The sequence below is a fragment of the Acipenser ruthenus genome, chromosome 3 (genome assembly GCF_902713425.1).
Source record: "Acipenser ruthenus chromosome 3, fAciRut3.2 maternal haplotype, whole genome shotgun sequence".
In the NCBI taxonomy this organism is placed as follows: domain Eukaryota; kingdom Metazoa; phylum Chordata; class Actinopteri; order Acipenseriformes; family Acipenseridae; genus Acipenser; species Acipenser ruthenus.
Genome location: NC_081191.1, coordinates 101,468,316 through 101,756,673, shown reverse-complemented (window position 1 = coordinate 101,756,673; position 288,358 = coordinate 101,468,316). Strand labels below are relative to the sequence as shown.

Here is a 288,358-nt window from a genome sequence, read left to right as displayed (position 1 = left end):
AAACAGAAACCAAAGGGCACGAGGGCCAAACGAATAAACAGAAACAAGTAAGTGTCGTGCTGATTAATCCAGCACATTTTAGCAATTGTTATTTTATATTCTGTCTCCTCTCTATCTCCCCGTACCTCCTCTCTGTACACCCAACCCTCCAGCACGGACAGCGGCAGGTTCTTATACTCTGGGATTAACTAGCTGTTAATTATCTTATTACCCCTCGGCCACAGTCTGCACGCGTTTGGTAAGGATGCATGGCTGTCAACTAGTTAAATAATCAATAGCTGATCAGCCACGCATCCTCACAGGTTTTTAAATATACAAAAAGACGCAGCGCTTTTATCCGCGCCGCAAACAAATACAAATAATAATAAATAGGGGTGGGACACTCTGCCACAACAATACTTTCAATTCCAATTAAAACACCCAGGGTTTACCAGGGTGGTGTAAATATGAGACAGTTTTTATATATTTCTCTCTCTTACACTTAGTTTTCATCTAAATGAAACGGGAATAAAATTGAATGTTACCTTTGGGCATGACGTATCAGTTAAATGTACCGCTCATATCGGTTATTGGGTACCGTAATGTGAGACACTTTTATATATTAGGCTGGAACTTGTGTGTGTGTTAAAAATTGAGCAGCCTAATTTCTACGACAATCTCTGTATTTCAGTAACTTTAACACTGTGTATTGTCACAAAACAGTACCTTTTCAGCAGGTAACATCAAATCATTGACCTTTCTATTTTTGTTTTTATCAAGAAGCAGGAGTCTTGCCACATTTTTGCATATTTACAGATCACAATCACTCAGATGACTCTGAATCTGTAGTTATATCAATCTAATTCAATGGCTGAGAACTATTGTGATACTCAATGGCAATTGAAAAGCATGGTGTGTGCAAGGATCAGGGTATCCAGTGCAGTCTTTTCATCACAGCAAAGCTGAGTAACTACGTACTGCAATTCTGTGAAACTAGTTTTATTCCTAGAAATGAATACATTGGAGGGCACAGGTTTTCATAGCTTGGGCTATATTGCTCTTCCACAGCATGGTATCTTATTACAATTGTGTGCCGTTTATTTTAGGAGACTGTGACTTTGAGAATGGCCAGTATGGCTTTTCCAAAGATGCCAGTTCAGATTTGGACTGGACTTTGGGATCTGGTCTAGCAATCCCATCAGGTCACATCACTGATCTCAGTTATGGGACACAATATGGTCATTATATGTACTTTGCGGCATCAATAACTCCTCCACAGACTATTAATGCCAGATTAGACAGTCCAGTGTATCCGCCTTCAGCACACTGCTTACGGGTAACTTATATTTACACTTATTTCACTATCTTGCTCTGTATCTGTAACTACAGTTGGTTTCTTTTTTTGTTGTGTTAAAGAATGGCTCCTTGTACTCTTTAACTGTTGCCTTATCTTCTTGATCTTCACTTTGTTAAGAAACTCGAAAATCCACTCACCTGCCAGCTGGAAATCTGACAGGAGCGGGATATATACTTGTGGTTGAAGCTGATCTCTCAAAAGTAGAATCCTGCTCTGCTCACAGAAGGTTCCACTGGATTGGGTGTAATAATAGGATCATTAAAAAAGACAGATGTTTTTTTTTTTTTAACAGCTTTGTTTTGACAGCTTTAATCTTAAAGACAGACAGAAAGAACAATGCACCAATTCCCATGTACATATACAAATATTGATATCATATATCTTGACTTCACAAACTGCCAATCTGCATGGCAATTCAGATGAAACACCATGAACTGGCAGTGTGCTAATTATTCAGCTACTTCTCTATAAATTGTTTTGATTCCAGCTGGAATTGTTTTAATTAAATACTCATCTTACACAGCAGGATTCAGTGAGTTAAGTAATTATGCTGTTCTGACAGAGCAATTTAAATTACAGTCATGTATCTAATAGCCTGTCGCCATCTGTCCTATTTTAACCCCTCATTCTATGCAATTGGTGATATGACCTTGCTTTCAGATTCTTCATCCGAAAGTTTTTTCAGCTGCATTGCTCTCTGGGCAAGTAGACATATAGGCATATAGCCACTGTCCATTTTAAAAGGTCATCCACTCCAATCGGTACACTGTTAGAGCCCAGAGATCTGTGGATGCACAGTAAACACATTTCTTCTCATTATAATTAAAACAAGGAGATTCCAAACATGGTGCAGGCACATTCCTAAATGTTGTCCTTTCCTTCCTATTTGGATTTTATTTTACAGTTTTGGTACTATATGTCCGGCAGTGGCATACCATTTCTTGGGGTGTTTCTGAGAAGACAGAATGCATTTACTCACCCCGTCTGGAGCACAGAGGGACACCAAGACACGAAGTGGCATGCAGCCCAAGTGGATATTAACAGCCCTGTTGCATTTCAGGTACAAACTCATTAATATCCGCTAGAGAAATGCACCAGTGGGAAGTACAGCTCATTCCTCATTTTGATGCACTGGGATCATATAGACTGTGATCCACACTTACACTTTAAGTGAACACTTAAACTGGTTTAGCACTCATCTCAAGAGCCAGTGCACATTGTGTCAGTTGGAAATAATAGACTTTGCCTTAAGGTTTCATTTCATATCTTGGCAGATGGATGCACACTTTCATGCCCTCCTCTCATTTGGAAACTTTCTTATGTTCTTCTTATGGATCAGGGTCTTGAAAGTGACTTTGTTTCCATCTTTTAATGACAAAACTTCAATTGTAACCATGGCTGTACAAAGCCATCACATGTTGTACGTTCAGAGCATATCATAGTTCAGAGGAGCATGGATTTAAATATTCCTTCTTGGAACTGGTTACAGTCACATGATGCAACAGATGGGAGGCATCTGACGGTTTTGTAAAACCACGAGAGAGTAGAAATGGTCCATTGATTTTTAGGTTGTCAAAAAGTTGTTTTGCATTTCACATTTTTTGCTATTGACAACTTTTGTCTATGTCTGTTTTAATGTTTGTTTTTGCACTCAATGTTTAGCCCTGATTTTCTTTGCAGGTCACATTTGAGGGAATTGTTAATCCTGAGGTGCTAGGAGATATTGCTATTGATGACATCAGCCTCCTGGAGGGACCTTGCTTACTGTTAGGATATTGTGATTTTGAAGATGATACATGCAGTTGGAAAAATTATTTAGATTACGATCAGTTTGACTGGAAGAGACACAGTGGACAAACGCAGAATCCATGGGACCAAACGTTGATCATACCTTGGGCACATTATTTGGTACGGTTTTGTTTTTGTTTTAAATAAATTATTTGAACATAACATGCAAGCAAGAATGTGCCATATTAATTAATCACATGGAATTAGGCTTTAGCTTATAACAAAGCACTCTGAAATCTATTTATCAAAGTATTCTATTCAGTTGTATAGAATAATAGGGTCCACTACTTTATTTAGACCATTTTAATTTATGATTAAATAAAATAAAAATAAAAAAGGAAGTTTTGATGAAGAATAAGTATACAGTAGAACCTGTCATATCTGATTGAATTGGTTCCAAGGGTCCATCGGATATATGAAAAGATCGTATCTCAGAAGGTGTTGCTATACTACCGTTGCTTTATTAATGTCACAGCATTATAAATGAACAATGTCGGGTACATCAGTGTGTCTAAAATACCAAAGTATGGTAATGCATGTATACTGAAGAAAATCTGTGAAAATGATTGCAAAACAAAGCACTGTAATACAGTATTTGGCAATTTACAAAACAGCATTCCAGAAACAGTTCTAGAATGAGGAAGCAAACTAAAGTACTGTGAATCCAGAACAAATAAAGTTTACGTGGCAAACACAAAGAAATCAAATCCAAAAATACTTTATATCTTCTTAAATAAAATGTCATAATTGCTTTTAAAAGCATTAAAAGCAGTAAATGTAGTTTTAGAAAAAAAAACATTTGCATATAATTTATTGAAAGCACTGTGTTTCTTTTCATTATTTATACCAGGCACATATCTTTTAATGGCTGCATTAGCGCATTGTGTGCAGAGTGACAGGGCCTGGCTACTGTCTCCATTTATAGATTCTTGCATAATGTATTGTGTCACATTTTGGTATCATATGCTGGTAAATTATATACAGGAACTAACGTTGTTTCTCCATATCTCATAGAGTGTGTAAATTAAGAATTGATTTGTAGTGCATTAGCTGTTTGATGGATGTGTTAAATAAAAAAAGATAAATCTATTTTCATTTTAGGACAGTGATGTAGGAAATCTAACAGTGAAACAGCAATGGAATCTTATTTTTCATTCAACTGACGTTTCGATCTGAACATGTAATTTAGTACAGGCTCCATTCTTGATGGTGTGATGGATTCTCTAATACAATTTCTGGCAGATGTCACTCATTATATTGGAGCAGTGCTTCCCAGCCGTTTTCAATATAGGGACCACCTTGGTGTTGGGATTTTTTCCACTGACCACTTGCCACATATTTTTTCACAACAGCATTTCAAAACTGCTTTTTATGTGTATACGTATAAGTACATGTAGAAAGTATTTATATAAGATACTTAACTTAAAGAGATTCATTTGCTACACAGTCAGCAAGGAATGTTGTCATTTTGCGCATTGAAAGTTGCTGATGGCGAAGTCCCTGGTTCTTTTGTTTAAACATTTTTTCACATTCTGAACTTTGTAGATAAATGGCGTCTCAATTTTGCTGGATTAAGAGTTTTGTTTGACAAAACCTCCAGACAAATAATGCACTGGGGCTTGGGTCGTCCTCGGATCCAGTAAATGTAAATACATGCTGGTCCCGACAACCGTTACCGCGTGTAGCAAATTAATCTATCCATTTCTAATGCAAAGTATTGCACTTACTGAGTCGCAAACTTCGCTTGATGTACATATAAAAAACATACCGGAATACAAAGACGAGGTGGCTGGGAAGCAATTAAAAAAATTCAAAAATGATTGGAGAGTGTACAGAATGTTACTTACCACTTCTGGTGGGCTGTGATGTGTAATTTAAATAGGATTGGTGGCACAATCGATAGCATTTTGGTTAAATATAACAGAATCAAGAACAGACTGTACACATTATTTCCAGAAGCAGTGTTAATCGAATTTCCTTTTGGTATATAGTCTTGTGAGATATTAAACCTGGCTGAATAAACCCATATAATAACATGGAGCTGAAATCGATCATTCACACTATGGTACAGTTCACGTCAAGCTACACATGTAGCCTCTTTTTGTTTCACATTAACTTATGTTACTATATTCAGATAACCTCTCCAAAAACATAAGGAAATAATAGGTATATGCCTATACACCTGGCAGTACTGTAGCACATTTTTTGTAGTGTTGAAAATGAAAAGTACCAAAATTGTGGTTTTAATGTTTTTTTTTTTAATTTAGTCATTCCAACCTAGTTAGGAATACCAAATGCAGTGTGCTACTTTAATGCAGAGCAAAAAGGCGGGGACAGCCAGATCAGGTTGTTTTTTCCCCTGAGCAGTGACGAGCCAGCGAGCACAGATTAGAAAGATGTGCATTTACAAGAATGCCAGATGTAGATTTATTTTTTTAGTAATGCTGGCTAAAGACAAATGTACCTTCATAATGTGTAAGTTATTTAGTTAGTATTTGATTCACATTAAAAAGCTGTTTTAGTTAATGGCAACTTTGAAGGCGATCTAAATCCAATCGAAAATTTGTGGCATGACTTGAATACTGCTGTCCATCAACGCTCCCAAGGAACTTGACAGAGCTTGAACAGTTTTGTAAAGAAGAATGGTCAAATACTGCCAAATCTAGGTGTGAAAAGTTGGTAGAGACCTATCCCAACAGACTCACAGCTGTAATTGCTGCCAAAGGTGCTTCCACCAAGTATTAACTCAGGGGGGGTGGAGACTTATACAATTATGATCTTGCAGTTTTGTATTTTTAATATATAATTTTTTTCTCAATAAAAACTTTTTTCCCCTTAACTGTGTGGAGTATGGTGTGTAGATAAGTGGAAAAAAATCCTCATTTAAATGCATGAAACTCTGAGGTACTGACACAACAAAATGCGAAAAAAGTTCAAGGGGGTGTAGACTTTCTATAGGCACTGTATCTTAATTCAGCACCACCGCCTCTCCCCCCCAGCCGCCCCAAAATAAATCTCCCGATTTTGTATTTTTAAAAGTTGGCAGGTATGCAATTGAGGTTAGTGTGATTTGCCATTTATTTCACAAGCCATTATGTGATTTGCACGCTAGACGGTGCTACATGGCTACAAACTGGAATTTCAACACTGAAGATCATGTTATTGTGGAAGGTAATCTATAGTAGTCCATAGTGGTCAAAACTAGTTAGTACACATTTGAAATCTATTTTTGAACGCTTTCTAAATCAAATTACTGCATATTCTAATTTGATCAAACAGAAATAAAAAAATTAAAAAGTAGATCTCGACCAGTATTTCACAAATTATGTTATAATTTATCAGTCAAACATTAAACTTTCCAAAAACAATCAAATAGCCTGTTTTAAACTACAGTAGTCCCTCGCTAAACCGGACATTATAGGATACTGTATTTATGGAAAATAAGTCTATAGAATATGTCTAACTTTGAGAAATGTAGCCCAACTGCACTTTTTGTTTTCTGATATACATAGCAGAATACCTGCAATCAGCTATCAGGTGAAAATTAACATCTAGGCTATAAAACTATACAGTAAACACAAACAAATCAACAAAATACTACAGATTAACAAAAAGCAATTCTCAGAAGTGCTTCTCATGAATCCCTGATTTTTAAATTATGAAAGCAAGTTGTAGGCTTAACAATAAATACGCATGATTGCCTCATTAGCAGCACTTTGGATCCTAATGTTTAACGCAGGCCATCAGCAGCAGTTTCATGTCAAGAACCAGTCCACACTGTACCTCCCGAGGCTATTACATATTGACAGATTTATGAACGAAGCCCACTTTAATCAGTAGATGGCCTGAAGTCATTAAATCAAGCGGCAAGTTGTTAAATTATGGTCTGTCCTCTAAAGGAATGAGCCAGGCATTCTCTAAGCTGCTTTAAATTTGACACATGTCAGTGCTCAGTTGGTGGCCAGTCATTGGCCGGTACAGATGGTCTGTCTAAATTGGATGCCGAATGCAATGCAATACATAAAACACGCGGTGCCTATTTTAATACATATTCTGAATAAGGAAGTGATCAAGTGCTGTTTCAATTGATTTATTACCAGTGTATTTTCTTGTTCTGACAATTTCTATGTTATTGTGTTTGTGCTGTATTCCTATTTTAGTTGTACTGCAGTATATATTCCTTTACATCTCTAGATGCATAGCCTGGTCGCTGTGACTGGGTTCAGTTGAATGATGAGCTGAACTGGACTGTGGGCAGGGGTGGTATTGAACCTACAGTGGCGTTTGGACCTGATCGAGACCATACAACTGGAATGTCAACAGATAATTCTATGATGATTCATTATGAGATAGATTCCCATGCTTTGGAATCTCATAGAAAAAAAAATTAAAATAATACTTACGGAAAAGGAAGCCATTGTTACTGTGTCAAAAAAAGAACGAAAAAGAAAACAGTAAAATGTTTTACCCCTCAGTAAATTTGTTCAAATGTAAATCCACAAAAAAACATGTACTGTATATATTTATAAAGCATAAGCATTTGTAAAGACTTTCTAAACATTTTTATTGTACTTTATAAACTACTCTAAAATGCTGTAAACGTGTTTTGTACAATATATAATATGTAAAGTGTTTATAAATGTTTTGTGGGAAGAGTATGAGTAAGTCTTAGTAGTTTCACTGAATATGGGACTATTGCGCCTATTCACAAAACTTGAAGAACATTTTTTAAATGTTCTAGCAATGTTTGATTTGTTTATTCTCAGTCTGTAAAGAATGATTCCTTAAAACAGTTATTAAAGTTTTGTGAATATTATCACAGTACTTATCCTGGCAATGGCACTGAAGATAGGACAATGTGTTTTACTAATTTGTGTATACCCTCATCCATCATACACGTTCTTGTACAATTCCTAACTACACATATTGCCAGCTTCAAGTAAGACAAAGTAAGACAACAAGAAGTCGTACTGTAGAACATTCAGATTTGATTTTGGATTTGAGTCATTATGGTATAATTACCATACAATAGGTACCATAAATATGTGACTGCATGCTGTACGTGACTGTACTATAGCATGCATATCTACTGTTCCAAAACCAGACTGGTGGTTTCTGTTGCTGTTATACCTCCTGAATTTAAAAAGGATGCTTCATAGAACGATGTGTTCACCATTCACACAACAAACTTTTGTGTCCTATTCTTTATCCAGGGTACTTTTTGTTCATTGATACTCGCTACCCTCATCAAAATGGACAACATGCAAAATTAGGCAGCCCTCTTCTGACTAGTGGCCCAGAGTGTCAGCTGCGATTCTACTATTACATGTCAGGAGATAGTGTGGGTGCCATAAGGGTTTACCTGAGAACCTCTCTTGGTGGACCACTGGAACTGCTGTTGGAAAGGCAGGACAAGGTTTGGTGACAATTTTTTGGAACGATAATTACATTGCCATTGATTGCTGGTTGTAACATGTATTAAAATAGTACTCTCCGGCTAAGAGAACACCCCTCAGGAAGCAAGCGAAGTGTTCTCTTAGCCAAAGTGTTCTTTAAGACAGAGTTGACCACCAGACACAATATAAATCAATACATACATATTTATTACTTGTCATGACGCACGTACATCAACATGAAAGTAACAGAATCAGTAAGAGAAAAGCAATAGGCAAGTGTATGTTAGTAAACTATAATAATAAAGTAACAGACAAACTAACGTTAATGAACTAACTGTCAAACTAAATTAACACAGACCCCCTACACATGTTTAAAAATGTCAACATGTAATTCCATGAGATGATTAATTATGAGACAGATTCCCATGCTTTGGAATCTCATAGAAAAAAAAGCTCTAGATTAATTATGAATACCTGTACAGGAGCAATATTCAAGACACGCACAACATTATTTAACAGAATGGTGAAGCAACTCACCAGAATGGAAAACACCAAACTGATCTGCGACTTGTGACTGATTCTGTTTTTTTTCAGGAGCTCGAACAATTTACAACTTTTTGTAGCAAGAAAAACAGCGGCGCATTTAGCCTTTTGTTTACATTTCATTGTGTAGCGATGAGGTGCAATCGTGGAAATCAGAATACACAACGAGGCAATGAATAAACCAATCAGTGTGCCTGTGACAGAAATATAATGAGTTCTGGTTGTAAATCTCCTCCCCAACCTGTGAGGGCGCTAAGTAGCGAAAGGGAAAGGCTTTGGACGGGTTGGCCTGACAGTTCGGTCGGCCTGGAAGAAGGCGAGACTCCGTTGCAAGAACGTATTGACCCAGAAGGTAAACGAGGTAGCAGCTGCAGGCAATAGAGACAGCTGAAATCGTTTACCAAGGGGTCATGCATGATCCCATAAAGGGGCCAGAGAATTGTAAATCTTTTCCTTCGCTTTGGTTTTGAAATAGACCCGGAAGGACCCGTGCACTGTGTACTGAGAGTATCGTGAGTGTTTTGTTTGTTTTGTCTTGTCTATAATTGTTACTTTTGAGTTTATAGACGGCTAACATGTCGCTAAGGACCAGCACTGAACCCGGAATAGCACTGCACTATTTGTCACTCTTTAAACTGTATCACACACCACGAGCACTGAGTTGTTGCTGAGGATCAGTTGAGAAACATTTTTGCAGCAATACAATGGTAACAGACTGAAACTCTACCTCAGATACATTGATGACATCTTTGGAATTTCGACTACCTCTTATGAAGATTTGAAACAGTTCCTTCAGTCAGCATCAAATTCCCACCCAGCTTTAGAATACACATGGGACATCTCAGAGACCGGCACCAGTATATCATTTCTAGACATTTCCATCGCAGCTGAGAATTCCACTATCAACACCACTATTCACTACAAACCTACCGACTCTCATTCATATCTATATTATGACTCCTCACACCCAAAGGCTTGTCACGACTCAATTTCCTATTCCCAACAAGACTCGGACGTATTTGCAGTGATGATCAAGAATTTTTCATTAAAATTGAGGAAATCTGTGGATTTTTTGCAAATTGTGGTTTTCCAGACAAGATAATCAACAGTGCTAGATCCCGTGTTTCATGATTAGATAAAAAGCATGTTTTACATACCACTAAAAGACACAGTGAACAGAATTCCTCTAGTCCTCACTTACCATCCCACCAACAGAGAAGTACAGAAAATTGTGCAAAGAAATTTTAAAATACAGCAAGATCCATCTACAGCACCTATTTTTAAAATCCTCCACCAATGTCCTATAGAAGAGACGAGAATCTCAAAGAATACGTGGTCCACAGTGAAATTCGCTCTACTGCAGAACCTTTAAAAGGCACAGTCCCATGCAACAGACCACGATGTACGACATGCAAATTAACTCCCAAACTGAGATCAGAGACCCTAAATCATCACTCCACATCCACCAGCCCTTTACATGTACAAAGAAGGAGTAGTGTACTGCATCATTTGCACAAAATGCAACCAATTATACATTGGGGAAACTAAAAGACGTTTAGCAGATCGTTTTGTGGAACATTTACGAAGCATTCGAATCAACACCTTCACATTTCTAGTAGCCCGACACTTCAACAGCAATAACCACACTGCTGAAGACATCACCATCTGTGGAAACCAAATATCAGAACAAATAACTGTTTACTAATACTACAGGGATGAGTATAACAAAAAAGTGTACACAGTAATGTACACATAGCACTACAACAATGTACTATCAATATCCTTAAAAACAGTAAATAAAGGTGGTACACAGTACTTACATTTAATACAGAAGCATAATTTGAAAAGAAGTAGTTGTCCAATCCACACACAGGCGGAGGGCGGGCGCAAACCCGGGACTTCTCGCACTAAAGCATAGCGCTGATACCGCTGTACAAAACCTTTGTAAATAGCTCATGAATGTATGCAAGCTCATTATCTGTGTTTAACATGCTGCTTTGCATACGTACACATCATTAATTCAATGCAAATAAGGCTGCGTCACCATTCCGCCCCTTTCATTTTGCATCCGCTAAAATCCTTGCTTTCCGCACGGAAATGGGAATAGTATAAGACGTGGAAATGAGGCCCCTACTGTGGTAATTGTTTATATGGTATTTTTTTGTTTTTTTTCTCAATCATACTTCCTGAAACCTTGTTTAAAGGCTCTAAGTATGAAAGATGTGACTTTGAACATGACTACTGTAACATGACACACAGTGAAGACTCGCAGACTACATGGAACAGGAGAAATGGCTTAACTAATAATGTTGGTCCAACATAGGATCATTTGGTAAACCGCAGGTATGGCAATACACTTCAATAAACTTGGTTTTTCTATTTACCCATTTCCCCAGTTCAAGATAGATGGATGACCTTCAGTTAACTATTTATTTAAAGAGAATGTATTTTTTCAATGCCAATGAATAAACGATATGTCTTAAATAATACCGTTTGATAGACCGGTAGAAGCCAGTGTATATTATTATATTGTACTGTTCCTTCGATAATATCATGAACAAGTCTAATTTGTAACAATACGCATAATATTGTCTTTCTGTTATCGGATCCTTTTCCGAATACAATACCACACATTGGTATAATGAGATGGGGGATTTTATTGTGTGGGCAGTGCTTGATTGAATGCATCAAGAGCAGATGAATGTAACTATGTATGCTTCTGTATGGTGAGCTATTTTTAACCTGAATTCGTACATTGATGTGTTTTTTTTTGTTGTTTTTCGACAGCCCATTACCTATCTCTGTCAGACCAAGGTGGAGATCATCCCTCTGCAGGTTAAGAAGTGTTGTTTTCCTTCCAACAAACACTGGACAAACTTGCCAGGTGATGTATGATCACAATTATTATTTAATAACAGCTGTCAAAGAAACATATTATCTAAACATTTTTCTTTTTGTAGGTTAAATGTTACTAGCACTTTGGGAGATTAAGTGGAGCACTAAATATAGGAGTACAGACCCATTTTGATGGAGACGTCAGAGAGATTTGGAAGTAAAAAGTGGCCCAACAAGAGCAGTGGGAACGTGTCTTTGTAACTATCAACAGCACAGAGAAATTTGAGGCTTGTGTTTTGTAATGGTGTCGGACAGGTAATAATCAACACATAATCAAAGGAAGAAAGATATTTTTTCTGTATATTTTGCCCTTTCTCATCACAAAACAAATACACATTTTTAGTGTAGTGACGCGGAAGAAAAGCACGTGTTAAAGGCGTGATAAAGCAATCAATGAATGTTTACAAAATGTAATTCATGGAAGTGAAAAAAATATCACTCTTGCTTCTCTGCTTAATTCTCAAAATATTTAATTAAGCATCAGTTATTCTTGGAGGATGGCACTGTGTGTGTGTTACTGACAAACCTTGCTGTGTTATTGTCATCCCACCCCACCCCCTCCTACCTCCAAACACAAACCACATTGTGAACACCTTTTGATTTTTTCAGTCTTAACTAACGGCACATTCATACTGAGTAAACATCATTAAACCTCACAGTGTACACAATGCAATTGTACTTTGACCAGCTTGTACAAATCTAGTGATTATTAAAACAACTTATATACAAAAGGCTTAATCATTTTGCTTTTACACATGCACATTTCAGTCTGCCCATTCGAAAATCAGGTAGTTTCATGTTATTTTATGCCATTGTTTCCTTACACCAACAGTGTGTCATTTCCATAAATGTATTTCTGTTTCTTAACTTGAATACACCCTTGACAATTATATTGATTTTATTGGTGGTGTTACATAATTATTTTTTGGCATAATTAAGTACACCATTTGTTTTTGTATTATTATTATTATTTTTTTTTTACCTTATTACTACATTAAGTTATCTGCAACCTGCAAAGCGGGTTCATTAGAAAGAAAAAGTATAATGCATCTAAATTGAAAGTGTTACATGGATAGAGTGGATGCATTTCACTGTCTGTCTGGCACACTTTATATCGTGAAGATGATAACTTTCTTGATTTTGTACATGTTTTCACCAAATTTTATTATTCAAGCCTAGCCTCCTGTTACGCCATTATGAGGTGATTATAATGGCTGCAGATACATGATACATACATGATTCTAGTTTCATCCTAATATTTGGCAGGCAGTCATCTCTAATCCCAATTTCCTTAGTGGCTTCAGAGAGGAAAGACACTTATCTAAAACAGGTGTAAAAGAAACGAATACCAATGAAGCTCACATCCCAGAGGAAATTGGAGAGTGGGGCGGAGAGGGTGCATTCCAAAACAATAGCAGCAGGAGAAGCTGCTGGGAAAAATAGTCAAGTGGAAAGAAAAGAGAAGGGAAAACAGCCGGAGGAGCAGGTTGCTAAAAGCAGACTGAGTATCTATGGGGAAGAACAGATAATCAAATAACAATTACAAAAAAATTAAATCCGGAATGGCTCCCTTCAGAACCGTAGTCAAATACCCGCCCCCCCACGCCCCTCCAAAAAAAAAACCACATGAAAAATTGAAAATATGTGAATCATTTTGTTATGCAATGTCCTGGTGGTTTTCAAACTGGAGGGTGTTATTTTTCTCTGCAGATTGTTTTTGAAGGCCCCACTGGATTCTTAGCACTGGATAGTTTTAAATTCTCTATCTGTGGATTAATGGAAGTGCCACTCTGTCCTGTGGAAATGTTTGCCTGCAGGCCTGGCTCCTGCATCCCTAATAGTTCAGTGTGTGATTACCAGATACTGTAGACTGCTGTGATGGAGCTGATGAAGAGCCACAAACTTGCTGTAGGTTTCTGAGATGGGTCATTTTATATATAAATGTTAAAAGCAATATGTATTTTAAACACTGCTACTTTAGATAAACATAAAGTGTTTTCCAGACCTGGTGTCCCGCACATACAGGGTGTCCAAAAAGTCAGACATCATATGTTATGCCAGTTAGGACAATGAAAAAAAAATAGAGAACCAATAGTAATTACTATGGAATCCTGAAAATACTCAAATATTTTTTTTATACATTCATTGTCATGAAGTTTACTGTAGGACACCTTAAGACACCTTTGCATCATTATTTTGTACATTAACTGTATTTGGTTGTCTGTAATCAGGATAAGAGTGTATCTTTTTTAAATAAACAATGTTTGTTTAATAAAGCTACCTAATACCCCGAGTGTCACTATAAACTTAAGCACAGATATCTGCTTGTCAATAAGCCATACAGACCAGTTAATAAGGATGGTTCTGATAAACTGTGCCCTGGACCCCCTCCCCACTCACCTGTTTCAAGCTGCTGCTCCTGCTCTACTTCCCTTCATCTCCTCCCTTCTCAACACCTCTCTCCATCTGGTCTCTTTCCCTCTGCCTTCAAACAAGCCTCTATCCCCTCCTCAAAAAACCTCGACCCCACCTCCCTCCAGAGCTAACGTCCTGTCTCCCTCCTACCTTCCTCTCCAAAACCCTCGCGCGGGCTGTACATCGCCAGCTCTCTGCTTTCCTGCCCAACCACTCTCTGCTTGACCCTCTTCAATCTGGCTTCCGCTCTGCTCACTCCACTGAAACCACCCTCCTGTCTGTCACCAACTCACTAAACTCTGCCTGAGCTGCCTCTCTCTCCTCTGTCCTAATTCTCCTCGACCTCTCTGCTACCTTTGACACTGTCGATCACTCTATTCTACTATCCTCTCTCGCTGACCTGGGAATCTCTGGCACTACTCTGGCCTGCTTATCCTCCTACCTCTCCAACCGCACTTACCAGATAACCTGGCGTGGAGCAACCTCCACACCTCGCCCTCTCTCAACAGGAGTCCCCCAAGGATCAGTCTTGGGTCCTCTCCTGTTCTCTCTCTCTACACCCGCTCCCTGGGCACCCTCATCGCATCCTATGGTTTCTCATACCATTTCTATGCTGATGATGCTCAGATTTTCCTCTCCTCCCCCCCTTTGACTCCACTATCCCCTCCCGTATCTCTACTGTCTGTCTGCTATCTCCTCCTGGATGCACTTGCATCACCTCAAACTCAGCCTCTCTAAATCTGACCTCCTTTTCTTTCCCTCCTCCCCCTCCCCCTCCTCTGATCTCTCTATCTCCATTCCTCTGGAATCTACCACACTCTCTCCCTCCTCCTCAGCTAAGAACCTCGGAGTCACCCTGGACCCCTGCCTCTCTTATTCCAAGCACATCTACACTCTGGCACGCACTTGCTGATTCTTCTTGAGCAACATACAAAGAATCTGACCCTTCCTCACCAACTACGCCACCCAGCTCCTGGTCCAGGCCCTGGTACTCTCCCGCATAGACTACTGCAACTCCCTCCTGGCTGGCCTCCCTGCGTCCGCCACCCGTCCGCTCCAGCTCATCCAGAACGCTGCTTGCCTGGTGTTCTCTCTGCCTCGCTTCTCCCACGCAACTCCACTGCTCTGCTCACTCCACTGGCTCCCAATCACCGCTCGCATCCAGTTCAAGACTCTTGTACTAGCCTACAGATGCCTTGATCACTGTACCCAGCTACCTCCAGACCCTCATCTCTCCCTACACCTCCATTTGACCTCTCCGCTCCTCCTGCACTAGAAGACTGGCTCTACCTCCAGAGCCCGCTCCTTCTCCACCCTCGCCCCGCAGTGGTGGAATGACCTTCCTACAGATGTCAGGATTGCCCAGTCCCTGACCACCTTCCGGCACCTCCTTAACTCACCTCTTCAGACAACACCTATAGAACTCCTCTTTTTTTTCCCCCTGGACACTTATCACTCTTCCTTAAATGCACTTTACTTGCTCTTATCTGCCCCCTATTTGACTGCATTAAATCCTGTACTTTAGAGTACTGTAATCTGTCAAGTGTTAATCTGTAGTATTTTGTATTTAATTATATCCTGATGTAACTATCACTGACACTGTTATCTGCTCCGTTATTGAATCGTATTTTGTCATACTTGTACTTGCCAGAACCAAAGTCATTGTATTTATCTTGCTCTTAATTGTATTATTACTTGTACTGTGATTCTTGAAATGTATTTGTTTGCGACTGTAAGTCGCTCTGGATAAGGGCGTCTGCTAAGAAATAAATAATAATAATAATAATAATAATAATAATAATAATAATAATAATAATAATAGACTCACATTTGCATCAAGGGCTTCATGAAGTTGGAAGAAGTATCTGAACACAGTAAGTTATTCACTAGCCTAAGGTATTTTACGATTTGCTGGCTAGTGTAAGTGGATAAATTCATGCTGCTATTGAATCTGTAATGTATGCGCCTGGATCCTGCTGCTTCTGTCTATATTGTCTACCTGGATACTCTTGAAAATTAGTTTCTCCTGGTATACCATTCAATGACATACAAAACATAGAAAAAGAAGGCATGATCTATACAGAAGACTGCAGCAGGCTATACAGCGAAGATTGCAGTTCAGGAAATAGTTTTGGGGAAAAAAGAGATTTTCATTGAAATAGCATCAAACGAGGAAAGTCAAAAAGGTTAAACAAAGGGTGTGTGTTGCTTCTGAAAAGATTATTGTTGCTTTATTAAATATTTAAGGATTTTATGTTTTTATTTTTTTAAGCCAACTACACCATGTGCAATTTTGAATCCGATTAATGCAGCTGGGAACAGTTAAGATCAGATAATGCAGACTGGATAAGACAAGAAGGGCAGCCATCTACCCAACCTGGGATTCCCCACACAGACCACACTACCGGTGCACACAACGTTTAGTAAACTCTACAGAGATGAGTTATTTATTTCAAGGGGTACCAAAGGTAAAATGATCTAATTGTGTTTACTTTTATTTTTGGAAAGAAGCAAACTCAATTTTAATGTTAGAAAACAATGTAAGTAAATGTACCAAATGACAGGAGGGGACCTAAGAGACCAGCACTGTGTGGTGATTTAAGGATGGCAGATGACATCATAAACCATACATCCAACATATGGGAAAAGGCTGAAATAACCATGGAACCGACTGCCATGGAAACACTGATTCCCTTTCAGGTAACTTAGAAGAAGTTGGAATTAGGTATTGACTATATGAGCAAGCAGTGCAGTGAACAAACGCAAGTTGTTTCCATGTTAATGCTTTTCAGATTTAAAAAATACTTGTGTAACCCAAATGTGTTCAATGTGTCACTGTGAAAGAACTGATTGCTGAGGCTTAAGGTCAAGAAAACAGCCAGCACCACTGATTACCCCTACCGAAAGCCTACTTAAGCAAGTCTTTGTAAATGTCAGTAGTGGGGCCCTCAATCAGTCTCTCAAGGCACAACTTGATCTCCCCGTATCTTTCTGTCAAATAACGTCCTCCAGTCCCTTTCAGGAAGCTGGTGATCACAGGGAAGTGTTTATTAGTAAACTGGCCTTCCAGTCAAGGCCAATGGCTTCATCCAAACTAACCTCTTCCCTGCCAAACCTGTCTGTCACCAAAGAGCTTGTGATAAGACAATCAGTGTGCTGTCCAATGCATTTTTCACTGTGTAAGACAAAGTAATTGGTTATCAAATTTCACGTCTTGTGAAAGTGCTATTTATCTTCATCTTATGCATCTTGCATGTGACCTGTTTGGTTAGAAGTTTTATTTAATTTAATTGACTTACTGTACTGCTTTCTTAAAATATGAACGCTTTCATCAACATTTGAAAATGTCTTTGATTTTTAAAGTACTAAATTTGTTTCCTTCTTTAAAACAGATTATTCTTCAAGCCTCTGTTTCAAGCCTCTGTTTCAGTGCAAATGCTAGTTACACATAAGATCCAAAATGGAAAATTACCTATATGGTAACAATATCCTGGCAGACAGTCATCATGGTTTTAGGAAAGGGAGATTGTGTCTAACTAACCTACTTGACTTTTTTGAGGATGCAACATTGAAAATGAACAATTGCAAAGCATACAACATGGTTTATTTAGATTTCCAGAAAGCTTTTGTCAAAGTCCCGCATAAAAGATTAATTCTCAAACTGAACGCAGTAGGGATTTAAGGAAATGCATGCATATGGATTAGGGAGTGGTTAACAGGTAGAAAACAGAAAGTACTGATTAGAGGAGAAACCTCAAAATGGAGTGAGGTAACCAGTGGTGTACCACAGGGATCAGTATTAGGTCCTCTGCTATTCCTAATCTACATTAATGATTTAGATTGTGGTATAGTAAGCAAACTTGTTAAATTTGCCGACAACACAAAAATAGGAGGAGTGGCAAACACTGTTGCAGCAGCAAAGGTCATTCAAAATTATCTAGACAGCATTCAGAACTGGGCAGACACATGGCAAATTAAATTTAATAGAGAAAAGTGTAAAGTGTGCATTATAAATATCATATGGGAGATACTGAAATTTAAGAAGGAATCTATGAAAAAGACCTAGGAGTTTATGTTGACTCAGAAATGTCTTCATCTAGACAATGTGGGGAAGCAATAAAAAAAGGCCAACTAGATGCTCGGATATATTGTGAAAAGTGTTGAATTTAAATTAAGGGAAGTAATATTAAAACTCTACAATGCATTAGTAAGACCTCACCTAGAATATTGTGTTCAGTTCTGGTCACCTCGTTACAAAAAGGATATTGCTGCTCTAGAAAGAGTACAAAGAAGAGCAACCAGAATTATCCTGGGTTTAAAAGGCATGTTGTATGCAGACAGGCTAAAAGAATTGAATCTATTCAGTCTTGAACAAAGAAGACTACGAGGTGATCTGATTCAAACATTCAAAATCCTAAAAGGTATAGACAATGTCGACCCAGGGGACTTCTTTGACCTGAAAAAAGAAACAAGGATCAGGGGTCACAAATGGAGATTAGATAAAGGGGCATTTAGAACAGAAAATAGGAGGCACTTTTTTACACAGAGAATTGTGAGGGTCTGGAACCAACTCCCCAGTAATGTTATTGAAGCTGACACCCTGGGATCCTTCAAAAAGCTGCTTGATGAGATTCTGGGATCAACAACCAAACGAGCAAGATGGGCTGAATGGCCTCCTCTCGTTTGTAAACTTTCTTATGTTCTTATGTTCTTATGTTTTTATAAGGCTAAAACTAAACAATAATTTTCTAACTATGTAACCGTGTGTGGCGGGGTACCCCCGCCCCTGTGCGTATTTTGTGTTTTATGTGGGGTGTTAATGTTTATATGTATGTATGTAGTGGTGCACAGAGTGTCGGTTTTGTAGCACAGATGATTTAAAATGTATATTTGTATGTGTGCACGGGGATTGCACAAATTAGTTCACGTGCAGACTGTACTGGGATTCAAGTGAATGATTAATTTGCAAGCAAGCCCTGGCACAGCTGTAGATAAAAGGAGCATGACTCTTTCACGCAGGGTTGGCGTGTTCAGAGGTGGAACGAAAGTCAGGAGGTAAAGAGAAAGAATAAATAATAAGAAAACAATTGCTACGTGTGCTGGGTATACACCAGCACGATACTTATTTGTTTGGTTCCGTGTCTTTTTGTCGGTCTGTTTCGGCCATCGTGCTGCTTTGTTTTGTTAAAACTGTTTATTTGTTTATTATTAAACGCGCAGCAGCACCTGTCACTCACCACACTGTCCATTATCCTTCCTGGTCTGACGTCACCACAAGCCATCCTGGTCACACAGTGCAAATCAGTTTAGCATATTATATTAAACAGATGCATGCTTTGGTCTGAAATACAGTGATTTATTTACCATATTTGTTTCCAATACCAACTTACCTTCATGAATTGTAATTACTTATATAATTTATGTCCAAATATTACATTTTAAAATGTCATAATTTATCAATACTGATTTCTATTTTTTTTTTTTTTATTAGTACTCTTGTTCTATGTAGAACATGCTTACAAGTGATGGTAATTACATGTAATTCGATAGTAACTATACATGTAGCTTTGTAGTTACCACTTTTAACTGTTTTAATGGATATGATGTTATGTGATTCCTGGTAAATAGTGCCTGGTTAAAGCAATAATTACTGGTCAATTGTAGTTTCTCACAAAGAATTTACCAAACCAGATCGGCCTAGCAATTGACAACAGCGGCAAGGATTTTACTGCAAATGTCACTGACAACATGCTTCAGTTTTTAACCTTTATTCTCCTGGTCTGTATCAGAATATCTCTGAGACTGTCTCCTTTAAATCAGCGCTGAATGAGTCTTACTATCTTCAGCATTCCAAGAATGAACTTGGTAGGGAAGTGGAATTATTTTTCAAACAGATTCAATCTAGCAATAAAGATACAGCTCCAGCTTCATTTTGGTTGGCAAAAAACAAATGGTTCCCAGGGTTTGATGCTCTGGAAAGCAGTAAGCCTTCCAGGTTATTACATTCGCCATGCTGGTAGGAGGGTCTTTGTGGCGATGGATGATGGAACTGGGACCTTTAAAGAAGACGCCAGCTGGAAACTAAGAGCAGGTTGATGTCATTTTTATTGCTTGAATAACAGATTCTGATGTGTGCTTTGTCTGTTTGTATTTAAATCCATGTGTGCACTGATATGTGTTAGGTGATATCAAAGCTTCCTGTCCATTAGTCTTCAGGAAGTTTTTTTTGTATTTCAGTTAAGATATCAGTTTTATGCTTCACCAAATTGTTTTTCTTCTTTGAAAATAGTGAATATTTCCACTACAGCACCACCCACACCTCAGTGCCCACCAACATTCTTTCCATGTGATACTGGGGAATGTATTCCTGCAAAGAAATGCTGCCCCAGTGGAGAAGAAGAAGCTGATTGTGGTAAGCAACAGCCTAAGGTATTGCACAGGGAAGTGAGATAAGGTAAAATTATTTGTGAAAAAGTCTTGCAAATTATTTTCTCACCTTAAGCTAGTGTCTACAATTATTTTTCATGTCACGGTCAATGCGACCAGGTTTAATATCCTATCAGGTAATGATTTAGCGAATGAGCTTGGGCTTCCAAGGGAAGAAAAGCCATTAGGGTTGGAATAATGTAACTACTAGGAGTTACTACCCCCCCCCCCCCTTTTTATCCCTGTGCTTTTCTGTTCATAACTCACACAACAAAATTATTTCATCACTGTTTACTGTGAACAAAAAAAAAAAAAAAAACAGCAACTGAATATAACATTGCTACATATGTTCTGTAATTTATTACAAAGCAAGCTGAAAGACTGTTTAAATATATTCCAGAGAACAGTGCTCAAAATTGTGACCTGGATGAATTATTAATCGGTCATTTAGCAGATGCTTTTATCCAAAGCAACTTACTGAGACTAGGGAGTGAACTATGCATCACAACTGCTGCTGCAGAGTCTCTTACAATAGGACATTGGTTTTACGTCTCATCCAAAGGACGGGATAGGACCATGATAAACAAAACATCTCTTGATACAAAGATAATAAGACCTGATTCTAGACAATCCTTTGCTTTACTCTTGTGTTTGCTTTTCTCAGCTGTTCCGTGTGATTTTGAAGCGGAAGCGTGTGGCTGGTATGAGAATGCTCCAGGGGATGGGTTTGATGGGAGATGGAGCTCACAAATCACTGTTCATCCTGACTACCAGAGTCAGGCTCCTCCACAGGACCATAGCACAAATACAACAGAGGGTATGTGGGCCATAGCAGGAGAAAGCAAATACCTCCTTGACATTACAATTCCTTCTTCAAGATGACCTTTTATAAAATAACCTTTCTCCGACTGTTGACAATTACTTAAAGAAAATAACTTTTTTATTAAAAATAAGGATGTATGAATTAGTTCCGACTGATTTTCCATGTTTTTATTTGTTATTGTTTAATAAATACATGTGAACTGTAGATTATATATATATTTTCAAAATATCTTAACACAACATTTCATGTTTATCTGAAAAACAGCAGCCGCTTTTCTCAGATAGCTGAGCTGAGGAGTCCCAGGTTCAGCCAATCTGCATCGGGCTGTACAATGTCATTTTGGTATTGTTACTGTATTTATTATTACATTTTTTATTGCAGTACTGATATACTTATTAATCCAAATCGTCATTACCACATTTATTTTCAGTAAGAAAAGCTGCATCCAAAGAGAACAAGCAAAGTAAAATAAACAGAAATAACGAACTGAAACATTGACTTTTGGGGCTAGTAAGGAGTATTGGTTTGTTTCTTATTAATTTTAGAATTGTGTGGTGTTTTTCCTTTTCAGAAAAATGCCCTCATGAAAAATAGCTTTGACAGTCTAGCATTTTGTTTGCAATTCTCATTTTTAAAAGGGACATTTTTACTTCTTGAATTTTGCCTTGTACAGTGTAATACCAAAGTAATTTGAGTGTATATTAATTTATTTAATGGTGTTCCAGGCATTATAATTATGGCCGGGCTGTTGGAGCAGCTGACAAGAATTTACGAGTAGAGGGTGAGAATTGCAGCACCACTGTCATATGGAGGACTTTATACAATCAAGGAGACCAGTGGTTGCAGGCAGTTATACAGCTTGGTCGTCTTACTCAGCCTTTTCACTTCTCCCTGACGAAAGTCAGCCTTGGCTTTTTTGATGGAGTGTCAGCACTGGATGACATCTATTTTGAAAACTGCTCCCTTCCCCCACCCGCGGCAAGCTGTGAAGGCAGAGACAAGTTCCATTATCGAGATACAAAGGCCTGCATTGGCCGGCTACTTGTGTGTGACTGTGGTGATGGATCTGATGAAGACCACTGCTGTAAGTGAATACACTTTTATTCATCAATAGGAGTGACTGGGCCTATAATATAAACCCATTTTTGTTTCTGGGATTTTTGTCATCTTTTTGTGTCAGGTGTATATCTGGTCAGCTAAACTGGAACATTTGTAAAATTTAGCAAGGATCACGGAAAACACTTTAATTGATTATGAAATGTATAAAATGAAAGTGAAAAAGTGGTTGCTATATTACAAATTGATCTCTTTCTTGATTTTGTAGAGTAATTTAAAAGGCGTGCTTCTCACTATTTGACAGTCTTGTCCCTAATCTTTCAAACGTTTTAAATTCCTTTGTTATGACAGTGATGGATCTTCAGTGCAGCTTTGAAAATAGGCATTGTAGCTGGACAAAGGATATTGCTGATAGCTTTGACTTGACTCAAATCCAGGGCCCCACCCCAACGTCAAAGACAAGGCCTTGGAAAGATCACACTCTGGGAAGTGTGAATGGACACTATCTCTATATAGAGGCACCAGACCAGAATTTCCAAGATACAGCTGTGCTGCTCAGCCAAACCTTTGATTCCATATCAAATGACAAGAAGCCATGCATCTTCTGCTTTTACTATCACATGTTAATTAATTTTTTCTTTAGAAATGTCCTCATAAGTGTAATTTAATTTTCTCCTACCTAACAACTGTAAAATTACCAGTGGTAACCACAATACTCTAGGCACTAGGATCAGAAATAATTTCATAAATACCGATGTATGGTTTTGATATCACACAAAATTGTTTGACGGGTCTGCAGGCCCATCTAATTCAGATTCTTTAGTAGAATCGGTGTGAAGAAATGTGTCATCCGAGAGATCTTCTTCTCCTTCGGTCATTCCATTCTGTAAAATAATCTTCTTTCTTTTGGGTTGGTAAGCATTCTTGGTTATGCAGAGAGATGTGTTTTTGGTATTTTTAGTTTGTGGCATTTGGTGATTGTAAATAGAGTGTAAATACTTATTAGAGAGCCAGAAGCTCTTGTAAATAGAGTGTAAATACTTATTAGAGAGCCAGAAGCTCTTGTAAATAGAGTGTAAATACTTATTAGAGAGCCAGAAGCTCCGCCTTTGATGCGCTGCCAGCTGAGTTTGTTTACAGGGAATCGCAGCCGGTGATTGGACGGCTGTACTTCCTTGACTGGCTGCTTGGCTTATCCCTCACGATAAAAGGGGTCAGGTAACACACCTCAGGGCTGATACAAGGCCATGAGTTATGGACCAAGAACAACAACGAATTGTAAAAGCCGAAATCCTACGATCACTGTGTTTTATCTGGGATCTCTCTCCAGTCTGTCAGATAATCCACCACCGTCACCTCCATGTCACTCTCCAGTCTGTCAGATAATCCACCACCGTCACCTCCATGTCACTCTCCAGTCTGTCAGATAATCCACCACCGTCACCTCCATGTCACTCTCCAGTCTGTCAGATAATCCACCACCGTCACCTCCATGTCACTCTCCAGTCTGTCAAATAATCCACCACCGTCACCTCCATGTCTCTCTCCAGTCTGTCAAATAATCCACCACCGTCACCTCCATGTCTCTCTCCAGTCTGTCAAATAATCCACCACTGTCACCTCCATGTCTCTCTCCAGTCTATCAACGGATAATCCACACCCCATATCACAGCGTAAAAAAGTATCTCTGTTGGCTTGGGGCATGTTGGTTTCTGAACATTTTGGGCAATGTAGCATGGTTTCAGGTAGTTTTGATTGCCAAATCTCCCATCAGAAAACAAAAAAACCTAAAAAAAATATTGGTCTTGGGTTATAGACTGCATTTTTGGGTGCTTGTCTGAAGTATGACAAAGACTTTTATGATAATTTGAAAACAATAACACAGTCAATTTAACATTTCTGCATAAAATCAATTGTCTAATGAGTTTGGCACTACAGGGAACAGAGGACTTGTTTTAGTAATGCATCATTGCCTAGTTTGACTTGCTATAAATTTAGCAAAGCAATAGTTCCCTTATCGATTATAATTATAATACATTTTCCTAAGCCATTTACCCTGCAGTAGTTCTGGCATGAAAACCAAAAAAATGACCATCTACATTTAATTTATTTATTATTATTATTATTTTTTTTACAAATGTAATTTACAATCATGCATTTTGCCTTTAGTTGTATATGTTCATATTCTTTTGCACTTTATTAAGTATTTAACAGCTAGCAAGGATATATTAAGTTTACATTACCTTTAGAGATTCAGATAAGAAGATATCTTACGGGGGCTCCCGAGTGGCGCATCCAGTAAAAGCACTCGCTAGAGTGCAGGATGTGCTCTATAGTCTGGACGTCGCGAGTTCGAGTCCAGGCTATTCCACAGCCGACTGTGGACGGGAGCTCCCTGGGGGCGGTGCTCAATTGGCCGAGCGTCGCCCGGGGGGAGGGAAGGTTAGGTTGGCCAGGGTGTCCTCGGCTCACCGTGCACCAGCAACCGCTGCCAGAGCTGCGTTATCCTCCGACGCTGTAGCTCTGAGGCGGCTGCATGGTGAGTCTGCAGAGTGTAAAGAAGCGGGTGGCTGACGGCACACGTTTCGGAGGACAGCGTGTGTTCATCTTCGCCCCTCCCGAGTCAGCGCAAGGGTGGTAGCGGTGAGCTGAGCCTAAAAATAATTGGGCATTTCAAATTAAGGAGAAAATGAATAAAACTAATTGGCAACGACTAAAAATTAAAAAAATAAAATAAAATAACAAAACACCAGCTACATTGAGACATGGTGCATGCAAGACACCTGACTGTTATTCATAAAGTTGCCAAACAAGTCCTTCATTTTGTCAAAAATGTATTTATTGTTCAAACTTGTTGTTGTGCTGTATAATAGAGACATATTACTTGTCATTTGTAGGTAGACTATTAGTACAATAGTATATCAAGTGTAATTCAAATATTTTCGCATAAAAACCTTGAAAAATGTGTGCTTTTGTTTTGTATCTCTTTTAACTTCTATATATTATAGCTTTGAACAGGATGTGATTATTCTACCTTCATTTGTATGCAGTGATGGTGCCAATACCAATAATTTGATGTCTGAAGTTGTAAGCAATTTCTTTATCCTTTGTATTTTCTAACAGATTTTGGTGGAAGGTACTGTGAGTGATGACTTTAATGGGGATATTGGAATTGACAATCTGTCTTTCATGGACTGTGTTCTCTATAATGGTGAGTGTATTTATTGTTCAATTTCAGAACTACTTTCATTGACATTTATTAACACTAAAAGACGGTTAGGTTCTCTTTTCATTACTTCAGGATTGATCACTGTCGCTGAAACAGATAAATAACATTAAGAATGTTCTGGCTGGATTTATTGTATACAGCAATATAAAGTTGCAGTGAAGGGGTCGTACTGGTGCGAATGCAGCATTCTTTTTAGTGTTTCTGTGTCGCTTCATTATATAGACAGGCTTTACTGATTATATAAAGACAGGCATCTTTTATTTTATTTTTAAATCACCTGCAATGGAAAAGCAGATTTCATTGAATTACAGTGATTTAGTGTTTAGTTCATTGAACAATAAATGCAAATCATTTGAGAGCACTTCAATACAAGTCCGTACCCTGTCCGTAAACAGACCCCCCTTACTCTGCAAAAGTAATCTTAGCCTATAATCAAAGCAAACCTTGTTTTCCATAACTCATTAAAATGGTTGCATTCAATGACGTGTGTGTGTGTGTTTGTAACTAGATTTGCTTGAAAATATTTGCTAGGGCACTTTTCTGGGCACTGAATAAGTAGCAGCTATAGATCAGCAACTTTCAAGGAATAGCTAAATTGTAATGCAAATGTAAGTCTGTTTGTGTCAATAGAATACAGTAGGCTTGCATCAACATTTCTGGAATTAAAATAGTGTCAGGAGATGTTGTGTTACACCTTAAAAAAGCTTAAGTGTACAAAGGAAAGTATGTTCCTAATATTCGTTTATACAAACTGCAGCGAGAGACATTTAGTAATAAATGTGTAGTTTAAGCAAGTTACCGTGTTTGAGTGAGAGATACGTCGTCTCTGTGTTGTGAAGAATCGCCTGAGCTGTATAATGAAGTGGAATTAGAAGTACTGTTGAGGTGTATTTGTTTTCTTCACTTCATAAACTTAACTTCATATAATATCAGTGGTATGATATTTTCTGCAAGATTTGTAGAAGATGTTGTGGCTTACCCATGCAAGTATTGCTGACATTAAACTTTTTTTCTATTGCATTATTCATTCTTATAGTGTATTTTTAGAAATGTTATAAAAACAAAAGATGAATTGCAGTGCAGAGGAATGTTGAACTCATTTATAATTTGAGTAATCTGTGGTTTCATCAGGAAATTTATTTTCACAATCAAAACGTCAGTAGAGCCTAATGCATTATGCAACAGTCATTTAAGCTGTTTAGTGAATTGTGTTTGTTTAACAAAAACACAATCCTGAGGGCAAAGCATGGTGTGAGTTACATTGGAGATGTAGTGGTGGATGACATTTCTTTTGAAAACTGCGCCCCTTTGCTGATTCCAGACAGGCAGTGCACTGCTAGTGCCAACAAATACTGTATCCTGAAAGACAGTCTGTGTGACTAAAAATGACTGGTGATGCTTCTGATGAGAATTCATTTATCTGCAGTAAGTCAAATTTCATTTTTGCTAGCTTTTTCCTGTTTTTGTTTGCTTTTTTTAGCTCTCCTTGTTCCTTTTTTATCAACTGGATTTTCAATTTAGTGCATAATAGAGGCGAGGCAACCAGCTGAAGGTCTCCCAGTGTTTGAAAATACCACTGAAATACACTGATATTACCAGCTATAATACAGTATTACCCTTAGCAACCTTAGCAGAACCATTAACCCGAGCAATGGCAACAAAATTAGATTGGGAACAAATATTGAACAAATCATGTATTTATACAGCACCATGCTGGTTCTATTATGATACCACATGGAACCTCAATGAATTTCCTTTTTTGTTTTTAAATGTGATACAATTTCTAACTAAACAAAAATAAATGTTACCAGTGGTATCCCATTCACAAGTCATTCATACCATTGTGGCTACCTTTGTACCTAAGTACAGTCCCATAGCATTGCATTGCCACTTTGTCTCATTGGTGATCATTTTGTCTCCATTGTTTGTTTGTTTTGTGTGTTTTTTTTAAATGAAACAGGGGTGCTGTACTGTATTTCAATCTTCCATTTCTGCAGGGACTAAGTACAATGAAGATTACAACAGACCAAAACCTAAGAGACCAAAAATCCAATTAGTGCTACACTGCTGTGCTTTTCATAAACTAACTCCCTCTCCACCCTACACCAAGAGTCATTACAGATTTATTGAAATATTTACCACAAGCCAATGGCAGAATTGTAAGAGTGGTCTGGTAACTATGCCTTCTGTATTCTTGCGTTGTCACCCAGTACATAAATAATAAAAACAAGTCCAAAACCCCAAATCATTCTAATAATTAACTTTTCAAGGAGAGAATCTACCTTGCTGAGTCAGACAATTTTCTGCAATTGTGTTCCTCACCAGATACTTAAATAAAGAGATCACCTTTATATTCGATATTCGTCTTTTCCTGCAAACAGCATTAAATATTGAAAAGGCAAGATGCCCATAATGAACATGTCACTGGAGATGTGGCAAGGGGTAGAAGGCATCTTACGGAATTAAAATACACTTTGTTGGGGATTGTGTTTAGGATAGCATTTATCCTAGGTGACAGCCAAAACTGGACACTTTGATATGAACAAGTTAACTTGGGGGCAAGTGTGTATTTACTGACTGAAATTATAGCTAAGTTTCCAGTTGCTAGGTTTATTTCTGTTGCACCTAGGTAATATTTCGACTGTAGTTTACCAGAGGTAAAACTGCCAGGGTTAGTGGAGTAGTGGTTAGGGCTCTGTACTCCTGACTGGAGGGTTGTGGGTTCAGTCACACGTGGGGGAAACTGCTGCTGTACCCTTGGGCGAGGTACTTTACCTAGATTGCTCCAGTAAAAAAAAAAACAACTGTATAAATGGGTAATTGTATGTAAAAATAATGTGTAAAAAATAATGTAATTGTATGTAAAAAATAATGTGATGTCTTGTAACAATTGTAAGTCGCTCTGGATAAGGGTGTCTGCTAAGAAATAAATAATAATAATACTTATTACATTATATGGCCCACAGTGGCATGTTTTGTAGAGATAATAAACTCCTATTCTTTGGCAGTTAAGCTTTCTTGTATTGTTTATATTTAAGGTACTTGTGTTTGCAGTTACATACAGCATTTCGAATTGTGTTTACTATGCACTTAATTTTGTCCCTTGGAGTCCGTTATAAGTGGAGTTCACCTGTGTGTGTGTATCTGTGTGTGTATGTATATATATATATATATATATATATATATATATATATATATATATATATATATATATATATATATATATACATATACACACTGGTGGCCACCAGGTGGTGCCAAAATGGAATGTGCCGCACTGATTTGCATAATTTAAAGAAAGCAATAGATGTAAAAGAGTAACAGTGATGTGATGTGTTCAGTTGGCATCACAATGTTGTTGATGCAGGTTCATGCACACTTAGTAAAACTGTATTATCTCAACAACTATAATTCCAGTGCAGCGATCCTAACCCCAAGGCTATTTGTCAAGAATCACTGGAATCATACTTGACTTGCTAATCTCTGTGGTGCATACTGCATACAGCAATTACTGAAGGGCCGCCTCCTAGTGGTAGTTTTTTTCTTCTTCTTCTGACATGATTGCTTCTAGAGTGTATTCATGGTGGGTAAATGTCAAGATATACTATCGCAATATACCATATATGCACTGTATATATATATATATATAATGTGCAATATTTATCAGTAACATAGGAAGCCGGTAACAATTTGCCTTCTAGACTGATGGGAAGTAGATTTCAAGGGGCAAGAGAGCATCTGTCCCAGCACACAGGTGAATAATATAAAGATACTGGGAATAAGGTCTTGCTTTGAATGAAAATAGACATTCAAATTCACATTTTGTTTTCTGATGTTGTAGATCATTTTCTACTTCCACATGGCTGGAAATGGTATTGGAACACTGAATGTGTACCAGGTGACCATTTCAGATCAATACTTGTTACTTCTGAACTTAACTGGGGACCAGGGGAACTACTGGCAAAGAGGAGAGCTCTTACTGCATGCCGAGGAAGACTTTGTGGTGATGTTTGAAGGGCACGCTGGGAAAGGTGTGAATTTCTGTGGATGATATTCTCTTCACCAGAGAATGCCTGCTAGCTTCTTCATCTGGCCCAAAAGAACCAACATCACTTCCTCCCTCAGGTACCTTTATTATTTTTGTATGACATGCTGGATATAGTCATTGCTGTTTCATTACAGCCTTCGCAGTGCTTGCTGTCATTAGTTATTGTCAGTTTGCTTTTGTAAATGACTTGTAGATTTGCAGAATGTTAGATGAAAGTAAAGGCAGCAGTGGTGTGTGCTACATTGTGTTCTAAGTAAATTAGCCATGAGTTTGTTTTCTGAATGCTCTGTATTCCACAACAGGAGCTCAAGCACATGTGTGCAAAATATTAACATACCACTCAATCTGTATATTTTTTTGCACTTAGTTCTCATTATGGAAATACAGCTGATAATTACTTTATACATTGAACCACAAGTATCTAAAAAACACATGCCATTGAGGCAGGTTTACTACTAACCAAACGAGCAAGATGGGCCGAAAGGCCTCCTCTCGTTTGTAAACTTTCTTATGTTCTTATGTTCTTATACAGCTGTATTCTAGAAGCATATCTGTGTTAGAAAATGTGGGTGCAACAAAGAGTATGATTATATGCATTCCTATAAAAAATGGGTAGCACTTCTTCATAAGAGATAGTAATTCAAATGCAGTTATATATAAACTAAAACAGTATTTCCTGTTGAGTTCTAATGAAGTATTAATACATACATGATACATTCCAGATTTATATATATGAACAGCCTTATACCAAACCCTATTGCTACTCACTGTAAAACATGGAAAACAATTTAATAATAATAAATTGCCCATAGGAGTAATGAATATGTAATACTTTATATTTCATTAGCAATTTATTATATTCCAAAACAACTTTATCTCAGAATGTTGTTTGATGTGTCCAATGCTGCAATGTTCCTGTGACGTCATTTTTTAAAGAGATAACTCATGTTAAATATTTATGAAATGATTACTCCGGAATTATATGTAGAACTGTTTTTACAACTCTGAAATGATCTTCCTGAAGGAAACTTGTGTAATAAAATGAAATTGTGCTATTTACCACACCGCAATGGAGGAGGCCTTTGCTGAGCTGAATCCATTGGAGAAAGTGAAGTGATATTCAAATCATAATAAAAAAACAACAAGGAAGGAGACTGTTTGACAGTATTAGCTCAGCTCTTAGTTATGGAGACAAATGAGTAATAAATAGGCTTAAAAAAACATGACATCTTGTTTAGTTCCTCATTTTAACTGCAAATGGCAAATCTACAAAAGTACACGATTCACAGCAATGTAACAGTGGGCTTTAATAGGGAACACATTATTTTGAAGTCTTGTCATAGGTAAATAGACACCCAATGTTAAAAAGGCTGCTTAGTCAACGCTGTTTAAATGATGTTTCAATAGATATCAACCTATTTTGGGCTGAAAATGTCACTATGTGTGATTGCTTTGAACCACTACCAAAAAAGGACCGATAACAGTGAAGAAGTGTTGCTACATTAATACAGCAGTGAGACATCCCGACAGATCTACATTCAGTCAAAGCAGAGGATTTTAGTTGTTATATCTTGGATTTGACAATGAATGTAACTGCAGCAGGGGACAGCACTGAGAGGCCTATATGCAGTTTTATTTAATGAATTCTCATCCTCCATTACAATCACATGGCTCTGTTGTAATTCTAGTTAGATTGGATTATTAAATGGTTTTATTCATCAATGTCAGAATAAGAAATGTAATTACATTCTATGCATATAGAAACATACAAAATATGTATGGAACAGTAAGACTACTTGCAACTGCTATTTAAATGTCCTTTACCGGTTCCTTTTCCATTTTCAAAATAAATGCTTTTTTTTATATTTTGATATGGAACATGTACCCCATTGCAAACAATCATACATTGTATTAGTTAGTTGATATTGTTAGCATTTTAGAGGTTTGTGCATATTAAAGCTACTAAAGCAAGACTGTGGCATTTTGGCTTAGGATTTCCCTTTGGATTATTTTATTTATTTATTTTTTTTGCTGATTGGAAACAGTGCAGATATAGCAGACACTTTTTTGCATTGAATTATTTTTAGCTTAAGTATTCCTCCAAGGTTGGCTTTTAAATATACCTGTTATACCTGTATTACTTGTATTGTAACACTTGAAATGTATTTGCTTACGATTGTAAGTCGCCCTGGATAAGGGCGTCTGCTAAGAAATAAATAATAATAATAAAAATAATAATAATAAAAATAATAATAACAACAACAATTGCTATTGCGTGCTGGTAGGACCAGCACGATACTTGTTTGTTTATTTTGACTCACCGTGTTTGTTTGTCTGTTTGTCCATTGTTTGTTTAGTGTTAGTCTGTTTTGTTTGTCTATTTATTTTGGCCTCAAGTGCTGTGTGCTGTTTTTTGTTTAAATCTTTTATTTGTTTCATTCAATTAAACGCACTGAGCGCCGCTGCGTCTCAGTTTCACCTGCCAGTACTGTCTGACTGTGTTCCATTCTGGCCTGACATCACCCCTGCAGCCAGCCTGTTCACAACCGTTAAGAGAATTCAACACTCTTTTCTTATTTACAACCCCGTTCCTTGTAAAAACATATATTGAGAGGTTTTATTTACTGTCTGACTTTATAACTTTAATTGTCCCTTCAGATGTATAGTTATTCAGCTCAACAGGACTCAGAAGACCTTTAAAAAGTGTGTGACCTCTTGCTGTGAATATCAGTGGTTTTTGTTTGGTTGGCACCCTGTTAGAGACTCAGACACAGGCGCTTATTGTACAGTCCCTGCAAATAAATGGATCAGACATGTGGAGCCAGTGTTATTAAACTAAATTACCTTAATTTGGTGCATATTTCCATAAGGAGAAAAATGGTACGCTGTTCATCCAAATCATGCACAGCAGTGTTCTCCACTCTGAACAAGAACAGGCCTTTTATCCCATGCCTAAAAGCTATGATTTTTGGAAATTAGAATGGCAGCGACACAATAACTTGGCACTGAATATTAACTTGACGGCAGTATTTACATCATTTAATTATTTCTGGGTGTAAAGAGTTCAAACATCTGAGGTCGAACTTTTTTTTTTTTTACTGTCATCAGACATCTGGAATAGCATGATTTTCTCATTCACATGTTATTTAATTACTGTATCAGCCAAAAATGGAGGAAATATCTCCACTTCATCTCAGAATTTTCTCCACTTGAGCTGGTATGACCCATAACTTACCATCTTCACATGAAACTTGCTGTCTTGGCTCATTACAGATCCCTATCCCCTTTCTTGTTACCAAACAGAAACATGAAGATATACATAGGGAGGGTTTTTCAAGGGCTTAGTTCCTCGGTAGAGCTACGCACTGGCACTGAACTACCAATAGGTTTAGTGCTGGTGCCACATAATTTAACAAGTACTTTGTGGTCATGGTGATGCATCTGTGTCTGGGGGAATGAGCTCCCATAATTCCTAGACTTGGTGTTAAAGACACCCTCTTAATAAAAATGCCAACAACCCATTAAAAACATACAGGGCTTAATGGACTTAAACTATTTCTTTATAACTCTGATGACATCACAATTCTATAAAGAATGTTGTATTCTGGGTGCCAAGCTTCGTTGTAATCATAGCCACTGTTAGCATTTTAGGGGTCTGTACTTTATAGCTCTGGTTCAGAGTACTGTACCCCGTATGGGACCGTACAGTTCTCACAGAAGATCCATGGATTCAAACTTGAAACATACTGATCAATTGATTAAAGCCTGTGCCCCTTGTATATAGTATTTTTGTGGCAGTATCTGTTAGTCATTTAGAAGACAATCGCTGAGTTTGTCTGAGGAATCTTCTACAGCAGAAAAAGAAACACGCCTATTAAAACTATTTAAACCCAGTGGTAATTGCATTAACATACAAATACTCTCCAGAACCCCCATTGACAATATTGTTACGCGCTGTCGTTTACACACTCACCCCATAATCATCACAGTATGATACCAACATGCCTATATAGAAACTATGGTGCCTACTCCACATTTATGAATATTGTGCAAAGCACTGCGTTTCCACTTATTACTGTAATATGAATTAACTGGTGATGAAGCTTGCAGAGGGACGTAACACGTGATGAGAACAGAACAAGTTAATAGATAACAATTTCACTGGTTTTTGGAACCTTGTGGCCACCCCTTCATGGATGGAAGGGGACTGATATATCTCTTTTAATGCAGTATAAACTGTACTATTGCAAAAGAGCTGTCTGTTCAAGCTCTGGACCTCAGTACCAGCAGATGTCAGTATCAGGCAAGGGAGTCTGATGGTCATGTACAAATTGGGGACAATTGTAAAAGTTTGGTAATGTGTGTATTTGTGTGACCACATATACATTTTGTTGTGTGGAAAACGGTGCTCCTTGTAGTTAATGTATCTGTTTTTTATATGTCATCATAACAAGTGGCCTGTTATAGTAGGATTGTCCTTGGACTAAAATGGTAGGAAATAAACACTAATGGTTATGAAAAAAAAACAACACAGGCTAAACTATATATATGCCCTGATAAAATCAGACATTTGCACTTTATACTTTTTACTGGTGACAGACTGCATGTCAGCCCTTAAGGCCCCTCAAATAAGAGCCATTTAAGTATGGAAGCTGTCTTCTATAGAGAAACAAAAGAAGCAATTCTTTCTGAAAGTTCAAAGATTTAGGATGACTTCGGATCACTCAGCATTTTCATTCTGAATACCCCAAACCACCCCCTAGTTTCTGGTGCACTGGTAACCCTAGTTTAACCCCTGAAGGAATGTGTTTCAGCTTCATCACTGGAGCCCCTTTCTTCTACTTTCAGGCTCCTGCCCACATGGCTATTTGGAGTGTCAGAATGGAAAGTGTTATAGACCAGAACAAAGCTGTGATTTTGTGAATGACTGTGAAGACAATACAGATGACAAAGAGTGTGGCACCTCCTGCAACTCTGAGAGGGGGCGCTGCGGATGGAGAAATTCTTTGGCAGATAACTTTGATTGGATACTAGGAGAGGGCTCGACGAAGAGTCTTCGACCGCCGATCGACCACACACTGGGGGATGAAAATGGTGTGTTCATTATTTTGTTTCTATTGACAGTATACATTTATAATGCTATGAATATCATAAATGTATACATTGTACACTATAGGACAGACTTACAAAGGTTTTTACAGAAAACTGTTTGCATCATTTTTGTTTTTGTACAATACAACTGCTAATGTTACAAACAAGAAACAAACAACTGAGGGTTAATTCCAGTGCTCAAAAATACTGTAGGCCTCAGTTCTTGTTTGTTACCGGTACCAGTTTTTTATTTTCTTCACAAAAAGAATTCAGATTTTATTTTGGTACAAAGACCTTGATAAATCTAGCCGAATATCCCCTTCACCATGTGGAACCACAAATGACTTTTGCATTTTGATACAAGTGAACTAATCTCATTACTCTCACTCTCACTTTTTTGTGAATTAAAACAAAAATAGTATTGTGTGTGTAATATATATATATATATATATATATATATATATATATATATATATATATATATATATACACTTTTTACTGTCTCATTATAATTTGTACCTATTAAATATATTACTCAGAGAAGACAAAGCTTAAGTTCGAATCAATACACTTTTATATAGGTTATCACTCACAGATTTTAAGGAAATCGGTTTGGAAGCCATCATGGTAATGTGCAGCCGTACAGCCTTAATGTATAGAAGGTAATAATCAAAACCCTGCCTTATAATTTGTCCTTATTATTGTTATACAGTCCAACCTTCAAGTTAGCACAACAAATAGTCCATAGAGCCACAGCCAGTACATTACACATCAATGAAGATGGAATACTCTTTGGACTGCTCCCATGGAAACATTTCATGCTGGAAAACTGTCTGGGACAGATTATACTTTCCCTCCTGTGCTGTCCTAAACAACTGTCATCTTAGTTTCCTGTTAAACTTGGCAGAAAGGCTGCACAATTCTACCATTTTGATGCAATCATTGTATTTCCATCATATAATAGAAAACCACTTTCTACAATACAGTACATATGGTGTACTGTACAACAAAGAATAAGCACACTTCTTCGAAGTTATCTGTGCCAGTGATAACAGGAACTCCAATTCAAGCTCAAATCATGACATCTTTATTTTCTGTTGTATGTCCTATCACTATGCCCTTCGTTACAGTACTGTACAGTACATGGTTTTGTTAACAGATGCAATACTCCACAGTCTTTCACTTTCTCGATTTGCTTCATATGTTGTGTTGAAGTTGATTTGGGTCTGCACTGTCCACAGTGCTTAGTGTACCTGCCCCGCCACTTGGAGTGACCTACTGTATCATCACAAAGGTAATCTGTTTCCAATGTGCTCAGTGAGAGAGATCTCAAAAGGCAGCAGTAATTGATTTATACAACTATTTTTCTCAGGGCACTTTGTGTATCTCGAGGCCTCCTTTGATGAGCTGAAAGGTGACACATCTCACATGAAGAGCTCCAAGTGGAAAGAGTCCAGAGCTATGTGCAAGCTGGCTTTCTGGTATTATATTTCTGCCAGTCACTGGGCTTATCCGGCTCCTTGTGAAGGAAGGATTTAAAAGGTCTTTCGTTTACCCTGTATAATATTTCTGCTTTTTTATCCATTTTATGAAAGTGCCTAATAATCCACACAGCTATATTGCAGTTTACTGATTCTTCCAGCCTAATTGACAACAATACATCAGCTAACGATGTTCCCTATCCAACATAGCACCGAAAGCTTCATGCTAAACAGCACCTGCATGTCCCCACTGTTGCTTCTGCTGAAAGAGGTTGTTTATGCTCAATCAGCTTGACTCCATCTGAGTTTCTTTTACCTCACGTAGTCATACGTTTCACTCCTAAATAAGACGTCTTCCTGTCTGACCTCGATAGACATGCTTATTATATGTGTCTGGGGGGTGGGGGAGTTGTGCACAAGTAAACAGATGGAAACACTGCAGTTATTCTAAACTCAGGGGGATCTCCTGTAATGATCTAGCTGTGAATCTATTTCCCTTTGATCTCTGTCCACAGATCCACAGTAGTCGATGCCACATAACTGCTAATGTTCTCTCTGAAAGTCAGTTGATTACAAAGGTGCAGGAGATCTTGCTGTAGGTGCAGTGCAGTGTTGGTAAACAAAGTACAAGTACATTTTAAAACTAATCTTTACCAGTTTATACAATGGAAAAAAAAAAAACTAAAAGTATTACACTCTTCTCAAAATGAGGATTCTGAAGTTTCATACAGATACAAAAACAGCCAATGCCCTTTGCTTTGGTTTCCTCAGTCTTTTTAATATATAACATTACAAAAAAGGGATTTCGTGAAACATTCATTTTGAATAAGATGAATAACATGTTTTAAGAGCCAAAAATAATCCAATGTTCTTTTTTTTCCACAACACCTGTTTGATTTGCAATCACATTGTATGAAATATAATGTTTTTTATGTATTAAATGGAAAGACTTGAGGTGAATATATTAAGCCATTGGCATAAGCATTTACTTCAGGGTCACCTATGAGAGAGACTGCAGTGTGGATAGGGATGGGTATTGTACACATGAATTATGGGAGCTCACTGGTACAAGGTCTGCTGTTTGCTTCGTGTTATTCGCTGTGCTTACCTTGATAGCTTGTTGGTGATTTATAGTAAGTGGTTTGTGAGTTGCTGGATTATAACATGATGAGGATCATGCTTAGCGTACAGTATTAACCAACAAAATAAACTTGAATCTATCCTTGTCTATAGATAAGTAGTTGTTATATATAGAGCCAAACAAAATAAATAAATCACCCTGCTAGAAAATACCATCAGAGGAGGATACGAGTGGATTCGATAGCTGTATCTTCAAAGAGTACTTCGAAATACAACTTCTCCAAATCGAAAAAAAAAAGATCTATTCAAAATGTAAACTGCGCCTGAAAAATAACCATTTGTAACTGTAACTAGTTACATTTGTTTCAAAGCAGTATGTTACTGTAACTAGCTGACATTTTGTTCAAGGAAGGGTCTTGGAGTGTCGTGGCTGTGCTGTTTTGGCTCTGATGCGCCAGTGGGTTTATTTAGGCAAAATCAGCAGGGACTGTACAGTATAGTCTCACCTCACCACAGCAGAACTGACTGTCTGCAGCTGTTCTGCCAAAAATAAACTAATGCATCAGTGGTACAGTACCTCTGCACAAAGCTTGATCTTCTTAGTTATTAACTAAAGACACAAAGAACAGTCTAGATTATAACAATTTTAAACTTATTTTAATTAATCAAAACAGACTGTAAAGAAACATTATTTAAATTTAGCTTGGCAATTTGAAGTTAGTTCTGCCTTTTCATACAATTTTGTTTCTGTTTTGGATTTCAACTCTCCCTGACAAAAGTACAGTCACAAGATCTATCAAGAGGGATGCTGTTTTGATCAGTTTTCTGTCTGAATATTTAGCTTTGTGATGTACTATATCGTCAATGCACAGTTTTCATTCTTGGTACCAGTACCAAGAACACAGTACATCGACACATGGGTGAGATCCCAGTCATATCCCCGCTCAGATCGGTTTGGGAGGATCACCAATTTTTTTAATTTGGGATAATCATGGTTTAATAAATCACCAGGGTATTTTAAACAAAGATAATATAATGCATTTTACCCAAATACTAAATAAATCTGCCATCCCAGAAACATTTTTACATTATAATGTTTACAGTTAAGACGATGCATGTACGATGCAGGGTGGAAAACTACAAAAATTACCCTAACAGAACTAGAAAAAGCGGTCACTTCTTGTGGAACAAAAACTATTTCCAGAGAATATTCTGTAACATAGTTACCAGTAATAATAATTTGCTCAATGATTTGAGACAGAGATGGATATATTTAATACTAGACTCTCTTTTTAATTTATTTTAAATGTATGCATAATTTCTGTCACACATCAAGCAGACTGATATATCAGAACCACCCCAGTACATCCTCTCAATGTAAGAACACAGAAGGTGCTTATTTACCCATGATTTGGACATGTGAAAAAATACAATCTTTTTGGAATAAAAAATGTGAAATGTTGTCTGTATATTTTGGATATAACAGGCCACTCCCAGTGTCATCACAGTCTGGATTGGTGAAGGGCAGTATAGTTGCAAAGTCATTAGTTGTAAAGAAAAGTAGACAGTAGCATGTGAATGGAAGAAGCTTTATTCCCCTGGAAAAAATAACATGTTACAAGTAGGGATGTCACGGTATCAAATTTTGACGGTATGGTAACCGTCAAAAAATATACCATGGTTATCGTCGTATCGTGGTATAATGTCATTTTTTTGTAATCTGTTTTTAAATGGCTATTTAAAGAAATACACTCAAGTCAGGTCATTTTTTAACAAGAAAAATAACTTTAATTTAAAGTTTTAAAACAAATACAACACACTGGTACTACAGTTCTGTCAGGCACTACCTAACTGGAAGTAGCGTTCACTCAGTCTGGAATGATAGGGGGTAAGGATGTGACCACTGCAACTGAATACCCTCTTCATCTTTATCGTTTTAAGACATGCAGCGCCCGCCCACTGTTCTCTCAGCAAAGTGCAAAACTTAATGATGAGAAGACGGCGCCTGCAAAGTTATTTATTTATTTATTTATTTATTTTGGACTGCACGTTAACAGCAATGAACACAAAGGAAAGAAGAAAAGTTAAGTTGGATATGACACCATTGCAAAGTTAAGCAGCATCTAGGAGACTTTTTTTTTTTTTAATGGGAATAAAATTATATTAATTTTTGAATACATAAAACCAAAATCCCTACAACACTATCAACTCAAGGAGACGGCAACATCTTTAACATACCGTTTAAAATGAAAATAATACAAATGCTTGTAGCATCTTAGACTTTGTTATATAGTAGTAAATAGACTTTTTGATTATCTACATTGGTGTGTGCTTACTGCGTTTCTCTTGACCGATACGATAGATAATAGCTGCTGTTACTTTGGTTTGGTAAAGTAATAGGAAGGCAGTGATAAAAAGTTATAGTGCCTTGTTCTTGCTGATATTTTCAAGTATTTGTGTTTCATTTACTGACAATCACGTTTGCTAGCGATCATTGTTTAGCAGGGCTGTTTATATTAAATATGATGTCACTTATTTAATAGCCTACTCGGATAATCTCATGCAGTTTTCAGAATTTGAGATGTCTGTGTTCATTAGTTAATTCTAATGAACACAGTGGCTCACCGATGGACAAACAGTGAATAAAGAAGCGCGCCCATATCACCTTAAACCGTGTGAACTCGGTAATCATGATATAGAAAAATGGTTGTGGTTTCAAAACCGTGGCGGTTTATATCGCGGTTTACTGTAAAACCGGTATACAGTGACATCCCTAGTTACAAGAGGATCCTTTTTAAAAAAATGCATGGTCTCCATTTCTGGATCATTTGAGAAGCCAAAATATTTAGTAGAACTGATTGATTCCCTTAGCATAGTCATGCTTTTTAGATTAGGCAGTTCCCATATGAATATATGAACGGATACTTTTGCATGCAACTTGGGAAGAGTCCTGTGTTTGTTAAATGTTATTGTAAGTGTATGGAAATTATATGTTATTTGTAACTTCTACCTAAAACCTGAATAAATAAACTATATAAAAAACAGACCAAAAAAAAAAAACATCTCCCACACACTAAAGTGAATTGCATGAAGGCACACAAACTTGATCACATGTCTCAAGAACAAAGCACTGATTAAACCAATAAATATTACCTACCTTGGCTGCCTTTAATCTTTCTGTTGGCAGGCTAGGAAAGACTTCAATATTCTGTGTTGTCTTCTAAATGACTGAGGGTGCTGTTCTCATCGGATTGCTGTCTTGTAGCATTGCTCTCAGTAGGAGTTGTAAATTCATGTCACTGGGTTTTTGTTTTCATGTGCTCTGACAGTTAGAAAGTTAGAAAATCACACTTAACGCTTGCACCATTACATAAATCTGTCAGAACCTGAACTAGAAGTTGTTTTTTTTCACCAGTGCTCCTTTGTAGATTGTGCCTCCAAACAAACTTTTCAGTTTTCTCTATTTAAAATAAAATAATGTATAACTAGCACTAAAGATTGCTGTGCATATCACCCAGAAGTAAACTAATGCAATCAATTTGTGTTCATATCTCATATTGTATATCATGTATTTGTTCTGCCTGTTACTTAATTCCCATTTTTATTTGATTTTATACCATTACAATACTGTTTATTTTACAAATTACATGTGGGATACTTACTTCTGTGTCACTGTTAAAGGATGCAGTAGATTCAATTGAGTGTCAGTTGCTGGGCTTTTGCAGGTACCAATAAATTACTTAGAAAAGTAGAGCCAGAATGTGCAAATTGATATATGATACTTCATCAAAGTGTTTTTAATCACTGTCAAAGCCTGCTATTACTTTGAGAGGAAACAATGCCTCAATGTTATCATTGGAAAAGGCTCAACTCTTCCAGCCAAAAATGTTACTGCAGAATCAGTGACATATATTAACCCTTTCCCCCCTTAGATATGATAATGGGAAGCCTCATAGAAATAGCTTAACATAAAGAGCTTTTAGAAGCAGCACTAGTGAGCCTCTGGGGTCAGCAAGCGAAAGGCTCTGGGCGTTTTGATATGTAATGTTATTGTGTTTCATACCCTCCCAGCACAGTTCCTGCACAGCACAAAATACGGTAGCTACATAGAAAAGCCTCATTCATCTCCCAATAACGGTTAGAGCAGACCTTTGGAATATTTAGGGTAGCAAACTGCATCTCTCTCTTGTCAGATGGAATGCCCATTGAAATAATTTGCGTGTACTGTATTTGAAGACAATCTATTCATGGATACCCATGTATTTAGTTAGCAATGAGTCTGAGAGGGGAGAGGTACAGTATCACAAATGCCTCAAACAGTACAGTAGGAAGTCTTTGGGACAAAATAATTGTAGTTGCAAACATTCAAAATAGTTTATAGTTTAGTAAAAAACAAGAGCAATCTCTGAACCAGCTTGGATCCAGATGCAATCACCTAATGTCCATGCACGATGGGTTTGGTGGCCGGTCAGTACTGATGCTGTATTTCCAGAAGCAACTACTATGTAGGAGAAGGTTGATGCTGTGCTTTTATTATAAGTGCATCAAGTTATTTATGAAAATACTATCATTGTGGCTGTTAGTTTACAGTACCCTCCAACATTCCCAGTACAGTTCAAATGTTGTGTATTACTAAAACAATGTTTAATTAAACTAGGTTACAAAAGGGTACCATGATTAAGGTTCACCCCCCCCCCCCCCATTCATTAACATTAAAGGGCTAATTAGGTCCCGCTTACTATGGGGAGCATTCTCACAACGTCCCCCATGCCAGGTCATAGATAATTTCTTTCTATCTATTATTCAAATGTAAAATCACTTTCTTTACCAGATTGCTAACATATATAGCACTGTAGAACAATCAGAAGCTGTTATCTTTGTTATCTCTGTCCTGTTGCTAGGTGATGGATTAGAGAGGCTGGAGAAAGGTAGAGAAGGGAGCCCCCTTGGGGAAGGAACTCGCTGCTAGACAGGTTTCTGTGATTAGGCTTGTCACTGGGATGGGATTGTTTGGAGTGACTGATCTGAGAGGGCTGGCAAATCACATTTGATAGGCTTGGAGAAAGCAGATGCATGCAGGCATTAAAATGAACCGTTTTTTCCGACTTCGTAAATGCAAAAATGAGGGAAAAATATTTTATACATCAACAGGTTTATTGACAAACAATTGTATGGGAAAATGCTGTTGACAAGGATATATGGACTTCTGTCTGTTTATGTGTCTGAGGAGTGTATCTGTACCGTGAGGGAAATCATTATTTTTACATTCGAAAGATATTTCTTCAGGTTATGCCTTTTGAATATTTGGGCTCGCTATCAGACATTTTATTTGTACCATGTTGGGATGTGGTTTAATAACCTTAACCCTAACTTTCAAAACTGAAAAAACTGCTTACATTTAAAGTAATTGTAGTTAACAAAATAATTCCATAAATTCCCCATGTCATGCATGTCCATGCACTATTATATAGATCTTAAATGAGTCATTTCCTTCTTTTTTTTTAAGCAAACATGGATTTTCATTTTTAAAGTGTTGTGCTTTCCTGATCATTTCAACTGAGAGTGAAATGATCCCAGCCATGACCTAGGAAGTGCCAAGATACCTTACGTTGCACCAGATATCAGGTTTTACATGCTTGCTATAGCATGTGTTATTTTCAAAACTGCCCACTTGAAATCTATATAGTGAATGGAAGGGCATGACAGGTAAGATTTGTGACATTGTTCTGTTAGTGACAACCTCTTCAAGACAAAACGCAGATTTATCAAGGTTGTAGGAGGTAGCGCCTGTGTGAGAAGTCCAAACAGAAAGTCCTGGAGCTATTTATTTTTTTCCGGTCCGTGACCATTTAGAACAGGGATATTTACAGGGGAGGACCAAAACAAAAATATAAACAACACAAAGTCTGCTCGTGCTTGGACATTTGGTACAGCAGGTGTTTTTATAACTGGACGTTAGACTTAAGGTCTGCGCCATCTTGGTGAGGGTGGCAGTCATCGAATGCAGCGCCGCCACTGGGGGGCCAAACTTCTCCCCTGAACAAGGGAGAATGCTTTACCCTGCCACAAAGATCTTTAGAAGTCCAGTTTTGTATAACAAAAGTGCCACCATATTTCACAAGGAGATACCCCTAAAAAGATGTTTCACATGGAGATACCCCTAAAAAGATGTTTCACAAGGAGATACCCCTAAAAAGATGTTTCACAAGGAGATACCCCTAAAAAGATGTATTTATTTTATTTATTTATTTAACCAGGAGATTTACCCATTAAGACCTTGGCCTCATTTACAAGGGGGTCCTGGGAAACAATAAAAGAGACAATTGCAATGTATAAAAAACAAGCACAAGGTACAAACACAACAAAGACATGTGTGGTTCAAACTTAATCAGCAGCATACAAAGATCTAAAAATAGTATAAATAAGTCATATCTATTTGTTAATGTGGACTGAGGTAGAAGCATTGGGAGGAGTTTCTAAGCAATTCCCTAATACAATCTTTAAAACCAGAGATTATCAAATTCCATCTTGATACTGTCATGGAAACAATGCCACATCCTCAGGGAGTTGATATGTAAAAGATCATTCTCCCGTACAAGTTCAAACCCTTGGAACAGCCAAATTAACAGACTCCAGAGAGTGTAAACTATAGCCAATGCTTGTTCTTTCTACCAGAGTAATCAAATAAGGAAGTACCAAACCTTTAAAAACATCAAACACAAAACAATGCTAACGAAAAAGCCTCCAGTTCTGATAAATAGAATCAGCATCATCTAACACAGGGACAATAGGAGCAGTCAGTAACTTTAACCTGCTAGACAGGGAACAGGCTTTCTTGTTCCTAAAAAGAAAACCTCATTTAGGTTGTTATGTTGGAAAAGTTCCGTCCTACATCCAATTGACAGCATTATGTCACATGTTTCTATTTTTTTGCCCAAAAGGTTTATCATGTTAATCAGCAATGCAACATTTTTGATGACCTTTTTATACCATCATCTTATTTGAAATAGCAAGATGAGATTATTAGGTTTATGTTCGCACCCTAAATGAATGGGGTTGAAGGGGATTTTTTGCAATTACTGTATTGTGAATGTCATTTAACCTTCTGCTACCTAATTTCTTATTACATTCCCTGATGTTCAGTATTTCTAAATATGCTGATGGTAGTTACAATATATGGGCTGTAGGATTGATTTTATCACACTAGTGCAAGGTTGTACAATTATCCATTTTGATTAAAAAATAACTCTTGGTACTGTGTGTTTTTAGTTTTCCTATTTTGTCTTTTCTGCTTATTATTATTATTATTATTATTATTATTATTATTATTATTATTATTATTATTATTATTATTATTATTATTATTATTTTTTTTTTTTGAAGACAGCATTCACAACTCATGCTACTCCTGTCTTTCAGGGCAATTGGGGTCGCATTGGGTATTTTATATTTTAAAAATGTGAAAGCTGATGAAGAGATAGAAATAGGCAAAGCATCCTGTCACTCTAATTTAAAATGGAAAAATGTGGTTTCCCCTGCAGGGGGTGAAGGTCCTCGTGGGGAGAGAGTAGAGGAACCCGTATGTGTGTCACATTTATCAGCTGCATTTGAAAAATAGCTTATCCAATTATGAAGGACATTCCTCAGCTTACACTCTTGAGATTATTATTATTATTATAGTCTAGGTGATTGTGACCAGCTTTTCCACATTTTCTGGCTTATGATTTGTTCAGCTAATAAAGCTTATGTCTTCTGAATGGCTTGACAAAATATGGCAAATCTTGTTACATAAATGTTAATGTTGGTCACCGCGACCTACATTTTCATGTTCTAAGCACCTGATTGGGTGTGCTATTGCTGGATTGGGATCTGTGTGATTGATTTTAACACATGTCTGCATGGGCATTTCTTCAAATTGTATTGATTTTATTCATGTTTATTTGACAGTCCATTTGACAGTATGAGTAATTGCAGGTTCTACTATAAGACATATACTGTGTGTGGTTTGCTGTTCCCCATACTACCGATCATTTTAACCCTGTATCCAAATATCTGTTAATGTATGGAGTTATTCCATGAATCAGGATGGCCAAATAACCTGAAGGTAGTGGTTTTCCTCATGAGTGTACAAACTACAGTAATCTGTGTGAGTCAGTGCCTCATATATATACACACACACATATATATACATGTGGAGAATTGTCCTGTAATATAGGAATGCATTTCCAATATAACTGTATATCATTACCTGATCTGGGACAAATATAGTTGTATTTGATATTTTATTTGTAAACACCAACTATTTCAAACAGTTGAAATATCTATATGCTCAAATAAATCAATGTTGTTTTTAAATATTCAAATATTAATTACACAAAGTCAAATATTATTTGAAAATATTTGCAGTTTTTTGCAGAAAACAAATACTTTTAGAAAATATAAACGTAAGTTATTTGAAAAAAACAAAATCTTAAACTATTCCCAAATAGTTAATGAATAATTAAAAACTAAAACCTAATTATTACCCTAAATGTATAATTATGTACCAAGTTGGCAATTACCACATGGTGGTTGAGGGTGATTTCTAATGAGGAAAATGCAAAGCATGTTCAATTAAATTACTTCAAAACAGGCCAGTAAACCAGTGGTTAAAGATATTTCATTGTTTTCAAATATTTACCCACTGAAATACAATATTCAAATATTTCACTTAATTGATAAAATTAAATCTAATTGAAATAGAACAGCTTTCAAAAGATAACTGAGTGGTTAACGAGGGCAAGACTTACCTGCTTAGAATGCAGGATAATAATTAGGCTGCTGTATGTGATAGTTACATATTTATGAAGAGTTTTAAAGTATTTCAATATATTTCAACTACTTTACTCATATTTAAATATTTCAAATAATAATTGCTTTCCACAAACCATATTTAAATATTTTCAAATAAATAGTTACTTTTTGTGATATGTATTTAATTATTTTCAAATAATAGTTACTTTTCACAAACCATTTTTATAACAACATTTATCCCAGGTCTGATCACTACAGTCTACCTCACGTCAGCTTTTGCACATTTCTGGTTATAGAGGATTTACTATTCAAGTTCATTAAATGTGTATCCCTTTTGTTTTAACACAAAAAATATGTTTAAAACATGAGCCCAAATAAGGTAACTTCCATATATCCAATTCCAATAATTGCTATTTAAATATTCAGTATAGGCCAATATATAATTACAGTTCTTTTTATTGTTGGTCTTCTTCTTTAAGAAAGACTTGTATTTCTGAAACTAGCTGATGTGTGGCTGATTTTGAAGTTGTGTTGAGAAACAATCATTTCTGGGTTAAACATATTGCTCAGGTTAGCACATAGAAAATCACATGATAAATTGGATCCCTGCGGTAATAGATCTTGTGCAGGGATTGAAAGTAGGACTTGGCGACAGACCAAGATAATTTATTTCAAACATTATTTCTATAAAGTAGTGTAGCTGAGTTTTCTTAGTTGGTTTAATCAATAATGCATAGCACTAATATGCCATAGCACTATTCCCCTGCAGGATGTGAAAATGACTCACAATATTAGACTGTGTAAGAATATATGCATTTCAATATTCATTTATTCAATTTCAAGTTTTATGTACAATGTAAGACCATTGCAAGATGCTGCTAACAATAAAGGATGCCGAACAAAGTTTTTAACAGTTTTTTAAAGTAGCTATTACAATTGTGCTCCTGGATTTTCTGTCTATATTAGTGGTGCAGTCTCAGTGTACAGTACATGTGTTCCTGTGGCACAGCTAGATTGAGATGAATATTAAATAAATCATCATTATTGAATTGTTAATCATTTGAATCCTATTATTTAAAATAATACAGTGTGATACATTCTCCCTGTAACAGGGACAGCGTTCTGCCACTGGCTTCTCGAGCGCCTGTGTGTGTGTTTATAGGAGAGAGCCAGACGCGCCAGCTGTGTTTTGTTTATAGGGAATCGCAGCCAATGATTGGACGAGTGCAGTTCTATGATCGGCTGGTGGGCGTGTCCCGGCGGAGCGTCTTGTTATAAAAAGGAGAGCCAGGACAAAAGAAAAAAAACTTTGGTTTGCTGGAGTTTTGCACTAACCAAAAAATTAACTAAATTCACTGCACAGGAATATGGATTAGTTTAGGGATTTTTAATCCCATCTAAAATGTATAATGTTGTAAAGGGGTTTCAGCAGGAACTCCTTTTCTAGTGGGAGTAGCACGCTGCCATATTCACCGAAGCATTGGCTTTTAGATGCATTTTATATTTATATTTATATATATTTTTCTCGGTTTTCATACACGGTTGTGTATTGTCGCTCGGCCAATACCATTGTTGGTGTGCTGAAAAATGTATAAATCTTGAGCACCGGAGCAGCAATTTTAACCTCAACTCTCCTATTTGTCAGCTGGTCACCTACCCTCCTCATCTACACTTCCACAGAATAAATGAGTGAATAATAGCACTACTAATAATAATAACTTCTAACAGTAAAAATAAATAACATAAAGTTAAACCAGTTATCGTATATAGTAAAAGGTATACAAAGAGGGTACAACAAACAACTTGAATAATATGCTCTGTCCCAAAATCTTAAATTAATAATGAATGAAAGGAAAAATTGTGGTGAAACTGATTTTTCCTATTGTAAATGCTCCACCTAAAGGAACAAAAACGTTGCTTAAAAGAACACCTTTTTGGCAGCGCTAGCGATGCGTTCACAACTGATACAGTACTGTTGTGTAACCTAATTGCTCATCATCATCAAACTTAAATTCAGATAGTTTATTCAATCTTTACAATTGTGACGTCATTGCAAGAGTGTCTTGAGGCACACTGATTGGTTTATTCAATCTTTCCAGAACCTGCGTCATGTCATTGCCTTGTTTAATATTCTGATTTCCATTGCTACAAAATGGCATATAAACAAACGATTAAACGCGCCACTGTTTCTCTTGCTACAATGAGTTGGAAATTGTTCGAGCTCCTGAAAAAACCCTGAATCAGACACAAGTCATTGAGCAATTTGGTGTTGTCCGTTCTGGTGAGTTGCTTCACCATTCTGTTAAATAATGTTGTGCATGTCTTGAATATTGCTCCTGTAAAGGTATTCATAATTAATCTAGAGCTGCTGCTGCATTGTTTTAACATGTGTAGGGGTGCTGTGTTAATTTAGTTTGACAGTTAGTTTATTAACGTTAGTCTGTCTGCTACTTTATTAGTACAATTTATTAACATAAACTTGTCTGTTGCTTTTCTCTTACTTATTCTGTTAATGCATGTGCGTCATGACAAGTAATACATATTTATTTAATGATTCATATTGTATCTGGTGGTTAACTCCGTCTTAAAGAACACCTGGGCTAAAAGAGCAATTCTCTTGCTTCCCGAGGGGTGTTCTGTTAGCCAGAGACTATTGTATTAACAATTTAGGGTTTATCTACAATTAATCAAACATGTAGCACTGTTTAAACACAAGGGCTCATCTACAAATAATCATAAATACACTGCTGGATCATTACAACTTTTACACTCCAAAAACACACAGTGGGCCTCATTTACAAAAGGGCACTAAATATTATGCAATGCAATTTTATTAATTGTCATGCGAAATAATGGGCATATTATGGCGCACACTGATTTTACTGTACCACACTATGGTAATCAGAATGAATATGTGATTTGTATGATAATGCATGATAATGTATTTAAATGAGGCACCCTGCTCTGAATAATGAGATGAGCTTTATTCACACCGCAGACCGGATCTGAGCAATCTTCTATTTAGTTTTTCTTTTCATCTCAGTCCATTTTTTTATGTCTATGGCTCTTTGGCTGTGACCCAGTGCATTGAACTTTTGTTGTATGGCTGCCCATATTACCTGCTTTCTGGAAGCAGGAGCTTAGGAAGAGGTCGGACCAAAGAAGGTATTATAATGTAAACAACCTCCTCCACTAGAATTTCTAACTGCTCTGCGTACAGTTTTAGTTTGCGTTGCCTCTGTCTGTCCCCTGCGGAGGGCTGTGCTGAGGATTCTTATATCATGGTGGTCACAGGTAAGTCTCTGACATTATCATGCACATTAAATTATCGCTCACAATACATGTAGTGTGCACAGCCAAATAGTGTGCACATAAATTAATGCGTTCTGTGTTAGTAACTGGGGCAGTAAATGTAGGTTTATTTATTATTATTTGTTTATTTGGCAGATGCCTTTATCCAAGGCGACTTGCAGAGATTAAGGTATGTGAACTATGCATCAGCTGCAGAGTCACTTATAACTACGTCTCACCCGAAAGACAGAGCACAAGGAGGTTAAGTGACTTGCTCAGGGACACACAATGATTTAGTGGCTGAGGTGGGATTTGAACCGGGGACCTCCTGGTTACAAGCCCTTTTCTTTAACCACTGGACCACACTACTTAATGTGCACATGTGATGGGGTGCCAGCTCGCCCCTATAATTTGTGTTATTATTTTTACTGTTTTCATTATGTTTTTCATTATAATTATTGTTTGTTTTGGATTGGCAGGGAGGGGGTTAAATTTCTCCCTGCAAAATACATGTGAGAATGTGGCTGGAGCCTTAATTGCTTAATTGTTAATTATTGGTTAATTGGGCTCCAGCCACAGACCATAAAAGACGACTGAAAGCCTTGTTTAGTGGAGTGGTTGAGAGTGGTGAGATGCAAAGTCGCAAAGTGAGTGGTGCCGTGTATTGTTTGAAAGCCTTTGTTTGGTGTTTATACCTTTTGTTTGGCCCTCGTGCCTTTTTACTTTGTATTTTTGTAAATTTAAAGTATTTTGTTTCACTGCATTTTCTGACTCTGAGTCTTCCCTCTGCGGCTATCCTGCCACAGCACGTAACAGCTACATTTAGTGCCATTTCATAAATGAGGCCCAGTATATTTAAATAGTTTTTTGTATTCCATTGCAGTTATTCTGTTTTTCCATTGCAGAGCAGTTAACCCTGCATGCACTTGTGCTATCAGTGTGCATCTACACCAAACTTATGGGCGAGCACAAAACTGGTAATTCATTTGTAAAGAAAATGATGCCAGAATTGATTTTCTTTTTTCTTTTTGCAATAGAGGAGTTAAACACTACAGGGTTCTTTTGATCTTTAAGGTTTTTTTAAAAAAACATTTTAAATGATAATTTAGCTGAGATAAACTCAGATGATTAGTTACATTTATCTGCCAGTTCAAACACATCATTAATAAAGAATCTATTCTTAGTTCCTCTTTCTCATAAATTGTATGCCCCACTCATTTTGCTTGCAACCTGTCTTTCCAACTAGTTCTCACCGGTTTTCCCTGGCATAGTTCAGATTTGGTGACTTTGTTGAAAAGGAGTTAGCGAGTAAATAAGCGCCTTAGTAATAAATCTTTTGTGATAGTCATCCACTTGGTCTTTAAAGGACACACCACAAGTCTTACCTTTGACAGGTTCTCTGCCAATATATGTCTTTCACTGATTGTCAGTGAAGGATTCGTCACCAGTCAAAGAGTACATTTGTTTGAGATGACACCCACTATGTCATTGATGAAGACAAGCAACCAGATATTCTGCCTTGGAGAATCCCATCATAGGTGTTGAAGTGGTTCCTTGCATAGCAATAAATTCATAACTATCCTGATTCAGATAGGATCCCATTGTACTTTGTACTGTAGCATCACGCTAATTTAGGCTTGATTCCAGTTGCCAAGTTGGATACCACTATTACCTAGGTTGTCCCACACCATGCCATACAGTACACTGTTTCAAGCTACAGCAGTGGATTAACAATGACAGTTATTAAACAGAATCTCAGTGTATGTATATGCAGGCCATAGCAAAAACCATAGCCATTTCAAAGACTATTTTAAAATCTAAATTATTGTAAACCATTTCAAAACCTACAGAGATCTCCCTGGTGATGAAATGCAATCATTTTTAAATAATTACAGCAGTTTAAAATTTGGGGTTTTAACATTATTTTTATCTTACCGTTGTTTTATAATTCTCGTTAAAGTTAATTAATGTAAATACAAGATCCAGAAACATCATATTGCACATGAAAAAGCTGCTACTCAATAGTACCTTTTCCTCATTGCTAAACATAGATAACTGTAAGTAGGCCAGTCATCTATTTAGAAATAGCACTGCTGCTTTGTCCCAGGAGTGTCCTGGTACAGTAACTCGAATGCTGCCTGGCTAGTCCTGTGGGGAAGATATGAAGTTGCTAAAGATATGTAATGCACCTGAACTTTCCTACAGACATCTTAAGATGCACTGGTCTTGGTAGTAATCTAAGTGCCACATCAGGGAAAAGGTGATTCTGTGACCCAGGTTCTTGGAACACCATGTTGTTGGACTCAGAGTGTCCACTTACTGTGAATAACATGCTTTTCAAAATTGCAGCGCTGAGCATGTGGTTTTCCCCTTATAATTGTACAACAAATCGTGACATCAGCATGGAATCTCTGTTGTTTTATTCTACTGACATTAACGCTATTAGTTATAAGGCTGATTTTCCATTTTGAACAGCTTTATTTTGCCTTGGGTCGAGAGTTTCCTGGAACAGTATAGCATATTAAGGCTGCTGAGGTTGTCTCCTTTTACAGTGATATTCAATGTTTGGGGGTGTTATGGTTCTACAACATAAAGAAATGATTGTTTAAATGCAATGATTATTATTTTCATTTTTGCTCAGGAGGCTTGTGTAGAGTGTTTTGTTTGTATGGGACTGTGGTGTAACCAGCATTCTGATTCCAGACACTGAGGCCCAGATTTATAAAAGGATTGTGCATGTTTTACGACCGTAAAATGGGCGCTGAGGGTTCTGAATTCTTGGATGGGATTTATAAAACACATGCAATGGTATAAACACGCAATTAATACTTGATTTGCGGGGACAATGTCTCTGTGTGCTTTAGCCCTTGATGCATATGTAATTCTGCATATGAACATGTAATTCTGGAGCATTTCTGAATTAAACTGCTAAAATTGGGAGGGGATTGCAAATTAGGTCTATTAAATATTCCATCTAATTTATTAAAGCTGCCGGTAGTTGCAGGCCGCGTATTTGCGTGATTATTTTAAGAACTCTGAAAAGCAGCCGTTAATTTGCAGCAGTCTGAAGACTGTGCATATTAAGCTGTATGGAGTTATTGTTGTTGAACATATTGCTGTACAATGGAAGGATTTTCCACCCGTTTGACTGCCATGGATGTAAGTAAACAAAACTTATTGTTTCTGAAGTTTGAAAAGTCTGTATGCCTGGAATTATTCTATACGAAATAAGAAGTTGAACTAATATGCGAAGCACAGTAACTGGATAATGCGTCGTAATGTATATTGAAATGTATTTGCTTACGATTGTAAGTCATCCTGGATAAGGGCGTCTGCTAAGAAATAAATAATAATAATAATAATAAGCAACCTAGACTACAAACTCTGAAGTGGCACATGTGTTTATTAAGAAGCCACCGCACATTCCATATTTTATTCCTTTGTCCTTGTGATGTATTTTGAGCTTATAACACATGTTCATGTGTTACGAGTACTGCTTGTACCAAAATCTCAACTTCAAAATCTGGGCCTGAGTGTCTATAGGGTTAAGGTGTATAACAGGCATATCTGCTACATCAGCTACATTTACCAGTCAGTTTATGTGGGATTTAATGTTCTTTGCAGTTGGAATTTATAGTATGCGTGAATTCATTCATCCTTTTTGTGGGTAATACATATACTATCAAATGAGGTACAGGTGACCTCTGTACACCACTTTTCATCTATGTAAACATTTACATTAAAAAAAGATAAATAGGTAGGAATAATTCCCTTTAAGATGTTTTAAATTGTTAGGTATTATTTAAATGGAGTAAAACATGTTAATTACTCAGCATGAACCCAAGTGCTCCCTTAGTTGGCCTTGATTACACAATTATTGAGTACCAATCAATACGAATCTGACAGTATGATTTAATATAGGGCCGTGTAACAGGGGAGATCTGTGCTGACTATCTGGCTCATGCGTGGTTCTGCAGGAAGAGGGCAGCAGTCTCGTAAGATCCGCCTGTCAGTCATGGCGATGACACTGAGAGGTGGGGAAGAGGGTGTGTTGGCTTTCCCTCTCTCTGAGTGGCTGAGAGGCGGGCCTTGGGGGATTGCTTGGCCCATAAGAACTGCGCTTGGTTGTGCATTCGGGTGGCCGTGATTGGAAACACACAGAGACGCTGACTGAGAAGGACAGTGGTTGGAGCAAGCGACCAAAACAGGCAAGCACGGCTGAGGAAGAGCCAGCAATAAATAAACCATTTTATTGAAATCTCTTGTTATGTACCCAAGGAGACGTGTGTAGTGATAGGGGAACCTTGGCCATCCCAGTGTAGGACAGGACTTTATTTTGTAGTTTTATTACTGTGTTTTATTTTCCCTTTTCATTTCACCTTTTGTTTTCATTATTATTTTGAGCACCTGTGAGTGTGCCAGGTTTTAACTGTTTTACCAGTATTGGTATTCCTGTGGTCCTGTGTACCGTTGTCCAGTGCAAAAGTGAATTAGCTGTTTGGTTTCATAAAATACCTGACGACAAAAAATATCTTAAAGAGAATTACTCAGAAAATCTGAGCATCTACACACCCATAATTACACTATTCACTGACCTAAAGGCAGAAAGTAGGCGAGCTTCACAGTGTGTTCATAGGTTATTCAAAGCCTCCTAGCTCTGTTACAGAAGAGAACATAGTGTGTCTGTGTTGTTATTATGATATGCTGAAATAAAGTTGCGGAAAGTAATTAGTCTGCATACAGTTATTGATTTCTACAAACTGTCATTGAAACTGGAGACTAGTTGCGATTCTGTTGTGGTTACTGTATTGCCACTGATAGCAAACACGAAAAAAAGGTAAATTACATAAATGAATACTGCATTTACATATTTTCCAGCAGATTGATTTGGAACAGAGATTAAACATAGTTTGAAAGACAACATTTGAGGTCCTTTACCAGAGATTAGGGATCTCATATTTGACTAGGGTTACCATGTGGCTCCAGATTAACCGGACGCTGTGAGACAGAACGGGATTTCAAACTTGCCTCTAAATTGAAATAAATGAAGGTGTAAATGAACCATCCTTAACTACAATTAAGAATGGTGCTTAAATACCCGCATGCGCGTCAAATAATTGTATTATACTAAGAATGAATTGCAGCCAGTCGCTATTTTTTTCTGTTTGTTAAAATTCAATCGCCCATATTATTCTGCAAATACAATCGCATCATCATCTCGTTGCTCTATCGATAAATTAGCTATTCGTTCATTAAGATCTGATCAGAAGCAGCTGATCAGTGTGACTTGTTTGCTGCGCCCAAGCAATTCCACCACAGCAGGATTAATCTCAGCAAAGGTGGAGCTCATTTATACGTGAATTACTTTCAATTTAGGGTGAATTTTGAAATCCCGGTCTGTCTCAAAGCGTCCGGTTAATCTGGAGCCATATGGTAACCCTAATATTGACCAATCTGGTTAAAGGAAATTTCTGATCCATTTTTTGATGTGTAAAACCACTAACACCATTACAAAAAAAAAAATACATGTTTTAATAAATTTCTAAAGGGTTTGATTACACCCCATTGTTACCCTTCAGGGAGGCTGCCATTCTGAAGAGAACTGCACTGCAGAGACAAGGTGCTTTCAAACATTGCTGTGTGTTTATATTCATTTCAGCACTGCTGCAGTTCCCAGAGCATATTCTGCAGTCACGCTTCATAGACTCCAGTGTAAAGAAATAGTATTTTGTATACTTCTTCATCGTAATTAAGCTCATATCAGATAAAGTGCAGCAGTTTAATGTTTTAATAAACACAGTTGCTTAATTGGGGATACACAAAATGTCGAGTTGGCTTGTGAAGCTGTTTTTATTTTCTTTAATAAAGGAATAATATTTTTAAAATAGTTGCACATAGTAATCTCTAGCTGTATTCAGTAAACTTTTAGCTTCCCAATAGCAAACAATTTGCTTTAATCAAATTATTCTATATTATATAAGATCAACTGTTAGAAAATAAGTTCAAAAGACACAATCTTTTGATTTTTCATATGAAGCAGTTTTAAGAGGACACACGTTTATATTTATGTAATTAAGGAATATTGATCTTGGGGATTTCTCTGTTTCAGGCAGAGAGCTGCCAGGGTCTTGCCCTGTGGTCACTGATCATGTGTGTAGGAATGGAAAGTGTATTGAATCCCACCTTATCTGTGACTCCAAGCCAGACTGTGAATCAGATGAAACTGACTGCAGTAAGTACCCCAGCAGTGTATGCATTAGTGGAAAAGGTATAATTGCTTGTTGGGCAATGTGTGCAAGGACTTATTTTGAAAGTATAACCAGATGCTTTGGACTTGCCAGGCTTTTTTTGTGTGTTTGTTTGTTAGTTTTTTTTATCAGCATCACAACTAAATTCAGTGTATCTTTTCTTTAAAAAAAAAAAAAAAACACACACACTACTGTTTTTAAATTGGAAACAATTACAAACAGCACTTAGAAATAAGTCGTAAGTCATTGTATGTATGTATGTGTGAGTGTGAGTGTGTGTGAGTGTGTGTGTGTGTGTGTGTGTGTCTCTCTCTCTCTCTCTCTCTCTCTCTCTCTCTCTCTCTCTCTCTCTCTCTCTCTCTCTCTATATATATATATATATATATATATATATATATATATATATATATATATATATTAGGAGAATGGAAAAAGATAATAGGTCAGTAACAAAAAAGGGGGGCAACTTTCTAATGGGCATCAAACATTACAATGCAAAAGAATGCAGAAAAATGTTGCAGTGCAAGTTTTGGATCCCAGCTTGCACAGAATACATAAAACAGACTAAATTAGAAGGCATGAAACAAGATAAAAACTAAATGAATGTGAAATTGTTGGAATACAAATGTTTCGGGTAAAAAGGTTGAATCTTGGCTGGGGATTACAGGATTTAGTCCATGTACCAGATCAAATAAGCTTTGTGAATTGGACCCATTTAATTTTTTTCATGTCAACATTTCCTTGTTACCCAAGCAAATGATTGCAGTGCTGTATAATTGGCAATCAGATAACATAACGAAAGCTCATGTGAACCAATTAACTTACTTTTTTTTTATAGAATTATGTAATAGTGAATTAATAGCCTAGTGCTGATACTGTGGACCAGTAATTAAAATGTGCATCTGTTATAATCGGTTATAACGCTTGTAACAGGTTGAGGAGCCCTGTACATGTATTTATTTATTTATAGAATGGGGTACCCCTCCGCAATTTATTGTTTTGTATTTGTTTTGTTATTATTATTATTATTATTATTATTATTATTATTAGTATTAGTATTATTAGTATTATTATTATTGTTATTATTGTTATGGTTTACTTATTTATAAATATGATGGCAGAGCTGTGTTTTTTTATTGTTTTGATTGCCCAGCCTGACCTGTAGTAAGTTTTTGTGTTCGTGATTTGTTTTTGTTTATCTTTTATTTCGCTCTGTGAGCGAGTGTTTTTGATTAAATATTTGATTTGTTTTTGTTATTTAAATAAACGGCGCACGGCGCGTCTTTTTGCACCGCAGTATTTTCGAGTTTGTTTTTCTTCCTTCATTCTGACCTGACGTCACCACTCAGCCATCCTGTCACACCGCTGTATTCATATGCATATCAGAATAAATAAACAATTGTAAACATGAAGTTTGTAGAGATGTTTTGAATACAGAATACAATTTTTGGACAGAATTACTTTGCCAGCACATACTCTACTGGCTATACACAAAGGGATGAATTTGCTAATGCCTTAATATGTAAAAGCTTAAAGATCTTTCTGATGTTTTTCACAATAGGCAAAAAAAATGGTCAGTTGTGGTGGATGCATTTTTCATCTTCAAATGTTCCCATCAAACAGGATATGTGCTAAAATATGTTGTGTGTAGACTATGTATCTAAGGACATAGCAATGCACTATATAGAGATATGTAAGTAAGGCAATGATGTAAGATTTTAGTTTTTTCAAAATTCTGAAAAATATATTTAAACTGTTTCCAGGAACCTCAGGTTAATACACTAACCTCTAACAATTAGTGTTGCATAATAACTGGGGCTGGAGTAGTCAATTTTACTCCTTTCTGACCTGCTGCATACTAATTATCTTGGTATTCCAAAAATATTTCAATAAGCAATCTGCCCCACAACAAATCGATTTAAATTGCAATATGAATGTTTGAATAAGTTTGAAATCTGAATATTATTCAGACTTAAGCTACTGTATTCAAGGGTCAAAAGGCTTTAGCCCAGGTTTGATTTAAGGGTATGTATGGAACAGGACTGGATTTAAACTCTAGTTTGCCTTTTTCTTCCTGTTTTAGGTGACATTCTGTCAATACCTGGTGCCTGCAATTTTAACATGGCTGAGACAGAGTCCTGGGAAGCACAGTGCTTCCTAGAGTAAAAGATGAATGATGACTTTGACTGGAGTATCTGCAGGAGTTCACTGGCAGAAGGAACAGGCCCAAGCAGTGATCATTCCAAAGGTACATCATAGGTTTTTCTTTTTATCCATTCAAAATATAGATAACTATCTCATTTGCTTAACTATGTATTCACACTTTTGATAAACGTTTGATAAAGCCCACATTTTACCTTTTTTAAATTCCCCCAGCTAAGGCCTACATGTTTTTACCATGATTTTCCATACTTTTGTGTGTTTTATTACTCTTTGCTATGTTTAACCCAGGTTTATTGTAAACATTTTTCAAGGATGATGCAAGTCCGCAGGGAATAAATGTATTTAATAAAATACATTTATAATATAATTGACTTCTTATTTCAGCAAACAACCAGACTTTGAGTGCAAGTTATGCTGTAAATACGATTATTGTACTCTGTCTTTATGTAGTTAAATTAAATGGGAACAGCAGGTATTTTTGTATGCTTTGGCTATATAAAATGTCCTTCATTCCAAAGAGCTCAAAGATCAAGTTCCCATTAGAAACCCAGCTCTTTAGCATTTGCAAAACAGATTAGCTGCTAAACTGAATTTTACTGAGCATGGTTGTTTAAAACAATGTTGTTTTGCAAGTGCCAGAAGGTTCTAAGTAGAACAGACGCTACCTTCTCAAAGATGATAAAACACAAACAACATGACAAATTCAATAGACAGTGTTTACTTTTAAAATGATTAAAATCTGTTACAAAAATGTAAATAGTTATAGTAAATTATTTGAATTTTAACAAGTTGCAGTTACAAATATTTACTTCTCAGGCTCAGGGAAACATTTTACGGAGATATGTTTTTGAAAGAGAGAGAGAGAGAGAGAGAGAGAGAGAGAGAGAGAGAGAGAGAGAGAGAGAGAGAGAGAGAGAGAGAGAGAGAGAGAGAGAGAGGTGATGTTTAAAGCATCTAGGTTCCATATACATTCTGACCTTGTAATTCTTTACAGCTTCCAGATAGAAGCATGCTTATTTATTGCATCCTGTAGCCTAGGACAGCAGCATTGAATGAGCTGTTTAAAATGGAATAAGCCTGTTTGTAGTCCATAGTTAAAAATACAGGGAAAACCAAATTAACTTGTCATCACAGGGACTGGACATTTCTGATGCTTATTCAGGTGGCTCTCATTAAATGAGGTTTGCTGGACAGTAAGAGAGCTGACCTCTTATCTCAGGTGACTGTAAAACGTTTTTAGCATTGCATAATAGATAGTCAAGTTACAGCATTTACCTTCAGAAAATATCCTGGACTTACTAACAAGGTTCACAAACAAGTGTCTTTCAATAACCTTCTCTTTAAAGAGGTGTGCATATGTGGCTGACTGTGGTCCTGAAGTCAAGGGAAAGAATACATGCAAAAGGGAATGTTCACAACCATGCTTTATCAATGTAGTGTCTGCTTGAATGCCTGTTCCCATGTGGCCAAATGACATGCGGTGCTACAATGGGTTTAATTGAACAGCTGGTGTATCTGTGGGACCCAGCAACACATCCCTGAGTCCTCATGACATCATACCTCTAAGTGAGTCACATGTACTATACCTGCCCTAGAAAAATCTTCCTTGGAGGTCTCAGTCAAACAAAAAAAGAACCAAGTGTACCAGTATGCTAACCCATTAGCACTGGATTGTAAACTCTGTCCTATATTCTATTTATCATATCTAGGTTGATAAAAGCACTAGCATTACCAGGTAGCAGGCATGCATGCTGTATAGAACAGCAAGGAATTTTGGGCAGTATGAATTTGTAAACTTATTTAGGTCACACCTTGTACTGTCACATTTTTAATTGGATATAAACTCATAGATAACCTGAATCTGAATAGAAACACTAACGTTTGTCAAAGCTGGCGACAAGGCAATTTAAGATTATTATAATTTTTTTTTTTTTTAAAGCATCTGCGAATGATCTCACATCCCCTGACCTTGATTGTGGGGTGTTGCATTTGTTAAGTCACCACTTTGACAATGGCCTGCCAAATTAAATATGAGCATGTTAATTAATTGGCTCCCATAGGCAAAGAAAATAGCACTGAAAAGAGGCCTAACTGAGGCCTCAGTTGGAACCATATTGAATGCATCTGTAATTGCTGATGGAATGTATCCAAGGTAACCCAGTTTTGAATAAAAAAACCTTACAATAACAGTATAAACTTCCATACTTCACCTTGTGATAAAGAGGATCATTGATGGATGATGGATGTGTTGCATACTCTAAAAGTATAGTGTGCATCAATTTTCACATTCTGGAGCTTCATTTTAGTTGATTATGCCACACATGTAGTCTAATGCTAAAGTTGTCAATAAAAAATGACGAATTGCAAAACTTTACAGCACCTTCTCTACATGTTAGTCTCATAGGTATGTAAATGATAAAATAATAAAGCATGTCAATGAAATTGTATAAATGTGGTCAAATGTACTGAAGTTTTGAACTGCAGGTCACATACCCAAATATAATACAGTTGAGAAAAAGCTGTACAGTAATTTGAACACCTGGGAAATGCTTATTTTTTCAAAGAAATACAAAATGTTAATGTTGTTTTTTATTATTATTTCAATGATTAATAGTAAATGTAATACCGTAGCATGCTACAGTACATGTACATGTAGATAGTGTGTCCATATTGAATACTATTAAGCATGCCTGTCAGCTGCTAATATCTTATAATGCATTTAAGATGCCAGCTGTGGAAACACTTCAGAAAAAAATACAAGCTATTATACATCATATTCCTGGGAATGCTTTGCTGATCCAGTTTCAGGCTACTTCTATTACAGATGAAAAGAAGGTGCTCTGGAGGGACCTTCTGTTGAGCACTATTTGTAACCTTTTGTTACAAAAATATTGGTGGTGTGAAAGGGCTTATGCGGCCTCTTATGTAATGGTATTTCAGTCCATGTCCATGCAAGTGAGCAAGCAGGCACCAACCCTCTGCATACACTGGCTCAAATGTTATCTGAGAACATGGATCATGGGGTACCTTTTTCATGGAGGAAAGCACAACCTAGTTGTGGAAGTAGTTGCAAAGCTACTTTGAAATGACTACAGAATCTAAAAAGCCATCACCTGTAGTTTTGATCTTGATATAAATTTTTATAACCAATCACCCACAATTATCAGATCTTATCATTTAAGAATACACTAATAATGCATTGCCATATTTGAAGATATATTTATTTTCTTTTTTTAAAGATGGTAAAGGGAGATACATTTACATCAATTCTGGAGCCCAGATAGTAGGAGACATTTCAATACTAACAACAAACCTGTCCTACCCAGGAAGCCTTGGGGTCTGCCGTGTACTCTTCTGGTACCACGTGTGTGGCTCAAGACATATGGGGACATTGAAGGAATTTGTTATTTGTGTTATTAAGTACTGAAACAGTTGTTGTAAACTTTGGTGTCTAGTTTTCATCACAAAGGTACATCACCGTGTCATATGACTGATGTGAAAAGATTTGCATGAAGAAATTCCAGGTGATGGTTGAAAATTCAGGTTGCACAAACTGTGAAAGAACTCAGCTACAATGTATTGCTTGTGGTGTTCCACCTCAGCTCTGTGGAGGGTCTTGGCTTCTAGAAACAAGCTCCAGTTGGATTTCAAGGCCAGCTCTCTACTTTCTGTTGTGAAGAACCTTTTAATCGGTTGCACCTAAACACAGCACACAGCAAGAGGGCCAATTACCTACACTGTCCCTGTTTGTCTTCCTGCAGTGTGATCTACATTGGAATGCCCTGGTACATATGTGTTTGTAATTAAGTGCTGCTAACCAAGGCTTGTCCTCTTCTTGTGTTGCAGATCTTGTTTCTTTGCTTGTATTTTATACTTCTCTTTGGAACATGAATACAGTGCTAAGGAAGTAAATGTTCCTACTTCCTGGTACAAAATGACTTCCTTTGCTGTTGCTCAGTTTCAGCCCAGTGGTCTAGGTGGAATCACACAGGTAGTGATTGGAAACCAAGAAGAATAAATCTGTGCAACCCAAATTAAAGTAAAAAAAGACGGACCAGTGCTAATACTAATATGAAAATTGATTTTAACATTAGAATTCAGATGACCTCTGCACACATTTATGTATCTATCAATCCTTCTGTAGTTAAGCTAAATATATACACTGCTAAGTAATTTTTGTAATGATTTAGACTGGCTGCAACTTTGTTTAAATAATCTCATCCATCAGCATGACACATATAAAATACCAACAAAGTGAATTTCATTCAAGTTTACAGCCAGCTTCAGGCAAGTTTAAATCATTTACTGTAACATTGACAGAAACCACTCACGACAACATCAATAAAGCACTGGAAACGTCCTGACACCTTAGAAAACAAGAGTCCATCAAGTTGGCAATTTTTCATTGAAATACTGAAAAACAATCCCCCCCAAAAAAGCACAGAGATCGTGTTTGGGTTATTTTCAACATCATCATCCTATCACTTTGTCAGTATTTGTAAGTTTTCTTTAAGGTTAAAAACTTTTAAGCAAATTTGTAAACAAGAACCTTACAAAGGATAGCCTTAACTTTGACAAATAAATAATGATAAAAAAGTTTTACATTTCTCAATAGCTGTTTTCAACTTTATTTTTCTATGAAAGAACCTGAACAACATTAAATTTCGTATGAAGAAAATACATCACCTTTTACAATTCTGAGCTTTTAATGTTACAATAACTAACCTTGTTTTTTCACTGTCTATAGGTTTATACGGTTGGAGAAAGTGGTATAAGCCTGTTGATGTGATATGTAAATGTATACCAAAGAAACACGTGGAACTATGCAAATGTTATTGTCTCTAATCACAGCCCCTTTAGAGTGGCCTTTGCAGCTGAAGTGGGTGGAGACAGTCTAACTGGTATTGCCTTGGATGATATTTCTTTCACCCCAGAATGTGAAGTTGGAGGTATGGTTATACTGCAATTCTCGAAAATCTTGAAAGCAGTACGTGGGCAGAATTCAGCTTAGAAGTGAATTTATAGACCGGGATTGTCGATATGATAAAAAACAAAAGTGTTAAATGTGGCCGTGTTTTTGGCAATTCGATTTTTGTAATTTTTATTTATTTTTTAAATCAAGATTACATTTTGACTTTAAATCCAATCAAAGTTATTATATTTTAGCTACAACGGTATTCTTCATAACTAATCATTACAGGAGCTAAAAAACTATAACAGACAACGAAACTGTTACTAAATGTCTTTATATATTCCAGAGCATTTACATTTGTGCTTTTAGCAATCAAATTGAGTTTCTTCGGCAGTGCATCTTAATGGAAATGATACAATTAGACATTTCTGAATCCAGACTAGCCACAAGCTTCGCAGAGTTTAAAGAGTTTAAGGTTTCCATTACACAGCTCCTAAAGTAGTAACACACATGAACATTTAACTCAGCCTTTCAGCTCTTGAGTCTTTTACCTGAAAAGAAAATAATACATTATAAAAGTGTTTATCTTTTGTTCGTTTGCACTCCCTTATGGGTAATTTTTACTTGCTCCCCCATTGCAATGTTGTCCAGTTACTTATGGTTTAACATGGCTTTGCTCAAAAATATAAACCACCTTGGTAGTCCCCAGAGCTTCCTGTACATTTCCAAAATAAAAGACGAATTAAGTCTAAAGCAATACGAGGAATTTAATTTTGCTCAAATGGAGTTTGAAAGTCTAAAAATGTGCACTGCTAGCCAGCTTGCTCTGAGATACTGCAAGACATAACAAAACTTATATAATATATATATATATATATATATATATATATATATATATATATATATATATATATATATATATTTATGAAAATGAATTCAACAGGAAATTCCTTTTATTATTTTCACATCAAGCACATCAAAGCAGTTCTCTAAGTGCATTTTTGTTTAATTAATTAACAGGAGATAAACACAGTGTGAATCTTTATAAATTCAATAGTTGCATGAAGTTACAGCCAACAAACCCAGACTTACTTCAATAGTACCATCGCAGCATCTTTTGATATGTCTAACATTTCCGTAATCATACTGTTGATAGACAGCCAGACAGACAGAAGTGGGATACACTTAACTAACCTCATAAACCTATTGTATTGAAATGTATCCAGTTGCCCTGTCCCTTTTAACTAAGACCTCCAAACTAAGGGGCCCACTTAACATTTCTACATGCTCTAGACACTCCTATATAGCTTTCTTGGTGTGGTGTCCTGTGGATTACACATTATGGTTGCATATTGATTCCCCCATCTTTTCACCACTTTCCCTCAAGAGTATGTGCATGTATGTGTAAGCATCAAGCCACTAATCCAATTTTTTCCTGTTTTTTTTCTTTTCGTTTACGCTTACTGCTGCCTCATTGAAGACAGAAGCCAACTGCTTCTGTGAAGCTTTTAGCTGAGTTTGAGGGTAAATAACAGCTTTAAACTTTAAATTATTTCCCTGCCTAAAAGCCTCGATAGTCTTTTATCCTGTTCGTATTTCTCCCCTACTATAGGTTGAAAGTTTTAAATATATATTTTTTTTGTTTTGTCTTCCTGAGAGAGAGTAGCAGGGTTGCACTCCTGCAGGGAAGTAAAATCGCCTCCCTCCTTTGCTGTCTGGTAAAGGATTTGCTCTCGGTTGCTAGGCAACTTGACAAAGAAATGTTTAACTCTAGTACTCTGGCTTTCTAAATTACTTCAAAATCCTACTGAGGTTTTTTTTTCTGTTTATTCCCAAAGGCCCAATAACACCTCAACCCACGACCTGCAGCCCGGATTCATTCCAATGTCAGTATGTTTACGAGTGTATACCACTGACTTGGCTGTGTGATTGGGAGCCAGACTGTGTGGACGAGTCGACGAATCAAACTGCCCCACTAAGAACCCGGGCACACTGCCCCCTCAGGATCGGTGCGGGGACGGCCAGTTCCAGTGCCTGCCCTCCCTGCTGAGGCGTGATGGAGTCGCTGACTGCCCAGTGCTGAAGATGAATTTAGCCGTTGTAAGTTGCCTCATTGTCTCCATCCAAGCACAGCAAAATACCTCTGTTGTATTCCAGAGATGAAGCTACTGCCACTCAGCATGGCTTCTCATACAGGCAAATGAAAAAGAAAATCACTAGTTTGATTATACCTCTTTTTGCATACCTCAGGAGGTACATTTCCAGTTTTCCATGTAATCCATCACAGGGCTTCCCCACCCCCAGTCATGTTTATTCTTCCCACCTCTGTTGTCATTTTGTTGTATCGAATTGACATCATTTGGTCACATACCTTTGTCTAGTATTAACAGATACATAAGTTTTAAATAACAGAACACAGTACACACCTACATAATACTAAAAAATTGTAATCCCGTCATTTAAGTTGGCAGTATAGAACTAATGCAGGTATAAGTGGCGCAGAAAGAATGTACTATACAAATGAGTGTTGTGTATGACCCGTGACCATTGTAAACTAGATCAACGCCACAGGAGGTTCGCTTCCAGTTTCTCATGTAAACCTCAAAAGGTTTCGCCACCCTCAGTGAATAAATAAATAAATGGTAAGCATGTAGATATGACTTTGTGTAGAACATTGGTACATCCTTCCACATGACATTGTTGAAGTATTTTCATAGTACAAATAATCAAGTTGGGTGAATACCGGTCATAGTTTGAGAGCGTATACTGTGCCAGTATGTATTATACACACCACTTCTCCGGTGACTGAGGGTATATAACACATTCCCTGTCCCATTGCTAAAATTACAATTTTAGCATAACCCAAAAATGTAAATACAACCCGAGAATGTATTTATGTCCTTTTCTCCTTAATCTGTGACAGTGAGTGACTCCGAAAATGTTTTACTTAAAGAAAATATTGGGAGGATGATTATCAATTCCTAGTTGTTTTTGTAACTCAATTGCAAGGCAGTAGTCAAACTGTAAACTTCCATTTGAATGTGTGCAATATGTTACCATGAGTCAATAACACCGCTTCCAGTAGAACAGTTTGATCAAATCTGTGAAAGATTTTAAATGCCTGAACATGTCGACCAGTCTGAGTGTTATGTTCTCATCGTATTGGCCAGTAGGTACCTAGTAGTCTGCTAGATGATCAGTACTATAGGTAAGTCACTGTACTTGCTTTCAGAAATAAGGTCTTAAAATCTTCAAGTCCTCATGCCTTCCACCTCTCAGTAGGTTAATACTGGTCCATATAAATGGGATGATAACACTGTGTAACAATTTTTTTTTTTTTTTTTTTTTTGGTTCCTGGGTAGCAAGTGTTATTTCCTAATTGCTTATGCCTCAAAAGTATAGAAAATGGCTATTATTCCCCACAAACTTTGCTTTTGTGACCAGGACAGTGATATTTTGAAATGTACCTATTTTCCAGAACATTCCAGATAGATTCAGTGCTGAGTAAACTTGGAGTAACTTCTAGAACTTTCTAGAACTTTCCAGTAATATAAATAGTAGTATAAATACAGGGGCCTTAAGCCCACCAGTTCAGTTTAGTTCCAGCTGCCTAAGTGGATACATATCTGCATTTTTCTGAGATGGCATCAAGGTCATAGGAGACTTCAAAATGGTGGCATTCCTGATGGGTCTCCAAGGCGGTTTTACCAAGTTTCCCTGCTATCTTTGCCTTTGGGATAGCAGGGACACCAAGGCGCACTACCACAGGCGGGACTGGCCACAGCGGACCGAGTTCTCTGTGGGGAGGAACAACGTCAAGTGGGAGCCACTGGTGGACCCCCGGAAGGTGCTGATGCCACCACTGCACATCAAATTGGGCCTTATGAAACAATTTGTCAGAGCTCTAGATAAGGAGTCGGCAGCCTTCAAGTACCTTCAAGACTTCTTCCCTAAGCTGTCTGAGGCAAAGGTCAAAGCCGGTGTCTTCATCGGACCACGGATAAAGAAGATCCTGGAGTGCAATGAATTCCCCAAAAAGCTCACTAGTAAGGAGAAAGCGGCTTGGAACAGCTTTGTCGCAGTGGTTCGGGTCTTCCTGGGCAATCACAAGGCCGAAAACTATGTGGAGCTGGTTGAGACTCTGGTGAAGAACTACGGCACAATGGGCTGTAGGATGTCCCTCAAAGTCCATATCCTTGATGCTCATCTTGATAAATTCAAGGAGAACATGGGAGCGTACTTGGAGGAGCAAGGCGAGCGCTTCCACCAGGATATACTGGACTTTGAACGTCGCTACCAAGGACAGTATAACGAGAACATGATGGGAGACTACATTTGGGGGCTGATTCGTGAAAGTGATTTACAGTATAATCGTAAATCTCGAAAAACTACTCACTTCTAAATCTTTTGTAGTCATTTTTGTATTACTTTAGTATAAATACATGTTAATTTGGATTCATATGTTGTTTTTTTCTGACTTTATGTGAATGAAAAGACACAAATTCGCCCGTTTTCTCATTGGAAATAGGTAAATTTCAAAATATCACTGTCCTGGTCACAAAAGCAAAGTTTGTGGGGAATAATAGCCATTTTCTATACTTTTGAGGCATAAGCAATTAGGAAATAACACTTACTACCCAGGAACAAAAATTGTGTTACATAGCGTAATCAGTGATAACATTCAATTGGATGGGCAGATGAAAAGAAGACAGCCATCGTAAGATTTGGAATTGATGAATATCTGAGCCAGTTCTGATTGCTGCAAAATGGATGAGTCATAGCATCTCACTGCTTTTTGAATTACAATCATACACCATCTGAATATTGACATAGTGGAATCTTTATAAGAGTGTGTTTGTGTATGCATGAAGAATATTAGTTCTTAAAATTAAGACATTGAAAAAGCCTTCCAGTCAACGTTTGTCATTACATTTATTAGGAGAATGTTTGTGTGTTTAAATTCATAAAGTTTGTATAAACTTAATATTTAATAACATAGGTTCATTAGAAATAGTTTGACAATCAAGCCCTGTGTCTTTATCTTTCAGTTACAACAACATCCAGTTGTCTGAATGGGGCAACTTGCAGTGTGTGCTGTTCTGTTTCACCCCTTCAGCATGTGGTACCAGCAACCAGCACTTCTTATATACCCACTGTTCAGTTGAGTTTTATTTGTTAGGTGTTATTTTCAGACGATGCTTTCAGGCCATTTTAATATACAATGATTTCACTAATTATTTCATGTGTGCTGTGTGTTGAAGCTCTGTCGTTGCTTGCCCTCCAAATGTGACATTATCAAACATGAGCCTTTTCAAGACTGTTTATTATCATTGTGCAGTGTGTTGCATGTGTTAATCAACAATAATAAGCAGAGCTGCCAGTCTTAACAAATGGTTTGGGCTATATTCCTTCTGGCTTAAAGCATTAGTTAAAACAGTATAAAAGAGAGAAAACAGAATATGTTGCAATGTTGAAATTCCACATATAGTAACCATACACATTATCACCTTTGGGTGATGTAACTTAAATTACTAAAGTACATTGTGAGACATTGTCTTTCACATAGAAATTTAACTCTATAGAAATTGAACCACCAAAGTAGTTGAAACAGTGAACACAAAAGTAAATCCATGGACAAAAGGATTAAAGAATGATAAAGTAGTAGAACACAACAATGGTTATAACTAGAAAATAACTAAATAAACATAAAAGTTTATATAAAAAGTTGAATACAATTGTATACTTGAATGTATTAGTTTGTATGTCTTGTCTTATTCTGTTAATTGTACTTATATTGTTATTAATAACATGTTATATGGACCCACAATAGATGGGGCTGTCACTCATTTTTTGTGACATACAAATTTGGTAAATCTGAAAAGCAGTTGTTTAAGGTGATCTACTTAGACAAGTGATCAGTGCTGGATTAGCTGTTTAACAGTATGCTTGCTTACATGTATTTTGGAAGCTCAGTGTAGCAGAAAAAAAAACTATTTAAGAAATATTTGTATTGTGAATTAAATAGTGAGACAGGCCGATCATTTGTTTTCAGTTAATTCTCATTTCACTGAAGTAGAATGGAACGTGTGTTTCTTGGGAAGATTATCTAAGTCTTTTTGCAAAATTGTTGGATCTAACAGGTAATGTATTCAGTACCAGGGGTGTTAAATTTTTTGAAAAAAACTTCTTGTCCAAGTGACAAAATTTCTAGAAAAATCTACTTGTCCTTAAACATCTTTTTGTTTTTGTTTTACATACTGAAAATAAACAATGACCGTCAATTGTATGACAAAACTTTGAAGAATACTGGTCTCTTTACAAAAGGATAATTATTTTACTCTTTAAAAACACTGTGGTTTGGAGAGATATTAGTGGTTGATAGACCAAATATTGCTGAGACATTAAAACGTTTTAGTAATTGCCGGCCAATAAGGGAAACCACAACTGTTTTCAATAGCCATGAAGCAATTTAGTTGCCTATTTTTATAGGGAATTCAGTTTGCGCTCATTTTCACATAACATGAGAGCTGATTCCATGAAATAAATACTGCAATTTCCTTACACCCCACAGCTGCAAAATAATAATACAATAACATCTGGAATGCCTTCCTATTGGAAGCTGGGAGAATGCCCAGCAGCATAGCAGGGGCTTCTGGGATTTGGTTTTGAAGCTCTTGCAGTGGGCCTGGCAGGTTCTTAGTTGGTTGACCCACTTTATCATGCTGTGAGTTCTCATGCAGCCATGGTCGATTCAGCGTTTCAAATGGGACAGTATTCCAGGAGTGGTCAAGTGCTCTACAGTGCAGCTACCAGTTATCTCATCAATCCAGTAAGGTTGATACGTCAGGTGAATGAGGAGAAACAGTAGGTCGAATGTTGCCCTTCCTCCCTTGTTTTATTACTTCAAGATGAAGACACATGGGAGTCTTATGAAATTGGAGTTTTGCTTTGCATTACTGTATCAGGAACACTAGCTCTTCAGTACTTTTAGAAATGCTTGCAATACACTATTCAATATAAATAACTTTAGGTTACTGAAAGTTTATTACTAATCCAACATACATAAATGAACCTTCACAACCATCTTTCAGCAGCCTTTGAAGTGGCTTGGGCAAAACAAATTACATTCAGATTTTGCTGTGATTTGGGGAAGCTACACAAAACAGTAATATCTCATTGTAAACAGAAACTGCAACTGGACTCACAAGTTCAAGACTTCATGCTTTAGTGATCAACCAAATAAATCCTTGAAGCCAATTTCAAACAGGGTGAAAAGTACATCTTTCAAAACGGCTGGAAAAAATTCCTGTCAAAAAAACAAAAAAACCTCTACAGTCAATTAAAGCTTTCTTAGATGTGAGATGCACAACGAAAGGCCTCAGATCTGTTCAGTATTGTTCCAGCAAGACCCAGCAATCCCTGGTAAATATTTCTTATCTTATAATTTATTAAAAGTGAACAGACCCTTCAGCAAATGTCTTCTGCAAGATAAAATACATTCTCCTCACGTTTATATTGATCAAAACAAAAATCCGAAGCATATATAGAGTATGAATTCTCACCACCTCACATATCCAGGCTGTGTGATCTCTACAGTACTGATGTTTTTCTCAGTGGGATAGATTTCAATAAAGGAGATTGTTCTCTGGATGCTCACCTTCCTAACACAATCCTTACTTGTTGCAGTTTGTAAACTGTTTTTGAACGGATCACTGCTGTGTGAAGACACAGGAAGGTGCATGCCTGCCTCCCAGTGCTGCAATGGCATTGTGGATTGCAATCAATTCCAGCCTGATGAGTCAAGTTGCACAGGTGAGAGCAAGTCAAATTAGAACCAATGGAGGTAATCACTGTTACTAATTGTGGTGAATGGTCTCTTTTGGTCCATTTCCCTGGTTTCCTCAATTCCCCCAATCAACACCTTTTGGAAATGTCACACTAATGTCAACAACTGCCTTTGATTCAGCACCCTGAAATTTGAAAAGACTGCTATGGCCAAATGTTTTGCATCACCTGTAATTGCAGGATTGAGACATAATAAAAAGGCTGGCTACAGTTAAGCGCTGTTCTGCTCACATTTGTTTACAATAAACAAAATAATTAAACAAAACAATGAAATTCACAAGCAAAGAATATCTCGGTGCACTAGTGGCAGTCCAATCAGTCCAATCCAGTCAGACTAATCAGTTCAGCAACACTCTCACATGGCTGACTTGTCTGCCTGTTGGCAGGGAACCGGGAGAAAAAAAATCTCTTTTTGTGCTTACCCTGTATACTGTCTGATCAAATGGAGAACCGAGAAGTAGTGGGTTTACTGAAAATGGTTGACTTTGCATTCGAAGTCATCATGAGAACATAGTAGCAGTAGAGCCATCGGACAGAGAGTAAGTAAATAATGCTGTTACTAAAATCAGAGTTTTATGAAGTGCGCTTCAAAATGCGAGTCCATGTAAAGTCAAGATTAAAAAAGAAAAAGAAAACCAGGCCTCTCAATGAATGATCAGATCTTACAGTATGTAGGTAAAGGTGTATAATTCTTTACTGAGCTTCCTTCTCATAATATCTTTTAGTTAAATGAGTAAGGCATATTTCCAGAAGGTGGAGATCTGGTACACACTGCTGTGTGGCTCAACGAGTACAGTTTTCCTTTAGTTTATTGCTATTCGGTTTATATCCCACCCTTTGTGTTTTGGTTTGTTTGTTTGCTAAACCTGTTCACGAGCTGTGTTTTTTTTTTTGTATTCACTGGTTGTTTCCACAGAGACACTAACTATTAGAATCAGGTATCATCAAAGAAACAAACAGTGAATAAAAAACACACAGCCTGCTCTGTGGATTAACTCTGAGAGCACAGAGAGTAAAGAAAAAGAAAAACGTGAGTCAGGAACCAATGGCATGTTTCTGTTTGGGATTGAGCAGTGGATGTTCTGATGCATAATGACAATTTCATGATATGAACCTGATTTATATATAACAACACTTGTGATCATGTTGGAAATAAACTATTCGAGGACGACATACAACACAGCAGACAGAAACAGTACATCATTTGTAAACAGACTTTTCAGTATCCTTAAAGACAATTTTCACGTATCACACTTGCCTCGTTCTCTGCCTTCAGATTTAAGTAGCATTATTTCTACTTCTGTAAATGTAATTTATGTTTAATTTTATTTCCAGAATGCCCGAGTGAATACTGTATGAATGGTGGGACGTATTTGGAAGGCCCCATGTGCCAGTAAGTATGATTTTTCAGTGTTCTTCTGTCTTAACAGTGTTTTTCGATGATAATGCTAACTGCTTTGTATTAACTACTTTTATTTAAAATTAAGTGTGTAAGTACAGTTACAGGGCTGTAGGTAGTAATCCCCTGTTCACTACCAGCGTAAAGTATGACATTATGTAGATATGTATCCTTTCTTTGTTTGTCCTTGTTTTTCTATGTATTTTCTAACTGCTGTTTGTGAGTTTAGCGCTCATGTAAGGGGAGTCAGTAAGCTGCCTTTGTTGCTCTGCAGGCACATGGAACAAACACCACTTGCAATTTAATCATTTGTCTCTTTCAAGCTGAAACTTCCATCGTGTGTAGGTTTTGAGATACGGACTAATGTCCACTGGGGGCTAAGTTGAGAACGCCATTAGCACCAGAGCCAGGCTCAAACACAGTCGTCCACTGGGTTAAATGATTTAAATTGCTAGACAGCTGCACCGCATTGCCCCTGTCAATGCTTTTTAAAGCTGGCAACATTTGTTTTAAAGAGGACACATACATGCATACTGAGCTGAGCAATCTCTTAGGTTGGAATATGCGGCAGACAGAGTAAAGGCATTCAAGCTGTAAATTGCCTGTGGGGTTCAATCTCCATTGCTTTTCATTTCTTTAAATCATCACACTAGTGTAAGGTTTGTTAAAAAGAGCAATGTAAAGAACTGCCAAATTTACCCAGAGGCTTTGGTTTTTGAAGCACTGCAAATAAGAATGACCAAACTGTTAGTATGTTCATTTTAAATTAGTTCAGTTCTTCTGTGATGATTACCCTTCCTATAATCTGATAAGACTGGTAACAAGTACAATTAAACCTAAAAAAAATCAACTAATTTATGTGTTATTGTAATACCAAGACTTGAGTACTACACCTCTCCAGTGTATTGTGGACGTGATAAGGATGCTGTAGAAGTTTCTGCTACGTCATTACAATGCTGTGAAATTCTTGCCGTTTCTCTTGGCTGATTTCAGTCAAGGTGGAAATATGGATTTAAAAAATGAGTAAAAAAATATTGAAGTTACAGCATTTTTACAGGACCAACCAGATTCAAACATGTACTACATACAGCTGGCCAAAAAAAAATAAAATAAATAAGATTTATCAATCTTGCCATATAAAACCTTCTTAAACAAACTATCATGATTGGGGGCTGTCTGTCTGCCAAGAACTGCAGATGGCATCTTTTTAAATCTCTTATATAATGCTTACTTATCCTAGTGTCCGTTTATATAATTAACAAGGGAACAAGGGGCTACAAAACTCAACATACAAATTAGGTTCCACATATAGGAGATTCCAGTACACTAAAATCTGCATCTTGTACCTAACAGCCACAAAATGAGCATGTTTTGAACCAACAATTCTACCCCAGATACTCCAGTGATGGTTTTTCCACAGTCTGTGCACTACATGGGCAGCAGTGTGGAGTAGTGGTTAGGGCTCTGGACTCTTGACCGGAGGGTCGTGGGTTCAATCCCAGGTGGGGGACACTGCTGCTGTACCCTTGAGCAAGGTATTTTACCTAGATTGCTCCAGTAAAAACCCAACTGTATAAATGGGTAATTGTATGTAAAAATAATGTGTGTAAAAAAAATAATGTAATTGTATGTAAAAATAATGTGCTATCTTGTAACAATTGTAAGTCGCCCTGGATAAGGGCGTCTGCTAAGGAAATAATACATAGCCCGACCAATCACAGCCTTTCAGGTTTCAGTTAAACCATCTCCCACGCAGGATTCATAATACAAGTCAGGCGTCTGGCGGCACCAATATGCAAGATGGCTTGTGCCAAAACCATTAAAGACATGTCAGCAAACACGTTGACTTCCTCTTACTGTGTGGCTAACCAGAGATATATGAAGGTTTCTCCTTGGGTTGTCTGTATTGCTTCACTTTATTTTTCACAAAAAAAGCTAATTTGGCTTATACAGCAGTGTGGCAATGTGCCCCGCTCCTCTGTGCATATTATGTGTTGTATGTTGCGTGCGTGTGTTAATGTTGGTGTATAGTCATTGGTACACGGGATATAAACAGGTCTGTGTTTCACGTGTGATTTAAAAAGGTAGATTTGTATTTAGGCACGAGGAGGGCACAAATCACTTCACGTGCTGGTTAAATGTAATATGTGAGCACGGGGTTGCACAGAATTAATTCACGTGCTGGGATTCAAGTGAATAATTAATTAGTAATTGAATCCCAGCACAACAGTATATATAGATGCACGTTCTTTCACTCGAGGTTGGGTGTTCGGTGAGTGGAGAACGGGATTGGAGACGGAGGTTATAATAATAATAATAATAGTTCAAATCTGCTCACCGTGTTTGTCTGTCTAGTCCGTTTTGTTCGTCTATTTATTTTGGCCTCAAGTGCCGTGTCCTGTGTTTCTGTTCAAACCTTTTATTTTCTGTTCTGTTTATTAAATGCTGAGCGAAAGCATTCGCTCAGCTTCACCAAACCACACCTCTCTGTCTGTTTATTTCCTGCTTCTGGTCTGACGCCACCCACTCCGGCCGTCTTTGTGACAAGCAGTTTCAAGCTTCCACCCAATGCTTTGCCATGACAATGTGCTTCAACCCTGACCAGGAAAGACCTGCATCCACAGTGGTGAGCAAATGCTGCCAATTGCAAGCAGTCAGTCTGTGTCACTATACGTGGTTGTTCTGGAATGCTGACACTACTGTTTTGCGCCAAACCCTGCATCAATGTCATATTTCCAATGTTATTTTATATACCTGGTTGGTCAATCTGTGGGCAGTACCTCATCTTAATTTCATCACAGATGTCATTCAAGTTTGGTTTACATCTTCCCAATCATCACAGACCACATTTGTAGCCCATGTTTAAATGAAGACGGGACATGCCCGTTATTATTATTATTATTATTATTATTATTATTATTATTATTATTATTATTATTATTATTTATTTCTTAGCAGACACCCTTATCCAGGGCGACTTACAATTGTTACAAGATATCACGTTATTTTTACATACAATTACCCATTTATACAGTTGGGTTTTTACTGGAGCAATCTAGGTAAAGTACCTTGCTCAAGGGTACAGCAGCAGTGTCCCCCACCTGGGATTGAACCCACGACCCTCTGGTCAAGAGTCCAGAGCCCTAACCACTGCTCCACACAGTTGAAAGGAGTATATTTGTAACATTTTCAATAAAAGTCTAGACTCTCACTCTGTACATTCCCAGTAGTTAGCCACTCGAATATCCAGAGATTTTATTTGAAAATACAATATTCCGATTAACTAGATTATGTGCGAAGAAAAGAAGTCCTCTTTTTGTAATTCAATAGGAAAGTTCCTACCATCAGTCAGCATATTTTTAAATATATAACAGATAATTCATCCTTTTGAGCGAACAGTGGAGGCATGTTGAAACGTTGACCTCATAGCGCCAGTGCTGTAGCCTGCTGTGAGGCTAAACAGTGAATTTCAATCTGCAGTTTCTTTTTTTCTTTAAAGATGCGAACAAGGATGGAGGGGGAATCGCTGTAATCTGAAAGCGAAGCCATTTCCAACACCAAGCTCAACGCCTTATCATGAAAACGGATCTGGTAGGAAGTAAACCTAAGGAAGTACACTGTTAAAAACGTTCCATACAAGTGCCTGCTCTTTTAAATTACAGTGATTTCATTTTTTTTTCCCTTAGTTGGCATTTTTGCTGGTCTGGGGCTGGATTAATTCTGTTTGTGATTGGAATAGCTGCTGTTTTGTTGTTTGTGTATAGAAGAAAAATGCTCCTTCAGTAAGTAGGGTTTTTTTTGCACACATGCCACCCATCATTCCTTTTCAAAATAATCTTGAACCCATCTCTATATTTTAGTGGTTAAAGAGATCAAAATACATATGTTAATTAATAAAGCTGGTCTAAGAAAAGCCTATCTCATTTAATAAACTTCTTTTCTGTGTACTAATGCTGTTCTGCCATTGAGTTTTAAGCATTACCAAGCACTGTGCTGAATTTTCACGTTTACCCCAGCATCCAATTAAGATATTTTTTTAAAGGAGAAAAATGCCTGTATTTATTTATAAAACACTAACCGGGAAATCACCCCTCTATTTAAGCGAATTGTTGACTATATCGGTCTCCTATTACAACCTTCGATTCAGCAATTTGATAAGTTTAATTGTCCCTCGTGTTTTTACTGCTGTTGGGCATAAATCAGGGCAGCAGTGTAGAGTAGTGGTTAGGGCTCTGGACTCTTGACCGGAGGGTCGTGGGTTCAATCCCCGTGGAGGACACTGCTGCTGTACCCTTGAGCAAGGTACTTTACCCAGATTGCTCCAGTAAAAACCCAGCTGTATAAATGGGTAATTGTGTGTAAAAAAAATAATGTAATTGAATGTAAAAAAATAATTTGATATATTGTAACAATTGTAAGTCGCCCTGGATAAGGGCGTCTGCTAAGAAATTAATAATAATAATAATAATAACTCATTCGAATATGCAGCTGCTCACGACTGGAATGAGTTACAATCAAGGCTTAAACTTCCTGGTTTTATCTCACAGAGTGCTTTCTTTTCTAGGCTTGAAGCTCTTTTCCCTGTTTCATGTGCTTGTCAGAGCAGATGCTGATTTTATTATTATTATTTCGTATTGCTGTAATGTTTCTAACTGTCTATGTATTGTTGTCTGTTGTATTTATGTTGCCTCTTGGCCAGGTCGGCATTTTAAATGAGAACTTGTTCTCAGTGTCTTTACCTGGTTAAATAAAGGTTTGAATTGAATTGAATTTACATTACATACGTCAGTAATTGCAAGAGGATCACTGCCTTGTTGTTCAGCTTCACTTCTGTGTTATAAGAGCATGAGCAAATATAACATAAGCGTGGGCTAGATTTACACTGTAGCGGCATTAGTGCACAAAGGTCTAAGTGATTAAAACTCTACCTCTAATGAGGGACAGTTTTGTTTGGCCTAGTCTAGTTTCTAATGTGACAGAATCTGCTTCACATAACCACCATCATGTGTAGTAATGATGCACAACTGGTTACAGGGAACGTGTGCACGTGAGGGAAAATAGCTGTAAGAGATGATAAATGTGGAGGGCAGTGAATTTGAAGATTTCAGAAGTTAACGCACACCCTATATATAACAGACATGGCTGAGCAGCATTTGGTGACATCCTTTGTATTACTATAAGGGCGTAGTGGCGTCAAGGCTGGGCAGCAGCAGAAATAGTGGACGCAGAGGAAGAAGACTGCAATTCAGCGCTTTTGACCACTTTTATCATTTAACAAAAGGCTTAAACAAACAAAACAAAAAAATCCATCAAAACAGCACCCAAACGATGCATGGACAGAGCACACAACCTGCTACTCCCAGTCTTCTCCCTACACTAATCTCTCCCCACAACAAAGGCGCTGGCTCTTCGTTTAAAGCATGTGGCTGGGCTTAATGGATCCTCAATTAATCAATTAAGTCTCATCCACATTCCACACATGGACTTGGCAGAGATGAGATTTTAACCGCCCCACCCCTTTGTGTTTAGGAAACCTACTGAGGTGGGTTATGGAATAACGGGGGTTTTGAGGGCAAATCTGAGGTAATTGCCACTTCCAATGACTTCTAGATCTGCAACAGGAAGCATCACACAATTGGAAAATCAGGATTATAATAAGATATCATGTCTTATTGTTTTGCATGTTGACTTTGCAGAGTAACCATGCAGAATAACATTCTCCACATATTGACTTAAACTGATAACAATTCCATACATCTTCCCTGTATTGCACTCCTACTAGCAACACAGGTCTCAAAAGTACAGTTTCGATAGAGACATGTTGTAGTTAACTTGTATTTTCAATTTAAAACCTGATCTGTGGTACTACATTAGGCTAAAGAAAGTGCCTGCTCATTACGCTTGCACTTCCTAGGTCAGGGGTGTCAGTTCCTGGAGGGCCGCAGTGTCTTCTGGCTTTCGTTCCCCCCCGAGCTCTCAATTACTTAATTGGTATAATTATTTGATTAACTGGACACTTCTCTTGACTTCTCTTCAGGCCTCAGAATGTTTCATAGGTAGTGTACCTTGAATCAAGTGCATTTTTAAAACCATCAACTGTAAAAGACCTTGAAAAATATTAAATATGTCAAATTGAACAAATAATTAGATCAATTATGTTAATTGAGAGCTTAAGTTGGAATGAAAACCGGACGACCCTGCAGCCCTCGAGGACTGGAGTTTGACACCCCTGTCCTAGGTCGTTCACCTCAGCAGTGGCTGCAGAGATTTATTTAACCTAGTGTAGTTCCAAATGTACTAGTGCATTGTTTACTCCAACACGTGCTTCTTTCAGAACTGCTCCATTTTAAGCATTTTGAAGGTGTTGTTGTCAATGAGACAAGAGGATGGTAAGCAAGGCAACAGACAAAGGGCTTTGCAAGGAGGAGCAGAGCATTGTTCTACTCTCAGCAGGAGGACAAATGCAGTGTCTAAATTCAGAAGAAAATGTGATGTCACACTTCTCTATTTTTCCACAATTGAAATTAGCAACCAATCCATTTAACAAATATACCGTTTGGTGGGATAACATAAATCTTATTCTAAAAAAAAAAAAAAAGATGAAAAAAAGCATTTGCACAGGGTCATTTTCTAAAACCCATACTCTAAGAAACATAAATAAACTGGTCTTAAAATAAGTCATTTTCTACTTAGCGAGTTCTTGTTTGGACTGCCAAACTGTGAACGTCTGAAAGATAAAATGAAGCATCAGTTTCTCTTCACAGATACCTCTTCCATGCAGATTTCGTGAATAGTATGCCATTGCAGTTCCTTCATAGCAGATGGACTATGACTCTTCCCAGCATGTCTGTCCATTAAACCACATGCTACTGCTGGATACACTTTATTTTTAAAAATGTAATCATAGCAAATTCTTAATTACTGAAATTTGTACTGAACAGACTTCCGGGTCTATTCAGTTGATCTAAACAGTAGCGGCTCTAAATACCACCACCTTATAACTATTATATTATTAATTTTAAGATAAAATACACTGAAGACACCGTTATATATTTTAGTTTTGTCAAAGACCCCATCTTTTAATGATTTAAACAGTGTTTTTTAGATCTTCCTCCAATTAGAACAATTGAATAGAACCCTCTTTGTGAGCTGTGAAGAAAGATGTGTGGTGTACATCCATCTAAAGCAGTGAATCTAGTTTATAAAATTCATATCTATAACTCAAGCCAATCTCCCTGCTCAACCACTGAAGCAAAACTTAAACGATAATCAGTCTAAGAAGCAGCAGCTTGTTTTTCATTACAAAATCGATCGTGAAAGTGCCCATACTATAAATATGTACCAGTATAACAACCAGATCTGCTTTTGTTGCTGATATTTTCTCTGAAAAACCTGGTGTCCAAAATTGTACAATTCTGTTACGAGCTCCACATGCTGAATCAGCATTCTATAAAGTATAATGTTTTTTTTTTGCTTTTACTTCAATTTGTGGTCAAAATCCTTTTGCTATCTGCACAAGTCTTATTAAAAATCCTGTTTGTACCACCGTTGCTTTCAAAGTGCTCAGTATGGAACTGTTGTAACCTGAACACTATTTGCCAGATTTGTGCCTCAATGCTGTGTTTTTTCTTTCAGTTCTCCATGAGCGATGCAGTCCCCAGGGTTAATGTAAGTGTTTATCCATGGCTGGAGGAGCGCCAGGAGGTAGGGATCAGGAAAATGCTTTTATTGTGGCTATTTATGACAGTGAGATAATGAGGCTTATCAATGCTTCCCTAAACCAGCTCTACAGTATACTGGTAATGTTAAATTAGCCATGTTCAGTAATCCAGTCCCACGCACAGCTACTGTGTTAGTGGACTGTCTGCTGTTTCACACGTGAAATATATCACTACCGTGGAAGTGCATTACATTGCACTGTAAAGGCAGCTTACATCACTATGACAACAGTTTGATAAGTGATGTAGAATGGTGTGCCATGTTATAACATTTACAATGCAGGTACTCTATAGTGTAAGATAGCTGCAAATAATTCGAATTATAAGAAACCAATGGCTTGTATCCAAATGCCTGCCCAAAACCGTTAGGATTTTAAATGAACAAGAGACACATAGTACGAGGTATACATCTGGAACTAAAATAAATGTTTTTTTTTTTTTTAAATTAAATCATACAGGTTTGGAAACATGGAAACTAGACTTTTTAAAACCCAAACTGTTATTAGTGTAACATGTAATACAGTATATTAGAGTTGTCCATAACTAATTAGACTGACACTCAATATTTAGAACACTAAAAGGCACAAATGGCAAGCAGAAGTTCTGTGCCTTGGTTCAACTTTATCTTTATCATAAACAAACCATTTTGTCTGAAATTATAGTGGTGCATATTTTGGCAACAAGTGCCCTTTTACTCAAAAAGGATGCCTAGTATTTGTGTGTAGGTGTTTTGTTTTTATTATTTATTTCTCAGCAGATGCCCTTATCCAGGGCAACTTACAAGATATCACATTATTTTTACAAACAATTACCCATTTATACAGTTGGGTTTTTACTGGAGCAATCTAGGTAAAGTACCTTGCTCAAGGGTACAGCAGCAGTGTCCCCCACCTGGGATTGAACCCACGACCCTCCGGTCTAGAGTCCAGAGCCCTAACCACTACTCCACACTGCTGCCCTTAATTGTAAAGCGACTTGAGATGTTTTACATAAAAAGGCCCTATATAAAATAAAGAGTATTATTATTATTAGTCTACATTCCAGTGAAAATCATGTATTGGCTGTACAAGTTTATTCTTAAAGTAATGGTATGGGAAATCTAACTTTTAAGGGATCAGCAAGACCCCAAGGGAAGCCCCTAACTAAGTCCATTTCTGAAGGATGCTAGAAAAGAAGCTTCATATTAGAATGGAGTTTATTACCCTGTAAGCCAGGGCTTCCCAACCCTGGTCCTGGGGACTCCATGTGTCTTCTGGTTTTCATTCCAACTGAGCTCTCAATTACTTAACGACCCTTAATTGAACTAATCATTTGCTTAATTAGACCTTTTTACATGTTTCCAGCACTTAAACAGTTGAGGATTTCAAGTTAGCTATAACATTTTAGGAGCTAACAATTAAAATGGTCCAATTAAGCTAATTATTTGTTCAATTAAGTGTCTAGTTAAGTAATTGAGAGCTCAGTTGGAATGAAAACCAGAAGACACATGGAGTCCTCCAGACCAGGGTTGGGAAGCCTATTGTAAGCACTGCTATATAAAAAAACTACATTTAAAAAAATATCAGTGGGGTAATAGACGTGTAAATCCAGCCTGTAAATAGTAATAGGGACTGATTTATTGCAAATTGAAGACCTAGTCTTCCAGTCATGTTTGGCACCTTTTCTGATTCACTATTATATATAGGAACAGATGGCTTTTTTCAGCATTATTTACTTTTAACAATAATAATTATTATTATTATTATTTATTTCTTAGCAGACGCCCTTATCCAGGGCGACTTACAATCGTAAGCAAAAACATTTCAAGCGTTACAATACAAGTAATACAATAAGAGCAAGAAATACAATAACATTTGTTCAAGCAAAGTACAAGTTTGACAAACCACAATTCAATAATACAGCAGGTAATAGTGATAGTTAGATCAGGATATGATTAAATAGTGATAGTTACATCAGGATGTGATTAAATACAAAATACTACAGGTTAAACACTTGGCAGATTACAGTATTCTGGAGTACAGGATTAAATGCAGTAAAATAGGGGGCAGATAAGAGCAAAATAAAGCACATTTAAATGAAGGGTGATAGTGTCCCAGGATACAAACAGAGGAGTTCTACAGGTGCTCTTTGAAGAGGTGAGTCTTAAGGAGGCGCCGGAATGTGGTCAGGGACTGGGCAGTCCTGACATCTGTAGGAAGGTCATTCCACCACTGCAGAGCAAGGGTGGAGAAGGAGCGAGCTTTGGAGGCAGGGGAGTGTAGCGGTGGTAGAGCTAGTCTTCTAGTGCAGGTGGAGCGGAGAGTGCGAGTGGGGGTGTAGGGAGAGATGAGGGTCTGGAGGTAGCTGGGTGCAGACTGGTTAAGGCATCTGTAGGCCAGTACAAGAGTCTTGAACTGGATGCGAGCGGTGATCGGGAGCCAGTGGAGCGAGCGGAGTAGTGGAGTAGCGTGGGCGAAGCGAGGCAGAGAGAACACCAGGCGGGCAGCAGAGTTCTGGATGAGCTGGAGCGGACGGGTGGCGGACGCAGGGAGGCCAGCCAGGAGGGAGTTGCAGTAGTCTATGCGGGAGAGTACCAGGGCCTGGACCAGGAGCTGGTACTCTCAATAATGCCAGAAGGGAGTAAACGGCATCCTTGGTATTTGGATTTGAAACTTTTATCTAGGGTTTCATGCAGTGTCTATTTAGCCTTGAGAAATATACACCGTATTTTTGTATATTTTACTTGCAAGTATGTTGGTCGTATTGCTAATTTTTGTTGTATTTTCACAAATCTGTACTTATCGTTCCAAGTTTCAACATCATCATTGTGAAGGCAAACACTGAACGCTCTTGTGATGGTAAAACCTTCCAAATGAGGTTAAAGGAAGGGTAAATGTGCAGACACACATGCCAAAGAACTAGGAGCAGGATTTGACAATCCTCTTCAAAGCCCATGCAATGGCACTACAGTGGTTATTTACTAAGGTGCAGTCGTAGTGGAACCTAGATAAGCCAATGGTATAAATGAACCAATAAAGACTGGTAGTCCAATGCACTACCATATCACTTACCTGTGTTCAGGTACACTATATCATACTTGTTCAATGTCCATTGTATGGTTTTGTGAAAAGAAATCTTTTAATGTCTGAAAAACTGTTAAATAATTATTCTAAACTGCTTTTTCGGTCTTAATATGATAACAGGAGCCACATACTGCTCGTTCATTTGCCAATCCCTTGTATGTCTCTTCTGCTGGAGATGTGAAACCTACTGCCTGATGTCCTGAAGCTTAAAAAAATTATCATCTTTCAGTGTTGAAAACCATTTTAACAAAAGAACGACTGTAAAACAAATCAGGGATGTGTTATGTTTCTAATTTGGTTTGTTTAAATTATACATGCTGATATTGTCATAATGCATACAAATTTAAAGTACATAATGTAAAAAAAACATTTTTGTTCAACAATAAATTAATAATCCATGCTTTAAACATGTTTTGTATTTATATTCATATGTTTGTACTGACTGTAGACTGAATTGTGGTAAAATGAAAACTTAAAAGGATGAATTGGAAATGGGATTTGAAATGAAAATCATTGTTTTATGGTACCCTGACATCTTTGCTGATGCTGTAAACACATCCACCAAAGAACAAAGGTTACATTTAATGTGTGCTTGCATCTTGAAATGGCTGTAAAAGAAAACTAAAAAAAAAAAAAAAAAACGAACCTTAAACTTTTTTGATGAAAAGCAATTTGATATAAAATTGCAAAGTCAATTAACAGGACCACTGCCTTTTTTAATATTCTTTTTATTACACCTTATTTCTTATTTTGGGTGTTGAAGGCTTCAGTTCTCAATTAAAGTAAGCAAAGCTGGGTGCATACAATATATTTTGTTCTATCTTTATGAAATTCTGGTGCTTGCAAATAAGCCATAAGTTTAGGCACAGGTATACATCAGTAATACAAATAAACATTCTGTCAATGTCTTTTATGTTGAGTACTAACCAGAAGGCAAGGGGCAATGGCACTGCCTACACTCAGCTATGGTGCCAGCATTCCAAGCAACAGTTAACTTTTGTTTAAAATATCTTTCTTAGTCTTTTGACTTCTTTAATTTCAGCTGAACTAGAAAATAAATATTTTTTTTTTTTTTTTTTTGTGGTGGGTGTGCAGTAGTGGCATATTCAGTTCTCTCTGTTGAATAAAATAGTTTAGAGCTCATTAAAACCAATTTAGCAATTTCTCTGCTTGCCCTGCATTCATGTGACATGTACTAATAATGACTATCAAATCGAAAAGTAAAGCTGCTGCTGGCCTCTGGAGTACTCTTGTTTACTGTGTGAATAAAAGAGATTCACACTGAGGGTGAAAACCAGTTCAATGACAGCAAACCCATTGTTTTGCACATTCTCAATAGTTATCATTGTACAGCTGTTTAAGGCATTGTCATCCTGATACTTGGTATAAGAAGAAAAAACTTTGGATTTTGTGTTTTTATTTTCTCTGCAGAATCAATATAGGCTAGCAGAAGTGGTGTGGTGGGAGAAGCAGGGGAAAACAGCTGCTTATTCCCAGCAAAAATGCAAAACAATTACAGCCTTTATTAACGTACAGTTACTGTGAGTGAAATCAAGCAAATGACAGCCAGCGCCAGTCTTTCTCAGGAAATAAGCAGCTTTGAATGTTTCTGGTATAGCAAAGCTTGCTCAGATTGAATCAAGGATTGTCTCTGTCACCTTCACCTACAATACACCTATCTTATTTACATCTACTGAGCCAATGAGAAACCCAGTTGTTCTTGTTAGTGATACTGGAGGACAGCAGGGATCTACAGTAATTCATATTCATTTTGCAATTCCCCTCTTTCCTGGTTCATCTGGTCAAGCCCACCACTCATTTCTCTGGTAGGTAAACATTTTTACAATCAATCAAAATGAATTGGAGACCTAATGCATGTAATACAGAAAAATAAATAATAAATAGATCAACTGAAACTGCTCTAGATTATCATCTTTACTGTACCTTAGGTTAAACTATCTACTTGACTTCTTACCTTAAAAGCAAGGGGCTGCAGAATGGCTGTGTAAATGTACCATGGTGGTCATACACCTCATTAAAGTGTCACATAAAGAAAAGCTAAAACATGTAATAATTATTAGTAAAGACATGAATATCTGCTGAAAGTTTCTTCCAAACTGATTCAGAATATAAGATGCCTTTCAACCACTCTGGCTGCAATGTCACAAAAAACATAATGCATTTTATTTTCAGGCTTTAGTTGATCAGATCTGAAAGGCAAATCACCAGTTTTACATGCAAACTATTACGTTAGCACTTACCAAGAGCTACTTATAATAATCTGTTCATCTACGATTGCAATGCATTACTTTTAGCAAATGCCCTACGTTGTTTAGGATAATCCTGCATTTGCACATAGACCATAATGAATAAGCCTGGGCAATGAAAGAAGATGGCATATTTTTTAGAGGAATGCAAATATGTCATTATTCCTGTATGCGTAATTCTAATAGCCATATTTTAGCCCTCATTATCCAGTTTCTTCTCAACTGAAACACTTATTACATGCCGTCCTTGTTAGATGAGAAAGAGAGCATAGCTGAGCAGTTCTGTTACCTAAAATGTGGGAGACCCAAGAGGATACATTTTTTGTATTTATTTTCTGTTGTATATATGGTCACCGAGAGCATTTGCAGTCAAGGTCTTATTTTCAAATAAAATAGAAGGGTCAATAAATGATTTTATTGACCCATCTCTTGATTTATTCATGCAGAATCTTACTGGATGAGTATCTTGCCAGTCAGAAACTGGAGAAGATAGTGTATCAGGGGTGCAAATTTAGATTCTAGCGCCAGGGTACCTCATATAGCGCCAGCAACATTAAATTCTGGTGCCAGTAAACAAGTTACATTTTTCATCTCTTCATTTTTTTTAAATTCCTTAGCAACCGTAGATAATGATGGTTTCTCATTGGGTCTGGACAACCCACCCACAATCATCCACATACACAGGAGAGAAGGTTATTTACTGAAACACGAAACACTAAAAACTATTTTTGGGAGGGGGCGGGGGGGGAAACAGTTAATATTGTGACCAAAGACAAATTCAGGATTTGAAGATCTCCCCAGACCTTCATTAATCTTTAATATAAACTACAGTACACACAACCTTTTGTACCCATATGCATATACATGTCATGCGATCCACGTACTGTAGCTAATGCATGCTGTCATTTGAGGTTTAGAAGGAACCATTTTGTATCTTGTGTTATTAGTGAACATGCTCTTAAGCAATGCTCAAATGTGAATGCAGTGTTGCATGTTATTGGAATATATTAAAATATTTTTGCTTTATCACAACTAAGTTCACGGGGCGGAGCTATGCCACCTGATAGTGTTTATTGACAGAGTTAGTAAACATATACACATGGAGAGAGGGGCTCCGCCTCTTCAAGGCCCAACATTTACTTGATCGATAGACACTATAAACAGGAGGGGGGCCACCGTCTTTGAGGTGACCCGACATACCAAGAGGGGCACCGTCTCTGAGGTTACCCGACATACGAAGAGGCTCGCGAACCGGAAAGAAAACATAAAGTTAGTATTTGTTAAAACATATAATGCGTGGTGTTCCACCTCTTTGAAGCCCAACATAATAGAAGGGGGGTTCCGTCGCTGAGGAGACCCGACAAACAGGAGAGGGGCCACCGTCTTTGAGGAGACCCGACAAACACGAGGGATGCCACCGCTTGGGGACTCTCACATAGAGGCATCAGACATGAAAGAAGAATCCCAAAAGAAACATACATGCAGATGGAAGGGTTTGGCCTGGGGGTCCCCTCTGACTCATGGAGAACCCTCCTCTATGAGGTAAATGAAGCGGAGCTTAACAAAGGGTTGGAGAAAGTGGAATCACTAACCCCCCAGAGGAGACCGATGCAAAGGCGGTTGAGATGCTAGAGGAGGAGGAGGGAGGAGGAGGAAACGAAAAAACACAAGACAGCGAGGTAGAGGTGACTAATGTTTAAATAAGGTAGATTTAATTGATGACAGCAGATGATAGGTTGTTGGTGCCTAGCTCCGCCCCCTGAACCCCACCTATAGGTTAACATTTATTACTATAAAATAATGTTTGTTCATTCTGTTTGTTCATACACAGCAGGTTTATGCATTGGTGAAATAGTTTGAAAAAGGTTATGTTTTTACAGAGTTAAATGTAATGCTTTTCTTTTTTCTTGTTTTTTTTTCAGGTCTTTCATTAAAATAAAATATATCTTAAACTCTGGCTCAATGCAGGTGTGGGTCTTGTAGTCTTAAGTACCTAATCAAGCTGATTCTGTGACCCACCCCATGTAGAGAAATTCTGCTTCATGGTGTGTTAATTAGGTTCTGAAAATCTGTAAGACTATCTGCAACTATAAAAAGGTTACCCGACACTGTGGAGCTCAGCAATTACACATATCTGGATTGTAGAACTCTGTAAATTCACCAGTATACTCAAACGCCCCGTCTGACCCTAATTGACACAGTTCCCTATGTGGCAGTATCCGCAGAATAAAATTACTTTGATTGGTGATATCAAGATTTCTTTCACAGAAAGTGGCCAGTATGGGGTGGGTCATAAGGCTTTGATTCTGGCCTATTCGACCACTTGGCACTTAGACATCAATATTAAATATTGTGTTAGCTTGGTGGTACAATTACATGAACTTAGATTAAAAAAAAAAAAAACAATTTTTCCAGATAAGTGTTCTTGGTAAAGCATCCATAACAGTAAAAGAAGCAGGCACGCATCTGGCAAGCGCAATGAGTGCGGCACCAGTCTAAACTTCCTAGTAACACCTCTTTAGATTAGAAAGGGTTTTCTCTATGGTATTAACTACATTTTGACATCTGTGCTCTTCCTAGTCTGCTATGTTGAAATCTGAGAGATTTTCCAGCAGTTCTCCCTAACAACTTTGTTCATGTTTTCACTCATTGGATTCACACTGAGAAGTAGCTGATACCACAAACCCCAGCTCTTTAAATGACTCATTTGAGGCATGTATCTTTCACAATCTCAAGGTTAAATATAGACCAAAGAGGAAATGCATGAAAAGTGTCACATCATTGTCTGGATGGAAGCAAACTGCAGAAACAGAAAAACACAAAAAGCTCCCTATAGACTAAACACACTACACTAAGTGTGTTTTATTTACTTTTTTTTTTTTACTTTCCTTTTCAATGGTTTGTTAAATATTGCATTGCAGTAGGAGAGATGTATCAATTCATGAACAAACAATACGGTTAAATTGAGTAAGCAATCACATTCTTAAATTAATAAACATTTAATAAAATGGTAAGTAAATATCAGTCAATCACTTCATGTGCAGTGCATCCAGAAACATATGGTAGGATGTTTGAAAACTACATGGGGTTGCATGAGGCTAGAACTCCATAGGTCCCAGATTCCAGGTTTGTGAACAAACTATTGATTATTATATTAGAGGCTTTGAACTAATGTCCTATCCACACAACCTAAATAATTCAAGTTCAACCCACTTGAAAACCGTGATTGCCGTTTTGAAATGCTGATGTTTGCACATTATATAGTTGATGTGAATAAAGATATGAAGCATCCTAGCTAAATTATAACAATTAAACAAAATGGATTCAGCTGAAATGAGTGTGCTGTTATAGCATTTGTGGTGAATTTTCAGTCTGTATATAAACCTCATTCTTGGGATCCATGCTAGAATGAATCAGCCCACAGAATTTTTTTATTTTAATTTTTTCAATTGCATAATACAGTGGAATGCAAGCTTCAGATGAAGTTTGTTTACATTAACTTTGCTTAAGGTTTTGTTAAACCCCGAGCTACTGTAAATATAAATATGAGATACAATGCAGTATTGTACAACTCATTTAAATCTGCATGTTATTGTATTATTTAGGGTTAATAGGATTGTAGGACAATGTTATTAAACAATCTTTTAAAGGTTGTATTTTAATAATTCAAGGGATTTGTGTCTGATGTTTTCTTCCGTGGGCGTAGAGTGTTTTAGGCTGTTACTCAGGAATGTAATTAGTAATCAGCAGTTTAGATCTAGTCCTCCTAACATTAGAAAACCAAGTCCAGGCGTTCTTGTGCATTAAGGGAGAACTAATGTGGACAATGGTAACTATAAATGTTTGTATTGTTTTGCTTATAGTATGCTATGGGTGTTTGTGCACATATCTGAAGCTGTTGGTTTTGAAGGAACTCATTAATGAAATTAATTATACTCAGTATATCTGGTTTATTATTTCCAGACATCCGTCATATTAAAAATAAAAAGGAAAGAGACGGGGCGCCTATAGGGAGAGGGGATAGAATTAGGCTGGGATTCCGGGAGGTGATACGCTACTAGAGCGGGTCATTACTGCTGTAACTTTTCATATTTGCAAAATGTAATGTGGTCCCGACCTCATTATTATCATTATATATATATATATATATATATATATATATATATATATATATATATATATATATATATATAGTAGCACAGTGGGGGATGGGATTGGAATCATCCCCGCAGTAAAATGTATGGTTTTTGTTAGTTTGGGGAAATGCACCGTTGTTTAATTGAATTGGTTAATTGTTTTATTGCTTAGTTATCCCCTGCACCTGGTGCTTATTATTAAATTGGAGCCAGGTGCAGGGTATAAAAGAAAGAGAGTCAGTTTGCTCAGGACTGCTAAGAAGAAGGAGGCAGAAAGTGGTACTCTGCGTCCTGGCAGTTGGGAGGAAAAGGTGTTGTAGTAAACCTGTGTGTTTTTGTTTATTGTTTTAGTGGGGAAACAGCCTAGCTGTCCCACTTGTAGTCAGGGTGTTCTTGTGTGTTAGTTAGTGCTCGTACAGAGCTAGGTGTTTATTTAGTATTTTGTTTTGATTTCGTTCTGCATTAAAATTAGCGCAAAAGCGCGTTCAAACCCTCCATCTCTGTGTCTGGTCAGTATTTTAAAGAGGCAAAACGAACCCGAGCCGCAAGGCTCCTTTACAATATATATATATATATATATATATATATATATATATATATATATATATATACGCACACATATACATACACTGCAGTGCAAAAGTTTGTGCATTTTCCTACTCTAATGCATTATGAGCATCAACAATTTACTCAAAGCCTCCACTAGTGTTTTCTACTATTAAAACAACCTTGACTTGCATAAAGAAGGACACACATTGAGTGAAATAGCTCGCATCACTGGATTTTCAAGGTGTGGTATCCAAAGCATAATCAACAAGTACAGAGAAACATCATCTGTAATTGACAAACCCAGGACTGGAAGACCCAAAACGCTGTCTAACAAGGATGAGCAATACTTGAAGATAATATCCTTAAGGAATAGAAAGAAGACAAGTGTTGAATTGACAGAAGGCAGAGTCTAGTTTCGCCCAAAGCTTTAATTGCTATTTCAGGTTTTTCATTCCATCTTATTCGTATGATTCTGCTTGACATACGCATCCACAATGTTTAAAATTCACAGCCTAGCCTTTTATTTAATGTATTATGCCTATATTTAATGTATTTGCATTTTTTAAAATGTTGTATTTAATGTACTATGTCCTGTATTTCACTGTATTTAATGTATTTTGCATTGTTCCTCACTATCTAAAGAGCTTTGTGGTGGTGGGTCCACTATGAAAGGCGATATATAAAATAAATACTGATTGATTGATTGATATCTGCAGCATCACCAGAGGGTTCTGTGTATGTCTCTCTCAGGTTCAATGAGAAATTCCTTACAGCATGTCCCCTTGGGTATACTGTCCTGAAACTGGGTCAAATGCTACCTGGGATACTCATTAATTGGTGCCAATCTACTACATAACAGTGGCTTTTGTCTCCCCCTTGGGGAAGGTATTAGAAGCACTTGACGAGACTTCTATCACCTGAGAGACAGAGCTAAACAATGACCTGCAATACCAGTCCTGCATTTGTAATATCCAACAATCGGTGTCTAATTGTCCAGTAGAGATCTTCTGATAAGTGTTATACTGCAGAAAGAATATATGAAAACCCCCCTTCAAAACAAAAACATTTAATGATATATACACACACACACACACACTACGGGTGTCGAGAAAACACATCATGCTAAAACTACCTTGAGCGGGCTTGGTTGTTATATATATATATATATATATATATATATATATATATATATATATATATATATATATATATATATATATATAAGTAGCGTTTAATAGATGTTTATGAAATCATGAAACACGTTTGCTGTACAAATTTTCCATATACTGTGGCTTCCATAACCCTCTTATCTTAAAAAAAAAACAAAAAAAACAAAAACAAACAGCAGTTAATTAATTTTCTGACAGGCTTCATTGCATTCTAGCTTTGCAATGCAGATATACACGGCACGTTGCTTTTTTGTTGTTGTATACGATTGTGTGAGTTTGTTTTTATGAGCTCTAACGCATCCCACTCAGTTTGTCTCTCTTCAAGTAGCAATTGGACAGAATACTTCCGGTTTCAGACACATTGTATCTGTAGAAACTGCAAACTACTCAGTGGGAAAGTAAGCAGAGAGCCGAGACTGAATAGCCAAAGAAAGCGGTGCTGTCTGGACAACTTTTCTGCCGAGACCACTAACTCATCAGAAAAAAAAAAAAAAAAACAGAAGCTGAGCGTCACAGGTCTGGGTTCTCTGCTGTACCTCGCTTGATCCTTTGCAGTGCAACTTGGATTTCAGAGAAACATTATTTTTTCTCAGATACCGGTACAGTGATTAATTGGGCAGAAGACTGTCTTTACGAACTCGTTAAGATAAATCTGCTTAATTGAAACCATCTCAAATCACTATAATAAATTAAAGAAAACTTCAAAGCAAGTTGGGTCATTTTTAAAGGTTTCGGACTACAAAAAAAAAAACATTGGCTGTCTGCAACAAGTTCTAAGTTGGCTAACCTAGACAGAAAAAAAAATACTTAATTTCCCCCATACAACACTCGTATTGCAAATTTGATTTGACCATTAGAATCAGCCATACCTATGGACCTGGATTGACCCTGCGTATTTTGAGCAGCACTTTCGTTTGTGGGACTGTGGACACACACAGATCGAACTCGCCGTCTGTGCAGCACGGCGAGCTGGGGCTCCTTGACTGGGCGATCAGAGCTGTGAAGAAGCGGGCGACTGACATTAAACTGTTTTTCAGTTTTAATTGAAAAAGTCAGCAAACCCCTAGCCGAGGAAGAACTCGCTGAATTATGTCGTGTGTAAAAAAAATCGACCTGATGGTTGGAGTTTTCTTACTTTTTCAGACCTTTGGAAATCTGTTTCATCTAATTCACGGTGAAACTACCAAGGAAGGAAACGGTAAGGTCGCTTTGCATTTAATTATTGTTATGTAATTATTTTATTTTGGAACACATTTTGATTGCTTGCAGGTGTTTTTGACAATTGAAGTGATAACAACCTGCACTTTAATTGATTGCTGTAAAAGAAGACATGTATATGTGTGGTTTTCTGTAAGATATTAAGGCTTTGCCAGGTTTATTAGTGAAATGGTTCTGCATTCAAAATGCATTTGTACCCCTTAGATACAGCATACGTTTGATTTAGTCCATTGCCTAAATGAATCGCCAAGATGTATTTGTATTTGCGAACGATTTAGTACAGCCTACAGTATTTGCAAGTAGAATTTGTAAGTAAGCTCTCGTTACAAAACAAAACAACAAAAAAAAAACACCTTTCCCCTTTTTAAGATTCTTGGTTAATGGCTTAAGACAGATGATTGATGAGACTGTGACAACTTCCTTTAATTGTCTTGTTTAAGATAAATTACGCATTTTTAACAGCTTGCCAGCTTTGTGCTTTTTGAATGGGCATTTTGTCATTGGTGAGCCCAGAGACAAGTGGTAGTCTTAATCATTTCGCTAAGAACGTTAAAAAATGTAGGTCATAATCTATAGGATCTGTATCCGGGCTGGCAGAAGGAAAAGTGTGATGCTGGCAGAAGTCAATTGTGAAATATGCAATGCCACAGCAGCTGAGCGATAGGAACATCATGAGCATTATTTGTGTAATCCAGTAAAGTAAATATAAACCTAGGATGCTTTTCAAAAGCTAAAACTGTCGTCAAAAAAGCTGTAATATGACATTATTAATTTGGGTCGTTTTTTTATTTTTTTTGTTGATCATTTTTTATTTCAAGTGTAATCGGTAACACTACTCTTACCTAAAAGACCACATTGGAAACGAGTTAACAAATGTAGCTGTGATGATTTGACAAGCATTGCTCATTTAAATCTGTGCGGTTTTACATCTTGGCAAGTAGAAGTAAGAAATCAGCCCTTACTGATGTATATTTTACTGATCATGACTGACTCATATTGATATAGCACCTGTAGGTTATTGATTAAAAGCGAGCTGCGGTTTATCAACATAGACACCCACAACACTAGGACAGTGTGAAGTGAAGGGAGCTGTTAATCATTTGTTTTATACTGCAGTACAATGGAAACATATACTGTACATTAGCACCAAGTCTTCAGTCAGTGCAACTTCACAACATTTTATTTTTAGCAAATTCATTCAATGACATTTTGGGCAAACCTGCAAAAATAGACATAATGGCCATGGATTTTTTTTTGTTTTCATACACTACAACTGTATGTAAATCACACACCATTTAAAGGAAAATGTTGATTAAGCACACTGTCATGTGTAAACTCGTATCTGCCTTTTACAAAAATCATGATGGATCTTTGACTATAATAATAAGTCATCGTCAATGTAAGAACCTGAACTGTAAGATAAAAGCTAGGCTTCTTGTGTCTTCAAAACATCATAAATCAACATGTTTGAAGTGATTTACAGGAATGGGTGCTATGATCTGTTCTGAGATTAACACTCCCACACCAGCTGCAGCTTTTTTTCTATCAGACACATCTTCAGCAGAATGGAAGTGCAAATGATAGGACTTCTTGCAGTAAATGACAGTGTGTTCTGGTTTACTGCCACACCAAGAAAAGGCTTTGGCATGCCACTCAATGAATAAAGCAGCAGTGCTCCACTTCAACAGGCATGCTGATCTAATAATAAGTCATAGTAACGACCAAACAGCTGCAGGGTGAAGTGTCTGTAATCAGAACACAGAGAATAACCCCATCTACTGCTCTGTGATGGGTAATCATTTAAAGCATTAGTTAAGTAAATACGTTTTCGTAAGCCACTCATTGGCTTGGAGCTGTGCATAACAACCATCCAGCAATCTTTTTTTTTTTTTTCGTTAATTCAACAATGAATCATATTGTCTGTGCATTATAAATCCCCCCAAAAACATATTTTAATGTGAAAGTGTGCAGTACTTTAATTTAGACAGTAGTAATGGGCTATTGAATATCCACAGACACTATTTTTGCCCGTGTGCAGTGAGATAAAAGGTTATGAATGAATTTCCAGATGTAATTTTAAAAATCACAAAATCAGGCTGGTTAGCTTTGTTGGGAATGGTCCTATACTAATTCACAAATACCTTCAAGTTCAAATGTGCCCTCAGCCTTTTACTCTTGCTCCAATATCGCATTGCACCATTTCTCCCTGTAGCCTTTGGCTCCACATGCTCTATTATCCAGCAAGACCTTTTGAAAGGTCATATCATCACATGCTGAAGGAAATTGTAGATAAACTATAGGCATTTATCATTCAACAGTAAACAAACATTAATAGCTTGGACTGCAAAATAATCTGCAGCAAAATTACAGAACCTCTGTTTAGCTTTCTAAAAAGTGAAAGGAGGAAAAAAGAAACGCAGAAGGATAGCAGGTTCAACATTAAAAGCTGTCGGCAGGGATGGGGTTAATTCCTGCCCCTGACAAATATGTGAGAATGTGGCTGCTCCTTAATAGAATAATTGGTGCTAATTTGGGAGCAGCCACATCCAATAAAAGGAGAGCCCAGGGATCCATTAACTGAGAGAAGTTGGTAAGTGTTGTTTTTGTGTAGCTGCAGTCTGTGTTTTGGTAGTATGAAGGTGAATGCCCAGCCTAAATTTGTGTATTTTGTTAAACCGGTTTATTTGTTACTTTGTTCTTGTGTTTGTTTTTTTGTTTTATTTTGTTTATTAAAGTGTGCTTGGTGCTTTGTACTGCAGTTTCCTGGTTTCTTAGTCTTCTTCCAGCGGCTTTCTTGTCACAGCATTGCACTTATTTACTGCCTCACCAGAAGTTGCGCAACAGTTTAAAAAATGGCAGATGAGAAAGGGCTCTGTGTTATGTGAGAGATATATATATTTCAGCCCCTTAGTACTTGGTAGAAGCACCTTTTGTAGCAATTAATGCTAGGAGTCTTCTTGGATAAGTCTCTACTAGCTTTGCACAGTAGGATAATTACATTTTTGCCCATTCTTCACGGGGAAATTGCTACAGTTCTGATAAATTTGTTGGGAATCGTCAATGGACTGCAATCTTCAAGTCTTGCCATAAATGTTTGATTGGATTCAGGTCAGGACTTTGACTGGGCCACTCAAGAACATTAATTCTCTTCTTGTTCAACCACTCCAGTGTGGCTTTGGTTTTTTGCTTTGGGTCATTGTTCTGCGGAAATGTGAATTTCCTTCACAGTTTCAGAGTCTTGACTGACAAACAGGTTTTCCTCAAGGATTCGCCTGTACTTTGCACCATCCATTCTCCATACAAGCCAGCTTTGTGTAGGGACTGGCTTATTGTTGATGTGTAAACACTGACTCCCATCTCAGACACAGAACTTTGCAGATCTCTCAAGGTCATTGTTGGCTTCAGAGTGACATCCCAAACCAGTTTCCTGCTTGCCCGGCTGCTCATATTGGGAGGGCGACCTGATCTGGGTAGTGTCTGGGTGGTATGATGCATCTTCCACTTCTTAATGATGGACGTCACTGTGCTGAGAGGGATAATCAGCGCCTTTTAAATTTTCCTGTACCCTTCTCCTGCTCTCTGCCTCTCTCTCACTTTATCCCTGACTTATTTCGAAAGCTCCTTGGTCTTCATGGTTGCTTGTTGGATCACTATGTGAGTTGCAGCTTGAAAGTCTTTATATACCTGAGGGAAATTATCGACAAGTTAAACCACTTTGAGTGCACACAGGCTGAAACCATTTCAATAATTTTGTGACCTTTCAAACAAATCATTTGCACCTGAGCTGATTTAGGGCTGCAGTAGCAAAGGGGTTGAATACTTATGCAACTGAGATTAATCTGTTTTTCTCTTTAAATCTTACTTATTTATATTCTATATGCATTTTTTAACTTTATCTATGTGGAGTAGTTTGTGTAGATTTTACATGTAAAGTCTAATTTGAAGGCGTTGTGGAGTACGCTCAGGTGCCAACAAAATGTGAAAACTTTGCAGGGGGGTGAAAAATACACAGGATCAACAAAGCAGCTCTTGAACCTCTATTTCAAAGTTTTAGACAGCAAAAAGTAAACAAACCAGGTTTTGTGCGCACACACGTTACTTTATGGAAACGTGTTGATGGCCGCTGTTTACTGTGTAGAAACGACAATGGCAAGGTTTTATTTATTTATTTATTTATTTTGAATGCAGTGTATTAATGCAACGTATTCTTTACTCCTGGGATATTTTTCTACTTAATATCTTGCTGTAAAATAAAGGCACACACACATGGGCCACGCCCCCTTGCTGCTATGCTACCTCTGCCTGCGTTCTGAGCAATGTAATAACTTTTATTACTTTTTGAAAACAAATGAATATCCGAACGAATATTTATTAATTTATTGTTATAAATTTAGTCGTTGCCAATTATTTTTATTATTTTCTCCCAATTTAGAATGGCCAATTATTTTTTAAGCTCAGCTCACCGCTACCGCCCCTGCGCTGACTCGGGAGGGCGAAGATGAACACACGCTGTCCTCCGAAGCGTGTACCGTCAGCCGACCGCTTTTTTTCACACTGTGGACTCACCATGCAGCCACCCAAGAGCTACAGTGTTGGAGGATAACGCAGCTCTCGGGCAGCTTACAAGCAAGCCCGCAGGCGCCCGGCCAGACTACAGGGGTCGCTGGTACGCGGTGAGCCGAGGACACCCTGGCCGACCTAACCCTCCCTCCCCCCGGGCGACGCTCGGCCAATTGTGCGCCACCCCCTGGGAGCTCCCAGCCACGGTCGGCTGTGGAATAGCCTGGACGCGATCTGGCGACATCCAGGCTATAGAGCGCATCCTGCACATCCTATGGAGCGCCTTTACTGGATGCGCCACTCGGGAGCACCGAACGAATATTTAAATTATGAGTGAATATCCGAACGTGAAAATCCTGTGTTCATCCCAGCACTAAAATATATTAAATTGTTATGAAGCAAAATATGATAACTGCCAATTTCACCAAAAACAACACATAAGAAGACACATTTTTGTAAGAGTTAGACAAGTTCTAACCTTGAATGTCTGAATGCTCAGTTTTCAAGAATAGATGCTTTTTTTGTATGACTGCTGCATGCGTTAAATACTTTTGAGAACATGCAGGCTTAAAGAACCTGAAGAGAGATAAGGGGAGAGAAGAAAGAATAATAAACACTAATGAATACAGAGAACAAAGAGAATAAACTTGCTGTGTTTATTTTTACTTGTTTCTTCAGTTCATTCGACCCACAAAGTGCGAGTCACCCAGCATTTCACGAGAACTGCACTTTAACTGCCCGTCGCGGTTTGGCCACCTCTGGTATATAAACCTGCAGAGCAGATCCCAGATATTGAAATTGCTGTACAAAAGAGTTAGATCTGAAATTCATTAATGAACTTACCACAAAAGCTCATCATGGTGGACGTTGCTTTTTCTTGCAAATTTCTAATCATAATTACATTTTTGTAAAGTAGGCTTGTAACAGTCTTTTATTTCACAAATATACAGTAATTAACCCTATTTAGACAGTGATTATATTAAAGGTTTTGGTTCTTGGTCAATGGTACTTTGAGAAAGACGAAGACCAAGGCTATTTTGAGCTGCGATTCACAGATTTACTTCAAACCTGATATAAATCAAGTTTGTACCCCATTGTTTAATTCTACAAAATGTTATCCTAATCAGATCGGTTCTACTTCTATCGTGAGAACATCGAAAGCAGGTAATTGGCTTGGTGTTCCGTGGCCTTGACCTGGAAGTCAAATGTCAAAGGTTTCCTGCAATCCTTGTATATGCCTTAGTCTACCTTTTTGACATTGACTTCCATAACCTACTTAGTTTGTGAGTTGTGCACTGTGAAAGATAGACAGATGGACGGATAGACAGACAAACAGACAGGTGGGTGGAAATCCTCATTTTAGCATTCTGCGCCAAGCTTTGTGGGCTGCAGGTCATTAACATTTAATTACATAACTTTCAATGACAATAAATATTTTAGTCCTTTAGTCTAAAATAGAGATGAACAAAAATGTGTTTTGACTGATAAAATGATTGTTTCTTTATTATCCACTGCTGGTGATGCATATCCCCAGTGACAGAAATATAGTGGAGGTATCAGTACATAGTTCATGGTGATCTGCTTTCTCATGGTACTGATTTGCTACTAGATGACGTCTTATACCATGCACACACTTTTTGTAGTCAGGGATTATCTTTTGCCACACTTCTAACCAGATCACTTTGAACTGCTTGAAACCGTCTTCATTTACAAACCTGTTTAAGTTTATCTAGCAAAGTCCGTACAATTGAAATTAAAATAAATAATTTATTGCATGCTAATCTGGAGTGTAATTTTGAAAGTAATAGAGTGTGTCGGTACTTAAGGGTACAATTGTATGAGTGAGATAATTACATTTTAACTGAAAGCTTCAAAAGTTACATTACAAAGCATCAGTAATATAATATGCTGAAGCAATTTTTTCATATTGGAATTCCAGGCATGTGAGAAACAAAACTCATAATGGACTAGGAGAAGAGCATGCACGATAGGTCATTTCCAGCCTTATCACAGACACTTAATACTAGATGCTATACAGTATATCCCTGATTCAGTATATTAGCTTTACATTGATTAGAGGAATGATGACATTTGGTGTTCAATTACCTCCTTTTTCAGTATCTGTGAAACACACATTTCTACCAATTATTAAACTTGCCCCAGCAAAATAATGTATATCTACAGGCAAACAAGAGTGTTACTGATTTTCTTCATTTTCTGGTGATTTGCTGTTAAGGTAGGCTGTTTAAGACCATACTCAGTTTCAGGTACTGTGTATTTAACATCCTTTATGATTCATCTGGTCAGATTTTGTTTTGTGAGCTACCATACAGCTGGACAGTTTACTGAGTTATATGTTATAGTATACTGATATTAGCTAGACTTGCTATCTCAATCTGGATTGTCTAAAACTTTGTATAACTTTGTTTCTTAATGTCTCAATTTTTTATTGTAAGCAACAGCTTTATGTTCCGCAGAATGGCCTGAATAAACCATCTGCAAAGGTTCTACAATAATCTATTAGGACTGTTGTATTGCTGTATATTCCTTGTCCCCCAGCAGGGTCCTTGTTTTTACTGTTTTAAGTGGACTGCTTAGGTTACAACCCCTTGAGGCAAAACAAGAGAATAGTTAAGTAGTATGGGCCCTTACACACTTTATACACAATCAGCCACAAATCTCAGGCACTTCTATTTTCTCTGCACCTGTGATGACAGCAGATGGAATTTCCTGTGCTGCGCCATTTTTTATACGCTGCTTGTGAAAAATCAGAAATGGCATGCAAAAAAACTACCAGCAAACACTGGAAGCATAGATGTTTCAATCAATGCACCTGTGTTTGGGAGTAATACATTTTCATTATGGGTGTTCTGTATAGTAAGTTATTTACTTAGCTGTGAGCTGAATGGTGTTGAATTATTGTGAAAGTACATAGTACCTCATGGTAGCATTTTTCTGGGATCTGTTGGAGCCCTACCACAATTGGTGGATAGATATACAGTTTTGTACACTTTCCTAGGTAGGTATAAAAATTAGCTTACCATAAAAGCACTATTCCCTTTCCACATATTCATTTACTTTACTGAAAGCGTACAAAAATAATGCAAACCCATTTGATCTAATAAAGAGATGGAAGTATCTTAATGTTCACATTTGTAAAGCCTAAATCGCTAGGACTGGAATTACATTCCTTGATATTTTATTTTATTATATTATTAATATTGACTGGTACAGGTTTTACGTCCTGTAATATGACCAGTGATCCTTTGTACTGTGAAGCAATAATTCTTATTATTTATTTCTTAGCAGACGCCCTTATCCAGGGAAACTTACAATTGTTACAAGATATCACATTATTCCACATTATACAGATATCACATTATTTTTTACATACAATTACCCATTTATACAGTTGGAGCAATCTATGTAAAGTACCTTGCTCAAGGGTACAGCAGCAGTGTCCCCCACCTGTGATTGAACCCATGACCCTCCGGTCAAGAGTTCAGAACCCTAACCGCTACTCCACATAATGATGAAAGTGTATTTATTTTCTGTGTCTGGGTTTTCCCTCACCACACTTTCCCTTGACTAGGTTTTAAGGGAGTGCTTTTCCAGTCTGTCCAGTGTGTGACCAGGATACTTGCTGATCTGTATCCAACCTCGCTGCTGGCTTCTCATCCATCAAAGTGGCACAGCTTCAGCTACTGCTACTGTTACAGAGAGCGGCCAGCTAACACACAGCGATTGTCTCAGGGCTGCCAGCGATAGTTACAGCACCCTTGTCTGTCCTTCACTGTTTAATGCAGCTATCCACTGAATTTAGCGTATGCTAAATACGTATAAGTGGCCTAATGGTTAAAAAATGGAGAGGGACCACAGGGCAGTTTTTTTTCAGTTATTTGTTAAAAAAATGTACTTGATGGAGGTACAGTACTCTGCAAAATATGATTTTATAAAATGAATCAAGTAAGAGTTGATAGCTAACTTCTTAAAGCCTCCAAAAAAAAAAGAAAAGAAAAAAAATGAAAAATAATATATCGGATGTTGCTGTTGTAAAATCTGGATGTTTAAAAAAAAAAAAAAAAAATATATATATATATATATATATATATATATATATATATATATAATTACAATGTCCTAGCGAGATATGTATACAACCCTTTGCTCCCTATATATATATATATATATATATATATATATATATATATATATATATATATATATATATATATATATATATATATATATATATATATATATATATACTGTATGTGTGTGTGTGTGTGTGTATGTATGTGTGTATATATATATATATATATACAGTGCCTTGCAAAAGTATTCAGACCCCTGACCAATTCTCTCATATTACTGAATTACAAATGGTACATTGAAATTTCGTTCTGTTTGATATTTTATTTTAAAACACTGAAACTCAAAATCAATTATTGTAAGGTCACATTGGTTTTATGTTGGGAAATATTTTTAAGAAAAATAAAAAACTGAAATATCTTGCTTGCATAACTATTCAACCCACGCAAGTTATGCAAGCAAGATATTTCAGTTTTTTATTTTTCTTAAAAATATTTCCCAACATAAAACCAATGTGACCTTACAATAATTGATTTTGAGTTTCAGTGTTTTAAAATAAAATATCAAACAGAACGAAATTTCAGTGTACCATTTGTAATTCAGTAATATGAGAGAATTGGTCAGGGGTCTGAATACTTTTGCAAGGTACTGTATATATATTTTACTGAAGCCAAACTTGTACATGTCCAGACTGCTTATTTATATTTGAATGATGTTTGAACATTTCAGATAAAGTTAAACTACTGTCTTCAGATGTTGTCAGCAACATCGATGCAGGAAAGTTGAAGCCGTTGCATGACAGGCATTATACAAAGAACATTTAAATTCAATTAAAATACAAGGAGGGTATAGTGTTAGTTCCATATTATCAGGACACTGCAATAGTTGCATCACAATATATTGATAGTTATATTATGTTTAACGTTTATTTTAAATGTAGTCTTTTTCTAGATAATCATACAAATTGTACCAAGATTAAATGAAGTGTGTTACTAAAATAAATGCTTGTGATAATGTCTTCCGGCCAGGGTCTGTGAAAGCAGTGTAATTTCTACTTGACAAACATGGGCAACGTGTACGTCCGGTAATAAGAGCAGAAGACAGAACAGATTTTGAATAAAAAACATATAGTCCTTATTAAAATGTGTTATAGTTTCCAAAGAATTGATTTAACTGTGTAGTCGTGAACAAAATATGTGTTTGCTTTTTTATTATTCTGTTAATCTGTTTTTTTTGTCTGACATTTTGAAATAGTTGTGAGAAATATACTTGTTTCCAAGCAGCTGCAATGTGGTGTTCCATTACCAAAGTTAAATAGAATTTCATTGTGTGAATGTGCTGTTCCATACTGTCAGGAATCATTGTGAATGAATAACAGGTACAATTTCATTTTTTGGATTCTTATTTCCACCTTGCAGACAACACAGTGGGTCTGTTCATTACATGGCTGAATTATCAGATCCAATTGTAACTTTTTGTAGGCAGTTTATGTAACCCAATATAATACGTCCAGACTTATTTTTTTTGTGTTTGTAATGTAATCGAACCATCTGAATATTTCTGTACACTACATTTTATGGGTTATGCTTGAGTTTTGAGGGTTGTGATTAGCTGTAAAGATCAGGCCCTTAGAATAAAAAATAAAGTTAGCAGGACACACCTGTCTGGGTTTGACCCAGACAGTTTGTGATATGGCATCCTTCCTTTTAATATTTTCTTTGACATACATTAGTTGCTTAAAGGATTTCCACTGTTAGAAATGTACTGTTTAGTACTGATCTGTACATTCTACTTTGTCCCCAGCATTTGAAAAATGCTGGAGAGGGACAACGAACATATCCATGTGATGTAAGCAATCCAACACAGTACTGAGCGGATGTGTGATTCAGGACTTGCAGGATTTTAGGTCTGAGGATGTGTAACAGGGTGATGTTACACACGTGGGTTGTCACTGAACAATACTGAGGCAGATATAGAGCATTGGGTAATGACATGCTGCACAATTGCGCAGACTTAATAAACACAAGTGCTGAAACAAAACAAAACAAAGCTACAAATAAAAGTTTGCCACACAAGGTGAGCGCTAGTCCCACTGAAAAGAACGTCCTGCTCCAGGAACCTACTACTCTATGTAAACCCTCTCTATACACTATTTGGGATCAACATTCCCTAAACTAACCTCTAAGGCCGACTTCCCTTGAACCTGGGGAAAGAACTGTCAGGCCAGCCCATCCAGGGAACTCTGTTCTCGCTGCTTAGTGTCCTCACAGGTCGGGAGGGAGATTTACAACCAAGAATCATTGTATTTCTGTCACACCCCCCCACTGGAAATTTGACAAATCGCACCCTGACACAGCTGCTTGTCTCAGGTAAGATTAGACTCTACTATTTTTCTGGCTGTAAGTTTGATCGCTAGAAATATCAAGAGCAGAATACTCTGTATACTGAATGATTATTAATTTGTACTGAGATCTGGTGGTATTGTGTTTAAACTCTATTGCAGTATACAGCAGTTTTGATAGGCCTAGGCTAGGTTGACTCAGAAATATGTCCGGGTTTGGTCTGTGGAAACGGTGGCAACCCTAGACACAGTACACAATTTTATTCTTCAAAAAAGTCTGAGGCTGTGCCTTGGTAGTAACTACTGTACCCTCATTTCTGTGTAAAAAATGTGTTTGCACAGGTCTAGCTGAATGACAAAAGATCGATTAATGCACTAGCAAAAGCAAATAATATCTGAGCCTTTTGTATGCACATGCCATGCACCACTTCCAGTGCCTCTTGATTTATGTAATAGCTTGAGGTCATTAACCCATTGGGATGCATCTGAGAAATCCTACTTTATCCTATGTGTGTTTTTTTTTTTTTGCAGGGATCTTATTTCCATTTACCTGTTTATATAATTCCATCGCGTGTTTCTGTGATAGTTTATAAACTACTCGACCTAATGGTCTCATAGTTTATGATATCACATAAACCCTAGATGGAATTATTTTCTTGTAACTCACTGAAGCCAAAAGCCAATCCTACTATTCTCTCTCTCTTTCTCTCTCGCTGTGTGTGTGTGTGTGTGTGTGTGTGTGTATATATATATATATATATATATATATATATATATATATATATATATATATATATAAATTGCAAGAAAAACTTGTTACAAATGTTACAAGAGACTCAACATGACACAAACGTGCCTGGAGGGTAATGTAGTAGAGCATGATTTAAGTGTTCAACAGATAACTGATGATATTTATCAGACAGCCACATTATTTCAGCCTTTTCAGCTTTTTCAGCTTTTTCTGGCTCCTACACTGAGTTGTTTTTCTAAAAGCTCACTAGTCTGGGAATGATTCTGATGCTGAATATTGCTCCATGTCAAAATGTGGTCTTAGGAGGAGATATTGGTCTTAGGAGGAGATATTGTGTAGAGTGAATGCTGTAGTCTGATTGTTTTACTTGTTTGAGCTTTGTTCAGTAGTCTTGTTTGTCACGGGGGAGTAAGTCTGGTTGGTGGGGAGATTACTCCTATTTACCATACGAGTAAGTCCTCAATGTGTCTCATGACTAAAAATCAGTAAAATTTGCCCCATTTCATTGGTACCATATGAGGGTGGAGGGGTTACATGACGGTTTATTTTCTCAGATGGGACTAGACTCAACCTTTGCAACTAAATGATCAACTTGTCAAGGGTAAAACAATTAGTTTTTAAAGCATGGATGTAGCAGCTTTAATGGCTGAATTATCATTTTGATGCAGCTGCTGACTTTGAAAGGTGTTGTATGCAGCTTCATCACCTCTGAGTCAGAGGTTTCCTTAAAAAAACCTGCCCTCTTTATTTCCCAGCACCCCAGCATGGTATGTGAATTTGTGGGGGGGGGAGGCGGGGGGAGGGCTGTGCTGTTTAAGATGTTGCCAGCATTCTAAAAATTAAACAATAGCAGGGGTACTGACCCTGCTTCACTTCCTTTTTACCCCCTCCCCCACTAAAGAAGCTTAATTTCCCCACCTCAGCATGCAGACTGATCTTCTTTGTCAAAAAGAATGCATGCTCAAAAGACTACACTGCATAAATATTTTAATTACATGCTATTAAGTGCACATAGCTTGGTGTTCTTAACTAGATCAAACCATTTTTGCACAGCTCTTCATACAGATGCCTTTAATTTATCAGAAAACAGCAGTTTGTGGGTCCTGCAAAAAATAATGTTATAGCATTGCTTCATTTCGTCTAGATTCTGTTTGGGTTCCACCTTTTAAAATAATGGGCAGATTTACTAATCTTTTGCTCCAGTACACCAGCTTTTTTCAGAGTAATCTAAAACTGTTAATATTTCAATATAAAATAGTAGAAAATAGTAAATTTGCAACTGTGTTTTTTGTTGGACATTCTGTATAGCGCAAATGTCAAGCTTCATTTTACCTTGATGAGCCTTGTTTGACCAAATTGGGTGCACATTTGCAATAAGCAGTTTTTGAATTTTAGTAACTCAGTCCTCCTGAAGGTTCTGTTCTGGAATGCTTTGGTCTCTGTTGTTGGGTTGTTATGGATTGGAAGTGTTGCTGCTCATATACCCCTTTCACACAGACGAGTTATGACGGCTCAGAACCGGCACTGATGCAGTGTGAATTGCCTGTACCGTCACAGAGCCGTCATATTTTATGCCGTCTCTGAACCACCTCGCGAGGTGGTTCAGAGACGGCACTGAAGAGTCTTCACTCCTGTGTGAAAGGCTATGCTGGCACTGAAGTGCTGTAGTGGTCGTGGATTGAAAAGTCAACATCCCACGTGACTGCATGTATACCGGACATGTTGGGTATTTTTGTCATGGGTGTTACACGCTTTATTTTTTTTTTAAATACAATGGCTGATCAAGAACGAGGTTGGTAGTAATTGGAGTCTGGAATAAGTTAAGGAATTGTTAATTTTACGGGCTGACGAGGAGGTGAATTCACAAATAAAAGGGATGGTGCGTGATGCTGTATTATTATTATTATTATTTGTTTATTTAGCAGATGCCTTTATCCAAGGCGACTTACAGAGACTAGGGTGTGTGAACTATGCATCAGCTGCAGAGTCACTTACAATTACGTCTCACCCGAAAGACGGAGCACAAGGAGGTTAAGTGACTTGCTCAGGGTCACACAATGAGTCAGTGGCTGAGGTGGGATTTGAACCAGGGATATCTTGGTTCCAAGCCCCTTTCTTTAACCACTGGACCACACAGCCTGTAATTTATGGGCAAATCGCATTTGCCATGAAAATTATCTGTTGACTGTCAGGTTTGAAAGTTGTACTCGCATGATCCCTTTGGCTGTGTCAAACAGTTATGATGGTATTATACTGGCATTGATTGAGCAATTTCGTGCTGTGTGAATGGGTATTTTAAAGAATTTTTTAAACGTCCGAGACGGCTCAGTAGCGGCATTTGTGTGTGAAAGGGGCTTTAGAGTTTTCTCTACTGTACTGCCTGGTTTGAGTGATACAGTAGATGTTGTAAGCTCAGGTGCAATCAATTGCCTTCAGAATTCACACAATAAGTTAAATAGAGTCCATCTGTGTGTAATAAAAGTGGTTCACATGATTTCAGATTAAATACACCTGTCTCTGTAAGGTCCCACAGTTGGGTAGTGCATTCAAAGCAAAGATACTACCATGAAGAACAAGGAGCTTTCAAAACAACTCCGGGATAAAGTTGTGGAAAGGCACAGATCAGGGGAGGGGTATAAAAAGATTTCAAAGGCATTGAATATCCCTTGGAGCACAGTCAAGTCGATCATTAAGAAGTGGAAGGTATACGGCACCACCCAGAATCTGCTTAGAGCAGGCCGTCCTCTCAAACTGAGCAGCTGGATAAGAAGGGCATTGGTCAGAGAAGCCAGCAAGTGGCCAATGACAACTCTGAAAGACCTACAGCGTTCCATGGCTGAGATGGAAGAAACTGTCCATGTGTCAACAGTAGCTCAGGTACTCCAGAAATCTGGCCTGTATGGAAGAGTGGTAAGAAAGAAGCCATTTCTGAATAAAGCCCATGTAAAATCCTGCTTGGAATTTGCAAAAAGGCATGTGGGAGACTCTGAAAAGATGTGGCAAAAGATTCTGTGGTCCGATGAAACAAAAATTGAACTATTTGGCCTAAATGCAAAGCATTATGTCTGGCTTTTCATCGGCAGGGCTGGGAAGCTTGTCAGGCTAGAGGGCAAAATGGATGGAGCTGAATACAAGCAAACCCTTGAGGAAAACCTGCTAAAGTCTGCAAAAGACCTAAGATTGGGATGGAGATTCACCTTTCAGCAGGACAATGACCCCAAGCACACAGCCAAAGCGACACTGGAGTGGCTTAAAAACAAGAAAGTGAATGTCCTAGAGTGGCCCGGACTTGAATCTGATTGAGAATCTGTGACAAGACTTGAAGATTGCTGTCCACCAACAATCCCCATCCAACTTGACAGAGCTTGAACAATTTTGCCAAAAAGAATGGGTGAATATTGCACGATCCAGATGTGCAAACCTGGTAGAGACTTACCCCAAAAGACTCACAGCTGTAATTGCTGCCAAAGGTGGTTCTACCAAGTATTGACTCAGGGGGGTGAATACTTATCTAACCAAGACATTTCAGTTTATTTTTTATTTTTCATTAACTGTTGTTTCACAATAAAAATTCTCTTTCCTCTTCAAAGTGTTGAGTAGGTTGTGTAAATCAAAGGAAAAAAATCCCATTTAAATGCATCAAGATTTCAGGTTGTAACACAACAAACTGTGAAAACGTCCAAGGGGGGTGAATACTTAGTATTGGCACTGTAATTATGTTACATTTATTGTAACTTTAACTGACATTTAATGTAACTTCTACATCAATAAGTTACATTAAATAAAAAAAATTATTCTGAAAGAAAAAAAACACCCACCTAAGTTATAAAACTTGAAATAAACAACCAAAGCAATTTTTTAAAGGGCTTGGGGTATTCTAAATGTTTGTATTTCTATTTTTGTAAGGTGTTTTTCTCTTTTCAGAATAAATGGTGCTAATGATACTTTAAAATAAAATACTTTATTTACTCCAGGTTGACCGTATGGGCAGACTTGGACAGGGGCACATTGCAATGTATTCTGGTACTTGCAGTTCTGCAAAACATGAACTCCTGTGAATGGTCCTAACTGCACCGTAACAAAGACAGAATATCGTGTTGCACACAGTCGACACATTTTTATAGAAAGAATGCTATAGTATGTCAAAGTTGCAAAATGGGTTAACTATTCCTTGTGTTTTTCAGAACATCTTGAACCTCCTTAAAATGATAATTGAACACACTTAAGTGGCGGTATGCACCTATAAAGTTAATTCGGGTATACTGACTCGGAGCCAAATGCCCCATCAAGGCCCAAATGCCTTCAGAAGTGTTTAAAACAGGGTGATATTTGTTCTGTCTTTCGTCATTTACATTTAAAGATTAAAAGAACAAATGCTGCCATACTGTATATTCAGTTACCTTTTGGGACACAAACCTAACCCACAAGCAGATCTTATGGTCTCATTTTTTTTTTCTTAAAAATTGCACAGCCCTGTTTTTCTTAACACTAGAACCGCCATGGCAGTCATTTTTACGGTTTGAGGTTTTCAAATTGAAATTTCTCTGCGTGTCTGGATGTTATGCGGTTGTCCATTTATGACTTTTCATAAATACATGTATTAAATACCCTGACATTTAAAAGGCAGGATCACGCAAATAAGGAATTTATAATCCCGCCCAACTAGAACCACCAAAGCAGTCATTTTGGCTGCCTTTTACAACATGTTTTTATTTTGCATATAACCTACAATATTCTATTTTTTATATACAACATTGTTGTTATTTCTACTGGACCTGGCAGCCATCAATTCCTTAGTTTTGTACGAGGAATGCACCAGGGAAAATATAAGTAGGAGTGATTTCAACTTGAAGTTAGCCACAGCGCTTCGGCAGAAACATTTTGATCAGAAAACTGCAAAGCAGCAGGCTGCTGCAGCTCAATCTGGATTCAGTGCTCCACCAAGTGACACACGCAAGAGAAAACATATGTTACTTTAGTTTTAAATACAAAAAAAATATTCGTTTTTACAGTTTTGTATGTACATATACCTGTTTACACCAGTTTACACACCGGTTTCTTTTGAATTGTTTATTTTATTTTTAATTTAAAAATAAATTTATGTTTATTTTGAAGTAGTGCTTTATATGTGGTAAGTTAGAAAATAAACCCTTTCATGTTTAATTGTTCATTTAAATACGTTTCGGCTGTGCAGATGTTTGATATGATGTGCTTGAATAAAACTTTTGAGTTGTATCCGATAGTTTGTCTGTCATTTTAATATTGATGATGTTTAAAATGTGACAGTCATAATGACTGTCTGCGGTGGTTTTAGCTATGAGCATAGCCGTGGCGGTTCTAGTGTTAAAAGTATTGTTTAATTTTTGCCATAATAACTGATTATTATGTCAATGAATAAGACAAAATACATTTTGATTACATTTGTTCCTCAAAAAAAAAGTCTTTTAAGGCCTCCTCCTCCTGTTCTCCTCCAATTAATATTAAATGTGGGGCATGTGGGAGTAAATTGTTACATGTATGTTATGATACCACTTTTACTTTCTGTAAAACAAAAGTCCAGGTTATATTCTTCATAATATTTATTAAACTGTTAAAAATGCTAGTCTGATTTTCCCCCCCTTGCATCTTGCTAGGGGGGGAATTAAGTCTGTCATCCCAGTAAGTGCCTAAGCCTTATCCACAGTTTTGTTTGACACAGCTGCTGGTTTTGTGGAAGAAAGGCACAGAAAGGTGACAAGATGCCATATTCCCCTGAGACACCCTCAGGGGTTCTTTCTAGTGAACAGTGGGAAAATGTATGAACTTTTGCTATTGATATACAAGTTCTGTAGGACTAAAATGGCTGAAAGTATTGGTATCATTAAGGGCCAATTATCTCTCTCCCCAAACAAATAGAACGTTATTTTAAGAATTAATGTATGCATTATTTTGTGGGTTTACATCATTCAGAAACAATACTTCCGGTTTTGCTTCTTGATGGCACAAAAAGGGATATTTTGTTTAAATTATTTCACCAGGACAAAGAAGACATTGGCATTAAAAGCAGGGACAAGAAGATTAAATGAAAAAAAGTTGTTCGTTTCAACTTGTAAGCCCTAGAGACAGAAGTTGGTTAGCGGCAGCCTAATTTTTATCCAGATTTATTTTTATTTGTATAAGGGCACAGTGTTAGAGGAAGCTGAGAGCACTGCTTTCTTAAGCATGAATCTGTACATGGCTACATTTATAACAAGAATAGCTGCAGCACGCTGTGATTGCAACACTGTTATTCCTGAAAATAATCTACTTGACTGTGTCCTTTTTTATAATGACATGGGTTAAACAAATGTCAACGTGCCATGCTAGTGAGTGTCATTTTATGGTAATTAAGGAGGGGCTATGTTCATATTTTGAATATCATGCATCATAAGAATGCATTGCATTAAAAAGAGTTTACAATGACGATTACAAAGATTTTAGAAGAATGATACTGAAATGTTCCAGTTGTATATGCATAATTGTGGTCTTTCATGTTTACAGCAGATGTAACTCAAGCATCATCTATGCTTTTGTTTTATCTCTGAGGATGCTTAAATGTAATTATTTGTTACATGTTTCCATTAAGATTCCCTCAGCATAACAGAGATTTGTTAATGTGCTGTGCTAAAGTTGTTCCATTAGGCTATCGCTACTAATGCCATTGAAGTACATTTTTTCAACAACGTTCTATTAATGTGTGTTTCTTTTAGGTTCTGTTAGGTTGATTGGCACCAGTTCTTTGTTCTATAGCCATAAGGTCTCACTTTGGTATTTGTTTTTACGGGACAAGAATTGGGGTTGTTTTTTGTTTTCTCAAACTTTTGGATATCAAGTTGAGACTAGTTCAGTGTGAATACTGTATGTAGCACACAATAATGTATCTTATGAAAACTTTGTAAAAGGTACCAGTTTTTACATCGCCCTTCATGCTTTCTGTTCCTGATTATCTGTCCTGAATTAAAACCAAAATCATTCCTAAATGAAAACAGTTCAAGCATATTGTGAAGAAGATCACAAAACAGGACTGGAACAAATTCAGATGTTGGCAAGATATTCTTTTAGTATTGAAAAAGATGCTTCACATCAGCATTTCCATTAAAATCTTACAAAACCCATGATGTTGGTGGAAAGCTGCTGTATATTTGCTCAAAACTGATATTTCTTTGCGGCTGTTGTCCTGTGGTCAACCAGATATGTGTTCATTTTTTTAGGTATAATTAATGTTGCATGCTTCTACTGTTGGTGGTGATAATGTTAAGGTAAACCTCACTGTATTTTGGAAAATGGCTTGACTGGTTAAACAAACACTTTGAACTCATTCACTCATTTATACACAGGGACAACAATAACAGTACATTATTTACCCTACACTACACTGTGGTGTTTGCCAAAATAATTATACATTTTGTAATTGATCAATTAAAGAGTAATAAACAAGAAAAATAACACATTTTAAGGTTCTGCATAGAAGTTGGTTGCCACTCCTTATTTTCTTCCATGAGATGACAAATGAGAACTAATGGTTTCTTAGCCTTCTTTATGCATAGCTAAAGCTTTTCACCAGACCTCAGACAGCATTTGAAATTCAAATCTGAGGACCTGGCATGCCATACTGTTAACTGTTGAATTACTGAGGCCTGTGTTTGCAGAAGACAGCTCTACTTGAAATATACTGATATGTAAAATCTCTGTGGAAAATACTTTTATTTGGACAGTCTAACTACACAGCTTTAGGAATGATTTTAACATGTACTGTAGACATACCCATAGGCTATAGATGAAAGGATGAGAGCCAAGGTTTGGTGGAATATCTGTTCATTAATTTATCGGAATCTGCTTTGATAGCCCATTGGGAAGTGACGTACTCTTATATAATCTTGGCTCAAGGCTAGAATCACAACTGTTTCCATTTCTTTAACAATATACCTCTTTGAGCATAGCTGAAGCAAATGCATATAAAAGCACTTTTCTTCTTCCAGCTGTCTTCACCCACGCACAACTAACTACCTTCAGTCCAGTATGTGCAAAGCTTGACCACCAGCCTAATTTAAACCTTTGTTTGAGTGGGGAGATTGGTTACTACATTATCTATCAATGCACTAAGGTGTGACTAATGGAGAGATAAGAGCTCAAACTTGATTGCTACTTTGAGATGACACCAGTGTGGATGGTCTCAGGAGATGTTATTAATTAAGCATTTATGTCAGTCTGACAGTCATTACCTGTGTGTTATTGACAATTAAGTGTGCAGAGCCCAAGTGGAAATGACCAATGCTGTGGATAAAAATCCTATTAGGAATGAAAAAAACTGCTTTTCTTTTATGGAGACATTTTTAAAATGCAATTTTAGGTTATATTTTGTAGGTTCACTTCAGCCTGCTGAAATTTAAGTAACTGCTTAAAGTGGCTATCAAGTAATGTCCAGTAGGCTTTAGATGGGCATATAGCTACCTCCAGACCCTGATCTCTCCTAACACCCCCACCTGACCTCTTCCCTCCGCCTGCACTAGAAGACTGGCTGTACTTCCTCTGCGCTCCCCTGCCTCCAGAGCCCGCTCCTTCTCCACCCTCTCACTGCAGTGGTGGAACAACCTTCCTACGGATGTCAGGACTGCACAGTCTGACAGCCTTCCGGCACCTCCTCAAGACACACCTCTTCAGACAACACCTATAAAACTCAACTCTTCCCTTCTGGACAATATAGCACTCTGCCTTTAATGCACTTAACCCAATATGTAGTATTTTGTATTTCACCTGCACTAACACTGATGTAACTATCAGCACTGTTATCTGCTCTTGAACTGCCCTAATTTCAAATTGTACTGTGTTTTGTATTTGCTCTTATTATGACTGAAGTCACTGTATTTTGTATCTTGCTCTTAATTGTACTGTAATTCTTTTATATGTATTTTTTGTATACAACTGGGTAAGGGTGTCTGCTAAGAAATAAATAATAATAATAATAATATACCATAGGATAATAGCCACTCTTCTCTTTGATAATGCTGTATCTGAAATAATGCCAAAACTCTCCAGCAGCTGCTGTTTTTGAAATCTTGTCCAGATAACTTGTCACAGTATTGTGTGATATTTGACCATCTGTCTTACTGTATAAGCGTTGTGACAGAGTGGTGAGTGGTGTGATGGCAAATAACACAAACAACACTGTTACTCCCAAAAACATTTTGATTTATTTTAAATGTACAAAAGAAAAGCAAGTCACCCCTATACCATCAATGGTATAAGAGAATCTAAATACGGTGGGTTGCAGTCTCAAACAAAACAACACTCCAATAACCGCAATCCTCTGTGCACAAAACTGTGCTCTGTGATCCAGGTGGAAGTGGTACGAGTGTCCCTGATGTGCTGTGCAGTGAGGCAATGAGTCATGGTTGTGAGCTGGCTCCGTGGCTGCAGCTCCCGATCTCTGTGTTACTCCTCTGCCAAGATAAAAACAAAACAAAGACATGCTGCGGCTGGTTTGTACAATCTCAGCGTAAAGGGGAGTACTCGCGTGGCTGTGCCAGGCTTTCTCCAATCGGTGCCTGCCCTGTAGCCGATTGCAAGGGGTTCATTTTGTGTACGTGCCGCTATGCGCTTCTGCCAATATGGCCAACTCCCGGTTTCTGCCTACCGTCGAGTCAACCAGTCTACGGGGAAGCATACCGCCCACCTTACACAGTGCCCTTTCTGGTCAGGAAGGAGATTTACAGCTTAGATTCTTTCTCTCTTTTGTCAGAGCATATACAGAGATTTCTGTCCGCACCTACACCAATGGATTGTTGCTACATGTTCCTGCTATTAACTTACCTGGCGTTCATGCAAGCACTACATAGTGTTCTGTTTGGCTTCATCACTGTATGAAGTATGTTGTAGGAAAATAGCATTATCCATTTTATTAAGGCACTTGCCAAAACTTCTTAAAAGTATAATGCAGTTCTGCTAGCGGAAACAAGCCCAAGCATGTCCAGCCTTGTTTAGGTTACAAGACTCCAGGGGAAATGTAGGGATGAGGCTCACAGCAACAAATCTGATTCATTCAACCATAAACACTTGTGCAAATCCAACTTTGAATGATCTCCAAAATACAGGGCTGCATGTCGGCTTTGGAGCCAACCCTTCAACAACACTGACACTACCACCTCCTCACGTCTACACAGAGAGCTGTTTCCTGCATTCCTTAATGAACATGTTTTCACTTTCTCAGGGTTACTACAGATGCGTTTAAAGGAGAAGTGATACCAAAACATATTCTAGTTAAGGGTTGACAAGTTTTAATGAACATGTTTTCTTCTCAAAATTGTTGTATGAAATCATTACCTATAAATTATACCAATTAAAACCAGTTACATTATACTGAAAAGTACTTTAATTCATGTCTGCTCTTTGTTCAACCACGTGGTGCCCTATTAATAAATTGGGGCCTTCATAAAACAGGTCATCTTTAATGTTCGTCACAAAATCCTCTGTGTGCAGAGTTTTGTAGTTAAAATGGATGTTGTGAAAGCCGAAGGAGATGCCTAGAAATCATTATCTCATTCTGCAGAGCTGTAGAGAAAGACTTAACAGAGCATGTCACTGATACAATCAGAGTTTGTCTTGCTTCATCAGTGGCAAGACTGAGTCCCACCCGAGTGATCAAAACCAGAATTGAATAAGGAATTACTGATCATCACATCTTGAAAGCAACATATTGAAAATAAAAGTTGCTTATGTCCTTTTACTTCCTTTGCTGAAGGATTGACTAATGATGCTAGTGTTAATCCTTTGCTCTTGCAATTGTGACCATGTTTTTCACATGTCCCATTTAAGAGGTGTCTAATGAAATGGCTAGTCTTCTATACAACCTCTAGAACTCTATACAACAATTGTCAGCTTCCTCTCCGAACTATTGTTTACAACTGCTCTGAGGCTTTAGAGCTTATATGAAACAATACATGAAAGGGCAACAGCAGTGACCCAGGCATGACTGCAAAGGATATCATTATCAGTATTAAAAATCCTTAATGAAATTAACTTGCATCAGCATTAGCTGAAAGGAAAATCAGCTGCAGCTGAACTAATAGAGGTTATGTAAAGCTGTGGGTTTTCAGTCTTGTTCTTAGAGACCAGGTGCCCAGTTTCTAATAGTCTTTAATGGTTTTTAATTTTCTCTGATCTGCATCTACCCGCAGAATCTGATTCATTTGGAGACTTGTGCAGCCGAAACATCAGAATGGGTTTCTGTAACTCTAATTGGGTCTGTTGCATTTCATTGCTGAGCATTTATTTTCTTTAATATACTCTTCAGGTTCTTTGGCTGGTCACTGGTTTCTCTGTTGAAACCGCCACTTCAGTCTTGTGACTAGACTGCAGGAAGTCCAAAGAAACCTAGTCTGAAAACTTAAAACACACACACTTATTTTGCATTTAAAGTTCTTTTTTGGTTTTTTTTGTACTTCTGAAGTACTGTTGGAAACAGCGGACTCCGTTTTGAGAATATGCCACAGATTTCAGTATATAGTTACAATACCAAATATATGTATTAGAAAATTGTTTTAAACTGATGATCTGTCACTAGAATTATAGGATTGAGCCATAATTAAAAAAAAAAAAACATTTTAAATAATAATAATAATAAAAAAACAATATGAACATAATTTAGATCTTTTATTTAAATTCATGTAATCAAAGAAACTACAAAATGATATCGCAAAAGTGTACCGGAAGCCATAATAGTAGTACAGTATTTCATGTTAGATTTCGAAATGTCACAATTTTCAATTTCTGTCAGTTTGTCATTAAGTATATGGAAAGCGGTATGTACTGTAATTCAATATGTTAATGTAACATTATTCAACAAGTTTCATTCGACTTTATGAAGCAACATTTGTTAATTCTACAGGGTGATGCAACACTTAGTACCGTACATTATATTTAGGAGACAAAACCGAACCAGTTAACTACAAACCAATAAGACTGACTTCTATTATATGTAAACTTATGGAAACTATAATAAGATCCCACATGGAAAATTACCTATATGGTAACAGTATCCTGGGAGACAGTCAGCATGGTTTTAGGAAAGGGAGATCGTGTCCAACTAACCTGCTTGATTTTTTTGAGGATGCAACATCGACAATGGATAATTGCAAAGCATACGACATGGTTTATTTAGATTTCCAGAAAGCTTTTGACAAAGTCCCGCATAAAAGATTAATTCTCAAACTGAACGCAGTAGGGATTCAAGGAAATGCATGCACATGGATTAGGGAGTGGTTAACATGTAGAAAACAGGAAGTACTGATTAGAGGAGAAACCTCAAAATGGAGCGAGGTAACCAGTGGTGTAACACAGGGATCAGTATTAGGTCCTCTGCTATTATTCCTAATCTACATTAATGATTTAGATTCTGGTATAGTAAGCAAACTTTTTAAATTTGCAGACAACACAAAAACAGGAGGAGCGGCAAACACTGTTGCAGCAGCAAAGGTCATTCAAAATGATCTAGACAGCATTCAGAACTGGGCAGACACATGGCAAATGAAATTTAATAAGCAAAAGTGTAAGGTACTGCACGCAGGCAACAAAAATGTGCATTATAAATATCATATGGGAGATACTGAAATTGAAGAATGAATCTATGAAAAAGACCTAGGAGTTTATGTTGACTCAGAAATGTCTTCATCTAGACAATGTGGGGAAGCTATAAAAAAGGCCAACAAGATGCTTGGATATATTGTGAAAAGTGTTGAATTTAAATCAAGGGAAGTAATGTTAAAACTTTACAATGCATTAGTAAGACCTCACCTAGAATATTGTGTTAATTTCTGGTCACCTTGTTACAAAAAGGATATTGCTGCTCTAGAAAGAGTGCAAAGAAGAGCGGCCAGAATTATCCCGGGTTTAAAAGGCATGTCGTATGCAGACAGGCTAAAATAATTGAATCTATTCAATCTTGAACAAAGAAGAATACGTGGTGATCTGATTCAAGCATTCCAAATTCTAAAAGGTATTGACAATGTCGATCCAGGGCTCCCCAGTAATGTTGTTGAAGCTGACACCCTGGGATCCTTCAAGAAGCTGCTTGATGAGATTCTGGGATCAATAAGCTACTAACATCCAAATGAGCAAGATGGGCCGAATGGCCTCCTCTCATTTGTAAACTTTCTTATGTTCTAATGACAAAAGTCACCTCTGAATCAATTCAAATCGTTGACGATTACACACACAGTAAACCTGTTAATGGCATTAACTTTGCAGCTGGAAGCCTTGATCTACTAAGACATGTGCTAAAAACAGCAATGGCTAAAAACAGCTATGGCCCACATACTGTATGCTGAACAAGTTCTGTCAGATGTTTTGCTGTTTTCTATTCGGTATGTCATGCAGCACTCTTTTTTTTTAAAATGACACAGATTTTACAAACAAGCAACTGTTTCGAATTGTAATTTAAGGGGTATCATATTATTTGATTGAAACATTACAAAAATTATATGCTGTAAAAGGGTTTAAATAGGGTATTGTAGTAAAGTATGTGGTAGAATAGCAGAGGGGAGTGTATACCCCATGTAACACTGCAGGTGCAGTGGAGAGATGTAGTTCAAAGTGACAGAAAACTACATCTCCCAGAATGCAATGGCCGATCACTAGTGTTTTAATATTTTAGGATTAAAGGCAGCAACATAGGCTATAGGAATGACACGATCATTGTAGTTAATGGTTCAACATAAGTTTTAATGGTTTACAAAACTCGAAAATTTTGCTGAATTTGTCATTCAAGGTTGTTTTTAAAAAATCTATTTTGTCTGCCTTTTTTTTGCAGCCAACACAGACCATTTAAAACGATTCTCGTTTCCAGCAAAAGTTTGTTATGTTTTTAAAGATTGTTTCAATAGTGACTCGAGTTCCAATGTTCCAATGTACTCGCATATCCTCGGACAGTCTGGGATATATGAAGATTACGAGGCAGGTGTATATGCAACACTTCCGGCTATGTTAATATATTTATATAGGCACCATGTACGTGTGATATTTAAGTAGGATATGCTTAAAATAGCTTAAAATATACAAAAGAAACTGTAAATGTCCAATAAATGAATGTACACAGATTGTGAGTTGAGGTGCAGTCATAAATACAAGCAATCAAACGACATCACTTTTTTAACACTAAAAAAGTGACATTTCACCAAACACTTTTTGCAATGTAGCTTTTAATTGACAGAGCAAGTGCTTCGCTGACTTTTGATTAATATTACAAAATAAATCAGAGGGAGATCAAGTTGAAAAAACAAATATGTATTTGATTTGCAGAGTTAAACATCAATGTTCCATTAACAGTTACGTTCTCCGCTTTGACTGTCTCGCAGGATGCGGTGAGTCTTTGGGTGAAGCAAGACACACACACACACACACCCACCCTGTTCATTGTGACAAGCTCAGAACCGTACTTACCTTTTCTTTGGAGCATCCTTATATACTATAATGTACTGTATGTGTGTAAGCCTTGTGCAGAATTCCACGCGATGCAACAACTTGCAAATGTGCATATAATTAGCTGAGTGAATAGAGCAACCGCTGGTGGATTTTTGCGCGCAGTGTGGCTTCCCCCTGCCACCCAGTAATTCTGGTCATTTACTGTCGTTTAGTGAATGAGGCCCACAGTTGTGCACCAGGGGTCTGGATCAGAGACTGGATCATTTGTGCAGTGGTAAACTGCTTGGGTTTTTTTTTTTATATAATAAAGTCAAACACAAAATGGATTACCCTTGGAGGCCCATTCATTTTGTGCTTTACAAATACAATCTAGTGTAAGTATGTGATTTCTTTCCTAAGCACATAGGCTGGCAGGCTGCAGGTCGGGGTTTTTTTTATGTTTTTGTGAAGGTGCCACCAGTTTTTCTACTGGGATAACAAATTATTTTTAATACCATTCTTGGCACTGTTTGCCTGAAGAAGCTTACTTTACATTGATTCTTCTTTCATTTTATTAGGTGTGGATTGAAGAAACCTTCAGGAATATGGTAATCTGTAACTTGCATTTACAAATTAAAGATGGGCATGTCGGTGAACTTTCTCTTCACATACTGTGTATCTATATATGACACAATACTGAGACTTGTGCTGAATTAGTTTGTTTTAAAATTGTGTTAGTCTGCGGTTTTGTTTGTTTGTCTCTGTGTGATGTTCGGAGCTTCACTAAACCCCCCTGTATACATTATTTTAAAACTTGTCCACTGCATTATCCCAGATTGCACTTGTTTAGTATATGCAACATTAGCAAATGCATGCTGATATACTGTAGAGGGTAATTGTTTCCAGTTGTTTGTATTTAAGTCTGGTGTAGGTCAATAGACTTAGTTGAAAGGCACTGAGACCTTATTTTTATCACAGGCATAGCAGACCAAACAAATAAAACCATGATATATATATATTTTTTTTTAACAGAACACAAGACAACATGGTTCTTAGTGATAACACATTAGTACCGGTTGCATATGAAATTAAAGAACAAACTACTGATCCAGCGACACCATCTTATTGGTATCTTTTAGAGCAATTACCGATAACCCAAACTCTTCTAAACTGATTGTTTTCACCTCAGACTCAAGCAAATGTCCCAAGAATATTAGAGATTAAGTGAGTCATGACACAAAAATGTTTTACAAGGACTGAGGTATTTACTTGCCAGACACGGTCAAAATATTGACAGCTTATGGTTTCTTTTAGGTGCTTAAGAAATATATTCTCCCCCACAGGGCATTTGTAAGGCTTGAGCCACAGAGAAACATTCAGTACAAGCTATTTCCATTCCCTCATAAACCCTGCCTGTCTCGTGGAAAGCGTCACTTTTGCTTTTAACTGCTCAAGGTCCACAGGTCTAGAATTTAAAAACACACAAAACAAAAGTCTGTTTGGCCACATTTAATTTAAAATATACAAATCAGTTATGGTACCCTTGCTTTTAGGGTAGATTTTTTTTTTTTATCAAACACGCTGCTGATAACAGTATGTGTGTGTGCATGTGCGTATGGGTGGGTTTATTTTCCCTCTCATTTGTCAGACCCTTTAATCTGCTTCCTGTGATTAAATGCACCCTGTTTACAATTATTTAACAACATACCACATGAACCAGACTTTGTTAAAACAAAGCAGAGTATAGTTCATCTTAACAGGAGACATTTCTTTCCATTGTTTGTTCTACTCTCAAGAGACATACATCCAGCATATTCCTGTGGCATCCCACAACAGTCTGTTTTTGTAGTGGTCTGCCCATACAGGCTTGAAGACCATTTGGGAAATATGCAAGTTTAATGCTTCCACATAATCTCATGTGATACAGTGAGTAAGATCAGTGTGCTGTGTACAACATATATAGTACGTAGAATATACTATAACATACACATATAACAGCTTTCTTTGACCTTCATGTATAACCAGGGACCAGGGTTAAGTAGCTTGTTTGAGAAGGACCTAATATAATATAATATAATATAACTAATATAATGAACAAAATACATAATTTGGGAAGATGTAAGTGAGAGTTCTGGCTGCAGTGTTTTGTGTAAGATAGATTCTCCAGATTTGGAGGCTAACATGCATTATGTTCCTAAAAAAAGTAGCCAGATTCCTTCAGCAGAGTAGATAGACATGTCTAAATAGCCACTACGTAACAGTTATTGAAGAGCGTAGATTACAGCCGCCACGTGTGCAATGTTATTTGGAATGTACAAGGTATTGCTCATAAACCTCTGCATTACCTCAGCGTTGTAAATCTTGTCATAACATTACCCTTCAGATGCGATGAGCTTGAATGCGGGTGTTCCATTTGTTTGTCTTCTGTCTGGTGGAAAGTGGACAGTAAGAACGGGAGCTCTGTGCCATTTTTAACAGTCATCAGTTAGAAATGACTTTTCGCTCATTCTCACTGGAGTTAGATTCAGTGAAAGCAATCACTTTCCGTTTACTCCTCTCTTACAGCTGTGAGGGGATCAGCTTTGGTTAGAGGGCAGAAAATAACAAAGTGAATAAAATGTGACAGCCTGTATTTATATGAAGGAAATGCTATGCATCAGAATTATTACTAGACTCTCCTTAGATTACATGTTTGATACAGTCCTAATTTGTGCATATTAATACATATAAATGCTAGATAAACCAATGCTGAGTGGGTTCACAATCCTCTAATAACTTTTAATAAGGGCATGACCTTTACTTACAAAACTTCCTTTAGTGTGAACGAAGATGACAACAAAAAATACACTTTTATCAGAGATGTATTCATTTTGGTTATACTGTATCTGTGGCCTCTTACTGTTCTTATACAGTAGGCCTCAACTGCATCCTTAATTCGTATGACATTAACAAGACAAACATTATTAGCGGACAAATTGTTTTTGCATTTTATAATGTTTTATTGTGTTTTTAGTTTGTAATGCAGAAGTAAAATGAACCCTCTTCTTACTGTCACTGAAAGTAATAAAGCTTTCTCATTTATGAAAACAACAATCAATGTACTGTACATGCTGTAAGCCAGTTATTCACTTGATGTTAGAAAGCAATTTATGATGAGATAGAATTAACAAGGTTATTTACCCCTCATTTCTTTACAAATATTGTAGCATGCACACAGCAGTATAAATGTTAGAAGCATGTCAACCCAGGTCATGCATGTTCAAAATGTGAACAGCTTTGCACAGAAGGCACTATTCTGAAGAAAGTGCAATGGCAAAAGGATTAAAACCGTTTAACTGGTATAAAACTAAAATAAAACTCCTCTGCACTCCTACCCTTACCTACGTTGTTTCTCGATATATACTGTAACTGTAGTTTTATTCCTGTCAGAAAATGTGACGATCTCTGAGCTTGCTTTAAAATGCTTTGTGACCATCTTTATTGTGCATTCTAACACAGAGTCTGTGATCGACGGAGGAGAACTCACTGACTCTGATGAAACATGCTTTCCACGTTCATGTTCAGACGAAGCTGTAATACAGTGGAACAAGTTTCTGACAATCTAAATCCTTGTGCTTTCAGTATATCCACAACTCGGTCAGCTAAGCTTTGTGTCTTAATGCACTGAAACATTGTGCTTTAAGTCTTCTGACCTGCTGTGCTCTCTTGCTTTGGTATCCACTCTTGGAAGAGGGGGTAAAGGCTGTAAAAAGAAAGCCCCCCATTGTTTCCATAGCCCAGATGCGCCGGAGCAGGGGCTGCTTTATTGTTTGCTTTTATTAACCTGCTTTATGATGCTATTGTTATCAAACCTTTTCAACTACATTAGCTGCTCCCAAATGCATGACACCCCCCACACTCAACCTGACAGTGTCCTCAGTAGGAGAGCAACTGGGGACCCCTGATAGTACTTTAAAATATATATATATATATATATATATTGTAAAAGAATTGCACCACTCTGCGGTTCGTTGCCCCTTTAAGAGCAGACCCAGGACACAAGAAATGGATTTTCACTGCGCTGACGCGCTATTTTTAATAAACAAACAAATAAAACACAAAATAAATGCCTAGGTCTTTTACACAGGACAGGAACCTAACTATAAACAGGACAGCTAAGCTGTTTCCCTGTAACACAAACCAAAACAAAAGAATGTTGATCTATTTACATATAATGTGTCAAATATGTCATATGTATTATTTGTTGTTGTGCTATTAATTTTTTAAAAAAGTATGCAGTTCAGCTAGCTTTATCTAGTAATATGTCAATTAATTTGGCATTTCAGTACCTGAGAAGTAATGCTTCTTGCACTGGTAATTGTGTATAATTGATACAAAATTGCAGCCTAAAGGGAAATATCTGGCAACTTCTGCATCTTCTTTTTACAATTTAGATTAGTTTACAAGTACGACAAAAGGTTTGCAATAAACACATTTAAAAATAAAGGTAGATTTCTGAATGTCTAGTGCCAAATTCAGTAAACTTTTCTGCTGAAGGTAAATATGGGGGGAATTCAACGCAGCAATGTTGAACTATTTTGTCATGCCAGTTGAATCACCAAGCAGATTTTACTGCAGAACAACATTTGTTATGTTTTTTTCCTTAGCTACATACAGTAGCACATCTCATTTACCATTTGAAGCCTTCTTGTCATGTTATTTCCATCAATGAATCCCCTTGGCTGCATTTTCCATGCCAATTATTGTAGAACAATCAAGTTCTTTTTAGTCTCTGTGGAAAAAGACTGAAGTGGAATCTTCTTTGTTTGTCTTTGCATTGGATCTGTAAGACCATGCTCAGGGCAGGAGTTATTTCATTCCCAGTTTGTCAACAAATGAGTTGGATGTTTTAAATAGTCAGCTGACAAAAAAAATCTGTTGCTGTGCATCACACAACAATGCCCGTTACACTTGCATTCTTCACTGATTGCAAGCTCATAATAATGCTGATTGTCGTTGCTTGTGAACTGAGCTGTACCGATCCTTGATGGCGCCCTGTGCGAGATACAAATCCAGCACCCACCCCCAACCCCCGCAGTCCGGAACTTGCAGTCAGCGAATAAAAAAAAAAGGGGGGGGGGGGGAGGGTCAAAATCTTTGTACATGTCCAATGGAATGCTAAGTCATTGATGACATGGTCATAGTTCAGAGAGTTGGCAAATCCAAATTCAGTGGATATAATGGCTAGATTGGACAAGCGTTCTTGGAAGTACTGGAAACATTGAAATGATGATGATGATAATAAAACATCTCAGTTTCAGTACAGTTTTTAATGTTAAATGCGGTTCATACTGCAGGATTTTTTCGACATCTAGTAACCATATGCCGCTGCTGTTGTTGTTCTATGGCATACAAGCAAAGGAGCATTGTGTGTTATTTCTTTACCAAAGAAGGAGAAAACTGAATTTGCAAACTCCCAACGGTTTTATTTCATGAAGACTAGTGTTTATTTGGATTATTTTGCAATGTACGGTAACTTATTTGTGAACTTTAGGCTACGTTAAAGTATGTTTGTGATGTATTCATTTGTTGATTTATATGTTTCATTTAAAGCATGGTTAACATAGATGGTCGTAAATTATTTATCTTTTTTACATCAGTTTAGCATACCTGCCAACTTTTGAAAATACAAAATCGGGAGATTTTTTGGGGCGGGGGGTGCTGGTGCTGAATTATATAGTATCTTTTTTTACTGCATCCCCTGTCGAGCACTCTAGCAGGGAGTGCGGTGGGGGAAGGTTGTGCTGAAGATATATCCATACTTTTTTTTTTTTTTCAGTTTTTTTTTTTTTTTTAGGGAGCGGCCGGGGGCGTGTCAGCCGCTGACTTGAGGAGGGCGCCGATTGACTGACTAATAATTGGCTGACGAATAATAAAGCACTTTCATTTCATTCGTTGTGTTATTTTTGTTTTGAATTGTTATTGCACATTTTTGTTCACTTATTATTCGTCAGCCAATCGGCGCCCCTCTCAGGTCAGCGCCCTGTGCGGCCGCACTGCTCGCACCAACCTTGGTACGGCCATGCTTGTGAAGTACATTAAGCTACATGAAAATATTTCAGAAATACAGCACCAAATACATTTTAGTCTATACATACTGGGATGGGTATGTTTTAATGACTGGAAAAGTTACTAAACTTCTCAGTCAGGTGCACTGGTTTTTATCTGGTACCACAAGTCAATCGAATCTTAAAACACATCTTAATGATGAGGCTCCCTCCTGCACTTCTGACATGGCACCGGAGAATTCACGTCTGCAGTCCATTCAGATTAAAGTTGGAGGATATTTTCACCTTCACAGTTACTTTCATCTTGCTTTTTGTCTATGTGTCACATAGGTTGTTAAAATATTCTATTATTTCATATGACTGGCATGCCCTACTTGATCCATGTGGAGCAGCAACCGATTTTCACAAAACCTTTTTGTTCGATTATAAACAACAATAATAATATTGATATAAAGTAATAAAACCTATTATGATAGAATAACCTAACTAAAGTATTTCTAATCATATATATAAAATATAAAGCACTTGCTGCAGGTCCTGGAGAAGATACACGTAGCTTATTTTTCCCAGTGAAGAAGCGATGACCTGTGATTCATTGAAAAGGACAGGATTCCCACAGTGTTGAAGGGTGCAGTTGGGAATCATGACGTTCATGGTGAAGCAATGCAATACACAATGCGTATGTACTGTACGGTCCTTTAAAAAAGGAGTATTGTATTCTAGAGAAGATATTAAAGAGGGACTGGAGGAACAACTGCTACTTCACAATGCTCACATGCTTGTCTTTCTTACCTGAGCTACAACATAGCTTACATATGACATTTGTACCCCCTAGTGCTGCTAGTAGTAGCAGGTTGGATGTTATGTTCACAGAATGAGAGAGTGGCCAGAAAGATTCAAGGAAGGAAGTATGTGTGCCTGTTAACACTACCGTCTGCAATGTTATGTGCTAAGACAATAATGTCTGGTTTCTGATGAATATTGCACATTAGGCTAAACTATTCAGATTTAGTGTAAAATTGAGCAAGATTGTTTTACACAGCCTCTTAAAGCGGCTGTTTAAGTGGAAATGTTCTCAAAATGAACAATAGTATTTTCATTGAGGGGAATAAGGCCATATTTAAGGATGCAGCAAGTTAGAAGTTGAAGCAACGTGCCATTTAAATTTTAGGGTCTAAGCAAGACCGAAAGGTCCTTCTGCAAGGGAAACCTGTGTGAACCTTGAGTGTCTGAAAATATTTTTTCTTGTCAATGTAGAAGGACTGAACTGCTGTAAGCTGAACAAAGTGATACTCTTGAACTGTCAGTCAGCTGCTGTACGTTTAATGATTCACAGAAGGGTTAATTCTCCTGATAATTCTTGCTGCTTTTTTAAATAGATGAGATGTAAATACATCCTTTGTTTGTAGCAACAGGACTTCTTATAGGTGTTGCATGTTTTCCTATTATCGTGTCACAGGGCTACCTATTATATACAGTACCTTAAGTAATAAAATGCTCCTACCGGCTGTTCTATCACTAACAGAGCAGCTTTAAATTTAAAATCAAGTATCTTACATGAACACAATTTGCAAGCATATAGTCCAGTTTAGCTTTTTGTATGACATTCTTATAGTACATGAACATTTAGATTATAATTTGTATCTTCATTGATTCATTAGTTTATAAAACAATTGAAATCGTGAGCCTGTGAAATCTGGAATCACATCAATGTTTGACACACATTACTTAACTGTGGTCATGCTGTTCATTTTGTGCTGTGGTATGTTTCAGTCGGTGTAAAGCATTTCGAGTGTGTTGCTCCTATGTGTCTACAGTGTATGTGTTTTTACCAGTAGTGCCTTTGTGCCGATTCTTTCACATCAGCTCCAATGAAATAGAACGGGTCCTGATCCCATGGGGAGGACACACAGAGCACATCTAAGTGGAGACGCTTTCCCAAATGCATGTGAAAGAGTGTAAGATATTGCATTCCAATAGGTTTAAGAAAAATGAAGAAGAAATATGCTAATAAGAAATATTTTGACTCTGTCCTTAAGTCTCATTTAGCTCCCATTTCTCATAAGTTTTATACATCAATACAGTATCCTGCACTTCAGATTAATTCATCTTTCTAAGTATTCTGTACATGTTCCCCTTTGCTGTAGCTAATTGTAGTGTGTGTGCTTACTGGTGACCAGACGGAAGTGGGTGGACCACAGATTATACGGAATAACCCACAGTGGTGAAAGCAGGGAAACGGAATCACGCAGTGGTTAGAGATATGGGTTATGATGCAGTGGTTTGAAATGTTCCCTCTTTTTGTGTCATTATTAGCCTCAGACCTGACACAGGGGAAGCCCATCTCTTATGGAATGGGAGGTTAAAACAGTACTCACATTACACTCTGCATTGCTGTTGTGCAGAATACAAAAATATTAAAGTTCAAGATTAAATTGACAGCAACATTATTTAAAATGAATGGCATGTGAAAACAGTTTTTGACCATTCAAAATATATCAGTGTGGAGTAGTGGTTAGGGCTCTGGACTCTTGACCGGAGGGTTGTGGGTTCAATCCCCAGTGGGGGACACTGCTGTTGTACCTTTGAGCAAGGTACTTTACCTAGATTGCTCCAGTAAAAACCCAACTGTATAAATGGGTAATTGTATGTAAAAATAATGTGATATCTTGTAACAATTGTAAGTCGCCCTGGATAAGGGCGTCTGCTAAGAAATAAATAATAATAATAATAATAATAATAATAATAATAATATCGGTGGATGAATTGTGCTAAATAATAAGGAACCAAGGCATTAAAACTGCTCAAGACATGTCCGACTCACTGCGAAGGTGCTAATTTGCTTGAAAAGTTAGTCAATTATCTGTATGTGTAATTAAGCTGTTTAAGATCCCTATATAAAAACAACCCAATAGAATGTGTTGTTTAGCCCGTGTGGCTCTTGTATAATCCAGCCAAGTCTGAACAGGAGACTGGAGGAGTATTGCCATTGCCATTTAATTAGAGTAAATCATGTGTACCCCTTTCTTCTATTCCAATTCATGCACATTTTTCAAGTTAGTGTGTGTACAGGGCACCATAACTGTTGATACCATGTCACCTGTCTCAGTTTCATTCCACAGAGCGCTATTATGGCTGTGCTTTTGCAAAAAAAAATTAGATCCATTTGCCTTTACAAGTTAAGAATCATTGCTGTCTAGTGGGTAATATATTAGTATTGGGGGACCAGTAGTTTGTAATTGTCCAAGGCAAAATTGCTAGTAAATGACAAACTGCATCTGTTTGTTTAAGTACTTAAATAATCCCAGAGGACCTGGATGCATCTTATAACAAAAACTATCCAAATATGTATTTGCCAAACCAGTCATTATTTTTCATTGTGTTTTATTTTTTAAATAGACAACACATTAAATATAACAAGTTGTGCATGCAATATTTATTGTTGAACTTTATAGGCCATATGTCCAAAGAGTTTATTCCTGTCTTTAATTAACTCCTCGGATGATGGTCGTGTGGTGTTGAGTTGGGGGGATACGTCTATTATGTGATAATATATATGATCAGCATTCCTCTGAACAAATGTTGGCAAGTATCCATATTATCCTGCATGACGGCAGATTTGGCAAATGTGTGATTCCTAAAGATTGTTTAGCAGTTGATTCTGTATAATAAATAACATAGTGATTCTCTTAACTATTTAAATTGTGCTCTACAGATGTATCAAGGCTTGCCATGATGTTTTGTTGTTTGTCTATTTTGTCCCCCCACTGGAAATTTGACAAATCGCACCCTGTACATGTGTGTGAGACAGCAATGAACCTAGGGCACAGGAACATGCTAGCTTTCTATCAAGCTCTCTATGAAGTGGTATGTTGATATGTTTTATCAAGAACTCACACACTCGGCAGCTTTAATGAGGCTGCATTTCGCGGCTGAATTTGGCCCCTGCAGATTAATGTGATGTTTATAAATACTTTGGACTAAATGACAAGGGAGTATATTCTTCTAGATGTAGCTTGTCTATTCAATATAATTTAGGGCATTCCAGCACCCGCTGTTCTGTGCAAACACTTTGCACAAGTGGGAAAATGTATTAATTTAGACACAGAAGTGACTGACTGACATGGAATTCAGGATACAATATGAATTATATGGTAACTATTTAAAACTTTGACATTTTTGCACAAAGCGTAAATTAATGAAAGGCATCTTGTCAAAGCGGAAAGCACGGTAAGAACTGTTTTTGCCAAATTGCCAATTACTGTATTACAGTGCTTTGTTTTGTAATAATGTCACAGATTTTCTATGTATAGTATACATGCAGTATCGTACTTTGGTGTTTTAGACACACTGATGTATCTGACATTGTAGTCGGAGCATTATAAATTAACAATGTAGTATAGCAACTCCCTCCGAGAGTTTTACATACCAGATGGACCCCTGGAACCAATTAAATCGGATATGACCGGTTCTACTGGATGTATGTATGTGTGTATGTATGTATTTTATTTGTTTATTCAGCAGACGCCTTTATCCAAGGCGACTTACAGAGACTAGGGTGTGTGAACTATGCATCAGCTGCATAGTTCACTTACAATTACGTCTCACCCGAAAGACGGAGCACAAGGAGGTTAAGTGACTTGCTCAGGGTCACACAATGAGTCAGTGGCTGAGGTGGGATTTGAACCGGGGACCTCCTGGTTACAAGCCCTTTTCTTTAACCACTGGACCGCACAGCCTTGTGAACAAGCTGGCCGTACCTTTGGGTTCGTGCCCCTTTAAAAACGTGACCCAGAGATAAAAACTTTGATTTTAAGCGCTTCTGCGCACCTTTTATTCACAACAAACAAACAAACAAAATGAAACAAAGCAAAAGCCTAGCTCAAACGTAGAGCCTACCTTCACTTTAACAGGTCCCTGACTGACACACAGGATGGCTAAGCCGTTTACCTGTCAACACACACTAACAAAACAGTTTACCTTTCTTTTTTTAAACAGCCAACCACTTCTCATCCCAGCTCCCTGGTGATCTCTCCCTAATGGAGCTGGAAGCTCTCTTTTATAGTTTGTGGCTGTTCCCAATAAACACCAATTACCTTGTTTGGGACCAGCCACATTCTCACATGTTTTTGGCAGGGAGAGGAATTAACCCCGTCCCTGCCAACCACCACCAAAACACAAACATCACCCAACTATTTACATGCAGAGCCCTTCCTGTGTTAGGAGGCTGTGTGGTCCAGTGGTTAAAGAAAAGGGCTTGTAACCAGAAGGTCCCTGGTTCAAATCCCACCTCAGCCAATGACTCATTGTGTGACCCTGAGCAAGTCACTTAACCTCCTTGTGCTCCGTCTTTCGGGTGAGACGTAGTTGTAAGTGACTCTGCAGCTGATGCATAGTTCACACACCCGAGCCTCTGTAAGTCTCCTTGGATAAAGGCGTCTGCTAAATAAACAAATAATAATAATAAAGTGTATATGTTTCGATTGCACATTCTCCATGGCTTCATGACTTATGAACTGATAAAAACTATCCACATAGAGTCTCTGGGAAAAAATACTAAATGAGTCAAATATGTGAAAAGGATTACATGAAAACGGGTGAGTTCACTCATTGATGATGTGACAAACTAGTAAGAATGACCCATTACGTGTGTGTGAAAACCAGTCAGTGGTTGCATGATCCTTAAGAAAAGATATTGCTGCCAACTTTTGACTCTGTGTTACAGTTTTCTCTCTGCAGAGCACTTCTATTCTCTTTCAGTGCAGTGATACTGTAACGACAAGACAGACTGACCTGGGGCTGGCTTCCGAGTGGCGTATCTAGTAAAGGCGCTCCATGTGGAGTGCAGGATGTGCCCTACAGCCTGGAGATCGCAGGTTCGAATCCAGGCTATGTCATTGCCGACCGGGAGTTTCCAGGGGGCGGTGCACAATTGGCCGAGCGCTGCCCGGGTAGGGAGGGTTTAGGTCGGCAGGGGAATCCACGAGTCAACTCGCACCAGCGACCTCTGTGGCTGATAGCCATTCAGATCTGTGTTGTCCTCTGGCACTACAGGTCTGGTGGCTTCGCTGCGGATCCGCAGTGTGAAAAAAAAGACGGCTAGGCAGGAACACGTTTCGGAGGACGCGTGTGTCAGCCGCCATTTCCCAAGTCGCCGGGGGATTGCAGCGGTGAACCGGGACCTACTGTAGCCTACTGCTAGTACTGGCAGAACTTTTCAGGATATTGGGAAATGTATTAACATGTATCTGGATTAGTGCCTCTCTGGTGTATTTTAGCGCTGTTTTGGAAACGGGTCCTATGATGCACTTCGTGCTCATACATCATATCCTTGTATACAAAAGTGGGAGGCATTGAAAGCAATGGATAATGCTCCACCATACAGAAAAAGAAAGATGTTGCTGCAGATTTCAACATGACCGCAAACACTTTCAGCCATTCTGAAAAAAACAGTATGCAATAATACAGGCCTATGAACAGCAAACTGTGGATTCAAGTCACCAGCGTTTCTGATTTGCTCAATATCTGATGCAGAGGACACCTTTAGGGGTTTAAAAATGCCCTTAGTCAGAATGCAACGTACAGATTCCAAGTGCTGTTAATTTGCAATGTATACTTTTTAAAAGTTCACTTCCGAATAAACTGCACAATACTTTTAAATGTATAATACTTTTCATTGTTCTGTAATTGAAATTTGATTTCAGTGTGACTGTAACTTTAATAAAAACTGACAGTAGGCATTTGGTTTAAACTCTTGATAATATGAATAACTGGTCCCTTGAAATTCGTATTAACGAGAATTGACTGAGTATAATAGCATAGTAAAAGAATTCAAAGTACAACCTAATATTATTGTCTGAGTCTACTGGTGGGCATACACCTTTCGATCCAGCAAGGAAAACTGCCAGTCTAATAATAGAAAGCAAGTTTTATCTGAGGCCTTTACGTTTTTAATGCAGTCCTGATCAAAGACTTAGTACTATTGCTGTTGACCATATGAGTTGTATTTGTGTTTGTCTGTTTATTTTAGTGGACATCTAATTACTAATACAATTTACACTGGTTGGTAACATCTGATAGTGCCAACAACTGGTATACATGGTTTCCTGACATTTCGTTTGGATTTATTCCCCCTTTCCAAATAAAATCACATAAGCGCATATGAATTTGGTTTTCCACTAGAAATGAAAACCCACAGAATTGGAGCACCCTGTGAAAGAGTAGTGAATTGTTGGCTCATGCTGAGGTACAGACCCAAGGTTTGGCAGTGGTTTGAGGATATATAGGCAGGAGGAAGACGTGGAGACTGAGATGGGGGGCTCCAGGCCAAGAGGATAATGCTAAAAGGCTGTTTTTATTTGTTAAAAATGGTTTTCACTATATATATATATATATATATATATATATATATATATATATATATATATATATATATATATATATATATATATATATATATATATATAGGAGGCTGTGTGGTCCAGTGGTTAAAGAAAAGGACTTGTAACCAGGAGGTCCCCGGTTCAAATCCCACTCATTGTGTGACCCTGAGCAAATCACTTAACCTCCTTGTGCTCCGTCTTTCGGGTGAGACGTAATTGTAAGTGACTCTGCAGCTGATGCATAGTTCACACACCCGAGTCTCTGTAAGTCACCTTGGATAAAGGCGTCTGCTAAATAAACTAATAATAATAATAATATTGCATGTATATAGCGCTTTTTATACAAACGTATCACAAAGCACTGTACAGTACATAGCAGAAAAAAAGAACAAACCACAATTTTATTTAATTTTTTTTTTTTTTAATTGTTTATTCAGGAAAGCTATATGAGCTACACTTAGCTCGTTTACAACGACGTTCTGATGAGAACAGCACCAGGTTACAGTTTTCATGAGAAAAAAATATATATATATGTATGTATGCATATGTATGTGTGTATGTGTGTGTGTATATATATATATATATATATATATATATATATAATATATATATATATATATATATATATAAACACACATGACAGTACAACACATAGTATACATTAAAATTATGCAGTACATACACAAGGCTTTGTCAAGTACTGAAGCATCGTTTGTTTGTTTTTTAATTACAGTGTGAGGTGTCTGATCTAAGTGCAGCAGGTAAACGGTTCCAGTCAGAGACAGCAGCAAAAGCTAAATATTTTCTACCCGCAGCACTTTTTACAGTAGGTGTTATAATATATTTACATTTATACAGCATGTCACACATACAATTGCCACAGTCAGACCATTTAAATAACAGTATACACATAATAATACAAAAGCAGCCATTTTAAAGTTACATTAAAACCTACTGCGATAAGAAAGCCATTTTATAAAAGTGCATTTTTAGTCTTGACTTGAAAGGAGGCTGTGTGGTCCAGTGGTTAAAGAAAAGGGCTTGTAACCAGGAGGTCCCCGGTTCAAATCCCACCTCAATCACTGACTCATTGTGTGACCCTGAGCAAGTCACTTAACCTCCTTGTGCTCCGTCTTTCGGGTGAGACGTAATTGTAAGTGACTCTGCAGCTGATGCATAGTTCACACACCCTAGTCTCTGTAAGTCGCCTTGGATAAAGGCATCTGCTAAATAAAGGTGTAACGGTCCCAGCTTCCCTGACAAACGAAGACACTTGGTGCGCCCAGTACTCAGTGCACTCGGTATGCACGGTGCACGTGGAATTCGACGCACGAAGCGCTCTGTGCGTGCGGCACACACGGTATTCGGTGCACGTGGTTCACTCGATACTCGGTGCATGCAGCGCTTGAGAGAGGTGGGGCGCACGGTATTCGCTCGAGAGAGGTGGAGCGCACAGTACCCCATACAATCGGTGCGCATGGTGCTTACGACCAAGTGCGCACGGTACTGTCACTCAACCACTCAATCAATCAATCAAACAATCCATTTTATTTTTATATAGCGCCTTTTGCAACAGGTCGCCACAAAGAGCTTTACAAAGGCAAAAACAATACATATTACTGAACAACAGTAGCATTTAAAAAAAGAACAGAATAAAAGCAAAACAGAATATATAAGCTGTATTATAAAAATATGATTTTAATCTATGCTCTTGCCTCTTGACCCGAGTTAAAGTTCTAGCTGCTGCATTTTGTACAAATTGAAGACGAGAAATAATCTTGTGGTCACTAGGTGCTCATGGTACCCGGTGCGTCTTGTAACATGGACGCATAGCACCAGCATTGTTACTGGAGACACACCTGTAACTCTGACCATAACGAGCCTACCGTGGTTCCACGCCTGCATGTCCTGCAAGGCAAACATGACGCATAATGATGGGCACTCTCTCTGCGTGTGGTGCCTAGGTGTCCAACATGCCACTGAGGCCATCAAGGACGAGGACTTTTTCAACATCTGCAGAGTCACAATAGGCTGAATAGGACCATGGGGATAGACATTCCGTCCACCACGGATTTGCCGTCAGCAGCCCTCGGGGCCCCACCCCCACTCCTCCAATTGTCGCAGAGCCCCTCGCAGGAGATCCCCTGCATTCGAAAGACATCATGGACCTCAAGGCACAGATGGCCCAGGTCCTGTCTAGGCAGCAAGAACCTGCGGCGCCTGTGGAGGTCCCGGCCCAACTACCACCCGCACCAGCTCCAGTTCCTGGGTCTCCCATGGGAGCCCAGGCCGAGCCGAAATCGCAGTCTTTGATGGCGGAGGAGGACACGCTGTCTATAGCGGCCTCCTGGGGTGAGGACTCCTTCCCCACGGAGATGGAGAGGGAGAGGATCCGACACTGTCGACCGAGGCAGAACCTAGCTCCAAGGTTGCTTCGGGGGCTAGTTTGCCACCATTGTCCAGCTCCATGTCGACATTGATGGGACGCACTGCAACCTTTTTGTAGGTCCCCTGGATGACACCGACAGAGCCCCGCCGGTCCGTGTTTCGAACGCAGGCAGTGGCTCCCCGACCGTAGTCCTTTCCACCATTCCCTGACTTTATGGAGGAGGTGCGCTCCTCTTGGGATCGACCGGTGTCAGTGCTGACTGTGTTGAATCAAGCTGTTAAGCCACTGCCACTGCCTTTCACATGAACCAATCTGTGGAACTGGAGTCTTTCCATCCATCTCCGTTTTCATCGGAGGAGGATAGGAGATTGAACTTCCTCTGCCCAGTATGGGCCCTGAGATGTTACGTGGATAGAACAAGAGCTCTGCATCATTCTGACCAGCTCTGTTTGTCATGGTTTACAGACCCTAGGACAGCCCCTCTGAAAACTGAGACTGTCCCACTGGATTGTGGATACAGTCTCTGCGGCGTATGACAGTGCTGGCTTACCCCTACCTGGGAGAGTAGCTGCGCACTCCACTAGAGGGTAGGCTACATCTTGGGCCCTCTTCAGAGGGGCCTCACTGTCTGATATATGTACGGTGGCTAGCTGGGATACGCTGCATACATTCTCCGGGTTCTACCACTTGAATGTGGTAGATCCTTCTTTGCCTTCAATAGGCACAAGGGTTATTGAGGTTGCACGCTCGCACCGCTAACCTAGGGTTAAGCGGTTCTGATGCTGCCGTTCCTTCTCCGTCACGACGGCTCTGGTATACATTTACCATACGTAATGTTTTGGTGGTCGTCTTCGAATTGAAAGGGAATGATAGGTTACTTACCGTTATCCTGGTTCCCTGAAAGAGTGAGGTCGCATCGGTCGCCCTCACGGCTTCGATGCAAAAAGAGAACATGACTTCCGTAGTTTGACTATTTAACCCCTCTGTAGGCGGGACAGAGGGCGTCACCCCAGGAAGGGGCCTATCGGCAGCTCTGGTATAGAGAGCTCAGAAAATACCTACCAATAGGCAGGCATGTCCCATATGTAATGTTTTGGTGGTCGTCTTCTCTTTCAGGGAACCAGGGTTACGGTAAGTAACCTAACGTTTTCCCCATTGTCTACAAATGCAGTCCATTAGACAGATATGAAATACCTGTACATTAGAGTTGGCTGTGGTGTTAGTGAACTGATTGATTACATCTGTTCTGTTCAGGCGGGTACAGTAGTTTAAATTTTAGCTACCTTTATATCCTCTCCTATATGTTGTGAAGATGAAGGAGCATGTCTGGTATCTGTATTAGGGCAGCAATCCATTTCATCACTTAAGAATCAAAGACATGACTGTGAATCCTTCTTGCTGCCTTGAAACACTGTGCTTTAGCATACTGAGTTTATGAGGTATATCATTTGTCAAGGCACCGACTAGACGGGAGGCATGCCTTGACTTAGTATTTTCAAATAATGAAGACAGAATAACTAAAACAGAGGTCAGAGAGCCATTGGCAAACAGAGGTCAGAGAGCCATTGGCAAACTCAGACCACAACATGGTTTCAGTTGAAATATTTTTAAAAACCCCAAAAGTATTGACTAAAGCTAAGGTTTACAATTTTAGAAAAGCAAACTATGAAGGTATGAAACAGAGACTAACAGAAGTAGATTGGAGTAAAATAGAGAAAACATCCACAGAAAAAGGATGGCTGTTTTTTAAAAATGTAGTACTAGAGGCACAAAACAATTACATCCCAAAAGTAGACAAATCTAAATCTAAAACAAAATGGCCAAAATGGTTTAATAGATCAATTTTAAAAAAAGGCACTTTACAGAGCATTTAAAAGGGACCAAAAACAAAGTACACAGAAAGAGTACTTGGAACTGCAAACACAAGTCAAAAAGGAAGTTAGAAAGGCAGAGAGAGATAGAAATCAATATTGCTAAGGGGGCTAAAACCAATTCCAAAATATTTTTCCAATATTATAACAGCAAGAGAACATTCAAAGAGGAGGTTAAATGTCTAAGACACAAATGGCAAAATCATAGATGAAGAAAAAAAAATAGCAAATATATTAAATGAATTTTTAAAAAGGAGGACACGGACAACATGCCCGACATGTCAACCTGTTCCTATCCAATTTTAAATAACTTTAGCATAACAGAGGCAGAAGTGTTAAAGGGACTAGGAGCTCTTAAAATAAACAAATCCCCTGGACCAGATGAGATCCTCCCAATAGTACTCAAAGAAATGAAAGAAGTTATTTACAAACCACTAACCAAGATCATGCAACAGTCTCTTGACACAGGACAGGGGTTGTACCGACAGACTGGAAAATAGCAAACGTAATACCGATCCACAAAAAGGGAGACAAAACCGGACCAGATAACTACAGACCAATAAGCCTGACTTCTATTATATGTAAACTTATGGAAACTATAATGAGATCTAAAATGGAAAATTACCTATATGGTAACAATATCCTGGGAGACAGCCAGCATGGTTTTAGGAAAGGGAGATCGTGTCTAACTAACCTACTTGACTTTTTTGAGGATGCAACATTGAAAATGGATAACTGCAATGCATACGACATGGTCTATTTAGATTTCCAGGAAGCTTTTGACAAAGTCCCGCATAAAAGATTAATTCTCAAACTGAACGCAGTAGGGATTCAAGGAAATGCTTGCACATGGATTAGGGAGTGGTTAACAGGTAGAAAACAGAAAGTACTGATTAGAGGAGAAACCTCAAAATGGAGTGAGGTAACCAGTGGTGTACCACAGGGATCAGTATTAGGTCCTCTGCTATTCCTAATCAACATTAATGATTTAGATTCTGGTATAGTAAGCAAACTTGTTAAATTTGCAGACGACACAAAATTAGGAGGAGTGACAAACACTTTTGAAGCAGCAAAGGTCATTCAAAATGATCTAGACAGCATTCAGAATTGGGCAGACACATGGCAAATGAAATTTAATAGAGAAAAGTGTAAAGCATTGCATGCGGGCAGTAAAAATGTGCATTATAAATATCATATGGGAGATAGTGAAATTGAAGAAGGAATCTATGAAAAAGACCTAGGAGTTTATGTTGACTCAGAAATGTCTTCATCTAGACAATGTGGGGAAGCTATAAAAAAGGCTAACAAGATGCTCGGATATATTGTGAGAAGTGTTGAATTTAAATCAAGTAATGTTAAAACTCTACAATGCATTAGCAAGACCTCACCTAGAATATTGTGTTCAGTTCTGGTCACCTCATTACAAAAAGGATATTGCTGCTCTAGAAAGAGTGCAAAGAAGAGCAACCAGAATTATCCCGGGTTTAAAAGGCATGTCGTATGCAGACAGGCTTAAAGAATTGAATCTATTCAGTCTTGAACAAAGAAGACTACGCGGCGATCTGATTCAAGCATTCAAAATCCTAAAAGGTATAGACAATATCAACCCAGGGGACTACTTTGACCTGAAAAAAGAAACAAGGACCAGGAGTCACAAATGGAGATTAGATAAAGGGGCATTCAGAACAGAAAATAGGAGGCACTTTTTTACATAGAGAATTGTGAGGGTCTGGAACCAACTCCCCAGTAATGTTGTTGAAGCTGACACCCTGGGATCCTTCAAGAATCTGCTTGATGAGATTCTGGGATCAATAAGCTACTAACAACCAAACGAGCAAGATGGGCTGAATGGCCTCCTCTCGTTTGTAAACTTTCTTATGTTCTTATGTTCTTATGTTCTTATTTGTTTTATAGTTTCCCCAAGAACAGTATTATAGTAGAAAATAGTAGGAAAAGAAGAATTTAAAATGGTGAATTTTACAGTACATTGCTCATCTTTCCCACAGCAATCTAGTGAATTTGGAGTTTCAGAAAGACAGTTCATTACACAGCTTAAACCAAAAAAGCAGTGAACTATGACAGTCTTGCTTTGTAATGTCTCAGTGAGGAAAGTGAATGATTTTGATAATTGGGTTGAGGCATGCATAGCCTGCATAATATTGAGATAGGTGCTGAAATGGTGACTTATGGTAGAGTCAAAGTAATTGGGGATTGATTGTCTGATCATACTTACACATTTTTACTTTCTATATTATTATATCAGTGTTCATAGTGGCTGAGCTGTATGTTTCAATTAACTTTAATCAACGATAAGAATTATTTCCATATTTATTTCTTATAATATTGTGATGACGTCAAGACTAACAGTAACATGAATAATAAAGAATGAAGGGTTGTGTTTTCCATGCTAATATTAAAGATTATAAAGAGCATGTTGTTCAATATATCATTTGGTCTGTTCTTTTTCTAGACGTATCCTACATGATAACATTCAGGGCATATCAAAATGGAAATAACCCAAGCTGTACCTGGCGTGCAAACCTTGTGAGATTAATAAAGATGTGTTTGCCACCTGAAGTTAATAAACACAAACGTCTTCACCAGCTTCCCCTCTGAACAGCTGTACAAATCAATACGACGTGAACATTTCAGATTATTTACATTTTCTTTATTTAATGAGGAGAAAGAAAAAATGAATTCAAATTCAAAATGTTGCAACAATGCACACAAGCAGGGGCGCCATTTTTTTTTGGGGGGGGGGGGGGCAAGCTTGCCAAGGGGCCCCCCAAATGGCAGTTTCTGTGAGAAGTTAAAAGACTTAAAGGAAAGTGTTTGTGCTTCGGGACATCAAAAGTGCAGAGACTAGCCTGACAATGTATTTATTATTATTATTTTTCTTAAGCCAGTTTTGTACTATGTCAGCCAATCATGTTTAAGTTAATTACATTTTCAAAATATGTTTCTGGATTAAAGTTCACATTATGCATAGCAGGATATTAGATTATTTTGTTTAAAAAAAAACAAAAAAACACCAAGAATGACAACGGTTGTATCAGTCTTGAAGTCCACAAGGCTATCTCAAGGACATTTCCTCTTGCCTTGGCCTTTGGGGTCTTATTTTGGATTTCAGAGGAAGGGATAGTTTAAGGAGTTGTAATATTAATAATAAAATCCATACAACCTGAGTAGGAAGTTAAATTTACTTTTGTCTTTTCTTTCTAAATTACGTTGATGTGAAATTAGTGATGACCTTGACTCTGTCTAAGAGGTTCCTATCCTGCACTGGAATGTTATTGTCCTTATTGCTATTTTGTCTGATGGGTAATAAAGGCTTTTTCACATATGGTTAATTTCTAAACTAACAAAATTGAGCTCACTTGGAAACGAACTCTGGAGGAAAATAACTCAGTTTTTTTTGTATGTGCAAAAGAACTCGGTTCACTTCAAAAGGACTTTTTGCTGGTTCACTTCGATATTTTTACTGAACTGACTGTGCTTTCTCATTGCACTGAAACAAACAACCCAAACTCAGTCCTTTTGCTCAAACGGACTGAGACCACCGCTTGAGAATGACACGATTAAAACAAACTCTGAATGGGACTGAGTTCTTGTGGAGCATTCCCATATGCTTCCAAAACTATCCGAACTGCACTCAGTTTTGAAAACAAAACAGCCTAAAGAAACCAAGTGTGAATGCACCCTAAGTGAAAAAGATTAATACAAACGGTTTGTCATGTTAAAATGACAAACTTAAATGAGAAAGGAGATGAGCAGGTAGTCCTATATCATGCCTGACCATATACATGATGCACACATCTTTCATGGTCACAATTAATTGATTTACAAATCAGCATGATCTTATGCCTTGATAAACAATTTCATTAATTTACCACAAAAAATGATGAATACCAGCAGCAATGAATGCTCTTAATCATGTATCTTCTGATGTTTATTTATTTTAAATTTGCAATCGTCCATTGTTTTTTACCCAATTTTTTACCCATTTTTAAGCCTGGCTCACCGCTGCAACCCCCGCGCTGACTCGGGAGAGACAAAGATGAACACACGTGTCCTCCGATACGTGTGTCATCAACCGCCCACTTCTTTTCACTCTGCAGGCCCGCCATGCAACTACCTCAGAGCTACAGTGTTGGAGGAACACGCAGCTCTGGGCCGCTTGCAGGCAGACCCGTAGGTGCCTGGCCAGTCTACACGGGTCGCTGGTATGGGGTGAGCCGAGGACCCTGGCCGACCTAAGCCCTTCCCACCCTGGGTGGCACTCGGCCAATTATGCGCCGCCCCCTGGGAACTCCCATCCACGGCCGACAGTGGAATAACCTGGACTCGAACTGGCGACTTCCAGGCTATAGGGCGGAGTGCCTTTACTGGATGTGCCACTCGGGAGCCCCCTGATTTGTTTTTAACAGGTTATACTTGACATACTGTAGGGAAAATAATGAGAGATTGGAGGTATGTGTCACAAGAGCAGTTTTGGCTGACATCTTCATGCCTTACCACAGTACCTGTCTATAATTATTCAATAGCACGATTCCGGTGGTGTTGCAGAGTCATTTACTGCTGTGAATGTTACGCCTAAACCAACCTTTAGTAATGTCTGTCTTGGGTCACCAAGTGGGTCAACAGCTTCTCTCTGGCATAACATGAACTTCCTGAAGAGCAACTGTGGCTCATTCAGCCGTCACGTTCATTTATTATGAAATCCCAGTGCCAAATACACCATGTTCCCTGTAATGCATTACCAATTATGTGTTCATCTCTGTAAATATTTCTTTTTTCTCCCCCTCAGGAGTATTATTCACACATCTCCTGCCTCAAACGGACGAGAATGTTTTGGTGAATTTAAGACTTTACAATAACAGATGGAAAAGACAGGACTGGTCCTCTCCAAAGTCAGTGGATAATAACAGAGCCAGTCAAGACCAGGACACATCAGACCCTTGGAGGCTCCCAGACTTTCCTACAGAAGAGGACAATGACAATAACACTCAAGTCGAGGTAAGGTGCTCTTCAGTATGTTGTCAATGAAGCCAACTGCACATGCACATAAGAAGACATGGCAAGAAAAATTATTGATTGGTTATATAGTATGCAAGGTGTATATATTTTACATTTTTTGATAAGAATTTCAAACAAAACGATGGAACAGCAATAGGATCTAAATTAGGAATGCATTTTGCCAGTACATACATGGGAAAATGGGGAGAACAATTACTTAGAAAATCGGAAAGAGAACCTTTAGAATACATTTTTGGGGGTTGGACACATGGAGAAGAATCTCTTTTCCAGTTTCACGGTAATATAAAATAAAATAAAAAAAAGAAATATTAAAAAATGATAAAATAATTCAGAACCACCTTTCATTAATTAGAAATAAGAAAATGAGTGAACCAATAGTAAAGCACTTCACCAGTCAAGGACATGACATAATGATGTAAAGTTTGTAGTATTAGAACAGCTAAAATTAGACAATGCAACATATAGAAGAATAAAAGAAAGTAAATGGATAAATAGACCAAACACGATTATGTTAGCGGGACTCAACAGAAAAGAATGAGCTAATTAATAATAAACTCCAATAAATATATAACATTTAAATAAATAAATAAATAAACAAAATTCATTCAAAAGTTGTGCATGCCGATGCGCTGGGAAGGCCAAATAAAGGCTGATCCTCAGAGCCAGCATTGCATGATGATATAAATATAAGTTATAAACTAATGTTAATTAGAATGAATACAGATTTAAAGATAGAAGTAAAAACGATGTCACAATATATAGAACACCATTACATTATATAAGAATAAATCATGGATTTGAATATAAACAATAACAAGCAGTTGTCATGCCGTCAAAAACCTATAAATACCTCCAATGTTTTGATTCAAACACTTGCTCCCTTGAGAAAGATAAGTACAACATATCAAAACGCTGGGCAGCTGGCTCTTTGAGCTAAAACCAGTGGACCAGTTTAAGTTGTAATGTTATAATACCTTATTTGAATTCAAAATCATGTTTTGAATTCAAACCTACAGGATTTATTCAGCGATGGTGAAGATAAACCACTTGTCCAGTATTTAGTTTACGACTATTTTTAAAAGCATTCTTTGCCAGTGGGGGAGTTCGTGACAAGAAACCAAGCAGACACAGAGGATGGCTTTGGACCCCCCTGTATATTTTCAATTTCTGTTAATTTCATAAACAGAATGATATGACCCAACCTGATGCTACAGTTATTTTGTGTTTGTTTGTGGATAAGAAGAATTACAGGTATGTTACGTAAACAGTTATAGCAACATGTCGGGGTGTGTAACACTATATTTTTCTGAACCCTGCTACTTACTCTCTGAGTAGTGATGTTCTAGATCAGTGGTGCACAACTTTTTTGCTGGCTGGGCCAGATTGAAAACTTAACTCACTTCAGAGGGCCACTAATACAGTAAAAGGTTTTTTTTTTTTTTGTTTTTTTTTTAAGAGTCAGTCAATGACAGTTTTGTTGTATAACACAGGAGATCAAAATATAAATGTTTGTTAACGGGTTAATTTATTTTAAGCTTTCTACAAAAACAAAATACAATTACTCATGGTATTTTTATGTAACACAACATTTTGGAATGATTGCTTCATTTCAGAGAACCTGTGGGTGTTTGACAGCAGCATGTAGAAATAGCTTGACTGAACAAAACAAGGTGTTACTTACCAGTTGGATGCTCTGTTAATGGGACGTGTTGCACTGCTTCTGGGGTACCAATTTAGGAATGCAAGGCTCTATATTTGATGTTGCCAGCCACATAACAGCTTGAAGATTATTGTCAGAAATCCAATTGCGCTGCTTCGATTTATTGAGACTAAGTATTGAAAAGGCATGCTCACAAAGGAAAGTGCTTATAAACAGACTAGTGAACTTCATGGCCCAATGTTGCATTTTCTGAAATTTTTCAGAATCCAGGCAATTGTAGAAATTGAGGAGATTTCATTCATGGAATTTGCTGTGAAGCGAGTCACTGCATTGCAGGTCGATAAGTTCAAGTTGAATACTTGATTCCACAGCTTGAGGATCAGCTGAAAATAGGTCAACAAACAACTTAATTTTATCTTTATCCCTCCGAAAGTCTGAGAATCGCTGCTGAAATGAATGCTGAAGCATCTCCGCTTCAGAATAGGGCACAGAGTCACAGTTATGATCAGAAAACATCTGCTGGCAGGTAGGAAAGTGAGAGAGGTCACCTTGTTGCATTTGCATATGGAATAGCAAATGCACTGGGGCAGCAGTGTGGAGTAGTGGTTAGGGCTCTGGACTCTTGACCGGAGGGTTATGGGTTCAATCCCAGGTGGGGGACACTGCTGCTGTACCCTTGAGCAAGGTACTTTACTTAAATTGCTCCAGTTAAAAAAAAAAAAAAAACCCAGCTGTATAAATGGGTAATTGCATGTAAAAATAATGTGTAAAAAAGAATGTAATTGTATGTAAAAATAATGTGATTTCTTGTAACAATTGTAAGTCGCCCTGGATGAGGGCATCTGCTAAGAAGTAAATTAGTTTCAAATGTTTCAAATGTGATTTGGTTGGCAAGGTCACAAACAAGTTGTTCCTTTCCTTGAAGCTGGACATTCACATAGTTCAGATGGGCAGTAAGGTCAGTAAGGAAAGCGAGATCACAGAGCCAATCGAACATAGCAAATTCCCTGCTTGATTGGTTTACCTGTCATTTTTGCAAAGATGTACATCCTGAAGAACCAATGCACGCACTGTGAATGTAAAAATCTAACTTCAGGCATGAACCAATCACAATGGGGAGTTCTTCGTTTAGCTCCTACCTCCGGTGCTAAGGAAGTGGCAGGTGTGTATATTTGAACACAGAAAGAAAGTAGACCTGTTTATCGGAGTTATTATATGAATAAAGCGGCTGTTCTGTAAAATTGGTAAATAAAACTATTTTGTGGAAAATTCTATGTAAAAAAAAGATCAGGTATTGTGGGCCACAGAATGCTTCTCTGCAGGCTGTATGTTGTGCACTGCTGTTCTAGATTATTGTACTGATCATATCTTACTTGTAAAGTTGATACGTCCATATCACATTGCATCGCTGCATAGACCTGTGGCTTAGCGTGTTAATTGCCTCTTTACTCTTGGTTAGTCATATCACCACATCATAAATAGAAAGATTTACACAATTGGCACATTTTTTTATTTTAAGAACGAAAGAAACCCAGTAAATAATAATTCCAGCAGTATTCCCAGTCATGTGTAAAATATTGGCTGTAGTTTGAAAACTAATGAGCGTGAGCTGTAATCTGCAGTGCCCCTTACTCTATTGAAGAGTACTGAGGACAATGGTGACTACTTCTGAAGTGAAAGCCAAGATAAGGCTGAGTGATGTAGACGCCAGGAATGTTTCTGATGTTGTTGTTGAGTGGGTGGTTGCCACAGTAGTGGTTAGTGAATTAGGCATGCTTTATTATCAGTGTTGTGTGAAAAAGACATTTGTAGATCTGTAAGCTTATACCCCACTAAACAATACTCTCTTTGGCAAATCCTTTGGGCAAGATTTAATTTTGACACTTTTAGTTCACATATATTTCTGAAGTACATTTAGTCCAGAAATTATCAGAGTTATAAAAGATTCTTCAGATTTTTAGTTGCCTTATAATAAAGAGGACTAAGGATGAAGCCGTTTCTGGCATTTAAAGATAATAAATCAGTACCTTGACGTTGGCTCTTAAGTTTTAACTCTTGTCATTGGACATCAGACACCACAGCATTTTAGTGACCTCAGTTGAAATGTAAAATAGCTGCTCACTCAGTTTGTTAAAGGCCATTTGATAATGACATCAAATTAGAGAGTCTCGGGGTGTGACTTCCAAGTGCTGTGCCCAAAACCCAGGTTTGTTCTTTTTGGAAGAATCCTAGATGCTAAAGAAATGCTTTAGAAAAAGCAAGCACAATACAGAACATGATGCCCTTAACAGCCTCTTTTGCAAACAATTTTACAGGTATCATTTAAAAATAACAGAACCCCTTTTTCTACATTCTGAAGCACTGAGATGGAGCTACCCAATAAAAAACCTGGAATTAAATGAATAGGGAATTCCACAATTAGCTTTGTCAGGGATCCGCTTTTATTGTAAGCCAAGGGCTCTGAGCAGTGTTTTAATGTAACCTAACTAACTTTCTCTGTAACTTTTATTACTGACCTCATGGAACATTGGGCACTACCCCAGCAGAGCAAGATTCCGCATTGCAAGTCAGGCTGCTAATGTTAACAAAAATCTGTATCACTTTATTTATTGCATTAGTCAGCAAAAAACCTTTTGAAAACAAAGTTGCTGGATTGCAAAATTAAAAGAGGCCCTTATCAGGTGTCTGTTTTTATAACATTTTTCTAAAGTTTAAAGTTAATTAACATTTGTTATCATATTATTCCTAGTATGTAATAGCTATCACTGAAGGTGTGGGTTGTGGGTTTAGATTTATACATTTATGAATGTTAAAGTTATATATCTGAGAATATGTTTGTATTATAATATTGCATGTATGATATTTAAAATTCAATACAAATATGTATGTGTAACACTGCTCAAGGTCGCATAGTCTTTGTGAGTGGAACGTATTAAAACCTTTTTTATATACAAATGTAGACCGGCACTTTGTTGTGTCATGTCGCCTCATGCAGCACCTGTTGTGAATGAGCCTTACTCCCCTGTGGCAATGTGCCCCGCCCCTGTGTGCATTTCTGTGTTATATGTTGCGTATATAGATATTGCTGCACGGGATATAAATGGGTGTGTGTAGCACGAGTTATTTAAAATGTATAATTGTATTTAGGCACAGGGATTGCACTTAACTTCACGTGCACTTAAGTATTTAATATGTGAGCACAGGGTTTTCACAGATTAGTTCACGTGCTGGGATTCAGGTGAATAATTAATTGGTAATTGAATCCCAGCACAATTGTATATATAGATGCACGTTTCATTCACTTGGGGTTGTGTGTTCAGGGCAAAGGAACGGGAGAGAGTGAGAAGAGAAAATATTAATAAGCAATTGCTACGTGGTGCTGGAGGACCAGCACGGTACGTGTTTGTTTAGTGTTCGTCCCTGTTTGTTAGTGTCTGTTCGTTTTGTTTGTCTATTTATTTTGGCAGCAAGTACCGTATTATGTTTTTGTTCAGCATTTTATTTTCTGTGTATCATTAAACGCACTGAGTGCAGCAGCGTCTTAGTTTCAGTCATCAGTACTGCCTGTCTGTGTGACTCTTTCTGGCCTGACGTCACCCCTGCAGCTAGCCTGTCACATCCCCCTAATTAGAAACAGGACATTCCTGGAAGGTCTTTTCTTTAGAAATGTATCATATGTTGTTGAATAACCTGTTTGTTGTTTTAATCTGATAATTGATTTTAGCGAACTGAAGGATTGATCACCAGACTTTGTATTTTCCCTGACTTTGACCTGCGTGAATGCCGTTAAACCTGCTACAATAGAGTATGCACAACATAGCATATATTGTAAGGAAATGGCTTGAACAAAGGAGAAATTAGCTTTGAATATTATTTTGAGGTGTTAATGCTGCCGTGAACACCTGTATTCTGTTACAAACTATAATTATTGCAAGCAGACAGTTAAATGACAGGTAATAAAACAACAAGAAAGCCACCACACTATGAAGCACTCTACTTCTAATGGAGTGATGTGTCACACAAATATAGGTAATACAGGCCCCTTAAACAACTAATTAAAAGGCTGTACATACAGTACATGTGAGATCAATGTGTGTAGTATTCACTTTGACTTGGAATATAGTGTGTGTTTTATTCCCCCCTAGTATATCCTGTGGAAGACCTAGGTGTCATAAAAGCTGCAACAGTATAAAGGGATCTGGAAAGTTATTATCTTAGAAATAGTTAAATGTTTTCTCCAAAACTTTTATGATGGACGCTTTCAGGCATCAGTGCTCAGATGTTGATCTTTGATCTTTCTTCCTTTTAGTGGCATATAGTAAACAGTTGAAGGTATTTTCTGCCTCGGCTGAATTGGGTCTTGAGTAAGTTTAACAAGTGGGATAGTCAAAGATCTGCCCTTTGTTATGCAGGTGTCAAATCATGAGTGTGCAGAGGCGGGACATAAACCTGAAGGTATTCTCCTTTTCAGTTGAAGGTCTTGGGAGTTTAACCAATGGGAATGTAAAAGATCTGCCCAGGTTTTGCAGCTGTCTAATCATTAGTGAACAGAGACGGGACATAAATATACTAGGGTAAGTGGTTTAATTTAGTTATTTACTTTGGCAAGCAAGAACTGGCTTTCAGAGGGTACGATGAAGGCACAATTCCTCAAATAGAGGTAATTATGTGGAATTACTTTCTCTAATTACTATGCAGAACAGCCGCTATAAGATCATTACCTTTATTAAAAATATGGACGGATTAATCTACAGATAATCCGACAGCCTGTTGAGGTTCTTTCGGTTTAATCCAAGTGGACCCTGCGGTCTACTTCCAGTTGCAGCGTAAATAACAACTTCATGCTGTACCGTATTTAATTTCAATATTCTGTTGACATGCAGCTGTTCGTACCCTGTTTTGTAAAGGGTTTGTTATTGGTAACATTTTTTTTTTTTTAAATAGAGTTTGAGTGCATATTTGTGCAGCCGTCAGGTGATTTGTTGCTGGTGATCGCTTAAATAAAGTTTGCATCCATATGTTTTATTTTTACAACTTGTGAATGAAACCATAGAGTAGCCTAGTTTGGTATATTCATTACTAAATTTAAGTCATTCTATCAATCCAAGAACAATTTGACTGATTCTGCATCTCTGAAAATATCTAGCATAAGTCCTAAGTATTTTTTTTTATTTATTTTTTTTTAATGAGGAAATTGATAATAAGTAAAGATAAAAATACACTGGGTCCTGACTACAGTATTTGCGCTAAACGAGCATGACTGTACAGTACAGTGTTTCAAATGGTTTTGTACATTTGGCATTTCCGTGTTTTTGTTTTATGACGGCTAATCGAGATATTTGTTTTAATTCTATACATTCCATGTTATTTACACTAGAGCATCAGAGTGCTTAGCTATTTGTTTTACGTTAGAAATAAAAACAAATGATTTCTTTGGAAGTTCTTCTGGCTAATGTAATGTAAATAATCGTTTTAAGCCTATTTATTATTTATTTACTTACTCAGTACAGTACAATATGATGCTTTGTTACGCTTGTAAAAAGCTTGAAATGTTAGCTACGATCAGCTGTTCGGTGTGCATTCTGGGAGCTGTAGTTCAAACTGGAGAGCGTTCCTAAGTGATTGTTTTGTTACACGTCCAGTCAGAACTACACAAAAACGGTTACCAAATCGTACAACTGCGCATGTGTAGCATTCGTTTTTTATATTAAAATACACGGTTTTAAAGCTCCCCACCCACAAAAGGCACTAAAGACTACTTAGATTCAGTAACTTGCCAAATGGGAGTAGTAACTGTCCAGTAGTTGTTTTTACCTACAGGTGAATAATAAAAAACGCTCTCCCGGCACCAAACTTACACAAAAAACCACCTGTTTTTAAAAAGTGCTGTAGTTCAAAAACTACTGGACAGAATAACACAAAACTTGTAGAAAAAATTCAGCCTACCAATCAGACCTGAAATCTAAAACGGCAAGCAGGTTGATTGAACTTAAAATAGAGGCTGTAGAAGGGTGGTGGACAATTCACTGACACACAGGAGACAGAACTTTATTTGTAACACCGCTCAGGCATACTGATTTATTTTAGTCCGCAGAGGGCGCTGTTGTCTGTGGCCTGAATACCAGCAACGGTAATCAGGTCCACAGGAATACCAACACAGATAAACAGTTCAATGCGGGTGTACTCACAGGTACTCTGATAATAATAATAATGAATGACAAAAGGTGAAAGAAAAAGGGAAAATAAAACTACAAAATAAAAGTGCTGCTTACAGATCTCCCCTGTTACAGGGGCTTATAATGGAAAGAACATTGCAACCATAACTATGACATATATATCCTTCTATGGGGCTGGAAATTAAGTTCCAATACATAGTAAAATAGATTCCATAGCTTACCAAAAGATATTGGCCAATCATCTGAAACCCTCCACTATAAAACTTGGTTTAAAGCACAACTGTACTTTCCAACATGACAAAGATCCAAAACACACATCCAAATCTACTTCTACTTCGGAATAGCCCGTTCTGGAATGAGTTGAAAAAGGCTGTGCACAAGAGAATTTCAGAATTTGAATGAACTGGAACAATTTTGCTTTGAAGAATGGTCAAAAATCACTAAAGAATCATGACAAAAGCTCATTGACAAATATCCTAATCGTTTAAAAGAGGTTATTATTGCTAAAGGTGCCTCAACTAGATATTAATTTAATTTTCCTTGTCAGGGTATGAATACATTTGAATTAGCATTTTTGGAGTTTTGCAAAAAAAATGCTGAAATAAATAATTGTAGACATATATATATATATATATATATATATATATATATATATATATATATATATATATATATATATATATATATATATATATATATATATATATATGTGTCTACAAGGACAAACACTCTTCACTTGCCAACATACTTTAAAATGTTTGTTGCCCCTTTTAAAACACTGACCCGACACAGGAAATGAAAGTTCAGCATTGTTGCACACTTTTATTTTACAATATAAAATAAAAATAAACCAAACAAAACCTAGCTCTCTTCGAGCACTAACTAAAACACACAGGAACGCCCTTCCTAGCACGGGATGGATACACTATTTACCTGTAAGAAACAAAATGCACTGTTTACAAAAATAAACACAGCACAGTACTTACAAAATGATTGCTCGGACACAGAGTACCACTTTCTGTCTCCTTCTGCTCAGCAGCCCTGACTATACTGGCTGCTGACTTTAAATACATGGCAGCTGGCTTCAATTTACAATACTACCAGCTGCACACCATTAACAATAATACAATTTACGCTGGCAGGGAGGATTTTAACCCTGTCCCTGTCATGCAATAAACATGTTACCTGGCAGGGCTCTTGCCCTGCTACACTATAATGTGTGTGTGTGTGTGTGTATATATATATATATATATATATATATATATATATATATGGCTGTAAGAAAATCGTGGGCTGTGAATTTGTTGCGGAAACCGCAACTTTTAACACAGACCACAACTTTTTATAGTTGCCTCAACATTTAATGTGACTACAATGCTTCTATTATTTATATGTAATTTTGCTGCAAAATAATGCTGAAAAATAAACTGAATCAGGAAAGGCAACGTCGCTCTCACATTGTGTTTTGCTAGTGGGGGATTGGTATGCCTTGTCATCCTCTCTAGCCAAGCAGTGATCTTCTTTCCCATTGCTATGGTTATTTATGTTTTTTTCTTATTGTTGTTTTTGAACAAATGAACAAAAATCCATCTTGAAAGCAAGTATATATACATGCAAACTGTTTATATTTATGACCAAGCCAAAACCACAACTTTAATCCACAGTGGCCGCGACTTCTTGATAAAAAAAAAACCACGATTTTCTTACAGCCTTACAGTAGCCCTTTTATACTCGTTATAAGGTGGAACACAAACAGCACGGTCTTGTAACTATGGCTCCCCACTATAGTGTTATAAAGGATGAGGACTGTATATATATTGCAGTTACAGAAACGGCTATGGTGTGGACCTGATTTTCTTGCCTCTCCTTTTTTTCATTTAATTCTTTATGTCAGTGGTCATCATCCACATGATTGAAGCTGGAGTCTTGCCACATTGGTATTGCAGTTTGGCATCTCGAGCCAACTTGTGGTATTGGGCTTCAGGCTTGCATTACATCAGCTGTCCAGGATTCCATTGAAAATATGCATCTGTTGCTCTGGCCTAGATGATATCCTTAGGAGCCCTAGTAAAGAGCATGCAAATCTGCATGCAATTATATTCCTGAGAAAAGAGCACTTGCAGGTTCTATTAACATTGTACATGTAGAGAGGATCTTGATACCTTCCTCCAGCAAGATACCTATGCTTAATTGCATGAGATTTGAATTAATAACCTGTAAATTCATCGGAACATATACAATACTATGGGCTCTATTAAAAAAAATATTTGCTGATTGTCTTAGGACATCAACTGTCATTTAAAACTAACAGCATCAATACTGATACACAGTAAAATTCATTTTGGTTATACCTTATTTGGTTTTATCTATGAATGTCCATAAAACATGAGAGTCTCAGCAAATAAGGGAGAGCTGACAGGTCTGGAAGTATGATTTGGCAGATTTTCATTTTGAAAATGAGTATGCTGTGTTGAGGACGGTTTTGCTTTGTAAACATAAATACATTAAATATTCATAAGAGACTGTTGTTTGTTTAGAGTTGACTTCAGATAGCATGCATGAGTGTCAACAGCATTTTGTTGTCCATGTTTATTTTATACCAGGTTGTCATGCAGAGATGATTAAAATATAATGCAGGTGGGATATGCGTTAACAATTTATCGAAATGTGTTTAGAATATTCCTTCATGGACAACTGTCCTTAGAGTTAATGACAGGTGTCAGTTGCTCCTTAAGAATCACAATGAATTGGCTATACAACATGTTTATCAATAGAGCTCATTATCGCCTGGCATATTTGGCTCCTGCCAGGTAAAAGGTCCAGATGCATTCATTAATATCTTCGTCCCAGATTTATGTAAATAGTGGTTAACAACCATTGTCTCGTTCACAGTGTTGTATATAAAGGAGCTTATTGTGCATAATAAGGCTTCAAAACTATGTTGTTAAAGGGTAGGAGAGTTTCAAAAGTACTTTTTCAAAAATTTCAAAGTACGGGTTCCGAATCAGTACTGGGTCACGCTTGCAACTTAAAAATGTCATGATTTTTTTTTCCATATTCTTTTTTGTTTTTAGTTAGAGTATCTTGAACTTTCTTTTTAGAGTTTTAAAACACATTCTGATAAATACCTGACGAATTGAACGTTATCGCCCCCTACTTTTGTACTGAGAGAAAATTACACTCCCCAGAATTCTCTGCTGGTGTGTTTACACTGCCTTAATCGCCATTTTGAAAGTGTTCGCCAGGCAACGACAATTTCTCATCAGTACTTAAGGGCCACTTGAGTTTGCAAGCTTAATTCGTTAACCCTTCATCCTGAAAAATTGATCATTTTGTAATAAAAAAAGTGCTGCTGAAACACAGCCATCAAATCCTTCTACATCTGAAAATGTAAATACTAGTGTAAAGGTTATGTTGTCGGCTAGTAATGTGATTTCATCGGAAGTTTCAGAGCCTGCCCAGCCATCTGCCAGGGGAATCTCATCTGAACCACCTACTAAGAAAACGAAGTTGTGGACGAGGCAGTACAGTGATTCTTCTTTTAAATGTGGTTTCATAAATTGTGCAAAAGCAAACCGAGATCCAAAGCCCCAGTGTGTTATTGGCAGGGAGGTACTTGCAAACGAGAGTTTAAAGCCATCGAAATTAAAAAGACATTTAGAAAAGAAACATAGGGAACTAGCAAATAAGCCTCTTGAATATTTCCAAAGGAAGCAACAGGAATTAGTTATCAGCGCAAGTTCTCAACTACTTTGAACGATAAGGCACTACTAGCATCATATTTGGTTGCACATCGCGTTGCAAAAGTGGAAATGACCCATACAACTGCCAAAAAAGTCATTCTTCCAGCAGTTTTGGATATGATTTGTACAATTTTCGATGAAAAGACTGCTGAAAAGTGTAAACATATTCCTCTCAGTGACAACACAATTTCTCAAAGAACACATGGCATTGCGGAGCATTTGGAAGCCCAGCTTATTACTCGGTTACAGTCAGCTGGTAACTTTGCTATCCAACTTGACGAGTCTACTGATATTTTAAATTGTGCTACAGCAGGCTTTTTGAATTTTGTTGCTCTGAAATGGGTGCGGAGCATGCTCATTTACTGTTTCACACTGAAGTAAGGTGGCTGTCATGGGGCAGAGCACTAACACAAGTATACAAACTCAGGGATGAGATTCACATTTTTCTAGTTAAGTCTAATTTGGCAATTGATGATGATATGCTTATTAAAGTTGTCATATCTAGCTGACATTTTCTCAGTTTTAAATGAAGTGAACCTAAAGTTACAAGGAAGAGGCAATGATTTGTTTCAACACGCAACAGATACAAGCGTTCCAAAAGTCGTTGTCATTGTGGCAAGCAGGACTGAAAAGTAATCGCCCTAGCTACTATGTGTTCCCAACATTGTTACACCAGTGAAGAAAACATGAGCAAAATGAACACTGTCATACAATCACATCTCTCTGCTATGCCAGACAATTTTAGTTGCTAGTTCCCTGCACAAGGTTTTGAAAATTTGAAGGAAAAGTGCTGGGTGAAAGACCCTTTTGTTTTTGAAAATCCTGAATCAATAATGTAGCTAAACTTGATGCCTGAGCAAGAAAGCGAGTTGTTACATGTGATAACACACTGAAAACATGCCACAAGTCTTCAAGTTTGGTATCGTTTTGGATTAGTATTTCAAAAGAACATCCTTTGTTCTGCTGTTGCTACCATTCACAACAACATGCATGTGTAAATTGGGATTTTCAGTCTTGACAAGATTAAAAACAAAAGAAAGAAACCGACTCAACACCCCCCTTGATATGCGGGTGGCACTATCGTCTTTTGATCCAGATTGGATCGAGATAATGAAGAACAGGCAAGCCCACCCGTCACACTAAGTAAAACTCAACCAGATTGTATTTTATATATATATATACAGTGCTCCCTCACTATAACGCAGTTCTCGGGGGACGCACAATATGAGCTTTATAACCGAAGAGCATTATAAACGAAGGAGGGAGTGGGAGGAGCCGCGGGACACATAACAACACACATCTGACAAAAATTCAAAATAAAATAACTCCATCTCTGTAATGCACATATAGTGAAGTGAAAATGTAACTTTCCATGAATTAACCATGCATAAAGCACCATGTAATCAACGCTATATTTTTTCCAAAAAAAAAAAAAAGGCAACATTCCCACTCGTGGATCATTTTAATTTGCAGTTTTTAAACTATAAATAGCCTGGCTAAACGGCGGTCGGGAGTTCAGTTCGAAGCGACAGACAAGTTGTCAAAGAGCTCAAGTTTAAAAAGCAGCAGTCGCTAAGGCAGTCGTCTAAGGCCTTGTCCAAGTTAGAGCAAAAAAATCGACAACCGAGTTCAAAACCGATTTACCTGAACCCTAGCCCAACAGTGTTAGTGTCCAGATTGCCATGATGAAACCAGGTTAGTTTAATCCAGCTGTTGTTGAAAAAAAAAGAAAAAAAACACTTTGCTGGATGACTGTATCCCAGAAACCACTGTAATGTATACATGTTCTTCTTTCTTTTTTTCCCTCTTGTAAATGTTGTTGTTTATTTTCATTGAACACGGGAGCAGAAGGGTTGAGCTACAAGAAAGTGCCTAAGTAATCAAAAGGGGAATTATTCGTATGGGGGAAAAAATGGCCATGCCATATTAAATAAATTAGATGGGCATTTGCAAAAAGGGAGAATCTGGGGCGGATAAGACGTTCTTTAATTTAATTAAGTCAAAATAAAGACCTTTAACGTGCTAATATGTGATGTGCTCAAAGATAATTTAAAATGTTTTGGACACATTTTAAGTTGTGTCTATTACAGTAAATTAGCATATCTGACTGTACCAATATCTGAGGCAGGATATAACTATAATAATTTTGACTAATTCATTTTTTTTTTGTTTTTGTTTTTTTCCTGGTCTGTGCCTCCCCTTTTTAAAAGCATGACCAATGTTTCAAACAGTCTAGTGGATAAGTTATTTAAGAATCTGAAATTAGAATAGGATTTAGAAAAACAATCTCCCCATACTAGAGATTAAAGTATTTGAGCTGATCTAACAATCAAGGACATAACCAAGTGCCAGGTAGAGTGTGGGAATACAGCCGCAGATTCAACTTGGCAGGAACAGCCAAATGTGCCCCCCTCCCTCCCCAGCACTCATTGTTTTTTTTTTGCCAAGGCTGCTGAATCTGTGCCACCTTGTCGGTTTTGTGATAAATAATCTTATGCAGTAGAGCCTGGGCTCGAACAGGCTAAGCTCATTCCACACTTGACATGTACATCTGTCGGACTGGAACAATCAGTCATTAAACTGTGAAAAATAAAAAGTAGGGCAAAGAAACAATGTTGTTTTGTTTCAAGCTCTTCATTTTACAATACTTTTTAAAATATGTTAAACATGGGGTCTAAACAAGTAAGGTTGCTTTTGAATTGTCCATTTATAGTTCTGGATGCATTTGAGCAGTAATTACATGTCAAGTCCACCAGAGGGGAAACCTTGCGGTGCTCCTTGGCTGCAAATCAGTTTTTTTGTTGTTGTTTAAAGTGGTCTCACTGCTGCCACAATGTTATCCTTATCATACAGAATACTGCCAAAGTCTAGATTGGCTTCAGTTCTGCATTATGAATACACCATTACTTACTGATGTCTTTTAATACTCAGTTAAAATGCAACTGTATTTTTTCACAGCACATTGAACGTTATCTACATATATCAACACTTTGTACCCTCCCTCATATTAAGCCCAACCAAATAAATTGTAATCATATTGATTGTGTAAATTACCTGGACAGCCTAAGATAGTATTTAGCTACAGAACTATAATACGCATGTAATCAATTTATAAAATGCATCATGTAAACTTTGAACTAAACTTGGGCTCACCAGGTTTTAGCATGACTTTAGCATTACTGACTAGATGTCAACATACAGTATATACATGATAAACTGATATATATATATCAGAAATAACCATTTCGCGATTTGAGCATTTATAAATTATCAAAGAAAAAAATGAAAGGTTATTTCGGTCTTTGAGCGAATTATTTTGATCAAATTGCGAAATGGAAAATATCAAACAAGCAACGAGCGAAACATCACTCTCCAGGAGCTGCCCACCCTGAGCGAGGAGGAAAAGGGAAGTCTGGAAGGTAACATCACTCCAGGAGCTGACCACCTTGAGCGAGGAGGAGAAGGGGAGTCTGGAAGGTAACATCACTCTCCAGGAGCTGACCTCCCTGAGTGAGGAGAAGAAGGGGTGTCTGGAATGTAACATCACTCTCCTGGCGCTGACCACCCTGAGTGAGGAGAAGGGGAGTCTGGAAGGTAACATCACTCTCCTGGCGCTGACCACCCTGAGTGAGGAGGAGAATAGGAGTCTGGAAGGTAACATTACTCTCCAGGAGCTGACCTTGGCAGTCAAGCAGATGGCCAGCCGGAAGGCCCCAGGGATTGATGGTCTACAAGCAGAGTTTTTCCAATATTTTCGGGTGAGACGTAATTGTAAGTGACTCTGCAGCTGATGCATAGTTCACACACCCTAGTCTCTGTAAGTCGCCTTGGATAAAGGCGTCTGCTAAATAAACAAATAATAATAATAATATTTCTAGAAGGAACTGGGGCCAGATCTGCTGTTGGTGCTGCAGGAGAGTTTGAAAGATAGAGAGCTGCTGCTTAGTTGCCGCGGAGCTGTAGTGACTATATTGCCCAAAAAAGGAGACCTGTGCCAACTAAAAAACTGGAGACTAGTCTCAAATTTTATGTGCCGATTTAAATAAATAAATAAATAAATTCAAAATGTCTGTCCGTTAGACTGAGAGAAGTATTGAACAGTATCCTACACCTGGACCAGACCTACTGTGTGCCAAGGCGATCAATATTTGGCAATACATTTTTAATTAGAGATTTATTAACAGATGGGCGATTTTAGTGTGGGACTGGTCTCCTTAGATCAGGAGAAAGCTTTTGTTTGGGTCGACCACCATTACCTGTTTACAACACTGGAGGCCTTTGGGTTTGGCCCCGGGTTCATTAACTATGTTAACATTTTGTATAGTAATGTTTTAGTATTTTAAAAATGAATGGGAGTCTGAGTCTGCCCTTCCCGGTGTGCAGGGGCACCAGGCAGGCATGCTGTATTCCCTCTCCATTGAGCCTCTGCTGGCTCTGCTGAGGAGCAGGCTGTCAGGATGGGCAGTGCCTTGTTCTGCCCCTGCTGTGGCAGTAAAGGTGACTGCTGATGCTGATGACGTTAACGTGTTTATGTGCAGTAACCAAGATGACCAGCTGTTACAACAGAGCCTGGAGACATTTGATTTCCTTTTAACTTGTCCCAATGGTGATAAACCTTCTTTGAAGCCAATAGTTACATACCAGGGTAGTTAGGAATTGTTCCTCCTTAATGATTCAAATGCATTACTGTTGTGTCAATGTCTGCATTGATTTGTATTTGTTTCCTTGTGAAAGCCTGAAAAAAATGGCTTATTGAAAGCCAGGAACCTTGGACACAGTTCTAGCATTTTTATGTGTGGTTTCTTTTGGATTTGAGACCAGACAACTTGTATTCTCCCAGCTATGTGAGCTCCCCTTCCATCCTGTGTGTCATCTGTGAATAATTTTCTTTTTGGTACAAAGAAAGCATTTTTTTAAAAATTGTGAGTTTAACCCTTTAAGGACCGGGATCTTGTTAACACAATCATACTGAAGTGGACTTCTAGGACCACGATCTTGTAAACACGATAAAAAAAGCACTTTGTTTTGATGACTTACAGGACCACCGTACTTTGCAGTACAGGCTTGAAACACACATCAATGGATATGGGAGGGACTGGCGTTCACTTCCTGATACTTTTTTTTTTTCCATGTGTCTAAAGGGCGGAGACATTTTACAGCAGCCCGGCAGAGACTATATATTTAATATATATGTTTTTACAACATTTATAAATATCAAGAAACGAGTGGATATAAGTATATACTACTTCATGAACTAAATCTGTCAGGTACTTTTTTTTCCTTATTACTGATAATAATGGAATGAATAACAATAATGAATAATTTTTGAGAAAATAAATCGAGAGTAGTGTCTATTATTACTTGTAAAACATTTATTATTTCATTGCAATCACTCAGGTGAAATCTAAGCAGAATACATAATAAAAAAAATATTGTATTTTTTATATACAGTGTGTATATATATATACAGTACTGTGCAAAAGTTTTAGGCAGGTGTGAAAAAATGCTGTAAAGTAAGAATGCTTTCAAAAATAGACATGTTAATAGATTATTTTGATCAATTAACTAAATTCAAAGTGAGTTAACAGAAGAAAAATCTAAATCAAATCCATATTTGGTGTGACCACCCTTTGCCTTCAAAACAGCATCAATTCTTCTAGGTACACTTGCACAAAGTCAGGGATTTTGTAGGCATATAGTCAGGTGTATGATTAAACAATTATACCAAACAGGTGCTAATGATCATCAATTCAATATGTAGGTTGAAACACAATCATTAACTGAAACAGAAACAGCTGTGTAGGAGGAATAAAACTGGGTGAGGAACAGCCAAACTCAGCTAACAAGGTGAGGTTGCTGAAGACAGTTTACTGTCAAAAGTCATACACCATGGCAAGACTGAGCACAGCAACAAGACACAAGGTATTTCCCTTCGCAATCGGAAGATGTCCAGCAGTGCCATCAGCTCAGAATTGGCAGAAAACAGTGGGACCCTGGTACACCCATCTACTGTCCGGAGAAGCCTGGTCAGAAGTGGCCTTCATGGAAGACTTGCGGCCAAAAAGCCATACCTCCAACGTGGAAACAAGGCCAAGCGACTCAACTATGCACGAAAACACAGGAACTGGGGTGCAGAAAAATGGCAGCAGGTGCTCTGGACAAAATTTGAAATATTTGGCTGTAGCAGAAGGCAGTTTGTTCACCAAAGGGCTGGAGAGCGGTACACGAATGAGTGTCTGCAGGCAACAGTGAAGCATGGTGGAGGTTCCTTGCAAGTTTGGGGCTGCATTTCTGCAAATGGAGTTGGGGATTTGGTCAGAATTAATGGTCTCCTCAATGCTGAGAAGTACAGGCAGATTCTTATCCATCATGCAATACCATCAGAGAGGCATCTGATTGGCCCCAAATTTATTCTGCAGCATGACAACAACCCCAAACATACAGCGAAAGTCATAAAGAACTATCAAGAACAAGGAGTCCTGGAAGTGATGGTATGTTCCCCACAGAGCCCTGATCTCAACATCATCGAGTCTGTCTGGGATTACATGAAGAGAGAGAAGCAACTGAGGCTGCCTAAATCCACAGAAGAACTGTGGTTAGTTCTCCAAGATGTTTGGGCCAACCTACCTGCCGAGTTCCTTCAAAAACTGTGTGCAGGTGTACCTAGAAGAATTGATGCTGTTTTGAAGGCAAAGGGTGGTCACACCAAATATTGATTTGATGTAGATTTTTCTTCTGTTCACTCACTTTGCATTTTGTTAATTGATAAATATAAACTATTAACATGTCTATTTTTGAAAGCATTCTTACTTTACAGCATTTTTTCACACCTGGCTAAAACTTTTGCACAGTACCGTATATATTATTTGTTTATTTAGCGGACGCCTTTATCCAAGGTGACTTACAGAGACTAGGGTGTGTGAGCTATGCATCAGCTGAAGAGTCACTTACAACTACGTCTCACCCGAAAGATGGAGCACACGGAGGTTAAGTGAGTTGCTTAGGGTCACACAATGAGTCAGTGGCTGAACTGGGATTTGAACCGGGGACCTTCTGGTTACAACCTCTTTTCTTTAACCACTGGACCACACAGCCTGTGTTGAAAAAAGCAAAAAGTTTTCATGGTTTCAGAAGTACTTTATAATGTTCCCCAGAGTGTTCTGAAAAAAAGGACACCATTTCTAAGATGCTATTGTAAAAAGTAGTTTTAGTGAATTTTTTAGGAAGAGGGTCAACTACAGTCAAAAAACGCCTGGTCCTTGGGGAGCATCCCACTGAAAAATGCTTGGGGAGTTAAGGTTTCAGCTGTCATGCTAAGCTGACTGATAGACTTGGTTGCTGTAAACTTCCATGTATTTAAGATAGTATCTTGCATGTTTTTTATATTTCCCTATTTTATATTTCCCTATTTTTTTTTTACATATTTTTATGTATCATGCACAGTGCATCACAGTTAGTGTGTTTTGTGTTGCTATCTTTCTTGTCTTATTTTCAGACTTAGGTTTATCAAATTGAAAGCAAATACTGTCTGTGAATCATGGTCAAATGGAAAATACTGACCAGGAATTCTGTTTTTTAAATCTCATTTTGCATTTGATATAGCATTGACACCTGAATTGAATGCAGGGTGATTCATAAACAATGCACCATGTGAAATAATACTCATTACAAAATGTTTGAATTGAGCACTGCCGTGGTACATGGTCATTTTCACTGAATGTTGTATCTACATGGGACAGTCTCATGTGAATTGTCTTTGGCCTGTCTGGATATTTTTCATGGACGTTCTATGCTGCACAATGAGCACTTTCCCATGACTTGATGACATGTATGAAAACAAAGTACATGTCATCAACACTGCTTGTTTTCCTGAACATCTGCATTCAGTTCTATAATGCTTCTGCTGCCTATTTCTTTCTTCTATTTCTTCCTTGCTATAAAACCATTCAAATTCAAATGTGCTTATGGAATGCCCAACCCTTCAGCACTCTGAGGCTCCCAACTTCTTTAGAGGAGTTTTAAAGTAAAACGTATATAAAGGAAATATATTCCTGTCGGAACATTTTAGGAGCCCGTCTTTGAAGATGATACACATGGATACTTTCTTTTGCCCTTTTGTGTTCAACTACTGGCACTTTTCCAGTGGGGAAGAGTTTAATGCCTGGACATGGGTCCTGCTTGTTGAAATATCCATATCTGTCCCCTGGCTGATCTTTTTTTGCGGTTAGTAAGTGTGTATGGATTTTTCTAATGTTTTTCCTTTTCTTTATTTGTAGAATCTGGCACTGAATTACAAAGACATGAATTAAATCTTACAGTTAGGAATCCAAGAGCCTCCAGGCCCCTCAGTTGATACATTGTTAGTAGAGAAAGTGGATTCAAACATATTCTCTCTTTTCCGTAAACACAAATGGCATATTGTTTTTAAAACAAAAGACATTCTAAGGATTAAGATATGCCACATGACCCTATGTACTGTATGTGTTATTGGTAAAGAAAAAAAGCCAAACAAAAACCTTCAATAGTAAAACAAAAAAGTATTAACAAAAAAACTGAACTTATTATTCATTAAACATTATCTATTTACCTCACCCTATCTTCTAAGGGACACCACAGAGGGAAAAACTTGGCACAAGATAGCTAGCTTGCTGTCACTCTTTAGTTCACTTAGCAGCTCTCCACCAAAGTAGGTTTGGAATGTAAATACTCAGGTGCTATGGACAGAACTTGCAGGATTAGAGCAGCAGTGTGCATAAATGGGTGCATTCTCCAGGAGAGAGACAGAGAAGGAGGCAGACAGATCAAAATCACTTTATCACCCTCTTCAATCTGGCATCTGTAATGCTGTTGCACGCTTACAGTTCTGTCAATTTTTAGGGCATTTGATAAAACATTAAATTGTACTTTTATTTTTTCACATACCACATGTATCAAGGTGTTTTTCAAGCACATTTAGAAAGCAATCAATTTGCTTAATAGTGCAGCTCGAACACTTGTAGTGCTGTGCTTTCCAAAGTGAGATTGTAAATTAGATAGGCTTTTGTCAATTACAGGAAATTAGTGATGCCTAATGATCCTAAAAGTTTGCGTCTGTTCTTCAGATTTGAAGCAGATGTACTAAAATTAAACTACCAGCACTTCTCTTTTCTTTAGAAATATACATTTTTCTAAGTCCAGTGAAGTCTGTGGAGGATTGTGACAGAGAGTGAATGAATCCAAGTAAACAATCTCCCTCCTGACCTGTGAGGGCTCTGTCTAACAGGAACAGTGTGCCCCAGACTGGATGGTTGGGCAGTTCATTCCAGGGTCAGTCGGAATCCCGCCATCAAGGAAGGGGGCGGAGTCACTGTACCAGAAGTCATTGCCCTAGTACGGTAAGCGATGTGTCAGTCATGGATTGGAGGAGATGTGATTGAACTAGCTATTGGAGGGGGCGTGACTAAGGGTATTTTAGGGGACGTGACGCCGCAATTTGTTCCTTTTGATGTGGTTACTGAAAGGACTCTTAGGAAATGGATGGAATTAATTATTGTGAGTGTTTCGTGTTTTGTTTGTTTGTTGAGCTAACTGTTTGTCATTTGTTAGACGGCTAAGCGCTAGCCGGGAGCTGTCGCTACAAGCCAGCACTAAACCTGGACTACACTACAGTACTGTTTCACGAAATGTTTGTCTTTCACCACACCTGCACAAGAGCACTCACTATCGGGAGAAGTGACCGTGTCTGTGTTGTGTGTTAATTATTAGTGTCTTATTGTTTCAGGACTGAAACCCTTGTTTTTCACGGAGCGATACACATTGCTGTGTAGCGCCCATGCTTATTATTTAAGTGATGTTGACACGCGACCCAGCCAAATAAAGGAGCTGTTTGATTGAACTTCCACTGTCTTGTGTGTGTTATTCCTGAGCACTGCATCAACTATACCTGCACGGCAAGCCACTTTGCCACAAGGATTTTTCAACTTCTCTTTCTGTTCTACTCCTACTAAGTAGTGAAGCAACAAAGCAGCATTACAAGCAACATCTTCTTTATCTCCACCAGCTGCCGATTTCTTTATCAGTAATGGTAATGGATTTCCAGTCATGGTTCATGAATGAAGTTCACCTTCACCTTGGTATTCTAGTTTCTGTTTAACTTGTGCTTATGTTTGTATCACAGAAGGATATACTGTATCAGAGGTTTTCTGAAGCAGAAATTGTATTATTATTTAATTATTTTATCGCCCTGCATTCATTGCAGAGGACATATTTCATTTTCTGCACAGCTTTAGCCTTATTGTGAAGCAATTCTTGAATCCTGTTATTGTTTAAGCTGTGTATACCATCTGCGATTTGACAGAACGTTTGTTTATTTTGCTTCCTCACTGCATACCTCCAAAACTGTATTTCTGGAGGACTCATTTGATCAAAGTATTGTATTCTTTCCGCATAGAAATATTTCTTAAACAGTTGCAGAGTTCAATAAATATTTTAATATACATATTTTGCAGTATAACAGTTTTTTTATAAGATCATTCTTTAACACTGTGCACTGCCATGTACGAGACATGGATGTCAAGTCTCAAGGTTTACCTGTGAAACTCACGGTTTTTCACAGTTTTGAGAGTCTCACGGCCATGCAATGGATTGTCACGTTTGTGCATATTAAGTTTGTTATTGTTTGCAAGGCTGCAAAACCATTTATACATGATACAGCGGTAAATCCAATACAACTATCCAAGCAGATTATTTCTTTTTTTTGGGGGGGGGGATCACCATGAAGAGGTGTACATTACCATGCTCTATGCCTGTAGCTGCTACGCAAACTCCCCCTTTACTCCAAAGATAGAATTGCCTTGTTGTCTCAAACTGACGGTTTGTCAGCGCGAGCCTTCTATGTTTCTGTACACAACACATCATTACTTGGAGAGAGTCGAAGGAAAAGCTGTCAGACTGTCACTGTCTCATTCACGCAGAAATTACCACAGAAATAAAAGAGAAATGGACATCAACAGGAATGTAATTATTAAAGTCGAAAACTATAATGTTCTTTATGATGCCAGTGTCAGTGGTTATAAAGACAATACAAGAAAGATGCCATATGATAAGAAATAACAGAACAATCAGAAATATTATATTATAGTAGGTTAAATTAATTGTAAAGGAATCAATGTACAGATAGTTTTTCAACAGTACTGCTTAACAGTGCACTGCTTATTATTATTCCATTTTATCCTGTAATAAATCTGACCTGTATCTGTAATGGGTAAGAGGAAGCGACAGACACCTAAGAATAATACGACAATTAAGAATTTTCTCTGTGTTGTTTTTTTTTTTTACAGAAAGACACAGATCACAACTATTACATATCAAAAACATTTGGACCATCAGATTCCACAAGCAAAGAGTTGTGGGTCAACATTGATCAAATGGACAAAGACAAAGTGAAGGTTCATGGGATTTTATCAAATACTCATCGTCAAGCTGCGGTAAGGTTTAATTGAACATGTTTTAATTAATGAATGAATTAATACTGTAATGAAAATGTTTAGTGTTCAGAAAGGTCATAGATAATGCTAATCTTAGTGTCTGCTTATATTAGTACCATTAGTAGAAAAGGATGCTGTGAGAAAGTTAGTTTAATAAAATTGTATTCTATCACAGGCATCTTAGATTTGTAATTCAACATTATTGCTTTAAGTTTAGGCTATAGTTGTGGCATATTAATGCATTGAATTTCATAAACGTGATGAGGCTTTATGTTGACAATAGCACTGGCATTCACCTCAAAAACTAGCAAATCAGATAACTTCTTGCATTTTCCTTTATATTTTAACAAAGTAGTACTACTAAGTATCAAATTAATAATAAATACCCACAACTCAAACATCAACAATTGCATAAAGTCAAAGCTGATCTTGAACAATCCAAAAGTAAAAACAAAATCATTTTATTTTAAAGATTATTTAGCAAACCAAGCATTCGTTGTTAATGTTTCAAACTTTCAGACATAAATGTTATAATTTCATCAACTTCTGTCACTGCTTTATCTTTTACTAAAGAGCAGCACTTGTGTAGATCTTTTTATAGGCAGGAAAAAAAAGACTAACTAAAGGATAATTTACAGTACCACATACCATGCGTTGTGTTGAGCAGTATAAAGCCTTTGCCACATGATACCCAGTAGGATACGCATTTATAACTAGACTGCCTTTGAATTAACTGTATAACCTGCTGTTATATATATATATATATTATTTTACAAATAGAAAAATGACTTAATTTCCCAATAACAACTGACTTCTGTGAACAGCATGTGTGTGTGGTCAGACACGGTCAGCTTCTTGAAAGATTTTCAAGAGAAGATGAATCACCCTCATTACAGCACTGTAGAAACGTTTTTTTAAATCTAGCACTATCACGGTTTAAATAGAAGAGTGCATTTTCATTGCTGACTGTTTGTTTAGTTAACCATAGGGAGATTATTCATTCGTGACTAAATATCTTACACATGATTTGAAAACTACAGTTATAACTGACATACAAACGGTGATCATGACTTTACTAATGACTTCATCCTGAGGCCGATTGGCAGCATCAAATGGATATGGCTCGGTAACACATTCTGTACTTACCTCACCGAAGATTCTAGGGCCAGCACCATAGACCATATAGATAAGTGGTCCTCAACCCAGGTCCTGGAGACCCACTGTGTCTGCTGGTTTTCATTCCAACTGAGCTCAATTACTTAACGAGACCCTTAATCGAAATTATAATTTGCTTAATTAGACCTTTTTAATTGTTTTCAGCTCTTAAACAGTTGCAGAGTTCAAGTTACTTCTAAAATGTTACAGATAACATTGAGACCTGAAAACAATTAAAAAGTTTAAGACCTGAAAACAATTAAAAAGGTCTAATTAAGCAAATGATCAGTTGGAATGAAAACCAGCAGACACAGAGGGTCCTCAGGACCGGGGTTGAAAAACATTGATATATTGATATATGACTCCTATAAATGTTATATATTTAACTAATTATGTATTTATCTTGAGGAAGGGTTAACCATTTCCTGCCATGGGTATGCTCCATACCTATTTAATTAATATTTTGTCAATGTCAAATATATAGGACACTGGGCAGCAAAGGATTATAATAAATACAAACAAAACACAGTAAGAACGGTCCACCCACTCAAGTCAAAAGCAAACATCACCTTGGATAATCAGCTAGAATACAAACATCTGCTCTTCAGTTATTTTAACCTAATTGATACATTGGTCCAATTACAGCAATTATGTTCCAGGTTTAAGCACTGTCGAACAACCAAAGTAATAAACCACTGAACAAATGTGATACGCAAATAGGCACAATCAATTCATGCTTCATTCGATCTGCCAAGTTAAATCTCTATTATGTTGCACTGTTTTGTCGTCTAGGGAAAATTATTCTTACCAATTACTGTAATTTGACTTAGATTTAACACTTGTGCATTTGCACTCATGTTAACAAACTTCAGTTAATCTGTATTAGAAGGACACCATTCTCCTGTAGTCACTAAGCACTGGACATGGTATTCCTCTGGCATTTCAGATCTGGTTATTGGTTACTTAGATGACAAGGACCATTCAAATGGAATGTAGATATTTCTCTGGGTTGGTTGGTGACTATCTGCACACCTTCCAAAACAAGTTCTGGCTACAGGAAATAACAGTTTTCAGATGACTGTGTGTTATTGATTAAATTAAAGGTCAATTGATGGCCTCATATAATTGTTTAAAGGAATATACTGTAAGACTTCACTTTGATGTATTGTGTGTATTATTGCATATGCCATGGCTTTATTAGTTAACACCAGTTTTCAGCACCATTAGACTCTATTTGACGATTACTTGCAACATTAAACTAATAAAAAAAAAAACACCACACTTTGGGATCTATGAGAAATATGAAGATACTAAATCATAATTTAATACTAAATCAATAAAGGAAGTAGACAGTTTTTTTAACAACACTTTTGTTTTTTGCCATTAGAATCCAAACAAAACATTCCTTTCTAAGACAAGTTCAGTAGGAGCTGCCCTGCAGGAATGCCGTCCTACTCATTTTTTAATTCCCCAGCACAGAGGCTGTGTCATTAACTTCAAAGGAACACATAGATTAAATAATCAAATAGGCAATAGTTTCGCTTTAGCAGGTTCAATGTTTTCACACACTCTGTCCCGTCCCCCCCTCAGGGCTCCATGCCCATTCAACCAAGAAACTAGCTGCCTTCTGTGTTGAATTGGGTATGGTCGAATGAACACAACACTGTGAAGCTTCTTCCTGCCCACTTTACAGAATGTTCAACAACTGTTACAGGCTGCCAGCTGAGACTTGATTCTGTTTATCCACAGCTCTCCTGCTCTCTGATAGCCTGTTGAGGTGCTGAACTTTAGGCATCTGAAACAAGTGAGGCCCTAGCAAAGCACATATAACATAACCATACACATAACCCTTACAGGACCACAATGATTGCTTTTTAATTGTGTGTTCCAGTATGTAGTAATACTAAGGGTAAGTATTTTTTTTTAATGTATTATGTAGGTTCAAAACAGACTTCAAAAAATGAGTAATCTTCATACTAAGGGAGTGAGGGGTGGTAAATTAGTCTTGTGCTAGTAGCTTTATAGTTTGGATGTCTTTCAATTCTAGATGTGCTGCATTGGGGTGGGGGGTGGGGGATTACTCACTAAAACAGGGTTCCCTTAGTTGTACAGACAGTCCAGCCCTTATTCACCTTAAATACAGGAAACTGTCTCTATGTATTACACATTTGTATCTTGAGGGTGTAAATATGCTGTCCCTCACAAGACTGCTTTATTTGTTATGCAAATGCATAACAGGCGTATGATATATATGGCAGGCGCATCTCTGTGCTACAAGTCCGTTTCTGTCACAACAGGCAAAACACACTGTTCAAGGGCTGATATTGGGTGCTCTTTTGGTAGCTGCTTTACTATACAACCTGAAATACAATGTTGTCTGAGCACAGTCCTCCTGGAAAGATCATCACTTCTGCACTTTAACATGAATTATCACAAGATGGATTACAGCAGCCAGAGTGTGTGCAGAATTCCACATGCAGACAATGTTTATGGAAACTGCAAAAGCAATGCCACACAGAGGCATGTTTATGGTTCCGGGGTGCAAGGACCATGAAACATGGATGCAGGTGGCTGCCAAACTTTGGTTCCAACTAGCAGTGTTTATGTGTTGGGATCTCAAGGAAGGATATATCCATGTGTGTTTGATAGGGGGCTGAAGGTTCTATCAATGTCTGGGATCCATTTTTCATTAATGGACTGGGTCCTACAATTCACTGGAAGGACAAGAAAGCACTACCTGCTAACAGAAGAACACTTCCTGGAAATTGTGGCCTGCCATGAAGCACCAATACTACCATGTCAAAGATAGATGGTTTCAGTGCACACATTGTTTTTAATTGGTTTTCAGACTTTCATCACCCTCCCCCCGGCTTGCCAAGTCACCAGATTTGAATGCTATTGAACCTTTCTGGTGAACAGATTTTGCCGCACATTTCCACCCACAACTTTCCTGAAGCTCTCTCTGGTGAAAAGGTTTAGGCAGATGTTTCCAATGTTTTCCCCAGACCTGCGTGTACATTATTGGGGGACGTGGTGTATAAAGGAAACCCAACTTGTATTTGGCAATCATTCCATAAACCACTTAGATTGGAGATTAAAGCATTTGACCCATTTCTATACAATTAGATTTGGCTGGTTTGCAAGTAAATTACAGGTTAAAATGTAAAAAAAAACTTGCTCGGTTTGCAAGTTTGGTGGATATTATCTGCTACTATATGGTGCCTTTCAATGTACAAGTGACAGAGTCAAACCTTGTAGAATGAAAAACACATTCTAGACTGCATGTGTTTTTGTTCAACGATTACATTATTTACAATGTGAAAATCCATCTTGAATATTTGTCCAACTACAGTTATTCAAACACACAAATATTTGTTTTCATTGGATGTTTGTTTTGCTAAAGTAGTGAAATATTTGCCATGTGAAAAAGGTGTGTATTTGTATTGAAATACTGAGCAATTATTAATAAACACTGCAGATCTCTAAAGGGGTCTAGCAAAATTAACTCAAATTGGCAGACAGCTTGTGCAGTCTAGGAAAAAAAAACTCCACTCAGCATAAGACACTGAACCTTCTAATTAAGGCTGTATTTTTTTTTCATGGCGTGGCATAGTGGTTTATGGTGCGCAGGTGTAGAGGTGATGTGGTGCTTAGTAATAATGGTCACAAAGACAGTTCACAGTGAAAACCAACACTTTAATAGGTACCTGCAACACTTAAATAATAAAGAACAGGCTCTACACAACAATGTGTATCGCTCCGTTTGTAAAACGGATTTCAGTCCCGAAATAATAAAGCACGAAATAAACACACACACAGCACGTTCACAAAGTCCAGAATAAGTGTTCTTGGTGCAGGTGGTGTAATACTGCGGTGAAGTGTAGTCCGGGTTTATTACTGGCATCTCGCTACAGCTCACAGAGTTTAGCCGTCTAACAATGACAAACAAAGCAATTACTAAACTTGACAAAACAAGCAAACACTCACAGTTAGTATTATTATTATTATTTATTTCTTAGCAGACGCCCTTATCCAGGGCGACTTACAGTTGTTACAAGATATCACATTATTTTTACATACAATTACATAATTTTTTTTACACATTATTTTTACATACAATTACCCATTTATACAGTTGGGTTTTTACTGGAGCAATCTAGGTAAAGTACCTTGCTCAAGGGTACAGCAACAGTGCCCCCCACCTGGGATTGAACCCACGACCCTCCAGAGCCCTAACCACTACTCCACACTACTGGCCACTTAGTACACTGATTTTCCTTGTCGTTCCTCTCATAACCATAACACAAGGAACAGATCGCTTGGCCACATTCCCTGATATACCTTCAGTCACACCCCCTTTGGTAGCAAGTGGAATCACGTCTCCTCCAATCCATGACTGACACATCACCTACCGCAGTAAGGTGCTGACTTCTAGTGTTGTGGCTTCGCCCTCTTTTTGGATGGCCAACTTCCAACTGACCCTGGAATGAACTGTCAAACAATCCAGTCCGGGGCACACTGTTCCTGTTATAACGCGACCTCACAGCATTATACACCTCGCTTAATATACATTCCCAGAACAAATCTTCTCTTTTCAATCATAATCAAATCCTGACTCCGACTACTAGCAGGGCCGTCTGCAGTTTGATCCCGGGTCACTCTCACAGCGATCAGAGGATTACAAAGCCAGGTCTCCACGTCTGGGTAGTGTGGACGATATTCAGCCTGTTGTCCTTGGCGTTACAACAGCCCTGAGGAGAATAAAAGGGACATCTTTATACCTGATGCCCCGCTGGAACACACCTACCTGTTGATTATCCACAGCTGGCAATCACACACAGCAGGCAGGCTCTCCCAGGAGCGTCAGGTACTTAATTCATTATTTACAACAAACACACAATTTACAATATACATCCACACAAAAAACCCTCTTCATGTGCAGGGCGCCTGCCCTGCTACAGCAACTAATTTGTTTTTTTGAGAAACATGCTGAGGATAATTTCTTTCTTTTTTTTTGTTCAATGAATTTGGGTTCAGAAGTTTGAATGTGCACTAGAAGTTTTTTATAGTTGCTCATACTGCATCAGGGATCAGCTTAAGACTCTCATTGCATAGCAGTTTGAACCATTCCAGCTCATTAGATGTACCACACACCATTTGTACTATAACTTTCAACTGAGGGTCACAAGAAAACTTGGAAAAGTTCAAATTGCTATACAACAGGAGTCTTCCCTACTGTATGTATGGAAATACTTATACTCTATCTACAGTACCTAAACAATGTGCAATCAACTTGTCATGCACAATCACATTTGACATGTGATGATTGTGCATTCTGTAGTTAGGTGTTTTAAATACCACGCATTACCTTTGTGTCACTGGTCCTCACCCTTTTGTCACTGTGCCACCTTTTTGCTGTGACAGTGAATGGCATTACCATTTAGTACTGATAGCTTCAGGAGTTTTGGACAGCAAGGCTAAAGGATTTCAAAACCTTTTTAGTTAATGCATTTTCTATTTTTAATACAACTGTGTTTTGACACTGTTAAATGATCCCTTTTGTTTTTCATAGGGTTTTCTTATTCATTTAAACAACCAAAACTGAAGTACAGTTTGAAAAGAACACAGTTATGGTTAAGGGACATGAGTATGTTCTTAGATTTCTGGCATCTTTCAAATTACGCCCCCACAATATTGTCTCCTCTGTCCTGGGCAGTTTGAATCTGAAGGAGCCGACTGGGATTGCTTGTCAGCGGCAGGTGTAATGAATTTTCATTCAGAAAAGTGCATTTCCATTCGGTTGCTCAATCTTCATAATGTGGCTTCCTCAATCTTTGGGACATCTCATCGCATGGAAATATTTCTTCACAAAGGCTTTTGACACATGCACACATTTATCTATTTGAGTTTTTACATGCTTCATCAGTAAGCCTATTAATCTACAGTGACAGGTTTTGTTGCTTCTGGCCAATTTGATTTTGAGAAGTAAAAAAAAACAAACTGTACACATTAGCCAAAATAGACCCTATTGTCTGTGTTGAAAGTAACATTTCCATTCAAAATAGCAAAAGCGGCCTGTTTTTTCTCAGGTTATATACCTGTTTAAATGTGGAGTTGCTGAAAACCAATGTCTTCTAAGTTGACAAATAAGGACAGTGTGTGTAAAGAGATTAAAATACTGTATTGAGTGATTTATATTTTCTGAAGGTTATCTACATAGCCTAAGTAACAAAAACCATATGGTTACTGTGAATTACACTATAAACAAAAAATATGAACACAAATAAAAACACATTGTTACTGGAATTACACTATTAGCAAAAGATATGAACAAAAACAACATATTGTTACTGTGAATTACACTATTAGTAAAATATCTGAACACAAACAGAACAGTGGTAATACTTCATTAGTATTGTCAGCAAATCCTGTGTAATGACACATTAACTACATAATAATTTCCTTTTGAATATATGTCACATTACTCAGTTATATTGAACCCTAAACTTGATATGAATTCCTCATAAACAACTTATTTTAAAACATCTGCAATATGAACAAGTTTGTATTGTTTAATAAATCCATCCTTACTGTTCAGAGAAATCTGATATGAAATATTTGATCTCATATGTAACTGAATGTGAAACAGTGGGGCGAATAGTGAAAGGCAAAAAGGCAAGAGACTATAAAATATTTTATAATAAATATTAGTATAACATTTCACTAACAACTAGTTTCAATGAGGTGTTTGTCAGGTGTTACTAGTTAGAATTGTCAGAAACTGATGATTTTAAAATAAGGTTGGTTAATCCCTTCATAAGGGAATCTGAAAAGCAACCTCTTACTGTCATGAACTGGTAATGATGAAACATTTGTTAATCTTATAATATGAAAATAAATATTAGAGAAACAAAAGGAGTAGGTTTTATTGGTTTATTCTATTCTTTTAGAATCATTTAACTGACTTCGTTCTTTTGTAATTCCATGCAGAGAGTGAATCTGTCGTTTGATTTTCCGTTTTATGGACATTTCCTTCGTGAGATCACTGTGGCAACCGGTGGTAAGTGAATATCAATATAATGCTGATGGTTTTCAAACCCTGTGCAAGCAGTTTAGTTCTAAATTAGCATGCTATTAGGTGCCCTAATTGGAAAACGATAGACTTGTTGCAGATCAGCTAAAGAAAAGGATACTGGGAATACGACACTATTGAAAATGAAGAGTGATTTTCATATGACATTGCATAGAGTGGAAACCTTGCTTAGCTGAGCAATGATCTTTTACTTGTCACAAATCACACTGTTGCCTGATTTATTATTATTATTTTCTTTTGATGAATACTCATAGACATTTTCTGTTTCATTTTTTTTTTTTTTAAATCTAACCAGAAAAAAAAGGTTCTAATATGTGTTGTTAACATTTTTGATAAGTTGTTTTAGACCAATATGTTATTTTTAATATTTAGGGTTGAAAGAATGCATACTGTAGTCTCTTTATTAGATGTAAGTGGGTTTTATAGGAAATCATTCCATAATAATAAACACAGTTTTGCATTTGTCATTGTTTAGATTGTATTGGAATATGCAGAAATCTGTGATTTCCCGATTCATCATAACCCTAACCCTTATTAAGCCCTGGAAGACACTTCTGTATGGGAATATTGTAAATTATTCCCATAGTAATGATCAATTTAAACACTATTTAAACACTAACCCTTAATGGTAGTGGAATCACTTATACAAAACAGGACCATATTCACGTGTAAAAAGCAGAGACATTAAAATAGGGGTGCTCGTTGTTTAGTCCAAAACCACGCAAGCCTTTAATAGTACACATATTTATTCTACAAGCGGAAAGACTTGTGAAAAAATCTACAGTGCTGTACACCCTGTAGAATCCCATACTGTACACTCATGCCAGATGCTACACATCTATTTAATGGACCATTGAACTGCAAGAGGTCACAGTACTAATGTTGTTTGACAAGGTACTGTACTTCAGAAGTGAAAGCTTTGATTGATAGCCAGGATCTAAAATGAATCCGCAGGGTGTTGTAGGCTTCCATTCCCGCAGTTCCTGCTAAGTCAGGTACCAGAAGAAGTTGAGATTTTTAGAATCCCAGTAGTGCAGTGCCCCTACAAATCTGAGAATAGCAACACACAAACAAGAACACTCTGCAAGTACAGTAATAATTCAAACCAGAAGCATTATTGCCTTTCATTGTACATACAGTAACTTGATAAATGATCTTTGACAAAAACAACATCCATTTAAACACTGGGGTGCTGGTGATGGATCCCCAGGATTTTGTTTTGGGGGTGGGGGCCGGGGGGATCTGGTGATGGATCAAGATTTTTGCACATGGCTGATATTTCTTTTTGTCCCACATAGTTGAATAATGAATTTCGGGTGGAGGGGTTCAAACCCCTAAAACCACCCCTCTAGCTACTCCAATGACTGTAGCTCACATCCTGCTGTTTGTATCTTCATAACACAGCTGTAGCGTTATTTCTTCTCAAGCAATCCACAGTCAAAGGGTTAATAACTGAATAAATACAACCAATCAAAATGTCTGCAAATGTTTCTCCCCTAATGAGTTCATGTTTAGCTGTTATTAACACATTTTCCTGGAGAGTTGTTGACCTCAATCAGTGTTTGTAGAGAGGGGGTGGGGTTTGTCATAAGGCTTTGAATACGGTGTAAGAGCCAATGTATGTACCCAAGACATTATTGATTCGATGTGAGAAGTCTGCAACAAGTTTATGTCTTTATTTATATTTAATTTATTTTTCTTTTTGTTGTCCAATGCAATTTATGTCAACAGGAAAGGGTGAGCGAAATGTTGAATTATGTTGTTGTATGCATACTGAGAATTGGCTTTTAACTTGCAATGTGGTTTTAAAACACAGTTAGGTCCATGGATTGATAAGTAATGTGAAGCACCAGTAATGTGAAACACCAACATAAAATGTATAGTAAGCTCTGATTATAAAAACATGCAATTGCCTGTTCTGAGATTAAGACCAGGGAAGCCACAGATCATTTGTCTCCCTCCCGGTAACAAGAAGTAAATTGATGCACTGGAAGTCCTCATTAATGCACAGGATGAATTGCCATGGAGACCTTGCGATATTTGGAGTCATTAAAAACTGAAAATTGAAACAGATTATTGAGAGCAGATAGTGATACATTTGCATTCTCCTCACAACACAGCCGGGGAGCATTAAGAACATAAGAACATAAGAAAGTTTACAAACGAGAGGAAGCCATTCAGCCCATCTTGCTCGTTTGGTTGTTAGTAGCTTATTGATCCCAGAATCTCATCAAGCAGCTTCTTGAAGGATCCCAGGGTGTCAGCTTCAACAACATTACTGGGGAGTTGGTTCCAGACCCTCACAATTCTCTGTGTAAAAAAGTGCCTCCTATTTTCTGTTCTGAATGCCCCTTTATCTAATCTCCATTTGTGACCCCTGGTCCTTGTTTCTTTTTTCAGGTCAAAAAAGTCCCCTGGGTCGACATTGTCTATACCTTTTAGGATTTTGAATGTTTGAATCAGATCACCGCTGAGTCTTCTTTCTTCAAGACTGAATAGATTCAATTATGTTAACCTGTCTGCATACGACATGCTTTTTAAACCTGGGGTCATTCTGGTTGCTCTTCTTTGCACTCTTTCTAGAGCAGCAATATCCTTTTTGTAACAAGGTGACCAGAACTGAACACAATATTCTAGGTGAGGTCTTACTAATTGTGACAGGCTGGCTGCAGGGAGGAACTCAGACCAGAGAGAGAAACACACAGACAGACGGTGGTGATGAGAAGCTGAGTGCAAATGGTAGCACTCAGCGTTTATTAACAAAGTAAAAGGTTTAAACAGAACACAAAACAGGACACGGCACTTCACGCCAAAATAAAGAGACAAACAAAAAAACATGGTAAGTGAAACACTTATATTTACGTTCTTACTTTCGTTTTACTATTTAGTTTCTCCTTCTCCACACTCGTTCTCCACTCACCAAACACCCAACCCCGAGTGAGTCAAACGTGCATCTATATATACTGTTGTGCTGGGATTCAATTACTAATTAATTATTCACTTGAATCCCAGCACGTGATTTAATTACGTGCAACCTCGTGCTCACATATTAATTACTTTAAATGCACGTGAAGTGATGTGCAATCCCGTGCCTAAATACAATTACATCTTAAATAACTCGTGCTGCACACACCCATTTATATCCCGTGCAGCCATCTCTATACACCAACATTTACACACAACGCGTAACATAAAACATATAACACACAAATGCACACAGGGGCGGGGCACATTGCCACACTAATGCATTGTAAAGTTTCCACATTACTTACCTTAATTTAAATTCAACACTCTTCACAATATAGTCGAGCATCTTGTTGGCCTTTTTTATAGCTTCCCCACATTGTCTAGATGAAGACATTTCTGAGTCAACATAAACTCTTTTTCATAGTTCCCTTCTTCAATTTCAGTATCTCCCATATGGTATTTATAATGAACATTTTTATTGCCTGCATGCAATACTTTACACTTTTCTCTATTAAATGTCATTTGCCATGTGTCTGCCCAGTTCTGAATGCTGTCTAGATCATTTTGAATGACCTTTGCTGCTGCAACAGTGTTTGCCACTCCTCCTATTTTTGTGTCGTCTGCAAATTTAACAAGTTTGCTTACTATACCAGAATCTAAATCATTAATGTAGATTAGGAATAGCAGAGGACCTAATACTGATCCCTGTGGTACACCACTGGTTACCTCGCTCCATTTTGAGGTTTCTCCTTTAATCAGTACTTTCTGTTTTCTACATGTTAACCACTCCCTAATCCATGTGCATGTATTTCCTTGAATCTCTACTGCATTCAGTTTGAGAATTAATCTTTTATGCGGGACTTTGTCAAAAGCTTTCTGGAAATCTAAATAAACCATGTCGTATGCTTTGCAATTATCCATTGTCAATGTTGCATCCTCAAAAAAGTCAAGCAGGTTAGACACGATCTCTCTTTCCTAAAACCATGCTGACTGTCTCCCAGGATATTGTTACCATATAGGTAATTTTCCATTTTAGATCTTATTATAGTTTCCATAAGTTTACATATAATAGAAGTCAGGCTTATTGGTCTGTAGTTACCTGGTTCGGTTTTGTCTCCCTTTTTGTGGATCGGTATTACGTTTGCAATTTTCCAGTCTGTCGGTACAACCCCTGTGTCAAGAGACTGTTGCATGATCTTGGTTAGCGGTTTGTAAATAACATCTTTCATTTCTTTGAGCACTATTGGGAGGATCTCATCCGACCCAGGGATTTGTTTATTTTAAGAGCTCCTAGTCTCTTTAACACTTCTGCCTCTGTTATGCTAAAGTTATTTAAAACTGGATAGGAACAGGTCGACATGTGGGGGGTGTTGTCTGTGTCCTCCTTTGTAAAAACCTGTGAAAAGTAATCATTTAATATATTTGCTATTCTTCGTCTATGATTTTGCCATTTGTGTCTCTTAGACATTTAACCTCTTTGAATGTTCTCTTGTTATAATATTGGAAAAACATTTTGGAATTGGTTTTAGCCCCCTTAGCAATATTGATTTCTATCTCTCTCTTGGCCTTTCTAACTTCCTTTTTGACTTGTGTTTGCAGTTCCAAGTACTCTTTCTGTGTACTTTGTTTTTGGTCCCTTTTAAACACTCTGAAAAGTGCCTTTTTTCGCTGAATATTTTTTTTAGTTGCTCTATTAAACCATTTTGGCCATTTTGTTTTAGATTTAGATGTGTCTACTTTTGGGATGTAATTGTTTTGCGCCTCTAGTAATACATTTTTAAAAAACAGCCATGCTTTTTCTGTGGATGTTTTCTGTATTTTACTCCAATCTACTTCTGTTAGTCTCTGTTTCATACCTTCATAGTTTGCTTTTCTAAAATTGTAAACCTTAGCTTTAGTCATTACTTTTGGGGTTTTAAAAAACACTTCAAATGAGACCATGTTGTGGTCTGAGTTTGCCAATGGCTCTCTGACCTCTGTTTTAGTTATTCTGTCTTCGTTATTTGAAAAGACTAAATGAAGGCATGCCTCCCCTCTAGTCGGTGCCTTGACAAATTGCGTTAGGAAGCAGTCATTTGTCATTTCCACCATTTCAATTTCGCCTGTCATGCTCCCCACCGGGTTCTCTCATTTTATACAGGGGAAGTTGAAATCCCCCATTAGTATGGCTTCTCCTTTTCTATATGCATTTCTAATGTCATTGTATAACAGATTATTTTGCTCAGCGTCTGAATTTGGCGGGCTGTAGCATGCTCCTATTATTATGCCCTTTGAATTTTTGTCCATTATTCTGACCCATATTGATTCAGCGTTGTTTTCTTTGTCCAGATTTAACACCTGGGCTTCAAGACTATTTCTTATGTATAGCGCTACCCCTCCGCCTCTTCTGTCCTGCCTGTCTTTCCTATACAGTGTGTACCCACTAATATTATATTCATCTCCATCACTCTCTATCATTCAGATTGCGAACACTGCACCTCCATTTTACCTGCCACTTCCTCTGTCTATCTATCAAAACGGTATTTTGAAAGTTTATGCAGCATTGACTCTGGAAATCGATAGTGCTGTTTTTGTGGTGATAAAGGCTCTTTGCCCACCCTGAAGTAACGTTTAGTGGCAGACAGTGTGGAGAATAGTTATCAGAGCACTGCAGGTTGTTGGCGGAATTCAACAGACCACTTTATTTTATTCAGTTACGGACACAAATCAAACCACAGGGCTTGCCTGTTTTGTCAATCTTCTAGCACCTGCTTACAATTCAGAAATGAAATTGCATTGCCCTGAGGGGTAATTGATAAAGAGCCATTACAGAAAGAGTGACAGGGGGTCTGACTGGGTCTCTTAAACTGACGGCCCAGCCCTTGAAATATTTTATCTGTTGCAACTCAATGTGATGACAGACATAAGAAAGATTAAAAAAAAGATACTGATGTATTTTTCCCCTGAGGAATATGATATAGGGATCAATTTAAGAATATGTCTAAACCAACTATGCTTTACTAGTTTTGAATTCATATTAAAATGCAGTTTAAAAAGTTAATAAGAAAATGAAATCCCTGATTGATGGTGATCAGTCGTTAATAGGAATATCTCTCCCCCCTATTCTCCAAAGGTCACCCTATTTGCACGATTAATATTCTGGAATAGTTTGTAGTAATTGTAAATACCAATTTGTAGAGCGTACTCTGTTGGTTTCAGTGTGTTCACAAAGTGCTGCTTTCCTAAGAGATCAATATCTTTGACCTTGAGTATGTTATAGACTAGTGGGATATTGGGAGACTAATGCTGAATCATTGTCATTTTTAAACATCAAGATGTCTGCATTCATCTTTGCCCTCTGAAAGGATGTAATTGAATATTATAATAGCCATCGAGGAAATATAAAGACTTGACGATTACATTTCCAGCATTATTGGGTGATAAAAATTGTAATTGATAACTTGGTAAGAAAAAAAGCTCTGGGATTCATTTTTTCAATGGAGAGGTACCTGGGTTTTAGGGTATTGGTTGTAGCATTGGATTTTGTGTGAGCCTATACATTATGCTTATAGAGACAAGCCTCTGTGCTACAACATGTTTGGGAAACAAATACTAAAACCACTGGGCATGAGACATTATGCATCACAATAATCAGGTGATCCGATTGTAATAATGCTAATAAAACAATTATAATACAGCTAAAGCACGGGTTTAAGCATCCCAGCCAATTTACTGGCAAGAACTGTCTCAAGTTGTACATAAAGTACCTCAATGGCCTGTTCTCTGTCCAGTGGATTTCACAGAGACCTCTTGCCAGCCGGTTGAATTCCAGTAGCTGCAGCATTCTCTCAGGTCGGCCATCACAGTGATGGAAATGGGGTATTTACCGTATGGACTCCAATTGGGTATTCATGCTACTTTATCTAACGAGTGTAGGGCTGCATGATGTGCTTTCTGGTATCTTCTGTGACTGGAAGGCGTTTCATTAACACTGGGAATATCTGTGGGCAATTTTCCTTACAGTGGAAACTTGTGACATGTTGGCCAGTCGCTATAGATTTTTACAATAATACCACTGACTCCACCGAAAAAAGAAAAAAAAAAACATTATTTCCTCAGTATTACTGGAACTGCAGGTTCTATTTTTATTTTTATCAATAGCATCTGCCTACCCTGTCTTTGTTATGAAATACAGAGACACAAATCAAGTTTAACGCTTGCTTTAGCAGACAATTCATTTTGCAGTAAAGCATGTTGCTAGTACTTTCACATAAACAAAAGCTGTGCACAAAGCACATATGCATGGATCTCCAATCCATTTACTTGTGGATCCCTTTCAAGTATGAAATGTAACCATTACCGTATGGGTATTTACTTTGTAGAGACCTGAAACCTCAATAAGATATATCAAAGCTGACACAGTCATGGCCCACCTCCGAGGGCATAAAAGTACTGCGCTCACAGGTCTCTGCGCCATTTTTCCTTTCAAGAACTGACTTGACTGCCTTGTTCAGGTAAGAACTTGCTGCTTCTATCTGCTATATATTAAGCATTTATTGTGTTTTTACACAAATTATATGTGATGTAGTGTACAAGGTATATTTCTATTTGAATTAGTTTAAATTGTAATAAGATACCTTGTTTTGAATTCAAGTCCTTTATCAAAATAGTTGCACAGCTGCATAAAAGAGGGGAAAATCTCTCACTCTGGGTTTGGGTGTTCAGGGAGTAAGAACGAGAAACGTGAGTGAAAAGAGAAATAGTAAACAATTGCTGCTCATGCTGGCTTTAAACCAGCACGTTACTTGTTTGGTTCACTGTTTAGTGTATCTGTCTGTTTTGGCCACCATGCCGTTTTGTTTTTGTAAAGTGTTTTGTTTTGTTAAAAACTTTTATTTAATTCGTAAACATGCACAGCAGCGCTTCCTACCTCAGAGAACCGTATCTCTCTTCATCACCACCAAGATCCTTGCCACACCATTTCACCAGGGGCATGGCAACTTTGTGGGCTTTATTCCAGAGTGCATCTGTCAAAGACATTTGCAATGCAGTGGTGTGGGCTACTCCCCATACCTTTACTAGGTTCTACAGACGTAATGTCGTGGATCCTCAAAACTAGAAAAAATTGGAACTATAGTGTTAAGGACGGCTTCCCATAGAGGTGACTTCTCCCTCAATATTTTAGCCCTAGCTATTTTGTTACTGGGGTTCCGTGTGGTAATGCACAAGGCAGCCTGTCTGCTTGCCCTTGCGACGCCTTTGGTGCACTCACCCATATGGTAATGGTTAAATTTCATACTTGAAAGGGAATGTTAGGTTGTTATCATAACCCTGGTTCCCTGAAATCGAAATGTAACCATTAACCTTCAAGGTCGCTGCATCCATGATTGCAGCAGGCTTGAAGGAAAAATGACGCTGAGATCTGTGAGCGCAATACTTTTATGTTCTTGGGGGCGGGCCATGACTGCGTCACAGATTCTGCAAGCAGCTTTGATATATCTTATTCAGGTTTCAGGTCTCTACAAGGTAAATACCCACATGGTAATGGTTACATTTCTATTTCAAGGAACCAGGGTTATGATAATAACCTAATGATCTGACACATAATTATACCCATATAGTGTTACATGTGATTAAAGCTTTTGTGTCTCAATGAACATGATGAAAAGTAGCCCAGTTACTGGCATTAAATCACGAGTGTGAACTTTGTGGCAACAGAAGATGTGAAACAGATGATCATGGAGGCTAGACAGTGAGGTTTGGGATCTGATAATTATGAGCACTAGAAAATGAATTATTACAATACAGCAGTTCAAAATAATAGCCATGTGTCCTGTTCATTGTGATGGTTGTGTATGTGGCACTATGATGTATAACTTAAAAGTTTACTATAACAATTTTGTTGTTGTAGTAAACTTTTTCTTTCTACACTTTTGGTGGCTTGCTACGAAAATCAATTTGCAGTATCTTTTCCTCTGAGAGAAATAAATGAGTGTAATTAAGATAGCTTGGACAAGTTGCATTATTAATCTAATTAAAGCAGTAGTTTCTGCAGCAAAACAAAAGAGGCAAAGGGTATTGCAGGCATCCCTAAGACAACCTGAGAGGACTGAATAACACTGTCTCCTAAGAATAATGAGAGCCTCTACCGCCAGTAATGAATAGAAGAGTCTCTCTTGCCCTCAGCCCTTCATTCTGCTACTGCCTCCTGGACAAAGCAAGTTGATTGATTTTCTTACTAAAGCGGAGAGTCATAAAATACAACAGTACAATTTTAGAGTGAAAAACCTTCAAGTTTAAGGTTGGCATGCTGAGATCAGAGCATGTTGGCAAGGAATGATCCGAATACGGGTGCACAGGCAACAGTTGTGAGGTCTTGCTGTTGTGTAGTTACATACTGTATGGTCATGCTGAAAGACCAGTTATTTTAAAATGCTTCATGTACGTATGGTTAGTATGTGTCAAGCAATAGAGTATCTTATCTAAAATAAAACAACTTATTCAAAATTACACACCCTCTCATTCACTGATTGCAAATATAATATTGGAAGTGATGTCCATTGCAAATGGTGTAGATTAAAATCAATGGAAGTATATATGGCATACATTTAAAAATGACTGTCTGTTCGTGTTTGTAAACTGTATATGAGTAATGAAAATTAAAGTTGAAGTCCCTACTAAATAAACTTTTTTTTTTTTTTTTTACATCTACACAGCTGTTTTGAAATGTATGTGTGTTATATAGTTGATTAAGAAAAAACACCCTGGTGCCTGATACTTTGTTTGTTCTGCACAGGTGTGATGTTTGTAAAGCCATAACTTATATAACACAAGCCAAAAGAAAGTCTAAGTAATCAGATGAGGAAAAAGAAAGTATGAAAAAAGATCAAATCGCAGAGAGGAAAGGTGCACAAGGGTCTCTGGACTGAGCAGATTATTATTTTATTATCAACGTTAACCACCTTCTTTTGTTATGTCACAGTTGTTGTTTTTTGTGAAAGATCATAGGCATTTCTGTACTCCAATGTATTTGATTGACATTTCAATCATTTCTGTGTTAATGGAATGGTCTGTAAATTCCACAAAGCTCCAAGCCATGTTTACAGTACAATTTAATTCTATTTTCTTGCACATTAGTTACATTGGGCTTAGATAATAGCCGATAAATCATTCTTTGGATTAATGCTTAAATCAGCAATGAGCTGTTTAGTCTCTCTCTCTCTCTCTCTCTCTCTCTCTCTCTCTCTTTCCACTATGTTGGGTGAACTGGGCATGAACTGGGCATGAACTGGTGACCCGGCACACCGCAAGCCATGTCTTAACCACTAAGCAATAGTCTGCATTCATGATTTTAGAGCTTTTAGCCTCATCTCACCGACGGGACATAACTACAGTGCATCACACAACACTGCCTGTTGCATGTATTGTTTACTGCGTTGTCTTCCCTCTCTTTCAGTTTTGTCTCAGGGTCTTTCTATTACTTGAAACTTGTATTGTGTGCAACTAGTTGCCTTGTGTTTCAAGAGCTTTTGGTACTAAAGTGTTATTTATCTCTTTGCTTTAAGGACAGTCTATAGCAAGTTATCAAGTGTATCAAGATCCGAAGCCTGTCTATTCGACAACCTGTCTACAGTCCATGTATGTCACACATACACTACCGTGAAAAAGTATTTGCCCCCTGTCTGATTTTCTGCATTTTTGCATATTTTTGACACTGAATGTTATCAGATCTTCAACCAAAACCTAATATTAGATAAAAGGGAACCTGAGTGAACAAATAACACAAAAATGTGATACATACTTCATTCATTTATTAAAGAAAGTTATGCAACACCCAATGCCCCCGTATGAAAAAGTAATTGCCCCCTTAGACTCAATAACTGGTTACGCCACCTTTAGCAGCAATAACTGCAACCAAACGCTTCCTTTAGTTACTGATTAGTCTCGCAGCGCCGTGGAGGAATTTTGGCCCACTCCTCCATGCAGAACTGCTTCAACTCTGACATTTGTGGGTTTCTCGAGCATGAACTGCTCGTTTCAGGTCCTGCCACAACATCTCAATGGGGTTTAGGTCTGGACTTTGACTAGGCCATTCCAAAAATTTCTTGTTCTTCAACCATTCTGATGTAGACTTGCTTGTGTGTTTCGGATCATTGTCTGCTGCATGACCCAGTTGTGCTTCAACTTCAGCTCATGGATGGATTGCCTGACATTCTCCTGGACGATTTTACGCCTTGCTCTTGGAGAGATTTTGGCAGGACGGCCACTCCTGGGAAGATTCACTACTGTCCCAAACTTTCTCCATTTGGACAATATGGCTCTGACTGTGGTTCGGTGGAGCCCCAGAGCCTTAGAAATGGCTTTGTAACCCTTTCCAGACTGATAGGCATCAACAACTTTTTTCCGGAGGTCTTCAGGAATTTCTTTTGTTCATGGCTTGATGTGCCTCTAGAACCTGTGTGCTGACAACTTCACTCTGATGGTAAGGGCCAAAGTTAGTCAGATTTATATTGGGCAGGGCTGGCCCAAATCAGGCCTGGTTGTTAACCGAAGTACTCAAATAGCTGACCCTAATTATCCCTTTAATTGGGTTGAGTTAAATAGGGGGGCAATAACTTTTTCACACCTGAAGATTGCATGTTTGATTACCTTGCACACCAAACAAATGAAAGAAGCACCAAACTTTGGTGTCATTTTTTTTTTCTCAGACTCCCTCTATATACTACTACAACCCACAAAAAAATCTGACCAAATACAATGTGAAAAATGTGCAAAAATGCAGAAAATTTGACAGGGGCAAATACTTTTTCACAGCACTGTACATGTTTATAGAACAGTATATCAAGAGGACTGCCTAGCCAATTATGATTAAACTTAAGGATTATATTTCAGAGTCTTGGGGTTTATGTCACACCGTAGATATAGGTAATGGTTATTTGCTTTTTCATGATACTGAAGCTTCTAATTTTGTATTTACTGTTGTATTGCAGACATACAGAGAGAGAGATATGTAATTTAACGTTTTCATTGGCAAAATCACATATAGCGTATATACTTTGCATAATTTTTTTGATTGCTTTACAGCCTCAATAATACAGTATATATTTTTTTACTTTTATTACACAATGTGCTAATCAATATCATTTCTATTTTCTGTCTCGTATTTAATGAGATATTAAACAAATGGTAACATTATTAAGTGTATATCATTTTTCCACTCAGATTCTTTGAAGTGCACCCATGCAGAAACATCCTGCACATCTGCAGAATTAAAGCAGAGAAGGAACAAATTGTTTCATTTCACGTTTGCTGAAAAATACTGTGGCTACCAGAATACAGGTGCCAAAAATCAATATCGCAATTTTAGCAGGAATGTAATTTGTTGAATACTAGTGTGCTGTATTCATTTTTTTCATTTTGTTTTTCATAGTGTAATAGTTTCCTGGTGCTTGGTTTAATGTATACCATTTGACTAAGGTTGGTGTTATCATATACATGTCTCTCAAGAATTGTTTTTGTAGACAGTGCTTACACATTACAATCTTTGAAAGGAGATTATTATTTTTTTTTTACAGATTTAAGCTGAACAAGAAAAATGAATCACCAGTCCAACACAAGAACACTTAAAAAAATAAAAAAAACAATACAGACTAGGTTTTCTGTATTTACAGCAGTGGATGCTGTAATATACATGTAGAGTACATTTAAATTCAGTTTGTATTTAGACTAGAATGTAATTACAGTGAGAGTATGATAGAATACTTACAATTTAAATAAATCATTTGGTTTGACCTTTGAGTGTACAGCAGTTAGCAACTAAATGTAAGATTTTTAAGGTCATGTCTCCTATTGATTGGAAAGCTCAGGCACAAAGCATTTTGTCTGAAGTTGACCTTTATGTACACCTTTTGCTTTAACCTTTGACGTAATTGGACTTCTCGATTTCCCTGCCTTTATACCTTCCTCTCTATTGATTTGACTTAAAAATGTTTAACCTAATGATGGGTGATTTGAGTCCAATAAAAGGAGTACTCCCCTCGTAAGATTCATGCATTCCTAATTGTGCTCAACTTGTGTTGATAGAACACATTACATTGTCACATCGTATTTAAATGGTTCAACAATTAGGTGTCAAATCATTATGCTTGAGTATCCGATTGTGGTAACAGGTATTCAAACATAAATTGCTTACTAGTTTTATTTGAATGACTTACAAAGCATTAACTAGATCAAAGAACAACTTGCTAATGGGTTAATATTAATAAATACCTAGTAAACACATTCCCCTAAATACATTGAAAGTAGAGTTGACGAGAATAGTCTTACCTGAAACTGTAGTAACCTCTAACAAATGTGCATGGCGGTGATATTCTATTGATGTCTGTGTTTTATGAGAGACGGCCCTTTAGGCTAATTTCAACCCAGAGTGAGGAGAGTGGTGCATTATACCTCTAGGATTGAGGCCCATACAATTAGTCTAATCATGAGCAGGTCATGATTTATGATAACCGCTCCTTTGATAATTGAATTGGATCGATCACAGACAGTATCAGAAAACTAACGTAAATTGTTGCAGGACAAGAGCAGAGAAAATCACAAGTTACCCCACTTTTTGTTACTAACTGAGGAAAATACACCTTTATTACCTTTATACGTCCTGCTTGTTCCTCATCATATTATACAGTGTTGCCAAATAAAATTAGAACTTGTCATAATTCTGCCTTCTTGATGTTAGGGTTCTACTGTAAAGTGTTAATCCCATTTCCGTTGGAAGCCTGTGATTCAAGCTGCAGTACATGATTATAAAGGCATTGAACTAGAATGGTTCATAGTAAGGTTACTGTCTTAAGTATTGTGACATATAGTTTACTAGTTGTTACATGACCTGGCTTCCTACTGCACTCATTGAAATAATTTCCTAAAACCTAAAATATGAACATTTTGAGAAGTAATGCTATATTTACTTCAATCATATCTAGAAGACAGTAGAGGTCAAGCCAAGAAAAATCAATTTATATATGTAAAGTACCGCCCATAAAACTGCCAGTACTGAATTTTATTTATTAGCTGCATTTATATTTTTAATTAAAAAAAGACAAACAGACTCAACAATAGATTTAGCCAACAATAACGTTCTAGTTTTTAATTTAAGTCAGGATAATGTCAGAATAATATTATACACTAAATCCTGCACAGTCATTTCCAATATACAGTATATCTTTAAAAATGCAGAAATAGTCACAAAATCTGAAACCCCTCTGCCTTGAGGAGGTCAGACCAACCGATAGGTCTCCGAGGCTGGGAAGCAACTGATGCTTCCCCCAAGGGGGGACTTAGAGGTGAGAAAATGGGAAGACAACAGAGTTAGATAGATTTGGCCGGGGGTCCCCCTTGTCTCGCTGAGAACCTTCTTGGAGGAGAACGAAGCCAGCGGTGGCTGGGCTTCTAAGGTTGGGAAGTGAGCTTCACTTACCCCCAAAGGGAGACCATTGCAGAGGAGAAGCAGCAGAATAGAGGAGGAAAGCATAGTGGGGGAGCAGGGGAGGATGGTGGAAAACAAAACATGCAAGACAGAGAACACGCGCATGACTTGGGGTTTAAATAGGGGTTTAGCAGATGTTATTGGTAGGAAGGAAATAGGGGGGAGCCCTCGCTCATGCCCCCTGAATCACACTCAAGGTTACAATTAAGAAGAAGGAGAAGAACTCCTTCCAGGGCTACAGTATAATGTAAAATAATAGTTGGGTTGGCTAAAAACAAACCTTGCTAAGTTTACTTTTTCTCCATTTTAATATACTGCACCCTTTCACTTCATCTAAACTTAAGACCAAAACATTTTTATATGCTAAAAAAGGGTCCAGTCTGTGTTCCACATCCATAGTAAAATGCATAACCTGAGAGTCTGGGGACAAAAATAGTTTTTTTTAACACAATAGCTCGGCTTGATATTATGCCTTGTTTTCATTTCTATGTGCGCGCACACACCTCCCTCTTCACCTAACGGACTTTGATGCAACAATAAACTTGTTATAACGCACTGTGGGGTAATAGGAATAATATCTAAATAATTACAACTGCAGACTCTTAGTAACATCAGTAATTAATAAGAAACGTTATATCCAGGCGTTATTAAATTAACAGAGTGCACCTGGTTAATGCTAACCATTTCCACGGCAACTTCTGGCACCTTGCAGAGAATGGAGTAATAGTCACTTAACCTCCTTGTGCTCTGTCCTTCGGATGAGACATAAAACCGAGGTCCTATGTAAGTGACTCTGCAGCAGCAGTTGTGAGGCACAGTTCACCCCCAAGTCTCTGTAAGTCACTTTCGATAAAAGCGTCTGCTAAATGACTAAATAATAATAATAATAATAACTTCATCTGAAAAGTGAGATTGTTTGCACCCCCTCAATGTCCTACTTCCTGTCATAAATCAGCTGTCTGCTTTCCCTAAAGACAGTGACATGCTTTGACCCACAGACACTGCTGAGGTGAAATGACCTACAAAGTAAAACAGTAACAGGCTCTTTTCAACCTACCTGCAGTATGGATGAATAGGTCCATGAAAGAACATTTATGGAATTGTTTCATTAGTTTTAACTCTAATAAACCCACAGGTAAAAATGTTCCTTTGTTTGGATCAATAATAAGGTTATTTGTAACGCAAGAGTGACTGAACAAGCAGTAGGGCTCTCCAGCACGACACTAAAAAAAAAAAAAAAAGGGGGAAGTATTTTTCTAAAAGGATTAGCAAATTATGCAAATGAGATTCCGCTGTGGCAGGAGGATTGAGCCCCTGAGCAATGTGTACTCTAGGTAAGATGCATTGTAATTGTTTTCTTTGATTAAGAGCAGCATTAATACAACTAACACGTAGAATACAAGTAATACTCCAATGTTTTTTTAAAGATTCGACAGAGCTCTTAAAGTGCACTCGTTGAACACAATTCAACGAGTGCACTCGTTGAATTGACACACTCGTTTTAAATCTCTGCACTTGAAGCATTTTTAAGCCTCTTATCTTTTTTGCCTTTGTATTACATTCCCAAATTTGCATTCTTTAGAGTGAAACACTTCCAAAGCTAAGGCCTTATTTCAATTATTTCCTTATTTCAATCTACTTTACAAATAACCTCAACATTTACATCTACACCTTTCTTCCAATATTGTTTCATTTAGGTTTGGGTCCCAGAAGTTGTCACCTGTGCCCACCTATAACTAATCATATTAGCCGTACAGTATCCCTAGTGGATACAGAGGGAGGTGGCCATGGAACTTGCTTTGCAGTTTTTATCAAGGGACAAGATGTTATTACATGACTGCCAGGTCACAGGAAGAGCTTGTTTTGCAAGGTTTTCCCTCGTTTGATGAACATGTTTCGACCCAGCTGTTCACCACCCTTACTACAACTCGCTGCTCCAGTTAATTATGTTATGTTATGAGGAGGTAATAACTAGATACAGGCTGGGTACAGAGACCATACTAGCCTTATATGAGGAGATCAAATCTGATCTGGAGCCACTTACAGATAGGAGTCATGAATTGCCAGATCTAGTGAAATTGCTGTGCACACTGCATTATTTAGCATCTGGGTGGTTTCACACAACTGTGTCAGCAATTGGTGGAATATCCCAACCCACGTGTTCCCGGTGTTTACAGCAGGCAGTGAATGCCCTGTTGAAACACACTGGGAATTATATTTTAACCCAGAGAGACAGATGCTCTCCATGATATTAAAATGACCTATTATGATATGTCTGGCTTTCCAGATGTATTGGGAGCTATTGATTGCACTCCCGTAGCACCCAGGTTATAGAACATATCTTTCATAATAGGAAGCATTACCACTCCATTAATGTACAAATGGTGTGTGATGCGAAACTGAGGATTCTTGATGTGGTCACCAGCTATCCTGGTGCAGCACACGACTCGTACTTCCTCAGACAGTCCGGGATATATGAAGATTACGAGGCAGGTGTATATGGAGCGGGTTGGCTACTTTTCATATGCAACAATTTCGGCTATGTTCATATACTTATAGAATCACCATGTACGTGTGATATTTAAGTAGGCTATGCTTAAAATAGCTTTAAAATATATAAAAGAGAATTATAGAAACTGTAAAAGTTCAAATGAATGTACACAGAGTGAGAGTTGAGGTGCAGTCATAAATACAAGCAATCAAACAACATCACTTTTTTAACATTAAAAAACTGACATTTTGCCAAACACTTTTTAAAATGTAAATAGTGAACTTTTAATTGACTGAGTGAGTGCTTCGCTTTTCATAAATCAGAGGGAGATCAGGTTGAACAAACAAATATTTATTTGATTTGCGGTTAAACAACATAAATGTTCCATTAACAGTTACTTTCTCTGCTTTGACTGCCTTGCAGGACGCTGTGAGTCTTTGGGGAAAGCAAGACCCCCCCCCCCCCCCATTTTGTTTGTCCTTAATGTTTTGCCAGGTGATCCTCTTCATTGAAGTTAATGTTCTCACTGATTCAGCACCAAAAAGCCGTTCATAATTCCCCACCACTTCTGCTAATACATTTAGCTCCTGGTCTGTAAACTTTAGATTCTTCACTCTGTCCTCCTGGGTCGTTATCATTGTGACAAACTCAGAACCTTACTTACCTTTTCTTTCAAGTACCCTTATATACTACAATAAAGTGTGTGTAAACCTCTTGCAATAATTCTGTGCGACGTGACAACTTGCAAATTAATCATTTAGCTTGCTTTATTTGAGCTTAGTGAACAGAGCGACCACTACTTCATTTTTGCTCAAAGCGTAGCTTCCTCCTGCCATGCGGTAATTCTGGTTGTTTACCACCGTTTAGTGAATGAAACCCATAGTGTACACCAACAAATACGCTGTACAATACACTGTTCTTCCGTTTCTATGACAATTTTAAAAGGTTTCAGTCCTTTGTTTTCTAGTCTATATATGCCTTTATAGTTACTTATTTCTTATAATCTGTGAACAATTGTTCAGAATCTATGCAGTTTTAGGCTCCACAGAACTTCTGCTCAGGAGTCTGAACTTGGGCCAGCATGATTCTTGTTAGCCCAATTGTCCCAGGGGTGTACTCAAGTCACCCAGCAGTAGAGTGAACAACTGACAGATTCACCAGTTATTGACTCATGATGCTGTCTCCTTGGGATGCTGGCATCAATTCATACACTGAATGAATACAAATTACTTCTTTCAGCAGACTGGCAGCATTATAATTACCATTGCAGTCAAACAGGGCATGCATCATTCAGCTAGTATTTGAAGAGATTAGCAAGGATACTGTTGCAAGAAGCATGCTGCAGTCAAAGGGGTCCAGCCCCTAGACATGAGAATTTGGTTTTTCAACAACCAATAGAATGTGTACCTTTCTTCCAGTGGGAAGAGAGCAATACCGTACAACCAGACCCTCTGTATGAAAATATTCCAAATTAATCTGTGATCAGTTGGAATCAAAGTGAACACATCTGTGGTTAGTTGATCTAATGGAAAGAGTTACTTCAGTGCTATCAGCAGAAGAAGATTGAGTGATTCTGGAAGTGGAAGGTTTGGAACATTCTGGATTGGAATGTATAGATCGCTCAGTTGATGTATTACAATAGCATGAAACTGGGGCACTGTTGTTGTTGTTGTTATTGTTGATTTGCTATTCATGGTTGTATTGAATTCTATCGTTTGCCTGCCAAGCCTTTGTGGAGATTCTCTCAGAAAATTCCATTTGGGAACCACGTTTTATTATTAGATGGATGAGAGCAAGACTGTGTCTGATCAGCAAGTCAGCAGTTTAGGCTTTTAAACTGGGACAGTTTTTATAAATAGACTGCATCTCGCTACAAACATGCATCAGAAATGGACAGGATGCGGTTACATAATCTGCAATGTATTACAAAGGAATTCTGCTGGGATTTGGTACTGGTAGAAATTTCAGATTTACAGGATGTTCAAATCTTCAAATAGGACCCGAGTGGCTCTGTGGTTTTATGAGCTGTGCATTTCACTATAGTATATGGGTGTAAAGCTTTTGCTAGACTGTCTCAAGCAGGACCTGGTGATTTAGTAGACTGGCAATAAGATACTGGGGGTTATTTTTGCTGGAGGATCGCATTATTTCTACCTGTTTTTTCTGCACTGTACGTATCCAGAAGTGGAAACCCTGTGTGTGATCCATATGTATTCTTCTCTGTCTAACATGGAATTTGCTTTCCTGGGTTATCTAGTAACCCATTTTTAAGTTTCATGCTTTCCCCATTTAATATAGCAGACAGACCTGAACAAGAAAAAGTCCACAAGATAACAAAGGAAAGCAAAAATCACGTCTGGATCCCTACTTTGAAATACTGCACTAAAACTGATGCAGGATTGCACATTGGATCCGTTCTGTCATTTTTTTTAACAATTATCCATCCTAAGATTGTAATTGCACACCAGATGTGTTTGTGTACTGACCGTTTTAAGCAACATACAATAAGAAATGTACCAGTTTGTTACGTCTTCCCTTTAGTTTAAAACATATATCAGAATGTGCATTAGAACAATATTGAAAGCAGATTCAAATTGCATAGCCCACTTGGAAATTTGCACTGGCACAACTAACTGTTAAAACATGTTGGTTATACATCTGGTGATAATTTCTTGAGTGTATATGGTATGTGTCTTTGTTGTGAGTTTAATTTTGATGTTTTTGCCTGAAACCATTTTATTGGTGTCTCTTGTGTTTTAGGTTTTATCTACACAGGCGATGTTATACACAAAATGTTGACAGCCACACAGTACATAGCACCGCTGATGGCGAACTTTGACCCCAGTGTGTCTAGAAATTCAACTGTAAGATACTTTGATAATGGTAAGTAATGACTTTTAGTATCACTTGGTGGATACAAAAGATGTGTCCTACATTTTCTGATGTACAGTATAAACCTGAATATGTTTTTTTACCTGTAAAGATTGGAACCATGTTGTCACAACTGCAGGCTAAATGACTGGTAAATGGAGTTTGTTAACCCTTTGCGGTCCATTTATTAAATGCGTGTCAGGCACGCCAGGTCTAATTTATTTTCACACGCGCAGTTAATTTTAGACGCGCTGTTTAAAAGTATTTTCTTTCACAGTCAAACAGGTTTAAAAGGCCCTGCATAACAACAAAGCACTCACTAGGCATCTCCAGCCCCGCCCCACCCTTTCGTTCGCTATAGCTTTCACCTATGTAAGAAATAAATAATAATAATAATAATCCGGCAATGGACCTGATAGGAATAATTGCAATGTCGGACCGGGTCCGACAATGGACCGCAAAGGGTTAAAATTGTGCCCATATCTCCAAGAGGCGTGTGCTGTTAAAGTACTGGACTACCCCCTTCCATCCAGCACATACATTAAACCACAGCACTTCAGAATCTAATATAGTTTAGACTGGTGCTGTTTGGAAAATTGCTGATTTACTTCATAAGCCTTTCTTAAGAGGTTATTTTGCATTAAATGATCTGTTATAACCTGCTGTAGAATCGTGCATATCAAAGGACTGCAATTTGAATAGTCAAACACACTTTAGCCTGTGTTGAAAAAGAAAAAATCATAATGTAGTAAATGTTACTTACCTGTTTTGCACTTTCAGTCATTATGTAGATCTCCAGTGTGCATTTCTGAAAGTACTGTAGTAATCAACATAGTTGGGCACGTTACTGAAAAAAAGTAAATTATTACTCGCTACTCAGAAAATAATAATATAATGTCTTTACTTATCACTTAATAAAAAAATAAAAGTAGTGTGTTAGTGGTAATTCATTTATTAAATGTGTCAAACAGGTTTTTACAATTTTTGTAGTATGAATACATTTCATTTTTGGCATATAAACAATGTACTGTATATTTCCTGGCTTTCAATAAGTTTTCATTATGAAGAGAAAATCGTTAGAATTCAGTACAACCACGAATAGCAAATCAACAATAACAACAGCAACACATAGTCTATAGAAAAACAAACTATATGGTGATAAAGCAGGATTCAAAAAGACAAGAATAATGTCAGTGTACCACAGAGAAAAGGTAATGAGACTAACTTGCTTCTTTTTTTGCGGAAAGTAACTGTAATATCATTACTCCGATAAAAAATGGAAAGCGTTCTGTTACCTCGTTATTGACAAAAGTAATATTACAGGAACGCGTTACTTAAGTAGAGAATTATTATTATTATTATTATTATTATTATTTATTTCTTAGCAGACGCCCTTATCCAGGGCGACTTACAATTGTTACAAGATATCACATTATACATTATTTCACATTATACAGATATCACATTATTTTTACATACAATTACCCATTTATACAGTTGGGTTTTTACTGGAGCAATCTAGGTAAAGTACCTTGCTCAAGGGTACAACAGCAGTGTCCCCCACTGGGGATTGAACCCACATCCCTCCGGTCAAGAGTCCAGAGCCCTAACCACTACTCCATCAAGTTACACCGCACAGGAATATATAGTGTGTTTAGATGTGTGCAGTTCATTCATCCATTTATTTATTTATTCATGTATTTATTTTAGTTAATTTACAAAGTGCAAGCTCCCCAACAGTAAAACTGGTAAAGTGAGATTCACCTGCCCAGTGCAATTTTGCATTGCTGAGGTGAAGTTCAAATGTAACAGATTTCCTCAGAGTAAGGCATGGAAAAAAGACATTGAAGTGGCAGGGTCAATCTTACCCTTCAGGTGAAATGACCAAGGAAGGGTATTTATTCAAAGCTTTGGAAATCAGGTCCTACTGTCGGTACTTATTTACCTTTTTTAAGGTATGTATCGACTTTAGTAATGTCTATTGTTATTATGGAAAGAAAGTAAAGGCATTTAATCTCTTGCAATTTCAGGTAACAGCAGTCCAGTTAAGGTGCCCTCATATTAAGTGAACAAAATGATTTCCATTTACAGGCTGATTCGAATGCTAACAGGAACTGATAACACTCACCTGGGATGCACTGCTGTTTAGAGCTCAATTAGCATATCCATAGACACAAGAATCCATAACGAAGGGGTGAAGAAGTACATATAGAGCCAGTCCCAGCAGGGTCTGAATGACTCAATCTCAACACATCTATACTGCTAAGTCATATATAAAGCTGTATGCCTTTTCCATCTTCATCTAGATGAGCCAATAGTGCCCTAAAGTCTTTCTGTCACAAACACAATCCACTCTGCTTGTCTCGGTGCTATTGTGGGATTCTGTAATACAATCATTCCCTTTCTTGAAGGGAATGTTTGATAAATCATTTGTCAGGATTTAAAATAACTTCTCACATTCACATTGGGAGCTCAGGATTCAAATTATGATTTGAAAATATATCGCTTGGACTCAAAAGAGAGCAACTTCAACAGCTAGTTTCACAGACCCCGATTAACACTAGTTTTGGACCTGACCTATACCTTTAGGTACTCCATGATTAGTGCTAATCAAGGTCTGTGAAACCAGCCACCAGTGTTAGGATTTTCTTTAGTTTCAGGCATGATTTGAAGTTTAAAACACTGACAGGTTTGAGATATGAGGAACATATTCAGCTAAAAGGTTATTTGTATGTAATGATTTAAAATATGTATTTTACGTGGAACTTATTTTTAAGAATTCTACTTGATTTGTAGTTCTTTAAACACATGAAGTGTTGTACCTAGGGAAATCAGTGGGGATTGGTGTACATTAAATATGTAATTATTCTCTTACAAAACTATTTTGATACCAAAATTTAACATATGGGTAATCACATTCTGTTGGTAATACTTTCCCATTGCAGTTAGCAAGGCAAATCCTAATACCCCAATACATTATATATTTTGTTATTTTGCGTGTGTGCTTCACATTTCCAATGCACTTCCCATACCAACACATGCATACAAGATCATATTTATTACATAGAAATTGCTGAAATTAAAGAGGGTATCTAATTAGAACAGCTGTTTATAGTGACGTAACCATTTAGTAGAGATGGAAGAAGGCATAGTTTTTACTTTTCTGGATATTTCTTAAAAGTTTTTACCTGGAAAACAGGACTAAAAATGTTGGGATGTTCTTATGCAATGCAGTTTTTTTTAATAGTTGGAACAACGAACCTAAGAGCCAGGGGAGTGTGTTCCAATGCCAATCCAGTCACTGTGATGCGTGTGTTCATATTGTTCATAATGTGAAAATGATAGAGGACCGACCTCGCTGGAAAATAGTTGGTTTATTTTTGTGAATTCTCTTCTTTTGTCTAAACATTTTCAGATTTCAATTACTTGGCCTCCAATTATTCACGTACAGAAAACATCACAAGGTGAATTGCTTCTCTAAACATGCTTTCTTCCTTCTCACTTAGGTACAGCACTGGTTGTCCAGTGGGACCATGTCCATCTGCAGGACAATTACAGCCTGGGCAGTTTTACCTTCCAGGCTACCCTGCACAATGATGGGCGCATAGTCTTTGCCTATAAAGATGTGAGTATTTCACTTGATGGTGGGTTTACGTCTGCTATAGTATTAACATGCCAAGCTGTTCAGTCTGTTCTCTTGCTACTCTGTTGGTGCTATTCTCCTCTCAAGATAAATCCAAGGAACCAGAGATAGATTCTGAATTGTATTCAGCAGTTCAAATAAAAATAATAGGGAGCTTTTCAAATGCAGACCATCGTAAATGTTTCAGTCCACGTTGAGATCGACATAATATAATAATATACTACTTCCATTAAATCGCTCCAATGCGGTGGTTGTGAATTCATTTTTCTTTACACTGGTGTTGGCCATACATGCATAGAGATTTTTGCTCAAAAAGCATTTGACGAACGGTAGCATTTCACAAGGAATGTGATAAGAGTGTGCCCATGATTTGAAAATGACAAAAAATAATAAGTTCCCTTTTTTCTGATGGTGATTTATTTAAAGTTTCAAATTCAGCTCAGTCTTGCACATCTCTTTTACTGGTGTGGTGTAATTGCAGCCATTCATTTTCAGGTGTTTCTCACTATTTGATTTGAATGTCTTTCAGATTCCCACTTTGGTGACACAGATCAGCTCTGTCAATCATCCTGTCAAAGTGGGACTTTCTGATGCATTTGTGGTCGTCCACAGGATCCAGCAGATTCCAAGCAAGTAGAAATCATTTTTAACCTATTGGGCCATTTTTGTTTCTTTAGCAACATTAAAGTCAGTTGAGATGATCCATTTTCTGTACTTCAGAAATGATCATTTTTGTTTTTTTAATTATACCACCAGATTAATTAAATACCCTACATTTATTTATTTACATCTAAGGTACAATACAAAGGAAGAAACCCTTCCATCCGTGTATTCAGCAATGGAATACACCAATTAGCCCACTAATTAAAATATTCTCCTTGCAGTCTTGGTTTTAAATAACTCTGTTCTTTGCTATTGCTAAAACTGGGTAACACTTTACCTTGTGTCTCTAATTACTGTGTATTTACATAGTAGTTACTTAGTAAATACATGTGTCTTTACACATAATTACAATGTTATTATGCATAGTTACAATATACTTAACCCTTTGCAGTCCATTTATTAAGTGCGTGTCAGGCGCGTCAGGTCCAATTTATTTTCACACGCGCAGTTAATTTTAGACGCGCTGTTTAAAAGTATTTTTTTTTCCACAGTCAACTAGGTTTAAAAGGCCCTGCTAATTAACAAAGCCCTCACTAGGCATCTCCAGCCCCGCCCCAGCTTTCACATATGCTAAGAAATAAATAATAATAATAATAATAATAGTCGTACATACCGATCGATCATCTCCTGATCACTCGTTTTATCACCAAACTCCTCAATAATGCAATCCAAGTCATTATTTTATTACTATAACATCTCAAAAAAGCTCTGCAAATGTCTGTGTTATTCTCTGTGCGCTAATTCAGTAACAGGCAGCTTGTTTCCTTATGGCCGCCCCTATCTGATGCCAGGGGCAAGTATGACTATTCATGAGATACGCCCTTTTTTTTTTTTTTTTTTCGGCTTGTCTCGGCTCCTGTCACTCCCACTCAGCCATTGAATGTTTTTCTCGGCTTTTTCCGGTGAAAAAACGACTAGAACCCCTTTTTTGCGTTTTTTTGATGATGTCGGACAGGGTCCGACATTGGACCAGATAGGAATAATTGCAATGTTGGACCAGGTCCGACATAGGACCGCAAAGGGTTAATGTGCACATCTTTTAGCATGATATAACCATAACACTGTGCAAACATATTTAGACACTTATTACAACTGAACATTTTCCTTCAGAAGAATAGAATTTTGCACTTAAGGATGGAAAAGATTAAGTGCAGCATTTCAGAAAAAAATCTGGTTTAGGTAAAGTGTTTTCAGACAGTTAAACACAAAAAAATAATTATGCCAAGCCAATTTAGTTTAACCCTTTGCGGTCCATTTATTCAGCATGTCTCAGGCGCGTCAGTTCCAATTTATTTTCACACGTGCAGTTTATTTTAGACGCGCTGTTTAAAAATACCTCTTCATAGTTGTGCATACTGATAAATCATCTCCTAATCACTTGTTTTATCACCAAACTCCTCAATAATGCGATCCAAGTCATTATTTTATTACTATAACATATGAAAAAGCTCTGCAAATGTCTGTGATATTCTTTGAGCGCTGGATGCAGAAGCAGCTATCTTGTTTGTTTGTGGCCGTGTCATCTCGGTGGTGCCGGGGCTATGTGTATTGCTCAGATCCGCCCCTTTTTTTCAGCTTCTCTCGACTCCTATCGGTCTCACTCGGCATTTGAATAGTTTTCTCTGCTTTTTCCGGAGAAAAAACAACTAGAGACCTGTGCTTTACGTCTTTTTGATGATGTCGGACAGGGTCCAACATAGGACCGGAAAGGGAAAATTGTAATGTCGGATCTGGTCTGACATAGGACCGCAAAGGGTTAATGGGACAAATTCACAAAATATAATGGCATATTAAAACCTTATTCACAAACCCCCTTATCAGCATGATGAAAGCAATGAGTTAGCTACTATATCCACCTACTCCAAAGATTATTTAAAAACATATGCACTTCCTCCTTCTGCTGCTGCTTCTACTTCCCCTTATGCTACTTCTTCTGCTTCTGCTACTTCTGCTTCTACTTCTGTTTCTGCTGCTACTATTGCTTCTTCTGCTTCTGTTGCTTCTGCTTCTGTTGCTTCTGCTTCTACAGTGCCTTGCGAAAGTATTCGGCCCCCTTGAACTTTGCGACCTTTTGCCACATTTCAGGCTTCAAACATAAAGATATGAAACTGTAATTTTTTGTGAAGAATCAACAACAAGTGGGACACAATCATGAAGTGGAACGAAATGTATTGGATATTTCAAACTTTTTTAACAAATAAAAAACTGAAAAATTGGGCGTGCAAAATTATTCAGCCCCTTTACTTTCAGTGCAGCAAACTCTCTCCAGAAGTTCAGTGAGGATCTCTGAATGATCCAATGTTGACCTAAATGACTAATGATGATAAATAGAATCCACCTGTGTGTAATCAAGTCTCCGTATAAATGCACCTGCACTGTGATAGTCTCAGAGGTCCGTTTAAAGCGCAGAGAGCATCATGAAGAACAAGGAACACACCAGGCAGGTCCGAGATACTGTTGTGGAGAAGTTTAAAGCCGGATTTGGATACAAAAAGATTTCCCAAGCTTTAAACATCCCAAGGAGCACTGTGCAAGCGATAATATTGAAATGGAAGGAGTATCAGACCACTGCAAATCTACCAAGACCTGGCCGTCCCTCTAAACTTTCAGCTCATACAAGGAGAAGACTGATCAGAGATGCAGCCAAGAGGCCCATGATCACTCTGGATGAACTGCAGAGATCTACAGCTGAGGTGGGAGACTCTGTCCATAGGACAACAATCAGTCGTATACTGCACAAATCTGGCCTTTATGGAAGAGTGGCAAGAAGAAAGCCATTTCTTAAAGATATCCATAAAAAGTGTCGTTTACAGTTTGCCACAAGCCACCTGGGAGACACACCAAACATGTGGAAGAAGGTGCTCTGGTCAGATGAAACCAAAATCGAACTTTTTGGCAACAATGCAAAACGTTATGTTTGGCGTAAAAGCAACACAGCTCATCACCCTGAACACACCATCCCCACTGTCAAACATGGTGGTGGCAGCATCATGGTTTGGGCCTGCTTTTCTTCAGCAGGGACAGGGAAGATGGTTAAAATTGATGGGAAGATGGATGGAGCCAAATACAGGACCATTCTGGAAGAAAACCTGATGGAGTCTGCAAAAGACCTGAGACTGGGACGGAGATTTGTCTTCCAACAAGACAATGATCCAAAACATAAAGCAAAATCTACAATGGAATGGTTCACAAATAAACATATCCAGGTGTTAGAATGGCCAAGTCAAAGTCCAGACCTGAATCCAATCGAGAATCTGTGGAAAGAACTGAAAACTGCTGTTCACAAATGCTCTCCATCCAACCTCACTGAGCTCGAGCTGTTTTGCAAGGAGGAATGGGCAAAAATTTCAGTCTCTCGATGTGCAAAACTGATAGAGACATACCCCAAGCGACTTACAGCTGTAATCGCAGCAAAAGGTGGCGCTACAAAGTATTAACTTAAGGGGGCTGAATAATTTTGCACGCCCAATTTTTCAGTTTTTTATTTGTTAAAAAAGTTTGAAATATCCAATAAATTTCGTTCCACTTCATGATTGTGTCCCACTTGTTGTTGATTCTTGACAAAAAATTACAGTTTCATATCTTTATGTTTGAAGCCTGAAATGTGGCAAAAGGTCGCAAAGTTCAAGGGGGCCGAATACTTTCGCAAGGCACTGTACTTCTGTTTCTGCTGCTACTACTGCTTCTTCTGTTGCTTCTGCTTCTGCTTCTGCTGCTGCTGCTTCTGCTTCTGCTTCTTCTGCTGCTGCTGCTGCTGCTGTTTCTTCTGCTTCTGCTTCTTCTGCTGCTTCTGCTTCTTCTGCTGCTTCTGCTGCTGTTTCTTCTTCTTCTGCTTCTGCTGCTTCTGCTTCTTCTGTTGCTTCTGCTTCTGCTTCTTCTGCTGCTGCTGCTGCTGCTGTTTCTTCTGCTTCTGCTTCTTCTGCTGCTTCTGCTTCTTCTGCTGCTTCTGCTGCTGTTTCTTCTTCTTCTGCTTCTGCTTCTTCTGTTGCTTCTGCTTCTGCTTCTTCTGCTGCTTCTGCTTCTTCTTCTGTTACTTCTGCTTCTGCTTCTTCTGCTGCTTCTGCTTCTTCTGCTGCTTCTGCTTCTGCTGCTGCTGCTGTTTCTTCTGCTTCTGCTTCTGCTTCTTCTGCTGCTTCTGCTTCTGCCGCTTCTGCTGCTGCTTTTGCATCTTCTGCTCCTGCTTCTGCTTCTGCTTCTTCTGCTGCTGCTTCAGCTTATTTTGCTTCTGCTTCTTCTGCTGCTTCTGCTGCTGCTTCTGCTTCTTCTGCTTCTGTTTCTTATGCTTCTTCTGTTTCTTCTTATGCTTCTTCTGCAGCTGCTGCTTCTGCTTCTGCTTTTCTTCTTCTTCTGCTTCTGCTTCTTCTGCTTCTGCTTCTGCTTCTTAAGGTTTTCTTAAATACAAAGCATGTATTTGTACTGTGTTCATAGAATTAACCCTAGTAATTAAGAGATGGGAGTTTGGAGCTTTTACTGCACAGAGCAGTATGACAGTTTTACAGTTCCTTACAGTAAGTCTGCAAGTTCTTTCTGGATATAAATTGGTAGTCTGTGTACTGTAATTCACTAGAAGAGTGACAATAATTTCTTCAATGTGTCAGACAGTTTACAGACTATAACATACCTTTATTTGGTGACATGCAGATATATTTAAAAAAGATAATAATAGGAGTTCAAGCATTCCCTCCACCCCTGTGTGAAACAGGGATTGAATTAGATACTCTTCATGATACGTGCCATTGGGTAACAAACCCAGTTTGCAACAGTCAGCAAGGAGAACTGCTTCCAGCAGAGTAAAAACAAATAAAGCAGAACCTCAATGCCACGGTAATTTTCTTTATGGCCACGATTGTCTGACCTTACAGGAGTAGTATTGTGTTAATATCTGAAGGAACATGGCAGTGCTGTACTGTACAATAACATTGCAGGAGCTGTAGCATGATGGCATTGGACATGTGATATCATGGCTTATTATGCAATGCACAGATGCAATTAACTTTTCGTTCACTCCATTATGATAAACTGGTCTTTAATCCCAAGCAATTCCCAATGTGGAAGGTCTTAGTGATGTTTATATTTCAATGAAGATACAGATTATGGATTTTGTTGTTGTTATTATTTTCACTTAATAAGGTCTCCTTCGGTTTACTAGGGATTATGAATCTTTTTTTAATCTAATTGTATTGATATTTTGAACACATCATTGTGATTTAAAGGGAGCCTTGTGTTTAATATTGTTAGAAATGTACATATGATGAAGACCTCTTAGGTAAATATCTCATTTACAGAGCCATGTGGCAGCAGCAGAGATCGATCCACAAATGCAGTCTGTTTAAAAAATGCATTACACACATTTAAGTGCTAGATGATTATGAATGTATCTTTGAGATGCAGGTTGAGGCCTCGAACACAACTGATTTATTAGTCTGTCTCTACAGGGGTCAGCCAAATCACATTTTTCTAAATCTAAGAAAAAAAACCTGTTATAAGGAACTAATCCATCAGTTACATAGGGTGTTCAATCAACACTGCCAATGAAAGAATGACAGAGAGCAGCAGAGATGAAAGCCATTCCAGCCGAGCCTAAAGGTCATGTCGTATTACGAATGATGGCTTTACAAAAATGGCCTTTTGAGATAAATTGTCTTCCGTTTCAAGGTTCACAAATTTTAAAGTGAAATTCTGTCCCACAATAGGACTCTGTGGCAGGACAGGGGCCCTGCACACACAATTTGGTTTATAATTAAAGTTTTATATTTTTTTAATTGAAGTTTGGCGGGGCTGTGGTTAAAACCCATCCCAATGAAAATCCATGTGCAGAATGTGGCCAGGTGCTAATTGATTGTCATTTAGCCCAGACCACATGGCATAAAAAAGGAGCCAGTTTCTTTGTTCTGGGCAGTGGTTAGCTTAGGAAAAGGACTGGGAGTACAAGGTTGTGCTCATTGTCACTGCACTAATATAGCCTTTGCTTGGGTGCTACTTTATTTTGTCTTTTTACATTAGAAGTGCTGAACTGGAACCCCTTGTCTCCTGTGTCTGCTATTCCCGCGATAGTTGCCTTTTGAGCGCACAGTTGCTCTTCCAATGGCTCCTATTAACTATTCCACTAATTCTGGAATTCTAGAAAGGAGACACACTTCAATAGCTGCAGTATTTGTATCCATTGTACAGTAAGGTCAGTGGTGTTGTAGATAGGTTTAAGTGTAAAATCCACCTTAAAACTTTATTTCAGCATCCCTGAAATGACACTTGTCATTTTTGCCTGTGTGTGTGTCTGTAACTGAGTGATACTAGTGTTATGTAAAAATACTGAAATATCGGTCATTGCTGTAATAACTATATTTACCAAAAATAAATTAGAACTGTATAATATCTAAAAAAGAATCATGTAGTCCATTTATTATTTTTGTTATTTTTTTTATTTAGTTGTATCTTTTTTGGAAAACAAAATCATTTTGGCAGTTGGCAAGCCCAAACAACCTAATTTAGACCTAGGGCCTGACAGTCTACATTTTAACAGGACTTGAACTAGATCAATAGCCCGCGTGAGGCCACAGGGGTGTTTACACTTAGGAAAAGTAACCAGGATTTTTCTAAATAAGAACAAATTGCTTATTAAGATCATTAAAATAAACCAAGTTTTAGTTATATTCCACCTCCCATTAATATACATATATGTTAAATGTCTTTTAGATACAAAAGGAGAAAACATACAAACTGGACCTCCTTTTCTGTATACAGGATAATCAATTGTGAAGATATAAAGAAGATGGCAGTTTGGCACTATGGATTGTATCATTCAGTGTGCAGAACTCATCTGTAACAGTCCTTGGCAGAGAAAACAATGTGAATATTTTTCACTGTCACCAGCGCTGACGGTCTGTAATAACCATGGCCCAGTTTCATGCTTCATATACAATATAATGTGCAAGTGTCATGAATCTACCTTTGTTATTCTGTCCTAAGCTTATTGTTTACTGTATCTTAAGAAGTAAAAGCATACACCCCACCTCATGTATTTTACGTGTTTCAATAACATGGTGAACTAAAAAACAGAGGGGATCTCCTTTGATTTTTTGCAAACTTTGTTTCAAGTTCAGCACACGAAATCCTGGCCCAGCTTCTTTCCAACGGTATGTAGAAAGGACATTATCCAATTTTCTTTGTTTTTCAGATATTCGCAGAAGAACAATATACGAGTACCACAGAGTTGAGCTGCTGAAGATGAAGATTACAAGCTCGTCAGCAGTTGAGATGATTCCTCTCCCTAGTAAGTAAATGGGGTAGCTTATTAAAAACTACATCAGTATCAACAGTGATGCAGGGTTTATTTGTATGGCAGTTTGAGTTGGTAATACTTAAATTGGTTGCACAAATAGAAGGGTTGTGGAATAAAAACATGAAAAAATGTTTTGCATCACCCTATAGAACTAATTTTGCTTCATAAAATCAAATTAAACCTGATGAATAAAGTTGCGTTAACATATTGAATTACATACTGCTTTGTAATTTTACATAAACGTAAAACTGACAAAAATAGAAAAATTTGACATTTTGAAATCTAACATGAAAAACTGTACTCTACTATTATGGCTTCTGGTAGACTTTTGCAATATCATTTTGTAGTTTATTTTATTACATGATGTTAAATAAAACCTACAATTCTAGGTTATGCAAAACGTTTGGTCATACATATATATATATATATATATATATATATATATATATATATATATATATATATATATATATATATATATATATAAAATACAGGGTTGGCAATGGAACATGAAACACGCAATGTGATTGGTCGAGCAAGGTTCCAGCTGTCCGTATATTGGATGGATACAGACAGTTGGAACCTTGTCACATATTCGAAATCACTGCGCTGCCTCACAGAATTTAAAGTAACGGTAGCCATCTTGTTTACAGTTACAGATGTACAGTAACTGGAAAACAGAGAGGCCAATCACCAGTAAAAGAAATCCCAAAAGTAGTAAGCAGACATGCCGATTTGGATAAAGAACAATTAAATGAACTGGAAGATACCAAAACAGAATGAAATACCCCCAAAAATAATAATAATCGCTCTCTTTATACTCACTCACCCCGACTTTGTCATTTCAACTAATAATAATGTATTTTAGCAGTTTGTAAACGGTACAGAAAAACACAAAAAGACACTTATGCACATTATCCACCCCTCTCTGACACAGACCTTGAAAACTTACTAAAATCAGAGATGTCGTTATTACTGCACTTACAGATCAGTGCTATCTCAACTCTGCGTCCTGGTGGATCTTTTCAATGGCAATGGCAACACATCAAAAATAAATACGTTTACCACATCAATGCACCATGCGTTGATGTGGTAAACTTACTTTCTAATTTTGCATGTTTCAAATAAATCAATGGACTCATCTTAACTTAGTGTGTAGTTCAAAGTTATAAATGGGACTACTTTTGTGGGCCCTTTACTGGCGTAAGTATATTAAATAAAAAAACAACATTTTTTGCTAAAAATTACTTCTGCTTTTTTTTTTCAAGTCCACTGTTTGACCTGGATTATAAATGCAATAAGGTCCTTCAGGGTATCCGTATACGTTAAATATACAGAAAATTGACGTATACGGACACCCTGTCGGGCCTTATTGCATACATATATATGTATATGTATATATATGTGTGTGTGTGTGTGTGTGTGTGTGTGTGTGTGTGTGTGTGTGTGTGTGTTACCAACATCCAACTTGTTATCTTGCTCGTGAGTCTTGAGTGTATTTTCTGCCTGTAGAAACATGTATGATGACAGGGAGGGTCCTGTTTTAATAATTGAAACTACAGCAGTATTTAGTCCTACCACCGTTTAGATCAATTGAACAGACCCGCTGTCTGCACACATGGATTGTAATGGGTGTGGTTGCTCAGTGCATCCATGTTCACTGTAAACCATTTCCCTTCCTCCCCCTTGTTCTCTCTAGCTTGTTTGCAGTTCAGAAGCTGTGGTCCCTGTATCTCTTCCCAGATTGGATTTAACTGTAGCTGGTGTAACAAACTGCAAAGGTAGGCTCATTCCAAGTATGTGCATTGTGTGTGTGTGTGTGTGTGTGTGTGTTCCTGTTAACTTTTGTATTCTACAATACTTTTATTGAATGCACTCAAAACAATAAGAACATTTGGAGCACATTTTTATAGTTTTGGTGACAAAACGTCTTTATTTTTTTCAATCTCTGTCACAGCCTTATTTAAAGCAAAATAAATATATTGATTTCTTACATTAAGTATTTTCATTAAGCTTAACTGCCGCGCACGCCCATCCGCTCTACATTTGGGCAGTCCTGAAAGAAACATGTGTCATCTTTCTTGTCATCTTTAAAAATGATATTTGAATATATTGGGTTGCCTGGTTCTGATTGCAAGCCTTGTTAGTCCGGATCTTCCTTTGCCGTTTCACCTAGAGATTGAAAATAATTCTACCCCTTCAACACCAAATTTTCTATCATTACCCAACCAGCAACCACCCCGATTGACTGACATGCTTTAACCCTTCTATACATTTGGTCATTGCTCACTTGAATCAGGTTTGTTTCTCTCTGCAGTGTCCCAAATGCGCTGTTTCTGCATCACGTCTTCACCATTAATCGTAGTCACAATATACATGCCTGAGACTCAGCTAAACTTCCAGCTTTCACTGCGGAAGGGTTGAGATGCAGAGCTGTGTTACTCCCACTATCATAAAAAAATGAATATAAAAAGCTATATTGATCTTCATGATAGAAAAAAATAAAAGCACAACCCCCTTAGCAGCAGTAAGATGAACTGTTGCTGAATTCATATTTCATGAGAACTCTGGGTGTGCTTATTCTAGTGCAGAAGTGAGTGGACTATTACCTTTTAGGGAGGGAACAGAATCGTGACCAACAGACAGACAGAAGCAGTGGGAAATGAGCCATGACATGAAAGCAATGCTGTTTAGAAGTGGATAGAATTGTTGGATTAAAACATTTGATATTCTTACTTGTATATGCGCAAGGTCATTTCAGCCAGTTGGAACATAGACTCCATTTATTACGCAACAACAGCACCAATCCAACAGCACACATTCAACCCAAACCATGTAACTATACCCTCAAGCATGCAGTTGAACTACTAAACGTCTAACTTTAGCCATGCAGTTATACTGTACTATAGGCATTGATGAAACATGCGTCACAAATTAGAATTAGACACAATGTACATGGCTTGGTTCTGATCAAATATAGCACAGCTCAGTTTTGTTACTGAAGATCTATACCCGCACATAATAACTAATAGATAGAGTAAACCACACAATTTAATATTGCGTTGAATAAAATAAATAATTAAGCAGCATCGTGAAATAAATGAAATAAACAAGCATCTTGACTGCTCCATATCTAATACAGTATAGTAACATGTCATTTTTGTATTCCTACTAAAAAACACATCTTTCGTTTAACGTGTCTTTGTGACCAGGATTTTCCACTTCTGCTTATTAAGTGGGTTTGAGAAAATCTCTTCATTTAAAAACCCAATGAATCTTGTACTGCAATTGCAAAAAAGAGTTACTAAATAAAATAGGTGAGAATGTGTATTCAAGGGTTAACTTTGTTGACAGCAACATGTTTGTTGGGGGGGGGGGCTCCTCCGAAACGTGTTCCTGCCAAGCTGTCATTTTTTGCACTGCAGATCTACAGCGAAGCCATCAGACCTATAGTGCTGGAGGACAACACAGATCTGAATGGCTCCACTGCAGACTCACAGGCGCCCTATCAGCCACAGGGGTTGCTGGTGCGTTTTGAACCATGGATTGCCCTGTCGACCTAAGTCCTCCCTACCCGGGCGGCACTCGGCCAGTTGTGCGCCGCCCCCTGGGAACCCCCAGTCACGGTCAGCAATTACATAGTCTGGATTCGATAGGGCGCATCCTGCACTCACGCAGAGCGCTTTTACTGGATGCACCACTCGGGAGCCCCTATTTTAGCAGCCTTTAAAAGCATAGATGCAGTCCAGGATCTACAAAAGAAGCAGCCAGACATATACATACTACAACAGACATCATGCTGTCCTATTTGTCCATTTTTAGCACATATTCTCTGGATATTGACAGCTGTTTTGTGTACCTGGTCCTATACTATTACAAAATAGTGGCATATCTAGATTTGAGCACCCAGGTGGGGTTGGAGTTGAGGTTGGGGTCATGTGCTGAGAAAATAGTTACATATTCCTGGATGTGCCCCCACCCCCCCACCCCCCCCCCCACACACACACAAAAAACAAAACCAAAAAACAATTCAAAACTACCTGACAAAGTAGAATGGTCCATTGCAGTGTTTTAAACAAAAGTAAGGATTCTTTGGTATGCTGGCTGGAGTTATTACACTTACTGTATGTATTTTCCAAGTGTAATACAACAGTTTTCAGTTCATTAGGAGGCTGTGTGGTCCAGTGGTTAAAGAAAAGGGCTTGTAACCAGGAGGTCCCCGGTTCAAATCCCACCTCAGCCACTGACTCATTGTGTGACCCTGAGCAAGTCACTTAACCTCCTTGTGCTCCGTCTTTCGGGTGAAACGTAATTGTAAGTGACTCTGCAGCTGATGCATAGTTCACACACCCTAGTCTCTGTAAGTCGCGTTGGATAAAGGCGTCTGTTAAATAAACAAATAATAATAATAATAATAATAATAATAATAATAATAATAATAATAATAATAATAATTATAATTAATTTTGATAGAAGATACATTTAAAACAACAAATAGCAATGACAGCTCTTTAAAAATGGGACTGGGCCCACTTAGTAAATGTTACTAACCTGGACACAGGTGACAGTAAGTAAAACAAATATGATGTGAATGACCACAAATACTGTAGCCAGAGTGAGGGGGCTAAAATGTGTGGTAGCGTTTTAGATTGCATAGCTTTCATAACCATGCAGTAACATGGTAATAAGTGGGTACCAATGTTTTCTTTTCTGACATGGTAACTACTGGTGGAATTACATGAAAATGACCTGCGCCACGGTGTCACCATGTAACTACATCAGTTAATAAAGAGTCAGCGGTTATGTGTCGGGAGGTGGAGGTGGGTTTGCCAAAAGTTTTAGCTCCATATGTTTGTTTGGATACCAGAGTGAAGCAAAGTTACATGGTGCAAGACAAAAAGATTACCCATGTCAGTGAAAATAAGACGTTAAAGACTGCGTAGCTGCAAACTCTGTGACTGTCTGGCACAGTGCCAGGAGATCAATCCTTAGTCTCAATCACAGTGAAGGACTAATTAAGAATCCATAGAAAGGTCATAGAAAAGTCTAACCCCTGTGCTTTAACTTTGAACATAGGTTACTCTTGAAATGATGTTGCTGTCAATGAACTGGAAATGGCTTCTCCTAAGGGAGGCAGGATATCCACTGCAGCCTAACCCATTAAAAGGCAGTCACTGAGTCTACAACTATCCAGGCTCCCTTTACACTGATAACAGTAGTCCTACCACATACTTACAAACACACTTCAGGCCACAATAATGAGCGTGACTATGGCAGATTCAGATTTACTGCTACCAGTGGGGGTCTCTTAATAAGAGCTTTGATGGTTATAAGGAGGCTGTGTGGTCCAGTGGTTAAAGAAAAGGGCTTGGAACCAGGAGGTCCCCGGTTCAAATCCCACCTCACTCACTGACTCAATGTGTGACCCTGAGCAAGTCACTTAACCTCCTTGTGCTCCGTCTTTCAGGTGAGACCTAGTCTCTGTAAGTCGACTTGGATAAAGGCGTCTGCTAAATAATAATAATAATAATAATAATATGACTTTTTAAAATAAAAATCACTCCATGATGTAGGGGTAGTCGGATGTCGGCTAGGTCGGCAACAAGTCCTTATTTTTAACGAAACCAAAATACTAATAGGGATAATACACAGTACATTGTTTTAAAGTGTATAGCCTGAAGATCAATTTTGTGTTAATTGTATTCCCTTCAGCCTTGTTTCCATGTATTTCAGTAATCAGTGGAATATTGTTTTTGAATTACAGGATTGCATTACAGATATTGTATTAACTTGAAGTAAAATACTTACGTCAGCGATGATTGGTTTTGTCTAATAAACGACAAGGCCTGCCGAAATTTGTTTCATACTATTTGTGATGTTTACCTCTGAGTTTACTGCACTTAAATGAGTCGTCGCTTTTATATGTAATAGTGACATTGAACAACATTGACCTGCTCTCTGGATAAGTAGGGATACCATCAGATAAAAGGATGCACACTATCAGTTCCTCTGTGAAATGAAGTCTGCTATTGATAGTCTGCTGTTAGTAGTATTTTTAAATGATCAGCAGCTCCTGAAGTGCTTCAAGTTACTGTTAATATTACACTCAAGCTGTTGCTGTACATCATACTCTAAATTCAGCCATTAAGTCAGTTATCTTAGCAAACATTAATTGCATAGGTTTGGCAGTTAAAAAGAGGCTACTGGCTTGTCTGATTTCCGCTGGGAACTGCAAGCTGGGAGCTGGGAGCTACGCATTGTGGACTAGGGCTGTTCCGTCTATTCCCTCCTTAAGTAAAACCACTGGAAAATATTGGATGTGTATGTCCACTGTACCCACCATTTGGTTTTAAAGCTCGTGTAATTTTTGGGTGTTTGTATTCTATATTATTCAGCAGTTTACCTTTCTCTGCACGGTGCTGGATTAGAACATAGTTTCAGCTGCAGACACATATTGGAAGACATGCTATGCATTGCCACTCAATTTATCAGGTACTGTATGCTCTTGCTGCAACCTGCAGAAACAGGATGTGCTAAATATGCCACTGTTGCTCAGGGAAGCCAAACAAAAATATAAACAAAGGACATTTGCATTTTTGTTATATTGATATCTTTTTACAAGAAACACTACTGTAGATTTTGATTTTAAAAATGGATTATAAGGCACTCTCTTGAGATGTAGCTACTCCCTACCCTTTTTTCTACCTTGTATCAATGAGGATAAAAGGTTAAAGTGTGAGTCATTCACTAGTAAATTCTGATTCAGATGGGCGAACATTTTAAAACGCTCATCCAAAGATAAAAGAAAGTCTTCTTTTCAGTAGAAAGGCAAGTTAAAGAATACAAATAAGCACCTGCCAGACAAGAGCCTGTGAAAGAGCTAACACTATCTCAGTGACTTCACCCCTGGCACCTCGGTCTCAGATTGATATGGAGCTGCTTCTCACACAGTTGGGTCGACCTGTTTTAATGAGGGGAGATTGAGGAGGGGATACTGCTATCTGCAAATAAAGAGGGCAGTGTATTTGTCCATGGAGGAATACAAATGAGAATTAACTCTAAAATGATATTTATGCTCTCTGGACTAATTTAGCTAATTGAGTATCAGAGAATGCAAAACGTATTTCATGAAGCAGAAAATGACTCATTATGCAGGATAGATTTATTATCATTACCCGTAGTGTGCAGAATCTGCATGCAGTAATTGAGGATTTTTATGTATGGGCCCCCTGATGTTGACAAGTAAAATGGAAAGAAGGAAGCACCATGCCTCATACAAGTAATGCCTCAAACCTGGGACAGATATGGTGATGAAAAACCACAAGGAAGCTATTGGATTTGATCAGCCTGAATGAGCTGACAAGCTGCATGTGTGAAAAAGCGAAACAGAAATGGCTTGATTTGAAATTAAGAACATCCATACTGGTAACAGTCTTGACAAAAAATCTCTCCATAATAATACAAAGAATCTCTTCATGACATTGGCTCACAATAAATGCAGGGCGGTTACAGGAGTGTTTTTCATATGCTAGGTACATATGCTAATACACCATATTTTAGCGTACATGGTCCCCATACACAGAAAAGGGTTTTGAATCTGACATCTGAGTCCATATATTATGTATTAGATGCATTAGACCTGATATGCGGTAATTGCTAACGGTGTGCTTGTTTAAAATTGAAGTAAGGTAAAAAGTGACTTATTCCTATTTTATGGAGATTATAAGGGTTTGTTATTATGTAGTTGCTAAGAGAACCATTATTGAAGTCGATGTTTCCCACATTTCACACATCATGTACTGTGTTAAAATGTGCGATTGAATAACTGCAAGCTGTTTCATGCTTCATGCTTCATCTTTCATCTCTGAGTACCCAGAGTAATTTTCAGTTGAGGAAATTTAGGATGTACAGTACAACACCCACAACAACAATGCTGTAATCACATCATTCCGGCAAAGTTTCTGTATTTTATTGTTTATTATCTCTAGATCCATAGTGTATTACTTTATGTGTCAACATATTAATTACTATGTTGTCATTACAGAATACAGTACAATAATTTACCAAAAAATAGCAGTTATATTTAGTAAGCCATACATATAATATCCCCAGTGGGTATGTCCTTTCAATGCTATTGTTTATTTTCTTATAATCGACTCCAGCTCTTCAGTACTGCCCCAGGCTGGTTTAATAGGCCCCTCATGCTGTAAAATAAAAATATGGATTTTGTGCAGTTTGAGACCAGTGTTTGGCCACGTGCTCCAAGTAATTGGTTTAATCAGTCGTTATTTGTTGAACAAGCTGGTTGTGACAGAAAATAGCCTAAGTCAAAGATCACAGCACATATACTGTACACTGGAGATGAGTGAGCACCATTGAACTGAAGTGCGATCAGTGCTCTCACTACTGACCTCCTAGAGATTAGCGTTAAGCCATTGCCATGATGTAAGTTTTAATGAATTGATTCTTTTATTTCAGATGTTCCAGTGGGTTTGATCGTCATCGGCAGGACTGGGTAGATAGCAGCTGCATTGACGAGGTACAACAGCCCTTTTGAAGTTTTAAAGTTAAATACACAATGAAATAAATGTATTATGTTCTCTGACTGGTTACATAGAGCTCCCGAAGGCCTTGCCTTGTGAATGCTAAATGATGTTGAAGCAAAGGATTGAGATTCACAAATGGGAATAGCCATATTAATTTGTATCAGATCTCTTATGGAGGTTGGCGCATTGATGAATGCACTACTTGTTATCACAGACTATTTAGTTAGTCTTGAGAAGCTGCTGAAACTTGGTAATTAACTTTTATAGATATAGAAGACAAAGTCTGGATCGATTAAATATGTCTGCAGTGTGCTTATTAATCAGTTATAGGAGCTGCTCGGAGGCACAGTGGGCTAATTCGTTAGCCGTTCATCCTTTTGACCTCTGGAGACCTGTGCTAAAATGTGACTTAGGTCCACCTAAAATGTGTTTGAAGGTCTCCACTTAGTCCCCGTTTCAAAACCAATGCACAATTCTGCATGGTTGGCAGTGTTTACATGAGCGAGGCCCTGGGCTAAATGGCAGGGGTGATCAAGTCATGATTGAGGTGGACTTATTGAGCTATGAAGGAAGGTTCTCCAAGGACCTGCCTGGACCATGCCTGACTGTAACCTCCGCCACTGTCCCTCAGCTTTCATCAGCGCTAAAAGCACCGGCATTAAAAAAATAAAAAAAATGATACCACTGAAATGAGAACTATTTAGTTTAACTTGAATCTGCGCTGAAAACAGGAATAATCTCACTTTCATTTTCAAAATACATCAGTTTCACCTCACCCATTGTAATGAAACAGACAGCATTTTGTCTTCAGTCACATCTGCTTGTTTCTCTGTGATAAAAAAGGAAATTCAAAATGACTGGGAGATGTGCATTTCTCAGGTCAGGTGAAAATAATTTGTCTATTACCTGCTGTTTCAAACCCCAGTTTTGGTATTGTTGTATTATTTTAATACAGCTATCTGAAGCTGAGCTGTCTTTTTTGATGTTTACTTCAGACGCCATGCAGTGACTTAACAATGCAATAATGGGAAGAGCAATACATAATAATACCCAACACTGCACACAGTTACAGCATACAACATAGGTTCAACTGAAATATATTGCTTGTTACAGTTTATTAGGTTTTAATTTGCTTAGTTGTTCACTTTCATAGATCATTGTGTTTAATCAAGTTAAAAAGGGATATTTATTTGTTACATGTGTTACTGGAGGTCTGTGTTTATCCTTGTATACCAGTCTTATACTGTTGTTAAACATCATTTTTTGTTTCCCCCCCTTTGAGCATTTACTACTTTGGCAATGGATGTCATGTGCAAAGACATTTCCCAATTGGTTGGTAACACTGAAACCACTGGAGATCAGTGGAGGAGTCATTTACATTGGAATCCCCACAAATTCTATATTAATTGAATTAATACCATGACCACTAGCTCTTACTATTTTATTAAACACAACTATGCTGTCAGAAGCCTATAATGAGTTTGTAGGTCCTAGATGATTTAATACATATAAAAGCCTTTGATGACAATAATTATATTTTCTTAATGGTCTTTGCTCCAAAAAAAAAGCTGTTTAAAACTTCAATGCATCAGAAATAAGGAAGTGTAGTGGCCTGTGTGTAGGGTAGGGAAGCTGTATATCTAGTGAAGCTACCTTATGTTCTGTATTATTTATTTTAAAGTTTTTTTTTTTTTTTTTTAATTGATCTTAATAACTGTTTCAGCACCAGATTAAGCCCTCCTTACACACTTCCTTTGCTAAAGGAGTTGCAACAAACACAACAATAAAACACTTCTTGTCCATTGCCGTTTCCAAATGGAAGATATCCACTCCTAGTTCAATAATGGTGTATTTAAACCTGACCTAGATTATTTCTACCTGTTTATTCATACAGGAAGTGCTGAGAAATGAAAGCTTAATTAATTTGGCAATCCAGGGTGATTTCTTTAATGAGAATTACTGAAACTCCCACATTATGTCACTTGAAATTATAATCGTGTGTTACCTCCAGTACTTTTTGAATAAAATAAATGCTGGAAATTGCCTTTTTTCCCCCTGCAGGCTAAGGAAAAGATTTGTGAAAATTTCCCAGAAGCCACTGAGCTGTATCCCTTTACCACCGCTACTGTTCCCAAAACATCACCCAGACTCTTAACGACCAGCACTGCGTCTTCAACATCACATCTTCCGACCAGTATCCCAACGGAAGGTAGTCGAAAAATAATAACTTTTAAATACTGCTTAAAGCGTAACTTGATATCTGCCTAAAAAAATCACAGATAAATTAACTAACCTGACGTTCTATAATTGAGAGGTTCAAAAGTAAGCAGCGGGGTTCCGACAAATATAGAGTGATACGTCTCCACATGTTGCTACAACTGTTTAAATAATGTACCTGCCATTTTTCTTTTCATTGTTAACATTCTAACAACTTTGTACACTTATAACTTTAAAGTCTGTTTCAAAGCTCTTTTCAAAATGTCCACTCTAGTGCACTGGGGCTTGAGATCTGTCATCTAAATCACTGCAGGAAGAGTGATTAAAAAAACTAACAATAACATAACAAGTGCGCTGGCATTTTTGTTCCGTACCACATTGTTATTGCTGTGTTACTTGTTTGACAATGTGGACAATAATCCTTACACTATCAGTGCACTAGAGTGGACATTTTGAAAAGAGCTTTGAAACAGACTTTAAAGTTATACATGTAAAAAGTTGACAGTATGTTAATAATGAAAATAATGACAGGTGCGTTATTTAAACAGTCGTAGCAACACATGAGGATGTGTAGCGCTGTATTTTTTTCTGAACCCTGCTACTTACTCTTTAATAGCACCTCTGTAGAGTTCCCAGGCATGGCTCGTCTCTAAGAACAGCTGATACACCAGAATGTAACCATTAACTTGTCCCCTGGAAACACTTCGCCCACAGTGGATGTAAGGAATACCAAAATGGTATGGTATTTTTTACTGATTCTTACATAAATATAGGACAGGTTCATTATTACACTTTGTTGTGCCGGTGTGAACAGATATTGGTTCCCCTGAATATTTGTTCCCACTAGCAAACATTTGTTCCCCCCTACATGCATGTTTGGTATTTTATACTATTTTATGTAAATGATGTATTTATAATGCTAGTAAATGTGAGCAATGTTTGTAGGCTGTTATTATGTATTATTGTAGGTGAGATTAGACCTTTCAGAGGGGACTGGATGGTACAAGTTTAGTGGGGAACCAATATTCCTGAATATTTTTTCTGAGGGGGAACACATATGCTTTGACACTGGCTAAAATGTTTGAGATCCCTTCTGAGGACAGCTTTAAACTCCTGAGTTTTAAAATCTTAACAAAAATAAATTTGTTAAAATAACTGCGGTATTGCATGCCTATACCAATTCATTATTTAATTGTGTAGCCTAGATTTGCTGTAAGAAATCCATTTCACAAAAGCACTGTGACAATACCTCTGATGTTGCTGTTAAAAAATAAATTCAGAACTATCAAAGGAACAAGATCTTATATAAGACATGGTCTAGAAATGATGACCAGCATGGTAAGGTTAAAGGGTCTATAACAAAGCCTTTAATAATCATTTTCTTTCCACTCATAAGTACATTAGTATTATTACTACTATTAATGTTGTTTTCCCTGTATTACTAAACTCCACCAGCCAGACAAATAACCTTGTTTCAAGGGTCTGTTGCATTTTAATTACACAAACTTCTGTGGCAAAATACCAAAGCAGAGAAGATTGAAAACCTGCTTAAAAAAAGGTCAATGTTCCTCAGAGCATTTGCTAGTCTTCCTGTCAGAGAAAATAACTGCAGGCTGCATAAAATCAATTGCTTCAATTTATGTAAATGAATGTTCCAGAAACTGGTTTTCTACAATTAATGTTTTGTTTAATTTTGTTTTTAAATATAATATAATAATAATTAAAGAAAAAAAAAAAAAAATCAGAAACACAAATAGCTGACTTGTTCTCTCAATGTAAATATGTATTAAAATGATGCTTTTCGTCCCCCTGTGTCTTCACACTCCATGTCACACAAAATGTGATTCTGGAGGGCATTGTCATGTAGGTAAACGAGGGGTTCCACAAGGGTTGCGGGGAAACCTTTGAAATTGAACCTTTCCTTTTCTGTTTCCGACATGACAGGGAGTATAATTTCTGTAAAGGTCAGGTTTTAGCTGGTGCTTTCTAAACCTCTCCTGACACCAGCCAACAATTTTAAGTTTGCATTTCCACTTGTTCCGGTAATTGTTTAGTATTCCCTACATGTATGGCTGAGTTGCAGTAAGTGAATCAGAATTGAAAGAAAGAGGGGTTTTTTTCTATTTGAAGTGCAAGACTTCAAATCAGATTTCCACTCCCCAAAGAAAGAAAGCTAGGAAGTACTGTATCCTTACATGAGTGAGTTGAGTTTGATTCCTAAATGAGAGAAGGTTATGTTGTTCTTTTTCTGCACTGCATATACGGATATAAGAACATTACTCAGATGACCAGAACATAAGTCCTGCTGTAGTAAATAATACTGATGTGTTGTAGCTAAGGGCAGCAGTGTGGAGTAGTGGTTAGGGCTCTGGACTCTGGACCGGAGGGTTGTGGGTTCAATCCCCAGTGGGGGACACTGCTGTTGTACCCTTGAGCAAGGTACTTCACCTAGATTGCTCCAGTAAAAACCCAACTGTATAAATGGGTAATTGTATGTAAAATAATGTGATATCTGTATAATGTGAAATAATGTATAATGTGATATCTTGTAACAATTGTAAGTCGCCCTGGATAAGGGCATCTGCTAAGAAATAAATAATAATAATAATAATAATAAGCTGTGGAGGCACCTTTACAACATCTTTCCAGTCATTATGAAGAAGGAAAAAACCTTCCTGGACGAACACAAACAAGTCTGGTGCTTTTGTTCTATTGTATGCTATCTGGTTATTAAAAGGCATGAATAATGTAGGGATGAGCAGAAAATTGGAATTCACAGACAAGGAGCTCATCTGGGATGCAATTTTAAATAGGATTTGGTCTTTTTGGCATTGGTTTCTAATTGCAGGCAAAATTGATTTCATACTTCAAAGTCTGCAATAAATATTTGTAGCCATCAGAACAGATGGGTGCCATTTAGATGCTGCAGGGTTTAATTTCACATTCCTTTTTTTAATGAAAAAAAATAGCAACATTAAGGGGTAATTGTCAAGGCTTTAAGAAACATACCTCTCATTCTCGTAGTACTTTCTTGCAAGTCATTGTTCTGTAAGTCTTTTTTTTATATATATATTTTTTCTTTACTTTGGCTTTGCCGACATATTACAGATTGTGTGGAGCAGCTCCTCACTGAAGCTAATAACCTGTTTGAACATCCTTGCCCTGCAGAGTTTAATAAATATATTGCCACATTAGTGCTCTGTTTATTATTTCAACACTCTTCAGGAATGCTTCCCTCCCCGAAGGCAGATTGCAATAGAAATGTTTTGTGGTGAAGTGAAGAGTAATTGGCCCACGCAGTCTTTGGGGTACCACTGCACCTGTGGGATGGATTTTTTATTAAAAGGAGAGAATTATCTATTCAGGGATACAAAGATATTTAGTAATCGAGGTGCCTGAGTGGGAAATAGTGGGCGTTAAAAGCCCCACTCCTAAAGCTGTAACATTTCGAGGTACGACTGTACTTGAGAGATGGCTTGATCGCTGAAATTAATTGCAAATATTTAAATATATGTGCATTCTTTACTTCTGAGATAATAAATGGCAAGTTTATTTTCAGTCTTACTCAAACCAATGTGAAGGGTTGCTTTCAAATCAGCATTCCCAGTGCTGTGAAAACTATACAGATGTACTGTGGCAGGTCTGTCTTTAATGTGCATGACAAAGTTTGTAAATCTGTCACCACAATCTTGATGTAGTTGAAACCATGTGGAGTGTACTGCCAGTTGACAAAGATGAAAAACAAAACTGTATATTCAGCATCACTGTTGGTGTCAGGTACTATAGTTTTAACACCAAACGTAATGTTATCTTCAGACCTCATTAAAATGTTTAAACTACCACAGGTGATAGCAGTTTAACTGAAGCGAAAGCAATGTTAAAGTGCAGAAGTGTATGGCAGAATCTTTATTTCGCATGTGTGCGTATCAGCGTGCGACAGAATATTTGCAGTAGCAAAACTGATATACAGAGCAAATGAATTTGTTTGTTGTTTTTTTTTTTTTTTACAGATGATACAAAAATTGCACTGCACTTGAAAGACCACGGAGGTAAGCGCTGTGTTTTATATCCCTCTGTTGTGTGAGCATCATTATCTTATTGCTGCAGTATTGTACCTCCACACATCATTAATTTGAATGTTGTGTGGGGGGAAAACTGCTTGTTTCAAGGGATTTTAGTAGACAGACCCTGTAAATGGAAGCTTCCCACGGCAGGGAGGCTAATCAACACTATGAAAGAAAGTGGATTTACAATGTGGTGTTCTTTTGTGGATTTCTTTCTATTATTACGTAGATGTTTCTCAGGATCATTGATTGAGGGTTTGATTTTATATAATACGTAAGTCACATTAAATAGATTTAGATGGCCAAAATGTATTATTTTGGTCTTGTTGCTTGCTTGTACTGATTTGTACACCATTTAAATTGCATCCTAATTTGGCCAGGCCGTGCTTTACAAGTGTGCATTGAATTGCTATATTCCGCCATTACCCATAACCAGGGATCCTAGTTTTACACAATAAAAAAAAAAAAAAGTGCGTTATTCCGCAATTAAAATAAAAGGCTAAAATTGTTTTCGGCATCTTTAACAGCTTGTTGAATAGTAAAAAGGCACTGAAGTAAATTGCAGCTACGTTTCAGCATGACTGCGACGTGGGTGTGTCTCGTTCACCAGAAGCAGGTTTATTGAAGAAGTATGTTTACTAAATTTAAAGCAAACTTGCCTGTGTTGATGATTATATATGATAAGTGTATTGATTTGGTTATAAATAACCAAAAAAAGCCTTGCATGTTTTTTGCAAATGTAAAACTAAAAATTCTCAGACAGCATAGAAAATCTGTGTTTATCCGTGTAATTTCGCAGCAAACTGATTCCTAGGATCACTGCCCATAACACCCACACGCACACACACACCCACACCCACCCACACACACACACATATATATATATACCCCTTCATTTTTTGTTTTAAAAGAAGAAAACACCACCACCTTCTCCCAGGGTGGATTAAAGCACAGGGGCCCTCAGTAAAACTCACTGTAACCGGTGGATCAAAATATAGAAGTAAATAAATATAGCAAAAATGTAGCAATAAATACATATTCTTTAATATAATATAATAATGGATGAATACAATATACAGGTGTTTGTAAATATATCAGAATTTTGTCGCTGAAATATCTCTCTGCTATCAAATCAAATACAGTAGTATGTGTGTTTTCCACAAACTAAACAGACACACACACACGCACACCTCGGACCTCTAATATGCAAATAAGTGATGTGTGATTGGTCAGATGCTGCGAGTGGGCGTGTTGTTGTAAATGGCTACCTGTGTGAACTCACTAAACAATACAGTTTCTTGCTAAGTTTCTTTAGCTTTGAAAATATCTTTGACTTGAGTGCATGGAGTCATGGATGTAACTATTTAATGTGAATATAAACTGTTTGCATTTATTAAATATCTGACACTGTAGCTCTGCTATCCCATTATTTAATGAAGATTGTATTATTCAGTAGTTTACACACAAAACACATCCTAATGTAAAAATTGAAATGTAGGTAACTATAGTTGATTTTTCAATTAACTACACTTTTCATTTAATTTTTGTAATAGTTTCACAGTTCATGTATTATATCGTGTTATATACATGTATCTTATTGTATCACTTTTTTCCCTTTGAACAGCTTTATTGTGCAGCGGGTCAAGTTTTTTCTGGTAAAATATTCCATTAAGGAAGGTTGCTGAGGTTGCTTCCTTTAATAACGATATTTGTTGTTTGGAGGTATTATGGTTTTGCAAATAAAAGATAGGATTTTTTAAGCGCAATGATTATTTAAGTTTTGGTCAGGAGGCTGGTGTAGAGTGTTTTTTGTAATGGGGCAGTGGGCTAACGAATGTGGGTTTGCAATCGTTCATGTTCATAGTAACTTTACAATGCATTAGTATTGTAAACTTTCTTATGTTTGTATGTTCTTCCAAATGCAGATATAGGTATTTTATTTAGTTTTTTTGTATGTTACAAAATCAAGCAGTTTCATTTAAGCATAGTATATTGTGATATTATTCGCTTTATATTAATGCAGCAGGTAAACATTCTATGGGCCGATTCATGCCTTTTACTGCTGTTTTAATGGGGCTGGGGTCCCCCAATGTTCTTTGTGCCTCTGGGCCCCAAGAAGTCTTAATCCGCCTCTGACCTTCTCCCTTTACAATAAAGTTAGTAGAAAAAAAAAATATGGTTAACAGCAAAGTAACAGAGTGATAAGAAGTCATTGGATAAAAGCGTCTGCCAAATGAACTAATAATAATAATAATAATAATAATAATAATAATAATAATAATAATAATAATAATAATAATAATAATGATGATGCTGGTTTTGAGAAGCATCACTAACCACCTTGCTGGCTGGTTCGGTGGTTGCACTTGTCATTACATAGATTACTAGCATTGTTGATTAAGAATAAAACAAAACTTGACTGCAATCTGTGGGGGGTTTCTTTAGGCTTGGGCGAGATAGCTGTGAGCCATGGAGGAAAAAAACCTGCAGCAACTCCAGGGTAGGGGCCAGGATTGAATACACTTGAGAGAATATTGGCTAGTGAGAGATACAACTTTAGTAAACAGTCAAAAAGAAGAGCACCCCATAAATATGAAATCTAGAATGTCTGTTTTCTTAATACGGCAGGGTGCTGTTTCCAATACTGTCAATAAACAAACTAGTGGCTATCTTCGAGAAAAAACTAAAAGTTTCCCCCTTTAGCCAATCGGAGCATGTGGCAGGAAATTCAAACCATCTCTTTGTTTGAAAAGTATAAAAGCCGACTGTAAACATTAGCTCCTTGCCCCACGGATCTGATCTGCTCCCTGGTCTCTGGCTACTGGCTACTGGCTACCTGCTCGCTGCTCTCTCGGATTCAAAGAAACTACATGACTGCACCTGGAGCCCTCAGCTCTCAGTATTTATCCATTCAGGTCAGGGGCCCTGACGCTTGGAGAAACACAAGGTAACAGTATGCTGAAACTTGACTGCTGTCCAGGCTAGGTAACAATACTCTTAAATGTCTATCCAGGTATTGTGCGATCCCTTGTTGTAGTGTCAATATGTACTAATATTTCATTGGCAAATTGTTGTTTAAAGCCTTAGTTCTCATTGTTTTGCTTTTAATGTGATATTAATTGTGCAACTGTTTTGTGTGATTTTCAAACTTATTTTGTTGCATGCTTAATAAATACTATCTTTCTAAGAAGAGATTCCCAGTATTGAGTCATTCAATCCTGTTGAACACGGGTTTGAAGGCATGTTGTAGCAATGTTTTATAACTATTGACTTGTGCATTGACAACACTTGACATAATTCATTAAGAAACCACTAAAATGCTAGTACACATTAAATAGTCCTTAGTATTACCATTAGTACTTAACAATATGATCACCAAGGGCAACGCAATGAATAAGAAAGAGAACTATATGAGATCAACTGTATTGCCATTGAATTATCATTGCTGATTATCCTGTCTACTATGTCTTGTATTGTATGACTAGACAGTCACAATCTGGACCCCCAACAGACCTGTACGAAGGAAATGTTAATGGTACCCATTTACAATTCTCATTGCTATCCATTCTATTTTACCTTAAGGCAGGCATAGCCATGTCATTTGTTATATATGTCAAACCACAGTCCTGTGCCATTAGTCTTCATGAACGCCTGAAGAAAACCCTGATCCCAACACTGGCATACTCCAAAGGTGTATGGATACAGTAAGGCTCTCATGGAAGGGTATACTAATTTGGTTCCCTTCCAGAAGCAACTTCTGGCCTTATTGCACAGTTGTCCCGCATGTCTCCAAAGGATATACTGGTAGACCTGTACATAGAACCTCTCCAAACAGTTGAAAAAAGGTTTCATGAACTGCAACATGATTTAATTGATAAGAATGCGCTTAAACAAAACATGAATTAAAACGGCCCTTAAAGATTTATGGATAGGGCACACTGTTCACAAACAGATTATGGGCTAGATTCTAATGGCTTTTTGTTTTTGTAATTGGTGTTCCTTTTCCTTTTAGAAAACAATATGCAAATAATAATTGGTATTAAATAGCTTTGTGAATCTAGCCTTGTGGCAGGACGGCTGAGTGGTGACATGCCCAGACCAGGAAGTTGCCAGAGACAAGTAGTGTGGGTTGAAGCGCGGAGCGCGCATTTATTTAAACAAAAATCAATCATAAACAAACAGCTCACAGAGCCAAAATAAACATGTTTCACAAAAACAAATCTCAAACACAGAACCCTGACAGCAAACAAGTACTGTGCTGGTCCTTCCAGCACAAGTAGCAATTGTATTTTCACTTAAATCTCTCTCTCTCTCTCTCTCTCTCTCTCTCTCTCTCTCTCTCTCTCTCTCTCTCTCTCTCTCTCTCTCTCTCTCTCTCTCTCTCTCTCTCTCTCTCTCTCTCTCTCTCTCTCTCTCTCTCTCTCTCTCTCTCTCTCTCTCTCTCCATTCAAAGACCTCACCCCGAACACAGACCAGCTTCTGATTACTGAGTCATTGTTTTTCTGTTGATTTGCACTGAAGCTTCAATGCTTTGCTGATTCAGAAAATTGTACTTATTTTCTTATACGTGTACACGTATAAGAAAATAGCCTAGTGCTGGACTTAGGTCTTGGAATTGATTGCATTGGTTTGAATAATTAAATCAATTATGTGAGCTTGATGTACAAGGTTTTGGGGAAAATAAAATATAAATGGAGAATTCATACAAAGGACTGAAGAAACTAAAATAAACTGAACTGCTATACTTGTTGAAGGATAGTAGAGTTCACATCTTGATTTTTTTCTTAGTTGAAAAAACTTTTTATAATTTTTTATATAAAGAATGATCACAATAAAAACTATTGCACTCATACAACCGTGAGCTTGCAAGCTCAAGTCACAGCTTGCAATGTCTGCTATTGTTGCAGCAACATGCTGACCCACTGAGCCGTGTTCTTTTTTTATTTTATTTTGCAGCTCTTTACAGCTTTCTCTGCTGACAATGCCCCCTGCTGACACTGTAGATTAACAGTGCTGCAGTATTATGTCCTGACGCTGTGCATGTAATTAAGCTTATTCATGTCACACAGAAGCATTGGAAATTGACTAACAATTGACAATGAAAAAAAAAAAAAATGAGTGGAATAGGCCAAGGAGGTTCCAGCGTGTCTCTAAGCTCTGATGAGATCAGACAATCCTTCCAACTTTTTGATGTCAATTTCTCAGGTTCCTCCTATGCCATTGGTTGCTATAATTGATATGAATATATTGGCTTCTTCACCAGAATGAATTATATTCCATTGTAGCTCAGTTCAAGAACAGACTTCAGCTACTTACTCATAGACTCGCATCACATTATTCCTTTTCTAAAGGAGCCTGTTTCATTCATTGTAAACTTGGTTGCTTTTCTGGAAGAAGAATCCGCCCCTAACCAACACGTCATCAGCAAGCGCATAAAGGCTCCGTGTGTTATTCACCCGTGACGCTTCTTTTGTTTCGGCCTCTCAGTAACGCGCAGAGAGGCCAAAATGGGAGTCGACCTTAGAGCCTGGAGGAAGGGCTACCCTCAACCATGGATTCCCTGACGTTTCCCCCTACATCAAAAATTAAAAATATGTGAGTAGGGTTTTTTTCCTTACCTGAATGCTGAGCGGTTTGTATTTAGTTCTAAAGGGGTGTGTGGTCAGGCTGGAGAGGCTGGGCTCTCACACCCAGCGCAGTCATGCTCTGGGGGACGGGCCGTGTCTCAGCTGCTTCATTTTTTCAGTTTTCCATTTTTTGGGGGTAGGTGGCAGTGCGCCACTGTGGGTTGCGTTAATCATTTATTATTATTTCTCCATTCATGGTTTGGCGGCCTCGGCTTTTAGGGGGAGGTGGCCCATAACCACTTCCTATCTGCGGCACTGGGATGCATGATATCGTTCATGTTTTTCCTAGCCGGCCTCGCGCAGGTAGCTGACGAGCACCCACGGATAAGGCCTCCTGCCGAATTTATCATTCACTCGGGCCAGAGCGCCCATCACTTTCATCGGGCCCTGAGCGTCCATCACTGTTCATTAAATCATCTGTCAATTGCAAATCAATAAATCATCACATTGCGGATTCTCCGTGCTGAAATATGTGTTTCTCTCAGTGAAATTATATAAAACGAGTTCTCTGTAATGCTGTTTATATTATTTATATTTACTTGACTTCATATGCTTCTTTATTTAAACACAATGCAAAAGTACCCTCTGTGAACCTATTGTATATAAAATGTTGCACTACAAAATAATACCATGAGAAATTCTCATTCTACCGATCAATGAGTTACTAAAATAATAATAAACATGGCTCAATATTGCTCTACAGTTATTGAATTGGCCTCGTAATGGTTTTGATTTTAATTTGTTATGAGCAAAACATACAAGTTTAATTCCTAAATCATGTGTATTTTATTAAGAACATAAGAACATAAGAAAGTTTACAAACGAGAGGAGGCCATTCAGCCCATCTTGCTTGTTTGGTTGTTAGTAGCTTATTGATCCCAGAATCTCATCAAGCAGCTTCTTGAAGGATCCCAGGGTGTCAGCTTCAACAACATTACTGGGGAGTTGGTTCCAGACCCTCACAATTCTTTGTGTAAAAAAGTGCCTCCTATTTTCTGCTCTGAATGCCCCTTTATCTAATCTCCATTTGTGACCCCTGGTCCTTGTTTCTTTTTTCAGGTCAAAAAAGTCCCCTGGGTCGACATTGTCTATACCTTTTAGGATTCTGAATGTTTGAATCAGATCGCCGCGTAGTCTTCTTTGTTCAAGACTGAATAGATTCAATTCTTTTAGCCTGTCTGCATATGACATGCCTTTTAAACCCGGGATAATTCTGGTTGCTCTTCTTTGCACTCTTTCTAGAGCAGCAATATCCTTTTTGTAACGAGGTGACCAGAACTGAACACAATATTTTAGGTGAGGTCTTACTGATGCATTGTAAAGTTTTAACATTACTTCCCTTGATTTAAATTCAACACTTTTCACAATATATCCAAGCATCTTGTTGGCCTTTTTTATAGTTTCCCCAGATTGTCTAGATGAAGACATTTCTGAGTCAACATAAACTCCTAGGTCTTTTTCATAGATTCCTTCTTCAATTTCAGTATCTCCCATATGATATTTATAATGCACATTTTTATTGCCTGCGTGCAGTACCTTACACTTTTCTCTATTAAATGTCATTTGCCATGCATCTGCCCAGTTCTGAATGCTGTCTAGATCATTTTGAATGACCTTTGCTGCTGCAACAGTGTTTGCCACTCCTCCTGTTTAGGTGTCGTCTGCTAATTTAACAAGTTTGCTTACTATACCAGAATCTAAATCATTAATGTAGATTAGGAATAGCAGAGGACCTAATACTGATCCCTGTGGTACACCACTGGTTACCTCACTCCATTTTGAGGTTTCTCCTCTAATCAGTACTTTCTGTTTTCTACATGTTAACCACTCCCTAATCCATGTGCATGCATTTCCTTGAATCCCTACTGTGTTCAGTTTGAGAATTAATCTTTTATGCAGGACTTTGTCAAAAGCTTTCTGGAAATCTAAATAAACCATGTCGTATGCTTTGCAATTATCCATTGTCAATGTTGCATCCTCAAAAAAGTTAAGCAGGTTAGTTAGACACAATCTCCCTTCCTATTGAGAATAGTTGAGTATTTATTTCTATGCAATAACTTTAAATGGTGTCCTATTGGTTTCTGACAATTGTACTTGATGTCAGTGTTTATTGATGAGAGCCATGGTGTGTGTAGTGAGACATGGATTTGGTCTGACAACCGTTACAAAGATTCATCATTTGGCAGCACAAGGACACACTTCTTGTCTCTGAGGCTCTTGGGCTTGTATCTGTGAAAACAGAAATATCATTATAAATGAAACCTCAAAAAATGTTACACACTGCATTACAAATAATGTTTATGCTACAATACGCTATGAAAGCTGTAAAGTAGAGCAATGCTGACAAGTTAAGACCCAACTATTTGGCATTATCTGGATAATGCCCAGTATTATCTTCCAGTTCTTTCTGATGTGTAATATTGTTATAATTAGGGCTACATTTACAACGGAAATCTATTAGATCTATTATTCCTGAGAAAAAATTACCTGACCCTGTCATTTTCTATTATGACTTGGGTTTGTACGCTAGTCTGGAAGTCTGGAAAAAGTATGGAAAAATGCCAGACTTATTTCCAGGGCTTGAAAATGCTTGAAAAACCATGTCTCTGTTATGAAAGTCTTGAAAAAGTCTGGAATTTTACTAGTATCACGGGAGAATGAAAATAATTCAGCGATTATTTTTTATAATTAATAAAAATCGAAAGCGGGTCAGTAGCTCTAGCGGCAACTGTCTAGGCAATTTACTAGTAGCAACTATATTGCTTGAGACCAAATCCCACGAGGATTACCCCATGTATCACCCCTGACAACGTCCTGACAACTCAAGCAATCCTATCCAGTCAGCACACTGGTATATGTCACATGACTCTGTCTGCTCCAGTGAATCAAAGGGTAAAATGGACACTACGACAGCCAAAATTTATGAATTTATATTGAAGGCTCTGATTTTTAAAATAAGTTACAAACTGGAATTGCAAGCTACTGTACTCTGCTCACCAAGGTTCACATTTTGTTATCTTGTTGTTACCTTTATTAAATCTTTAACGTTATTTCCCAACCCAGGAAAAAAAATTGAATAAAATAGTTATTATCACTGACTACGCTTTCTGTAGCCCCTATGGTGTGTATAAACGTAGCGTGTTAACATTGCTTTTTTCATTTCTTTAATGTGATTAATAAAATGTACTGGTAATTTATTTTAAATATATGGTGCTTGCTTGTAACTTACAGTACCGAGTGCAGCAACAGTCTTGGGTCCAAACCGTCAGCCGAGTGTAGATATACTATTTACATCCTCGCTATATGACCTTCATTATACGATTTAAATATTGATTTAAAATCGATATAGCATGCCACAGATAGGTACTGTAATTCTACTTTTATTCACAATCTCATTGCTGTTATTATTATTAGTGGTAGTAGTGACAAATATTGTACTAATAAAGAAAATCAAAGAATAAAAACAGTGCTAATATTATTAATAATGCCTTTATAATGCCTTACTCCAGCAGCTTATATTGTTCGGTTTCGATTGACCTTTTACTATATCAAACAAAAGGCTTTCGACCCAAACAGGGTTGTTATAGCGAGGGTGTACTGTATTTAGTATTTTACTTGTATGTTTAATATACGATACTTGCATATTTTAATATATAATGCGTGCACATTTGTTTTTTCATTTTTGTTATTTTTCACCTCCCATAGTGTTCAACATTTAATAACAGAGGGTATAAAGAAGTTTGGATCAAATCCAATATCATCCCTTACAAAAAAGTAATATACTGCAAGTATACTTGTGTCAAATGGTCTGGTTTTAGTATACTATTGGTACCATTATACTATCCTATTTTAGCACAAGTATACTTGCAGTATATAACTTTTTATATTCTCTTTGTAAATAATGCAACGTAGTCTCAAATATTGGACATTTCTTAGTTTGTATCTTACTTCTCTTTTGCATACCTGCATTATCTCTTGCTAGATATGCACCTCCAGATTCTGACAAATACTGTTAGAAAACCAGGTGCAACTTCTGCTCTGGATCAAAAAGCTATAATGTTCTGCGGCTGCCCACCTATGTGGATAACTTAAAAATAAACTAGTAGAAACTAAAACACAAGTCTGGGAAAAACAAATGGAAGTCTGCAAAAAGTATGGAAAAAGTAGGGAATTCTGATGTTGAAAAAGTATATGAACCCTGAAAGTGCCACGCATGTGGGTGTCATTTTAGTGTAACCTTGGGTGTGGTTAGGCTGCAGGAGCTAGAGCTCCTCGCCCATTCTGTCCAGCCAATGATATCTGCCAATTTCCCTATTTAACCCCAAATCATGCCCTTATTCTCTGTCTTGCATGTTTCATGCCCCTATCCTACCTTCCTCCCTTCTTCCTCCACTATACTGCTCCACCTCTGCAACGGTCTCCCTCTGGGGGCAAGTGACGCTTACTTCCCAACCTTAGAGGCACGCTATTTGCAGTAATAAATTGTGCACTAAATGGCTTGCACGCTAATTTTGAACGCCCCTTAGTAAATGAAGCCCATAGTGTATAGTGTAGAATGATAAAAAGTTTGTTAAAAAATTAAGTCTTGATCATTAGTAAACTAGGCATGGAAAAGACTAGATTTCTTAGCCGATGAATACAGAGGGGCTTGGTTTCTACAGAGAGCAGACGCTCCAGGTCAGGTTTGAATATTGTTGATGGGTTGTGGCAAAGCGCCCCGCCCCTGTGTGCATTTGTGTTATGTGTTGTATGTTGCGTGTGTAAATGTTGGTGTATAGATTGGTACACGGGATATAAACGGGTCTGTGTTTCACGTGTATTTAAAGTGTAGATTTGTATTTAGGCACGGGATTGCACATCACGCACGTGCATTTAAAATATAATATGTGAACACGGGGTTTCACGTAATGAATTCACGTGCTGGGATTCAAGTGAATAATTAATTAGTAATTGAATCCCAGCACAAACAGTATAAATAGATGCACGTTTAGTCACTCGTGGTTAGGTGTTCGGTGAGTGGAGAACGGGAGAGAGAGAAGGAGAAACGTAAAATAAGAACGTAAATATTAGTGTTATCTGCTCACCGTGTTTTGTTCGTCTGTCTGTGCACTGTCTAGTCCGTTTTGTTCGTCTGTTTATTTTGGCTACAAGTGCCGTGTCCTGTGTTTTTGTTGTTTCAAACCTTTTATTTTCTGTCTGTTATTAAATGCTGAGCGCAATCACGCGCTCAGCTTTACCAAAACCCCATCTCTCTGTTTATTTATTTCCTCCATCTGGTCTGACGCCACCCACTCCGGCCGTCTTTGTGACATGGGTGTAGTTAGTTCAATCACAGCTGCTCTTTATAGCATCCAGAAAAACTTTAGACTTTATTGAAATAAACTGGACGTGTTTCACAGCTGTTACTGATATTTTCCTTACCCAGAGTCCGTGCTGTAAAAGATTCACATCCAGCCCTTATTGCCGCAGTGATGTGAAGCTCGATATATCACCCCACAGCCAGGCCACCACATACCCTCGAAAAGGCAAAATATACAAGACATTTACCCAAATCCCATGTTGTATTGATCTCAATTATAGCGTGCAGCATAGTGCACCACACTTCGTCAGATGTATAGCTGGTGATGGCTACCACTTTATAGTATGTGTGGAGTGTGGGGGTACAGTACAGATATGGTCGTCTTGCTTTGGGAGTGTTATACGAGGACAGACAACTTGCCCAACTGGACAAAAGCCAGTTAACTCGCAGTTTACAAGGTAGGCAGCTGCACGTCATCCTGTCATCTAAACTAATGCCACCCAAACCCCAAGGCTTTGCAGGCAGTCCAGGTAATATATGTTCCAAAAAAAGAACTGGGGCGCTGCTGTAATCTGTATTTCAACTCCTTCCCCAATGGTTTGTTATATTTGCAAAAACAGATGTTGCTGAGTTGCATGTAATAGTGTTTTTTTTTTTTTTTTGCAGTCAAAATACAATCTGGCAGTCCCCTTTAATATGTTCCTGTTGAGATCACAATCACAATCTGTTAGATGATCTCCAGTAATGGAAGCTTTCCAAGCGGTCAGTTTGTTTATTGCTTCCATGCAAGCAAACGGAAATCCATTTCTAGCCAAATGTTCTTACTGTAAGGTTAATCGAGTGATGCACTTGTAATGGAAATTACTTCACTTACATTTTATTGCTGTTATTAAATGTAGTTTCTAGTGTTCATTTTTAATACTAAAGATTAAACATCATTGCTAGAATATGTAGAACAGTATATTGTATTTACTATGCTTGACAAATAGGATCTATAGATATTGCTATACTATACTTAGGGCTTCTGTTTTGTGGTTTTTATTAATTGTAGTTTTCGGTGCTTATTTTTAGCTTACTTTAAGTTTCAAGTTTTTGTAAAAAAAATTTTGGGGGGGGCTTTAGTTTTTGATATACTGTATGAAATTAGTGTTTTCGGGGTTTTTTTCTGTCAAAATATGTATAGTAGTAACTTGACAGTACTTACACACTTAAGTTGTACCTTTTTTCCTTTGCTGTCTTCCACAACAAAATCCCTATGGTCACAGGCATATTCTGGGATTTTTGTGTGTAGGCATCTTTTTACATTTCAACACAATTCTGTTTTAAATCCTCCGTATCTTAACTGTAATACAACTTATAGCTGGTATAATCAGTAAAAAAAGAAAAGACGAGGAGTCTTCTACAATATTTACAATACAATATGCATTTATATAGCGCCTTTCATCAAAGGACCTCAAAGCACTTTAACACAGATAGCACAATAAAACAACAGTGAAAATAAATAAATATGAATATGAAAAGGTTAAAAAAGCTAATTCATAAAAATACATTTTTAATCTAGATTTAAAAACAGTTAAAGTCCCAGCTTCCCTGACAAAAATGGGGACATCATTTAAAAATTGCGGCGCTTTATAACAAAAAGCCCTTCTTCCCTTTTTTGTTTTATTAACTGCACGAGGCTGGCTGGAAGAAAATGAACAGTTACATGCATCCCAGTGCCGCAGATAGGAAGTAGCTATGGGCCACCTCCCTCCGGGACAAGGCACGCTGCAAGGTGGCGGCTGGGGAGGAGGAGACTAAAACAAAAGAAGCGACTTGGGAGAATAACACACAGAGCCTTTATGCGCTTGCTGATGACGTGTTGGTTAGGGAGCGACTGGGTTCTGTAGCTGATATTTCGAGCTGCAGCCTGACCAAACCGAAAAAGAAAAAAAACAATCTCTGTAAAATGTAAACTGTGCCTGAGATGTAAATATTTGTAATTTTAAGTGTAACTAAATATTTTAGTAAATCGTTACTGTAATTAGTTATAATCGTATTCAAGTAACTTGCAATCTAACAGATTACTTTTATTTAATTTCCCCAACACTGGATAGATGTTTAATTTATTTTTTTCACATTTTTCCCTAACCTGATATATAAGCTATTTTCTAATAAGCAACATCTGATATTCTGGAAGATTGTTTTCATGTTACCTCAGCATGAATGAACAGTTTTGAATATCTAATTCAATATGGAATGTTAATCTGTTTGCTAAAAACACCTCTCAGTTCTTGTGCTAGTGTTTACATTTATGCACTTACTTGTTACAACATGCTGCATTTATCAGGTACATTCTACATAAAGTGGCGGCTACAGGTTGATTTTAAAGTCAGGCGGGTCTACTGTAATAAAACTCCACATGTACTGTAACAGAAAAGATAAATAAGCAGTGATCAGTGTGTGCCGTGGGTGTTGCTGTGTTCCTGACTAAATGATGTAAAACGAACACAGGTTTGCCATATTACACCAAAATGCACACACTCCTGGATTGTGAAGGCTTGCATAGTGAGCAACCGTGTGGCCGACTGCACAACACCTGCATAACATTCCTGTTTACCATCACCTACCATGTGTACCATATTGTTTGTGTAGATCTTGCACTCAGAATGTCAATTACAAAGCATTCTAAATGTTTAAACCACAACAGGTTCTATAAACAGATAACATATTAAGTGTGTTAATATCAGGGTTTTGTCTGTTTTTTATAGAAATTTACTTACTTATAATATGTTTATAACAGTTCGGTGGCTACCTCTAATCACATTGAGAGTCTCTTGTGCTCGCTGGCCTGACACAGCAAAGTGTGCGAGAAATACATTTCTACCCCTAAGGGTTCACACCAGTGAGATCGTGGTCCTTGTAGCAGGGTTAACAGCAGTCTCCACTGCCAGGAAGGTCCTGAAGAACGTGGTCCTTGTAGCAGGGGTAACAGCAGTCTCCACTGCCAGGAAGGTCCTGAAGAACGTGGTCCTTGTAGCAGGGTTAACAGCAGTCTCCACTGCCAGGAAGGTCCTGAAGAACGTGGTCCTTGTAGCAGGGTTAACAGCAGTCTCCTCTGCCAGGAAGGTCCTGAAGAACGTGGTCCTTGTAGCAATTTCCTCAGCAGACGATCCATCTCTGGTACCATGGCCCCTGTTTTTGTTTCATCAGCCTATAATAACAAAACAAAACTGTTACAGTCTTCTGCAAGATAAATCATTAATTAAATAACAGATTGACTAAACTGTATTATTATTATTATTATTATTATTATTATTATTATTATTATTATTATTATTATTATTATTATTATTATTATTAGTACTACTACAACTACATAAATCTTTAAAGCTGGTAATTGTTAAGGACTTAATGTTGCCATTATTTAAAATAAATAAATTTAAAGTATGGTTACTCCTTGATAGTAAATGATACACAGCTAGCAGATAAATGTACCTGGAAAAGCTTGTTGAAATCATTCAACAGTGGCAAAATATATTTGAGAAACATCAATGTTAGCTGAGTGAAGTTTTACCCGGCCCTGCTTTTCAGCATCCTCATGCCTGCCAAAGTAACTTTTCAAAGCTGGACATTGGTCAAGAACCTGCTCTACCACCCTCTGAAGAGACAGCCATCGCGTCAGGCAATGTTTTAAAATCTCCAGTTGGTCAACTTCAACAAACTCCTGAAACTCTTTCTAGACTTCCTTCCGTTTGAAACTGAGGACAAAAAACACAGGATGTATATTACTGTAGGATTGCTCATTTTCGATGTATATATAATACTGTATATAGTTATATATGTTCTCTACCTGCCTGTAAAACTTTAACTAGCATTGCAAATATCTTACAATGAAGAAAAACAAGCAAGTTTTCCTATCTACAGGCTAGAAAGAAATTTGCTTTAACTGTGAAGAAAGGTATGTAGTTACTACACAACACTTGTTGTGACCATTATAGTGGCATAATTAAAGACAACATGTTAACAGTATAATGCAAAAGCATGAGTCTGCAGGAAGACAGGCACATATGAGACCCATTTAAAACAGGAAAATTAACTAAAGTATGTCAAAATTATGAAAAATATCTGTCTTTTTTTAATTAAGCCATGTGCAGAATTAGTAGGGTTAATAATGGATATTTGCATTAAACATATCTTTTAAATTGCAACCTGAGGATCTCAAAGCAACAACATTTTTTGTAGAAATAGCGCACCACAGCCTCATATAAAGTAAAGTAATTTGGTAGGAGTAAACATTGAAAACAGCAACCAAATAAATTTAAACATACAACTATCCAACTTCAATATACTGTAACGTAAAATATAAAAAAATTATGTAAGGAAAACCCCTTCACTAAGTTAGTTAAAATAAAATAGCACACATTAAAATAATACCTAATTAACATTAAGAACTCACCTATGCTCAAAATGCCAAAAGATGTCAATTAACAAGTCATCCACAGGAACTGACAGCTGATTTAACCCGGCACAAACGCACAAGTTTGCAAGATGGCATATACATCCAATGTTGAAAACATTTGGCTGCTTTTCACGAGTGCGTGAGGGGACAGATTTTTTTTTCCTATCATGACATTGCATTTGTCGCTTGCAAAGCCCACACAATTGTCCCACGGAATGTCAAGATCACTGTAAAAGAATAGTAGAATTAATAATACAGTACGAAACATTTTTAGAAATATAAATAGTCTATGTACAGAATCTAGAAATGTTATATTAAAAAGTAGGTGTTTTAAGTAACAATAAATATTCTTACCTTAATTTTATTCAATGTATTGAAGACGGCTTCACTTGTTCCAGTGTTGCAAACAGGCATGTCTAAAATCCTGCTAGCGGCGCCATCATCTTCAAATAACTTGACTAGAATGACCAGCCTCTTCTCACCCTTATGATCGTTTGATTCATCAATCATAACCGAGTATGGACCAGTTTTGTCAACTCTGGGGCAGGTTGTGCTCCGCAACAAATTGACAAAACAAAACACTGCCTTCATGACCGCTTCAGTTGTTGGTGCTTGTTTCTGGTGAATGTACGACGTTATCAACTTATTCATCTGCTTCTGCTTAAGGTTGTCACCGTGTAATTTTGTTCTGAAGTGCATTTTCAGATCATACACTCCTGACGCCACCACCTTAATGTCACAGCTACAAATGTTACAGAAAGCATAGTTTTGACGCTACAATACAAACTGTGTTGTCTACTGTAGTACAAATTTTGAAGAATACACCTTCAGCCTCTTATAGGAGGCATTGTGTTCCAGTGGTTAAAGTCCCGGGCTTGTAACCAGAAGGTCACTGGTTCAAATCCAACCACTGCCACTGACTGGCTCACTGTGTGACCCTGAGCAAGTAACTTAACCTCCTTGTGCTCCATCCTGCAGATGAGATGTTAAATCAATGTCCTTTTGTAAGTGACTGCATATAATGCACAGTTCACAGCTTACCTCTGTAAAGCGCTTTGTGATGGTGGTACACTATGAAAGACGCTATATAAAAACAAAGATATTATTATTATTATTATTATTATTATTATTATTATTATTATTATTATTATTACTGTGGCTCCATTTCCTGCTCTCAAATACCAGTTTCGACTCTCTGAGTAATGACGTGTTGTGTACAGAAACATAGAAGGCTTGCGCAGACCAGCTGTCAGTTTGAGACAACAAGGCAATTCTATCTTTGGAGTAAGGGGGGAGGTTGCATAGCAGCTACAGGAATATAGAATGGTAATGTACACCTCTTCATGGTGACCCCCCCTTCCCCGCCCCCCCCATCCCCCTGCCCATTCCCCCAAAATGAAATAATACGCTTGGATAGTTGTGTTGGATTTACCGCTGTGTCATGTATAAAGGGTTTTGCAGCCTCGCAAACAATAACAAACATATGCACAAATGTGCGAACCCATTGTACGGCCGTGAGACTCTCAAAACTGTGAAAAACCGTGAGTTTCACAGGTAAACCTTGAGACTTGACATCCATGCATTCTCAACTTGATTAGAGGTAGCCACTGAACACTTATGAACTTACATTAGAGGAAGGGGACTTTGTGAAAAACAACATCTGTAACAGTGTGTATTTTAGTGTTTAAAAGTAAAATGCCTGGATTGGTAATATTTGAGATGTTTAGCTCCGCCACTGTGTAGACAAGTTGACTGGACACTGTTGTCTCCATGCCAAGACCGTGTTTAACCCTTTCAGTCCTGAATTATTTTTGTCGAGCTGAAGAATGTGAAATGAAGTTATATAGTTCATAATGGAACTCCTTTATATGTGAGAACAGAACACACATTTATTTTTTTACACATATTTTGATAAATGGGACTTTAAAGTCCCGTCAGCACTTTAAGAACTCTAAAAAGCGCTAAGAGAAGCTGGGACCTTGAGGTCCTGCCAGGACAGAAAGGGTTCATGTTTGAAATTTCTTCATTCTAGATGTACGCAGTGCTTCATGAGACAAATGTATGGTACACAATTGAGAGCGTGTGAGTTACAGAGCTCTCCTGGTTCAATGTTTTGCAGCCTCCCCTGCTGAGAGCACTGCTGAAAAGAAAGGCTCGATGCACGCTGGCTTGATAGCAGGCATCCTTTTAATTGTTCTCATCATGGCAGCAGCAATCCTGGTGACAGTCTACATGTACCATCACCCCACGTCCGCCGCCAGTCTCTTCTTCATTGAGGTGAGTTACTGTTCACTTTTGAAATATGATTAGCGTTGCAGTGTGTTGCTGCCAATACAGTTTATTAACATAAATTAGAATTTGTTGAGAAATTTAGCTAAAGAATATCTGAAGGGATAAATAAGAAAACCTACTACTGTGTATTTAAAGTGGTTGGTGCTATCAAAAATCATTTTACAAGTCTTACCTGACAAGAAATTTTATTCACTATATAATTAATGTATGTTTAAAATGTACTTGATCTGGTATAGCACTAGGTTAATGGGTATGTGGCTTCAAGGGAGTCTGTGACTGCTTTACTTCCTAGGTTATTGCACCCCTGCAGTGTCTTCTGGGTCAAAGCATCTTACTGGCTCAAAAGCATGTTTCCAGCAGGAAAGGAGCCCCTGAAATGACACAGGAAGTGCAAGCCAAACTGAAAGCATGTCTTGCAAACAGATGTCATATTTTTAAATTGAACATACTGTAGGAAGATTTGATGATTGAGACACTTAAATTAATTACAAAAGACATTTTGAAGCTTATTCTACAAATGTGTATTTGTCCAATCTCTTTTTATTTAAAATAATTCTTTCATGGAAAATATTGTAGTAGGACAATGTCTCAGTATAGTGGCTTGGATATGATAGATCTGTTTAGCTTTCTGGGTCTACTATCATAGGCTTATAAAGCTGTGTTCACACTTTGAAAAATTAAACTGTTATTCAACTGAACATGGCCTACTGCATCCAGCAGTTGCAATGCATAAGAAATATTTTGAAAGAAACAAGCACATTTTTTTTAATTGGATTTGTGTGGCACTTAACCTTCTTCAACTTAAGAGATTACTTTCTGTGCAAGTTTAAAATTGATTTGTTCATTTTCTATTACAGACCGTGTATGGTTTGAAAGATGGATAAAAGTATTCTGTTTTTAAAAGTCTTGGATGTACCTTATGAAGGGAAACAGCAATACATAATCAAGCCACTACTTACAGTATTAGTCCGGTTTAAAGATGAACTCCCACACAGAACAGGCTACGGTTGAAACTTGACATCGTAAATGAATCCCTTTCCAAAACATATATATCATTCTATTGCAGTGCGATTCTCACATAAGGAGAAAAAGTCTTAAAATTTTGGACATTTTTATGACCATATTTAGAGCTCATCCCTCCCTCCACAGCCTTGGAATCAATCTACATGCTGGTAATACATAATGTTACAGCTTTTAGGTTTTGAGTAGCTATAAAGCTTTTGAGTAGCTGTATACACAACTGTATTATAGGGCTCTCTAGATCAAGTGTGAGCATGGATATCATACAACTAAAATTAACCCTGTGGAGTAATCTTACAAAGCTGTTGCCCCCACACTGTCGAAGCTTCATATTTCAGAGACCACTCGAGGTAATGACTTCATATCTGCAGGGTGATGTAAACACTGTATGCCAAATATGTTAGTTATCATGACATTGACCTCTGACCTCTGGCCCATTTGGTGTTGGCCAATAGAAATGTAACCGTTTCACAGCCTCATTGTTATTACGCAGCCCATACCAATGCCACAGATTTGACATCTTCGCAGATTACATTGTTTTTTATGCCATTCTCCTTACATTATGCCACCAGTTTTTATAAATGTTTTTTTTTGTTTGTTTGTTAAAAAAATGTTTTCGATCAATTGTCATATCCCAGTTTAACAGAGGTTATCGTTATGTCTGCTTTGTATTTCTAATCAAAATAATTTTCTGAGATATCTTGTCTGAATTTTTCATTTTTTAATTATTATTGTACTTGAATAAATTGCTTTTAAAATAATACAAATGTTATATAGCATAATAAAGTTAATATGTTAATATGTTTAATATATTAAAATAAGAAATACTGTTGTATTATGGATTAATTTAGACCAATATATTGGCCTAACTGGTGTTAAACCAAACCTAAATTCAGTACTAAGGTAAGTGGAACATTGCAATTCACCCTTCTAGTTTCCTTCTAAGCTTTGTGCTCGACTTTTTAGCTTATTATTATTATTATTATTTATTTCTTAGCAGACACCCATATCCAGGGCGACTTACAATCGTAAGCAAATACATTAAGTGTTACAATACAATAGCTGCTTTGGAAATCTGTTTTCTTTGTACTGCCAATATCACACACACACATATATATATATATATATATATATATATATATATATATATATATATATATATATATATATATATATATATATATATATATATATATGGTCATAGTGTGGTAGGGGATGTAAAACGTCAGACATTATTTTCAATTCAGACCGATTCAAATGAAATATCTTGGGGACTTTTATATGAAGAAAACTACTAAATCTTACTTACCGGTATTTTAAAATGTGCCTATACCCAAATAAAAATCATATTATTTGTTATGTTAACATACATCAATAAGTGTGAAGACTCACTTTAATTGTAGGAGTCTTCATTTACAAACCTCTGGCTATATACCTGTTTGTTTGTTTTATTTACAGAGGCGCCCAAGCAGATGGCCTGCAATGAAGTTCCGAAGGGGCTCTGGCCACCCTGCATACGCTGAAGTGGAGCCAGTTGGACAGGAAAAGGAAGGCTTTATTGTATCAGAACAGTGCTGAGATGTCAACAAGGACAGCTCACTTGTACTGGCATACAGGTGTGGGGGATTTTGCTGAAGTCTTTGATAAACCAGACGCGCTATAGCATACTGCTGCCCTCTGAAGAAAGACTAATGGATCAAGCCTTGAATTAAAAAAAAGAAACTCTTCTATCCAAGAGAACCACTACACAGTAGTCTTCCTTAGTGACACGGAAACATGTATCACAGATTAGACCAAGGCCTACTGGACAAAACTAGAACCTGAGAGGGTCTGGTTCACAGAGATCAATCATCATGTGAATCTTGCATTTCTTATTGCCTTGGAGCTCAATTACAACAGAAATCCATAGCTCACTGAAACTTGACATCCACCTGTGTCAGAACCATTTAGGCAGCCGTTTTGAGTAGGGTTTTTTAAGGGATTTAGGTAACCAGATATATTTTATGTGTCTATGACAGTATGGGGGGTGGAATATATTTTTCAAATGACAAAGTTATTTCACATTTTTAGTTTCGATAAGGCATTTTGCACTCATACGTATTTAAAAGGGTTTGGGAGAGGTTTTTTTTTTCTTTTTGGATTGTAATGACATTAGTTTATTTGATATGTTTTTAATAGTTGTTTTCCTTTTTGCTAAACAGCAAAAAGGAAGGGTACCAGTAGTGACACTCTTTAGCGGCAACTCTAGCTCTAACCAATCAGATGGGTGGTTTGGGATTGCATGATACGTCATATCTGGATATATCTGAGTATCCATCAACATGATTTGTGTGATTTAATATCTTATACTACTTGATCACACACATAAGTAACAAGAAGACTTGTTAATCCCAAATTACATTCAAAACATTTTGGCCTGGTTTTATTTGGTGCCTGTAGGGGTAATACAGTTCTTGATATTTAATTCTGTAAGAACAGAAAGTTAAAGGGGGAAAAATTAAGCTTTCAGAAACATAAGGCAATTTCATTAAAAGCATAATGAAGGGTTGCTCTACTAAATTAACACATCTTTCATTGCCGTTTATTTAAAATGTAACTAAAAAATCTCAAACACAGAACGAAGCAATATATGTACATTTCAATTTTGTAACCTTTAAATCAGCTCTCTATTCATGAATGAAAAGGTAGCGTTGAGATGTACAATTCCTCCCATTTCTTTCCTGGTCCATAAATAACAATATTTTCTTTAATAAATGAACTGCATATACTGGACTTACACTGTTAAACAGCATATCATTTAGTTTGAAATTCTTCCTCTTCCATCTCATCATCACTGGAACTCCAGTCTATAATTTGTGGCCAGTTTGGCTGTATTGATAGGGGCATGGTTTACTTTAGAAACCGCCTCCGCATACGCGGTTGTGTGTCCACCAATTGTGCGGTATCACCCCTCACCGCTCCCCGCTAGCGGTGTCGCGCCACTCAAGTGTGTCCCAGGTTTTAAGGTGCTGGACACTACAACAATTGATGATGTTTTACAAAAGTAAAACTGTTGCATTTTTTAGTCTGTTTCCCTATACGATGAAGGGCTCATTTATTATTATTATTATTTATTTCTTAGCAGACGCCCTTATCCAGGGCGACTTACAATTGTTACAACATATCACATTATACATTATTTCACATATCACATTATTTTTACATACAATTACCCATTTATACAGTTGGGTTATTACTGGAGCAATCTAGGTAAAGTACCTTGCTCAAGGGTACAACAGCAGTGTCCCCCACTGGGGATTGAACCCACAACCCTCCGGTCAAGAGTCCAGAGCCCTAACCACTACTCCACACTGCTGCCCTCATCATATATAACAGTTACATATATAAACAGTTTTTGGCAAAGTATGGATTCAGAATTCCCAAATAAAATATGAGATCTTCCCCCCCCCCCCAAGTCACCTTTATTATAAAAGGACACTGGTGAGGGGTGAGTATGTTGTGTAGTGAGTGGTCTTTGAGACAAAAGAGAGTACAGACGGCTTAAATTAGCTCTAAAGCACAATTGATTTGCTTTTGCTGGGTCTTTGTGGTTCTTCTGTAATCAGATGTGGATATTTTGCACAATCCAATAGTTCCCTTGTGTTTGATGCACATATTACTTGCATATAGATCTTTTTTAATTTTGCTTTTATCTTGATAGCAGACGCAAGACAGGCTCTTGTGAATTTTAGGCAGCCTTTTTGTTCATCCATATGAGTTGATTAAATAATTGAATAATGAAATAATTACTAAGGGACAGTAACCTAATAGTCATCACACTTAGGGTGTGAGGTTGCTTGGGTGGAGCAGGCTTTTTAGCACTGCAGTGTAACTGCCTGCATTGAAGTCATTTCTCATTGTTTTTCTTTAGTTTTCTTTTGAGCTTCCCTAGCAGTGTGAGTTGCTGAAACCTTTAAATCAGATATGTATATTTGAATGCAATCTTTTACATGATATCTCTAATGCTTTCAGGCATAGGCACTTGAACATGTATGTTGTGAAACATATGCAGCTTCCAGTTTCATAATGCATACCTTTTATGTTTATCTTTGGTGGGGAGTCTAGGGTTGCTGTCAATTACTTTATTTTTTATTTACTTTTGAATGATTTGATTATGATTTTAATAGCATTTGATTTTCATTTCATACTAACTGTGGTAAATCCATTGTTTTATTATCATCAGTGTGAAGTAGAGCATTTTATCAGAATTTTTATGCATTAGGAAACCAAAACAGAAATCAAACAGTGCAAATGGTTTTAGCACGCCACAGAATTGTAAGTAAAAATGGATTGTAAATATAAATGAAATAGGAATTTCTGTATGATTCAGTTGCTTTGGCTCCTACGTCGCATTTCTGGGACTGAGATCTAGTCTTGCTCAAATGATATTTGTCAGTAAAAAGCCTAGTGTCTAGATGACAGGATTTACACAATTTGTATCAGACAAGGAATGCGATTTGATAAGCAAATCAAATAGAACATAAACAATAAAGCATCTCATTCCTCTGAGTGGAGCACTAGAATCAAAAGAATAAAGCATTGCATTCTTCGGAATGGAGCACTAGAATCAAAAGAATAAAGCATTACATTTTTCGGAATGGAGCACTGGAAGCATATTCTTCTTCTTGGCATAACTACACTGACACCAAAGAAGCATCATAATTCACACATGCTACCGTGGGGCACCTTCAAACAGAAGCTTGGCTTTTTTATCTTTTTTTTTTTTTTTTTGCTGAAGCATTAATTTGACAAATATTAGAAAGTTCTTTTGACTGATGAAAAAAAAATGTCTTCAGGGAGAGTTGAGCACTTAAGCCAGTTTACTGTATGTTAGCTGCCATTTATCAAATAAAATTAACTGAACCTGCAAATCTAATACCGTTGTGCCAAAATGTGCTCTAAAGTTTGTAATGAAAGAATGATGCAGTGAATGGGTAATGCGTTATCTGTAGACTACATTAATACTCAATTGAGGAACAGGTGGTGTTTCAGTGACCCCTGTGTGCCTATGAACTTCACAATTGATTCATGTGAAAATATTCAACCGCAGTACATTTATTGTGGCTTACTATACTGCGTTCATCACTTACTCCATTTAAATCTTTTTTTTTTACCTGTTACCTGTTGAGAGGAAACAAAATGTTTTGATGTAATTAAATACATTTAATTTAAGTGTTCTGTGTAAAAAAATAATAATAGTAAAATAAATCCATGAATTGACTGAAACACACATAGCATAACTGTGTCATGCATTTAGAATTAGACTTTCTGTAAACTGTCAAAAAAATGAAAAAGAACAAAATCTGAATTGTACTATTGTGAGATTGATTGTAGTTTCAAGCTTTTTCACATTGCTTCTAGGATTCATTTAAAAAATCATATCACAATTGTCTGTAATTTCTGTAACTACTGTCATTTTGATTATTTTAAATAATTAATAAAGAATGTTGTGTAGCTGAGTGTGTTGTTTTTTTTTATTTAAACTTTTAACTAAATATTGACAACCTTATTCCATTGATATATCCAAAGCTATGTCTGAACAACTTCAGAGTACTAATTCATATTCTGGTTTCCATTGGGTCTGGAACAACTCCCCAGTAATGTTGTTGAAGCTGTCACCCTGGGATCCTTCAAGAAGCTGCTTGATGAGATTCTGGGATCAATAAGCTACTAACAACCAAACGAGCACGATGGCCGAATGGCCTCCTCTCGTTTGTAAACTTTCTTATGTTCTTATCTATATTAGGGGGCCACAAGTTAGCCAGAGGCTCGAACACTGAAGTCTAACACATCCTTCTCTCAATCCTTTTAAAATATACCAGGAGGCAGTACCAGTAGCAAATATTTCTTTAGAAAAATGCTAAGAATATACAGACGTGCTCAAATTTGTTGGTACTTTTACAGCTCATTGAAATAATGCTTCATTCCTCCTGAAAAGTGATGAAATTAAAAGCTATTTTATCATGTATACTTGCATGCCTTTGGTATGTCATAGAATAAAGCAAAGAAGCTGTGAAGAGAGAAGAATTATTGCTTATTCTACAAAGATATTCTAAAATGGCCTGGACACATTTGTTGGTACCCCTTAGAAAAGATAATAAATAAATGGATTATAGTGATATTTCAAACTAATTAGTTTCTTTAATTAGTATCACACATGTCTCCAATCTTGTAATCAGTCATTCAGCCTATTTAAATGGAGAAAAGTAGTCACTGTGCTGTTTGGTATCATTGTGTGCACAACACTGAACATGGACCAGAGAAAGCAAAGGAGAGAGTTGTCTGAGGAGATCAGAAAGAAAATAATAGACAAGCATGGTAAAGGTAAAGGCTACAAGACCATCTCCAAGCAGCTTGATGTTGCTGTGACAACAGTTGCCAATATTATTAAGAAGTTTAAGGTCCATGGAACTGTAGCCAACCTCCCTGGGCGCGGCCGCAAGAGGAAAATCGACCCCAGATTGAACAGAAGGATAGTGCGAATGGTAGAAAAAAAACCAAGGATAACTGCCAAAGAGATACAAGCTGAACTCCAAGGTGAAGGTACGTCAGTTTCTGATCGCACCATCCGTCGCTTTTTGAGCGAAAGTGGGCTCCATGGAAGAAGACCCAGGAGGACTCCACTTTTGAAAGAAAAACATAAAAATGCCAGACTGGAATTTGCAAAAATGCATATTGACAAGCCACAATCCTTCTGGGAGAATGTCCTTTGGACAAATGAGTCAAAACTGGAGCTTTTTGGCAAGTCACATCAGCTCTATGTTCACAGACGAAAAAATGAAGCTTTCAAAGAAAAGAACACCATACCTACAGTGAAACATGGAGGAGGCTCGGTTATGTTTTGGGGCTGCTTTGCTGCGCCTGGCACAGGGTGCCTTGAATCTGTGCAGGGCACAATGAAATCTCAAGACTATCAAGGCATTCGGGAGTGAAACGTACTGCCCAGTGTCAGAAAACTCTGTCTCAGTCGCAGGTCATGGGTCCTCCAACAGGATAATGACCCAAAACACACAGCTAAAAGCACCCAAGAATGGATAAGAACAAAACATTGGACTATTCTGAAGTGGCCTTCTATGAGTCCTGATCTGAATCCTATTGAACATCTATGGAAAGAGCTGAAACTTGCAGTCTGGAGAAGGCACCCATCAAACCTGAGACAGCTGGAGCAGTTTGCTCAGAAAGAGTGGGCCAAACTACCTGTTAACAGGTGCAGAAGTCTCATTGAGAGCTACAGAAAACGTTTGATTGCAGTGATTGCCTCTAAAGGTTGTGCAACAAAATATTAGGTTAAGGGTCCCATCATTTTTGTCCATGCCATTTTCATTTGTTTTATTATTTACAATATTATGTTGAATAAAAAATCAAAAGCAAAGTCTGATTTCTATTAAATATGGAATAAACAATGGTGGATGCCAATTACTTTTGTCAGTTTCAAGTTATTTCAGAGAAAATTGTGCATTCTTCGTTTTTTGTGGAGGGGTACCAACAAATTTGAGCACGTCTGTATATGCTACCAAACAAAAAAGGTTATTAAAAAACATTTCTTTATTCAGATAATATCAGCAATAACAAACAACAGCCTGAATCTAAGTCTGACTTCTCTCCTCTAGCATCATTTTCTCCAAACCGATAGCGAGCTGTCAAAATGGTCTTCTTCCAGGAGCCTAATGGAATGCTCTTTGGACCTGCACCCTATTAAATGTATTGGCTTCTCAATTTGATATTCTCTGACCCAGAGTTACTGCCTGGTTTAAAACAACAATCAGAAACACGCTGTATATATAGAGAGAGAGATTCCATGAAGATACTTGCTTCACTAAAATGTAGCATTTGCTGGTAGAGGTCAGAACCTGTAATTTGTTACAACAACTGTGTACCAGTAACATATACTTGCAGTCACTTCTGCATTTTGGCAAATCCTGAAAGTAACAGCAGGGAACTGAATTAATGGCTTATGTGTATACGGCTTTGAGAATCATCTAAGATGTGAACTAGCATGTGGTTTAAAACATGCCCTATAATCTTGTCTGCAGTTTTCTTAAGGAATTATTATTCTCTGATACAAGAGGAGAGACGTAGTTGGAGAAACACATTAAAGTTCAAATTGAATGGTAAAAAACATTTTGCGGCAAACCTGTTATTTCATGGTTCAATGCACAGAATATAACCTGGATGTTATTTCAATGTCTCATTATAGAATCATACATAAAATGAGTTTACTGATTTTTACAAAGCAAACTGTAACTCCAATTAAGGACTAAAACCTGAGGCAGAAAAGGAAGACAATATTCTTTCACACCTTCATTTCTTTATATGAATATGGGTCATATTTTCAAGCATGTACTGCAGTCTTACAGATAAAGATTTGGATTCCAAAAGTCCCATGTTAACTTACAAAAGGCCTGTTTTGCAGCGTGCAGTTTGCAGTTCTGGTTTCTGGATGTACATTCCCAGAAGTTTCCTCCAATGAAGGGGGCTTCCTACTGGTTGCTGCTAGTTGAATGAACCACAGTTTAATTTGAAAATGATACAGTATACAAGGTAAATGTTCTTTTTTAATACTTCAAAACCTGATGACTACACAAGATACTGGGGTATCAGTTTAAAATTCTTCACATATTCTGAAAACTGAAAAAAAATATACGTAGTTTATTATACTGATAATAATATTCTTTATCAACATAGAGCTCACTCTGTGTTTAACCGAGGAACAGGTTTGTGTTGATATTTGGATTCAAACCAAGAGAAGCACTGTAATTTGAACTTTAAAAAACAGCTTCTTGTGACATTAAACAGGGCATTAATCCAGACGTCCTGAGTCAAGTCAGTTCATGCAATATTGAGGACAGTGTAATTGCCAGCCTTTGGTTTAACTAAGTAATTGGATGAATAATAAATCATTATAAATTAAAGGAAAAGCAAATCTACTGGAATGTTAGCATAAATCCTAATTGTGTCTTGGGGGGTCATGGCAGGAGGACACAATGCAATTAATTTCAGCCCAAGACACAATTACCCAGTGTTTTAAAGGTAGGCCTACATTTACAGACACATAAAAACATGAGAACACAATATATCTTCTAACCTCATTGTTTCAAGTTATCCATCTCATTTTGTACGGACTGTTTACACAATGACCTCTTTTTTTCAATAAAAGGCCATTTTTTTTTGCTTTGGGGACTTTTTCCCTGTTTCTATTCAAACATGGTAAACTTAAGACCCAGTTAAGGTTTACAGTGGCTCTCAAAAGTATTCACCCACCTTGGACTTTTCCACATTTTATTGTGTTACAACATGGAATCAAAATGGATTTAATTAGGAGATTTTGCCACTGATCAACACAAAAAAAGTCCATAATGTCAAAGTGAAAAATAAAATCTACAAATTGTTCTAAATTAATTACAAATACAAAACAGAAAATAATTGATTGCATAAGTATTCACCCCCTTGAGTCAATATTTGGTAGAGGTACCTTTGGCAGCAATTACAGCCATGAGTCTATTTGGATAAGTCTCTACCTGCACATCTGGTCACTGCAATTTTTGCCCATTCTTCTTTGCAAAATTGCTCAAGCTCCGTCAAGTTGGATGGGGACCTTTGGAGAACAGCAATTTTCAACTCTTTCCACATATTCTCAATTGGATTGAGGACCGGACTTTGACTGGGCCACTCCAGGACATTGACCTTTTTGTTTTTAAGCCACTCCAGTGTGGCTTTGGCTGTATGTTTGGGGTCATTGTCCTGCTGGAAGATGAATCTTCTCCCAAGTCCCAGGTCTCTTGCAGACTTCAGCAGGTTTTCCTCTAGGATTTCTCTGCATCCATTTTGCCTTCTATCTTCACAAGCTTTCCAGGCCCTGACGCAGAGAAGCACCCCAATAGCATGATGCTGCCACCACCATGCTTCACGGTAGGGATGGAGTTCTCAGGATGATGTGCGGTGTTAGGCTTGCGCCAAACATAGCGCTTAGCATTGAGGCCAAAAAGCTCTATTTTGGTCTTATCAGACCATAGAATCTTCTTCCACTTGGTCTCAGAGTCTCCCACATGCCTTCTGGCAAACTCTAGCCGAGATTTGAAGTGAGTTTTTTTTAACAATGGCTTTCTTTTTGCCACTCTCCCATAAAGGCCAGTTTTGTGAAGCACCCGGGCTATTGTTGCCATATGCACAGTGTCTCCTAGCTCAGCCATGGAAGACTGTAACTCCCTTAGAGTTGCCATAGGCCTCTTGGTGGCCTCCCTGACTAGTGCCCTTCTCGGCCGGATACTCAGTTTTTGAGGACGGCCTGTTCTAGACAGATTCACAGTTGTGCCATATTCTCTCCATTTCTTAATAATGGACTTTACTGTGCTCCGGGGGATATTTAATGCCTTGGAAATGTTCTTATATCCTACCCCTGATTGGTGCTTTTGAAGAACTTTACTCCGGATTTGCTTTGAATGTTCCTTCGTCTTCATGATGTAGTTTTTGTTAGGAAATGTACTAACCAACTGTGGGACCTCCCAGAGACAGGTTTATTTAACCTGAAATCATGTGAAACACCTTAATTGCACACAGGTGGACTCCATTCAACTAATTCTGTGACTTCTAAAGACAATTGGTTGCACCAGAGCTTATTTAGGTGTGTCATAGCAAAGGGGGTGAATACTTATGCAATCAATTATTTTCTGTTTTATATTTGTAATTAATTTAGAACCATTTGTAGATTTTATTTTTCACTTTGACATTTGACTTTTTTGTGTTGATCAGTGGCAAAAACTCCTAATTAAATCCATTTTGATTCCATGTTGTAACACAATAAAATGTGGAAAAGTTCAAGGGGGGCGAATACTTTTGAGAGCTACTGTAAATGATAAAATAAATTGATCTACCAAATGGATATCTTCCCATTAAAGGTTTGTGATCTACGGTATTTACTTATTCCTCCACAACTTCAAAAACTTTAAATTGTTAATTGTGTAGTAAAACTATTAAGAAACATAAGGGTTTCTGTGATCAACATAACCTCCTAGAAGTTAGAATTCAAAGCTAGCATCAAAGCAAGTTCAAGGAGGGTAAAGGCAGATTTTGATAAAAAAAAAATATAACCCAGAATCACATAGAATGATTGCAAACATCATAAAAAGTCAAGGGAAGGTGAAAAAAATGTAATACAATTATCAATTTTATTGTGCTGGTCCCATTGTGTCTGCTTATATTAAGGCTGTTGTGGGCTACGGCTGAATGTAAATATAAAACATGTATTTGTTGCATTTGGCTTTTAGTTGTCTTATCTTGAAAGACAGTCAATATAGAAACTTAAAATATCATGTCATAACGCAATGCTGCATTAGACTGACTCTTCCCCTAATTGGGTACTAGGGAACCATGTGACGCATGTTTGTACACTGATGCACAGTCTGAATAATGACATCACTCACGCAGGGTACAATGATGGACTTTCTACAGAGGCATTCATTGTTACATCAGTTATGACAGGGTGGGGAGTGGAGGGTATCAGAAATGAATGACAGCTGAGTCGTCTATCACTTGCTGTACAGCCTGACAGACTGCATGATGGAATGCCACCATATTGTCCTTTGGTTTGTTCAGTGGCTGAAAGGCTTGGAATGGTAAAAACCTCGATATTTATTAGGAACAGATGATTATTTCCAGATTTCACTGCATCCATAGTTATTAAAGTTCAGCTTTGAGTGATTTGGCATGCAAATACTGATGCAGACTTCTATATTTTAAGCTCAGTACATTGAGCACAAAGCCAAAATAAATGATGTACTAAAGAATGCACTGGATTTATTATTGACTATATGTTTCTTGATGATCTACTTGGTACTCATTATGTAGGCTTTAGTGTTCTACTTCATTAAAATCTAACATTTGGAAATAATTAAGAGGATTAACAAAAAAAAAAAAAAACTTTTTATAAGAGTAGGTCAGCACAGAACTGTAAATGTGCAGGTGACAGGAAATTAATTCAGTAAGGCCATTAATACATGCAAACTTGCAGCATGATGACTGCTTATTATCTGTATTTAAACACACAAGTGATTAAAACATGTATCTTATCAAAAATAATTTGAAGTCTGATTTATCATCATAAAAGGGCACTATTTGTCTGTTAAGATGCCCTTGAATTTCTGAATATACTATATTGTATGAGGTGGAAACATGATGGTGGTCTATAGCCCAGACTGAGTTCTGAATCCAGTCAAGCATTGCTGAATATAGAAGAGGTTGGTGAAAAGAAGACAGTGGTTAAGTATTGAGCAGTTGAAACTGATCTGTTGAGAAAAACATGCAGTATTCACAGACGTGTGCAACAACCGTGTGCATGGTCTGAGAAGCTGAAACTGAGCGCCCAAAAGCTTTCTCAGCATGGCCTGCGGGTGAGGTCTGTGGTAACCACCAGAGCGAGCATGACCGTGTGTTAAAGGGGACGTCTAAATCTACTGCATTGCAAGAGAACTAAAGACTGTTCTGGATTGAAGATTAATCACGGAGAAGGATATACATTTGGACTACTCAATGGATCAAGTTCCAGAACCGTAAGATGAGAGAGCCAGTGTTGCCCTGGTACTGTTCAATATAACCCATATTACATTATCCACATGAAACCTAATTACATGAAGCTACCTTGAAGCTCAGTTGAGTGACTATTTCATGAAAGGTAACTTTTGATGAACCTTGATAAGTAACTAGAGCACCTCATGTTATTCAGATGAAGAGCTTGTAAGTAAACTTGTTATTTGTAGACAAATACATTTAAATAAGTTAGATTTAAAGTTTGATACTATTATTTTTTGATGCATACTATACACTTAGGATTTATTTCCTGACTTCTGAGATGGCTGTTCTTTAATATTTCTGTATTCATTAAACTGCTGCTATTAATTGAACTCTCCTTGTGTCTAGTTAATTGTGTTCATTATAAATCCTCGATCTCCCTGAACTTAAATAATATTAAAAGTTGGAATTAATCAATTATTCCTACATTTTTTTAATCAATTATTCTTACAATTTAAAGTTGCAGTATTACCGTACAATAATCCGTCACATATCTGACTGCGGTGGGACCAGAGTTAGGTCGGATATATAAAAAGTCGGATGAATGAATCTTTTGAAATTTAAATTACTCTGCGTGTGTGAAAGATACGCGATTGTACGTTCTTGACTTTTCCTAAAAATACCCTGATGGCATTTGAAAGGCAGGATCGCAAAATAAAAGTTATAATCCCCTCTACCTAGAACCACCAGAGCAGTCATTTTGACTGCCTTTTACAATACATGTTATATTTAAAATATAACCTACAATATTCTACTTTATTTTTATATACAAGCCTGTTGTCATCTCGACTGGACCTGGCAGCCATCAATTCTTTCGTTTTGTACAAGGAACGCACCGGGGAAAATATCAGCAGAAGAGATTTCATCTTGAAACTAGCCACAGCGCTTCGGCAAAAACATTTCGATGAGAAAACTGCATAGCAGCAAGCTGCTGCAGCTCAATCTGGATTCAGTGCTGCACTTTCTTTTGAAATGTTTATTTTATTATAGTTTTTAATTTTTTGAAGTAGTGCTTTATATGTGGTAAGTTAGAAAATAAACCCTTTCATGTTTAATTGTTCATTTAAATACGTTTCGGCTGTGCAGATGTTTGATATGAAGTGCTTGAATAAAACTTTTGAGTTGTATCTGATAGTTTGTTTTTCATTTTAATATCGATGTTGTTTAACACTAGAACAACTGTGTTTATAGAACAACATAAATATTATTAGTTTTATTCAGGAACATCTAAAGTATCTACACAACCAAAACATTGTAAATAAATGGACATTTGAACATAAATGTGTTTATATACAGACATATTACATAAAGCGCAACCTCAAAAAACGATAAAAAATTAAATAAACAAAAATTGAAATGACATGAATAAATAAACATTTGAACAGAATGAGCTTCATTTACAATTGTTTACAAAGTTAAATTTGGGTATATACAGTTATATAATGTAGATAGAAAATTGTACAACTGAAACGATGCAAATAAGTCTAAAAAAATAAATAAATGGGTTTATATTGCCTACATAACAAAGCGCATATACGCAACCGAAGCTATGCATTTATATACAGACATACTATAATCTAAATGACATGAATAAATAAACATTTGAACAGAATGAGCTTCAATGTTAGCCTTAGGGTGAAATTCGGGGGTGGTAGATGGACAGCTTAATTAATTAATGTCTATCATCATTAACCTCCTATTTAAACCCCAATCGCACACTCCTCTGTCTAGTGTTTTGCTTTCTTGCATATGCTGCGACCCGTTCTCTGCACAAAAATTTTAAACTTGAACCAACTGCAAATCAGATCAGGAAACCTCCCTGCCAGATTCTCCTCAACAATATCTCATTCATTTCCCCGATGGAAACTCAGTACCGTCTACTTCTAATGCAGACTTCTACCCAGCAACCAGATCTACCCAGTGCTTCAGGACAGGCGGCAGCACCGCCCTCCTCTCCAGTCATGGTCACCGTCTCCTCCCAGCACAGCAACCAGGAGACGCAGCAGAAACAAATCCCACCCTTCAGCTTCATAAACAACATTTTCAAGGACATGAAGTCCTTCATTCACCCCTTCACCCTCTCAATTGCTTCAATTAATACACGGCTCAATGATATAGACAAACAGGTCACTTCCAACGCTGCAGCAATCTCAATCAAGCCCAGTATTCGCCACTCCGTCATGGCCGCCGTCTCGGTTCAGCACTTCCGGTCTCCACAGCTGACGCTCCCACTTACAGCCTGGCATCAGCTGCCCTCAATGGTCCATAGCATGCGCCTGTAGTTAGAAATCAAGTCCAGCGACCACATATGGCTTCTACTTTACTTTTGCAACATTAAGGGCTAGATTCTCAAAACTATTTTCCAGCTCATTTTAATTTATTTTTCTGAAAGAGAACATTTTCAAGTACAGTTCTAATTTAAGACTGCTTGCAAGTACTAAAATAAATGGCTGTTTTTGTTGTTGTTTTTGTCAAGTTTATTTTCAGAAACAGGCTTCACACTGCTATTCGTACTGGATTTTTCCATCCTGCACACTTCCAGTTTCCCTGCTACTGAACTAAATATATTTTCATAATGTATCATTGCACATTCGCAATAATTTACACTCAGCAACCTCAGATCCTTAATTTCTATTAAAAAAAATAAATAAATAAAATACGGGACCTGCTGCTTACTTGGCCATTTCAATTACGCATTTCGCCTCAACCCCCCAGGCTAGAACCTTCATTTCACATCTCCTCGCTCATTTCTACAGCATCAAGCCAGGAAGCTCAAAAAAGCATATCCGCGGAATCCAGGAAGGACATCAAAATGTGTGCATTATTAATTCAAGACTGGAACAGGCTTTCACTATTCTACGAAGACTACTTTTCAGCCCCCCATGACTCGTCCCTTTTCACAGACGCCTCATTTCTAGTATTCAGCGGTTTCATGAATCACCAGATTCCGCAAGCTGAGATACGGGGGTATGTTCTATGAGTACTATAAAACATTCTCCGCTAAAGCCACCGCCATCTCAGCAGCAGATAACCATTTTGCCGATCGGTCTTCCCCAGATTCAGTTGTCTTTAACCACATTCACATCCCATTCTACCTCCCTCTGTCAAAATACAATCACGATACAGCACAGAGCATTTAGGATAAACATTCCAATCACGAGGACTATTAATCACAATAATCAAATATTCTATCCTGCATCACTTTCTAAAGTCAACGGTTTTATTCTAATCATAATCTCTAGATGGCAGTATAACACCACAAATTCTATATATTTTAGCGGGTCCTCTTTCACTGAGAAAGTCATGTATTTTCAAATCAGGATCAATTTTACTTCAGAAATTAATATTTCATTCGATGTGAGACACATGTCGGATATGGAAACCATGTCCTACTATTATCAACATTTCAGTCATGGCACCCTCCTACCCTGCAATGGACAATACAATCACAGACTGCTCCTGATGAAATTAATATGTTTCACAGCAGCCTCAGAGCAACACATTCGTCATCCTCAGGTTCTGCAGCGGCCTCAGATCTTTGCATTCTTCATCTCTGCCCGAAGCCAGCCCCATCTTCGGCTCCATCTAAACCGCATTAACACTTAAAGACCAATATCCACATTCAGCAGATCTCCGCGCTCTACAGCAGGCCACTGCACACTACCGATGGCAGTCCACCATTCACTAGTACAGATAACTGCACTCCATCGTTTACTTCCTCAGAGCTCTGCACTGCTCAGCAGATCCCGCCCTCTACTCTTAATTTCTCCTCACTGCAGCAGATATCGGCTCCTTCTTCAGATCTGCTCACTGTTGCAGCAGGCAAAAGTTGCTTAAGTTTACCATTAAATCTACAACTGTCCTCCTCCAGAGCTCCAAACCCTCCAGCTTGCCTCCAATACTCAGATCGTGGCAGCCATTTCCTCAGCAATCTAGTCGTGTGTCCGCTCATCCTTTCAAATACTACAAACATTAATACATGGTGAGATGTGGTACGAAACTGGAAATCTGTCTTGATTATGAGTTAAGTAGTTCCACTATTAGGAGAATGACTGGAGTTATGAAACCCAAATCTCTGAATGTGAATTCATCTTTTCCATTCCAAGCAGACATGAAAGTAGCAAACCGCTGATCGATCCCTAACTAACACATAAGATGGTCTCACCATTCTCGTCTCCAAAACTGGCTTTCTCCCCAATCATTTCGGATCGAGCAGCTACTTCCGCAGCCAGAGCCAACATCGATGTCCGTCCGGTCGAGGAGCATGGGCGGCTGGTCCTCTGCAGCAGTTGATTTATACGTCTGTTCATCTCCTACCGACACAGCAATAACTATCAAAGAATTGCTAGCATGCCCGGAGTGGGGGTTACCCGACTGCCAGGGCCACCAGAGGTTTCCCTTCTAGGAAGGGTTTTTTTCCTCTCCACTGAGCGGCAGGTAATCACATAACCATACCACACTAACACTAATTTAACCTCCCCAATTTGTCTCATATGTCCCTTCCTTTCCCATTTTTCCAGCTCTCTCTTTTATGTTATGCTCTGGCAGGGGGGTAGTGCAGATCCACTTCCCCGACCTCAGGTCAGCCACGCAACCTCGTCCTTGCACTAGGGGGGTTCTCACCGAGTGCCACACTATCCTTACGCAGCTCATGCACCTATTCTACCTCACCACATGAGGCGCTGTCCTTCCTTCTCTCGGGACATGGCCCTGTTTACGCTCTCCGTGCCCAAGTCCCAGACTAACCCATCTCTCTGTTGCAGGTTCCATGTGGGATGCCTTCCCACTCCCGGCTTCGGAGGCCTGTGCCTCACCTCATGCGAGGGCAGCACCAGACCACTCAGGGAACCCTTTACTATCTCTCCTTTCCTATCGCCTCGAGAGGCGCCTCTGCCAAGCAGAGCCCTTTTATATGTTTTCAGATCCTCAGGAACGTGACCTTTGACTAAGCTCTGTCCTCATGCAAAGGAGAGCTCATCGGTCAGGGTCTCTTTTCTATCCTAATTTCAAGCCCGGGCCTCTCTAAGCCTGCACCTAATTCCAAGCTTCAGGCTCGTCGCTCTATCCTTGGCCGAGCGTCCTCCACTCGATACTGTCTTACTAACAGCTCGTTTCTTAGACTCTATAGATAGATAGATGGACTTCAGCGAGTTACAGGAAAATAATTCCATCTAGGGTTTGTGTGACGTCATAAATTACAAGACCGAAGGTTGTGGCATTATGCCTTTTTTTTTACAAATGCTCAGGATGCAAATATAGCCTTCATCCATGTATTATATATATATATATATATATATATATATATATATATATATATATATATATATATATATATATATACAGACGTGCTCAAATTTGTTGGTACCCTTACAGCTCATTGAAATAATGCTTCATTCCTCCTGAAAAGTGATGAAATTAAAAGCTATTTTATCATGTATACTTGCATGCCTTTGGTATGTCATAGAATAAAGCAAAGAAGCTGTGAAAAGAGATAAATTATTGCTTATTCTACAAAGATATTCTTAAATGGCCTGGACACATTTGTTGGTACCCCTTAGAAAAGATCATAAATAATTGGATTATAGTGATATTTCATACTAATTAGTTTCTTTAATTAGTATCACACATGTCTCCAATCTTGTAATCAGTCATTCAGCCTATTTAAATGTAGAAAAGTAGTCACTGTGCTGTTTGGTATCATTGTGTGCACCACACTGAACATGGACCAGAGAAAGCAAAGGAGAGAGTTGTCTGAGGAGATCAGAAAGAAAATAATAGACAAGCATGGTAAAGGTAAAGGCTACAAGACCATCTCCAAGCAGCTTGATGTTCCTGTGACAACAGTTGCAAATATTATTAAGAAGTTTAAGGTCCATGGAACTGTAACCAACCTCCCTGGGCGCGGCCGCAAGAGGAAAATCGACCCCAGATTGAACAGAAGGATAGTGCGAATGGTAGAAAAAGAACCAAGGATAACTGCCAAAGAGATACAAGCTGAACTCCAAGGTGAAGGTACATCGGTTTCTGATCGCACCATCCGTCGCTTTTTGAGCGAAAGTGGGCTCCATGGAAGAAGACCAAGGAGGACTCCACTTTTGACAGAAAAACATAAAAAAGCCAGACTGGAATTTGCTAAAATGCATATTGACAAGCCACAATCCTTCTGGGAGAATGTCCTTTGGACAGATGAGTCAAAACTGGAGCTGTTTGGCAAGTCACATCAGCTCTATGTTCACAGACGAAAAAATGAAGCTTTCAAAGAAAAGAACACCATACCTACAGTGAAACATGGAGGAGGCTCTGTTATGTTTTGGGGCTGCTTTGCTGCGCCTGGCACAGGGTGCATTGAATCTGTGCAGGGCACAATGAAATCTCAAGACTATCAAGGCATTCTGGAGCGAAACGTACTGCCCAGTGTCAGAAAGCTCTGTCTCAGTCACAGGTCATTGGTCCTCCAACAGGATAATGACCCAAAACACACAGCAAAAAGCATCCAAGAATGGATAAGAACAAAACATTGGACTATTCTGAAGTGGCCTTCTATGAGCCCTGATCTGAATTCTATTGAACATCTATGGAAAGAGCTGAAACTTGCAGTCTGGAGAAGGCACCCATCAAACCTGAGATAGCTGGAGCAGTTTGCTCAGGAAGAGTGGGCCAAACTACCTGTTAACAGGTGCAGAAGTCTCATTGAGAGCTACAGAAAACGTTTGATTGCAGTGATTGCCTCTAAAGGTTGTGCAACAAAATATTAGGTTAGCGGTCCCATCATTTTTGTCCATGCCATTTTCATTTGTTTTATTATTTACAATATTATGTTGAACAAAAGCAACGTCTGATTTCTATTAAATATGGAATAAACAATGGTGGATGCCAATTACTTTTGTCAGTTTCAAGTTATTTCAGAGAAAATTGTGCATTCTTCGTTTTTTGTGAAGGGGTACCAACAAATTTGAGCACGTCTGTATATATATATATATATATATATATATATATATATATATATATATATGTATATGTATATATATATGTATATATATATATGTGTATATATATTTCAGTTTTTTATTTTTCTTAAAAATATTTCCCAACATAAAACCAATGTCACCTTACAATAACTGATTTTGAGTTTCAGTGTTTTAAAATAAAATATCAAACAGAATGAAATTTCAATGTATCATTTGTAATTCAGTAATATGAGAGAATTGGTCAGGGGTCTGAATACTTTTGCAAGGCACTGTATATGTATATTATGATGTGCATAGTTTTGAGGTGCTGAACCTTTTCTTTTCACACACCCCCAGGATACATTCTGTACCCTCCAGTTTGAGAACCACTGAGCTTATTAATTAAACAGATAATATTAAAATGTGTGAATAATATTAAACAGAGGATGATTGAAGTTCATGTATGCCACCTCTAGACTTGTCTAATCAGGTTCTTAATGTATTCTGTTTTATCCTGCAGGGCCACTGTTCTTACATTCTAAAATGTATTCTGCAGCTTTTGACCCCAAAACACAATCCAGTTTGTAAATCGCACTGTAACAAAATAATTGCATTGTCACTTTGACACAAACAGTCAAATAACAACAATACAAAAACAATTCAAGGTTTTTCAATGTGATCGCTTGCTTTATTTGAGGTAATTGGTCTGCAAGTCACACTTGCAAAGATGAAGCTGCACATACATCCAAATCAGTATGTACCTGACAGCCCTCCATTAGTTAACAATAAAGATTGAGATCTTATAATGCAAAAGAATAGAGGAACCCTAATGCATCTCACAAAGTGTATTACTGACTATCATTCACTCCCCTTTTCTTGCAAACCAAGTGATTTGTCATTCAAATCACACAGCTAACTGGAAATGAAGGCTGTAAACACAGACACCCTTGATTACAAATGGAATCAAATAAATTCTACCTTTTGAAAGTCATGCTTGAAAGAAACAGTTCTGCCACACACAATTCTCCATTCCTACCTAATATTGAACGAATATATTGTTATACTGGAAAGGTGGTTGAGAGAGCTTTTTGTAAAAGTTGCTTCTCTTTGTTTATAACTTAAATAAGAATTAAACAAATGGCAAGATAAATTACTGACACTAGACAAAGGATATCAATTGAATTTCCAGAGAGAAATACAGAAGCAGTGGATGTAATAAACCGTATTGTAGTATCTTCATTATAACTACCACAGTGTAACCACAATACATTTTCTTATGCTATATAAAATTATTCTGATAGTGTTTTTAGAACAATACAGTGAACAGTGTCAACAATTTTAACACCATTTCCTTAAATGCCAAAACAAGTTTTCCTATTACAGTAAATTAAAAACCTAAATCCCACAACATACATGTTGTATGTTTAAATCACTGCTGCTCTTAAAGGGGTAGAATGAAACAAAATCATGAGAGAATACTTTTGTTATTCTCTGGGAAGCCAACAGTGCATTTTTGGATGTTACCATCTGCTTTAGGTAACAGATTCTGTGCTTGGGGGTTTTAGAGACATGCAGGAACAGCAAACTAGCTTTCAGCAGAATAAAATGTGCTGATGAAGTGGCGGTCGTGGAGGGTATATTTTTGCGTCTGAATTTTAATAAGGTTAACCAGACATGTTTTATTTGTATTGAACTGTATGGGTGATTAAAGTGTTTCAGAAGGACATAACTTACAAGTGATAAGTAGTCATATCGAGAGAGGGAAAGGTCTCCTCACAGTACAGGGAACTGTGTACATTCATCTTTTAATATCTTCCATTTTCTCATTAGGCAAGTAAGGTCTAGCACTGCATGTAGGAATAAACCAGATATCTTTATGCATCTTTAGGTTACAATATCAGATGACCTTGGCTGCAGACGTTGTTGATCTAGACACTGTTCTGCTGCATCTCTATCACTGGGGCGAGTCTTTAAGAGGAAAGACAACTCCAGGCACACAGCAATGGAATTAGCACACACACACACACGTGTTTTGAATGTAAAGTGGGCGGTCATTGGTGGGAATGAATTGGGTGTAAGAGTTGACTATTCAATGAGTCCAGTGGAAAGTACTTTTTGTTATTGCAGCATAAACAGTTTGGGGAGACACATAGCTGTCATTTATTTATTTTTTAACCAAGAAAGATGCCATTTTCCAATTTCAGTGTTATATACACACCAATACTGGTGGTCCCACCTCATACACTCATCTCACAGTTGCTGTAGGTAGGTAAGTACAATTTAGCAACACATATGGTAGATGTATTTTTATTTGCAAAACATTGGTGTTTCTACAGCCTTCTTGGGTTTTTCTTGTTTTTTTCCTATGTTTGCTTGGGTTAGTTTTCATGCATGTGTAACACGGTTAAGAATGCCCTGTTCACATGTATTAGGCACTCGTATGTGTATGTGAATGGAATGATTGTCTTAAATAAGTACCTTGTAAACAATGTGTTGCTACTTTAGGATTTTTACAATAAACAAATATCTTTTAAAATGTATGGCGACCTTGTTCCGGTATCCTATAACATGATATGTGCCTTGTTGAACTGAACTGGCATAGTCACTCTACATTTTGTGATATTGAAGGCATGTGTGATGCGGTTTGTGTACCCTTCATTACCGAGGAGGTGTTACACATGCAAATGAGAAATTGCAGAATTTGACCGAAATGATATAAAGGGTAAGCAGGTACTTGATACCATATATGTACCACTTTCTATCTCCTTTTGTTTCTTGCTGTTTTTTAAATTTTTTATCCCCCAAAATTGTATTAGCAAGAAAGAAAATACATCTGGCTTACAGAGGGAAAAGTACCCAGGTTATTCTGGAATGCAAAATTGTAACCACGGTAATCACAATTTTCAGTGCTTTTAGAGTAACTTAAAAAAAAAAAAAGTAAAACTCCCATACTGCAGATATATAATTCCAGGATTTTCTGCTATTTTTATGCACAGCTTGCTGAAACAAAAACTTGGTTTGCTATTTAACAACATACCTGTACAGTAAATCAAAGGGCATGGATACAGGCATATTGATCCAGAAACACTTACATATTACATACTGATTAAAACAGATTACCTAGAAATATCTTAAACACCACAAAAAGTAAAGACAACAAAACTTACCTTATAAATGCTGTCCATCTTAAAATCAATAAAGTCACAGTATACAGACCGTAGCTGACAGGTATATTGATGTTCGTGCTAATATGAACTTTGTACAGTAAACAGTTGGCCCAGCAGGTTACTGACCTACACAAGTGTTCTTTCCATCTGTCAGCACAGCTACATCTCCCTGTCCATCACTCATCCAGTTCTTCTCTTTAGCTCTCAGTGGTATAACCATCCCTCACAGTGCTGGTGCAGGTGAGGAATCTGAGATCTTAATGCCATTTCCACATTGCCAAAATGTAAACAACATTCCACTTGGATTCCTGGTGCAGAAAACTAGGCCCATATGTGGAGCACATCTGTGAGGGCAATTGAGTGCTTGTGCAGTTATCATTGGAAATATTATTACACATAAGGGATGAAGTAATGGAGGCAGTTGTATATTACACAAATCATGATTTATATTAATCTGTGAAGATTCATTTCAGGAGTTGTTAAGGCATACTGTACTGTAGTTGTGGGTAATATACCAATAGATTTAGTTTTTCATTGATTGTTCCAGTAGAGTTTAAAATATAACAATGTCACATTTAGTTCACTTTGGCATTGACATTGTTTAGATGCAAAGCATTTAGTTCAGTATGGCACAGCATTGTACACAACAGTTGACAATCAACATGTAATCCTTATTGTCCTGCGGCACAACTTTTCATCTTTTTATACTCAACCTATGTAAAACTAATACCAAACAAACATATTAATCAATGTATTGTTTATTAATATATAACTAAACTTGTAATTATCACACATTAAGAACATTTAGAACAAAGAACAATGTCCTTTGACTCTTAATACAAGTCCACATTCTATGAAGTACAAACATCACGATAAAGATAAGGTGTGTTAAACAGAAGGGCAATATACCATTGAGACAGTTCAGCATGGGAGGCAATAAAAAGGGACCAACAGACTGCTTTCAACAAAGAAGCAGGCATCATTGCCTTTTATCTGCAGAGTACCTTGCCTCTGCCCAAAATAAGCACCGGGGTGCTATACTACAAACGGCAACTCTGGTTCTACTGCAACATCCAATGTACAGCATGAGGGTCTCCCTTCACATGGGTCACAGGAAGATGCATCACACCTGATGAATTACATAAACAGCCATGACACGAATCAAACTTTTACTGTCTGGTGTGACTCCTGTGGTGGTCAGAATATAAACTTTAAGATGGATACCACATGGATCAACATAATACAGAATACTTCAGTTCCAAAAGAAGTGGTACATCACAAGTTTACTGAGCCAGGGCCCAGCTATCTTCCCAATGAAACTGGGTTTGGAGACATTGAAAAAAGAATGAAATACAGCTCATTAGTATACATTAGTATAAAGGAGTCTAGGTTATAGAAATGGAGCCTGGAATCTTCAAGAGCACCAAAATGTTGGAAGACAAGTTGTTAAATAGGAATGTGAATGCTGATCATGACATGGTACAGTAGCTGAAAATAAAGCAGACATGAGGGTTTGAAAGGAGATGTTCAGAACACTGACAGTGCTAAGATACACAGTGTTCTCAAGAAGTCCCTTTCAAAGTGGATGTGTGTAAGAATTCGCTCACAGAAGCTCTGATGAAACTGTAATGGACTGGCGGTTTGTGTTTCTCAAAGACAAAGCCTACTGTGCTGATTGTCCTTCCTCTACCTCCGCCAACCCCCAAACCATGTGATAACCACAATATAGCGCAGTGGTCCTTAGCATGCTGGTGCTTACATCATGATACTACAATGTCCTTACCAATGTGATACCATTTGCTTGAAATATGGAAATCTAACCTCAAACACTATAATCATTGTACCCTTGTGCTACCTTCCATATCGCCTTTGAAAATCGCTTAAGAAATGATGGTTAAGTGTACGTTTTTAAATAAAGAGTGAGTTAAAGTTTTGTGAATAAGGTCGGCTGAAAGGTCCGCTTCCTAAAGAAATGTGTTTTCATTTAGGAAGTGATCTTGTGTTGTCAGGCTTTAGTTGAATTGTTTAGGTTATGTAAATTTAATATAAGGATAAAACAATACATTCTTGGAACCTCTGCATTCAAATTCAGAAGAGAGCTTTCTAGAAGTTGTACCTACTTGTTGAAAATGTAAAGAATAAATATTACAATACAGTAAGCAACCCGAGTGGCCTTGTTTGTACTGCTGCTCTACTGTAGTATTTTTAATTCTTTACATGCATTCTCCATCTTTTAAATTATTAAGCTCTATGTTTCTGTTAATCATCTGCATGGTTAAACTAACCCAGTGAATGGATAAAAAAAAGTCTTTCTTCTCCTTGTTAAAAATGTATCAAGTTATTTTAGTGAACGTGGAATGTTTTTAATAAAAACCTGTCTGCTGTTACTGCATGTCTGGCATGATAAAACTGGTCAGTTTAATTGAGCCAGAAACTCATTAGGAATTTATTTTATACAGAATCCATTAGAATTCCTAGCAGTATTGTAGGCACTGTGAAATCATCAGCATTCCCTGTTCAACATAAAAGTACAACAGCTACAATACTTTTGCTATTGTATTTTTTTTTAAAAATACAAGCTATTAATAGCTTGCTCCCATTTACTTAAACATTCTCATAACCAGCCTCTTAAAGATAACTACAAGTTATACACTACAGAATTTTGATCCACCTATCTCAAATCTCCAATACAGGGCTTTATCTATTTTTTGCATTCTGTGCTGAATATTTGTTCTGTTAACTGGACTAATAGCTTTGCAAATAAATAAATAAAAGCCTTGTAGTTCTAAAAGAGCTATCTTTACAGTTATAAAGATGGACTCCTGTGGCATTAACATCTCCCATTCCAATAATAAGGTGTTATGGAGACTGGATTTTATTACACGAATCATTAAGATTTTCATTAAGGAAATAGTGAAAACAGTTTTCTGTTTAATGCCATAATTATGTCAAGGACACTAAACTAAGATGGCTAGAGTACTGAAACCATGACTGTATCTTTGATGTAAATGCACTAACAAAAGGATAATTAAAAGCAAAGATTGCTCATTTTTGCATTTTCAGTTAAATATACCCAAGTGTATTATATATTTTGTAAAACACATTCAAAACTACTCCAAAAATATACCATGTGTCCCTTACATGAGTTTGACCACCAATTCCCTGGTGCGACAAGTACATGCTTGGCATGAAAATAAATTAAACAGACCCCTGGGGCTTTAAAGACTTTTGAAATAGCTTAAGGTTTAATAATAATATTGTTTCAAGTAATAACCTGAGATTAAACATCTCGTTTTATTATTTTTTGGTTCTGCTTGTAATTCTAAATAAACATTCTTGTTAAAATGAACTCAGATTAGACTAATTACATCACTGTACAGGAAAAAGAAAGATGCTGCTGCAGATTTTAACATTCCAACAAACAATCTGTCAACCAATTGAAAAAACAGGGTACAATAATAGAGGTCTATGAACAGCAAACTGGATGCAAGTCTTCAGTGTGTCCGATTTGATCAATACCCTGATGTTTAGGGTGCCTTGCTTTGCTGTTTAAAAATCCAGTTATTAGAATGGGACCTGCAGGTTTCAAGTGCAGTTCATTTGCTATGTATACTTTTTAAAAAATTAACTTACAACTGTATTTTCAATAAAATACACAGTACTTTTAAATGTATAATACTTTTAATTGTTCTGTAATTAAAATATGATTTCAGTGTTACTGTAACTATCAATACAATATAAATCTTAGACTCCTGATTATACAAAATACTGATAATACACATTTTTTTGCTGGTCCCTTGAAATTTCGTGTTAACAAAAATTGATTGTATATACCAGCACCACTTTCTGAACAATTAATACATAATAACTTTGTTACAAAATGCAGATGGTGGTGCTGATTTGATGGTGAATAGTAGACTGCCTAGCTACCTGAAAATGCAGGTCAATTTTTAAATTAACAGCAGCTAGGGCAAACATCTTGTATTCAAACTATTTCAATATATGAACATAAAAAAGCTTCGAAGCATGAACTCAATCAAAAGTCTTTACCATCTAAGGCTCAATGAAAAAGTTCATATTGGAATGTAATTCGGAAGAAAGGCTTTGTGTCAGGTGCTGCTGTGGTTTCAATAGACTTTAAAAAACATCTGTGCTCTCAACAAATACCATATCAGATAATAGTTCATAATCAAGCCTTGTTTTAATGAAATTCAATGACAAACCTATTGCTAATTCGTGCAATATTAAATGCAAATTCCCAGTGAGGTATTCAGGCGCAACAGGAATAGAATATGTCTCAGCTATATCATATAAGCAAGATTTTTACAAGGTCAAAATAAGGAGGAATTATAAACCTTTAAAGAATATGACATTCTATTGTTAATATCAGCCAATTGAAGTTATTGGTAGAATGTGGTAGAGCTGAAAGAATCAGCAGATACTTGGTATTGTAATCATTTGACTGCTGGCTAAAAAAACTGCAGGAAGTCAGATATTACTAACAGTCCTGAATCTCTGTGTTTTACCTACATATATATATATATATATATATATATATATATATATATATATATATATATATATATACAGTATATATATCCAGATTAGCCCTGCTGATGTAGTTCTGTTTTTCATATACGTGCAAGGGCATTACAGAAGGCCACCCTACTTTCTACATTACCATTCCAATTAAAGGGAGACCAGGGCTTTGAACTCAAGCCGAGAACTTCATTGACTGAAGAAGAAGCTTCCAGCTGATAGGGAATTCATTATCTCTTGGTCAGATGTAGCTACAGTACCCGCTTTAAGAATACTTTTTTGAGTGTAGTCTTGCATGGAAGGGATTGAATTAATTTCACAAAATGTATTCAATTGACAAAGATAATAATAATAATCTACAACATGCTCTTAAGAGTTTTTTTGCAAAGTAAACAATGTATTATTTTTATTTTAAATTCTTAAGCTGGTTAATAATTATTATGTACAGCAGATCCTAAGAGAATCAATATGATCAACTTGCGTAAGGTCTCATGAGTTCTTCAACTATAAAATACACTGTATAATGCAATCTGTGGAATGGTAAACAAAAGTTTCACAATGTAAACTTATTTCTAAATAACTGTATATAAAATCACAATTAGAAAGAATAATGATTTAAAATAATGTTTAAATTGAGAAATGTATGTTGCCCTTTTTTCTAGAGATGTCTTATCAGACAACTGCCATTATTAAATTTTACAAAAGGTCGAGGCAATGGTCCATTGTGCCACTTTCAAAACTGCTGCCTAACATGCTGGTAAATCCAGTTCCAAGTCTGGATCCCCAGAGGTTTCCTCTTGTTCATGCAGGGGAGTGTGTGTGGGGGGGGGGGGGGGGTGTTCAACCACTACAAAGTCTACTCAATGCAATGTCAAAGTGATTGAAATACATTTTTCTCAGTACTTATTTATTTATTTATTTAGATCTAATTTACAAGGGGGTCCTGTCAACAAACATATACAATAAAACAACACAATATCATGTGTGGTACTGACTTAATCATTCTAGGAGTCATAAGCAAAGAACGTTCACCCGAACATGTGCGGATCCTTAAGCAGGATCAAAACATTTACATGAAGCCCTAAACAATTTACAGATAGCATTTTTAAAACATTTAAAAGAGACACTATCAGATCTACTCCTTATATCATGGTTAAAAGAGTTACAAGTTTTTGGAAGCCGATAGGCAAAGGACATTTTACCCAAACATGTGCCAACCCATGGAACAACCAGGCTGGCAGAATCAGAGGAACGCAGATTGTAGTTGGTAACAAGGCACCAATCCTTTAAGAAACAAACACAAAACAGTACCAATGACAAAGCCTTCAGGTTTGTAAGTGAAAGCCAGCCTAATTTTACATACATGTCGCAATGATGAGTCAAGGTGCGGCATTCTAATACAAATCTGCAGCATCAATTATAAAATATGTCTCGTTTATGTAAGACTGAGTAGAAGTGAACTGGTAAATGTAATCACCATAATCAAGGACAGGGAGAATAGTGGTAGTCACCAATTTTGATTGGCTAGACTGAGAAAAGATCTTCCTATTTCTTTGAAATAATTTAGGTCATACCTTTGAATAATTATAGGCAAGTTTTGTGTTTGTAATTTTCAAGACCAGTGTATGATCCCAAAACCACTGTTCACACATATCTTCAAATGCACCATTAAAAGCATTCATTTTTTTAAGAATTGCCAATTATGTATTATATTTTCGCCCCTACCCAATTTGCTTGGCATTATATCAAAAATGAAATATCTATGATAATGGAAAATGGTATGCTTCTAGGATAAAGTGCAAAATTTTTGTGCTTCGCTTCTCTGCTATAATGCTTCTTAATCCAGTGTTACCAGAATACAAATCCTTCCTTTGAAACAGTGTTCTTGTTGGCTATATCCCCAAACATTTCATTAATGTAGGTAGGTAATGCAGACAGGCCTCTTTTGTTATATATTCCTATCTTTCTGTCTCTATGCAACATTGGTTCCTGCTGTGATGAGTGTTATTGCCAAAACAGCAATATCTGTGGTGGTCATATCATTGAACAACAATAATAAGCATGTGTTTGTTAACAGACTCACTGCAACAGCTGTTTCTGCAATAGCTCTTCCACCTTGCACAACAGGAAATCTATGCTGGCAGGCATGCCATCAACCTGGAGAGAAACAACTGCATTCAAATCAAACTTACAAATCAAACTTACAAATGTTTCAAATAAAAATCTGATTACAAAAAAGGATTCAATTATGTTGGTTTCATTTATTATTAATGTGTTATGTAAATGAGAAACATTTATATTAATCATATATGATTCATTTTTTTTGTGTAGACTGTCTTTCCAGACAAAATGAAAAGACAACACATATATTAAGTGTAGCAATTGAAATAGATGGCAATGGCACTTCAGTGGTATTGTTTTTTTTTTTTTACTTTAAAACAAATTGAATGTTGGAACTCAATCTTGACCCAGTTAAGCAACTGGAAAGTGAAGTTGCCCTCTCTGCCCAGACTGAAATCAGATCGAAAACATCTTTTTAGGATTACAAAAACACTTGAAATACTGTAGACTTGCAAAGTTAAACCATCAGATTTGTTTTCCTAATAACAAGTGAAAAGAAACAGTTGCAAGCTAGCCTCCATATTCTGCATACTGGTCTATAGGGGAAAGTTGGTAAAATGAAGAGATATGTGTTTCAAAATCCACCCATTCCATGTCTCATGACGCAGAAATAAATCTGAATATCAATAGATGATAATTCATTAGCAGTTGACATTAAAACAGTCATTCATTTTTCAACATGAGCAGTCACTTATTGTTCTGTCAGAAATTAGTCAGAGCTGCTTACTTCAGACCTTTAATTGTTTCTGATAGATTTTCAAGGCGGCTCCATTTTTCTGAAAGTGGAAACAAATTATCCTTTGCAATTTCTCATGTTTCTCCGAAGCCACCACATTAATCAAACAGAAAGGAATGAATATTCTTAAAATTATTATGGCGAGCCAAACAAGTAGCTGGTGACAAACTGTTTTACAGTTTGATAAAAACTACATTGTCAGGAAGAAGGTTTTATATGATAGGTAAACAAGCATTTTATTCTTCATTTTTATTAAAGATAACTACAACTTTAAAGCTAGTTAAAAAAGAAACATGCAGGGGGCTCCTGAGTGGTGCATCCGATAAGGGCTCTCCGCGTGGAGTGCAGGATGCGCCCTATAGCCTGGAGGTCACCGGTTCAAGCCTTGAGTCCCAATTCCGGCGACTTGTTACAGCTCTGAAATCTTCCCTTTACCTGTTTGACCTGTTTCACGTGACAATGTGACTTTTCAACTCCAACAGGAGTTTACAGGATCTTGAAAGTCTCTCAAAGGTTGGGATGAATGTAGTGTTTCAGTGTTTCAGGTCGGCCTGAAGAAAGAGAGACATCTAGGTTTAATTGGCCTTATATTAAGAGAAAGGGAAAATAGTAGTTAAGAATAACTTCCTTTTAGTCGATAAAACAATTCAAATTAAAATCTTAAACTCTTTGCTGCTTTGAATAAAAAATAAAAAATGTATATTTCCTCACTTGAGGTTCGAACTTGTGCACAAAGCTAGGACACTATCGTAAAGCGACACCAACAGATTTTTTTTGTTTGTAAAGAAAATAATTATTCAGATCAGTACAGTATTTTTACAGAAATTGTTAGGATTTAAATTAGGATGTTAACATTAAAGAAGGCCGAAGTCACAATGACCTAATGAATATTTAGGACAATATTCTCAAGGCTGTCCAAGATCAACAGCGTAGCAGATGGAAACTCTTTGGGGGGAACATTCATATGCATGCTATTTCAGTTTTTCTTATTTCTGAGAAATGTCTTACACTTCAGTTTGTCAAAGCATTTAATATGTGTTTAATCTCAGATTGAGACTCCCTAAAAGTGGATGAACCCATTATGTTTTGTATTGATCCAAGCAAATTGCAGCACAAATTACAGTTTGGATTATGGTTAATTACATATTTCCAAACTAGTCACTGTGGCACTGAAAACATTTCTAAAATATTAATGAGTCTATTTATGACTGTGGGCTTCTCAATTTAAAAGTAATTGAAATATTCACCCGGCAGCCTACTGCTTTCAGATATGTTTGGACATGATTGAAAAATAAATACATAATGCTGCAGATGAGGTTTATAGGGAGTATTAATACACTGTAATGAAAAGAGGCGTAAGACATTGTAGGCTATCGCAAGTGGTGGTCAATACCTTTTTAACATAGTACAGTAGTGTTACAAGTGCTCCCCATTCAAGTCCATAATTACAACATTTGTCAATCTACTGTGCACAAAATTAGAGGCACCTTGTCCAGTACAAGCAGACATGTAATTTATGGGATTCTCCATCCATGCCAGAAATGTAAGCATTGGAGAGACTGGTCAAGAACTTTTGACTTTAATCTGTGAACATCACAGGGATGTGAAAAGCTAGAATAAATAGAACTCTGAGGCCTCTCACTCGCTGCATGGCAATGAAGCACCTACACTGGGAAAGCTTCAATAAAGCACACAAGCGTACGTTCAAAAAGGCGTGAAAACAAAAAATGAGTTGAAGGATTGGTGTTATCACTTACACAGCATAAGTGTTGCTTTCCATCAAGTTCCCCCAAATCAGGGAAACAGGCTGTCTGGAGGAACATTTGTATAGGACCCAAATTACCAATCTTTTGATGTTAAACTATTTTTAAAATGTTTTGTTTGTCCCTTATTGTTATAACTAAGAATGGCAATACCCTGATAAAAACTTTCCATGGTAAAACGGGTATCTTTCAGTTTATTATGATTTTCCCATGCTGCCACACTGATCTCATGCTTTTCTACACTTTGCTATGCTTTTACTGTATAATGGAGTCACCTTAAAGTGACTAACACGCTAGACCACTACCATATTCCAGTAAAAAAGGGTGATCAGAGTGTACAGCAGTAACTGAGGCAGAACATTATATAATCTGCAACTTGGCAATACCGTGACATCCTTAGGAATCATAACATTCTGTATCTTACTTATTTCTGTTAATTTTATAATTAAACTGGTGAAACTCAAGAGATGTAGTTCGGTCTACTGCATTGAGAAAAAACCTAAAAGCCAAGCTTTTGAGTTCAGCACATTTATCTACTGACTCATTGAACTTGAATCAGTCAGACGTCCACGTTTGCTTAGTTGTAAAACCAAAGTAAGACCAACACTGATGGTGCATCTCTGTCCTGGAAAAATACCCAATTAAATACATAAGAGTATAGTTGAAGTCAACATGAAAGTTATTAACATCATGAGTACGAAGGATCATCCTGTGCAGGGATTAGTCAATCTTGGTAGTTCCAGCCTGTAGTTTTAGATATTTAATAGTCCCATGGGTGTTGTTGAGGGAATTGATTTGGCAGCTATAACTAACACTAATCAAAATGTGTATGCCTTCTTTCTTTCAAAACATGCCAAAATCTGGTACTCTGCACTGGTCTATTCCTAGATTATTATTTATTTCTTAGAAGACGCCCTTATTCAGGGCGACTTACAACTGTTACAAGATATCACATTATTTTTACATACAGTTACCCATTTATACAGTTGGGTTTTTACTGGAGCAATCTAGGTAAAGTACCCTGCTCAAGGGTACAGCAGCAGTGTCCCCCACCTGGGATTGAACCAAGGACCCTCCTGTCAAGAGTCCAGAGCCCTGACCACTACTCCACACTGCTAGGTTCTGTATATTAGAAATATTATAACGGAATCTACTTTTATGCAATCTAACATGTTATTTGTTATATTTTCTTCCCGGGCATCTGAAGACAGGTATTTGGTGATAAAGTCGGAGGCACATAATTTAATACTAGTTTTTCCTTGACAAGGCAGACCTGGTAAAAGTGCACACAGGTTATAACAGCAGCACACATAGGCTAAACTTTGACAGCAGCAATTAGCCATAGCTGGGAATGTGATGTTGTGGTTCTCAGATTCTTATTTGTATTCTAAATATTGGTGTCTATTGAAAACAGTATTCCAATGCATGCTACTTATTTGTAAGGCTGTATTTTTTCATGATTATATTGGATTTCTGTGAAATGTACCCATTGCCCTGCAATATGTAGTTCCCCGTGACAATTACCATTCCTGACAGAAGAGACTAGATTTATTATGAGAGACTTGTTTTTATTTTCACTGATGTCAGGTGGAGATAAAAACAAAATATTCTATAATTTAGCATGTGCTGTTTTTTCAGGTAAGCATTTCACTTAGGGTTGTCTATTATCGCAGTTAACTTCTGTGATTAACGCGTACATTTTTGGCGAGATTTTTAACGCACGTTAATCGCTCTAGTGTTTAGTTCCTCTTAGCATTCTGTAATTAATTTCCTGTGGTATGATTTTAGTGCATGCCAGGATTGAATGCAAAACTTGTCACAGAACCGCATTATGTAGCAAAGCACTCAAACTGAAGAACTTGTGAATGGGACGCTTATTTTATTTATTTTAACTTTCTCATGGTTCATTGGATAGAATGAGGGTTACTTGTATCTACTGTCAAAGTGAGTTCCAGTATCACAGAAGTGCATCTAGTCTGCTGTACCACCTGCTAAACATGCTTTCTCTTCTCAAAATACACTCTATACAACAACAAATGAAACCCGTCAGTTTCGACAGAGTACTCTTTTAGAAATTCAGGATCCTTGTAAATCCATGAATCAAGCTCAGAACGACACTATAAACCGTGCTGTTGGTCCGGATAGCTACCGACTGCAGACCCGTTAACATTGTAACTTTGTTTTATTTCAATAACCACATTTATGTTTAAACAATATTATTTAAAATGCTTAATTTTGTATTATTATTATTTAAACAACTGTGAAAAACGTCTGTTTATAAGTAAAGGAAATTGTAAAGGAAAATAGTTATAATTGCAGTAAGGTGAGTAATAAACTGACTCCATTGTGATTTAGCAGTTGTTTCAAACATTTTAATAACAATGCTGGATAGAAAATAAATATAAAACTATAAAGAGAATCTAGAAATAGGAAAACAATGTCTTTTATGGTTTTTTTTTTAATAATAATAATAATAATAATAATAATAATAATAATAATAATAATAATAATAATACAGGCCGGTAAAGTTTATGTGTTCTCTTCAGAGGAGCTTGCCGGGTTCATGAAGTGTATAAACAATGTCCAAACGAGATTTCTCCATTCAATATTCTTTATTTCCTTGGCACAGGTTTGTTGCTTTTAGTTACATCATTCGAATACAGAGCTCAATGAAACTTGCTCAAAGTAGCCCATGGTAACAATCTCTCCCCCTCGCCCCAAGACATCCCCAATCCTTCCACAGTTCAGCAGCCACGTCACAGTGCGTAGGGTCTTCCAGTTAAAGCTACAGCAGCATTATCTGCGTCGTACAAAACAGAGTTCCAACTAATCATTTTTGCTGTATTAATTCTATTAACATTAATAAAATAATCTGAACAGTGCAAATACAGTAACCTGGCCAAAACAACAGAAAATACATTCCAACATTACAATAGCTTCAGTAATAAAACAAACTTAAATGAGATGGATGCAGAATTAAATATGCAATTAAAACCAAGATTAACAGAGATTAATGTTTTAAATTTCAAATTTAACCTCAATTCATTTTTTTAATCGCTTGACAGCCTTAATTTTAATATTTATGAACATTTGTTGTATAATAAATCTAGAGAAAATGATCAATTCCATTCAGAGACCTCAATCAACCTCAATGTAGCAGTGGGTATCACTTCAATCTGGAGCAGCACGTGACACCACTTAAAGATTAAATGGATATTGTCCAAAAATACTACATGTACTGTAAGAGAATACAGTAATTGAGGGCTCTACAGGCTGTCCAAGACAGCTTTTCAAAAAATGGTTTCATCTAATTTGGAGCAACCTGATAATCAATTGTATGTGACTGGATCATTTTTGATTACCCTGTAAGTGGGGGTCTCTAAATGCAGGCCGGAGTGTGGGCGTGGAGTCTCTCAATACAGGTTTGAGTGAGATCTTTTAATATTTGTGACAGTATTACATAATTCTTCTATTTGACACAAGGAATATTTGTTCACGATTTCCATGTAATACACTGGCACACGTGTACATTGAGTTATGTCTTTGAAATGGAAACACAGCCTTCACTCACTGAGTGTAAGAGACCGCTCACACTCTAGCTGCACTCATTTTAGTATGATGAGTGTGCGTGATGTCTCTGAAATTGATTTTTAACAGTTTTAGAGTTTTGTTTCTCTTGGGATTTAAGGTTCATGTGTGGCTCGCATGGTAAAAGCGATAGCCGTGTGGTGTGCAGGGTATCATACAGCGCAGGTTCGCATCCTGGCTGAGCGGTTTGCCGGCCTTCACTGGGGATTCCAAAGGGAGCGTTGCACTGGCTTTGGTGCTACCGTGGGTTAGGGAGGCAAAACCGGCAGGGACTGTTTCTTCTCATTGAGCTTCAGCGCACCCTGCTGGCCAGGCCCCCAGTGAGTTCAAAAGCGACACTTGCAGGGCTGACTTTTGTCCTTCATGGTCGCTAGCTTGCTGACATCCGCTCTCGGGTTCCTGGGTGTAAAAAAAACGGAAGCTGGCTCGGACGTGGGATTGGAGGACACCTACTGAACCTTCAGCTCCTCTGAACTGTGTGGGGAATTGCTATGATAATTATTTTATAGAAAAACTTTCCAAATCGGGGAGAAAATCTGGGGTAAAATAATTGGGCACACTAGATTTAAAAAAATAAATAAAAAGACTTAAGATTATTACAGCTAAATGCAGCCTTTCTGGAAAACAAAACATAACATGTTGGCATTCATGATTTATACCAAGTGTATTATATCAATCTGGTTGCAGTGACTGCTGACTCAGAACTCTCCTGACAACCTCATAAATCTCTTTGCTTAACAGTGCCAGTACCCCGCTGCCACAAATGAATTCCTTATACCATTAACTTTCTATTGTAGTCATCATTGAGATGAGGTTCAACTTTTATAACAAAGGTCAAAGCTTGTGGAGAAAGAGCTGCTTGCACTACGATAAGGCTGTGGAGGCCAAGTCCAGGTTTCAATTCTCCATGCAGGCATTGAACAAATAAGCAGACATGTTACACTGCATGATTAAGAAATGAAAGGCATGTTCTTTATGTACTTTGTTTTGCAGATCTCAAGGTTTAGACTAATTTCAATAAAATTGACAAACACACACATATTATATTTTATATACAGTACTGTGCAAAAATTATAGGCAGGTGTGAAAAAATGCTGTAAAGTAAGAATGCTTTCAAAAATAGACATGTAAATAGTTTATATTTATCAATTAACAAAATGCAAAGTGAGTGAACAGAAGAAAAATCTACATCAAATCAATATGCAGTTTGTTAGAGTTTGTTAGAGTTAGTGCCTGCTTCCCAAATCAAGCATGTTAAAAACAGTTGATAAATGAATGGTTATTGACTTACTTTTCCTGTCTGGTTGCCCGGACCGCTCCAGTAAATCTACACCACCACTGCTGGGAGCACCGCATCTGCACAAAGAGCACACGCAGTCTGGAGACGTGTTTATGTGTCTGTGTTGCATTTGTGTTTGTCTTATTATTTCGGGACTGCAAACCCCTTTTGTTATATGCTGGCAATACCCATTGTTGGGTAGAGCCAGCCTTATTAATTGATGGTCTCAAACCGAGGAAAGTACACAATTAAAGTGCTGTTTGAACCGTAACTTTGTGTCTGTACACCTGAGCACTGCAAACCCTTGTTCACAAACCCGCATTGAGAAAGGGTAAAAAAAATCAACATTGAAAAATGTAATTAACATAGAAATGCAGTATCAGGAGCAGCAGGGTTTTCAACCTGGGTTGAGTGGTGCAGGGAAACAAGGTATTATACACAGCGCATATGATACTGTGATCGACATGGTTAAGTTAATTTGCATAATAGTAGCCTACTTCATGACGTGCCTACTTAATTTCCAAAAAGCTTGTAATAAAGCTGACATGTACTGTATTATAATCTCTTGTACTCACATCAAATGCATTCTAAATACATATGTTCCATAATGCCTCCTGAATTAAATATCATACTGCAATCTACAAAATCCAGTACAAGATACAGAATTGTACCTTTCAGTGATGATGGCTTTACAGTCTGTGATATCAGCTTTTCTACAACCTTTAGCACAGTTGATCACTTATTAAAGGAAATTCAAGAAGACTGAGCTGCAGTAACTCTACTGAGCACAAATCTGTTTGGTGTGTAATATGGCAGAATCAAAGCCATTCTAAAAAGTGAACCATGATTTTACTAAAAGATTTTCACTATGTCACTGTGGTATTGTATTTTAAACATGATACAAGCAAAATACCCTGTAAGATAATGTCATGGTAAGGTAGTATTGTCCTTTTGATTAAAGCACCATAATAAACATTGTTTTACCATCTATTAAAAGTATGGTGTGATGGTCATTTTCAAACCTTTGTAGTGCTAATGTGCCATCTTAGATGAACTTCCATGGCACTTACATTACAATACATTTTGAAGAACCAAAAAAATGTTAAAATATAAATGGTCAAAAGATTTTACATGTGCAAAAGCAGACAAGTCAGAATAAAGGGATACAACATATAAAAATGTGAAATCTACAAAAGAGGCCAAGTTATAAACATACTGTACTGTTTTCATTATGTTCCAAATTCCCTATATAAAACCATCATACTTATGGTATAACTTGCAGGTACATTTTTATATTTCATACAGCCCATGACCTCTAATGACTACTATAGTGTATTGTTAGCAAAGGCCATTAGCATTTAAAAATGACTTCATTTTCACTGCCAGAGAACACTGTGATCTTTTTTTGCTGCAGGACTCGTTCTCTTCTACCATTTTATATTCAACTTTAAAACTCGTGAAAGCATACACTGAACATGTAAAACCTTTCTGAGTGGTAGCTTTGTTTACCAAAAGAAAACAATATATAGTTTTATATACAGTACAAGAATATGGTGAACTCCACACATCCCGTTTTCTAATATAGCTTAGGAATTATACTGTCATTGTGATGGCATTTAAAACATTATTATCAACTGGTGAGGTTAACTGTGTGGTCTAGAGCAAGCAGTGAACATGAACATAAGAAAGCATGCATTTCAATCAGTGAGGACAAATGTATCCAGGGTCAACTGACATTCCCTTTATGAAAATGATAGCCAGAGTGATTGCCATGGCTGTGATCTTGAAGAAAATGTTCCTTTTTTTGTTAATGCAGTATTTAGAAATATTAACTTTTATGACACCATTTTTGATTGCAGTGTTTCATTATATTCAGAAACATGAACTACTGTTCTAATACTTACGTCCTGCCTTTTACAATGTAGAGCTTATTTACGATGCATATGGGACCTGTGATTTGAAACATGGCTTCATTAACTTTAGCGCTGCTGTGATGAATATAGATTTGTATGAAACTTTAAAAAAAAAAACACATAGGCCTACACCTCATATTCCATAATTAAATCCATAGTGTTTTAAATTTGAATATGCCCTTATTATGTTGCTGCCGGTCTTTGGAATATCTGCATATATGTTTCAAACCAGACACAGAAATGATGCACTTAAAATCTGAAATTATCCAGACTATGAGCTGTACAGAAGGTCAATAACATCTGTAGAACCAACTGCTACTTTTTTTCTTAAACCTTTATTAGTCACGCAAGTCGTTTCAAGGACACTGGGATTCTTCTGCCCCAGGAAACCAGCAACTCTGAAGCCAAACAGGAACACAGGCTGAATTAATTTTTGTTACAAAAGGTAGATCAAAACCAAGATGGAGCTGTAAGGGGATCGGAATTTGTAAACATGAAGTAAATTGGAAAAGTGTTGTGTAGAATAAGCATATACAGTATGAAGTAACTGTTTCTAATATATATATATTTATATATATATATATATGGCTAGAGGTTACAACAAATGTGGCAGAAAAATGGTTAATGACCATTATGTAATTTGATCAAAAGAATCATAAAATAAAGCTGTTTACCAAATGTGTGCTCCATATCATTGATACGGTCAGACACTTTAAAAATATTAATGTGAAACAGTTCATTTTTACTGGAATTATGTTGAGTTTTTTAAATGATGAGTTAAGAAGTGTTTCAAATGATGATCTGTATGCTGTCTGTTTATTTGCATAGCACTCTCGATGTAATACAGTCACTGAGTACAGCATCTATATACCCTCTGTCTATTGTAATTACACTGTCTGCACCTAGTGAAATACAGCCTTTAGCTATTGACTTGAATGTTGGCAATAAAACCTATTCCCAGGTGTGGAAAAAGTATTCAAACATGTTACTTGAGTAAAAGTACTGTTACTTGGAAAAAAATGTAATTTAGTAAAATTCAAAAGTACCCTTCTAGAAAACTACTTGAGTAAAAGTGCAAAAGCATCATATCTTAAAAGTACTCAAGTAGCAGAAGTAAAAAGTAGCTGCCCTTAAATTCTACCCATGGAAATCCGCCTGAAAAAAAAACATCCTGCAGACCTACAGTGTGTATTCACTTTTGATATTATTTACTTTTTCATGCTTGATGGAAGAAAATCTCCGTTCTTACTGTATACAGTTGTAAAACAAATGGATGCAGTCTGACATTCAATAACTTTATTTCAACGGATCACCAGCTACACAGGCATGGTACCTGTTCTCTGACAGCACTTTGAATAAACTTTATGAACATAACAGCACGATTACCAATAACACATAGTAGCCTAACAGTAAATACTGATATTTATCTGGCTGTACAAATATGCACTCAAATCCTATTTAAAAAAAAAAAAAAAAAGTTAGCGATAATAAACCCTTCACAAAACAGGGTACGAACAGCTGCATGTCAACAGAATATAGAAATTAAATACGGTGCTGTATTAAATTGTTATTGACGCCTCAAATGGAAGTAGCCTACAGGGTCCACCGCTTGGATTGAACCAAAGAGCCTGAACAGAACACAGATGTTTTTTTTTGAGAAAACCGCATTACTCATGGAATACTGAGGTAAACGCTTAGCAACAAAAACTAGTTCAGGATAAAACTATTAAAAAAAAGTAATTTTTTAATTTTGTTTTAACGTATCCATATTCTAATAGCACTGAGCACTCAGGAGCCTTCTCACCTTCGGCTTGGGCATGTAACTGTACAAAGCTGGCAACGAATCCTGGCTGAATCACATCTCTTCGATATCTGGTCAGCTACTTTTACTGCTAGATTATGCAGAAGTTGTGACGGAGACAAAATAACAGAGTTATTGTTTGTGTTGTTTGTTTATATGAATATTTCTTTCCTAACTTGTCCACTCCAGGGAAATTAGCAGTCAGCTACACTGGTAGGAGTTTGACTGCAAGCAGGTCCGAATGGAATAGGTCACACCAAGGTCATGATGAAAGTCTAATCCCCCATGTTCTGCTGTCACATTACTGTGCCAGTCAACTGTTTGTCAACATGTGATTGAAAAAATTGTCAATTAAGCAAAGCGGTGGTTCTGGCAGGGAACTCACTTTAACCCTAGATCAAATTACGTAAACATCAAGCTCATTTTAGGAGCTTCCGATACCACATTAAATCGTCAATCAAATAGCCAATATCTTAATTGTCCCTCAATAAACAATACATCCAATGATCGGCAATCCATTACGTCCCTGCTGTGCACCAGCTATCCTGCTACCTGGATAGAAAAGGCCAAAAGCCAAAGAACGTACTGTAAAATACAGTGCCTTGCGAAAGTATTCGGCCCCCTTGAACTTTGCGACCTTTTGCCACATTTCAGGCTTCAAACATAAAGATATGAAACTGTAATTTTTTGTGAAGAATCAACAACAAGTGGGACACAATCATGAAGTGGAACGAAATTTATTGGATATTTCAAACTTTTTTAACAAATAAAAAACTGAAAAATTATTCAGCCCCCTTAAGTTAATACTTTGTAGCGCCACCTTTTGCTGCGATTACAGCTGTAAGTCGCTTGGGGTATGTCTCTATCAGTTTTGCACATCGAGAGACTGAAATTTTTGCCCATTCCTCCTTGCAAAACAGCTCGAGCTCAGTGAGGTTGGATGGAGAGCATTTGTGAACAGCAGTTTTCAGTTCTTTCCACAGATTCTCGATTGGATTCAGGTCTGGACTTTGACTTGGCCATTCTAACACCTGGATATGTTTATTTGTGAACCATTCCATTGTAGATTTTGCTTTATGTTTTGGATCATTGTCTTGTTGGAAGACAAATCTCCGTCCCAGTCTCAGGTCTTTTGCAGACTCCATCAGGTTTTCTTCCAGAATGGTCCTGTATTTGGCTCCATCCATCTTCCCATCAATTTTAACCATCTTCCCTGTCCCTGCTGAAGAAAAGCAGGCCCAAACCATGATGCTGCCACCACCATGTTTGACAGTGGGGATGGTGTGTTCAGGGTGATGAGCTGTGTTGCTTTTACGCCAAACATAACGTTTTGCATTGTTGCCAAAAAGTTCGATTTTGGTTTCATCTGACCAGAGCACCTTCTTCCACATGTTTGGTGTGTCTCCCAGGTGGCTTGTGGCAAACTGTAAAACAACACTTTTTATGGATATCTTTAAGAAATGGCTTTCTTCTTGCCACTCTTCCATAAAGGCCAGATTTGTGCAGTATATGACTGATTGTTGTCCTATGGACAGAGTCTCCCACCTCAGCTGTAGATCTCTGCAGTTCATCCAAAGTGATCATGGGCCTCTTGGCTGCATCTCTGATCAGTCTTCTCCTTGTATGAGCTGAAAGTTTAGAGGGACGGCCAGGTCTTGGTAGATTTGCAGTGGTCTGATACTCCTTCCATTTCAATATTATCACTTGCACAGTGCTCCTTGGGATGTTTAAAGCTTGGGAAATCTTTTTGTATCCAAATCCGGCTTTAAACTTCTCCACAACAGTATCTCGGACCTGCCTGGTGTGTTCCTTGTTCTTCATGATGCTCTCTGCGCTTTAAACGGACCTCTGAGACTATCACAGTGCAGGTACATTTATACGGAGACTTGATTACACACAGGTGGATTCTATTTATCATCATTAGTCATTTAGGTCAACATTGGATCATTCAGAGATCCTCACTGAACTTCTGGAGAGAGTTTGCTGCACTGAAAGTAAAGGGGCTGAATAATTTTGCACACCCAATTTTTCAGTTTTTTATTTGTTAAAAAAGTTTGAAATATCCAATAAATTTCGTTCCACTTCATGATTGTGTCCCACTTGTTGTTGATTCTTCACAAAAAATTACAGTTTCATATCTTTATGTTTGAAGCCTGAAATGTGGCAAAAGGTCGCAAAGTTCAAGGGGGCCGAATACTTTCGCAAGGCACTGTAAGTATAATGTTGTCTAGTCTGTTTTAATAAATAATCTATTGCATGCGTTTCCTAACTGAACATGAGTTCTTATTAATATTATATTCAGGGCATTCATCACTCTACACAAAGTGATATGGTAACTTCAGACCTTTTAGACTTCATTGATCATTATTTGTACTACTTTTCATACTAACAGTTGGCTTTATTACATGTGAAAATATAGATTTTTTGCCAGGAAAACCGGTTTAAAATTATCACTGCACTATAACAACTGGCAACTTATTTACTGTACAATACGGCAGTATTTTTCAGAAGCAGCAATGGAATAATAGAATACAGTAGTGGCTGCCATGTCTATTTGTATCCTTCACAGGTCAAAGTGAAGGATACTAATAGCTGGCCAAGGAGTTTGTTCTACAATAAAAAACATTTTGGCACCGGGTTGACTCTTCAGGGCAAGCGTCAATATCACATGGCATTTTAATGATGTACTTGCATTATTATTATTATTATTTTTTCTTAGAGTAACATGGTTTGTTTTTTGTTCACAAAAAAACATAAAATAAACCCTAACTAAAGAGCCGTTATGTGTTATTACACACGTACAGTATTTCTGACAGGATGTTAACGCTCCAATAAAATCTGGGTTATTAGAGAGAATTTTGTATTGATGAAGGTTTTAAAGAATGTCATGACCAAAAAAAACATTACAGCATCAGAGTGGCTAAAGTGCCAGAAGTCAATCTGCCCAAGGCTTTTTTTTATCACATCTCATTAGAGTCCAGCATTTCATTAAACACACTCTTAACTTTAGTGTCACTGGAACACTTTAAAATGATACACACTAATAGAATTTTAAGTCCATGGATGATTTTGATGAGCTGTAACCTTGAGGAATTTCTTTGTTATTGTTTTCACTTAGCCACAATAAGCAAAAGTATAGCAAAAGTGTATCTTAGCCTTTAGATAGCAACTGGGTAGTCATCTTCTATGCCAATCAAACCTTTGAATTGACTGAAAAAAATTGTACATACTGTAATCCATTGTTTATTTTATATACGGCAGTCCGCTCACAGCCATGTGATCATACTTGAGTACTAGTCATCCTGGATTGCATTGATGTACCCTGTATATGTACTGTAACATTTTCATTCAAAATAAATAAAAACAATGACTTGTTTGCTGCTCCAGGTATCCCGTTGCACCACTGGAGTTGGGACGTGTCACTGTATAGGAAGGGGGGGAGGGGCTGTTGTCTTCTCTTCTGAGATACTGAAGGGTGGAAGTTGTCACAATCTAGAAGGCAATTGGACTGGTTTTGTGTGTAGCACTCTACTACAGCAGGTCAGTGTACTGTACACTCAAGTCATACATTTGTGTATCTTGAGTGAGAGGTTATTGTGTTATCAGCATTCGGTTACAGTGTCCTTACAGCATGAACATGTTTTTGTAGTTGGATTGTATGCAATTTGTGTTGTAACCACTGCTGTCAGCTGTTGGTTTCCGGGATACTGCTGTAAATAAGGCTTCAGTCTTAATTGGTCTATTTCTGATAAAATAATAAAATAATAAATACAATTAATGAATCTCATCTACAGTAAGTTCAAAAGACTTTCTATAGGTTGCTGGTATTACTGAACATGTTGCACATCAGGGAGACCCATTTACAAAAAGCTGAGCAATTAGTAATATTGTAGTAACTGAAGGGCACAGATGAGATTCATTAACTGGAGAAGAATTATCGCACACAAGGTATGTTTTCTTTTACTTCCCCAAAACTTTGTTTTCAATATAAATGTCCTCTTTTTGGCTGACCTATGTGTTTATACAAAGTTCGGCGGATCAAACATCAATTACCATCTGACATCATCATTTATGTAGCAAATGTTGAGCTCAAAGCCATAAAATATCCAACACAATTCAAATAGCTGGATGTAGAGCAAAATATAGACCAGACAATAAATCGAGCTGGTTGCAATGGGGATTCATTCATTCAGAGATAATACTGAGAACACAATTTTCCTTATCTCCATGTCAGCAAATACTGATATTTGAAAGTCATTCAGAAACTGAAATCTGCAAAACACTAATAAACGTTTGTGCTTGTGATGCAAATGATGCTACAATAGCTATCACATCCTTTATATATGTGTGTGTGTGTGTGTGTGTGTGTGTGTGTAGATTTTATCCATTCATTTTCTTTCTTTAAAAAAACAATTCCAGAAGGGAAGGGGCAGAAAAGAGGTGCCATTGATCAAAGATTCACCAGTGGACTCTTCAGCTCTGGCAGCTCATGCAATCTGCTTCAGATCTAATTGGTTTCCTGGACATTAGTTTCAGGAAACTAACCAAATTTCATTGATTTCACCTGATTGCGATATTTTGCGAAATTAGTTTCACATAATGTTTTGGACATACTGTAGTCATTGATGTAATCAATCAGTACCCTGCCAGGATAATGTGTTGGATCGTTTTATTGCACTGGCCAATCACCCTGGACTGCATTCACCACCTACTGTATCTGTGGCTATCCCCGGACTCCCCACCTCACCCCACCCCCCCAAAAAACCATTGAAATTCAGGAGGATTCCCTGGTGCTGTAAAATGCTCTAAATCTATACAGTTGTGACTTGCATCAGCTGGTTATAGGTTGATCAAATCAACCCTTAATCCTTTACAGAAAAGCAATGAAAAAAATTAAAAAATGTGGATACCATAATACCATTTTTTCTGCAGAATAATTAGCCAAATACTACAGTATTACAAAAAATGGCAACTCTAAAATGCAGTTTGCACAGACCGCAATGAATTACCATTGTATATTGCAGCATACCATTCATTGTGTTGATAGTGGCTACGTTTACAATCTTGTCATGCACTAAATTTGCTTTGGCTTGATAAACAGCACACTGTACTCTACACTTTGTCACAGCGCGTGCACATATTTTTTTAAAATGATTTATGGTGGATGACAGGGTGATTACATTTATATGAAATATATTTAATTACAAGGAACTTGCTTTCATTGAACTCCCAGTTTGCAGACAATTCTTTTAAGGTAATTATGTGCTGATGTATCTTTACCTGTATTATTCTTCATAATATGAGAATGCTGACAGTACGGTGTTGCCAAATATTGATTTGATGTTTTATGAACAGAAACCAACCAGTGTCTTGAGGTGTAAGTGCCCAGACATAAAGCAGTCTTAAAAGACAACAGGTGGTGCAGTGGTAAGAAAGTCCCTTTATAAACCTGTTGTTGAGGGTTCAATTCCAGTCTTGCTGTTCTTTTTATTACCAGGTTAACAATGGCCTGTTTTTGAGGTATTTGAACCATGTACAGTACTATGGACTGGGCTACACCCTACAAAGTAGTTACATTATCACTGTACTAACATTGCAGCTTTACGGAATGCACAGAATGGTACCTGTTAAAAGCAACAGAAAACAGAGGGTGGTCTCCTTAGACTTAGTGTTACTTCTTTGTTTAGGTCATGGATTCCAATACAATTACTGTCACTAGATGGCGCTTGAAGCAGATTATGTACACTGTAGATTTAGTCTAATTTGGAAGATTGTTTTCAAGGACTTGAAAACCATGAAGTCTAAACCACAAAGGAAGCAGAACAAAAAAGAAGAATATCACCCTGTTAGAAACCACCTTTTTTATTTTATTTTTAGTAACTTAGTAACTTCTATATTGCATTATTATTATTATTATTATTAGTAGTAGTAGTAGTAGTAGCAGTAGTAGTAGTAGTAGTTTAAGTAGTGCTTATGTATGTGTGTATGTATATATACACTGAGTGTACAAAACATTAGGAACACCTGCTCTTTCCATGAAATAGACTGACGAGGTGAATCCAGGTGAAAGCTATGATCCCTTATTGATGTAACCTGTTAATTCCACTTCAATCAGTGTAGATGAAGGGGAGACAAGTTAAAGAAGGATAATTGAGACATGGATTGTGTACTGTATATGTGCCATTCAGAGGGTAAATGGGCAAGACAAAAGATTTAAGTGCCTTTGAACGGGGTATGGTAGTAGGTGCCAGGCGTGTCGGTTTGAGTGTGTCAAGAACTGCAACGCTGCTGGGTTTTTCATGCTCAACAGTTTCCCGTGTGTATCAAGGATGGTCCACCACCCAAAGGACATCCAGCCAATGGCAGGCCAGTGGTCGAAAATGACTCATTGATGAAAGAGGCCAAAGGAGGCTGACACGAATTGTGCAGAGCAACAGACGGGCTACAGTTAGTCAACTGATAGTCCAGTACAACATTGGTGCCGAAAGACCCATAAAAGAATGCTCAACTCGTCGTACCTTGACACGAATGGGGTATGGCACCCGACGACCTAATAGAGTTCCACTTCTTTCAGCAAAACACAAGAAACTGTGGTTGCAGTGGGCTAAGGAACGAAAACACTGGACAATGTAGGATTGGAAAAACATTGGCTGGTCTGACGAATCCTGGTTCCTGCTGTTTCACGCTGATGGGAGGACTAAGGTATGGAGAAAACCACGAGTACATGCATCCATCATGCCGCGTGTCAACATTGCAGGCTGGTGGTGGTGGTGTGATGGTGTGGGGTGTGTTTTCATGGAACACATTTGGCACATTGGGCCCCATGATAAAAATGGAACAACGTTTGAATGCCACAGGATATCTGAACATCATTGTCAATCAGGTGCATCCCTTCATGGCAGCAGTGTATCCATCTAGTAATGGATTTTTTCAGCAGGATAATGCCCCATGCCACAAGGCTAGGATTGTCCAGGAATGGTTCCACGAACATGATAGTGAATTCAGCTTACTGCAGTGGCCTGCCCAGTCACCAGATCTCAATCCAATTGAGCATCTGTGGGATGAGATGGAACGAGCTATTCGGAGTAGAGATCCACTACCAGCCAACTTGACACAACTGTGGGAAGCATTGGAGTCAACATGGGCCACCATCACTGTGCAACGCTTTCGACACCTTGTCCATGCCCCGACGAATTGAGGCTGTTCTGAGGGCAAAAGGGGGTGCAACTCAATATTAGGAAGGTGTTCCTAATGTTTTGTACACTCAGTGTGTATATATATATATATATATATACACACACACACACTGAACAAAAATATAAATGCAACATGTAAATTGTTGGTCCCATGTTTCATGAGCTGAAATAAAAGATTCCAGAAATTTTCCATATGCACAAAAAGCTTACTTCTCTCAAATTTTGTGCACAAATTTGTTTACATCCCTGTTAGTGAGCATTTCTCCTTTGCCAAGATAATCCATCCACCTGACAGGTGTGGCATATCAAGAAGCTGATTAAACAGCATGATAATTACACAGGTGCACCTTGTGCTGGGGACAATAAAAGGCCACTAAAAAATGTGCAGTTTTGTCACACAACACAATGCCACAGATGTCTCAAGTTTTGAGGGAGCGTGCAATTGGCATGCTGACTTCAGTTTTTTAGCGGACTGAAGCAGGTTCTCTTGCAGTATTTCCCTGTATTTTGCTCCATCCATTCTTCCTTCAATTTTAACAAGATGCCCAGTCCCTGCTGATGAGAAGCATCCCCACAGCATGATGCTGCCACCACCATACTTCACTGTAGGGATGGTGTGTCTGGAGGCATGGGCAGTGTTAGGTTTGCGCCACACATAGCACTCTGAGTTTTGTCCAAAAAGCTCTATCTTGGTCTCATCTGACCACAAAACCTTTTCCCACATCGCAGCTGGGTCACTCTCATGCTTTCTGGCAAACTCCAGACGTGCTTTCAGATGGTACTTTTTGAGTAACGGCTTCTTTCTTGCCACCCTCCCATACAGGCCAGTGTTATGCAGAGCTCTTGATATGGTTGACTGGTGCACCATTACTCCACTCCCAGCCACTGAACTCTGTAGCTCCTTCAAAGTGATTGTTGGCCTCTCTATGGCTTCTCTCACAAGTCTCCTTGTTTGAGTGCTGAGTTTTGAGGGAAGGCCTTTTCTTGGCAGTGCCTGGGTGGTGTGATGCAGCTTCCACTTCCTGATTATTGATCCAACTGTGCTCACTGTGATATCCAAACACTTGGATATTATGTTGTACCCTTTCCCTAATCTATGCATTTGTATTACTTTGTCTCTAACTTCTGTAGAATGCTCTTTGGTCTTCATTTCCCTTCAGATTCACAGCCTGACCAATGATCCTTCAACAGTGGGTTTTTTATCCAGAAAATGTGACAGCAACTTTAATGGTTCACAGGTGGAGGCCAATGGTAAGGTAATTGTTTCCTCGTTTGGGCAGTTTCTTTCATTGGTGTAAACTGGGAGCTTCCACAGCACAGCGGTTGAATACTTATGCAAGCAAGATATTTCAGTTTTTTATTTTTCTTAAAAATATTTCCCAACATAAAACCAATGTCACCTTACAATAATTGATTTTGAGTTTCAATGTTTTAAAATAAAATATCAAACAGAACAAAATTTCAATGTACCATTTGTAATTCAGTAATATGAGAGAATTGGTCAGGGGTCTGAATACTTTTGCAAGGCACTGTATATATATATATATATATATATATATATATATATATATATATATATATATATATATATAAAATATCTGTTTGATATTTTATTTTAAAACACTGAAACTCAAAATCAATTATTGTAAGGTGACATTGGTTTTATGTTGGGAAATATTTTTAAGAAAAATAGAAAACTGACATATCTTGCTTGCATAAGTATTCAACCCCCACACATTAATATTTGGTAGAGTCACCTTTCGCTGCAATAACAGCTTTCAGTCTTTTGGGGTAAGTATGTACTAGCTTTGCACACAGTGTCGGAGTGATTTTGGCCCATTGTTCTTGGCAGATTTGCTCCAGGTTGTTCAGGTTGGTTGGACGACGCTTGTGGACCGCAATTTTCAAATAGTGTCACAGATTCTCAATGGGATTGAGATCAGGCCTTTGACTGGGCCACTGTAGGACATTCACCTTTTTGTTCTTGAGCCACTCCAATATATATATATATATATATATATATATATATATATATATATATATATATATATATATATATATATATATATATATATATATATATATATATATATATATATATATATATATATATATATATATATATATATAATACATGGATGAAGGCTATATTTGCATCCTGAGCATTCGTAAAAAAAAAAGGCATAATGCCACAACCTTCGGTCTTGTAATTTATGACGTCACACAAACCCTAGATGGAATTATTTTCCTGTAACTCGCTGAAGTCCATCTATCTACCTATCTATCTATAGTTGTATTTTGCTTTTAAAAAAAATGACTTTCTGCATGTCTATACCTTCAAAAAAGTTTTATGTGGATCATATTCAGGCATACAGGCTGTAGCGGAGGGGGAGAAACACCAGCTAACAGTTTGAATTTAAAAAGTTACGTTTGTCTTCTATATGTAATACGATCAATTGTTTACAAGACAATTAAGCCTTGATAAGATCACATATTACTCTATAGAATATGTGGAGTCTTAGCTATTCAGATTATTACACTGATGGTATTTTTTTTTTTACCCCCCATATTGTTGTGTTAAATAATACAGATGTCATATTTGAGGCTAAAGGGCTTAAGTATAAAATGTGTGTACATGTCTAGCTAATTTTTAATACACCATGGCCAATGTTGCTGAGCCTCTGAAAGTAATGTGCCATACGCAGTCCAACGGCACCCTCTGGTGTGTAAGAACACCAATCTCAATATTAAGAAAAGGAAGACTTCCCAGTTTACTGACAGACCTTTACCCCATGGAGATTTCATAACAAAAACAAGTGGGTATGTTAATTATGTTTAGTCTTTTGGTAATCATACTTTAAGGTTATTTGCAGGTTTTCTCTATTATTACCCACAATTTGCGGTTCATCATTAAGTAACCTACAATTGTTTTATTAAATCACATTTTGACACTATTTTAAAATGTTTTACACTGGATGTTGCATAGCATTTTACATAAAAATAAACTTTTTATTAGAATTAGACATTGATAGATATCTCTACCTATCTAGGACATTCACCTATATAGTATATTGGCCAAATGATATATATAAAATTTGGCCAACAGGAAAAAAAAAATCAGTGGATAATTGTTGCTTGTTACAAGGTAATAATGGAACTCCCGAGGTAATAACTATTGCCGAGGAACAAGCCACAGCAATGCCATTATCAGTTTATCACTATTACACTTATTTATTTAACTTGAGGGCTGGAGCGACCATGGCAACAGCTAAG

General features: G+C 37.5%; 2 protein-coding genes across 2 annotated transcripts; both read left to right on the top strand.

Moving 5' to 3' along the window:
• Positions 1-20,909: 20,909 nt before the first annotated feature.
• Positions 20,910-65,218, top strand: LOC117394586 (MAM and LDL-receptor class A domain-containing protein 1-like). The gene is given in 15 exon segments (XM_059021024.1): positions 20,910-20,919; positions 21,464-21,618; positions 21,858-21,964; positions 22,348-22,706; positions 23,030-23,300; positions 28,233-28,305; positions 29,749-29,924; positions 29,926-30,032; positions 34,804-35,049; positions 36,419-36,539; positions 36,541-36,588; positions 62,912-63,051; positions 64,853-64,966; positions 64,969-65,085; positions 65,088-65,218. Coding segments are annotated over 15 exon segments (2,175 nt in total).
• A 26,243-nt stretch (positions 65,219-91,461) lies between these two features.
• LOC117435642 (plexin domain-containing protein 2-like) lies at positions 91,462-240,218 on the top strand. The gene is made up of 14 exons (XM_034058978.3): positions 91,462-92,357; positions 141,030-141,238; positions 164,157-164,303; positions 172,449-172,518; positions 192,231-192,353; positions 195,848-195,966; positions 196,514-196,613; positions 203,822-203,917; positions 205,626-205,707; positions 212,405-212,465; positions 214,534-214,681; positions 218,700-218,738; positions 236,240-236,397; positions 238,891-240,218. The coding sequence occupies exons 1-14, from the start codon at positions 92,249-92,251 to the stop codon at positions 239,008-239,010; spliced, it is 1,581 nt and encodes a 526-aa protein (XP_033914869.2). The 5' UTR covers positions 91,462-92,248; the 3' UTR covers positions 239,011-240,218.
• Positions 240,219-288,358: the final 48,140 nt, after the last annotated feature.

Coding starts and splice junctions, on each gene's coding strand:
- LOC117435642 (XM_034058978.3), top strand. CDS start 92,249: ATGTCGTGTGTAAAAAAAATCGACCTGATGGTTGGAGTTTTCTTACTT. Junction 164,304..172,448: donor ATACTCATCGTCAAGCTGCG/GTAAGGTTTAAT, acceptor AATTCCATGCAG/AGAGTGAATCTGTCGTTTGA. Junction 172,519..192,230: donor GATCACTGTGGCAACCGGTG/GTAAGTGAATAT, acceptor CTTGTGTTTTAG/GTTTTATCTACACAGGCGAT.